Source organism: Asterias rubens, chromosome 21 (genome assembly GCF_902459465.1).
Source record: "Asterias rubens chromosome 21, eAstRub1.3, whole genome shotgun sequence".
Taxonomy (NCBI): domain Eukaryota; kingdom Metazoa; phylum Echinodermata; class Asteroidea; order Forcipulatida; family Asteriidae; genus Asterias; species Asterias rubens.
The window spans coordinates 2244113-2521095 of NC_047082.1; the positions used below are offsets into that span (position 1 = coordinate 2244113).

Consider the following 276983-nt stretch of genomic DNA (forward strand, 5'->3'; position numbering starts at 1 on the left):
TATAAATCAAGGAAGGGAACAAGAAATAATCATTTGTGTAAAAATGCAGAAATGTGTATATTGCAGATGAAATGCAAATACATATTTTGTAATAATTAATACTGATTAATGTTGTGTGTCATGGCCGAGCGGTGTACTGTAGCGCACCGAAGTTAAGCGTTGTTGTTTCTGATCCTGAAGCAGAGTGTGGGTTTGAGTCCTTGTCTTGACATCAAGAAACCTACAATTATTGCTTCGTCCTTTGGATGGGTCATAAAGATGTTGGTTCAGTGTCTTGTGTATGTACAGACACTTATTGTAAACATAACGGCCCATATGGTTGGATTGGTGCAGTTCATGCGCAGTGGCCCAATACGCTAGCTTCATTTGGAGAGAACCCTGGGTTTATTCTTGTGCGTTATTACAGCATAATTGTCTTACCTACTACTACTAACCTACTAGTTACTTCAATGACTTTTCATGAATGGTTATTTAACCTTGCTCACAATACATTGTCCATTAGCTTACTTCCCATGAACTTGGAATGTAATGTGTATTGCATGTACTATGTAGAAATGTTTTTATCCGTGGATTGAAACTTTAGGTTAGGACAATTTACATTTTCCTCCTCAGTCTTGCCTTCTCGCCCATATATATATATTTTTTAGGGCCTTTATCTCTTTTGTGTGTAATTTTATTGAACTTGTGGAGAGATATAAAATAAAAGTGAAAATAATAATAATACGTACACTGTAGTGTATAAACCTTTTGTAAAATTGAGTCTGTAAATTTCATTCTACTTTTTGTCCATACATTTTGTTGTTGTATGTTCTCCGGATGACGAACAGGTTAATTGGTTGTAGTATGGAGGTCTACCGCTATGGTTGTAGTTTAGGGGTCAAACATTTTGGCACACGCTGGGCACTGTATGTGCCTGGATAATGGCAGACAAACATGTAGTGCATTTATAATGGCCATGGACTGTGCTTGCTAATGATCAATATCCAAAAGCCCTGCTCTCCCATAGACAACCAAACCTTGCATTATTTCCATAAATAAGTACATGTAGTACACTACAGAACAGTGTAACCTTTCAGATTGCAGCCCCTGTAGTTTACGAAACCCTTTGCAGCCCATAACGGACGTCTTTTACTACATGTAAAGAGTATCGATAACTACAATGTAAAATGTACCTGGCCCTTAAAGAATCTTGCATTGCTGTGCCTACAGTCTGCAAAATGGAACTAGTGAACTACATTTTTTGAGAGTTGTTAACATACAACAACATTCATGCATAGGAGAGCTCTGCAAATGACAAAATGTTACCTACTTTGACGCAACCTAAAAGGTCATAGTAAAGGTCATATTTTGGAATGACATTTTTAAAGTATTGTTTATATTTTGCAATACTGTCTGAATAATTTCTAAACCAAAACAAAATAGTATTGCATGGAGTAAGTGTCCTAGTGACTTTCATGATTTTTAAAAACAGAAAATGAAAAAAATTTAAAGGTTGCATGAATAAAGGAAACTATGTCTTGGAAAATCTATGTTTTTGTATGATAGACTTTGTATGATATGCTCAATCTGTCTCTTGTACTAGTGCTCTCTAGCAATGACATGCGTTGATGCTCCACTAGTCTGTTAAAACAGTTGTAATCACACTGGCTGTGACCCACTCCCCCATACTTGTATAGCACACAATATGAAGTGATAGATTTTCAGAATAACAAGCTTGAGGAGAGGAGAGGAGGTTTTTACACCAAAATCATTACAAGTCTAGTCATCATCTTTGTAGTTGTCATGGCAATGTACACATGGACCCTGTATTCCAGAGAAAGGCCCCGTATAAATGTGCCCCGCTGCTGCAACTGATGAGCACTATTTGCTGTGTAGTGTGTTTGCATCGTTTTCATCTCATCACGCAAAGTGCATAATTGTTTTTCCGTTGGGCGCACTCGGTCGTGTTTGCTCAAGTCATGATGGGCGGGCGGGTGTCCATCCACCTGGTGAATCACGCACGCAAATGACTGAGTCTCACGACATGATAAAAAAATGGAGTGAGAGCCCATTGTCAATTGTTCTGTTTCTAGGCTGTTATATTTGCAGTTTATTAACTGGTGCATTTATACATTATTGAACTAAAAGGGCTTTGTCTTTTCTAGTAAAACAAACCAACTGTGTACAATCGTGTCTTGCATAATTGATAGAGGATTTAGAATGGAGAATATATAATTTTACTGTTTTTAGTGTAATTTGATATATATACAAGGTAGATGTAGAATATTAATGATCCAGCTCATGTTAATGTATCAAGACTGCAGGGCTTATAGCATCAACATGTGTACTGGACCAGAATCAAATTACTGGTATGCTATAAACAAGAAATTATTATGATTATTGGTGATATTTTAAACCCAACCTAATACAATTTTGTTTACAGAAAAACCTACGAGCACTTCATCACTCCCTTTTCACTTTTTGAATTTAATTTTGACATCATTATCAATCATAGATATGTTCCGTTAACGCGTCAAGCATGGAATTCCCTTTGCAGCCACCTCCTCCCCTTGCAAAAGACGCCAAGAATTTCATTAAATGAATCGTACCAAGGTCAGACTAGATGATGCGGTAAAGACTAATCCTTCTCAATGGTAGAATCATGGTTGTCTGTTACTGAGGGAGTCGGAGGACATAAGAATCTAATATTGTCACACCTTACACTGGGTCAAAAGGTCAGACTAGGGCCCAATTTATACAGTGCTGATAGGAACTGGACAAAATTTGTAATTACTCTAAATAATTGTTAAAAACTGTTAAAAAGCAATAAAACTTACTTAATAATAAAAGTAACAAAAGTAACGAGCAATGGAGAGCTGTTGATAGTATAAAATATTGTGAGAATATAAAGTTGCATTGACCAATTGGGTTCAAATTTTTACAGATTTGTCATTGTTTGCATGGAATGGAATACACCAAGTGAGAATACTGGACGTTGACAATAATCAAATGTGTCCTGTGCCTTTAAGCCAGAAAGGAGCTCAGCACAAAATAATAATGCTAACCAGAATTAAAAGGTTACCAACCAAAATCAATCTCACATGATATGTGGCTGGTTACCCACAGACAATTATAACAAACTATTTGTGTTGAATTGGAAAATTGAAATTGTCTTAACAATTTTTTTCTTTTTTAGAATTTTTTATTTATACCGGTAAATAGAATTTAAAAGGAAAATTTGATTTAAAAGAAAAAATATTGTCTTTGTTTGAGTTGTTTTCTCATTTTAAAATAAGTGCCTGCTAGACTTGCACAGAATCTAATATTGCTCCTCCTTGGTGCACTATATATACGTGCGGGGTCAAACACGTTCAGTTTTGTCTATTTATGGGTGCATGGCCAGGGTCCGGTTTCACAAAGCACTAAGAGTGGTCATAAAGATGACTTGTTATTATTGCCAATCATAGCGTTGCAGGCCTGTATGCTTCATCTTCGAAAAGGGCAAAGACACCAAGGGATTTTGTCCACGGTAAAGGGCACCCTATGAGGAAATTGTAAGTTTCTACTGGAGCTCTTGAAGGGCACGAAGGGGGCATAAAGGCAGTGGCCTTCGTTGCCTCCGACACACAGGTGCCACATGAAATATAGAATGGTTTATTATCCAATGATTAAAAAATAATCGCAGGAATTTGAAGTATTTGTCTCACATCCCCCTAAAATATGGTTATTGGAAATATGGTCAGTCCAACAAAATTATAACTAAATCTGCAATTACTTCGTAGTATAAAAAACTCACGGGCGATGGTAAACAACTATGAAACTAATTGGCCTTTGAAAAACCAACCTTGCTTCTTCCCAAGGTTCTAGCCAGGATGTTTTATGAGAGTGTCAAATTTGCTGGAAACTTAAAGACTTGGTGTCCAAATTGTTCACCTTGTTCAATTCATTTACATGTAATTACCAGGTAAAACAGGGTGTCTAAATTTAATACGGCCAACACCTGACAAAAAGCTCAGGCCTGTTATGATGACTATATTTTAGTATTACTGTTCTATGACTAACCTCATTGTGGTTATGTCTACAACTATGACTGTCCTAATGAGCACCAACCTCCCCCTCCCTCATTCGCCACACCCATCCTCCACAGAGTCATCATTTAGGACGGTATGCTTTGTTTTTGAAAGGGCAAGGACATCCAGGCATTTTCCGGCCTGTAAACCTTTTTTTGAAAGGGCAAGGGCACCAAGGCATTTTCTCCTTGGTAAAGGGCACCCTCTGAGAAAATGTTATGTCTTCCAGAGCATTTCAAGGGCAGCAAGGCAATGATCAGCGGGCATGGAGGCATCGCCTTCGTTGCCTCCAGTGAAGTATCAGGCCTGATCATTCTATAGTTTGACAATTTAATTTTGCCTGTCACCAAATGGTAAACACGTACCCTGGTATTGGAGAGTGATTAATGCCATGCCTGGTCCCGGAATGACAACTGAGTCTCTGGAACCATAATGCGGCTAATTGATTTACAGTCTTCCCACGTTTTTTTTCCCCCTCAGTAATTAAAATTAAAATAAGATTGCCAGCAAGTCTTCAAGTAAAGCAGTCTGCTTGCTTTGAGTTGGGACAGCATTAATTAAATGAAGGCCAGTCATGGAAATTATTAGTACACCTGTATTTCTGCTATAAAACTCATCGTTTGGTTCTCTCAAGAGTTTGACATTTTTCAGTGGTATAATTTTAAATTTGTTGTTTATAATCAAAGTTTCTTGGTTCATGCATACAACACTAATTATATACATTGCACATTGCATTGTTAATAACAGATTTGTGTGTGATAAACTGCAAAAGTTTTTTCTGTTTTAACGCAGCCAGAGCAATTGTTGTCCTCTTCCGACTACGGTACAAGTGTTTTTCTGTCTCTTTAATTATTGACAGAGTACCATGATTTTGCTGTCAGTTTCAATGGCAAGAACCACTCCATCAAGTGACTGTTTGTTTACATCCATTTAGGCAAATTACTTGTTTTCGTACAACCCTAGATCCCATGGACAACGCTTGTTAATTTTAAGGATGCTGTGTTTTGCTAATACAATTTGAGCATAAGTCCTTTTCTTTTATTCACTCCAATAACTACCAGGCAACTCTCTTTTAGGGTGCGTTCGTTTAGCTTCCCTGGGTCGACCCCGGTGTGTGGCGGTTTTTTTTCCCAGGACGAATGTGGGTATTTATCTGCACACGTTCGTCCTGGAAAAAAACAAACCACCACACACAGGGGTCGACCCAGGGAAGCTAAACGAACGCACCCATAATTGGAGAAGTAACTGTAAGCTTGCGGGTACAACCATGTGTAAAATCTTTTATTTGGGAGGAGTGTTGGCTTTTTTTCAGAGCTAGAAGTGGTAGCGACTTTGGAAAAGTATTCTTTGCTCGTATTCAGGAGTATGCAAACAAGCAGAGTATGCTGTTGGAAGATTGAGACCTGGGACCAGCTCTTTTTACAGTCAACACTCCTCTAAAATGAGATATGATTGTACCCGCACGTTTACTACATCATAACATGTAGTTAAGTTTGTTTTCACACCATGCAAAGCTTCAAACAGCACTTCCTTATTTTTTTGCTTTAATATCAGTGCCATGGACAACTGAAACCGCTGTACACGATGTGGTTGACCACTTCCTCTTCTACTGCATGTGCATGTACATCTGAACTACATGCACAATTGCAAAATAGTTAGGTGGCTATTCTACTAGTGGATAAAACCTCATGGTTTGTCACATATAGGGACGACCATTCAAAATGGTTGGTGTTCCTTAAAGACAGTGGACACTATTGGTAATTGTCAAAGACTAGTCTTCACAGTTGGTGTATCTCAACGTATGCATAAAATAACAAACCTGTGAAAATTTTAGCTCAATCGGTCATCGAAGTTGCGAGATAATAATGAAAGAAAAAAACACCCTTGTCATACGAAGTTGTGTGCTTTCAGATGCTTGATTTCGAGACCTCAAGTTTTAAATCTGAGGTCTCAAAATCAAATTCATGGAAAATTACTTTTTTCTCGAAAACTACGTTACTTCAGAGGGAGCCGTTTCTCACAACGTTTTATACTATCAACCTCTCCCCATTACTCATAATCAAGTAAGGTTTTATGATAATAATTATTTTGAGTAATTACCAATAGTGTCCACTGCCTTTAAAAAAGTGGATGGTTGGTAAAAGAAAGTAACTGAAAAGTGAGCTTTCCCGCTTTGGGAGTGAATTGATGATACCCTTTTACAAAAGGGTTTCCAATGGCCTAAAAGTTCTTCAGAAACACTTGTAAAAACACCATAAAGCTACATTGGTTTCTAATTCAGAAAGGTTATTTTCCTAAGCAGTTACAAATTAAACCTTTGACTGCCGTTTTAAAACCATTTTATTTACCTATTCCAATCTATCTAAACTGTAGGGGTGCCATTGATCATTAGTGCCAGTGTGGCAGTACCCCCCCCCCTCATATGGTGAATTGCGTAGAACTTTTTGTCTGATAGTGCCCTCTTTTGAGTCAACTTCCTCCAGCCCATGTTTATTTACCGTATGGGGGACACACACACACACCAAGGGAAATAAAATCTCATATGACACTAGGGCTATTTTTTTTCTGTGTATATTTTGAGCCGTCAACACACTTTCTGAATTTGAAAATAAAACATTTTGCTTTGTTTCACCCAAACTTTGTATCTTTCTTTTTACTATAAAGAGGGGTACAATGAACTGGCAATCATGCTTTGTTATATCCCTTTTTCATGTTTTCTGGGGTTTATATGGATTCCAGCATACCATGGTAGATTATCAGCCGTGACTTTATGGCCGAGATTCTTTGAATCACAGTGAGTGTTCACTCAAATCTTCTCACAAGACAATATCAAATCTTTGTGCTTTATTACATTATGTGGGAAGCTTGTCAAGTCAGGGTTCATTGTGGCAATAGTATTTTCAAATGAAAACGACTACTCTGGCGCAGGCCTGCAAGCTTCGATTTTGAAAGGGCAAGGGCACCGAGGCATTTTCTCCCTATGAGGAAATTGTAAATAGCTACTGGAGCATTTCAAGGGCACCAAGGCAATGACCAGAGGGCATGGAGGCAATCGTCTTGATTGCCTGTGTTAAGTATTAAGCCTGAAACTGGTTAACAAAACGTAACTTTTAAGCTGTGCTCTGTGACCCAAGTACTATCTATCTGTGTCCTGTTTGCATATAATGCCAATACAACAGGTCCAGGGCATATGGTACAGTTTGCCAATGCTGAAAACGTAAACTGTCACAGTCCATATCATTAATGGTGTTTACCAGCCCGGACCCCCATCAATTAACTTCCCATTTATTAATTAACAGAGATATTTGTTTCCTTAAAAGGTTCATTTGCTTCAAAATCAAACACATGATTTTCAGCTGTATTTATAATTTAAGTTACCTCATTTTGAATCTGGTCTAGTGATAAGAATTCTGGTCGTGGATCCAGCTAAAATCTTGAGTTACAAGCCCTGTGGATTTTTCAACCAAAATCAATCCCACTGTGAAAGGAAAACGCGGATGGCACGTAATTAAATCCATTGTTACAAAAATGAGAAAAATCTGTTTGAATACACACATGAGCCTTCCTGGATTCTAATAACCAGGGTTGTCTTTGTGCAAACAACAAAAAATATCTACACAGTATGTTTTTGCATGAATAGAGAATATTTGATTGACATTGCCTAGTAATTAAAGTCGGTGCTTGTATCCTTCACTGGACCTGATTGACGCCAGACCGAACTATTCATGTTGGTACTTAAGAGCCGTTTTATGTACATGCACTGCGTGTTTTTCTTTAGCGTCCAATTTTATCACCGCAAAATTGCTTGTCTGCTCGGACAAAAGAGAGAGGATCGTGTCCCAATGTGTTTGTTGTGTTGCTAAGCGATGGTTGTGTATCTTTATTGGCTTGTAGGATGGGCGTGCATTTATTCTTTGTGGGTTATATTTTTTTGTGGCATTGAGCCGATCAACGTATTGATGACAGCACAAAGGGTGGATCAGTTTTGTTATCGTTGCTTTTAATAACCGTATTGGTAACATGTGAAGTGCCAATTTTGCGTTTAAAGAGAAAGTATATCCTTGTTTTGACCTGAGAAAGAGGAAAATTTTCGATCACAACAATTTATTTTTGGCTGCATTTCGATTGCTGAGTCATCAAATGTACTGAGAGGGAAGTTATTCTTTAAAAGATTGGAACTTTATAATCTTTGAAAGCAGAGAGTTTTTCAGATTGAAAGAAACCAAAAGTATGATTCACACTCCAGCGCTCAGGCCTCAATTTTATTATCCTATTCTTTGGGATTACGTGGTTCATGTCAACATGACATTTGCTGGTTTACAACAGTACCTTGGGATGGGCCATTCCTTTCTAGTTCAGCCTTCATGATTGAAGATACCCGCACTGCCAGACTCACCGTAGCAAACCCGTTTTCTTTGCGATAAGTGTTTACCGGGGTCTTTAAAACATGCGATGATAGTTTTTATAACAACACACAGAACCTGTACAGCTCGGCCACAACACTACCAATTCCATTGGAAAACACACACAAGCTATTCAAGCTCTCACAACACTCCTGGACTTGTCATGTCTTGAGTTTACTGGCATGACACTAAAATCACTAGCATCGGGCTTGAGTTCAAAACCCTGCATTTGTATCTTTATCTCAGCTGAGTTTTCCTGTGATTTCCCCCCCCCCCTTAATTACTGTACTGTGTTGTGTAATTGGAAATTACATATCAACTACATGGACCTTGAGATGCACCATTAACAATGCCTATTACTCTCCTAATCAGGATGACCATTAGTGACAATGTCTTCACCCATTAGTTTTGTCATTACAGTCATCTAAGCCATAGTTTCCCATCAATGCAAAACCCCGGAGTCTTACTACACGAGGGGACCAGTAGGTGGAGTTGTAGACAATATTACGCTACAAATTCTGTTTCAGGAAAATAGGTAGGGAACCAGTCAGCAACATGTTCACATGACATGGTGTCTTAGCTGGTAACCTTTGTAGGCCTATAGCATTAGGTTGAAGGGTGGACTAAGTAAGCTCTCATATTAGCAACCAATGCTTATTGCTAAAATAATGTGTAGAATATTTCACTTCTTTTATTTTGGTCAACCTACATAGAAACAAATTTGACTTTCCATTTTCCAGAAAAGTAATTTAAATTTTCTTATTTCCTTTATCGTTAGCATCTGTACTCAACGAATGAGGATCATTACACGAAGCAATCCAATTCCAAATATGTATTGATTATTAGTCTCTGAAATGGCCTATATGTACCACCAGAGGGCCATTTCGTGATTATGCTTAATTTACAAAAATGTGCTTTGCAGAAATCAGCAAAGTACTCACTTGTACTTGCTCTGGTTGCATTCTGGCTCCCTGCTCATTATTAATAATAAATTATCATAAATACTCACCCTGCTGGGTGTTCAAGGCCCATTGAACCAAAAAACAATCGAAAGAAAACAGACACAACTAAAGTAGTCCTTGAAAAACCTGTATTATAAGATACGTTTTGAGAAATGATTTGAAATTTGTGGTACAAAGACAAGATCAAGTGGTACAGAGTTTCAGATGCATGGCACAGCTGAAGAAAAAGTGGGAAGAACATCTCTTATTTGTGTTTAAAACAAGGTAGCTCCCTCCATCACCCGCCCCGCCCCGATTCAGTCCGGACCCCCGAATCCGCTTTGGAAGCTGTGTAGACTTTAAAAAAAGATAAATTCTTTGTATGTTTCTTCATGGTACTCTATACCAGTTACACGTTTGATAATTAAAACCCAAGTACATTGGACTGCTTGATCAATAAGTGATCACCAGAAACCAATATTCGCCATGGTGATCATTTGCCATCTCTATGGTAACGGCGTACTGTGAAATCAGTGTGATCAGTGTGATCAGTGTGTCCAGACATAACACAGATGCAGTCGCCACAAACTTTGGTTTTAAAACTGTTATTCCACAATGAACATTCTTAAATCGGCTGATTTGGTACTCCATCAGTTCCTCAAGTGCTGTCAAAATCAAGCCCTTTTGAAAGAGGTCTGTCCTTATTCCTGTTATCAAACTTGATATTGTATAGCAAGGATCTCACAAAAACACTGTGAGGAGTGCAGGGGAGTTATTTGTCTGATCATTCTTGGGCCAAATTGAATAAAGGAACAGAAAATGATTTGAAATAGTTGTTTGTTTTCGTCCTAACTGGCGGTTGTCTCCATCCATTCTAATGAAATTAAAGAAAGATACAAATGAACAAAGTATGTAGATAATAGGAAATTTCCCTTGTTCCTGTATTGTCAATTTCATGTGACAGTGACTCAGATAGAGAAGTAGTTCATACCAAAATGCAGGTCAACATTGCGGTCTGAGACTGCTGTACATGACATCAGAGGAGCCAAGGGCTACGGACCTTTCACAGACCTTGCCCTCTGCAAGGATCCAATAGACCTTGCCCTCTGCAAGGATCCAATAGGCCTTGCCCTCTGCAAGGATCCAATAGACCTTGCCCTCTGCAAGGATCCAATAGACCTTTATCATCATGCTGGTGCAGCCATCTTGACAGTTTCCCATTGATATCAATGTTACCAAACCGAGTTTTGAAGAACAAAATAGTCTGGTTCCTATTTGCTAAATGATTATTAGCATTCATTATTGTTATTGGATGCGAGGATCATGACCAAGATTGAGGCAGTATAATAAAGGTCTATACAAATCTATAAGTACATTTTGAAATAACCTGCGGCACCCAGGGCAATTGCCTCTGTCCCACAGCAATTGCCTCGGTGCCCCAAGCCTTTGCTGTGGTGCCCTCTGCAAGGTTCTAATACAAACTTACATTTTCCCCATAGAAGTGCCCCCTACCAGAGGAAAATTGCTGTGCCCCTCTAGAGCAAAGTTCAAGGTCTGTTTATGTCTTATGGTACATGATACATGTTCACATGAGTAGCCAACTTCACTGCTCTGTCAACAATGTTTGACTAAGTGTAAAAGTTGGCTAACTTTGCTGATAATTCTATTGCCATCTTTTGCTTTCGGATGAAAATATATTTACTTTAGGTTCAAGGCCATTAAAAAAATGTATGCCCCTACCTCGAACAACACTACATGTCTTAAATTTCACTTATTCCTCAGAAGTGCGATACCCCTTTAAAAGTTTTAAAGGGCAGTGGTACTCCTGAGGTATGTATGTTAATCTTTGTAGAATCATTGCAGAGGGCACCACAGAAAAAGCACAGGGCACCATGGCTACTGCTGTGGGTGTCGTTGGTTATGTCGAGGCCTGCTGACATCAAGTATGCATCTGGGTTTGCCTTGTCTGTGACGTATTACAAAATTGATGTTCAGTTGACATTTCAGTGCATTTCAGTGGTTTATGTTATCAATTCTTAGAAAAAATGTCTGATTATTTACAAGCCTCGAAAAACAACAAACTCAAAGAGGTATTAAATATGTAGTCATCAGACCATGAAAGCCAGTTTTTATTTTGGTTAATAAAAAAAAAAAAAACGTTTTACCATGTTTCGCACGAGTGGCTAAATGACTAATAATGTTGAAAAGCCGACTTTAATTTATGGGAATAATTGATAAGCAGCGACAGAAATGCAATAAGCTTAGTATGGCTGACTGGGCGCAGTAATTGCAACTTTATTGGCATCCTCTTAATTGTTGCATTGTGTACATCAGATATGCCGGCCTGAGTCCACTCCCTTTGATAGAGTCCATAAGCATAAAAATCTTATTAAATTAGGTGACCTGCAAGGGTGAAATATATTAAGGGAACTGCTTGAATTGTTGAAGTAGGTTACACATTTGCGTGGCATTTTTTAGCTTGCATGGTGTCGGCATTTTGTGCAAAATATCTACAACAGAAATGTTTAGTATCTATTTCTATGGTTTTTGTTTTTAACATTGCTTTTTTGGAGATGAACTTAACTGGTCACGTCTACACAACAATCTTTTATGCCTGTCATTTCTGTATTGTCATCACCATTGCCTAGAATTGTGACTATAATATTAATGAGTTTTTTAAACAATATTTTTTCTAATGAAAGTGTCTCGAATAATTTATATGAAGCAATTTGGTTTTGTTATTGGAAACAAAATTATATGCCAATAAAGAAAATATATTGACAAATGTCAATTTAGTGACCTGTACTTTTACCTTTTTGACTAATTGCGAAGAACGTACTACATTATAAAAGAAGAATTATGTGAAAAATATTTCCCTGAAATGAAGTCTGATATCTGATATCTAAAAGAAAACCTAAAAAGACCTAAATAGCTGATTTCGGTTGTACAGCCAAAATCAAGGACAATGTGTTTACATGCTGAAAAATGTGCATGGTTTCTCACTATTTTCTGCTGACTCACACACCGAATGAAGCCAAAATTTTCACCGCATAATGTTTGCCTGAGGGGTGTCTGGGTGTCTTTTGGACACCCTGTTTTTATCTGCCATTTACATGTATTGTAAGCGAACAATTTGGACGGACCCAGTTTTTCAATTTGGACACCCTTAAAAAAATACAAAATCCTGGCTTAAACCTTGTTTCCACATTTTGTTATTGTTATTCACGTATGTGGTTCAAACAGAACATGATGCCTATGCCACTGGTTTGTCAGCACAAATCCTGTATTACCCTTTAACATAGTACAGGAGGTCCCATATTTCCTTGACGGTGGTGAACTTTCGGGTCAATGTGAGTGCCCTGTATCTAGTCATTCGTCTTGTGAGACATGTTATTAAAGGTATACCAAGCCGCCTTGGCCATGGATTCTCAGATCTTGGCACATTATTTCCTCTGAAAATTTTTACAAATTTGTTGAAGGCCTGATACTCTACAAAGGCAATGGAGGCGATTGCCCCCATGCCCCTTGGTCATTGCCCCAGTGCCATTGAAATGCTCAAGTAGTAATTTACAACAGCACTTATTTCCCCATAGTTTGTCCGTCACCAAGCAGAAAGTGCCTTGGTGCCCTTGCAATGAATGCCCCTTCAAAAGGGAAACATACAGGCCTGTCAGTATGCATGGCCAAGTGGTTTAGAGCATCGTATTCAAGTTCTGGTGGTTTAGTCATTAGGGTGTGGGTTCGAGTCCCGTTCATGATGTTTGTGTACTTGAGCAAGGCACTTTCTTAACATAATTTGTTTATCTCCGACCAGGGTTATTAATGGGCACCTGCAAGGGCAGAGGTTGATATTGTATTTGAAGTCACTGGACCAACCCTGTCCACGATGTTATATCATCTTGCCTCTTGGGGAACAATAATTTCAGAAACGACGCTGTGAAGCATCCTACAATTATCCATATAGAACTCCTATACTAAATTGTAGGAGTTTCACGGTAATATCCGTGGGGAAAAATGGGCAAAATCATGAGTTGAATCCTTCAAATATTTCTAGTTTCAAGCTAAAAATCTCTTTTTATTTGCCTTGTGAAAAAAAAAATCCCTAAACCATTAGCGAGCTTGTTGGATACACCTGGCAACATGCCAATCTTTAATTTGCCACTTTCTGATTGGCTAACTGCGCCGGCGCTGAGCTGAATTTAGTGTCTTACTGCAGCTGGGTTTTGACCTTGTGAAGTCTCGTTTTGGTTTTTTATTGTAAGGCGAGCGGCAATCATTTGAACATGGACAAAGATACATTGGCGCTAGATGTAATAATTCTACTTCATAATTTAGATGCGGGAAACTTCATCTTAAAGGCAAAGTATACCTTTGGTTTTTCGTTCAATCCGAAATCGATTATTACATGTATCCAGTAGGTTTTTGTTGTGGTTTATTAAAATTCTGTAAAATATTAAATAAAAGTCGTTAAAATGATAATCATCCCAGGTCCTAAATCCACCTATAAAACCTAACAAGCTCATAGTTTATTTAAAAGTTTGATTATTATATTGAACATGTCATTTTATTGGAGCATTTTATAATAATTAAAGAAAAAATTATTTTTTGTTTACAAAAATTGTAGTTTAATGAAATCCAATTTAAGTTTCTGTGATTAAGCAAATTGATTTTGCATGAATGCTGTGGGCGTTTTTACAAGATTATGTCACATACACTGTCTGTGGGTCGTGTGGAAATCTGAAAAGTTAGTCTATTTTATTTTCAACGAGCAGTGGTCCGTGACACTGGTAGCTTCCACACACGTCACATTTCTTTGAAACATGCATAATTTTAATTGATCTTTCCTTCAACCATGCATAACATTTTCAAGGAAAACAATAACAATATGAAAAAAAAAAATGTATCTGAAATTAGGTGTAGGTACTTCATAAGCTTGGGCGATATCGATTTATTTTATTCACGATATATCGCCGACAATATATCGCGATATTCGATATAATCGCGATTAATGAAATTTGACATCATCAGTCTTCAAACTCCCAAGTGAAAGTTGTAGAAGAGACAGTCATAGCATAGGAGAGGTGTTCCAAAGACCTATTCTTCTGGTTTGACTCCAAACCTATGGGGTGAAAGATGTCTCAGCTAGGAAATACATCGCGATATTTAATCGATAATGCGATATGTCGCAATTATCGCGATATATCGTGATATATCGATATTTCGATTAAAACCAAATCCATCCGATATCGAAATCGTTTCCAAATTAATATCGCGATATTCGATAATATCGTGATATCGCCCAAGCTTAGTACCTCAGGGAAATCTGTCCCTTGGAGATTCTGGCCCTCGTTTTGGATATTAATATGGGCTGAAGGAGGATGGTTCAAACGAGGGCGCTATCAGAAGAAGTTTGAGCACAGTTCCGTATTGACCCCTTGCACGCACGTCACACGCGGTGACTGTGCCATGGTTACTATTTTGATTGGCATTAGGTTTACGTGTAAACGCTGCGCCGCCTAAAATGCGCATCTTACTGAAAATCACACAGTGACATTGCCCACAAATATGGTGGTTCCAAGATTATTCTGACGATGACGTCAGGTGAATTGGGTCAATAGGGGGGAGGGGGGGAGTCAGAACCTCCAGCCTCACCAACATTGTTTTTCATATATATTTGTTTGCACTTATATAGTGCCATTGTAAACCTGAAAACATAAAACATTGTGAACGTCAGGCAGTTTCCTCATTGAATTGGAGTGATTTTATTACCCCCTCCCCCAATGCTGATTGTTCAACCCAAGTCATGTGATGGCCATTTTCAGACACAAGGTGGCGCTGTTTGCAACTGCCTGAAATGTAGAATGAGCCATGCTGAGTATTTATACAGTATAGTAGAATAAGTACAGATGAAGAAGAAGAAAACCCTGAAAAACCCAAACATGTTTAGAATCAAAGCAGTAACATGTTTAAAGTCAAACATTGATTTATTATAAGAATTTCCTTTTACTTTAGAAAAAAAAAAACATTTTGTTTGTACAAATTCGCTGGGGACGTCAAATTGAAGTTTCTGTGGTAAAGCGAATTAATTTTGATGCGTATTAATTATGAATGTATGTCTCAGCTAAAATACAAAAACCACTACGCATTATAAAAATGGGTTGCAAAACAAAAAGCCACAGAGTTGAATTCAAAATCTTCAATATATTGTATTGTCCCCCCCCCCCTCCATTCTAATACTGTTTTGGACTGACAGCCTTTAGCGTCAGCGAAAATGGAAAAATTAATTTTGTTATCCACGGGATATAATGACTAAGAATAAATAACCATGGGTAAACTAGAACATAGATATTTTTCTAGATTTTTGCTTCTGGTCCGTCTTGGAAATGCAATGTAGTTCTTCTTGGAAGGGCAAGGTATTTTTTTTATTTTTTTTATTTATTTGTAAATTAATTTATTTACTTTAAATCTTGTTGGTAACGTAACAAAGGGATTCTCAAAATTGACTGTCATTTGACATGTAGGCTTGAAGAAGTGGATGAAGAAATATCAGTTAAACATGTCAATGTGGGAGGCAAACCCCAGATAGGGAAAACTCATGCGAACCAAGGATTTGAACCAGGGTCCTTAGGTGAAAGGAAGATCAAGACACCACATGAAAGAAAATAGAAGTTTCTTCTGTAAATTTGAATCAGTCCTGATACTTCACAGAGGCAGTGGGGGTTGTTGCCTTTGTCGCCCCTGGATATTGCCTTGGTGCTCCTTGAATGTGCCAACATAAATTGTCTATTTGCATTTGTGCCATTGCCCTTTGAAAAACAAAAGCTTCAGGCGTGGGCACCAAGGCAGAGATCAAATCATCGTTTTGTTGACTTGTGGGTTTTTTGGGGATGAAATTGTCCTGGAGGTTTTGAGCATCACAATATTCCTTTAACTGTGTCAGATTTTTAAGAATATATCTAAGAACTATAAATAATTGGAATTTTTGAAGAGGAGGTGGCTAATAATAGCTTTACCCACCAAAATGCTGGCAGAACACCAAGCATTAGTGTTGCCATGTAGAAAGGTCTATTGTAGAAAGGGATATGTTAAGTTGAAATAGCGCCCTCTCTTGATTCTTCATTCTTCATTCTGATTAGTCCGTACAGTTGTTCTTAGCATAGAGTAAGATGTTGCTTTCTGTATGTGTAAAGATTCTGTGAAGATCTGCTCAAAGGTCGATTGTGAAAACCTTGTGCAAAATAGGTTGGGCTAAGCAAGGTTATGGAGGGGGCCAACCACCAATAACATAAATTGCATGGCACTTAGAATGGTAATCTGTTTCTGCCAAAATAAGATTTGTCTGTTTTACAATGAAAATTAATTCGTTCTTTGTTGGTGAGTCCCCTATATTCTGTCACCCCTACATGTTTGTTCTGACACCTCTACAAATTATGTTCTTAACCCCAACCCCAACCCTATTAGTAAATCACAAGGGTTATGGGAACATAGGGTTGTTGGAACATACAATGTAGGGGTGTCTGATCATAGGGGTGCAGGAACTATGGGGTTTCTAAACAAAGGGGTGTCAAAACAAAGGCGTTTCGGATTTTAGGGGTTGCGGAGTTTAGGGGCGCTAAAGCAGAGGGGATATTGTACACAGAAATATCAGATCATAGGGCTATGGGAACATAGGGTGTCTGAACATATAGGGATGTAGGAACTAGGTAGGGGTTTCCAAACATAGGGGTGTCAAAACTAAAGGGGTTTCAGATTTTATAGGGGTTTCAGATTTTAGGGGCGCGGAACATAAGGCTGTCAGAACATAAAGCAGTCGCCCTCTTAAGAATGACTGTAATAGTACAGTTGACAAACATTTAACCTTAACGTGCATGTTGGCCAAGGAAGTCATGGCCTGTGTTACCCCTGGTCTGGGCATTGGTGCCCCTTCAGAATTGTCCCATACACTTTTAACTTTTCTAATTGAAGTGCCCTTTGCAAAATGAAAAAAGCCTTGCCCTCACAAAGATGAAAAGCCAGGCCTGCACTTGTGATGACGTTGAATGGTTTAAAATGGAATTTAAACCTCTCAATTTGTAACATAGGGGAACCCAGGAATTTTCACATTTGTCAAATCTCATCTCTCTTACTTGAATTCTTAAAAGTCATTTGTGCCATCTCTTTATCATATCATGCCAGTTGCATTCCCATGACTACCTCAAGATATTTTTGTGAGAAGCTCCGAAACCTAAGACATGTGGGAGACATTTGACTCCTTGGTGTGTGATGTGACTGAAAGGAAATAAGACAACATATTTTAAGGTGTAATGAGGCTTCTGAACCTGGGGAATGTATTTTCAGGGAGATGAAGGAATGTTTACCGTGGGGTTAACTTACATATGTACAGTAGAGCTTTACTATGCTGACACTGCATAGGACAGGAAATTATTCTTAAAGGTAGGGAAGAAGAAAACAAACTTTTTTGGTAGGGCCATAAATACATGACATACTCTAAAATAAAAAGAAACAAAAATGACTTTACGACTTACTTGGTTAAAAGCACTGCAGCTGTTGATGGTTTAAAAATATTTAGAGAAGGATTCCATTCGAAGTGATATGGTTTTAATCTGAGAAAGATTCATGCATGAATCGTTTCTCAGATTTCTCAGATTTCTCAGATTTCTGTTGGCGAATGCTGGTACCCACTGTTACCTCACTAAATCTGGATAGGAAATAAAATTAGCTGTAACACTTAATTACCTGTTCATGGTAGTTGTTGTGTTGTCATTAAGCCTTCGTGAAAGACTCTGGGTCGAAAAGTCAGGCCATAACTATTTTTTTGCTTTTAAATCTGGATAGATAAGATGTTCTTGTGAAAACACTGGGAAAGTTTTTGCTGTTTTCTCAGCAGGTGGACACTGCATTCAGCTAAAACTTTTACATGTTACTTTTCTAGTGTCCTTCTTTATAGTTTTGTCTACAAATCAGCACTACATCGAACATGTTTCAAAGAACACAATTGCGATATCGATAACTTTTTGTGTAGGCCTATCTGTAACCTTTTCAAAGAAACAATTATCAAAATAACATTGTGTTATGTGCCTCTCCACCTCGTTCACCGTACTCCATATCAAGCTTGATTTCTCTAGAAAGAGGGCGGTCTCTGTGGAATAACTACTCATGCTTCAAGATATATGTATCGTTCATGAATGCAAGGTTTCGAGTTAACGACCCAGTTCTTCTTATTGCACTATTATTGACTCTAATCTCCTGACGTCAATACCACAATGATCTTCATTGCATGATTTTGGGAATCCATGTCACTGTGTGGAATGTAGTGGGCGTTTTACGCGATATAAGCTGGACATGCTTGCTATCTTTTTTACTGTAACTTGACTCTCAAAATGGTGGGTTTCGCAGACAGTAGACTGAACATCTGACGTCGCAGTTCGAGGCTCGTGAATTATGCCAGAGATCTGCTGTGAGCCAAGTCCATAATCACCTTTGACCTGACATCATTTCACATGGCCTTCATCATGGTTCTGGAGATTCACAGTTAAATCCGACATCCATGTGTATACATGAACCAATACTTGTCCTTATCTGCAAGGACAGGGGACCAGTCTAGGCAAACAGTAGCTGTGTGTGAGGGTTAAAGGTCGTGGGTTTGAATTCTAACCGAATACATTTCCCTGTGGATTTGTTTTCACAGGACTTGGGGAAAGTACAAGTATAGTGCTGCTTAACAATGTACATGTATGGTTAAAACCAAACACTTTAACGGTTTCCTTACAAACTTTTTATAGCTCCATGCTATAACCATGGAGGAAGATACAATCAAACGCTGGGCTCATCAATGTAGTTTCATGTTGAAGTGTTTTAGACTTTGTCTGATCACAAACAAACAAACAAGCAAACAAACAAACAAACAAACAAACAAACAAACAAACAAACAAACAAACAAGCAAACAAACAGTTAAAATTCAACAGGAGGATACCCATGAATAATCTGTACATGGTCCTAGTCAGATACAGTTTCAATTATCTAGTACCCAGGCTTAATGCAAGGGCTTCCCTGTGCTAGACTACAACAATAAATGACCTTGAGGAAGTAAACCCTAAGCTCCATCCCTTAAGCCATGTCTTTGTACTGGGTGACTTTTAAGGCTGTTGACATCCATTGTTTGTGCCCAAACCACGAAAGCTATCCTGAACACAAGCTTGGCTGCACATCAGTGACCCTCTGTTTATTCGTTTTTCACTGGGCAGCCCAATGCAAATGATCCATAGAGCAAACATGGTTACATGACTGTGTAGTACTATTATTGGTGCGTGCTTGTGTACTTTACGCCAACTCTGGCAGAACAGTGTTACCAGAAAGTTGAATCAAAATACAACAGTTGTTAAGGGAATTCTTTCGGCCATGTTTGGGTGCAACAGACGGTTTAATGTGCTTGAGTTTGGATTGCTACATATTGGGGGATTTACTCCTGAGTTTGTGTGAATGTATAGAACGGCAACCATCAGCTGTGTTCACTGTGTGACCATGGTGAACCCATGATGAGACTACATGACTATACCACTCTATAGCTGCTTTAGAAGGTGTATTGTGTTACAGTTGTATTCATGACAGTCTACATCATGTGGGCATGTGAGTGAGTGGTGCGCATGTATGACAAGCAATTCACCTCTAGTGACTTCTTTAATGGGTCAGAAAGCCGAACCTTTGGATCACCTGTGAGAAGCCGTGTGTTTTTAATAACACTTTGTGTAGGATAAGGACTGTGCCAGGAACATTGTGCTCAGGGTAGACAAGCCACTGCTCTCTCTCTCAAAACACACGTTGAGTCAGGGACTCCTCACTGTGGTAGGTGGGAATTGCCCACACTGTGTAAAGTACATCCTCTTGTGTCTGCCAAGGGAGAAAACGGCAGCGACTATAAAGACCACCTGCTGAGTACGTATGCAATTCTGCTTGTACCGCATTAGCATCAGCCACATCTTAAAGATCACGGTCGGCTCGCATCATCTATTTTATTATACTCCTGCCCTCACAACGACGGTGGCCTCCTCTAGTGTCGTTGCCTGCCTCAACTAGGGACCGACCTCCAGTTTCTTATAGAGCAGGAATTCTTGGTTGTCAGGGTGATGTAATATGGAATGAATTCTTGTGGAAAGAGTGGATATCAAAGCGATGAGTTTGATATCTCAATGTTGTTAAGCATCCGCAGGTAGACTTCACCTCACTGCTCAGATTTCACTCAGACGTTTTTTTTGTCCTTCTACATCTTCTCTACCTTTGTCCTTAAAGTCGTGCAGAGTGTGTATACACACTGGTTGGCAGGTATGAGCATTGCATCTCATTGGGTGGTTGTGTTGATCGTAAGGAACCCCTTCAACTTAGAATAGGCCGTCCTCTCCCCACGGGATGTTGGGCTACTACCGTCGTGTCTCGTCGAAAGCGCTGCGCTGCACCCACATCGCCTGATTCTTGGAACTTAAGTTTACTCATCTGCTCTGGTTTGTTTTCTTTTTTTACTGGAACCAGAGGAGGAAGACTTCGTAATGATGGAAGAGTATTTGTAGATTTTCCCTCGCCTTGCTTGTTTTATCTCCCGTCTGCTGATGGCAAGGTATACTCTCGACAGGAATGCTGGATGGAAAGGAAACTGTTGAGGAGCCGTATGGTAAAATAGCGACCATCGTCTACTCAGGATCTTAGTGATTTTTGTATGCAAATCGGACTTGGCTTCTTGCGTCGTCGTTAGCACGAAAACAGGATTGCTTCTTGTTGCCTTGCTTCAACAGGTTCATAGTTTCCCATGGGATGGTTTTTGATGGTATCACGAAAAAATATGAACAACGAAGAAGAGGTGAGTGAAAGTGTGAATTTCTAAAAATAATTCCCAGTTATTTTTTAAAATGTGACATCTATTTTACTTCTCAATTCAAAAAGCATCTTAAAAATCACACGTTTGTTTTACATTTTCTCCAAGGTGCTTTATCAACACTGGAAAGGCGCTTTACTAAATGCTGTAAATAATCATATTGTATAGTTGTTCCAAAAAAAGGATTTACAAAGAAATTCTTAGTACTGCCTTTATAAATTTGAAAGTAACAACGCTTTTTATAATTATAAATTTTAACACATTAAATATTGCAAACATATTACAATGAAAGAGAGCAACCAAGTGATACTGTTATGGACATCTGTTTACCCACCTTGACAAATTATAAATTTTTAGTCAACGCAACGTTAAATTTTATCTGAGATGTCAAGACCAGATTGCCTCATTTCACATACCTCCAATTTATTTAATTACAGCCACAGACAGTTTTATGAATTGAATTTCATGCCATTTTATATACATGTATTGAGTTTTGTAAAATTGCTGTGCGCACTACAGTAGTGCCGTGTTCCGTTTCAAATTTATTATCCATTTGGATATTTTTGGTGGAATTTTGAATTAGCAATGAAAACCTGGTCTAACCGCGCTATAGAAAGATCACTGTAAAGCCATTACACTGCTTAAAAAAAAAAAGCTATTACAAGCCCTGAAAATTAATCTAGTTTCGACCTCCATGATTGCATGAGCTGAGGAATTTAGCTTCATCTGCATGGAGCGTAAAAACTTGTACAATAGTTTTTTTAAAGTAGCATCAATCAATAAAATATTAACTAAGGGCAAGGCCTATTTGTAATTGGCAGTTACGGCTACTTGATCACCACGTCACGCATTGAAGCAAGTCTAGTAAGTTCCTAGCCACAGTCAGAACCAAAGCTGTAGCCATAGCCTCCAATTCAGATTCAACTTGACAAAATATTTTCACTAAGCTTTGGCGATATCACGATATTATCGAATATCGCGATACTAATTTTGAAACGATTTCGATATCGGATCGATTTGATTTTAATCGAAATATCGATATATCACGATATATCGCGATATATCGCGATATCGCGATATCGATTAAATATCGCCATATCGCTATGTATTTCCTAGCTGAGACATCTTGCACCCCATAGGTTTGGAGTAAAACCAGAAGAATAGGTCATTAGAACACTCTCTTATGCTATGACTGTCTCTTCTACAACTTTCACTGGGAGTTTGAAGACTGTTGATGTCAAATTGAATTAATCGCGATTATATCGAATATCGCGATATATTGTCAGCGATATATCATGAATAAAATAAATCGATTCGCCCAAGCTTAATTTTCACCAAACCGTGGTGTAATCTCTTCAGCTCAACTGCTTTTTTTTGTGCTTCATTACCACTGTGCAGGATCGTTAATTTAAATTGAGAAAAACGGATAAGTTTTGAATCTTAGAGCTAATTATGAAAGTTTTTATCAGGTCTAATTCTCTGGAGAAATATCTCCGATTGAGACACTGCAAGTCGAGGAAATTACATTTGAAAAAATCTCTGCAAATTGCTGTTGCTTTTTTACCGTTGCTGCAAACCAATAAATCATCGTCGAAACAGAGTTTTTTTCTTAAATTTCACCAACAAATGTGAACCTAGACTTCAGACATTCTCATCGCCAAATTTGTTGACAATACAAATCCTTTATTGAAAATCTTTTGTTTGCACAAATTACTTGGAGTAGAAGCTTGATGAGGCCCGATTGGTAACCATTTGAACAAGAAGCCACTTTGAGCGTTTTTATTCTTTAGAGAGCCGCTTTCCAATGAAGATTCATGTATTATGTTCTGCATTCAACTAAAATATATTTCAAACAAAATCTTGATTTCACTTTTCTGTGATTGATGCAGAAAAACAATTAATATATAATTTTGTTGATGTTCAACAAGTTCACTGAGACTAAAAAATAGGAAATACAAAACCAGGAAACAAGGTATTACACCTTTCAGTCGTTTTTTTCAGTCATGCTAGAAGTAATTTTCTCTTTGCCATAGCCCGGATATTGGACAGTTTTTCACATTGTTTCAAGAGGTTCATTGGAGATTGAATATGTCTTGACTTTCTTTCGACTGTATGAGCGGAAATGTTCGCCAAACCCCTTGAAAAAAAATTACAGCTAGGTCTTACCGTATCGTACCTACACTGGGAGATTACACAAATCACAGTGTTGTTCTGTGTGAAATGTTTGTAGGGTATGTTTGTGACAGTTGTGTTCAAAGAAAGGAAAGAATTTGGTTATTTTATAAAACAAACTTGAGAAACTAAGAACTATTTCTCCATAACATTTATCTTGAATTCCCTAGAACTTTTGAAAGATTGTTATGTTCTTTGTAAAAGCTTTTCAAGATGTAAATAATGAAAACGACAATGAATGTAAAAAACTTGATGCCCGAATGATATTGAGTTGGCGGTGCACGTGGCAAACAGTGTGCTCACCCTAATCTAAAAATCATCAAAGCATAACCCTGGTCCCCTGTGTACAGACATCCAGCTGGTTCTATTTCTCTTAGTGATGAGTATAATCTGGCCTCTGTTTCCTTGATTCTATTCTAAATGGCTTTAGATTATTCCATAGGATAAGACGATTTTTGTTTATTCATAAGCTAATATTGTGATAACTCATTTACTGTAGATGGGTGGGTTCAGATGGGGGTGACTTGTAGCATGCCAGGACGGCCATTTTATTCAACGTCTATTCAGCGGCCCGATTATACCTACCGGTCGGGTTGGCAGGGTTCGAAACTAGCAATCGCCCGGTTGCTAAATGCGAGTGAAAATAGCGGTAGGCGAGTCAACATTTTGGTTGACTCGCCCGGTTAAGGAAAATCCCTGGTTGCGCAGTGGTCTCTTATTTCGCCTTTCACCTCTAGGGTTCTGGTTCCCTGGAATAGTTCTCTGGGGTTTTCCTCTCACATCTAAAACTGAAACCTCCTTTCTTGTCTTCTTTCCATCGGGCTATGCTGGGACAGTGGTTAAGGTTTTTTTTGGTGTAAAATATCTCTTTTATTTGAGGCATTATTCAGCATTTACATGTTCATGTAAAGTGTATTAAATAGTTCGTCCAAATTCAGTGGACACAACTTGGGGTGTTTGATTTCAAACAATTTGAAAAACGATGGAAATTTTTAAACATTGAGTATTCTGAATTGGTTTTGATGTACACAGCTAGTTTGAACTGTGAAATGAAATAGCTATGTACATTGTACCTTCAGTCATAATTCCCATGCACATTCCAGGTCAGTGGGTGTCCGCTCAAGTGTGATAAACATTTGATTATAAAGATGATAAGAGAAGATTAAGGGACTGTCTCTCTACTGTAATACAATGAGCTTGAAATATGTGGCAGAAAAAGACACTCAACCATGGAGGTGGAAATATTTCTATACCTCCATGGTCAGACCTTGTCAATAATTATTATAGGACCATGAAGATGATGCAAGCTTATCAAATCGTGGAACTCATCTTTTCTAAAAATATACATTTTAAACGTCTTTTAAATTTTTTTTTTAAGAGCTAAGCTCAAAGCTGCTTCTGGAAGATTTCCTAAGTGGGATTTATGGTATTATTATTAATTTAATTATGATATATTTCTGGTAATTAAACCAAGGATGCCTGCCTCATAGGTGAATTTAATTATTGAGCCTGCAAGCCTGAGGAAATTTGTTATTGGTTTGGCCGGTGTTTCTGGCAGTGACCGCTGTCCGCAGGGCAAATAAATAAAACCTGACTGCTTCTGTTAAGCTATTAATGCTTGAGATATAGAATTAGCCGTTGCTTACTGCTTACCAACCAAAAGAACCTTATGGATACAGAAAATGGCAATGAAAATTTACTATTTGTTCAATTTATACCGTTCAAATGCAACAAATAGATAATGGCCTGACGTTTCAACCCTAGCAGATTCTGTCTCGAAAGCTAAATGACAACACACACATAAAAAGGTACACAGGTTTACAACAGAGCCAGCCAAATGGAAAGAGAGTGAAAGAGAGAGAGTGGGAGAAAGCTCACTGAAAAAAAGCAAGGGATGAACAATAAGTTGAACTAATTTGTTTATGTGACAACAGGCCTGTGTGCTTCGTTGTTGAAAGGGCTTGGGCTCCTAGGCATTTTCTCATCTATAAGAGACACCCTATGAGGAAATTGTTAAATTCTACTGGAGAATTTTTAGGGCACCAAGGCAATGACCAGGGGGCATGGAGGCAATCGCATTCGTAGCCTCTGTGAAGTATGTGGCCTGTGACGAGCATGTTGTGTTGTCACTAAGAGCTTGAAAAAGACACTGATGGGGGTACAAACCTGTGAGGCCATAACACTAGTCTCTGTATTTATACCAGCTTCAGTCATTTTCTTTGGCAAGCAGTTAGCAACAGTTAGTTCCCTTTTTGAGATGAACTGCGAATATATTGTATAAATAAAGGTAAAAAGGGTCCGTAATTCTCCTGAAGGATCAAAATTTTGAGTTGTGATAACGCTGGTTCTCTCTTAACCACCACAGCTCATAGGAGATGACATGGTGTATCTGCAAACCTCACCCAATTGAAGACAGAGTTCAAACAAAACTCATATCAGCACAAAATTAAAACGATTTTAGGCATAAGTAAAGTTGAACAAATGAAGGAACCCCTTTAAGATGGTTCAATTTGTGGTAATTATTTTTTAATTACTATATTCACCCGTCTTGTCTGGTTCCCATTACAAGCCAATTAATAAGGAATGATAGGGAGGCAGTCCAACTTTCAAATGCATAGAAACATTAAGTGTCTGACACTTCGCGAAAAGGAGATACACGCTTGCATCACACCCAAGGTTTGTGTCCGTTTATGAAATCAGTTTGTTCACGTTTGAGAACAGTGCGCACCGTGCATTCCAATAGTAAATTGAACCTGCATGATCAATTTTGTGCATTGCAACCCATAATTATTGTAATTAAGAAAGTAATTAAGCTCTTGCAGCTTTGAAACTTAAAGCCAGCATGAATATCGTCAAAACATGTAAACAACATGAAAACTGTAACAAAAAATTGTTGCAGAAAGTGGCAGTTTGTGGCGAAAATTCAAAGCTTCCCACTGTTTTTTTCCTAAAGGCAGTGGACACTATTGGTAATTACTCAAAATAATAATTAGCACAAAATCTTACTTGGTAACGACTAATCGGGAGATGTTGGTAGTATAAAACATTGTGAGAAATGGCTCCTTCTGAAGTGGAGTACTTTTCGAGAAAGAAGTAATTTTCCACAAATTTGATTTCGAGACCTCAGATTTAGAACTTAGGTCTCGAAATCAACCATCTAAACGTACCCAACTTCGTGTGACAAGGGTGTTTTGTTCTTTCCTTATTATCTCGCAAGTTCGATGACCGATTGAGCTCAAATTTTCACAGGTTTGTTATTTTATGCATATGTTGAGATACATAAAGTGAGAAGACTGGTCTTTGACAATTACCAATAGTGTCCACTGCCTTTAAGTGCAACTCCTAAGAGGTTCATGTGTGTTTGTAATTTATCCAAGGCCTTAATCTCTTGACTTAAAGGAAAAACTAGCCACTTTTTAAAATTGATTTTTTTTTGCCAGTCCACTTGTCAAACAGTAAATACACCCCTGTTTTCTCAGTGACAGACAGCTCAAATCCATCAAACCCACTATAGATTTTAGACACTTTTGTTTGAACAATTTACAGCTTACAGCTTGATGGAAAATATCAATGCTGTTTGCTTTAAATGGCTTTTGTACTTTGAAACACGAACATGTAATTTCACGACCTTTGAGGCATAATGAGCAAATAACATTCGTGCATTTTGTTACCAGAGTGAGTGGAAAACAACCTTGAAATATTTTAAGCGTATTTATTAGGATGTTCTCTACCTTAAGGCTTTATATTTTAAGAAATAAGTGGATTTTGTGACATGATGCTGTATCCGCAATTGTTTACATGATTCTGGATTTTGCTTTTGTAAAAAAATGAGTTAGATCCATAAGTACAATTACTAGCTTAGTCCTCAAGCTTTCACACTTGTTCACATTTTTTGTATTAAATAGTGATGGTTTGCAACATTGAACTAACCTGCTGGACTACTAACCGTCTTCAGGGAATTTTTACTGGCATTTAATGACCAGCGGACCACTTTTAAGGGAGAACTTTGTTTGGTTTTTATAACTCATTTAGCCAACAGAGCGCTGTTTAGGGCATGGAGGCTCCATGGTTGTACAACCATGATGTAACAAGTCATACCAATTACCACTGCACATTTGGACAGGCCAGGCTATGTACCCCCATACATGCTAAATGAAGATGCTAAACCTTTGTGCTTGTTGACAAGACGAGGTCCTGATGTAAGGGGGAACCTTAACTAAAACCTTACACAAGATGTGTAATGGAGTGTCCTTCTGCTTCCAAGAACCAATTGTCCCCACCTTCTATTACATTCTGTTACAATGGTCAATCAATAACTGCGATACTTGATGGATCACGTCTGCTCCTTGTGGATTTTTTTTCGTTTCTCTTTGTGATTGTTGGTGGGTTTTGAATTGTGTGACAAGAATAACGGTCTGTACCTCCATGGTCTAAGCCTAACTAAAGAAAGGACCAGATCTAAGATGCAGTTGAGATGTTTACAACAAGAAGGTTCCAGATTCTCTGCTTTGTGGTTTACACAAACTTGGTTAGGATTAGGTTCATAAAGGGTTTGAAATTGAAAAAACAAAAACAAAACAAAAACCAGCAAGGTGATGTACTTCGTAAACTTCCAAAAAAGCAAACAAACAATGGGCCAGAACCAATAGACACAACATTTGGCAGACCCTCAGATCTACTTCTCTGCCCTCCCTTTAAAAACCTGTCAAACAGGAGCAAGACATTCACTGTTGACCCCATTCTGTATATTAGCTTCAGGATGATCTGAGAAGCAAGTCTCGGATGTCTTGGCTAGATTTCTATAACACCCTCTAGTAATTCAGGGCAGCGTGCTTTGCATTCCACACAAATTATCTACAATGTAGTGATATGTGTAGACTATGCACTTTGTACGATGCCCATTTTGCTCTTGTACAACAACTACAAGTCCAAGGTGTGTCACTGCCTTGAACTTCTATGGTGAAGTACATCTCCTATATAGGGGGTTGGGGGGGGGTATAAAATATATGTCGGGAAGATTTAAGAGGTGGCGAGATGAAGATCCAGCAGCAGACAATACTGCTTACCAGATTTCTGCTCTGTGGTGAGAACCATTCATGAACCTAACACATTGCATGGTGTTTTGACCGGTAACCCTTTAACAGTAACCAAAGCTGTTTTGTGCTTACTGGTAAATAAAACCAATGATAAACACAAAGCAAAAATAATTTTGGGGACCTTTTCCAATAGGAGACTTTTGAAACGCTGGTGGCAGCAGACATGATGGTCCCTCTTTTTGTTTCTCTGAATGTGCGCGCACATGCTCAGTATTGCCTGCGCAGGTCTTAGGACAAGCTCTACTGGCGAGAACTGTGAAAAAGGAATATTTAAAAGTCTCCCATTCAGTGTGTTTTGGCCAAACTTGGGTAGGGGGCCCTACAGAATGCTCCAAAGTTTTGGGAACAACATGGTCAGAAGTCTGAATATAACAATAGCTCAGCTCTCCAATTGCAGGTCTTCCTTCATTCCTTGTGTGGGAGAAATCCACATGGGCTTGAGGGGGAAATTTGATACTTGACTGATAAACAGGTGAAATTTTGAATTAGACTGGACAACAGTAAAGGATTCAGAGCCCTGTGGTGCTATTCCAGCCAAAACATGCAAACTCGCTGCACTGCTAGTCAATTTTGTACAGTTTCTGCACGAATGCCCTGGCCGGCCTGTTGCCCATGTTGAGACATGTTTGAACCGTGCGGTCATCTTTACTTCATGTACATGTGTGGACTAAAAAGGAAAAAGTCAAAGGGGGGTTAAAAAGGCTGAGTTGAAGATGGTGTAATGAACGAACACGTACATGTACTTGTACGTGTTCGAGACGTGTACAGTATATCGAGAGAGAGAAAGAAAAAGAAAAAAGCGAAGAAACTTCAAAATATCCCTCTAGATTTGTATTTCTGGTTAAGACTTTTCTTCTCTCAATAGTTAAATGATTCCCTTTTTGCTAAATTGATGGTGAATTATTAGATGGCTTGTTTCTTTTAGTCAAGGTATTATACAGGATTGTTCAGAATAAAAAACTTCATTTTTAAGTTCATACTAGGACCTTGTTTTCTTTGAATTGTTTCCCTATGAAATATATTCATATTCGAGGAAAGTCAGCAGTTGATTTTAATTGTGCAAGGTTTTTTACTATTCTTTTTCTACAACGGATTAAGCCCAAATTTCCACACGTTTGTTATTTTATGGTTGATCAAACAAAACATGAACACTGTCTGCGACTATTTTGTCAGCTCTACCAATTCTGTACAATACCTCTGACTTTTATTGGAGACACTAAACTTTAAAAAAAAGAGTCAGCCATGTGCGAACAAGCTGCATACAAGTATACCATACACTGTGCATTGTACAACACCAGAAAGTATTTTATGTTGTTTCTGTTGTGAAATATCATCTCTCAAAACTACACCGATAATTTCTCAAAAACTACAGCATCCCAGCAAGTAATATTTTAAGGGAATCTTTCTACCATCATCATCTTGAAACTGTGTAAGTTTAATGTAAATCTGTGGACATTGTGTTTTGTGTTACATGGGGGAGCTTATCTCAAATCATATCAAGGAATAACACATGTGAATATGCAACTTGAAAAATGCAGAAACTATATATAGTCATATTCATTGTAAAGTGTATGACGTAGATGCGTATAGATTACTCAGACCCTGTGTACACTGTACCAATGAGGCATACACTGTGTCACTGTGAGTCTTATTTAACACCTAGGCCCTTGCGTTAATAAATTACTTTGGGACTTCTCACCCTCTAGCCCCAACTTCAGAAAAAGTCATCCTGTGTACATAACCAGAGTTAATGGGTATGAAATTAAGCTTCGCTAAACTGCGTTGTTCGGTCTGGTGCTCGGCCTCTCCCTGCTTGGACGCCTTAATGATCATCTCTGGTCTGCGGCAGTCAACCGGACTTCACATCTGTAGATTGTTAACACGAGGTATACCTTAAGAGAAGTGCAAGTAAAAAACTGTTAGCAGTCGAAGAAAAGGTTATATATTAGCCCTTTTAAAGAGTGCTGTCGTAAATTGTTGAGGACATTTTGAGGAGTGAGCTGGAAGGGGGGGGGGGAGGAGATATCCCGGAAGGTGAACAAAGTCATCTTTTGGAATTACACGCGCCTCCGTTGGTCTTGGCCTTGGTGCCCCTTCATATTTTTCTCATTGACTTTAAGATTTTACGATGGAAGTGCCCTTTGCAAAATGAAAAATAGTCTTGCCCTTTCAAAGTTGAAATTCCAGTCCTGGTGAGCAGGATGGAAAGGGCGGAGGGCTGGGGGCTGGTATCTCGGGAGGTGAACGGAGTCATCTGTTGGACCCCCTCCCCCTCCCACCCTCCTCAAAAAGGAAAGAAGGGTCGGTCCGAACAGAAATCTTAGCAATCATAGGATGCCGACACTTGAAGCCGATTAGGAGAATGGAATTGAGAAGGAGGGTTGTATATCCAGTGTCAGGGTTCGTGCTGTTCTCTCAGTTAAAATATTGCATTACGGGTTAATGGACCGTATAGCAGTGTAGTGGGAGGTATGTTCATGTACTGTATCCTCATGAAGCAAAAAAAAAACAAAAAAAACATGTTCAGCGTCCCGCCGCTTCTTTTTAGAGGCCTTCAGCTTTTCCCCCCTATTTTTTTAATGTAAAATAAAAGAAGAGTACATTTTACGGATCATAGACATAAAAAATAAAGTTTGAAAAATAGCCCAGCCGGTTGTCTTAAAAAATGTGTCGGGCAGCCATTTAAAAAAAAAAAGGCCCTCCTTACTTTTTACAAAAAGGCAGGACCCTTAACATGTTTTTATTTTTTTTTGGCCTAAAGACGCTGACATTTCATCATCCTGAATCTCTATCCAATCCCAAAATGTCAAGCGGTGAGCAGATATTTACTTCCCTCCTATCCGTTTAGTTTTTTAAGAATGAGTCCCTCTGTTTGCTTTGAATGTTGTGGTCTGGAGATTCCTTAGTTTAAAGGGTACGTCAGTTTTTTAGTTGTAGCCGTCCAAGAGTGATCATCATACTTAAATCGTCTTAGCGTTTTTAATTGGATTAGAGAACAGCATCGGCTTAAATAAAATCCGACTAGATGTGTGTTGTGACTGTTAAGCACATGAAGCAAGGGGATTTGTAACATAATAAAGTCTGCAACTGTACTAGAATTTATTCTGAGCTAGGAGTAGACATATCACATCAATGTCTCTAGTGAATGATACGAAGAAGGGTCAAGGCCAAACTTCATTCATACAAATCATCACATTTTTCGATTTCTATCTCCACAGTGGCAAGTCTTCTCTTTAAAGGGTATATGTAACTTTTGTAGGAAAAAAAACACAATGTCCACAGATTTACACTAAACTTACACAGTTTGAAGATAATGATAGTAGAAAGCTTCCCTGAAAATATTACGTGCTGAGGTGCTGTAGTTTTTGGGAAATGAGTATAACAATGTCATGAAAATTATTTAAGCATTTACAAACGTATTTTCATGACATTGTTTTACTCATTTCTCAAAAACTACAGCACCTCAGTAAGTAATATTCGAAGGGAAGCTTTCCACTATCATTATCTTCAAACCCTGCAAGTTTAATGTAAATCTATAGACATTTTGAAAAGGTACCCAAATCCTTTGAGACGCTGATCTGAGATTATATACAAAATATTTTAAAGGCACTGGCAGTCCTGTATGCTTCGTTTTTGAAATGTCAAGGGCACCAATGTATGTTCTCCTTGATAAAGGGCACCCTATGAGGAAAATTTCTACAGGACAATTTCGAGAGCACCAAGGCAATGACCAGGGGGCATGGAGGCAATTGCAAAGAAGTACATGTATCATGCCTGCACTGTGTTAGCATTAAAAACAAACCAGTAACAAGCAACGGAGAGCTTGTGATAGTTGTATAAAACATTGTGAGAAACGACTCCCTCTGAAGTAACATAGTTTTTTAGAAAGAGGTAACTTCTCACGAAAATATTACAATCTAAGAAGCCTTTTTTAACATCTGAAAGCACACAAGTTTATGCATTAAGGGTGTTTTTTCTTTCATTATCCTCTTGCAACTTTGATGACAAATCGAGTCCAAATTTTCACAGATGTGTATTCTATGCATGTATTTGTTGGGATACACCAAGTGAGAATACTGGTCTTATATTTGGTTTGCGTTAACACCTTGTGTGTACTTGCCAAGTAGATTTTGTTCTCTAGAGGAGTGTCTTGCTTTATGTTCTACCCGCTGAGTAGATTTTCGGAATTCAAGAAACATCTCAGTTCTGAAAAGAACGGTCCTGCTTTTTAATACTGGTCTTCGCCTTTAAATAGCCAGGTGGTCTAATGGAAGGAACGAGGCGGGAGACCTCACGTATGGTTGAACATGAGGAAATACTGCTGAGTGGTTAGGTTAGAGTTGAGATGCAGTCTCGACGATGAAAATAAGAATCTTGGATCAATTTAAGGCTTTTGGTTAATTTTTATCAAGAAAGATCAGCCAGACTGCCGCACAACAATCAATAGATCAAGCCTGTTTTGGTTTCATTCCATACTTTGGCTGCATTTGTGATGCTTTCCAAAATCGTGTGTCTATTACTGTACACTATGCTTTAAAATTCATTACATATCTTTTGCATAAATTTGCCTATCTTTAGTTGTATTATAATGTTGCAATGTGGTATATGAATTTTGATGTTTCATGTATTGGTTAATCACAGTGTGATCACACAAAACACAAACATAGTTTGCAACTATTTTGTCAGCTCTTACCAATCCTGTATTACACCTTTAACTGCATTATGGAATTTGGAACCCATAAGAAAATCTTGTCACGTTAGACGCAGTTTCTCGAATCACAAATCCGCCAGAGTTTTATTCCTCTCCAAGGATTTTAGACTTTGATTTCGGATCTTCATCTCAACATCTTAAGCCAAGTCAGGGTCACATCCAAGAAGCGTGTTTAGATTTTTCAGTGGAGCTTAATTTTTCTCAGCTGAAGCCGAGGTATTTCCACATGAGTGATGACCCACATTGTCTGCGAGATAACGCTCGCCCTTGTTTTGAAATTTCAGACATTTTTGTGCAGGCGGAAACAAACAATATTTTGGGGTGCAAAATTTCTTGATGGTATCGCAATAATATTGTTGCCTTGCCAAGGACAACTGCTGATATAAAGTGATTGTGGTTGATGAAAATTCTCTTCGCAAATCTCAAAATCAGCTCACCTGGCAAAGATAAGCACTCTTCAGACAGACAAACACAAGACACTGACGAAGAAGAAAAATAGGAATGTAAAAAAAATAGAACTACATCAATAAAGGGTAAGGATGTTTTCATTTTGTGAAGGAGCAGTTTCGCCAGAAAACTTCAGTAAATATTTTGAGACAGAGAAGCCAAGCCCACCCAAGCTAATAATGTAAAGGCCACACCCATGGGCTGATGACATTTTGTAAAATTTGACCTACATACATGGCACCATCCACTATGTCCGATCATTGTTCCCTCATAATGAAGATTTTAATTTGTTTGAATGTAGTCATACTATACAAAATGGAGTGATTATAATTATAGATTAGTCGCATACGTAGTAAAGTTCTTGTAGTTTCTTGAAGTATTAATTATAATGCATGTCTGTACTTATGAGTGAACCAAAATACCATGACATGTGAAACTACAGTTGTACAGAAAGGTACAATCATTTGAAAGCCGTCGGGGTGGTGTAGTGGACGGGTTGGCATACTTGACAGGGTTGGCGTAGTGGTACCTGTCTACTCCTTCCACCTCTGGGACCCCCGGTTCCAATCCGACCAGGGGCCCAATGTGGAATGCATTTTCAGTCCCTCTTGTTTGCGCGCGTTTTCCCTGGAATAAACCTCAGCACTCATGATCATACTTTGTTGCCGCAGTCGACTTTATAGCATTTTCAACCACCCCCCCATGATGAGATAATACTGAACATAATTCGGGAATCTGTTAACAATTTCAAGTATTACAGCCTGAGAATTTAGTTCTTGCAATGTTTCTAGCTGGTTAAGGACGAGGAAGGCATTTGATTTTGGGGCATAACTTTTACGTGGTGCACAATAATCATTTGTTGCCATGGTAACACGGGCAGAGGAAATAACACTATCCCCAAAACCTAGAACACTGTGTTAGGATAAAATTTCCCCCTCTCTGAAAGACATCTGATATTGAGGGGTCTACTAGCTACCCTCAAAGATGAACACTGTCGTCTCGGCACGTTCTAATACAAATCAGTTCCCATGGCGGCAATAGAGAAACACCCCCCCCCCCTCAAATGTTTGCCCTCAGTCAATGGGTTCATGTATTGGCTTTCCATGACTTGCTGTAGGCCCACCTCTTGTGTGTCCGTGTTGTCTTTGCATTTCTCCCCTTTTGTTATCCCACTCCGCTTGTAGGAGTTTTGGAATGTTGTGAAACCGTGGTCTTGTCCAGAGAAATGTTCACTTACTCAGTAATAACTGTGTTAGGTTGATTAAGCATGGGGTGTTGCTTGAGGAACCAATGTGGAAATGAGGATTGGACACTGGACAGATGGGTGGAGGCGAGGGAGGGATGGGGTTGGGGTGAGAAGGTGGGAGTCATGCTCCCGTTGTTAACACCTAGGCCCTTAGATCCTTTGCCTAGAGTTTGGCAAGTCTTGCTATTGTACGTTAACTTTAACCTTTTTTGTGCAATTGAAACTGTAAAATCTTGCGGCAATCTGTAACTGCTGTACAGGTGTTCAGTTTAATCAGATTACCTGCAATTGCTGCTAGTGCTAATACGTATACATCCAAGTTGCTCTAGTGATCCACACACCTATCTACAGTTGCCCTTCAATCTCTACATCTCCTCTATCTACCCCCCCCCCCCCCCGGCCATCTGCGGTAATAATCCATTCATCATAACTACCCACCTTGGAGATATGTTCCTGCTAGTATACGTACTTAATTAAGCCTTCCTTCAAATGTCCATATTTGATAGTGTCTCTGTACTCTCTCTTTTTTTTTTCCCCCCACATCTTTTTTTTTTCTCGGTCAGGTACAATACAAAGCAATTAAATCTAAATTGAATAACATTGATTACAATTTGGACAAGAGTAACTCTCAGTCACATATTGCTTCACATTAACAATGGAGCTGCCTGGACCTTATGCTGAATTTGATTAGAAAAATGTTTATCTACCTTGAGGCATGTTTGCAAAAAAAAGGACGGCAGTTAATGTTGTCACTTCAACTCGCTTTTTTTTATGGTTTTGTGATTCATTTCAAGTTGCAAATTGTAATTTTGCTGGCAATTTGTTAAGCCTGGTTCGTACTTCCTGAGAACGCGAAGCGAATTTTGACCGCTATTTATTTGATGACAAAACAAACTCTATAAGTCTGTAATAAGTTGTTGTTAGATGCCTGGTTTGGGATTTCTTACAACACAGAAAGCAAATTTATAACAATATTCATAATTAATATACTTTTTTTTATATACATGTATGCACTTGTGTTTTACTCCCTATTAACGTTTTATTGCATCGTCAATGTTCTTAGCAACAGGCGCGGTTGAAATCCACACTTCTCCTGACTTTGTGTTGTTAGTGTCTACTCCATTCCAACTGAATATTTATCGGACTACCCCATTCCAGCACTTGAAGGCATATCATTACCTCTTGTGTAATGATTTTGACACTTGTTGGTTCTTCAAGTGAGGCCTCCTCAGCGGAGCATCACCGGCGGCCATTAATTAAAAAAACGGGAGACTGAAGAAGAAAAAGAAGTGGACATAATCGAGTACCGAAGTACTGGTCGGGATGTGGGAGCCCATATCAAGTGATATTAGGAATGCGAAGATCCCCCTACATTGCGCACATTCTGACGAGGCGCATCATTCCGCGCTTCTCTCTGCGCATCACTCTGCGTCTTAGTACATTATTACACACACATTATAGATGTCTATGTGAGGCTTTTAGTGCGTTGGGCGAAGAAGAAGAAAAAAAATCCACTTCTGTATTCAGGATGCTGCTACAATTCCAGTCCGTTATTGAAGTGAGATCAGTTTCCATGGATTTGTTGCCCATAGCAACGGATTGGGCAGCTGTATTCCGGTTGTATGGAGATTAAATAGATGAGAGTCTGACTGCTTTTATATCGGAACCTTGCTGGGCATAATCTTAAGTTTATGAATTGTTTGCACTGTATACAATTGTTGGACATTTTTTGTAGGATGATGTTAACATGGGCATCGAAGGTGGTGTCATGTATTAAAATGTAAAAACAATTTCATGTGGAAAAAAACACTTTTTTATGTATCCAATGCTTTTCAGATATATTTTTGTTTACATCTGTTGAATCAATTAAATTGGGAAATAGAGCTGAGGTTCTTATGAGCTCTATACGATCTAGTGGCCCAATTGAAGCATAATTAATAATGTTGTTAAAATTCCATATTCCATATTCCAAGTTCCATATTCTGAGCTATTTTGTGAAGTTGTTTTTATTGTTGCAGATGGTGTTCATGTTTTTGTGATTGAATTAATAAACCTGTGAACATTTTTGGTTAATCTTTTGTGGGTCAGGAGAAAAGAGTGAAAAACCATGCAAAATTTTCAGCATGTAAATTTATTGTTTAAAATGTTGTTTGTAACAACCGAAATCAGCTCTTGCGAATATGACTTCATTTCTTGAGGAAATATTTCTCTTTTTTTTTTTCATGTGAACTTCATTTCAGTAAGCTTTCATACTTAAATTTAAACGGTGGTGTTTTTTTTCCTTACCAATATTGTATTATTACCTTTAAAAGAGATGAGGTAAAGAATGCTATAAATATGTAAAATCAGATCTTATTCTTCATCAACTATGTTCAACATTTCATCATAAAAATAGATCTTGTGAAATCGATTCAACCGTTTGGGGTCCCTAATGGATATCAAATATGAAGAACACACACCCAAGAGCCAGATACAGTTTTGAAAGAAAAGAGAGGAGCGCGCAGTGGCAATTTGAACAGTTGCCATTTTGGGCACGAACAATGTCGCAGACCTGGCCAACTCGGGGGGGGGGGGGGGGGGGGGCTATAGGGGAGTTTAATCGAGTGTTACTGAAAGTGTGTAACTTAATCCTGACTATTTTGCACTCTGGTTAGTGCAGATCAATGCTGTTGATTTCTTCCATGCTTCTGTCTCCAAAAAAAAAAAAAAAAAAGTTATCATGTTGCCCGGGAGAATGGTCTAGGAAGGAGGAAAGAAGAGAAGGGGGCATATAGTCGGGCGATGTATCTTATTATTTTAGTTTTTTACATATTGCCTAGAGGTTCTGCTTCCATATTAGGCGTATCATTGGAGGAATATTTCTTTAAGAAATCAATGTTTTTGATTTGACCTACATAACCTGTTGCTGGTCAATAGATGCTGCGGGGGAGATTGTCAATTTGCATGACTTGGGTTTCCAATCTTCGGTGGATGAGACTATCAAATCGTACTATAAAATTGTTTGACCCATTCCTCTACCAACCCACTCCCCCTAAAAAAAACCACACACCCCAAAAATTGTTGCCTTGACTCTTTCTTCTTACCCCTTATATTTTGGAGAACAAAAACTTAATTTCCATCTGGAAAATAAATAAGTCATAACAAAATATGTTTTTTAATTTAACCAAGTAAATGCTATGCAAACCCCATTTATTCAGGTATTTGCAGAGCTACCAACTCTCCCTGATTCTGCAGAAAAGTCCCTGAAAATAAACCAATCTTTCCATGATCTGATGAACAAAATATTTGAAAATCTCCCTGATTATGAAAACTTTTCCCCCGTTATGTTGAGTGTAATCCTAAATATCTTCCTGATTGTTGTGAATAATCTCCCTGATTGCAAGATGCAAATGTCGACAGCTCTGTATTTGTGGTATAAACATTTTTGTTATTATATGTAAAATCTGTATAGCACCCGGGGGAGGTTTCTAACTGCAGCGGATCCATGGTTCATAGTGGCTTTATCCACATTCACTGAAGAAGCCCCACTCCTGCCATCCACTTTCCAAGATTGTTTTTACTTTCTTCCAAATACAACCCTGGATACCCCAGGTAAACATTTTGTCCAAATGGGGCTCTCAAGAAACGACTTTCCAACAAAAAAAATCTTCTTTTTCTTCCCAGTCCTTTCATATTGAGTACGCATGACAAGCTCTTCCTCCCAAATCTAATTGTACATTGTGGTCTTTATAAACGTTGTCCTGTCCCTTTTTCCTGTCTTCAAGCCCCCCCCCTGCTTCACTGAAAAAGGAACAATTCATGTGTTGTTTTGTCCCATGCTTTTTCGACTCCTAGTTACTGAATACCTACATAGTCACAAAAGGAGAGTGAATGAGAATTTAACAAAATTGCCGAACGGTCTGAGTTGTAAAGCTGGACTTGATAATTTCTTTTTGCTCAACCCAGAAACCTAAATCATTACACGACAATGTTTGACCAGCCATATTGTAGTCATTTATCATTTCTACTCCATAAACAAACCATGTAGGTGGGACTTAAATTTTGAAAAACTACTCGGCGTGTAGGCTTTTTAGAAAATAAACCTTGCCTGCCTTATGTTGTTCAAAGCATAGGTTCGAATCCAGGCATAACCTTTCTATTATAGCATTTTGCTTCTTCAATCAATACACTTTGTAATAATTGATTCCAATTGCATAATTGTATCTTCTTACTAATTTCATTTGCACTTATATTGTGGGCTTTATATTTTCTATTAAATATTAAAAATAACACAGGAAATGTGCTGCAGAAAACTGCACCAAAGCAAACAAAGGGTGTTGACGCTGGCTGTCTACGTATTTGAAACAAAAATAAAATAGATATGATGTGGATTTTGATTGGAATTAATATGTTTACCTTGTTTGAGCGGGGGGGGGGGGGGGGGGTTGTGAATCGTTAACAAGAAAATGATATACACTACAAGACGAGCTGGTCTATAAGTATCTTGAGTTGTGTGTATCCACTACAAGTAGAAACTGAAGCCTTGTTTGGATTGGGGCAGTTTGAAGGCTTGGCGATGGCATCGGCGAGGTTCTGACGGCAGTCGTTTCTTCGTGGCTGAAGTCAGGGACTAGATGACCCCTAAGGAGGTCAAGACAAAAGCGCTCAAGGTAGCAGGTGGGGGAGAAAGGACTTGATGATCATAAATACCCCACCTGCGTAACGCTATGGTGCTCATGCAAATCAAATCAGTGTCATTTTACTCCGAAGCGGAGACAATTTGGAGATTGGGTCTATATTTGGAAGGAAATTTGGCATGTTGTTGTCGTCTTGGTCTAAGTTTGGATTATTTTAACAGTAGGTTATCAACTTTTTGAGGTAATTCTTTATTGTTTTTTTTTCAAAGATGAAATTCAATTTACCATGTAGTTTTCAATAAGCATGTCATCCAGCAACCACTTTTTAAAAAATCTATCAAATTACATTTTCTTAGTCATATTCTTGAAAACTTTATCTGAAAACAGCTGATTTCGGTTGTTACAACAGAATTTAAAGACAATGTTCACAAGCGGGAATGTTTTTCACTATTTTCTCTTGACTCACACAATGGATTAAGCCCTAAATGTTCACAGGTTTATTTCATGTTTGGTTGATCAAACAATCTTAACTCTGTCTAAGACTAGTTTGTCAGCTCTACCATCCTGCATCATACCTTAAGACGATCGACTCTTCCAAAGTCAATGTCAAACCATTTCCTTTAACTGTGCATAATTCATTCACAGAAACATAGTATCAAGTTGTGTATAAAGCAAAGGAGGCCCCAATTTAGTTGCCTCAGGGTTATGTGCGATTTCGTTACTAGATTTTTCTGATGGGAGTTCTTCGGACTTAGGAGATTTTGAACAGTCGAGTCTTATTTGCGGCGTTTCAAATTACAGATTATTAGAGTGCTCACAACGCACAAGTTGAGACTTGTATTCCTACCACGTTTACTCACCTAGTGCTGTACGACTTGGCATCCTGTAAGTTGGCATTCTGTAAGTGGTGTGACTACATACGGATCTATGGTGCAATATGTCTTCTGTCTTTAAATTTATTTTCATCAATTTTATCATCAAGTACATGTGTATAATTAATTTCATTTCTGTATAATCATCACATGTTTGAAAAGCTTGATAGAACAACAGTTTTGGACACAACTTATGCAGATGTTTTACCTTATCCAACAATGTTTTTGTTGACCTCTGAAAATGTCTTTGGATAAGCATGGCCTGCACATGTCATCCATACAAATAATCCCCATTCTTAAAGTCAATTCTGTGCACTTTAAAGTAGGGCTTTTGAAACTACTTTTTCAGTGTCAGCCAGTTGGACCAATTTATGCCATTGGACAATTTCGGTAAACAGTATTGTCCAAGGCCCACACTTCGTGTATCACAACTTGTATATAAAATAACAAACCTGTGAAAATTTAGGCTCAATTGGTAATCAGAGTCGGGAGAAAATAACAGGAAATTCCACCCTTGTTTCCGCACGTTTCACTGTGTCATGACATGTGTTTAAAATAAATCCGTAATTCTCGATATCGAGAATTGATATTGTTTTAATGTTTTCTCAAAAAGTAAAGCACTTCATGGAATAATATTTCAAGGGAAGTCTTTCACCATTACCTTCTGTAAACCCTGTTAGTTATTTGTAAATCTGTGGACTTTTATTTATTTTTTCTGTTCCGAAAGTGTCCAATGGCTCACAAGCTTTTTGTCTTTACACTAGTCTGCCAGCCGATGGCCTACATGTATTCACAGAGTCATATTTAAATAGGGATGATTTTCAACAATAAACTAACAGGCTTGACAAGTTAGCATCTCATTTCACTCGTCCACAAGCTATTTAACTAGTCCATATTTCATAATAAATAGGGGTGTTTTCCAATACTGAACTACTCAACCATAAAATCTTGAGAGAATTCTGTCTTGTCCTCTGGTGTTTTTAATTATCATTCGCCAGCGAATCATATCTTTTTAACAGCTTTAAAAATTGCACTTGGTAGTGATCTATGCATGATGTCACACAGTATCATCTCTACACGAAACCTCTCAGACTGAAACCAAGACATGCAAACGATACAACCCGACAAAGAAAGACAACAAAATCAGCTGAGAAATACTTCAGTATTCTTGATCCCCGCAACCCATCCCTGAAGCACTCAAAGGGAAAAAGATGAGAAAGGAAAGAAAGACACCGTGGGAGTAGTTGATATGCATCGGATTAGACGCAGGGAAATCTGAAATCCAAAACCACGGCGGAAAGCACTCCGTGGGATGGGAGAGACGGATTCTCCGTATTCCACCCGTTTTTGTTTTCCGTTGTGGTTGATTCTACCCACCCATTGATGTTTAGCATGACTAAGAGGATGATAGAAGACGTATTAAATCTACAAACCCAACAAAATCCTCTGTCAGTGTGTCTCTAAGGTGTACCTTCCCTGTGATTTCTAGAAAGGAAAATGCGACTTTTCCACTATTTCATTTCCCATTCTCGCTTTTTGGATTAAGTTATTAAATTGTATTTTAACAGAAAATGAAACCCCTAGGAATTATTCATAGAGATCGTGTTTACTCAGTTCTTGCTCTGTTGAGTTAGAAGGGAAGAAATACAGGTCTCTTGTAAACTTTGCAGAAAAAATCTTACAAAGCAAACATGTCGGTACCATTTCGCTTTTAAAGTGGTTTATTTTCGGAGTCCTGTTTCAATTTTCCCGAAATGCCAAGAAGAGAAAATTACACCGAAACGAAAGTATGAGTGTCATTCTAATATAAATGATAATGACTCATCCGAGCCTATGGATAATTACCCAACCCAGACACACAGGTATCCATGGCAGCGGGTTACCTCACATCTCTACACTCTCTCCCAAGCTGTCGTTTCTTACCGACGGACGAAACCTGTCCATTGCCTACCCGGGGACACAAAAGATGTTCTATTAAGTGCCGATGCCCTAAAAGTGTGTACAGATGTCTCCAAACCATTTGTTTTCTCCGTCCCTCTCTCTCTCCAGTTGCCCTTTCTCCACATGGTAAACCAGTCCGAAGAAATGGGTTAAAACACGTAAAGTGTTTGGACATTCTTTGTAAATCTGGAATGTCATGAGATTTAAAGTGTGCTTCAGTTCAATCAACTCTGTTGAGTTGAGGGTTGAGCCACGTACATATCCGTACATGTACCTTCTGGCGTTGGTTGTCGAACACGATACAACTCCCACTCCCTGAAGAAGCAACACAAAAGGTGGTCCGTGCATCACGTTGGCCAACTGCGAATTTAATCAATATCCATTAGTTACCTGGCACAGTCATGTGGTTTAAACGCTCTCGGCTTCTTCGCGAAAGTATAATTCAAACGTGTCATCAATAAGTTAAAGAGGGAATAGCGCTGATTGTGCAAGAGAGAAAATAATATATGTAAGTCGACATGTGCTGCAGGTTGAAACAATAATTGCCTTTGCAGTAGTAACTATTTAAAGACAATTTTTTACTGCATTTTAATAAATTTATGAAGATTTGAAAATAATATATGTAAGTCAACATGTACTGCAGGTTGAAACAATAATTGTCTTTGGTTTAAATAATAGTAACTATTTAAATAATTTTTTCCCCTGCATTTTAATAAATTTATGAAGATTTGACTTCATAATTGTGATCCTTTCAATTTTTCTGTTCTGTGGCCCACACTTTGTCTTGACTTAAAAGTATGCTCATAGTTTCCTGTTTTTCTTAGTTATAGGCAAAATTATAAAGAAAGATTATTTAAAGCCTCATGTGAACCTTTCAGCTGAGAAAACAGCAACAAAACCTGTCATGGTATTTTCACAAGAACTTCAAATCCATCCACCTTTAGCGGACAACAACCCTCAGAAAACTAAGAAATGATTCGTGCATGAATCGTTTATCAGAATAAGACGTTTTTGGGGTGAAAACAAATCCAAGCCATGTTACTTTAAAGGGGATCCTTTCTAAAAAATAATTTACGTTATCAACAGCCGTAATGCTTCTCCCTAAACATGTTTTTGCGGTCATTAATTTTTTCGGGTATATATTTTGGATCTAACTTAAGCACTAGTTGACCTTTGAGGATATATGGATAAAAAATCCCATCCTGCATCTTTTTGGGTGTAAATCTGCGTTCACACCCAGCGCAACTCTCTCTAGCCTTGAGTTGAGTCTCTGAAGTACTCGCACAGTAACCCGTCTTGAAACCTACTATAGCAGACATCTTTCAAGCTCAATGATTATGAAGTGGGCCAGGTCTCACAGGGTCCTTCTCACTCTTTTACCCACTGATGTTGACATGGCTCATTGAAAGAGATTGCTTGTCAACCTTGTCCCATGGTGATTGACCTTGTGTGTTTGTATCACCCTGGCAAGGATAGCTGCTGTAGACAGGGTACTAGACCAATTCCAAAGTGTTTTGTTTTGTAGAATGCTTTGGCGGATAGATTCATGTTTGGATTTCCTGAATTGATCATTTTCATCGAGCCGCCTAAGCAGAAAATATTTCTTAACAATTGTCTTCTGAATAGAAATGAGCAGAACACCAGTCAAAGATTGTACACATGGAATAGTAGTTTAGCTGGTAATATTATTCTGTTAGGCATAATTTTGTTGTGCTTAGCTATGTTTATGCTTAAGCAGCTTTATGACTATGGCCCTATAATTCTGTTTATGGTTGCTTGCGCAAGTGGATGTGTAATAAGATAAATACATCTACCAGTAACTGTTCTATTATCTCCAAAATGAGTGTTTATTTCAGTGTCATTTTTACAGATCATTTTGTGGTTATGTTTCTTAATAACCGCAGGAGTGATGCACACATTACCCCAATGAGAGAACAAACATCCCATGACGGACAACGACACTTTAAAAAGTCCACCTCATGCGAAGAAAAAATATCAAAACATTTTTTTAAGAGAGACCCCCTTGAGAGAAGATTTCCCATCGACGAGCCATAGCTGTCAATTTTTCAGACAAATATATCAGAGTTTTATTTTCTTAAGTTTCCTGCGTGATTTAAAGGAATAACAAACCTCTCATCACGAATGAGGATCTTTAACCTCATCCTTGTCAAAGACGTACATGTACAGCGTCCGGAGGTAGATTTTTCCTCCCTTGAGTAACAAAGCAAAGTCATCACCATCTACCCCCCCCCTCCTCTCCGTAAGGTGTCAAGATACTTATTTAAAGGCACTAGACACTAGTGGTAATTACTCAAAATGAGTCATTGAGTGTTAGCATAAAAACTTGATTGGTAACAAGCAATGGAGAGCTGTTGAGAGTAAAAAAACATTGTTTGAAACGGCTCCCTCTGAAGTAACATACTTGTAGTTTTTGAGAAAGAGTTAATTTATCACTATTCCAGCATCTGAAAGCACACGATTTGTGCGATAAGGGTGTTTTTTCTTCCATTATTCTCTCACAACTTCGATGACCAATTGAGTTCAAATTTCACAGGTTTGTTATTTTATGCATATGTTGAGATACACCAAGTGAAAAGACTGGTCTTTGACAATTACCAAAGGTGTCCAGTGCCTTTAATGTGACATCAATGTCTTCCTGTGTATAGCTTCCCTGACACTGCACCATTAGTGGTTTGGTTCTCATGTCAGTTTTAAAGTCAACACGACTTGTCAGAGTTATCTAAGTAGTTCATAATCATCAGAGAACCTCGATGACGACGTGAGGCTAGGTGCTAGCACCAACGCTTTGGAGTGGTGGACAGAGTTTAAAAGGATTCTGTTGGGGAAGTGTCCTCGGTCTCTTAAAGACAATGGATACTATTGGTAATTGTCAAAGACCAGTCTTCCCACTTGGTGTACCTCAACATATGGATAAAATAACAAACCTGTGAAAATTTTAGCTTGATTGGTCGTTGAAGTTGCGAGATAACTATGAAAGAAAAAATCACCACTGTCACACGTAGTTGTGTGCTTTCAGATGCTTGATTTCGAGACCTCAAATTCTAAACTTGAGGTCTCAAAATCAAATTCGTGGAAAATTACTTCTTTCTCGAAAACTACGTCACTTCAGAGGGAGCCATTCCTCACAATGTTTTATACCATCAACCTCTCCCCATTACTTGTAGCAAGTGAGGTTTTATGCTGATAATTATTTTGAGTAATTACCAATAGTGTCCACTGCCTTAAAGCTTGTGTGGCTTGCTCTCCACTGCTACGGCTCCACACCCCACAACCTCGCTGCGCAAATGGACGCTAAAGCTTTACACAAACGCATTACACTTGTCGCGTGAAATCCTTAAAGATATACCCAACCAATATCTGTTTCAGAACGGATTATGTCACGCTGCGTTTTGTTGAGGCAACATTCCTTGAATGATTGGAATCTCCCTCTCAATGTTTTCCTCCCTCCAGCCATGTTTGTAACGTTGTCTACTTCATTTGTCATGTGGACTTTTCTTTCTTTTGGTCAATGTTTTTGCATGATTATAAAAATAGTCTGACGTTATTTTGAAATCAATTTTAAAATTGGAAAGCTATTTTTGTTTAGACACTTGTCTTTGCTTAAAAACAAGCAACTAAACATACATTTGATGAACTTATACATTTGTCTAATAATAAATAAAGTTAAGGGCATTTATCGCAATCTGATAGTCACTATTACAAAAGGGGTTGAGCTTTGTAAGTGGAACTTAGTTTGTGAAATAGTTTTATTTGGTTAACAATTGCTTGTTTTCACTTAAAAGCAAAACTTCACTTCTTTTTTTCGTATTCAGTTCTAAATGCCCTCATGCCGAATAGACAATACGTATATTGACTTCCGATCACAACATCTCTCCGTCTTTCATCCAGACACAGATCTTGAAATGTCACCTGTGCCCAAAGGCTCTCTCACATTAAGATACTCCGCAAAGGGTGGATTCTAAAAAGCCTCAAACTCCTTAGAAATTCAGATTTGTCCGGGGCTGCTCGAAGAAAATCTATAACTCTGCTTCTTTTCCTTCAATAAAAGATACATGGCAATCAAAACAGAATGAGTGGACAGGATTCACTTGACCTGAACAGCAAAATAAATAAATAAACATTGCCTCACGAAGTTGTGAGACTCAGGAAAAAGTTAGCAGGCACTGTCTGTAACCATATGATGTAAACCTGTATTCTGTTATGCAAGATTTATTTTGATGTCGCCGAATTGTGTAGAAGTGGCCAGTGAAGTATATCTAGGCGAGCAGACTGTATTTAGTTGTTGGTTTGGTAAGGCTTGGTTTAAAGTCAGTAGATTTTACAAACTAACAACAAACATTCACTGTATTCTTTACAAAAACAATTACTAAATCTGGAAAAGCTCGCACTACATGTACATGTACTTAGTTCCAAACAGGATTTGAGGCATTTCTTTTGTATCAATGAACATACGGTATATTTGGTTTGAGGTAATACCATGTGTTTGTCTACTTGCTCGGTAGATTATGGTTTTTTTGAAGAAAACTTGACTTGCGTGCTATCACAGAGTTCCAATACATGACATTAACATAAAGGTTGTAGCCTATATTTTGGTAGAACTATTAGTTTCCAGGAAAATTTGTCATGAACTGTCTCCCATTTCGACCACCCAGATCTCAGAGCTCTCGGAAGTTGTTCCAGCTTGTAAATTTCGTCTGTCAGAATCATGTATCTAGTTCACAGTTGCTAAAACTTACCCCAGTTGTTGTTGAATTTATAAATACAAGTTTTACCATCGACTTTAACTTATATTGACCCCTGACCCGCCTGCTTCTTATTTATGCTTGGATCTGTCAAGCTACTAGTCCCAATGATCGACGACCAAATGTAAATTTACACATCTGTAAATAGTTCCAATCCAGCAAGAGCGTGTCAATAAATGGCGTTTTTTTCCCCCCCTTCATATATGAGCTCTGTAGGTTTCGGTCACCACGGAGCTGAGTTGGACGTCTGTGCTCGATGTTTGATGTTCCACATGTAATTTCTTTGCTGTTGATTGCCCTTTATTTGCCAATTGCTAGATTGTGATTTCCTCTTTTGTTCGTACAAATTGACGGTTAAAGGGAATACATTAGGTGTCCAGGCATAATGTCTACCTAGTGTAGTCTAATTTCCGATTTTGATTGCCCATGGAAAAATCAGAAAAACTGATGAAAAAGCCTGCAAAATCTGTTAAAGACCACACAATTTGTACATGTAGGTTAGCCCTTGTACTCAATCAAACTTCCATACTGTCTTTCTAAGGACCAAGCATCATGTCTGGTACATGTAGTTGAAGGTTTTGTAGCATACTCCAATCCTTCTGTCCTTAAATCTGTTGGGATCAAATCAGATGTTTTGGACACCACACAATATTCTCTTTTAGAAGATGCACAATGTGAGTTTTTAAGGATTAGATTTTTCGGCAACACTGCAAGAATCATCTCTCTTTTGTATATGTGTTTCTGAGAAAAGCAGACACTCAGCGTTTTGGACGGTACGCTCTGTTCGATGTCAGAAGTGGATTTTTATTTGATTAACGAGTTCATAATTCAATATCAAAATCTGTATGAAAAGACGCCTACTTTCTCTGTCAGGAAGCTGGTCATTGATCATCAATCTTGGTTGTGTTTTCCTGTTTTTTTTTTTCTTTCCTGTTTTTTTTTTCTTTGCTTATAAGATTTGTCTAAATCCCTTATCCGGGGCTCCCAGCTTTTCTGTTTACTTTGTAACCTTTCCAGTTTCACTCTTGCTGTCAAACCATGGGGCAATTTCATCAAAAACTGTAAGCGGGCGTTTTGTGCTTAGGAAGTGGTCGATAGCTCAGTTTCGATAGTGGGGGATACCATATCAATATATTATTAAAGCACAAAAAGGATATCTTTGCACAACATCCTTTTAATGTGACCACCTGACTTAATGACAGTATCACAGGTTGGTTGGATAATAGAGAAAGGTGGTTAGATCATGGTACATGTATGTTTACAGACCTCTTGCTCACATGTTGGTTGGATAATAGAGAAAGGTGGTTAGATCATGGTACATGTATATTTACAGACCTCTTGCTCACATGTTGGTTGGATAATAGAGAAAGGTGGTTAGATCATGGTACATGTATGTTTACAGACCTCTTGCTCACATGTTGGTTGGATAATAGAGAAAGGTGGTTAGATCATGGTACATGTATGTTTACAGACCTCTTGCTCACATGTTGGTTGGATAATAGAGAAAGGTGGTTAGATCATGGTACATGTATGTTTACAGACCTCTTGCTCATTACATCACACTTTTAAAGGCAGTGGACACTATTGGTAATTAGTCAAAATAATTTTTAGCATAAAACCTTACTTGGTAAAGAGTAATGGGGAGAGGTTTTTGGGGGAGAGGTTGAAAGTATAACAAATTGTGAGAAACGACTCCCTAAAATATTTGAATTGAATTTGAGACCTCAGCTGAGGTCTCGAATTTAAGCATTATTCTCTTGCAACTTAGATGACCAATTGGGTTCAAGGTTTGTTATATGTTGAGATACACCAAGTGGGAACACTGGTCTATGACAAATGTGTACAGTGTCTTTAAAGTACATGTAGCTCTATGAAATTGGGCTCAGGGTCTCCGTAGCCCCCCTACATAGCCCCCATATCTCAGGGTCTCCGTAGCCCCCCTACATAGCCCCCATGTCTCAGGGTCTCCGTAGCCTCCCTACATAGCCCCCATGGCCCATATGTGTCACCTCAAGCCCAATTGTTCCATATCAAGATCTCAAGATGCATTCCAACACACACACAACCCAATCCTGGTCTGCTCGAGCCTGACATGGAAACGAAGACATCACTTAGCCATCCACCCCTCCGATAATGACAAGCCATCAGTTGTTCTCCTACTACATTCCAATGAATGCTTCATCAGCAGGCAGCGGTTATAAAACAAGTATCTCAGCTTTCATTGCTCATCAGTCCCCCCCCCCCCCCTAACTGTGATTGTGGTAGTGACAGATTCATCCATGGTTGTTGTGGAGTGGTGGTAATTACAGCTATCATTTCACTCTACTCTTGTCCACATCGCTTTTGTTGATTGGAGATCACGACAGAGGAGTTTGCCTCCTTGTAGAGGGTACTTGTTTATTAATTTTTTTCCATACATGGACTGATACTTCACGGAGGCAATGAAGGCGATTGCCTCTATTCTCCTTGGTCATTGCCTTGGTGCCCTTGAAATGCTCCCGTTGCCTTGGTGCCCTTGAAATGCTCCCTTAGATATTTGCCAACCAAAGTTCCACGATACAGGTTTCATTTTCTTTTTGGCATCCTGCTAATTGTTTTTTGCTGAGCCGGAATCTTTTAAGCAATTTTTTTTTTTTTTTTACTTAAGCGGCTCTGTAAAATTAGGTCCTGCATGTTGACCAAGGCTAAAGATGGCACACAGAAATATCATCCATACTTGTTCATACACCAGTCATCGGTTGTGCACAACATGTTCATATTGTTGTAAAGAGAAATACTTCAATGATTTTGTGTTTCCCAAATGTTTCCTTCTGATTTTGCAGACAGGGTCACAGTTGACCGAGACAAGCCTAGAAACTCTGTAGGGAGAAATCACATACCCACAGACTATTATGAAAATCACGGCCACGTCTAATTTCAGTACACGCTGGAGAATACGATGCAGCGAAAATAGTTTGAACTGTGGGTTTTTTCTTATCTGCGTGTGTAAGTAGGAAAAATCCTCGGGGGGAAAATAACTCCTTGAATATTATGCGATGAGGATGATTGGAATCAGAATCTGATGGTAATCTATGAGGTTTAACAACTTATCCCAACTTGACTAGTTAGTTCATGGTTAGACTTTACTAGTGGGCAGTATCCTCTCCCCAAGGGTAGGGGAGTTATTACAAAATCTTCCGAGGGAAGATAAGATGGATACAATTTTTAAGAAACTGGATTTCCCCAAAAAATCATTGAGGAAATATTTGCGGTACTCGCTTCAAAGAAAAGGAGTGGGTGTGATTTAGTTGAAACAAGAGTCATAGGATTTGGTGGAGTCGATTTGTAGTACATGTTTAAAAACATTGCATTCAAGTCAATGTCAGACCTTACTGTCAGTATCGGCAATGTCACTTAGTATTAAGTTTCAATCTAGTAACCTGTATTATATAGTGTTACACCCATTTAAAATAGTTCTGTACCCTGGTTTAATTTTTTGTTCACAAATGAATTTTTGTAGAATACCATGTGATTTCTCAGATTTTTCATTAATTCAGGATTTTCCCCAAATCTCCTTTGAGTAATAGTATTTTCTTATAAAAAATGATCAGTCACCAATGAGAGAAAGATATACATGTAGTCTACATTGTGTCCAAATCTGTAGTTTTTGGATTTCCGGTGATGCACAGAGTCTGTAAACCTCCTGAATTTGTAACGTCTTAGAGATTTTGGCTCAAGAATACTGCAAGACATTTTCAAACAGTTGCCATAAGGGTGAAGTGGCAGTCCACATTGTGTCCAAACCTGTAGTTTTATATTTCTGGCGATGCACAGAGTCTATAAACCTCCTGAATCGTAACATCTGAGAGGTTCAGGGTCCAGACTAAGGGGGATCGGGAACCTAGCCTGCCCAAAGCCATTTTTAGGAATTTGTACAGACAGCAAAATCTCAGCCCCATAAATATGTTTGAGGGAAAGAAATTTTGTGTCAACTAATTTAAATCTTAAGTCTGAAAAATAGTAGGCAAATGATCCTTATGAAAACATCAAAGAAGACAATAAAGAAGTTGGGAGGAAAACGTGGGAGGAAAACCCAAAATGGAACCCACAAATGAGGTAAGAATATAAAAACCTAATCCACATGCAAGGCTGCGGTCCGGAAGTCCATACAAGTGGAACGCATGAAAAGAAACAACTGACAGCCATTTTTATCTTGTTTTTTTCCCCCTCCATTTTCCCCTGAAGTGTTTTACTATTTTGTTTTGAAGCACTCGAAGGCCATATTCCCCAAGGCACTATACAAATGCATTATTATGATTAGAAGACAAGTATTATTTTAAATCATTTCCAGGAAAGAAATTCACCTTGAAATTACACCTCTAAGTGTACTTACGTTTGTGGAAACGATAATTGGAAAATAATTGGAAAATTGTTCTAGTCTGAGTCTCTGATTGTACTGAGCTTTAGCTTTATCACGATCAGATAACTTTAAGTTTGTATTTATCTTGAATCTGGAGTGTACATGTACTTAAACAAAAACCTTCAAGCTTTGGCTGGCAACTTTAATAAGTCAGTGCATGTTTTTGTATCATTTAAAAATTTTGTATCCACTTCAGAAAATTAGCAAAACTTGTTGGTAAAGTTTTCTTGATTTTTATAATGAATAGAATTTAACAAAGAATAAAGAAATTGGTCCGTTTCAAATAGAAAGTTGAATGACAGTATCAGTGTTGTAATTTGTTTTTTTAAATTCTCGCCAGGAATTTAGTAAAAATTCCCTTCCCCAAATTGAAACTGAAATTCAATGCTCATTAAAAGGGGGCGTTGGAAATGGCATTTTTGTTTAAAACCCCTTGTAATCCCTGGCTACCAGGCAGTTAATAGTTGTATGGCTTCTGACTGGTACTCCTGACAAAGATGTTGACAAAATAAGGAGACCGCCAACATTGAGCTGAATAGCTCAGTCGGTAGAGCGCAGGCACGTTAATCCGAAGGTTGTTGGTTCAAATCACGCTTCAGTAAATTCGTTCAACCCTGGATCGTTTCAAAGTTACCCAGTCAGTTTCCCTTGTGGTTTCTTATTTTAGAATAAAAACTTCTTTAAAGACTTTAAGACTTCTTTAAATACAGACTCTGTGTATTGAAAAATGAGAACATCAACAAACTGAATTCGACTGTGGCAAGGATCCTATACACATATCTAACTTTCAACCTGTTTGTTTTGGCTGCAACGAACGTAGTAATATTGTTCCATTCTACACTCTTTAACAGGATCTCTCTCTAATTTGGAAGTAAAGTAAAGGGTGGGGGAGGGAGGGAAGTACATGTGTGTGAACACTCAATTCGCAGAGTAGTTGAACCCTGAGAAAGAACAACACGCCTTGTTGTTCTTAACTGGCTGTCTGGTTTTTTATTACCACTCACCTGTGTAAATGGTCCATAACTAGCTCTCCCATCAGGCAGGCAGTTTTTTTTTTTTTATGCAGTGAGCCTTTCTAGGTTGGCAACTCACACAGTTGGGGAAACCGTACCAGACGCCTCAGCAACGACTGCAAGGTTTTCTTCCTCTTCTGTCTGTCTTAAAAGCGATAATTTATACATTTTTGAAATGCATGTTGAAGTGACTATGAGTATGAGAGGAAAATGCACTGACTGATTCGCCTGGGTTTTTCTTTTTAGGAAGAGGCAAATAATTGTAAAAAATGTTTTGAAAGAGAACGGAGCCAGACTGCAGGGAAACACATCCCCTCTCTACTTCATCTATCTCATTCCCTGAAGTGTTTTCAATTCCAAGTAGGAATTGGATGGTCACGTTGTCACTTGAAATTTCAAGCAGGCCTATGGTTTGTCATGGTTTTTACTGAATTCAGAAATTTGTTCATTGATCAATTTGTGCCTTCAAGATTTCTTGAAAGATGTGAGCTGACAATCAAGGGAAGAAGGATACATCACTTACTGTGTCCAAACATCTAGTTTTAAATTCTTATTTCACAGGTTAGGAAGAAAATTAGGCGGCCAGCTTGCGTGTTCACTATGGATTCACATTGCTATGTCATTCATTTTCATACAGTAAGCATCGGAAAGGTGTTCTTATGGTTTTTAGCAGTTCTCTGAAATGGAAACTCGCGCTGAAAGCACAAAATCAGCGGACAGCTGCTCTAAGAAATTGAACTCTTGTTGTTGAGGAAATCTTTTAATGAATTCATACTAAGGACAATGGACGTTGTTTCTTTTTTTGGATAAGGCTGAGTTAAAAGGTTCACTTTATCTTAGTAAAAAATGTCAATAAATTCTTAAATTTGAAAGCAAAAAAACAAACAAACACTTTCCTGAATGTGGATGGCCTGTAGCCCACTTGAAATGTTCTCATTTTCAGTTTTAAGATTCCTGTCATGAAACACAGGAGAGGTTGTTCACTTTGCCCAACATTTTCCCCGAAGCTCCGAATGTGACAAACTGTTTTGGTCGTGACTACAGTATTACACATGCAAAGGTGGCTCAAAGAAGCTCACGTACAAGTACTTCCATCGCTCCTCCAAGATCTAGCAGTATCTTGTAGACATTCATTTATCCGGTCTCCTAAGAAATTCCAATTAAAAAAGCCACAGAGTCTCAATAATTACGTGTTAGTGTGTCGTATCTGGGTCATCTGTTACCTACGGGAAGCTACGATTAGCATTCTCAATCTTACAAGTTGGCGATCTCAAATCCTTGTTTATTAGAATTGAAGGTATCTTTGATCTTTTGTCTTGGAATGTACCATTTCAGTGTGTTTTGTGGAGCAGGTTTTGGCTAAATACTGGCTAACAATTTTTACAGTTCAGCTCGACAAAATGTTTGAAAAAAAATATATATATTAATTTGACTGTCCTCTGTTCAATGATGTAATTAAACCACTAGAAAAAGAGGTCACCAGTTAACCAAACTACATGTAAACCAAAGTATTGAAACTCAACGGGCATCACCAAACGATTGCCTTAAAAGGCTTTACAAATATTTAAAAATTACAGTATGGTAGTTTTCATAATGAAATTTTCCTTTGCGAATGATTATCTGAATATCAAATATCTACTCCTTAACACAATATACTTGTCTCCCCTCCCTGTTAGGACTCCATTAATTCAGCATTCACAGCAGTCGATATTGAAATCCTGAAATAATCTTCAAGGTGTGATCAAATTTATGCATTGCGCTGTAAGTGCTAGACCTGTCGCTGTAGCAACATGGGTTTTTTTTACACTCAGAAATAACTTTCATTGTGAATGTTGAATTGATTCAAACCCAGGTGCCGAGAGGACTGTTGGCTTGAATTTTAAATTGCATGTGAGTTGTTACCACAAAGTGTAGATTGAGTATGGACAAAATATAATCGGATGTTTGTAAGTTTTAGTGTAATTATTCAAGTGTGTCGCCTGCTTGACAACATCCTGTTGATCATTATTTAGAAAGTATGATGTCAATATTTGTGATTGGTTCTGTGTTTTATATTTTAATTTAGCTCTGTTCCACATTTATCAGTGCACTGTTTTGGTATCTTAGCATTAATACAGCCCTGATACTTCACATAGGCAAAAAAGACGATTGCCTCCATGCCCCCTGGTCATTGCCTTGGTGCCCTTGAAATGCTCAAGTAGAATTTCTTCATAGGGTGCCCTTTACCAAGGACAAAATGCCTCGGTGCCCTTGCCCTTTCAAAACTTAAACATACAGGCCTGTAAGTTTATGCTCATTCCCTCAATCAAGGGTTCTTAGTGTTGGTGTTTTTTCTGTAAAGTAAATTCCTTCCATCGCTGTCCACTTAGGAAAATCACAAATCTGTGTTTCAGTTGAAGATTGCGTGCCTTTCTTTGGCCCACCCAACCTTTGCCAAGAATTTTCAATCAAATTTACCACACGCACACACACTCCTTACAAGAAAAAAGACCGCAACCATGACATTCCATACATTACAGAAAGGACAACCATTACCATGGTAACCGGGGAGAAATCTAGAACGATTGATGCAATTACGTGAATTCTTACATTTACTGAGGCATGATGCACAGCCTTCCAATTGCTAGACTCCCCCTGCCTGATTGATGACTCGGTTCCACATGAATAAGTTTTCATCTACTTGTAAAAAGATGTTAAATGAATGTTCGTTCTGATTGTTGGATAGCCTAACTTTGAATAGCCTTTTCAAATTTGCTATTTATTACGTTGCACTTATGCCAATTCCCATCTTAAATGGTGAGTTTCCTGTGCTTTTGTAAGGACACTGTGTTTTCCCCTAGAATTAGCTCCATGTAAACAACAAGCACAACAAGCAGCTAAGACCAACAACATTTATGCTGACCAGACTACAGTTACCAGCCAAACTACCATGTCACATGTACAATCTGTGACTGGTATCCTGCTCATTAGTGCTTAGCAGAAGATCGTTAAGCAATATGTTCTGCTTTAAGCAACTCTATGAAAATGGGCACAGGATAGAGTTACTGGCCAAAATGCATCAATAGCATGTACAGTATGTGACTGTTATCCTCCTTAGTTTTGCTTAGCAGAACATTGTCAAGCATTATCTTTTGCTTAAAGCCATTGGACCCTTTCGGTACAGAAAGAAAAAAAAAAGTTCACAGATTTACAAATAATTTACGGGGTTTGCAGAAGGTAATGGTGAAAGACTTCTCTTGAAATATTAGTCCATGAAATGCTTTACTTTTTGAGAAAACGGTAAAACAATATAAATTCTCGTTAGCGAGAATTACGGATTTGTTATAAACACATGTCATGACACGGCGAAACGCGCGAAAACAGGAGTGGGTTTTCCCGTTATTTTCTCCCGACTCCGATGTCTGATTGAGCCTAAATTTCCACAGGATTGTTATTTTATATATAAGTTGTGATACATGAAGTGTGGGACTTGGACAATACTGTTTACCGAAAGGGTCCAATGGCTTTAATGAAACTGAGCCTGGTTTTATCCTAAGAGGCTGGGTGTAGACATGATTTAATGCCAGTTCTTGAGTCTTATTAGGTGTAAAGTAGGCTTGTAATCAAGCTATAAATTCAGCCTTGTGTACGATTGGAAAGTAAAATGGCTCAGCACAATTGCCAATTCCTCTCATGACCCTGCCGTTATCGCCTCCTGCATTCTTTATTGCCATTCATTGATTGTAAAACTGTAGGGAACATTGATTACAAACTCAAGGAGACTACACCGAAGTTCCGCAGTGCCCCATAGCACTGAAATCTAACTAGCTTCTGCGTTTCGTTTGTTCCCTCTCCTCGGTACCTTAGCAGGGATGTTTGAGGTTGAAGCTTGGCCAGATAGATTGAGGGCCTCTGTGTGGTTTCTAAGGTGTGACCGGAATAATTGCAGACGTTTTGGCTGGAAAAACCAGTGTATTGATTTTGTTACATGAGGACCTAGTTACTGGAGGCGGATCAAGGATGCTTTAAAAAGAGGGGTTAAGTAGAACTGAACAAGGGTAATTTAGAATTGTCATTCATTGTTGACACTCCGCCATATCAATAGCTTATGTAGGGAACATTTTGAACTTCTATCTTGTAAAGACATGAATAAACAACCAAAGAAATAAATAAATGAGATGTAGTAAGAATTGAAAGTAACAAATATAACCCTTTAAACAAAAACCAAAAATAATGTAAATTTTAAGTCTGTGTCATATTTTCTGGATGTATTTTTAATATTATTTTGTATCAGTTTTGAAAAGGCTTGCTTTAATTCTTTTTCTCAAGATTTTTCCAAACAAAGTAGCAGCCGGTGACACAAAAATAGACAAAAATATACATTGAGTGCCTCCATGGCTTCCACAAAAAATCAAGACATAATCAGGATTTCTTTATCTTGCTATTGTCTCTGTTATATCACTAATTCCAAATGAGGAAACGGGCAAACAAAGATTGAAATGAAACTGGGAAACAACACACTGGGTAAACAATTGACTCTTGAAAAAAAACCTCCATTATTGCTTATGTTTCATATAGGTTTAGGAACAAATACACTTGTGAAAGCTGTCCAATATATTGCTGTACCTTAAAACCGAGTCAGCAATTTTCAACATCAGTTTTGTTTGTATGCACTCTTTTTGATTGCCTGCTAATCAAATATGCTTAAGAACCTTTCACATCCAATCTCTTTGCTGACTGGGAAGTACTACAGAGAATATCTCGATCGGATATTTTTTGTATCGGTCCTGTTGAGTTTCTTAAGTAAAATGGTATTCTCTGGTGATATTGCAATTCTGTCTGGTCAAATTTGAACAAATTCAAAATTAAAGTAAAAGAGTTCTTTCAGGGGATGAAGTTTGTCTGTTGGAAGGCTTGGGTCTTAATGGTATTATACAGAAATAGTAGAACTGACAAAATAGTCACAGAGTGTTCATGTTTTGAGTGATCAACCAGATACTTGAAAAAACAAACCTGTGAAAATGTGAGCTTAAATTCCGATGTGTGGGTCGAGAGAAAATAGTGAAACAATGCACAATTTTCAGCATGTAAACACATTGTCCTTTGATTGTATTCACAAATACAGCAATTAACCGGGAACCAGTCTCAAGCAATGTATATCACTAGCATTTTGGCTGGTTACTCACTTCTGCTAAGTAGTAATTTCCTGTGCTTAGTCTCTTTTGTCTGTGTAGCAGCTTTAGGAAATTATCCTCTCCTGTATTTGTTATCGGTACCTTGTTGAACCATCCTCCTTTTTTAACATACTCAGATTTTCTCTCATATTTTAGTCTTAATTATGGTAAAAAGCAATGTTTTTCTCTCGTGAGCATCTGCGTTAAATTTGGTTGTAATCATCGGCCACTTATAGATTCCGTGGTCCACAGTTGAAGCTCCTCAGGCTTAATACTGTCATGAATTTGTTTTAATCATCTCGGATTCTCAGATGAGACTTTAAAGGCATGAGACGAGATCTTAAAGAGACAGTCAAGTTTTTTTTTCTCCAGACAATTACATGTGGGAAACCTGTAAAGCAACCTCTATTAAACTGTATTGGGGGTGTGAACATTAAAGAGAAGATACATGTATTCAGTGACAGGGAACACTTTCCCTTATAGCAAATTGCTACACAATATGTAATTTGCTACTCATACATATGTAAATCACAATTTGCTACTCGATGTTTTGGTATTCAGTTTGCACAAAATAAGTTCAGGCTAATTGTTTTGCTATGCAAAGTTCCTGGACGAAAACGCTCCCTGAGTGAGTTACTTTCCCAACATGTTTTTTTACATTTTTCGCTTCACCCCTTTAAAGGTATAATTCTCATCAACATGCCTTTAGGAGCGTCTTAGCGTAGCCAAGTCACACAACATTACACTAATGAGTACAGCAATGCTGAGCCAAAGTGCTTTTTAGGCATTAAAATTGAACTGGATAGCGAGTTTAATGGAAAACGTTGATCCGTCTTAACAAAGCTCTGGGGACCGATGTCATTACTGGTTACATGAACACTTCATCTTTGATGAAAATGTAAGGTCGCTGATTGTTTTCATGGATTATTTGTTAATGTTTATTTGGATACCATGTCCCCTGTGTGTTTACTGTGATTATATATGGATGTTTTGTTTCAAATAATAAACCACAAGGATATCTTGATCCCTCTGACAAAAACAAATGTAGGTTTTGGAAAGAGAACTTAAGTTACCTTAAAATGTTTTATAAATCTCTCTGAAAATTCAAAGTGAAATTTAGAAATTTGTTTTGGCTCCCAGGCATCATCAGCTTTTAAATGTGTTGTGGTGGTGTTACAGTTCATCTGTAATCTCCTTGTCATTTTCATTAATTCCCTCCACAACAAATACTCCACTGACCAGTAAACTCTAAAACTCTAACTTGGTCTGGCCGGTTCTTTCTCAATGGTCTGGGCTGGCTTACTTGTTCATTGCTTCTTCATGCATTTCAATGATTTACTGTGTGTGTTAGTTAACAATGGTGATGGACTGCTGAGTGATAGATGTGACTTAGATTAGGTTCTGGATTACGTTTATGAGGCGCGCCACATGTACATCCAAAGTAAAAAATATATGAAATTCTCTCTCAAACCTGTATGCTTCGTTTTTGAAAGGGCAAGTGCATCACGGCATTTTCTCCTTGGTAAAGGCCACCACCCTATGAGGAAATTGTAAATTTCTAATGGTGCATTTGAAGGGCACCAAGGCATTGACCAGGGGGGCACAATCGCCTCCATTGCCTCCGTGAAGTATCAGGTCTGATCTGTCCACTGTTTTCTTCCTTCATCACAACACCCCTCTCCCCAACCCACCCAAGAAAGAGGTCCTTCATTCAACCCTGATGCAACTCTTCATTACAATGCAATATTCACGCCCTTCAAAACCCACCCCTACCCCATTTGGCATTCATTTAGGCAGTAGGCAACCGGGCATCCTTGGGCGATCTTCCCTCGCCCCTCCTTCCCTTTTGATGTAACACGTACGAACATAAGTGCAAATGGAATCATTAATTGTATGGCTAATGAAGCCAGTAGCCATGCATAGTACAGGCCCAATCAACACAAGCATAACATTGATTAATCAATAAAGAGGCACTTGCTGGGCAGAATAGAAATGCTGGGTGTAAGGTAGCCGCACCACTTCAAACTGTGGCGTAGTTGAGTTCCGACTTAGGTTGTTTGAAAAATCTACTTGTATATCATTTCAAGGAAAAAGGAGATGAAACCATGAATACCAAAATAGAGATTTAAAGCTATGGATTGTCTCTGCTGCGCCTTGAACATCTTTTTAGATTGATTCGGCGCATTACAAACACCTATTATTGTTATTATTATTATTATTACTTTTTGGTATCGGAATGTTTTCTTTGAAGCTGAGACCTTATAAAGTTAGAACTATTGCAGGCTAAAAGACTTGCCCTTAAATAAAACTTGTGCTTTAGACCATAGAGCATAGCCAGTAGGGAAGGAAGGGGGTGGGGGCAAACCCCGTAGGGAAGGAAGGGGGTGGGGGCAAACCCCGCAGTTAGTTTGGTCAAGTTTTCAATCATCTGCTTCAAAACCATTGTATTCGGTGAAAACGTTTGTTTCAACAGTATGGCTTTTTACTAAGGAGGTCATATCAGTCAAAGTGTAACTTCAACTTTTAATCTTAACCTTAAAATTGGGCCAAAATTTGCTTTGCTCTCCCCCCCCCCCAATACATGCCTACTTAAGACAGTTGAAACTGCTATGCATTCAGCATGGACAATCAAAGCATTTTATTTATGCGTGCTGTCGGTCCCATCATGATGTGGTGCGTCGTGTCCTCAAAGTCTAAACATGCCGAGGTCGCTTGTAAAAATAAGGAAATCAATGATGCGGGATTAACATACAAATAAGAAAGTTCGCAGAAATGGTGATTACGTTGACTAATTGTCTACGTGCACATTCAATAGCTCCTGTAGGACTAGAGTAAGACCTTGGAAAAGTGGGAACAATAAGAAAAAAACGCTTTGGACAAACAATATGAACACTTTCACCCGCCAATCATATTATGTAAGATGGTTAACGTCACGATTCCCTCTGGATTTCACTTTGCAAATGTCATGTTTATTCACCATTGCGTTAGTGATACAACCATTGTGTGTTCGCTTCCTAGTTAAATTTATAACACGTGGAACAAAGACTGGTTGGGACAAAATAGACTGGCCCATGTATGGTGAGATTGGAACAAGAATACAGTATCACGGTTGAAGACAGGGGGCATGACTCAAGCTGATGGTATAAGTCTCAGGACGGTCAGGACTGTATGCTCGTTTTTGAAAGGGGCAATATGGCACCGAGGCAATTATTTTCGCCTTGGTAAAGGGCACCCTATGAGGAAGTGTTAATTTTTACTGGCGCATTTCAAGGGCACCAAGGCAATGACCAAAGAGGGGCATGGAGGCAATTCTTCTGTTGCCTCCGTGAGGAATCAGGCCTGAAGTCTATTGGGTGTTGGTCCCCGACAGTGCCCCGTTAACCTCACGTCAGCTGAACAAACCGTAGATCCACTTAATCGCAGCGATCTATCGCAACTACCTAATGGTGCTCAATGTATTTATGAACTTGTAGATGGTGTGAGGCAGGGCTACACCTTCAGCTCGATTTTCAGACAACCTGTAGTCTCCTCTCAAAACACTAATAGAGACGTCTCAATATACTGCCATAACTAATTTATATGAAATCCAATGTATGTTTCATACTATAAAAGCGAAGCTCCACATAAAAAAATACTGAGCGATTTGATACCTACCTAGGGGATGTGATAAAGCATTATTATATACACCATTTACATGTAAGAACCTATGTGTAGTATTATTATTAATAGATCAAATTTGTCTAAAGTTTCGCCTCTTGTTTTTTCTGATTTACAGAGGAGGGGAGGCATATCATTTGACAGGACAGACAAGGCAGCCATCTATGTTCGCATGCTAGGTAAGTTAACATTCAACTCTCTGGAATTTCGCAGAAAATGTCACTTGCACACAAGTGAGTAACCTACAATCGGGGACCTCATGTTGTTTGTACTTCAGCCCTACATGTATAGGAGTAAACTGCCAACTTACATGTACCCCTGGTGGCAGTTGATTTGGGTCAACAGCCCAAATCAGTTTTGATTCTTCCTTGATTAGTACAGATCGCTAATGTGTAGGCCTCACCTTCAAGTGGCTGTCCGTGGCCTTGTGATTAGGTAATTTTTCATTTAGGGATTTAGATATTTCTACAACATTTTTACATTTGATCCCAAAGGAGAAATTTTGGACTAGTCCAGTAAATGATTTCCCTGATAGTATAGAGAAATGCTATTCAAAATCTGTTCAGTCAACATAGTTTGCTATGCAAGAGTGTTTCCTATGAACTAACCAGCTGGACCAATTGGAGAGTTTTTTTTTAAAACTAATCCTCAGGTGTTTAAAGGCAGTGGACACTATTGGTAATTACTCAAATAAAAATTTTAGCATCAAAACTTACTTGGTAACGAGCAATGGAAAGCTGTTTGTAGTATAAAACATTGTGAGAAATGACTCCCTCTGAAGTTACCTGGTTTTTGAGAAAGAAGTAATTTTCCACGAATTTGATTTTGAGACCTCAGAATTAGATTTTGAGGTCTCACTCAGCAAGGGTGTTCCCCCCCCCTCATTATTATCTTGCAACTTCGACAACCAATTGAGTTCAAATTTTCACAGGTTTGTTATTTTATGCATGATGAGGTACACCAAGTGAGAAGACTGGTCTTTGACAATTACCGAAGGTGTCCAGGGGTGGATTTCACAAAGAGTTAGGACTAGTCTTATCTCGAGTTAGGACCAGTTACTCGTCCTAACTTAGGACTCTCCATGCAATTTGTATATCTCCTAGGACTAGTCCTAAGTTAGGACTAGTCCTAACTCTTTGTGAAATCGACCCCAGTGCCTTTAAATGGAGAACTTTACTGTTTACTTCCCTTCCTTCTTCATCTTCTTTCCTATTCTCAAACCACCCTCCCACTCCATTGCCATTTCCAGTAGACTCACCTCACCCCCCCTAACCTTTTCGTTCTCACTCTTATTGTTAACAGTCTATGTTGTAAACACCTTTCATAATACCTCCCCAACTTGTTTTTCTTTCAAGAAATTACGTGCACAATATCAGGTGACGTATCATCGTAAACGTCACACGCAGTCATGGATGACGTCGGTGTGTGCAAATTACCTGCAAATATTATCAAAACATTGTCAAAACACCCAACAAGGATTGCTTTCTTTGTTTTGTTTTTCTTCTGTTTTTTTGCATGAGTAAAGGGATCCGTCTATGATTGTTTTCACTAACGCGTTATGATAATTGTTGCCATGCATTATCATAGGCAAGTAGCCCCCATCTGTGTCTCATGTACGTAAACAAGAGTAATGGTAGTCGGGAGTCAACCTCGTAATTACGCTATAAAGAGAAATTGTTTCTGTTTTGTGGTCAAACTGCTAATCCATCAGAAACCAAAGAGTTTTGACGTTTCTCATCTTTGAATAATTGTTAATTTGGCATAATTGTGTTACAATTATCTTCCTCCAAAATTTCATCTTTTATTGTTGATGTCAGTGTAGCTGCCCCTAAATTCCTAAGTAGTCATTTTTTTGTAAAAGTTGTTGAGTAAACAAGTTTACACTGAAATGGGATTAAGTTTTTGCCTACATTGACAGAGTAACAAGTTAGTGAATGTCAAAAGTTGTACAACAATTTTGTTTTATTTGGGGGGTTTTTAGGACAGAAAGTTGAAGAAATAAAGTTGTTTATCTTGGGTTCTAGTTTCATTTGAAATACGTCCATTGATATTAAACCATACAAAGCATTGATTGTCAATCAATATCTTTTGAGCCTGTGTTTAATATCTGTCTATCGTGATGTTGTCGTTGGGAAATACCGTTTGGCGTCATCTCTCAGAATTTCTGAAACACACACCATTATCTCCTCCTCGTTTTACCCATATATGTATTTCACAAAAAAACATATATATGTATTGACTCTAGCCGTTCAAAGTTCAGAGGCATGGGATTTCTGGGTTGCACAATGAGAAAAGTCCAAGAGAGACGTTGACCCGATCTAGCGAAGATGTGAGTAACAATAGGGTGCGAAGCTCGTGTGACGTGTTTGAAGCACGTAGTCTTTAGTATGACATCAGGGCATTGGATCTAGGGTTTTTTCTTTGGGAATCTTGTGTTGTGTTGACCATCGCATCCCGATCTCAGTCGGTGGAAAGACTTCAACAGTGTCTTTTCTGGGTGGTTGTCACTGCTGACGTGGTTTTGGGGAAAGAGTGAGATTCTACTCAGATCAAAAAGGCTTCTGTTGGGTTTTACGATTTGTCAGATTGTGAGGAACGGTTGACTGTGCTACACTCACACCCTAACTAACTGTGTGTTTCAGGTCATCTATCAACACGCACCGGTTGTAATCTTTTGTTTGACAGAATTCATTCTTTCTGTGGACAATGATGTCATGCTACGTTAACAACATTGACTATCAGCTGATTGTGTTTTCTACAGTTAGTGGTTACACGAGGTGCAATATTTGTATTGAACATCCCTTTCAATAAGTCTAGCTGTTGTGCATGACGGTTGACGTTGCCAAGAGCAAGTAATACGGCATTCATGTGAGAAGTGTTATTGGATTCACCCTGACTGCCAAGCCTCAGGATTTTATTCTATACACCTCAACCCCCCTTTCCAACCTCACTAGAGATAAAAAAGCCGAACAAACAAGAAGTGCTTATTGCGTCGACAGCTCCTTGAGTACCACCAAAATCTTCTACACCATATCAAAAATGTCAGAGAGCACAGCCTACAGTGTTTATCCAGCCATCGTGGACGTCCCGTGGAAATGACAAATACCGCTGAGGTCTTAAAACAATTTCTGGTTAACGGTGGCGTCGAGCACAGAAGTCTACTTGTAGGAGGGGGCTTTGCTCTCCACGAAGCTGGGGCGACTAGGTGTCCACTAAGCCACAAGGTTTTAGTTGGGTGGGAGAGTCGGAGGAAACCTTGGGTAGTCGCTGAGGAGCAGATGCTGAGCGATTCCGCTCTGCATCTGATTTCGGAATCAGACATGAAGGTTTTAGGTAAGTGATTTCTCAAGTAGAACAAAAAAGTAATAATAATAGGTGTCAAGTTTGCATCAGGGATAAAGAAAAACCACAAAACAGCTTCGATTGCCAATAAATTATTTGTGCAACCAAAAAAAGAAACAGGCCAGGATTTGCATCTCTTAGAGGGCAAGGCCATTTTCATACTGCAACGGGAACTTTCAATGGAAAACCCGGAAGTCTATAGCAACTTTCATACTGCAACGGGAACTTTCAATGGAAAACCCGGAAGTCTATAGCAGCTTTCATACTGCAACGGGAACTTTCAATGGAAAACCCGGAAGTCTATAGCAGCTTTCATACTGCAACGGGAACTTTCAATGGAAAACCCGGAAGTCTATAGACAACTTTCATACTGCAACGGGAACTTTCAATGGAAAACCCGGAAGTCTATAGACAACTTTTGGAGGGCACCAGGGCTGAAGACCAGGGGCAACAGAGGTTGTGGCCTTCAGGTAATTTCAGGCCTAAACAAAAACATGGTGGGGACAATATCGAAACAGAATGATGCAAATCAGAACAGGTGATCCAGCTGGATCTGCTTTGCAAGATAAATGATCTACATTGAACTCTTGCACCGTTCATCGGCAAGACAAAGTTCATATCGTCATAAAAAACCAGAAACGGTAAAGCGGAATAGAAACCACATGTTTTGGCACCGGTCATATAAGCATAATTGACAATACACATTGTCCTAAACAAAGATGTAGCTAGAGAATTACAAGTTGCACTTTGGTATGAAAATTACAATCAGGTCGAATAGAATATCTTTTAGATTGCTATTTATTAAAATATTATAATTCAATATAATTATGCGTCCACTTATCGTTAATAGTGATCGTTATGAAATTTGTGGGAAATATTAGATCAGTATTAGAATGCTCCAGTGGAAATTTACAATTTCCTCATAGGGTGCCCTTTGACACAGGAAATAACTTTGGTGCCCTTGCCCTTTCAAAAACGAAGCATACATGCTGGTTAATGTACATTAAACTCTCCCCCAAAAAATCAATGATATATTGTGTGTATATCATTCATGTTTAGAGAACGTGATAAAACCATTGCATTCATTCACGATTTGTCGAACGTATTTATCTATAAGATCTTTACAACCTATTCAGAGTGGATTGTGACACTGCCCCAGAAAGGTTCGTGTTTAACACCCTGACCCTCCCCATTGTGGTTGCCCTTGGATGTGTCAGCAAATACTTATCTTTTGGGTTATTCATTTAGAAAGAAACAAATATTTATTGCGGGACGTTCTTTAAGTCAATTTTGATTTTGTTTACTCTTGGGAAGTTGAGTAGCTATGGTTTACACTTGGTATGATGCAAGAATGCGCAAAGTTTAAACTGCTGTGCTGACAGGCACAATATTAAGATAATTGCTTGTTTGCTCACTTAGGAAACTATTGGTAAATACTCAAAATAATTATTTGTATAAAAACTTACTTGGTAACAAGTAATGGAGAGCTGTTGACAGTATAACATATTGTGAGAAACAGCTCCCTCTGAAGTATTGTAGTTTTTGAGAAAGAGTTAATTTCTCACTCAAATATTAAAAGGTCTTAAGCCTTTTTAGGCATCTGAAAGCAAACAAATTTACGCAACACAGTGTTTTTTTCTCTCATTTTTATCTTTCAACTTCAATGACCAATTGAGTCAAAATTTTCAGAGATTTGTGTGTTTTGTGCGCATAATGCATAATGGGATACACCAAGTGAGAACACTGGGCCAAATTTCATAGCGCTGCTAAGCATGAAATTTCTTTCTTGATCAAAACAGGATTACCAACCAAATTTCCACTTGCTGCATATTGCTTGTTACTGGTATTCAGCTGTTGTTTGCTTATCCTGAAAATCACATGGAATTTTGGTTGGTAATCCTGTTTTAATCAAGGAAGATATTTCATGCTAAGCAAATTCTTGTGCTTAGCAGCTCTATGAAATTGGACCCTGGTCTTTGACAATTACCAAAGGTGTCCACTGCCCAGTGCCTTACAAGGTAGGGCTATTGCTCAATACTCCAAAAATCAATGACAATAACAACTTTCTTCTTGAGAAGCACTGCAGCTGTTGATAGTATCAAATATTTTGAGAAAAGATTCCCTTCAAAGTAATTTGGGTTTAGGAAAACTTCCCCCCGAAAATCATTTGATTGTGAGAAACGATTCATGCATGAATCGTGCAAGTGTATGGTGTACAGGAGGGGGGGGGGGTAAAAAAAGAAGGGAGCCTTCAATACTGGAAAGTCATACCTTGTTGAAATGACTGGAATTCGAAACATTAGTCCAAGAGACATGCGTAACATCAAATACGCAGTAGATGTTTACCCATTGATTGGAACAACATGGCTTCTCGCATTGCGCACATTCTAAGTATAAAGGCTTGAACGCACACGGAAATTGAATGATCAAAGGCCGATGACGTCGATAACATTCCGTTTGTAGAACACATGTTTGACTTTGACCGAGTAAAAAAATCCAACAGCAAGTCTTTTGTATTGTTAAATACATTTTGTTGTTTGCTGTGTCGATAATTCTTAATGTTGTATTGAGTCTAAACAAAAGATTGATTAATGTGCAGCTGCTTGGGGTGCTGTATCTGTTTGTGTTAAAGGCAGTGGACACTATTGGTAATTTCCACGAATTTGATTTCGAGACCTCAGGTTTAGAATTCGAGGTCTCGAAATCAAGCATCGGAAAGCACATAACTTCGTGACACAAGGGTTTTTTCTTCTTTCATTATTATCTCGCAAATTCGACGACCAACTGAGCTCAAATTTTCACAGGTTAGTTATTTTATGCATATGTTGAGATACACCAAGTGAGAAGACTGGTCATCGACAATTACCAATAGTGTCCACTGCCTTTAAGAGCTTCAACATTGCATATGTATGGAAATTTGCATCGGGATATAGAGTATTAATTTTGGTTTTACCCGTTAACACCGATGTGCGTTAGCACTGTATACTCCCAAGTACTTTCTCGAGCCCTGTGAAAAAAATTACAGACATGTTACTTGGCTGGCATTCGAACCCACACCTTTACAATTCTAGAGCAGTGTGTTACCAAATTAATTAAACTTTCAAGAGACAGGGAGAGCATTTTGCTGAAGACACACTTCAAAATGATTACTTCTTCTTACGTCATGGGTGCTTCTTCTTAATACCCTGTCTACATTTCTTACAATATACATTTCTGGAGAACAACATATTTTATTTGAGTTTTAGCATTATCTTCCGAAGTTTAATGTATGGAATTGTTTCCATTTTTGTGTGTGACCTGATTTGACCTCATTTCCTATCCAATATCCTGTTCAAAAATATACATTCTTAGCAAAATCATTGATGGTTTTTATGTTCCAGGTATTTTATTAGATATCTCTGTAAATATTGGCCAGCTCTTCACAACGTCCGAACACCTCATGTTTGTTTCTACAAACCCAATATTTCTAATTTTGTTTAATGGTAGATAAATCCTTTTTACTGTGTAATGTGATTTGTTTGTTTCTAAACACACTACATTTCTAGATTGGTTTTAATGGTAGATAAATCCCTTTTATTGTATTGTTCTGAAATAATTTGTTCCTGTCAGAGCGCTGTGATTTTAAGACAGCCCGCTATAATAAGTTTTATAGCCCCAAAATAATATAGTTTCATGTTGTTTCCACTCAATTCCCCCCAGGAATTTATTTCCATTTTGAAAATCAGAAGCCCGAAATGAATCGATATTTTCAAAAGCCAATGCCTGACTTGAACTCTGTCACAAAAGAAACCAATGGCTTTTGTTATCGCCCAACTATAGGTGGGAGCATGTATTGTAGTAAACAAAATTCAAAGGACCCCCCCCCCCCCCACCCAGCGTTTGTGTGGGTGGAGGCAAGGAGGAAGTTCCATGGTTTAGAATAGATACGAGTAGTCTGCGCAGGTACGATTTGGTCCAGTGGCCACAAAAATGCACCAGATTTCACTGCAAAGTGTTAATAGCAGATCGGCTGCAGTTTCCATACAATATTGAAGTGTTCCCCTCAACAGCGCTGTGGCATCGCCATACACACGCATGGTGGGAAAAAGCAATTAGTAGTACCTACCTACATATTTTTTTACTTCCTTCCTTTTTTTTTGGGGGGGGGGGGTTGAATATGATATCAAACATGCATACAGGTACGTAAAATCACTATGTGAGAGGTATCGTTTTGTTTTTATTCTCAAATATGTAATCTTCTTTGTGTTATTGTCTGTGTCAAATGCAAAATTTCAACAATGCAGTTGAATTTCTGTAGCCCCCCCCCCCCCCCCCCCCCCCCCCAAACTGCCACCAAGACCAAGTTCGGTATTGTTCCGTTCATCGGTCACTTGGGGGTCCAGTCCAATTGAATGAAGTTTAGGTCTTTTCTATTCCATTGAAAATTACTGCGCCCCCCCACGCTTTGGTTTAAGGGCTCTCGACGAATGGTGGAAAGAATCAGACGACACCTGCTATAACGGGAGTCGTTTAGTGGGCTAACAAGTCATGCTGCACTAAGCTACGGTAAGGGGGTTTATGGGGGGGGGGGGGGGGGGCTCAGTCACTTCTTATCAAAGCACCCTGCGTTCGATTGTTGCGACACAGGGTTTAATGTGATTGGTAGAGGGTATAGCGCGGTGAAAGTGATGCTATAGTGACTAGCCGGGGTAGGATCCCATTCAACACCTTTTCAAATTTTTGAAAGGGAAAACTTGTCTTTTGATAAAGTCGTCACTGTTTGGGGGTTAGGGTTGTATTGACGTTGTGGGGTGGGCTCGTGCAGTCTACTTGTGTGTTCATGCTACAGTAGGTTCGCTGTGTGCTCCTGGTGACGAAGCGTTGTTGAAGCGTTAGCACTGAATGAATCGGGTTCCTATGAAGGGCTCGGCACATCTATGTGAAGGTGGTTGAATCAATTTGATAAGCCGCCAAGGGGCGGACCATGCACTTTAGCTGTCATGCTAGAATGGTCATCCGTGCTGCTAGTGGCGGGAAACAAACAAATAGCATGCTACTCTGCGCGCAACTGCTTACACAAGATCTATTTTGATGTCGCAATTCGGTCAGTGTGATTTTGAATTGCTTTTATCATCTCTTCTCCGCAGGTGATGTTCGTGTCAAGTCAAAGCAGCTGACATTGTATGCGGATGGTCGTCGTGGCTCCTTTCCAGATAATGATTTCAAAATAATTGATGGTAAGAGTAATTGTAAACAATTTTTTTCTTGAATGCATTAGTTGAGTTTATTTGCAAGATGTAGTTCTATTCTTTAATCCAGTCGGACAATCAGCTAAATAGAAAAAAAACCTTTTTTAGTCAGTCCAGCTGCTATCATCCTAGGTCCTTTTTTTCCTTCTTTTTTCTTCCCATTGGCCTGTCAGATCCTATTAAACCCACAGGCTGACAAATATAAAATACAACTGTGATGTCACAGTTTGAACGCCTTCCTTACTGAGGGTGAGAATGAGTTCGTTTTGTAGCAATCTAAGATGAACAATATCCCCCTGGTATATTTGAAGTGAAATTGATTCAAAGTTCTCAGCCAATGCAAAACATTTTAAGATGCACTTTTAATTTCCTCCCAAATTCCCACCCCCCCCCCCCCTCCCCCTAACCCTTCAAGAAGCAAAATTCTGAGAAGTAAATAATTCACCCTTAAACAGATTTGCGATCTAGTCATGCTGAAATGAGACAGGGGTGTGTCAAGGTGTTTACTAAGAACCGAGGGGGGGGGGAGAGAGAGCAGGCTGTTGATGTTGGTTGCCTGGGTGAAATGCTGGAAGAAAATCTCTAAATTTGTTGGACGGAAATACAAGCTAGTGGCAGCTGTTTTGGGGTCGCTTTTCACCTGGATTGTTTTGTAGTCCATTCAAAGATGATAGTTTGTGATTAACAGGTTCAACAAAATTCCTAGAAGTTTCTTGCTTGAGTTGACCTCATTATGTGTGGTGAGACTACCAAAGTAAAAGAGTTATAAAAAACACTATTTGATGTTGTGGGTTTGTGATCAACGAATCAGAAATAAATCCCTGTAAATGGCGGATTTCTTGCTGAAGTTGACTTAATTCATGATAGAGGGTACAAAAGTGGTTAGACTACCACTGTAAAAGAGTGACAAAAACACAACGTTCTCTGATAGGGTTGGATCAGATCATGGCAACCTGGAAACATGGAGGCTACATAGGCCATTGCCTCCGTTGCCCTGGTTTTGGCCTTGGTGCCCCTTTGAAACTTTTTCTCTATAGACTTAGAGATGTTCCATTTAGAACTGATGGTCTTGCCCTCTCTAAGATGAAATTCCAGGCCTGTCAGTGTGGAACCAAACCATTCTTCCACCTGTAGAATTCTTTCAAAACAATTGGAAGAAAATTGTGTATGAACTCAGTCGTATTTCCTCTCTCTAAAAAATCTTCAATTATTTCACTCCTTACCCACTGCTAGGAATATTTTTGACGCCTGTACTATTTGAACTGAAATGTCCTCTGTGCTCAGAAAGGTTGCGAGTTGTTTGCTCCAAGCAATGTTCCCATCTTTCCCATCAAACAATGAAGCAGTTTCAGCACAGATTGTGTGGCTATTGATATTGCAAGTCAATAAAAAAACTATCTTTGGCCAGTCCCAAGTGTGCACAACGTCAAACTGTACAACAGATTTTTGAGTATTTTTTCCTCTTCTTTGTTTTGATGGAAACAAACAAAAATCAGGTCGATGATGTCATCATGAGGTCATCAAGCATGGAAAACACAAGGGTTGTCCTGCTGTCTTCAGATTCTTATTATACTATGCGTGCATATTTATTTACTCTTGTGTACTTGAACATGTTTGTTGACCTGGTATATTGAGGACTTCTTGTTGTTTTCCCATAGTTTTGGCTCCGTTTTTAGGGATGTCTCCGTTGGTTTTGTACACAAAAACAAAACAGGGACGTCTACGCTCTTTCAAAACACCCGTATGGATCCCTATTATTTAAAGATATTGGCTTCTTTAGGTAGACACCAACTCCTACGTCAAGCTATACACATTTAGAAAGGATTCTTAAAAGCTTAACCCATATCTGCCTAAGTATGTGGCGTGTCGTGGCTGAGCGGTCTAGGTCACCGGATCCAAGCTCTGGTGTTGTCAGCAGCAGAGTGTGGGTTTGAATCCCGGCCATTACACTGGTGCCTTTGAGTAAGGCACTTTACCATAATTGCTTCCTGAGCAGGAGCTGAAAAGTATCACATAGGACTTGAAGGGAACTCTCCTGAATTTGTCCCAAACTTCAGAAGTCATTAGATTGTAACTGAACACTCCGCACGCAGTCACTGTTCACTTTCCAATTTCCCTTTTTTGGTACTCGTATGCAGGCACACAGGGACAATTTGTACCAATACGGGAGAGCCACGAAAAAGGGTGGAATCGCAACAGTTTTTTTCATTTGGCTCTCCTTACTCACTGTGTTAAAACGTAACTGACTCAGTCCGGCAGTACCTAATTCCTACTGTCAGATAGGCCTTTCTTTAAGTAACCTGGCACCAGATTTGCTAAGCATGGACAATATTGCTAGGCAGAAGCCAGTATAGAGCATGGTTGGCTTTAAATTTTTACTAACAGAGAGAGTGTTATGAGCAAAATGTTGTTCATGCATGTGGGTTCGAGGAATACAAACACAAGGTTACTTGATCTGAATCTTGTCAACGATACTTCTACTCACTCAACTGATGTTTCGTCAATTCAATGGTTAGTCACGTTGCGCTGACCGGCCATGGGTATCACAAACCTCTTTTCTTAATGATTTTCGGTGACCTGATACGTTGCAAGGATTTTTTTCTGTGACTAGATATCTTATTGTGAAGTTTGATATTAAACAACTATGTGAATTACTCTGTATTTTTTTTCTTTATCTTGTCGCAGCCATTGACATTAGCATACGGAGGACCAGTCTGAAGCACTCTAGAGAGCTGAGCGTATCCAAGGTATGCCGGCAACCAGCTACCGCCGCTAAACCACCGCATCATATACCACCCAAGTCCCCACCTCACCTGGACAGCTGGTACTGCGGACAGACAAATGTAAGTAACTCATAAACAAAACAAAGCACCCCCGAACAAAGATATTGACAAAATAGGGAGACTGCAATATACATGTAGGGCTAGATAGCTCAGTTGGTAGAGCGCCTGCATATTAATCCAGGGGTCGTTGATTCGAATCCCACTTTAGTCAATTCTTTGTTCAACCCCCAAAATAACTCACAAACAGTAAGAAATGTTGTCTAGGAAAGGCTCAGTACTACACAGAGGCCACGAAGGCCCCTGTTGCCCATGGTCTTGGCCTTGGTGCCCCTTCAAAAGTTTCCCATAGACTTCACAGTTTTTTTTTATTTTTCTTATTAAGTTTTGAAACTCAGCATGGGAGATGTGATCTCTTTTGAGTAGTGTTGGTTCTGAAAACCATCATACTGAAATGATAAGGCGGATAGCATAGTTCTTACGATGATGAAAAAAATCATTGGGGGTGGGGGGGGGGGGGTTCGGTTCTTTCAATGCCCAAATCACAATATTTGTTCAACGCATTGCTGCAGCCAGCTTCATGAATCCACTATATAGCATAGAACGGGTCCAACATTTCCTGCCGCTACTTCACTTGCACCAAGGACGTTTTCACAGTGCGGTACTCATAGCTGCGTTGCATATATCGCAACGGTCCCAAACAACCCCTCCCCCCCCCCTCACAGGGTTGTTATTGTTGCCTCCATTTTGTGTTCCCTAGAGTGCCCTTGGGGACAAGTTCTTACCAACGTGTTAGCCAGACCAAAACAAGATGTTTACAACAAAAAAAAACACTAAAAACAAACACAGCTCAAACAAAAACAGAAATCAATTTTACAGGCAGGGGGGGGGGGGGGGTGCTGTGGACCTTACAAGCCTAAGGGTATTTACAGGTGTTTTCCCCCCTGCATTTTAATGTGGCATACTAACGGGGCATTTGTGGGGGTGAGAGATAAGCCAAATACAGCTGCAGCTGTTAATTCTAAATTGCCTTGACTTGGCTGGGGGGAAACGCTTTTTTTGTTTACGAACGAAAACAATATTTTTAGCTGCAACGGTTGAGGAGTTTTTAAAAATTTCAATTTTTTAGGGAATAATCAAAATGGCCTTAAGGAAAATGTTCCTCTTTTGCTCAACGCTTCAACAGTCAGTTCTTAATATATTTTGTTGTCCACCTTGCAAAGTTTCAAATTCTACTCTGATGCAAACCTTACTAAATTGTATCTCTACAATGCAAAATATAAACTCCTACTCATGTACATGGTGTTACTGCAAACCTATTACTAGATTGTATCTCAACCATGCAAAGTTCCAATTAATCCAATGGAAATTGTTTATTTTATTTTATTGATTTAAAGAGAATAAGCATATTGGGAGCAGCTGTAAAAGCCATTGCCAAATGCCAAACTGTTTTCACTTAAAATAATATTGGTTTCTGGAGTCAGCCATGGGATCATAATCTAAAACAGCATCTCTGCGTTTCCCATATGACTGTCCTCATTAAATTTGGTATTTATAATTTGTTAATAATGATATCATAGTGCTCAAACCTGTCATTCAATAATGATGATGGCGCTCCAACGTTATTACCCCTGGTCACTGAGCCATTTATTTTGGTCCTTTTAACCATCTCAGCTACTTGGGGAGTATACAGCCTGCGCTGCCCAGTATGTAGCGCACAAAGCTAAATCAAACACAAGAACCAGATCTGCCCTCACTGGTATCCATTCCAGGCCTGTATGTTTCATGTTTGAAAGGGCAAGAGCACCAAGGCATTTTCGCCTTAGGTAAAGGGTATACCCTATGATGGAGCATTTCAAGGGCACCAAGGCAATCACTAGGGGCATTTAGGCAATCGCCTTCATTGCCTCCATGAAGTATTAGGCCTGCCATTTACCCCTGGGTGAAGAGAAGCAATTATAGTTGCGTGTCTTGCTCAAGGACACATGACCGGGATTCGAACCCACACCCTGATGACATAACCATCGTAATTGGATAATTCACTATGTTGGGCAGGATCATAGTGAAAACAAAAGCAAAAATGCCATGGGGTAAAAAAAAAAAAGTTGATAGTGCAAAATTACTCAAACAATTTCTATTTTTTTAATATTATTAATCTACTTAGTTCTTAAATGAGTTAATCCTTATTGTTTGAATTTAATGGATTCACGGAAATGCCACAGGATGCAAATTGTTTGCAGGCCAGAATTAATCCCACTAGAAACAACGTTTGCACTTGTTGTTGAGTTACTGGAGGAAATTGATTAAATCATTCAATAGGTTCGACGGAAAGAAAAAAACAGTGCGGTAGTGAAAAGCAAAAGCGCCACTGGGGTGTCAGGCTAAGCAGACCAACTTGTAAAATAAACATCTGAGTTTGAGTGTGGGATTATAAGATCAACGTGATATTATCTCAAGCCCTTAGAAGTTAAACCTCCTGCCCTTTTATCTATAACGGACCGGGGTAAAAGTCTCTGAGATAAAAGGAGGTTGGTTGACGTAGACGATGGTAGATACATGTATCTTTTTTAACCCTCACATGGGTAAGCACTGTATACTTTCTTGAGTTCTGTGAAGAAAACAAATCCATAATCTAATCACTTGGGGGAATTCGAACTCACAACCTTTGCTTCAGAAAAAACTGCATCTATTAAATTGTTGCGACATTTGCTGCTAACACAAAGGATTCAAACTGTCTAAAGATAATTTATCTTGATTACATCTTTTGGGTTTTTCTTTCCTTTCGTCTTGAGTGGAGTTAGTAAACTCTGTTTTAAAAAAAATAAAAAAGGAATCATTATCACATACACTGAGGCAAAACAAATTAAAATTTGAATGAACTTCTTATTTAATAGCCTCTGTAAACCTCCTTCATAATTGGTTTTTGTTGTTCACTTGTTTTTTTTTTTAAACAAGACACTGTAAACAACATTTTGTTGAGTTCTTGTCTTTGTTAAACACCTACGCTTGATCATTCTTTTTTCTTTGCATTTGATAAATTCAGAAGTGTCTCTTTAAATTTAAATAGCCTCCATTTAATTCACCATTGGCGTACTTGTAACTTAGTATTTGAATTATGCGCTGTTTAAATTATTGCCACTTATTCAGGCTCCTATATTTTCTAGGCCTAATATATTTTGAAAAAAATTTAAATAAAATGATGAGCATTTTGTAAGAATTGTCATGCAAGAGCATGCTTGGAACCACCTACACAAAGTGACAATTTTGCCCACGAATTGAAGTTTGTGATTAGTTTGCGCCTATATTCATAAATTTCTCGTTTTGATTTCGTCCACAGCAACTCCTGAACAGACTATCGTGTTGGGACTTCAATATCTTTCATTTAGAGCAAGTCACTGGAGGTGAGTTTTTTTTTGCAAATGCTTTTAGGCTCTTTCTGAATTTCTTGGCTCTGGCTGAAAAGTAATAATAATACTAGGTTCTGATATAGCGCTTTATCATACCCATAGGGGCTTATCTATTCTAAGCACTCAGTATTTGTTCCTGCAAGGTATGTGGAGCTATGTTTTGAAGTATAGTATGAGACCTATTCCTTTATAGCACCATGTAATGTTTACAAGGTGCCGTTGTGCAGTATTATTATTATTGGTTTAGTAAAAATAAAAATTTGCAGCGATAACCCAGTGCACTTATAAATAGAAAAGAACCCCTTATCTTTTCTATTTATAAGTGCACTGGGTTATTTTACGTGCATTACACACAAACTGTGACCTACGGCTTTACGCCCCATCCGAAGGCAAAGCAATAATGTATTATACAGGATTGGTAAGGGCTGACTTAATAATGTCTCAAACAGTGGTCATGTTTTGTGTGATCAACTGTCAACATGAAATAATAAACCTGTGAACATTTGGGCTCAATCCCTAAATGTGAGTGAGGAAAAAAACTATGCACATTTTTCAGTATGTAAACCTGTTGTAACAACCAAATTCAGCTGTTGCCTTTTTTACAAGTTTTCAAATATGATTTTCTCGAACAGGACTTCATTTCAGAGAGAAATATTTAACAGAGAAAACGATTCTTGTGTGAACTTCATCATCAAACAATAAACCAAAAGGGAGATTATTAGACAATAATGTTTTCATCCTGACCAATCCTGTAAAACACTAATATTAAAACTGCAAAACTTGTTCGGTAAGAGCGCCCTCTTTTGATGCGTAGTCTCACTTTATGTCCTTGGGGAAAATTGAAACCAAAAGTACTCGGAACAGAGACTATATCGTCATCCTTATCTGATGATCGCGACAAGATGTTGTAAGATGCCTCCGTTCAGTCTGAGTCTCGTTTCATGACTCCAAGGCAAAAGGACTTTTTAGATAACTTGCAGTTTATGAATGAAGGTGGAAAAAGCGCGATGCCGTTCGGTTTACACAGTGGCTCTAAAACCCCATTTATCTTCCTCCCATCGTGCGACGAGATCTTTTCTGACAACGACCCGTAAAAGCCTCCGGAAACCCCGTCGTGAGTTATGGAATTTTAAACACTGATCGCCAAATGTGTCGTCAAAATATCGGCACTGATGACTTGATTTGCTTTCCTCTGACAGCATTTTCACGGAAACTGTTGGCTTCTTAGATGAATAATTACCCTCATGATTTTGTCAGTTTACTCAGGAGTATAAAAGGTTTTAAAATGACCCATTTTTCTTTATCGCGAAGCATAAGAGCTTAAAGAGTTACTTGATGGATATTTTTTTCAGAAGGAACTTTCAACAAAGGTATAAAAATCAATAGAAGTACGGCCCACTGGTTGAGTGCTAAAAGCTGAAGAGTTTTAAATAGTCATAAGGGTGTGGGTTCCAGTCCCAGTCGTGACACTTGACCAAGACACTTACACTCTAATTGTTCTCTTCACCAAGAAGTAAATGGGTACCAGTGAGAGCAGAGATGGTTCGTATTATTGTTTTAGCTGGGTGTGCTACTTGACAGTATAGGCTGTAACTGCACAGGGAGCTGAGAATAAGGAATAAAATCAAATAATAGCCTAGTGAGTGGGGTTAAGATGTTCATGTGCCATGAGCATCTAAACAGATAGCAGTGCTATGCAAATGGCCATTATTATAAAAGGTCATAGATCTTAGGTCATGTGTCATAGGTCATAGATTGGTTTTGTCAACTTAATGCTGGTTTATAGGTAACATTATCAAGAAAGATACTATAAAAGTCACATATTATGATAGTGTCAGCTGAATACAGTTTGTACTTGTTGAGAAACAGTATTTTCAGTCAAAACCATTTATGCTTAGCGAGGTGACAGCTCTTACCAATCGAATCTAGCATACATGGACGCTGAATAAAATAGTACCAAAAATTGCATGCTTTATGGCATAGGCCTTGTAATGGTTTGAATAATGCATGCTGTATGACCTACAACCCTCCAATCAAAGACAAGGATTCTACTCAAGTTTAATTTGATATAAAACTTACTCAATAAAAGCAAAGGAAAACCTTCATTAAGATTCACTCATTATGATAAAAAACATGGATTGTTACTTAGCAAGAATCAACTGTACTTTGAAACTTTGCAACTAACTATCTTTGCCTTCCCACTAATTGTCAAAAGCAGTGAACTAAGACGTCATGATTGACCACTTTAATCAATTGACCATCATCTTATCCTTATAAATAAGAAACCTAAAACCATAACTCTGTAATCAAGTTTAAAAATATCTCCGACCTCCAACCTCAAATCAGACAATAGTTTGAATTAATTTAGTGTTCCTCATTGTGTAGTTCATACAAGACGTATCAAAGAACGTCCTTCCCGAAGTCGAGTCAGAAATTTAATTTGTAAACTATTTCTGAGAATATGGGCAGTGTGCAATTTAATTTGACAACTGTGTTAAATTAGATTGAACCAATTCTGGCAATTTAACAAAAAAAGGGTTAATTCGGCCGTTGAATGTAAAACCGAAAGGTTTAAACATATTCTCTGCCTCTTTCTATACGCACGTACATCCATAGATAGTGGGTTGCCGTGGTTACAGTCTATTTAGGAGATAAGGGCCATAGTACTGTTGATACTGTTGTTCATTTGTGTATGAATTCGTTGAAGTTGGTTGTTCACATAATTTTGTAAAAGTTTTGTTTTCTTATTTTATTTGAGAACAGTATTTTCTGAGACTTGTTGATGTATTTATAATTTATCCAGTAATAGTTGTACTGGTACTAGTTAACCATGTGAACACTGAACTTTTACTGTTTTCCCACCTCTTATTTTATTTTATGCTATTTTTGAACCAATTTGAGTTTGAACAACAACAACAAATTTCTAGAGCGGGACATGAACCAAAGACCTCCAGATTAAGTCAGTGTATCCAGCCCTATGCTGGCAGTCTCCCTTTAGTCAGTGGTGCGGAATATGATATATTTTATTTTGCAAACTTGAGATTGACTCTCATGCCGGGGTTTTCACCTTTATCATGGTGCGGCCATCTTGCTTTTCTTCTATTCAAAAGATAGTACCCAAATAGAGGCTGGAAAGTAAAAACAGTCTGGTCCCTTTCATCATATAAGGGAGTAGAACTGTCATTGTCACTGTTGTATGCAGGGTACCAGACACAGATGATCACACCACTGTGTTATAATGTTGATATTGCGTTGTGTCTGCTCACAGCAGGTGCAGCACAGCTATGTGAATACCCCCCCGGGGGATGTCGTCTCAGCCCTACACAAACATAAAACAATTTTTTTCTAAAAAGAAATACAAAAGAGAAAGATGTTGAATCACGAGACACTGTTTATAATTGCGACTACAAAAGGCTTTACCAATCCGAGCTCCAGGGGACTAACTCTCAACTAAAAAAAAATTGCCACGTTCAGTTGACTTGTCAGGTCGGATTTGGTCGGCTCGCAAATTCAACAACTCTGTCTTTTAATTTCCCTCCGATTAGCAAGTCAAAGCCATCCAAGCAGAACAGCTGACGACACAAGGCCCTGGCCGTTATATTAACTCACTGCGACAGGTGAGAAAACGGTGCAGCACCGGGACAGACAGTTAGTGCAGAGCATCCCGAACAGGGCCCAGAGGATCTAGCTAGACCTGGGAATAATCAATTCCACAAACATGCAGGAGGCATTTGCGCATTTTCAATTTTCTATGCTCCCGTTCAGTTTACTGATGACAGTAATTTGTAATTGTTTGAGCACAGTTGGTCTGTTTCCAAGACGTCGCCTGTTCCCTCCCGCCTTATGCGAGACGCCTTGTGATTCTGTTAGTTTAATTTGACGGAGCGTGGGCAGTGACAGCGGACCGAGGTGGAATTTGTGCCAGTTTTTAAAGTACAACCGAGCGTCGTCGACAGGCTTGATTCACTCCGCTTTATTGATTACAGGCGGTCTGATTTGATGAATTTTCAAATCTTCACATCAGCGGAAGTACTTTATGTCTTGTGACTTTCAAAACAAGTTACGTATCAATTTAACTCGATCAAAGTGTTGTGACAAGGCTATGTTTGGAGATGGCCAGGCCATCTTGTTTTGGATCCAGTACAGTGTTGTCAAACTGAGAATCGTAGCAGAAATAGACTCGCCGTGTTTGGTATTTTTAGAATTGTTTACTAAAATACTTCTGCAGATAGAAACTTTTCTCTGGAGGATTGTTACTGGTTTACTTGATACACTTACTGATTGGAACAATTGTCTTCAATGATTATCAATTGTATAAAATTATAGTTGAGACCCTCTTGGATGTGCTAAGAACTATTTTATTGTTGCTTGTTTATTGTAAAGCTGTAGGTCCAGTGTCTTGTGCAATTAATGTAACAGAACCTGCACTTATTGTAAAGAGAAGGGGGGTTACTATGGTGTTTCTGGCATGGTTGGCTGATGATTGCACTGCAGCACCTTGTAAAGAATTTTAAAGACCCTTTACAATAACAAACATAGCTCTGCCTAACCTGCACAAAAAATAACGAGCGACCAAGGAAGCCCTTCGGGCATGATGTAGTCCTTCTATATAGTTGTATTACCTTTATTTAAACTGCGTGTATTCTTCCCAGTATCTGCACTATATGTGACCCAACAAATTGATGAAATAACAAACCTGTGAAAGTTTAAGCTCAATCGATCATCAAAGTCATGAGAAAACAGTGAAAACCCCAAATTATTTCACTCATTTTCTAAAAACTAAAGGATTTTGGGGCAAAACTGTTTCAATGAAGGTTTCCCACCATGGCCATCTTTTTATTATTTAAGTATGTCCAAATCATTCATATTTTCAATCTTACAAATGTTAAACACACCCTTTAATGGAGGCCTTAAACGGGTCCAGAAATAATCAGAGTAAAATAATCGGAAGAAATCGTCAGCAAATCTTTTATGAGGAGAAGTCATGGAGTCATCTTGGCTGCTTCTTAGACTCTCCATCCTTTAGAATCAAGTATTGATGAAGATGCGGTATTAGGTCAAGTGGCTAAGCGTTTTCTCAGATGAGATAACGTCCCAATCCTCCCAAACAGGCACTCCTTATAATTAATTTCATTTCATATGAAAAAAATTTGTAAAACTGTTGCATATTTATGGTTAGAATCTAGCGAAAGAGTAACAAGGAATTGTGGCATTATGGTATTAATTATGATCACGGCCCACTCTCATAGTGCTGCTTAAGCACAGAAATAAGCTAATCACAACAAAATTATACTTACCAGGGTAAGGTTACCAGCCAAAATAGCATGTCATATGTACCATTTTTGACTGGTATCCTGTTTATTTCTGCTAAGCAAGAATCAGGAATTTGTTAAGCAAATTGTCTACTTGAGCAGCTTTATGAAATTTGGCCCTTGTTTGAGCCAGACTCAAGTTGCTAAGAATATAAAAAAAATAGCCTAAAGTGCTGAAAAGAACTTTCAGAAGAGGTAATCTGTTTTGTAATTTGGACATTATATTTTGGCAATATTTTAAAGTGAAAGTCTTCATAAAATGTTTTTGTTTTTGTTTTGTTGTTTTCTCACAGGTCATTCTATGAGGCATGTGGGCATGCAGCTGTTTCACAAATATGGTCTGATTAGTCACTTTAACTTGGACCCGACAAATCTCTACAAATGTTTTGGTAAGTCCGGGAGTACCTACAAATCACCGTTCAAATATTTTGGGAGCTGTGGGCAGACTATGCAAGCAAACGAAGATTCCGAATCTTGTTTTGGTGATTATGGGGTACTGCGTCTTATACGCAGAAAAATACAGTACTGAATACACACTGAGAATTACAGGACTTTTTCTTTAAGAGGACACAGGGGCAATTGGCCCTGTCCTCTTGGCTCCATGCCCTTCTTTCGGGGCAAATGCCTTGGTGCCCTGTTAAAGGTATTTACAAATTCCCTCATAGAGCACACTCTGCAGGCCTTGAACTTAAAGGGGCACAGCAATTTTCTCTAGGAAGGGCAACTTCTATAAGGAAAAAAGTAATTTTGTATTTGAAATTTGCAAAGGGCACCACAGCAAAAGCACAGGGCACCATGGCAATTGGTGTGGGTGCCTTGGGTTATTTTGAGGCCTGCTTGTGCATGTTTAGGAAGTTTAATTCTATAACGATCAATCCTGGAAATTGATTTTATTTTGTATTTGTTTGTACAGTTGCCATAGAAACAGGTTACCATAAAGGGAATCCTTACCACAATGCATTACATGCTGCAGATGTCACTCAGGCTATGTACTGCTACCTTCAAGAGAATAAGGTATGTTTCCATCAAATAATTCACAAGAGGGGATCAGCAGCAACTTTCATTTTATCGAGTAAACGATCAAATACTTAATACTCTGCACATTACTCCCGTGTACAGATCACTCCTGGGTTTGTTCTTGTTAGAGATTTCATATTCACTACCTTATGGAGATGCAAGAAGAAGAAAAAAAGAGAAAAAAAGGGTCTCAATAGGGGATTTCTAAAGACTGGGGTGCTCCACGGGGAAGTTTTGGTACACAGTCCGTGGAAGATTGTTAACTTCAGAGATGAAGGAAAAAACAGAAGCTGGAGCATATATAGTCACTTTGTAAAGAGTTTTTTTTTGCAGCTAGGCCATATCCCAACAATTCTTTCGGTGGTCCAATCCCCCAAAACAGTTTTCCTTTAGACGGAGATCTAGAATGGAAAGCAATAAAAGAAATTTTTAATGCATTTTTTTAATATCCACTTGTTGTTTATTCCCATGACAGCTTCGAGAGGTTCTCACCCCAATGGAGGTTATGTCGGCCATATTGGCCTCTGCGACCCATGACCTTGATCACCCAGGGGTCAACCAGGTTTTCCTCATAGCTACAAGTAACCACTTAGCAGAGTTATACAGGGTGAGTTGGCATGAGCGGGCCTTCAAAAGCAGCTCCCAAAGTTTAAGGCCAGTATACTGTCGTCCATGCACATCAGGACACACGATGTGAATCCACCGGGCCAACCCAAATTGGTGGGGACAACAGAAAGCATGTTGAGAGTTAACTATAAAGAAATATTAATTTCGGTTTTTACCCATACACCGATGTGTGTTTGCACTGTATACTCATCACTTTCCCGAGTACTGAGTATACAGTGCTAACACACATCGGTGTAGGGGTAAAAACCAAAGTTAATATTCTTTATCCCCGATGCAAATTTAACATCTATTATATAAATAAATAGTCAACTGGCGGGTACTATCATGTAATAAATCATTTTTGTGGGAGCCTGTTTTTTCTTGACGTTTATAAAGCATGTTATGCACCAAATGTTTCTGCACTCACCTTGGGATTTGAGGCTTGTTGACGAATTCAAACCACATTTCGCTTAGCAGGATATGACAGATGGGTAACTCGTTGCAATCTTCTTCTATCCACCTACTAGATTTCTCAAGGTAAAGATGAGAACATCTCTTGGGGTTTGGAAGGTTTTGAGGCTGGGAATTTATGAAGTAATTTTCACAATTTACCACTGATTAAAATGGTACCCTAAAGCTCTAAGTAACTTATAAGCAGAGGTCAGAAGTGGATTTTTTTTTGCAAAAGTACACTTTTAGCAAATGTTGTAAACGCCTTAAACAAGAGCTGCTTGAGAACATAATTTATATAACAAATTTTCTGCTGGCCATTTGCGACTGCTATTGACACATCGGTTCAAGCCGCTTGTGGCTGCTATCGTCTTAAGCAGCTTTATAAAAAGTTGTAATGATTCATCTGATATTTCTGTTGTAGAATTCATCAGTGCTTGAAAACCACCATTGGCGTGCTGCAATATCTGTGCTCAGAGAATCCAAACTCTTTGACCACCTCGGAAAACAAACATGGTAAGCATGTAACTCCCTTCTCTAGTTGAACATGAAAGCCCTACCACACTTCACCTTTAAGCAACATAATCTCACTTTTACCATTACTATCTTTCATGGAAGTCAAAGATAAAAATGTTACCGATAGTTGCTGATAAACCTCATATCTTACCTTGAATTGAACCAACATCCAAAAGGAATTTGTTGTTCATACACATGTTTTGACACATATAAGTCAAATTGCATCCGCTGTCCTCACTTCCCTTTAGCTCCTTCATTGTTTAGGTTTTTTGTCCTCCTTCTTTTAAATCCTGGTCTGTGTCAAAGTATTGCTCCTCAGAAACCAATTTAAATGATAAATTGACAGTTCTGCAGGGCAAAGAAAGGTGATAAATATTACATGAGGTAACAAAACGGAGAGAGGGGAAAGTACAGTGGAAGGTCAAAAGCGGAGGTGGAATAGTTCACTCCTAGCAGAACATCCTCCAAAAGAAAGATTTTGGCAGCGATTTTATTTATCATAGTTTGATTTCTATCGTTGTAACGATAGTGTTTTTTCACACGCGTTGATTGATTGACATGTATGGAAAGATATTAAGCGGTTTGATGTTACATGAAGATAGGATTTGGGGGGAAACTTGAGTGGTGGTTTTTTTTCTTTTGTTGGTAGAGAAATAATATTCAGTATTTGTTGTTAAGGGAAGTTGTGGGATAGGTAGTTATTCTACAATTAATTAAACAGCCAAATTCCATTAACTTTATAAGCGTTGGTTGTTGTTGCTTTTTCTTATCGTTCTTTTTCTTTATTGTTATAATTATTATTATTATTTGATTCTTTTTGGAGGGGGTGGGGTGTTCCCACATTTAACCTTTTAACTTTTTGTAGTATTATTTGTTATTTTGGGTTGAACAAAACAAAAAAACGGGGTTTGAACCAACAACCTTCACATGCTGAAGCTCTGTCACTGGGGCTAAATAGCTCTTTGCTGGCAGTCTTCCTATTTTGACAATATCTTTGTTAATAACTTGGTATATCATTTATGACTGATACAATCACCTCTTGCTATAAACCAAGATCTCTGGACAGGTCAACTGAACTCTTGATAACCGAAACGTTATTGTTAGAGGACAGCAAAAGAAAGAAACAAAAAGCAGAAATGAGACTCCGGACTTCAGAATGTACACTTTAGCAGCTTTCTTAGCTTTCTTATATTTCAAAGTTTCAACAGTATACTATAACATTTCCTATCTCGGCTTCTTTTTACACTTTCTTCGCATTTTATGGCAAAAAGCTAATCTCTGTAGGCCCCTACTTACTTTTCTCAAAATGTCATTTTTTCGAGTTGGACTGTTTTCTCATGGAAGGGCCGAACAGAATACCAGGACTAATAATAATAGTAATAATAATAATGGCACCCAAGGTGCACAATGCGCACAAGAAAAAAACTAGAAACAGTAATTAGCGAAATAGTGATGGAAAGCTTTATTCCGAAGTTGCATTTAGTTATTTTATCTTTATTTGTTTTGTTTTTTAACTAGGGACTTAATTGTGCAACAGATCAGCTCCCTCATTCTGGCCACGGACATTGCCAGACAACAGGAGTTTCTGCAGAAACTAAAGGTAGGATAATCATTCTCTTTTCTTTACAAAATCAAAATATTTTCCAAAATTGTCAACATTTTTAAGGTATCAGCGACAATGAATATTATTTTTGGTTTTGCCCAAGCACCGATTAGTGTAATGAACTGTATACTCAGTACTTACACACATACGTAATGGTGAGCCATTAATAAAGGGACACGTTGCCTTGGATCGGTCAAGTTGGTCTATAAAAAGCGTTTGTAACCATTTGTTATAAAATGCATATGGTAAGGAAGATGTTTTAAAAGTAGAATACAATGATCCACACAAACTTGCCCAGATATTGTGTGGTTTTCCTTTTATTTTGCGAACTAAAACGGTCGGCTATTTATGGGAGTCAAAAATTTGACTCCCGTAAATGGCCCTCAATGTTAGTTGACGAGTTTAAAGGAAAACCGTACAATTTCAAGGCATGTTTGTGTGGATCACTGTATTCTACTTTTACAACATCTTTCCACCCATATGCATTTATAACAAATGGTTACAAATTCTTTTCAAAGACCAACTTGACCGATCCAAGGCAACGTGTTTCTTTAATCTCACTCACTGTAAAACACTGTTTATATAAGGTAACGAACCTCACTGTTTTGTTGATATTTCTAGAATCATCTCAATGCAAAGGACTTTGACATGAATGACGCATCGCACAAGAATTTTCTCCTTCAAGTAAGTACGGTTGTGGTTTCCCATGCCTCAAAAATCACACTCTTCCTGCCAAAATGCAACAAAATGTCGAAACTCATCAAATTGATGTGAAACTTTTTTTATTTTTTATATTGTAGATTGCGCTGAAATGTGCTGACATCTGTAATCCATGTAGACAATGGGAGATCAGCAGACGATGGAGTGAGATGGTGACGGAGGAATTCTTCAACCAGGGTAAAAACTCAACCCCCCCCCCCATATTCTTTAGACTGAATAAAACTAATTTCACTCCCTTCGTAAAACTGACTTAATTAATTTCAAAAGATTGATGTCCCATTCAACACGCTAAGCATGTTAATTTGAACCAGCAAAATTAAAGTTAATTGAACACTTGAAAACCTAGAGGAAGTATTTGGGCAGTTGAAACATTTGCTCCAAAAGCTTTATATGTTTTGACTGTTAAGATAATTGTTTTGCTTTCTCGCTGTAGGTGATCGAGAGCGTGGACTGCAGCTACCTCTGACTCAAAACTGTGATCGATTCAAGAACAAGATCCAGCAAATCCAATCAGGTAAACCTAACGAGCATGAGCAAAAGAGACTTCCATCCAAGCCAGTGTTTTTCCTTCACACTGGTCAGATTGGAGTTCAAAGACCTGGGCCCAATTTCATGGCTCTGTTTACTGTAAGCACAGAATCGGCGCTTACGGAAGCAGGGAATGCTGTGCTTATGGCAATCGTATTTCACGGGTTAGCGGCGAATTTTGGCTTCTGGGCGTGCCTATTTCAAGTTACTGGGCATTCTACGCTTACTAGGCTAGCGCAGAAATTTGGCGCTTGCACGTAAGCGAGGAATTCGGCGGTAAGCAGAGTCATGACATTGGGCCCTGTAGAACCAGTGCAAGTGGCATGTTGTGGTCGAGTGGATAAGAGCACTGGACTTTAGCTCTGGTGGTTCTGATTAGCAGAGTGTGGGTTCTAGTCACTTGTGTCTTTGAGCAAGACACTTGACCATGATTAAGTCCTTTGGATGGCCTGTAAAGCCGTTGGTCTCGTGTGTTGTGTAGCGCACGTAAACAAAAACCAGTGCACTATCAAAAAGAGAAGGGGTTCGCCCTAATATTCCTGGTTAGATGGGCTGCATATTGTGGCACAGCACCTTGTAAACCATTTCATGGTCGTATGTAAAAGGAGTAGGTCTCATACTTCAAATGAAGCCCCACAGCACCTTGCAGCAGAAATACTGAATGTTGAAGTATTCACTGAGTATTGAGCATCACTGAGTGACGGATATGTTCGCTATATTAGAAACCACTAATATTGTTATTTTTAATATTAATTGAACTGTTCTAATATTAATTTCTTGTAGGGTTTATGACGTTCGTTGTGGAGCCACTCTTCGCAGAATGGTGTCGCTTCATGCCGACACGCCTCTCCGCCGAAATGTTGTGCAATGTGAGCAAGAACAAGGCATTGTGGGAAGCCTTCAGCGAGCAGGAGAAAGCGGCAGAAAACGACCGGAAACTGACCAATCAGGTGGTTGGTATCAAAATCAGGAAAGTGGACGAGCAACCGGGCGAGAGTGCAACGGAAACGCTCCCAGCCGAAGTGGAAAAGAACACTCAGTTGAACAATAACAACAACGCCACCACAACTAAATCCGCAACGGTTTTAACAAGTTTACCAGATGGCGTGAAGAAAGACTCCAGTTTATCTAGTGCAATGGAAATCTGTACAAGAACTGAAAGCGCGCTGCGACCGCCAGCGATAAAAAACACTCAGGGAAGAGCTGATGAGATCTCAGCGAGTATAACACCGGTTCCTAATAGCTTAAAGAATGTCATCGTCAGTGGTGTGGGTACCAAGGAACAATTGGAGGTTCGTTCTAGGCGTGGGTTATCCTCATCCATGCAGAGGAGGCAGAGACCATTCTCTGTCGGACATCTTGAGGAAGTTACGTTGTCGAGAGACGGTAAACATGAACTTGGTACTCAGGCTAGAATGCACAGTAATCCTTCTTCTCCAGTGATTCCAAGAACTCAGTCAATAAGGCAGTTTAACTTGAGGCTTCATCGAACACCTGAGTCATCCCCAAGGAAACCAGCCAATTTTGAAGATCCGTGGTTAGTGCGGAAAACCGACCCCCATAGAACTAGTCCAGCCCCATCGCACACAAACCCCCGCCAAGAAATCCAAGTGTCTGAGTTGAGTGCAATGTCTATGGAGTTGGGTGCTCAAAGGACTCAACCATTAAGCCCAGATAGGGGTGTAGCAAGGACGTTTACCAAGGATCGATCTAACCCAAAGGGTTTAGAACTCACCACAGGGATTAATAACAACCTGAATGTTTGCATCCAACCGGGGTCGCCTAGGTTAGATGGGGTGGCCATGAGGGGCCATGTACTTCATTCAGTACCTTCTCCCACACCGGGAAGTCGTGCCCACAGTCGTCTGTCCACAACAGCTACGGGATCCAAATACAGTCATTCCTCACAGCAGCTGCGATCCGCACATGATCATGTCTCGTTTTCGGCGGATCGATCGCACGGAGTGAGCCCTCGTGTGTCAAGGCGAGAGGAGATGCTACAAGTTGAGACTGGGAGGGGGCAGGTAGGGGGAAGAAGTTTGGCCGAGATGGGATCACCATGGATACGAAAAAGAATGGAAGAGAGAGATCAGAGGAGGCAAATGAGCAAGAGTTCGAGTAAGTAGGTAATAATTTATAACAACAGTAATTTGCACTTCTGCACAAGAAAGTAAATAGAGAAGACAGAATTCAATCTTTTAGTTGTTACACTATATCTTTTTACAACTCACTTTCATTGTTCTTTTGCAGAAGTAGTTTCAAATACTTGTTTTTCAACTTCTGTTGTGGATTTCAAATCGAAAGCGTAATATATCTATCATTTAAAACAACACTGGGTGATATTGAATGATCAGACAGTAGGAGGGTTGACTGTGTTCTGTGTAGATGCATTCACCATTTTATGATACTGCAGACTGGCATAATTAACTCTGTCATTTCAAAACCACAATGGGTGATATTGAATGGTCAGACAGTAGGAGGGTTGACTGTGGTCTGTGTAGATGCATTCACCATGCATTCACCATATTGTAGACTGTCATAGTTTAATGTAAAACTCACTGGATGATATTGAATTTTAGAAAGTAGGAGCATTTTAATACATGGTTTTCTCCACCTTCTGAAACTTCATAACTTTTTTTTTTCTTTCCACAGGCATCCCACCAAGTAGTCTTTCACCACGTACCACACCCCGATCGTTCACCCAGGCCAGCGCTAACTGGTACTCGGTACCACCGGCGCTCGGCCCCGTCATACAGGACTTTGCATCGTCGCAGTTGGCCTCCATAGCACAGCACAAGAAGCAGTCAAAAGAGATCCAAGCCAAGGCAACCACTGTGCAGCCTACAAGCAAGACGAGGGACACTTTTTGATGTGATGGGTGACTTCTGACGCTCCTATAAGAACGAGAACGAGGCTTGTATCAAAAAGGTCAGGTACCTGTGGTATGGAAGCCAAACATAGTAACTTTTAATATCAGGTCTTCTGGATACTAGACAGTCCTGGTACCAGAGAAAAGAAAGATGCTTGAAGGGGAAACATATAAAGAGGGAAAGAAATAGCTGCTTTTTCTCAATCGAAAGCTATTGAGATGGTTCAAGTTTTATAAAACAGTTGGGTGCCTGTGATATCTTTAGGATACTTTCTGCACCTTGCTTGTTTGGTACGAGTTCGGTACCCATACTTGGATAAGACAGGCTTGGATGGATGGTTAAAATGGCTGCTTGTCATGTGTGGTGACTAGGTGAGATCTAGAATGAGGCTTGAGTCGGCTTAGTCTTGTGCTTGTGCTGTGTTTACTACATTATCTGTAACTTACTTCAGAACACTTGACTTGATTACGGAATGATGCCTCAGAGAGATGTAATGACATCTTTCTACACACAATTAATTTTGAACCAGATCGAGGCTCATGCCTACTTTAGTCAGATGCCTGTGGTATGGAGACCTTCTCCCTGTTTCTTATCCTATTCGTACTCTTGGGGACTAGTCCAAAATGTCACAGATCAAAAAATGGACTCATGGTTGGAGAGGTCTTCACACAGATTTTCTCATTTTCATAGAAGCAATTTTCATAGTGCCAAAGAATGTTAGCTCAGAAGTTTCTAGGAGGTGTCTAAATTTAGTAAGCAATGTTGCTTCCGTTGTTTTTGGCGTATCCTGTTGGTTTGGGTGACATTGGTTCCACCTTTCACCACACCAACTGGCACCACCCTTTACCTGGGCCCCACTCCATAAAGCCTGTAAGCACAAAACGTGCTAAGCACAGAAAAGGGTTTCCAGCCAAAATTACATTAAGTTTACATTGTGCCCGGTGCCCCACTCAATTTTTGCTTAGCAAAGAAATTATTAAGCAAAGAAATTGTGCCCTGAACCTCAGATTACATTGATTGGAGTTTTTGTAGAGGATTTTCACAAAGAAAAACAGAGCTCAGGAATTTTACATGTTTTAATTGCAAAAACTCAAGATCTGAAAATGTTCTGCTGTGGAACAAAGGAACTTTATCAACACACAAAATAATGTATTTTGGACTCCGAAGAGGCCATTCGCCTAAGCATGTTGAAGTGAACCAACTGAATAGGATCTGTTCAAAGGCTTTTAAGTTTTGTCCACCATTTTGAATTTATATGTGTGGGAAATCACATTGCAGATAGCCATAGCCAAGAACGGAGTGGAATCCATTTAAAAGCCCATAGGTACATAGTGCATTCTGATCTAGTCAAAGCTGTTGTTGTGGATACTTACTAAACATACAGTGATTTGTCACATGTAGGTGTCTCCCACAGAAAGTGGGAGAAATTCATTCTATTGAAGTGCTGCATAGTTTTATGCTGTTTTACTAGTAAAAAAAATTCTTTTAGGATTTGAAACTGATAGTTTCTTAGGGCGATAATTATTTTTGTCAGACACTAGCCGAAACGAGGGGGAAGTTTTGTGGTTTTATATTGGCGGGTGTTTATGGTCGTAGACCCAATGGGAGACTTTCAGGACTGGTAGAGGGCAGCAGACTTGCCTGACTTGTTGAAAAATATGCGCTACAATCTTTAAGTATGTTACTACGGAAAGTTAAGCCAGTACAAGAGAGCTTCCACTTTGCTTCGTTAAGACTTCACCAAAAACAGCTTAATTTGGCCCAAAATATACCAAAGACTTTTGGTGTTGTCAGTTTGTTCTATTTATGGTTTGGGATAAAAGCTGGCAAGTTGGCGGTAACCTGTCATTCAAAGGTCAATCAAAAGTGACAACTAGTGCCATTATTGTTTAACAGGGTCACTGCCTCTTCTTCATTTTCTTCAAATTTGTTAAAACTTCAGAAGACCAAAATTATTTATTGCCCCCCCCTTTTGTATCACCCCCTTTTGGTGCTGGTTCAACAATCAAAATTGTACATAAATCATTTGAGCATGGTTATAAATTATTCAAGAGAAATAAAAAAGTGGCCAGTGGCCAAAAGATCTCCTTCCAAAGGGAGTTGGGAGATGGAATTTCATTTTCCAATTTTGTCCATGATTAAATATTTTATTTTTTGGATGCATCTCTGTGAGGGAGCTGGAGGTTGGTTATAATTTGCCCTCATTTGGAAAAGTCGAAAGTTACGAACGAACAAACAAACAAGTTCAAACTATAAAATTTGTTTCTCCCCTTCGTGGTGGAAGCAGCTTTCTTTATTATTTAAATTCAGAATTGCCAGAATATATTCAAAATGAAAAGGGGACAAGGAATGTCACATCAGGTAAATTAAGTTGTTTCCCGAAATAAGCAAACAAAAGCAGCTTAGCACAACAAAATTTATGCTTACCAAAACATGGTAACCAGCCAAAATGCCATGTCACATGTACAATTTGTGACTTGTCCCCTGCCTATTTTTGATAAGCAGGAAATCATTAAGCAATATTTTCAGCTTAAGCAGCTCTATAAAAATTAGTCACTGATTTAAATCTCACGGTCCCCCATTGTAAATTAAGAACACCCCCCCTCCCTAAATTTGTCTTGAATGTACATTTGAAATAAAACCACTGACTTGTCTTGCATTTGTTTCATAAGAGTCTAGTTGGTCTAAGTTTGTAATTGTACTGTTTTTATACAAATACGAAAGAAAAGAAAAACTGGTGTTGCATTGTGGCAGCATGATCAAATACATTCCAAGATTTTTTGACAGAAGTAAAAATGTTTAGTGTTTTCTATGATGATTGTAAATAGTATTAAAAAAAAAAGAGTTTTTAATATTTAGTGGAGTCAGAAGCGTTGTACCTAGTAGTATTACGATATACAACTTTGACTGTGGTTTACCTAAGTGGTTGTGTTGTCTATGCGCAGGTTGTCCAAATGCAACGGTCAAAGGTCAAAATGCTATTCTTTAATACTACAGCATTGTGATTATTGGCAGCGCTTTTTATATGTTATTTGTCAGGGTGCTTGAAAAACATCAATCTGCCCAAATTATTTTTCAAGAGTCTTGTCACGTGGTGCAACTTTTGCAGGCTTTTGAGGCAACCAACCGCAATGCATGCTGTAGGACCACTTTGGTAGTACATGAGAAACTTTTTAACATTTTCTTTACGAATGACTGTGCAGTAGAAACTTTTGGGGTAGAGTATTAAGTTAGCCATAGTTCGTAAGCCAAAGCTGCACTTCAGACTGCCAAGAGACTGTTCATATGTATTGAGTGGCATTGGCTTCGGCTGTGGCTACTGGCTGTTACTGTGTTGGGATGTTGAAGTGTTAGTTAGATGCGCTCATCTGGCCTAGGCCAATGTTGTAGTTTCACACACGGCCCAAATTGCCATTTGGAGACTGTTGATAGGGGGCAGCAGACAATAAAATCAACTGTGCGCACACTCGGGCCAAATTTCATAAAGCTGTTTGGCAGAAAATACCGTTTAGCAAATTTCTTGGCTGAGCACAAGTTGAGTGGGGCACCAGTGGCAACAGTGTAAACATTACAGAATATTGGCTGGTAACCTGTTTCTGTTAAGCAAGAGATTGTTATGCTTTTGGGCCCTGAACTTTATAACCTTTGAGAAACCTATCACGCCTGTTGCCACCTATCATCACCCAATTGGAGTATGTAGCTTGTGCACACAGTGCTCTTTAAAGGCAGTGGACACTATTGGTAATTACTCAAAATAATTGTTAGCATAAAAACTTAATTGGTAAAGAGTAAAAGAGAGCTGTTGATAGTATAATAAAACATTGTGTGAAATGGCTCCATCTGAAGTAAGTAACGCAGTTTTCGAGAAAGAAGTAATTTTCCACGAATTTGATTTCGAGACCTCAGGTCAGAAATTTTATTTTGAGACCTCAGGTCAGAATTACATTTTGAAGTCTCGAAATCAAGCGTCTAAAAGTACACAACTTCGTGTGACAAGGGTGTTTTTGCTTTCATTATTATCTCGCAACTTCGACGACCAATTGAGCTCAAATGTTCACAGGTTTGTTATTTTATGCATATGTTGATATACACCAAGTGAGAAGACTGGATCTTTGACAATTACCAATAGTGTCCAGTGTCTTTAACCATGTTTTCTAACATACTGTCATTAATGTCCCCAGTGGGGATACAAAAGTATCACTCGGTCCTGGTAGTATGATTGGAAGTGCACATTAAGGTAGTTAGTTTGGCAGATGGTTTTGTTTTCACCTAGAGTTTTCCTAATTGGGTACCTTTCACCTAGGGGTCGCCTAATTGGGTATAATGAATAACCTCACTGGAGAATTTAACATGCCCTAGTTCACTCAAGAGGTTTCCCAATTTGGAACTAACGTATTGAGGTATCGCTGTTATTGGATAAACTAATTGTCTTAAACAAGTTAGGGCTTGAAATTAACCACCAGACTGTTGGCCCGGGTCCAATCAATTTATCACCACGGCACTCTGACTGCTCAACAAGTCGAGGGGTGCATTTTTCTCTGGCAAACATTTGCACAGCTGGAAAAGTGTGCCATGCTGACAATTCAGATACTATATTTCAGAAGCTGTTCACATGTTCACTTCGATTTGTCAGACCATGTTCAGACCAATCACTTTATCCTTAATGATTATTCCTGGTGTTGGTAAAAGATTTTGTCGTCGGCTCTCAAACTATTTTGATGACATAGTACGATCAACACATTGTGAAAAGGCACAAGCTATCAAAATGAATACTTTACTGGGAAAAATCTCGCTAGAAATGTTTGTGTTTGAGGAAGGTTTTGGTCAGACCATTATCTTGTACTTGATTCTGCTGTTGTCCATTTTGTTTTGCAAATGAACCATTTGCCAAACATAATACCTTTTGTGCCGAGCACATTCCAGTTTGAAAATGCCTTGCCTCTTGAAAAGTCAGCAAGTGTAGTTCGCCAGGGTTGAACACTGCACCCCATGGGTAAAGTACACGTTTTCAGATTGAATTGGTCAGGATTGTACATCCAAACCTCGTTTCGATACCTCAGCAAATGACAAAGATTGAACAGGAAAATTTTTATGGTCTTGTAAAAGTTTACTTCGGATCTATTTAAGCCCAGTTCATACTTCCTGCGAATGCGAATGCGATACGAATGTTGACGTCACAATTTCACTAGGAATAATTGGCATTTGTGCTGAACTCTCTTGCAGATATCGCATCGAAAATAGAAATGTCAAATTCACACCGCATTCACAGGAAGTATGAACCAGGTTTAAGTCTTTTGGTCTAGGGGATTTGTTTTTCTAGCCCTTCGACGCCCGTCTCACATTTTCCTCAACACAAAAGCAATATGTGCAGAGCTAGATTAAAAAAAAAAAACATGGCTGTCTTTGCGGTTTTGTATCTGCGAAACCTTGGCACTCGAATCGTTAACATAGACACACATAAGAAGAAATGTTTTTGTAATAATGTATATTGTTATGATGTTATCATGAGTTTTTGATACTTGTACTCTATGGTCAGTATTCTTTTAGAAACAGAGGTTTTTCTTTTCAGATTTGTGAGTCAAATGAAGTTTCTGCCTGAAATGTATCATACAAAGTTTGTTATGAATTAAAACAGCAGCAAAGTTGCTCCCATCTGTAAACAGTCGTTTTTTGCTATTGTTTTGAAAACGTACAAATCATTAAGACTGAAAAGGTCTTTGTGACAAGTTCTGCAGGTTTTACAAATAGCTGGTCATTTATTGACTAGAGCACTATACTTGATATGTTTTGAAGTTGGATGGTGCATTCATCTTATGTACAAACCTATGTAAAGTGCTGCAAAGTTTGTAAGGCTGAAGATAGACGCCATCTTTATGGGCAACTTGGGTTTTAGTTTTGAGCTGCGTCCAGCGTTCTAACTTCTTAAGGCAGCCAAGTGATTCGTTGACCAGTCATGGAATTGGGTAAAACTCAAGCACGCCACACGCAGTTTAACGCATAATGCTTTGTGGTGCGTTCAAAATAATAATTATTTGATTTGCGTGACGTCAAGTGGGAACTAGTTGCACGTCTGTGCTTGGTCCTTATTATGCATTGTAGAAAGTTGTGCATCCACTGTAGAATGTTCTGCAAATACATTGGTACGTTTAGAATGATTGGTCCATGCTCCAGTTAATATAGGAATCTCTAACTGCAGGGCAGTTTTAAACTAAACAGCTTTGTTTTTACTTCTCGATGTTACTATTGCAATAATAGACCATGTTCAAAAAAGGTATTTTCTGTTATTTTGTCATGGTGTTGTGTACAAAAAGCAAACCCTTGTTTTGTGATGATATTTTGCAATAAGTTGCTTCTATCGGCCCTTATTGTAGAAGACCAAGGCCTCTCTCGTAGCAGTATTGATGCAGATTTTAAACGTGTTAATATTATTTTGCCATTCTACCTTAATATAAATATTACTTTTTTCTCGGTTTTAATTCTATGACGTCTACCGTATATTATGTAAAAGAACAAACTGCTTATGTTGTTCTGGTGTTGTTGTGGTTTTTTTTTTTTCCCCCTCCTTGTTCGGAAATTCGCTGGCGTATTTAGATGTCCGATTCAAATTTTATCATGTTTATTTATGAGTGTTAGTGTTATACATTTGTAAAATAAAATATTAATAATAATAATAATGAAAATATTAATAGAGCTTTTTGACAATTCACTTCATTAGGCCAGCCAAAGTCTTTTGTATATTGGATTATTTCTTTTATTAATGTTATAAATGTCTCAATATTCTATAAAAAATCAAATTTAAAAAGTTACACTGAAGGAATAAAGTATTTAAATCTACCAAAAGTTAATGCTGTTCTTCTTTTAATTTTGTGCACTAAATTTTAAAGGTTGGTATACTTTTAAAGGGCCTTGTCACACAAGGCAATTTACAGGCAACCAGCTCCAGGCAATCTCCAAGAAGAAAAGACATTGACATTTCTTTGGAAATCGTAAGACATTGTGTAAAGAATCACTCATGTGCTTCCTAAGTGGTCCAGCGTCCACTGCAGTTGGTTGCCTCCAAGTTGCCTATAAAAGTTGCCTCGTGTTACGAGGCCCTAATGCAATGGATCAATGGTTGACAACCAATGTTGATCTGAAGAAAATGATATAATATCCATTACTTGAACTTGTACTCCCCAAATGGTCACAAAACACCCATCCTGCTTGAGCTTATTATCAACTTTGATATGGTCGACTCATTTATGGGCGCGTTCGTTTAGCTTCCCTGGGTCTATCCCGTGGTGCTCACTCGGGTGAGCCCCTGACAAGAGCTAAACGAACGACCTCTCACCGCTCTCGTAGTGACGTCGTTTTTTTGTGGCCAGCCCCCCAAGTGACCCACTCCACAAGCAGGCATGGGGGCTGACCTGGGTGAGCCCCTGGCATGACGTCAAAAGCTATTGGAACGCACCGGGGATGACCCATGGAAGCTAAACGAACGCACACATTGTCACCTCTTGGTTTGGGTGAATCTGTCTGTAATACACCAAAACCAAATACATGTACAGTAGTTCATTCCTTAAGTGTCCACCATACCTCAAAAAGGACAATGTAGTGCTCGTTGCTGCTTATCAACAAACATTCTACATGATGGTAGAATCCTACAATGGGTGCGTTTGTTTAGCTTCCCTGGGTCTACCCCGCAGTGCTCACCCAGGTGAGCCCCTGACAAGAGCTAATCGAACGATCACACTCGCCCTCTCATGGCGACAGCATGCACCTCAGGTCACCCCCAAGTGACCCACTCCACAATCAGGGCACTGGGGGCTGACCCAGGTGAGCCCTGTCAAAGCTATTCGAACGTACCGGGGCAGACCGGGGTCGACCCAGGGAAGCTAAACGGACGCACCCAAAGCATGGTCCCTCATTACCTGACAAATTTACACCCAAAATAATTACAACTGTATTTACACATGTATATAATGTACAGTTTCTTAGTGATCGTAATTTCACATAACATGGTGAGTATCAATGAGCTTTACACAGTTAAAATTACAATCAAAAGATAATATTTGTGCGCACTTCTGGAACCTCAGCCTAACCAACACAAAATCAGACACAAATATCAGAACACTCAATGTTTCATTACCCAATATTATTTAACAATGAACCTTGTGACTCGGGGCTCAACCGGGCCCAATTTCATGGCTGTGCTTATTGTAAGCAAAAGATCTGCGATTACAAAAGCAGGGAATTCCAAGCGTACTTCACAGGTTAGCAGGGAGTTTTCACTTGTATTCCACAGTACTAGGCATTCTTTGCTTACATAGCTAGCTCAGAAATTCTCCGCGGTTACTCAGTAAGCAGAGAATGGTGATGGTAAGCACATAATTCGGTGGTAAGAAGAGCCATGAAATTGGGTCCAGCTTATTTAGTCTGGCTATTCTTTAGAAGAACACTTTAAAAGTTTTATTTGGTTGTGGTCCTCAAAATATTTTCCAAAAGTATGCAAATGACATCGTTTCAGAAATACAACCAATTTTATTTTCAGGAAAAATCCCACAAAAATACTGAAACACTTCTCAGACTGGTTCACACTAGACTTCAAGCACACGTTTGCTTTTACCAAACATTTTATATTCCAGTCATTCGTGTCATTACTCCTTGGTGTAGAGGGCCTCCGGCATCAGCACACATACTCACAATGTTAAACATTCAGCTCAACAAGGGGACGACCAGGTCTTGTTACTTGGGTCTTGTTAGACGACTTGAGTAGGTACTGTCCGAACTGTTAACAAGGAGAGAAACAGGTTGAAATGCCTCATTCAAAATCCCAGGAAGTAGCTAACTTTGGACCCAATTTCATAGAGCTGCTTAAAGCATAAAAAGTAGCTCAGCACAACCAAATTATGCTTAAGAAGCAACTATAAACACTAATTACGAAACTTGCGGGTACAACCATGTATAACCTCTCTTTTGAGGGAGTATTGGCTCTGAAAAGAGCCGGTGTGGTCTCAACGTTTCAAAAAGGTTACACTGCTCATCTTCAGGATACCAGCATCAGTTTACAAGCCAAATTAACATCTCATCTACACCATCTTTGACTGGTATCCTGCTATTTTGTTTGCTTAGCAGACGAGAAATTGATAAGCAAAATTGGCTGCATAAATAACTCTCAATTTGGCACTGATCTGGAGTTGGGTTAATCAAGTCTGCACTCTCACTGGGAATGGAGCTTGTGTGAAAGGTACACAAGGTAGCAGTGGATCAATTCAATTTCCTGGTTTATTATCTAACAAGTTTCAAAAAGAAGAAGAAGAAAAACAAGAACAAGAAAACATTTTGGTCTTTACCTTTGGGCTGTCTTTCCTAGGGCTGTTTTTCTTGGGTGATGGGCTCACATTCCAAGCCTTGTTCTCCTTGTCTGGACTATCGTCAACTCGCTGTCTTGCAAACTTTCTCTTAAGAGCTTGGGCAATCAGGGCGGCTGGATCGTTTGCCATTGAGGGGCGGGGCTTCTGACGGATTGGTGTACCACCCGGTGACCTACAAGTACGGTAATTGGAATTACAGATAGAGTGAAATATTGCACAATAATATCAGAGTATCACAAAATAATTTGACAATTTGGAAAAATTCACTGAGGCCTCAAAACTACCCATGGCATCCGCAGCAATTGCTGTGGTGCAATCTACAAATTTCAATACTCATTTATACTCATAGAAGTGCCTCTTGCCATAGGACAATTGCTGTGCCCCTTCATGAACGAAATTCAAGGTATGCACTGTAAATAATATCACATACATGTACCTAATTACACTTGTAAAACTTGAACTTTACTTTAGATTTGGGGGAAAATAAGTTTGGCGCATTCAAGCCATGATTTGAGACTTACCTTGCCACAGTACGTAGCTTGACTGAACCTAGACCTTTCAGTACGTCGGCCATGTCAGGTTGGCTCTTACTTTTATCTGATTGGCTGGTTGTGTCGAGCCCCTTCTTTGCACGATTCTGATTGGTGGAACAAACAGAGTCAACTTTCAATTCAAATACCATTGATTACTCACTACTTTCCTTCTATTTTTACATCTTTTTCAAGAGATTGTGAATTGTATTTAAACACCAGTACACTAGTGGCAAACATAAGTTTAAACCAATGGACTAAAATATCTCCATTTCGTAACACATTTTTAAAGAAAATAATCACTTTGTAGAAAATTGAGGACAGAATTCACTCTGAATCCTCATCAAATGCCTGTGTCATGTCACGGGTAGTTTTTCCATTCCCAATTCAGATCAAGAAATGGTATTGAGGCTGGATGGAAAACAGTTTGGCCCCTTATGCAATTGGTCAGTCATTCAACTAGTTATGAACATAGGAAACAACAACAAAGTCAAAACAAAGTCAAAACAAAGTCAAAGTAGAGGTATATGCATTACAAAACTCATTTTCCCCTTAAAAACTGTCAGCTGAAATTTCTTTTAAACAAATGTTTCAAAAACAAGTTTAACAAAAACACAGGACAGGAATTTTGCATTCAGCATCAATGTTGTTCCTTGCCTTTAAGCATTTCCAACTTACCCGTCTAATTTGTTCTTTCACACTGATGGCCTGAGTTGGGGTTGACATGGACGGTGGGGGAGGGGGTGGTGGGGGTGGGGGTGGAGGAGCCCCACAGGGTGGTGGGGGCGGAGGTGCCCCACAGGGCTGGGGTACAGGAGCTGGCAGGGAGGGTACAGCACCTGCATAACAATTATTGTAAACAAATATTTTATTATTATTATTTTTAATTAAAAAAACAAAATTATGGCTGTTTATTTCTTCACTATTTTTCTGAAACATATTTTTGATTCAGTTTAATTATAAAACAGACAATCCACAGCAAAATAATATTTTATTGTTATGGCACTGATATGCAAATATCCAATGGATCCAATTAGAGAAAGGGAAGTCACACCCGAGTGAACAAATGTTTAGAATCTGAAGTGCTATAGGTCATTCACTGACCAGCCATCAATGGACAACATGTGTGTGTGTGTGTGTGCTAGACAGTGGACAAGCACATGGTCTATGCACAACTTTTATGACCAAAGGCACTCTGCAAACTGTAAGTTCTTATTCTATTTTCATAACAAACTAAAATAATGTCTTTGTATTTAACAAGAAATGTTGCTTTTGTGGATTAGAAAAGCTTTTTAAGGCCAATTTGTAGCTACAGTAATTGCAAGTGGCTTGGGAGAGATTTCCGTATCCTGCCACCACTTTTTCACTCATTTTTACTCAAACTAAAGGAATATCTCATTTGTTGAGAACATTAGATGGAGCCTAGTTACTAATTTCTTTCATACATAAAAGAACATCACAAATGAACTGACAAATGGTGGCAGGATATATGGAAACTTGTGGTTCGGACCATAGTAGCAGAAAATGCCCACATGTAATGCCCAATTCCTCTTCTCTCTTCGGAAGCCCTCTTTTTTGTTTTCAGCCTGTCATGTTTTTTTTTTTTTTTTTTTTTTCAGGAACATGATTGACTGCAAAATTCTTATAATTTGTACCATACATAGACTTGTTTTGTTTACAAGCAAGCAGTGACCACCATTTGGCATGGGAGGCTCTGCACAGGAGGTTTGTTCTGGCTCTGCAAGCCAACTGCAAATAATTCCCCCTTTTTTTAACGTAAAGAAACCTGTCCTTTTCAGCCAACCAATTGTTGGCAAAACTTGCAACTGCGACGTCGCAAAAAGAAAGTTTTTTTCCACTTTATTTTGGAAATAATCATCAACATTTATGAACTTGACAAAATGAAACACTCGTAGTGAAAGACTTTCAACATGTTCAATTCAATCTTGGCTAACAGCAAATACAGGTCAAGTAACGTGACACACATGTCCTAAAATGTAGGTGACTGTACAAATGTATGTTTACAGAGCATTTTTGATGACTAACTCACCTAAACAAGGGCACAGCAAAGTAATTTGTACCTTTATAAAAGCCACTTTCTCTCAAATCAGAGTACGGCGACAGCAAAAAATAATGTTACACAAAATTTAACAATTAGCCACATGACCAGCAAAGTATCTTGCCTGCCAGAAAGGCACTGGAATGTTTTAAGGTCCCCCTTTTTGACAACCAAGGTTTCATAATCCTAACACTCAAAACTTGCGTAGCGAATAATTACCTGCCGTTGGTTGACTCTGAAGAGTCACAATCATTGCAATCTGAGCTCGTAGTTTCCCAAGCTCATCCTCCAACTGGCCGATCTTCTGCAGAGCTGTAGGGTCGCTAACAGGGGTCGATGCATCCAAGATCGACAGAGACGCTGAGAAGGACTCCTTGCCGGGTGTTACTAGCTCTGATAGCTCGGAGATATCCGGCTCCCGGGGGCGATGGATGAAGCATGTCCTCCTGCGAGGCGTTCTTAAGATTTTTCTACGGCTTGTGAAGGGTCTGTACTCGGACCTAACGAGATGACAAACAGTTCAACAACGCTTATCAGTTGTGTGGCGTTTTGTATCATTTGACAACACTTTGAGAGGTGTTGAAAAGAATGTTTAAAATTAATGTTCTGAGTGGGATTTACCGGTAAGAGTTATCAGTTAAATTTTTTTTCACTTAGTGCTGGGACACTTCTAAAATTTTAAAATCTTTGAATCTATGAAAACACTTTGATGGGGCACATAGGCCAAGACAAGGGGAATCAGAGCTCCTTCGGTAATTCCAGGGCTGATTCTCGTATGACCAGTACGTGCCTGCTAGAAACATCCAGAAATATTTAATGTCAACTGCTTTTGTAAAGAAATTGACATTGTCCCAGTTTACATCTAGGGTGCACAGTATAGTGTCCAAAAGACACCCAGATAGTCCCCTCAGCATCAAGAAAACCAAATTTGGGGGGGGGGGGGGGGGGGGTAGTGAAAAAAAGGCCTGTCCTGGCCACCATACCTTCCCCTGATATTCTTCTCTGGGCTACAGTTCTCAATCCATGGTACATCTGACAGGCTAGCGATGAATACAGGCTCACAATCATCATCAATGAACTGTGAGTGGGACCTTCTTCCTTGTCTTGCAGAGTAGTACTGGCTATTTACAATCTATAGGATACAAACAAAAACCAAACAACCTTCCTTCTCAAAGCTATTCACAATTATTTTGTGTCTACACATACTTAAAAATCAGCTTTTGAAAATGTTTGTATACTTCTGGTAATAAGACCTTGGGGCTTAGTGAACTTGTAGCTTGCAAAGCAGAGGAAACCTGAAAACAAAGGTGCTTGCTAGGTGTTAACCCCTAGCTCTACCATGATAAGTGTTCTGGGTTCTTTGTCATTCTTCCAATCCTAGTATATGAAGGACAGAGAAAAATGGTAGTATCTTGCACAAGGATATAAGTGTCAAAGAGTCACGACGGAACTCGAACCCACACTCTACTGATAAGAAACACAGCTTGAGTACAGTGCTCTCTTGGCCACGACGCAGGTCACTTCTGCTGCTTGATGGCTTTACTCATTAGCGGAAAGGGGACTTTGTTTACATCTTGAGGTAGCTAGGTTGTGGTATGCCATAGCCCAGTCCCAAGGATTATTGCTTGCCTCTTCAAGAGATGCTCTATGCATGGGGGGATGTTGATAAGAATTACCTGGAAATGAGCTCTCTTGACTGGTTTAAGAGGCAGCCGGGTACCGATCTGTCTCACTAGACTCCGATGTCTTCCTTTCTTGCCATTAGAGTTGATTCTCTCCTGTGGAATGAATGACAAGTCAGTTGTGTCTTAATCTTCAGTCTTAATTGGAACATGCTTAAATGTCTCAGCAGAGAGTTAAATTGATGAAGAATTTTTGGGGAAAGTCTGGGATGGATTGGATTCAAGGGTTTTCAAATTTGGGGTAGATGCTGTTTAGAATCTTGAGTAAAACACTTTTTATTGAGAATTTGAAAAAGGCGAGTTTTGAAGATTCAAATTTTTGACATTTGTGAATGCTGCGGCAGGATATTCGACTTTGCTATTTGATGGAGTTGATATTCTTGTTGAAAATACAGTAGTGATAATTTGTTTTCTGTTTTCTCAGCAAGTGGACACTGTATTCAGCTGTAACTTTCACAAGTGACTTTTATTATCTTTTTCGATAATTTTGCCTATGAACCAGCATTACGACAAAAAAACAATCTATGACCCTACCTTTGGGAGTCTTTTTATTGCTGATTTGAGGTCAGGCTTAATAATCTTCTTGCAGTTTATTACCACCACATTTTATTACTCACCATGAATTCGTTGTCAACTCCCAGGTAATTTAATACCATCTTGATGTATTGTATCAAGACCAGGGGGACTGGGGTTGACATTGGTCTCCACAGCTTCCTTTTAATGTTTTGTTTTCTTGCTGTCTCTGATAAGATGCAATATAAAATCTGCTGAATTAAAAAGAATTGGGATGGTAAAGAAGGAATTGAGAATGAAAATAAGTAGGCCTTAGTCTTAATAATTTTACATAATTTGACAATAGTGCTAAATAGCAACAAACCAGTAACTAAAATTGCTTCAAACTAAATAAATTATTGTTTTATTTAATTTATAGCCTAGCTAGGGCCTATCTATATATATACAGAAAATTTTAATATTAATCTAAAACTGAGTGAGTACCTTGTTCTTCTTCACAGTAAAAATATAATTGTTTCAATATAAAATAATTAAAGTTAAGGAAAGACACAAAATCAACATCGCTTGTTTTTATATATTGACTTCAAATTGCCCGCTGCCAAAATATAGGAAATAGGATTCGAACTACAGACCGACAAGGCAATCTCGTTGGTCCAGTTGGCATGCTAGATGATTGAAAAAGGTTGTGGGTTCGAATCCCGCCTGTGATTTTGTTTCACAGAAGTATTTAAACTATTTAGGCCTATTTGATGCAATCCCTTTTGAATTAACTAGACTTTAAACATTATTAAATTTGAACACAATCTGTTTGTGTTGACATGATTATGATTACAATTTATTATTAATATTATTGGGGGGAAAAGGCAGATTTTTAAATGGATAAAGTATATAAATAAACATATATCCTTTCCATGATTGTGAACTTATTTATTATTTAAAATATTACACAATTTCTACACCACCCCCTTTTTATTTCTACTCCGCCCCATCACAACTTTCGGCTTTCTAACGCCGAGTATTGCACTACAAACAATGGAGAAAATTCGTTGAGTATTCTTCCAAATTTAAAGATATAGAAGCAAAGACATGGCGTAAACTTACTTTATATCAATGAAAATTAATAACATGAATGCTCCTACTGAATAAAATACTGCTTTTCCTACCTTCAAACTGCTGTTTCTATGAGGTTTTTCTCGATCAATCGCCGAATAAAACTTCTCCCGTTTGCATGATGTGTATGTAAATGAGGCGACTCTAAAAGCCAGCCAGCCAATCAAAAATAAGCAAGGTGGACGTAGACCAATCAGCGCGTGAGCTTTGTTGAGGTCGCCATTTTTAAAACCCATTTGTGCACAGTGTGTATTGTGTATGTGATTCGTGTATTTCGAGCAGACCGGAGTTTTTGCTGCAAGAAAGTTCCCTAAATTGGTAAGTTTTCTATTTTTTTTGTTTTACATAATTATTCTTAATGTATCTTGAAGATGTATTGTGTAGTTTCACTGATTAAAAAAATATATCGTCTGTGTGTGCTGCTGTAAAACTAAAAAAGTAAAAACTTGTTTATCGTTTTGGTTTTGTTTGGTCGGATTTGTTGCTGTTGGGAAGGTCGAGTTGACTTATTAGTTATGAAAATGTACTTACTGACGATGGCCATACTAGACGGTGTGTTAAAATCTTCAAATATGAGACTTAGGGCGAGGCTGGCCCTGCGTAATTAATTCGGGTTTAATGGCAGTGCATATTTTAATCATGACAACGAGTTAGGCTAAATTAAAATTGTCCGAAATGATATCTCACTTCCAGATTCTGAGAGTGAGCTCGAGATTGTATAGCGCCCTCGTTGACACAATTTTGAAATTTGTTGTTATGAATGGCAATAAGTTTGTATTTTATTTGTGGTTGTAACGAAAGGATTGTTTTTTCCAGAAACATTGCTTTAGTCCCTTTACGGCAAAAAAAGCATATAAAAATTCCGTTGATTTTTCAAAACGAATTGCTTTTTTTCCACAACTTTTTTATCCTTTAAAATAATAATAATATAAAAACAACTTCAATAGGCCAAAAATAAAAACATGAAACAACTAAGTCATGAATCTGTATTTTATTTGGGGGCCTAATCCAAGAAGAGAATTCAACTTTTCAGAATAATATGCAAAATTATAAATCGGACCTTGAAGTGGAACTGATGCCACCAACTTATAAATTGAATTGTGCAGCAACTTTATACACTGTATTTATTTGGATCTTTTTCAGGTTTCTTTCATCTTCATGTATTTCAGCTCAAGTTGTGAGACTACATCTTTAGAAGCAGAGGACAGTTCACCAGAGGGACAAATAATCAACTGCTGATATTTGTATCATTGTAAAGAATTGAAATAAAAAATGGATGTTTGTGCCGTTGTAAAGCAACTCAGAGAACTGGCGTCGGATCCCAAGAACAGAGAAGCCATTGTCAAGGTAAAACAAATTTCATTAAATACTTGCAAGGCAGTATTGACCCAATTCACCTGACGTCATCATCAGAATAATCTTAGCTGCGCCGTACTGGTGGGCAATGTCACTGTGCGTTATTCAGTGAAGTGTGCATTTTAGGGGATGTGGCGTTTACACGTAAACCTATTGCACACCAAAATAGTGAGCATGGCACAGTCGCCGCGTGTGACATGCATGCAAGGGGTCAATTGGAAGTGGTGAATGGACTAGAAGGAATGAAACCTATAAATGAACAGTTAGACACTGATTGTTTATTTAAACAAGCTGCATGCGGTAGGGCCTACATCAACTTCCAATAGGCCTCCTAGACCTGGAGTTACACAAAGGCCTTACTTGAAATCTTTGGTACAAATACAAACTGAGAACAGAACTAAGCACCCATGGTGGATTGAAATTAGTCGTTTGCATCCATGCAACTAGCAACAAAAGACTACTGGAAACATTTCAAATGGCCTCTTTGTGATTCGTTTTAATTTTTATTTTTTTACAGGATCAGGGATGTCTACCAGGCCTAGTACTCTTCTTGGATAATGAGGACTCTAATGTTGTCACCACAGCACTAGAGGTTGGTTGGAATTCAACTTATTAACAATTTTTAACCAACATTCCTAATGTTGCTATTGGCACTTCATTTTCAGCAGGATGTATAAGAACGGTCCGTAGATGGACATGTCTAACATGAGAACATGTCTAACGTCACCAATTACAGGTTTAAGCATGATACAAAAGTAAAGTTCTTCTAGATAATTAAGAAATGATTGATGCAATGATTGATTTCAGACGCTGCAATTTCTAGCCGAGTGTCCAAGCAACCGACCTGTCATGAAGAAGGAACTGGGCATGCTCATCAGTCTTCAAGATATTTTAGACAAGTATGAATGAACATTTTAAGTCTATCAATACCAACTGAAGCCTTTGCTTGATTCTGTTGGACCCCATGCAATGCAACTTCTTATTAAAAATATCAATGATATGCACATGGCCAGTTTACCACATTATCAGCATTATATAATCATCCCATAACCTGAACTGTACTGTTAAAGCCATTGGACCCTTTCGGTACAGAAAAAAAAGTTCACAGATTTACAAATAACTTGCAGGGTTTACATAAGGTAGTGATGAAAGACTTCTCTTGAAATATTATTTCATGAAATGCTTTACTTTTTGAGAAAACAGTAAAACAATATCAATTCTCGATAGCGAGAATTACGGATTTATTTTAAACACATGTCATGACACGGCGAAACGCACGGATACAAGGGTGGGTTTTCCGGCTATTTTCTCCCGACTCCGATGACCGATTGAGCCTAAATTTTCACAGGTTTGTTATTTTATATAGAAGTTGTGATACACGAAGTGTGGGCCTTGGACAATATTGTTTACCGAAAGGGTCCAATGGCTTTAATGGACATTCCTTCATGCCCATTTTTTTCTGTATTTTAATATATTATCTTGTGCAGGTCCAAATACAGCATCAGAGCCCAGAACCTAGCTAAGGATATTCATAGTAGATTGACGGCACCACCGAGCCCAAGCCCCCTGAAGCAAACCCAGAACACAACCCAGCATAAACCCCACGGCAAAGTCAAGGGTAACAAGTTCTTTCTGGGCTCAAACAACAAGAGAGGAAAAGTGGTCACGCTACAACTCAGTGGGCTAAATGATCAGGTTGGTTAAATTACTTTGTCTTGAAAGTCAAGACTTGTGTCATGGCCGAGTGGTTTAGAGCAAGTCTTAGTGGATGAGTCTTTCAGGATGTGGGTACCAGTGAGGGCAGAGATGGTTCTTGTGATTTATTTAGCTTGGTGCGCTACATATTTGGCAGCCTGGCTAATGCTCCAAAGGGAGCTGAGATGGTTTAGGGAATGGAACAAAGATGGCCCAGTGACCAGGGGTAATAATGTTGAAGCACCATGAGCGTCACTGAGTGAAGGACCTGAGCGCTATATAAGAAGCCACTATTATTATCCCTTTTCGGTTCCGTATGTTTCCCTGTTGTTAAATTGCTAGAATTGAACACTTTCCCTTGGATAAATGTCTCTAATCATGTTAGAAGGTAGCTTTTGACAGTGTCATCTTTACCTGTTTTACTTTACAGACCCACAGAGATGCATGTGAAGAAGAACTACTAAAGGTCAAGGGTGTGGTCAGTTTCACCTTTGACCTTTTTCATAAGAGATGCATCTTGAGAACGAAGGCAGACTTGAAGCCAGAGGTGAGGTGTTTTCCCATAGATCATGTATGAGCTCCATACATCAAAGATTCGGTTGTCACTTTTAACTCCATTAAAGGCAGTGGACACTATTGGGTATTACTCAAAATAATTGTTAGCATAAAACCTTACTTGGTAACGAGTAATGGGGAGGGGTTGATGGTATAAAACATTGTGAGAAACTGCTCACTCTGAAGTAATGTAGTATTCAAGAAAAAAGTAATTTTCCACAAACTTGATTTCAAGACCTCACATTTAGAAAATGAGGTCTCGAAATCAAGCAACAGAAAGCACACAACTTCGTGTGGAAAGGGTGTTTTTTCTTTCATTATTATCTCGTAACTTCCATGACCGATTGAGCTAAAATATTCACAGGTTTGTTATTTCATACATATGTTGAGATACAGCAAGTGAGAAGACTGGTCTTTGACAATTACCAATAGTGTCCACTGTCTTTAAAGGGGCTGAGTCTTCATGATCAAGCAGACCTCTGACTGTATATTATAGTATTATACACTCTCACCTAGTTACAGCAAGCTTGCATGCTCTCCAAAGATATGATATGGAGGGAGGACGTGCAGCAACTTGTGAGAGTTCATTTAGTTTCTCAGTCTGTTCTGTGTTTAGGATTGTATCTTCTCATTCATGTTTTAATTCCTGTAAGTGTAATAAAATAAATAAAATAAGGTCTGCTTTGATCATGACCACCACACAGCGTTTGAAAACATTTAGATTTAATGATTAATGAGCAGATAAAGAAAGTATAGTTGCCCAGGTTTGGGGTTGTTATTTACCCCACTGACTCTTACTCCCATGAATGCTAGTTGTGTTCAACATTTGAATACTTTATTTTCCTAGATCCTGGTAGCTGCTGTTGCAAACACACAGACAGTTTCTGCAGAGCAGGTGATTAGAAATGAATATGGAGAAGAGGTAAGTCAAAGTTTTGTCGCTCTCATCATTGTTTGAAATATCATTGAGTTTGAACAGTTTCATCATAGTGTAATTTGATTCATACCTCACAGTCTTTGGGATATCATAATGTACATACAAATTTGAACTTGTTTAATTTATTTATGAACAACTATAATTACAAGGTGGTCATAGATTCTGCTCTGCCTAAGTGTTTCAAACTCGTTAATGTTACTTTTTGATTGATTTATTATTTTTGTTGCCTTGTTTTTCATACTGTACCTCAAGTTGTCTTTGCTTTGGACTGTATTTTGTTGTGTATAATTATATTTCTGCCTGGTCACATCAGGTGGCAGTAGATATACCAGGTAAATTGTCAATTGTTTTGGTAGTTCACTTGCACTTCTGGAAATGATAGACTCACCTGGTAAGTCTACTGCCACCTAGTGTCCTTGAATGTCGCCCATTCATTGAAGTTAAATGTTGTAACAAAACTATTGTCTTGCAGGTGTTTCTGTCCTTTGGGGCTAACCCTGCCACGGCCAACAAGGAGAACAACTCCCTACCTGACTACCTGCCAGAGGACGATAGCCCAATAAAGGGTCTAGACAAAGCATTATCCCGCAAGGGACAGGGTGATCAGCAGCAGACAAGCTGGCTCAGTACGGCTGCATCATTCATATCTACAAGCTTCTACTGGTGAGGTGTCTTAGGAACCTCAATGTGTAAATAATTCAAAACTCTTAAAAAGCCTTTGCTTGTCGAGTGACCGAGAGTTGTGTATAGACTTGTGAGTTATCTCGTTCATTTCATGACATTTCCTGGCAGGCAAGTTATATTACGATGGCCTCTGTGTCACAAAAAGCTGCCTAGGATTGCGTCAAGCATTTTCCAAGGGTGAGCAAGGAATTTTTGCTTACACAGTGCTTGCCCAGTAAGCAAAGATCGCAAGGGCAAAAAAAGCCATGAAATTTGGTCAAGGGAAATATACATGTACGTACATCCTTAAATTTCACCAAAGAGTCAGCAAAAATTCAATCATATACAACTAACTACATTTATTAATTTCATCAGTTGAGAAATCAAAATTATTGTAAATACTTATGTTAATGTGTCTTTTTGTTATCTAGGGAAGGGCAAGCAATCTCTTCACCAATTTTTTTCTCGTTGAGTTTATCAAAAGTAACATGTGCTGATTTTCCCAGTTGTGTTTAAAAGTAAGGGGACAAATGACATGCAATTACAGGTGATAATTTTTAAGCATCACAGAATTGTGACCATTTCCAAACTTGAGATTTGTTGTAAATTTTAGGCCATCTCTTGATTCTGTAATTAATATACATAATGTGTAACGTTTTTGTAAAATGTAAATAAAAGGTAGATGAAGACAATTTCAACTTGTTCATGTCTATTTCATTGCTAGTCAATGTACATGCCCAATCTAAGCATGATCTAGTGTTTGTAACATGGGATTTGAGGCATTGCATGGTGAGGTATCAATATATATATGGTTTGCGGTAACACCATGTGTGTATCTACTTGCCAGGTAGAATTAAGAACTCACTCTTTGGTAGTGCAGTTAATAATGATCCTATGGCAAAGTAGTAGTCCTGGCCGATTTTCTACTTTTTGCCCAAGCAGGACGGTTCTTTTTAGAACTGAGAAGTCTCCCCCCCAAAAAAAATCTACTCCGCAGTAGTAGAGTTTATAGCAAGACATTCTCTAGTGTTGATTTTAATCAACTTTACAAAATCATGACGCAACAAAATAATGTACAAGTTCTCAATAACTTTATTTCCGTTGATGCATGTAACACCTTGTCCATGAACATCACCTTCTAAATAATTCTTTGTTTACTTTAAAAGAAAAGTCTACATGAGTACCAGTTAATAGATTAAATCCCCCTTTCTCTTAAAAGTTTTGATGACAAAAATTATTCGCAACAGGTCTAAAAATGTCATCCAACCAAAATAATGCTTTTGAACAATTCGTACAATAAATAAGTTTGTAAGAATTTCATTTTTGTTAGTAATATTCTGTTGCTGTTTTTCTTTTGTTGCAAATACATGTACTGTAGTTATCCATAAACATAGCATAGGTTACACAACTTGAAAACATGACTCAAGACACTAGTATATTGTTAACAGTTTCTCTAACAGAATAAGAATAAATGCTTATCGAATTAAACTGCTACAAAACAAATAATGGGAACCACTCAGAAAGGGGATACCCAATGCACTGAATTTTGGCTGGTAACCTGTTTCCACCAAGAGGTAAACTCCTAGTTGATGCATGGTTTACAAAGAAAATATGTCACACTTTGAAATAGAATAAGGAATGATAATACATGTCCTAGACTTATATATGTATGACGTCAACATTCTTACTCAAAATGAGGCTATAGGCGCACGTCCGCCACCACTTGCAGTGGCTGGTTTTGGGTTAGAATTGCGACGTAACTCGTGCATAAATTCTAAGACAGGTGTATAGATACATTGTGTTTAAATAAATGAAGTTAAAGAAACTGCCTGCATCTCCTACCTACAGCTTTGTTCTGTGACTTCAAATATTTGCAAAAATGAAATAAACGAAGGTGACTTCTTCCATGAGAACTTGTGGATTCATTTTTCACAACCTTGACTAATATTTTAATACTCAAACTCAAAATCGTTGAACTGTGGATCGAAGGTGTGTATTCTGACATAGCCATCCTCACCACCACTGCTGTATCTGTTGGAAAGAAAATAACAAATTGTGGTTAAAGAAACATTTAAAAAAATAATAACTTGTTGTTTTGTAGCACATTTCACAATAACTGTCTCAAGGCGCTTAACATTAGTGTCATTGGGCCGAAAAAATTCCTTTAATCTTTCTTAGCTCCCTGGGAGTATACCATCTGGGCAACCATATAGCGCTCCAAAGGCTTTTTCAAACTCAAATGAACTGCAGTAAATTTAGTTTCAAAATTTGAACTTTGAAGTCCATCTCTGCCATTTTCATTTACCCTGATCCATCCGGGTTGTATGCAACACTGTTGATTGGACCAAAGTGACCTTTGACCCGGCCAAATTCCTCTTCGAAGATGAGGTGGAAGAATCTAGCGTCGAATTTGCCGATTCTAGAAGAGGTGGTTGTAACGTCCATGGCTTCTTGCCCTCCACCCAACACCACCTACCAAAAGTATATCAGACACAAAATATTGTTAAATCTAAATAATAATAATAACTTTTTCATTTATAGCGCATTACAATAACCGAATCAATGCGCTTAACATAAGTGCCCTGTTCATTGGCCAAACAATTCTCCTTAAATCTTGTTCAGCTCCCTGAAGAGTATACAGCCCCGGGCTGCCATGGCACTCCAAAGGCTTTTTCAAACACAATATCAAACCTCCTCCCTCGCAGGTACCCATTTATACGTGGGTGAAGAGAAGCAATTGTAAGTATCTTGCTCAAGGACACAAGTGTCATGACTGGGATTAGAACCAACACCCCTTTGACTTAAACACTAAAACTTGAATTAGTTGCTCTAAACCAGCCATGACACCCTACTACCAGCACTTTCCACTTAAAAGTTTAGATGCCGTTATAACCATTTATGATAAACTTTTAATAATTTCTTACAACATATGTACTAGAGAACTTACATGATCTTTGTTGGGTGAAATGGCTGCAGAATTGACCGGCCTTTCTGTCTTGTACACTTTCATGTAGTCTAACGACTCTGCATCAAACAGCTAAAGAAAAAGACGGGGGAAGTTGGGTTTTTTAAGAAATACATTTAAAGAATGTTTTTGTTCTATTACACACTCTTACTCTATCTATATAATAATTTGGGGGGGCTAATCGTCCTTACTCGCAGCTAAGAGCTGAATTGTGAAGGACGCGGCTACGTGTTCGAGAAGCAGGCATGCAAGGGCGCATTCAGCTGCCAGCCACATCAACCCATTATGACCACGGAGCACAGCCAAGATCGAAAGTGTTTTATTTTTTCCTGAGGGAGGAAAACCGGATAGTCTGGAAAACCCTCGTAGCACAGCAGAGAACCAACGCACAACTCAACTCACATATTGCCCCAACCGGGAATCGAACCGGGGTCACCTTGGTGAGAGGCGAGCGCTTCACGCACAAGCCAATCGTGCCTATGGCAGGTTTTTTTAAGACAGTGAACTACCCAACTATACAGACATGGCTTGCATGCAGCCACCAAAACCAAGCAAAAGACAACAGATTTGAGAGTCTCTTTGGAAGGCATCCTACAAACGTCAGTCAATTGTTCTTTAAAATTAAATGCACGCATGCCAGTACTGGGCCCAATTTCAGGGCTCTGCTGACCACTGAATTCTGCTCTTATCATCACCATTCTCTGCTTACTTTGCAAGCTCTAAATTTCCCTTTAACAACATTTATTTTGTAGATTGAACGCCTCTTCTGGGAGTACACATGAGCCCAATTTCATGGAGCTGCTTAGCACATAAATTTGCTTAGCATGAAATTTCTTCCTCGATAAAAAAAGGTTTACCAACCAAATTTCCATTTGTTGCATGTTGCTTGTTATAGGTACTCAGCTGTTGTTTGCTTATCCTGAAAATCACGCAAACATTTGGTTGGTAATCCTGTTTTTATCAAGGCAAACGATTTCATGCTAAGCAAATTTGTGTGCTTAGCAGCTCTATGAAATTGGACCATGGTCACACATGGTCTAGGCAGAAAGTTTCTGTTTCATTTTAGAGAGCACCCACAACTTGTAAATGTTATACGCAACCTGAAGTAAACAACAACAAGAAACTCCCTTTTTGTTACCTTTGCTGTGTTGTCTTTAGAAGCAGTGATAAGAGTCATCCCATTTTTGGATGTCTGAACGTCGTTGATGGGTCGACTGTGCTCATGAACGGAATGAATCTTTTCCCCGGTCTGGTAGGTAAACAGAAACATAAACATTTCAACTATTGGAAAACAAATCCATTAACGATGTATTGTGATAAGACGATGAAGTGGTTTTAGTAAAAATTTAAAACTTTGCATGGTGGAGATACAATCTAGTAAGGTTTGGGGTATCACCATGTACATGAGTAGGATTATTAACTTTGCATGGTAGAGATACAATCTAGTAAGGTTTGCCGTAACACAATGTACACAAGTAGGATTTGAAACTTTGCAGGATGGAGATACAAGCTAATAAGGTTTGCCATAACACAATGTACATGAGTGGGATTTTAAACTTTGCATGGTACAGATACAATCTAGTAAGGTTTGTGGTAAGACTATTGTGTATCACTCATTTTTCGATCACTATGCTTTAATGATCTTCAGGAGTAAGTCATCAGGTTTCAACACTAAACCCACATGGTATGTTTACCAACATCTATCTCTAACTAATTAACCTATTGCTTACCTGCATGTCCCATTGTGCCAGCTGCCCATCATCGTGACCTGTGATGAGGTATTTATCTAATCCGTTGGCTATGGCGCTAGTTACTTTAGGCATTGTGATCGGGATTGTCAAGTAAGCGTCATTGTCTTCTGTTAACCAGGGAAAAAAGGGGGAAAATTTGTTGTAGGCATTGAAATTGACAAACTTTGAAAGTCAAAATAACTGTCCTTAGTTCAAACTTTAAAGTTATGTTTGGCAAAAAGTTGTGCGATGTCTAAAAACTAATGAATATTTTATTTTTATTGCCATTCCACTTACTCATTTGCTGGTGATCCCGTACGTCAAAAAGAAAGATCTGACATTGTTGTCCCATAGCTTTGTCTGTTGAGAAGAAGAGTGTGTTTCCGCTGTATGTGAAACCACACGTCCTGACTGCTGATGGTGTGTCGAAGGAATTGATGCATTTACCTGAAAATGAAACATGAAGATAACAAATGAAATGCAGAATCGACAATCCATTTAGACCTTCCCACCAGGGCTCAAGTTCATCAACATGTTATGCAGAAATTACTGCTTTTTTGTTGACAAGTTTCTTTGCTAAGCAAAAATTGAGTGGAGCACCAGCCAATGCAATGCAAACTTAACAAAATATTGGCTGGTAACCTGCTTATGCTAAGCAATACTATTCTGTGCGTAGCAAGTTTTCATGCTTACAAGCTTTACAAAGTTTTGCCCAAATTTTGGGTCCTGACAAAATGTTCGTCAATGGCGAACATGGGTTAGTTGGTAACTTTGCTCTATAAAGATTAGGATTATTACAGCAAGCTTGTCGAAACATTTTGACAAAACTTCTCTCACTCAGGGCCAGTGTAGTTAACTACAACAAATCCCTGACAAAATGCTTATACTTGAGCTTGTCAAACTTGTGTAATTGTTCTTACCCGTTTCTAAATCCCACAGCTTGCAGGTGTTGTCACCAGCTCCAGTAAGCACCTTAGTGTGATTCCCTGAGGTTTGAGGAGTCAAGGTACGTAACAGAAGATCACAACATTAAAGTCGACTTTCAATGCTTTCTTAATGGCAGGCCTGGTATTACCTGTAGGCTATGGTTGCCCCTGCTCTTGGCCTTGGTACCATAGCCAGAGGGGTGTCTGGGCGTCTTTGGGACAGTACCCTATCATACGCTGCTCCAAATCTGTGGACCAATCTCCCACCTTGCATTAGACAGTCTTCTTCACTTAATTTATTTAAATCTAAGTTAAAAACCCATTTGTTTACTTCACCCATTTAATTCATTCTTGCACTGTTTGTGTATTTGTTTTTTCCATTTTTTCTCTGCTTTTTTTGTATACCTTGTAATGCGCAGTAGAGTATATTTATATAGGTAACTGCACAATATTAATGTCCGTTTTATTATTAATATAAAGTTGGACACCTTGTTTTATCTGCAACTTACATGTAGATGTATTGCAAGTAAACAATTTGGATACCCAGATTTAAATTTACAGCAAGTCAGTGTTAACACCCTTTTACCAAATCCTGGCCAAAAGCTTGATTGACGCCCCTTCTAAAGTTTCCCATAGACATAGATTTGCCCATTGAAGTGCCCCTTGCAAAATGAAAGAGCCCTTGCCCTTCCAAAGATGAAACCCAAGGTTTGCAAAGGGAACTTTTTCTAGAATCTTTTTTTTATCACTTTGTCAACCCCCAAATCCCTTAACCTGTGAAACTGACAGAAGCACAAAATAGGATTATGTGCACAGTGCAATTGTAAAAAGACAACTTAAGTGTCTATATTACATTATCAGTTGTCGCTATTTAATAATAATAATAAACTTGATATGAAAGGATACAGTTGACATCTATACACCAGACAGCTCCACCATGTCCCTCATACGTGCCGAGTCGTTCTCCATTCAGCGCAAACCATACTGTTGGATGCGTATCTTTAGCGCATGAGAAGAGAAGATCACCCTCAGGGCTGTAACGGATCTGCGTGATGGCCCTCTCGTGGCCATTTAATGCAATGGGTTTCTAACATGGGAAACAATCGAACAATTAATATCATTCATTTTGAACTTTTGACTCGTTACCTGTTAATTCTTACTGACTTTCTTAAATGCTATGACGTGATGATCTGTCATCTTAGAACTATTTTAGAGTTGGAATGGAAATCATGAATTTGTTGCTGACGTTTATGATTATGATTTAGTTACCCAATCATCGATCATACATAAATTGTTGTTTATATTTTGAATGGTGCTCTTTAAGTCTGAATCCTGAATTCAGTACATTAAGACATACATGCCTGGCAGTACAATAAATAATTTCTAAGTTCTAACATTCTAAGTTTAAAAACACATGCACCCTTTTTAATCAAAATAAACCAGTCAAACTTATTATTTTTTTTACAGCAGGAATTCTACAAACAACAAATAATAAAACCAAATGAATTATACTAGTGATTTTCTTGACTTGTTAGTTTTTTCTTCATTTGTTAATGTTGCATTAAATTAAGAAAGGAACAAATTTCTTTTACAATTTTATCTTTTTCAATTGCATTTTGTACTTTAATTAGGCCCCCTCATTTGGTAGCCGTCCGAATTATTATATAAAATTGATATAATTTGTATACTATTTTAAATACTTTAAAGGACTTCCGGCATATCTGCTGGGCACATGTTGGGTGACAAAAATGCACCGAACTGCCACCCTGTCAACGCATGCATTTACCCGCGATTTATTGTGAGCACACCACCCCATCCCAACACAACACAATTCCAGTGCATTTTGGGGCGCAGTTATTTCTTATCATATATTACTAATTCCACCCCATAACAAGATAAACAACTTTCCACTATCAATATATGATATGAATATTATAAAAACCTCGTAAAAGTTCACGATTTGTCTGTAAAATCAGTCAAAATCAAGAACTAAAACTTACCATATTGAAGCCTACTGATTGTGCAAAAAGAAATTGTAAGAAAATCTTCGCCCCGCAGAATGGCTGCACGGTGTTTATGACGCCCCTGTGAAGATTACTAAATGCGGGGGCGAACTGGTAAACCAGCAAGACAGAAATGGGGCGAAATGGTTGAATGAAATATTCAGCGTGTGAATATTTCGCAACGATGAAGTGCAGAAACCAGACTAGTTAATTGTTGATGGCCGCACGGTGGCGCACTTCTGCTTTGTTGACAAAAACAAAAATTCAGACAAAACATTTGAACAGAGATTGAAGTGCATCTCATCTGTTTGTTTCCTTTCCATCCTAAACAACAACAATTGTTTTTGTAGTCAATATTTAATGATTTTAGTTTTTACTTTGTATAAATTGGAATAAACTTATGAGCACAGAACTAATGAATCTTTAGCAGTAATAGTACCACTTTAGCAAGGTACCACTTGAAAAAAATATACAAAATAGTATTTTTTGTACGATGTTTTGACAGAAAACTAAAAGATTTTTTCAATTCAATTTCGATCTATTTATTTGTGTATCCGTATTTATATCTATTTACTAGTTAGACCTAAACTGTCCTACATCCCTAAAAAGATATACAACCTAATACAATAAGCAGCCAAAAGCGGTGCGGGAGAACTATGAAAAATGAACTCGCAATGACAAAATAATGTGTATATCGCGGTGTACGTGTATGCGTCGCGCCAGTTGTTGGCGACGGTGCGACGACCGGGGGCGACTACTCGACGCGAGGGCGCGACACATACACTCCTCTGACGCCATAAAGGAACCAAGTATTCAATTAAATTTTTTGTCAGACTCTCACGGAAAGAAATTGACTATGATTTCATTTTTTGTAATGTGTTGTTGAGCCATATTATAAACAAAAGTGGTGAGAAAGTCCTACCTGGTGGGGGAGGGGGGGGGGGCTTATTTATTGTACATGTGTATCAGTCTTCGAACGCATTGATAACGAAATAATTCGACAAGGAGGGGGCCGGTGTCAGATGCAAATGTGTCCGCCATGCAATACTGTCCGCTCTACTGTCCGCTCCGGACACTTTTGCATATGCAATCGTGTCCGGGGCTATGCAAAAACCGTCCGGCGCACATACACGTACATGACTGTACATGTACATGTACATGTGCGCGCGTAAGCGTGCATGCACTGCATGAACCTAATAATGCAGCATGAATATTCACGTATATTTTTATGATTGAAGCTAATACCCAACGGCCGAACATTTCCCATGTCATTTATGACATATGCACTTAGCTTGTAAAAAAAATGGCGATCGTGTTCCGTCGACCAAGGGCGTTTAATTTACTGCAAGGACGGTTTTGCACAGGGGCGGACACAACTGCATATGCAAATGTGTCCGGGAGGACACAATTGCATTATGCAGCAGCGTTCGGGCGGACACGATTGCATATGCAAAACCGTCCGGCGGACATTATTGCATATGCAATAATGTCTTCCGGATATAATTGCACGCAACACCGGGCCTAGAGCCTACTATTTTTATACTCGTTTTCAACAAAGTTTCGGTTTAATCATAGAGTTAACATTATATTTTCTTTCAAATTTACATAACTTTCTTTACGGTCATTCGAATTCCCAAAGTATTCCACACAGGATTTCAGTTCAATCGACAGAAAGAATAATCTTCTAGAACCCCCCCCCCCCCCCCCCCCCCCCCATCTTATCGAGCGCCAACTTGGCGCGCCCTGCAATTAGCTATCTGATTGCCGTCCCTCCGATAGTAACCTTGTCCCCCGCGGATTAATGCGTTGCCCCTCTTTCGGTCTTGGACGTTCCTGACGTCACGGGTCCAGTCTAGACCAGACAGACGGCCGGCCTCTAGTAATAAAATAATAGCAAGGAAAGCAGCTAGCAGCCACTAACCGCAAGTGTACACACACATGTGCCCGCTGTCGTTTGAGTTGCCATTACGATGACTTTCTGCAGACGGTAAATTCTCCACAGAACTCTGTAAGTTTTCCTTTTCCCTTCACCCTTTTCCCAGTTAATTTTCTGTAAAAGGACTATGCATTGATATTGTGTAGAACAAGCTGGACCATTCTGTGTGTTCTGCGTGGTGTCAAATAGGTGAATTTGTGTTATTTTTCGGTGAACTTGGAAGGTGAAATTGTATAACTTGGATTTGTAGAGAGCTAGCTCTGTGGGTCGGTGGACCGGGGATTGCGCTGTTTGCACGCCGAGCGAGATAAGTACCTAGCTACACGGACACAGAGACATGCTGTATTCGACCTTGAAATATCAGCATAATTAAAGTTACCAGTGTGTACGCCCAGCATAATGGCCATTTAAGATGTTAACTATGGATGCAATTTCTATGTAATGATTTGCTGCCATTGTTATTTTAAAGGGATAACTTTCCGTATGGCGCCACCACTTTTTCACTCATATTTACAGAAAGGGATATCTCATTGAGGTAAATTAAATACTATATTATTTCATATCGAATGAAAAAGTGGTGGCGCCATACGGAAACTTTTCCTTTCAGGATAACTTTCCGTATGGCGCCACCACTTTTTCACCCCTTTTTACAAAAAGGGATATCTCATTGAGGTAATTAGATACTATATTATTTCATATCAAATGAAAAAGTGGTGGCGCCATACGGAAACTTTTCCATATTTAATTATAACAGATTAAATAGCATAGCCCATAAAAAAAATTCATTATGCAAATGCCCGAAAAATGTTTACTTCAGTACTAAAAATTAATTGCACCTATAAAAAAAGTATAATCAGTGTGTTTCATGGGTGTTTTACTTCTTTTTTATTTTAGTGTGCCTGTGGTTGTTTTGGTCTGTGTAAGCAATTTGCAGCTGCTGATTTTCGTTAATTTAAATCATAATGACATGATTTGAAAGTGACAGGAAAACAAAATATAATCATAATCAAATCAAATCAAATTAATCAACATTTATTTCCATACAAACACAATATACAAATTTATACAAAGAATAGGATATTACAAGACTGAAAGCTGTTTGGAGGCATGGCCCATTAAAGCAAAACCGTCCGGCGGACATTATTGCGGAAAGTAATATCAAGATCATGAAATTTCAAGATAATAAAAAAAAATTCACAATTAAAGAACAAAATTAACTAGACTGGTACATATAATCATCTAGTACAAATCAACTCCAATTCCACACAGTATGTGAGCTGTCAAATTTTGCTCAGCATAAAAACTCATGCTGAGCATAAAACATGTTTATAGCCTGCCAAAATACTGCATTACATTATTGTTTCTGCAGGTATGCAAAGCTATTTATGGAGTTATATGACCCATTTTGCGTAAGGCATGTACATGAATGTTGTAATGTTGCTGGTATGCTGTAATACAATACATGTATAAGTAGCACCTTAAATTTTTGAGTTACAATTTAATGTTTTTGTAGCACAAACTGAATGCAGCTTACTTGGTCAGAAACACATAATTTTTGAGCCCAATGAATCAACATGTGGTTTCCATGAAAGCTTGTTATCTGTTATAGGCAGAGACACACAGTACATTCAACTTGGTTCAGGCCTTGAGTTTCACGGAGGACATGGTCTCTGTTGCCCAGGTCTTGGCCTTAGCGCTCCTTCAAAAGTTTCCCATGGACTTTAAGATTTTCTAATGAAAGTGCTCTTTGCAAAATGAAAACGGCCTTGCCCTCTCAAAGATGAAATTACAGGCCTGCTATTTAATCTTAATGACATCAATAAATATACCCCTTGATGTTCAGGGACAGTTTGTTTGATTTAATCTGATCGATAATAATGGCAAGTTTGGAGATCTGTGTTCAAAATAGAGTGTCAAAGACAGAATGACCGTAAAATAATATGTTGCTTTCTAGAATTCTGAATTACTTCCATTGCAAAACAAAATCTTTGTGATAAAAACTTATGATTTTCAAAGAGTTTTAATAGGTTTTATGAACTCGGGTCCGGAACACAAATAGAACTTTTTTTTTTCCCTTATCTTTACAATAATGTTGCAAAATGCATTCATCGATTGAGTTCTGGGTTCAGCTTGAATTGGATGGAATTCAATGTTCCAAAAACGGGCAGGTTTGCTCAACCAAAAAGGGAGTGGCATTAGCGAGATGGGTGCAGTGTAATGTAGTTCACAGCCAAAGTTTCAAGCATTGTTAAGAAACAGAGCATGTTGCCTTAAAATCTCCCAGATTAGTTCACAATGTGTTAATTTATTTGAATAAAATTAACTTACTTTACACCCAGATCAATGCATACAAAATAACTGTAAATAACTGTTTTTTGTTACCCCTTTCATTATTCATAGTAGACATAATCCCCTGATATGGGAGCCAAACAGTTATTCCCAGCGCCAACAGGTTTAGGTACCACTGGGCCACTCTTAATCTCTTGGCTATTCAACAACCTTTATCCAGGCACACAAAGTCCCCCCTTTGAGTTGATTCTACTTTCCAGCCATCTATTGAGCTTTGGCCTTGGAAGAAACAAGGGTACTGGCACACTGATAAACTTGTTTACCAAGCTTCTGTGGTCCCAGGTATTGTTCATATTTTGTCATTGCCTGCTAAACCATATCCTTAGCATAGAAAACAGCTCTGGCTGGCAGACTCGCCACAATAGGGGCAGCTTGTGTTGATAAAGAGCCAGCCCCTCATTTCACTGACCACTTGGTCTCTGTAAGCCGGGAACAAATAAAAGGAGCTGTGGCCTTGTTCAACAAAAACACTTTCTGAAGTTGGCTCGTTTTCAATGGACTAGTTTCGGGACTGAAAAGGGGGGGGCTTTGCTGATTACATAAGGAGTAGTAATATTATTCAGGGATGGGCGGAGTTAAGGGGGAAGCGTATGATGATGATGTGGACGGCTTTTTAGAAGTCCTTGAAAGTTAAGCAAAGGATGCTTGAATTATAATCACATAGGATGTTACTGTGACTGAAATCACCGCCTTCTTTGTTTCGCTTCTGAGAGAGATGTTTGTTTTGCTTGTCTCATTTTAATAATAATAATAATAATAAAAAGACTTGTAATGCGCACGTATCCACCCTGCTGGGTGTTCAATTCGAAATAAAAACCAAAAACCAAAAACAAAGAAAAACGGACACAACAAAATTAGTCCTTGAAAAGCTGTGACATAGTTTGAGAGGAGTTTTGAGAAGAGATTTGAATGTTGTAGTACAAAGACAAGATCTAAGATTAAATGGCAGAGAGTGGCAGAAATGTTTTCAAGATAATCGCATATAGGCCTATATGATTTTGATAACACAAGAAACCATTAATCATAGCTACTTAAAACTTCAATACAAACCCCTTCATTTAAAAAATAAATCATCAAATTAAGTTGGAACAAGTTTTCAAGAATTTCAAAATAACCGGACTATGCTTTGTGCCGTATGTCCAAATTTATTGAATTTCAGTTCTTGGAGTCTGATATCTGATTTGTTACCCTAAAATAGCCTGAAAAGTGTATTTTTAAACCCTACACTATTTGAACAAATAGGCTAAACATAATGCGTGAAATTGCTTGATATCAGATCTGAAAAACTGTGACAAAGTAGCTCGACAGGTGTATTATTAAACCCTAGACACTATTTGAACAAGTAGGCTAAATATGATGCTTGAATTTGCTTGATATCTGAAAACCTGTGATAAAAGTAGCCGACCTGAAAGGTACATATTAACCCTACACTATTTGAACAAGTAGGCCAGCCCATGCAAGGTCTTTGCTCTAGACTATGGTCGGCCTTTGATCTCAGTAATGATTTTCTTACTTTTTGCTAAAGACTAAACATCATCCCTGAATTTGCTTGAAACATTTCTCAAGTGTGAAGGCAGCATCCTTTCAGTTTCCTATAGACGATGTGACCTCTGACGTCACTCGAAAACCAATATATGATTCACGTGCATACCACCGGGCAAAACCTTTGTGTTTTGGCAGCCAGCTAGAAAGCACACACAATCTTACCATTACTACGCGTCCTTTTGCCTGGCAGAGGGCGGTTTGAATGTAAACATAGGTCACATCGTCTATAACTGAACTTGTTTTATTTGATTTGTTTTTCAGACCATGGGGAACACGCAGGGCCTGCTAAAGAACTCTAAGTTCGAGACTGCTCTGCACATGTCCATCGAGCAGTCACTGCGATCCAACACAGCCACCCCGCAACCGCTCTTCTCGCAACTTTACTTGGACAAAGGTAAACCCAGATAAACATACCTCACAGTAGTATGTATCTAGAGTTGAAGTTTCATGAAACTTTCCACTATACCACAAGTTTTGTGGTTTTCTGTTACTGGACCAGAAATATTTGTAGTTACCATCCTTTTTTAACATTGCTGAATTTCAAGTGCAAGGTTTGGAATCGAAAAAGCTTAAGTGTATGTTTGAAGAAAAACTAGATTGTGGGTTGTGTTTGATTTGACTTTGCGTTTATCTGCCCAATGCTAAAATAATTGGACTCTGGCAAACTGCACCTCAAAACAAGTCATTCAGTTAATAAGCAATTTTTCTTTTAAATCTTGCAATTAAAAAAGATGACCATTCAACTTAACTCCCAACTCAATCAGTAGTCATGTTCGCATCAGCTTTTTGCAGAAAAAAATTAAATAAAGAAAAGAAAATCTATTTCAAATATTATGTAAAGGACATGATATTGTTCTCTTTTTTTACAGATGTCAAACCAAATGTTAAAGATCTGGATTCACAGCCTTCTGGAGATAATCCAAGGAGGGAATCCATTTCTACCTCATCTTCAACGACTCCTCTCACCAGCCCCCCAGCCACCCAATCTCGCCCCCAGGACTCCATGATGAGCAAACCCCTCCCATCGCCCCGGTTTGCCCCACCCCCCATCGTCAGCCACATGCCGCCTTCCATTCCATCACCAGGGTCAATGCCAGTCATACTGACCTCACCCAGGCTCCCCAACCAACCATTGACACCGCACCACCTTGCCCAACAGCGTTACGTTCTCCCCTCTCATGTTCCATTCGCGACACAGCCACCTCCTCTACAACAGATTCAGCACCCGCGCTCACAAGAGGGCGCCGTGATGTCTCATAGTCAGACGTCGTCGGCAACAACGTCTAGACAAGGCTCTCCACGCTTGTCAAGTGAGGAGGCTCAACCCATGTACAGGAGAGAGTACCTTGATAACGTAGGGATGCTGTATAATACGCTAACGGGAGGATGTCAGGAAGTAGGTAAGTGAAGAGCCAGGCAGTCTCGGGCTGTCTTCTTGCAAAGCCATGTTGCCGAGCCAGTCGGTCCTAGACTTCAAAATTAAATTTCCCTTCTGTCCAGGTTGCGAGTGGATTTTGCTAATTGATTTAAAAAACTGCCGTCGAAGAATTGGCGGTCGGTTTTAAAAATGCATTATTGCTGATAACTTGTTGTTGATCAAACCCTTACACTAAACCCTACAACAGCTCACCAATGTGACTGCAGAGTGTTGTATAGCCACATGCTAGTTAACATAACCAAGAAATCTACCCCGCGGTAGTAGAATATCTACAATGATCTTGCAAGTCCAGTTCTCAAAAGAACATTTAGCAAGGAGAGATACACAAGGTGTTCCTGCAAACCAAATATACATAACTTTTCAAAAAGATGTTTGTGGGTTGAAGATTAACCTCCTCCTCCCTCTCCCAGAAGACAGAGACAGACAAGATTTCTAAATGACAAAGAATTTGTATTTAATCTGCCGTCTCAGAGCTCAAAGAAAATAACCTCAAGGGTGAATATTCCAACTGAGTATGAATGTAAAGCTGGCAAGGTTATCTTTTGTCGCTTCTGCAGGAAGTATGACTCAAGGTGTTAGTAACATTCAAAGATCATTATTTAAGTCAGTGAGTTTTACGCTGTCTGATAGGGGAGGACGTAACCTTGAATCATATCATGGCGACGAATTGTTCGTCGAACATCAATCAAACTGTGTCCTTCCAAAAAACTTTCAATAAAACAAACTAACCAATGAAAATGCTAAAATTCGTGCTCATACAATGTTTTTAGTCGTGATTTGGTGAAAGACTGTCCAAATTTGCTGGAAATTAAAAAAAATGTTTCACTGAAAACTGTCAACCACAGTCACCGATAAAAATTCCTCGCAGCTCTGGAAAAAGTTGTATTACAGCTGCAGCAGGCCTGGAATAGTCCTTTATCATGCTGCCTCCATCTTGGTCATGTTCCTCGTATCGGATAACACTAATGAATGCTAATAATCGTTTTACAAATATGAACCAGACTACTTTGTTCTTCCAGCCTCGGTTTGGTAACATTGACATCAATGGGAGAAATTCAAGAAGGCTGCACTATGATAAAGGTCTATTACATGGATGCCATGGTCTTACACTGTTGTATCTCCCACAGACTTACATATTTTCCAATGGAGGTTCTCTTTGCAAAATGGAAATTCAACAATGGAATTCCAGGCCTGTTGCAGTTTGCAGGGGCATTTTAATAAGGAACTTTCTACTAGAACATTTCAAGGGGCACCAAGGCAATGACCAGGGAGAGGGAGCATGTTGTCTTTATTGCCTCTAGGATATATCATGCTTGATAACCATAGAAGTGTTCTTGCCACAGGCATAGCGAAACAAATTGAGATCATGGCTGTCCTTGAGTTGTCCTCTGAAGTAAGAATGACTGGCCACAGTCCCTGCAGTTGAAATGTTTAAACACTCTCAAAATTAACATAATTTGTTACACAATATAATGACATGCACTGCCAATTGAGACAGTCTTATTTACTTATTCACTTAGTACATTTGACATTGTTATTTACTTATTCACTCAGTGCAATTGACATTTTTGCATTTTGAAAAGTGAATCTGAATAGCAAAATCAGTTAAATGTTTGTGAACAAAAAAATGTAAATTTAAAAAAATGCGATTTGATTCTGTCGAGCACTCAATGTAAATGTATGTTCAGTGTGTAGTTTGCAAATATTAAAAATGTTTGTAAAAGTCAGCAACTTCAGCCGTTTTTAAAATTTTATTTGTAGTGTAAAGTTAATTTTGTTGCAGAGGATGACTAATGCAAAACGGACAGGTCTGTAATATGCGTTGTTTATGGCCTTGAAATGAAGTCTCGTGTCTAGTTTATTAGGACGTCTGGCTCCATGGTTTTCTGCATCCAAATCGTTTCCTGTTTTCAAACTGTATTTAATTTGTCCCGGAATCCTTGTTCACGATCTGTCTTAATGAAGAACCCCTCGTCGTACATGTATCATCATTTAGTACATGGATCCTCAAGACTGGCAACTTTTTTCAACTTGGTCTAATCTATAATGATCTAAGAAGATGTTTAAAGGCAAAGTATACATTTTGTTTTTGGAACTGTTCGATTGTTTTCATCCTATGTAATAATATCATAATAATATCAAAGTCTTATATAGTGCACGTATCTAACAAACAAGGTACTCAATGCACTGAGTATATACAAACTTTCAGAAAGATAGGTTATTGCAGTGATGAATTCTGAGACCTAATTATTTAGCACCTTCTGGGCGAACCATTTTTCGATAAGTGCTCTGGGTTCTTTTACATGCGTTACACAACACATGGGACCAACGGCTTTACGACCCATCCGAAGGTTGATACAATAAAACTAACCTAGTGGAAATTTCATATCAAAAGATGGTCACATTTTTGAGATATCACCGGAAAATCGGTGAGTGGTTATATTCACGCAGGAAGAATAACCCACAATTGAAGTACACAATCTTAAAAATGTATCTGACGGACGTTTCTCAAATGCAAATTTTTGAGATCTAACAACATCTTTTTCCCGCGGTCATGTCCAGGCAGGAAGAATAATCTATCTTTGGGAAACATAATCTGAAAATCGTTACTGATAGATAGAGATCAATCCTGTTTATTGTTTTTAAAACCAATTTTTGCCGAGCCCGAAATAAATTCAGTGATCCTGCTCATATTCCCCAATTCTGGCCGATGCATCGGTGAACATGTACGCGCATGATTCACATAAATACAGTATTACAGCTGTCCTGAACTATTTATGAATAGGCAATATTACTCCCTGCGGACGGATCCTGTGATATTTCCCTGTCATACCGCGAAGCAAACATTTAATTTCAAATGAATTGGGTTGGCAGCAGAGTGGAAAATTGCCGGATAATATGCAATGACCCATTGGTCTGAGGTTATGTTAATAATAGTGATATCTTCATCTGGCAGCATATGTGTGCTTTAGTCAGTCCAGCCATCTGCATACCACTATGTAATTTCTTTCTTGAATTGGCACAGCAGTTTTCCCTCATTTCACTTCACTTCAATGAGGAAAATTGAAATTTGTATTGGAACTTTGCAAAGCGGTACCACAGCAAAAGCACAGGGCACCACGACAATTGCTATGGGTGCAGTGGGTTATTATTTTGAGGCCTGCGTAGATAATAATATCCACAGGTTGTCATTGGACAGAGGTTTTCTTTTTAAATATTTGACCCTTTCCAGGGTCCAGGGCCAATTTTCATTGAGCTGCTATAAGCAGAAAACATTGCTTAACAATTTTATGCTTGGCAGAAATGAGCAGGATACCAGTCACAGATTGTACATGTGACATTGTACTTTGGCTGGTAACCCAATTCAGGTAAGCATAATGTTGTTGTGCTTAGCTATTTTTTTTGTGTGCTGAGGCGGCTCTCTGAAATTGGGCCTATCTAGTTGTCACTACACAACCTAATAGTTATGCGAGCAGAATTTGGGCAAAATAGGCTAAAAAGTCATTCCAGGAAATGCTGGAAAACCTGTGTCTGGTCATAACTAGAAATTCACATAATTTAAAAGAAGAAAAAATGGAATAAAATCAGCAATTTCTGCGAATCTCATTAACCCCAATGAAACCCAAAACCAATATATAGAAGCATCTGTGCACCGGATTTGTTTGGTTTTGGGTAGTCTACATGTCTGCTTTGTGATGAGTCCAGACTCAGCGACTCCGCTAGAGACCATTGATTGATTGTAACTGTAATTATTAGAAGTTTACGGACTTGGACAGGATCAACGGTTATGTCCAGCTAAGCAAAAAGACTGTTACGCAAAATAAAAAACTTTAAAGACATATTCACCCCCCCCAAAACAAAAAAGTAATAATAATAAAAATTAAAAAAAGATAATAAACATATACATAAATATAAACAAATATAAAAGAATGAATGATAATATATAAAAAAAAATATAAAAATATAAAAATAATATTATAAATAAATAACAAATCAATATACAAATGAAATAATAATAAAAGAAATTTGTAAAGCGCCTAATGAAAAAGCTTCTAAGCGCATAAAGAGAACAATGAAATACATACAATGAGTGGAAGATAGATTACAAGTAAGCAGGTTAAAATAAGCAGCTTAAAATAAATAATTAAAAGAAATATTACAAAAATAAAGAATTGTAAAATAAACATTAAAAAAGCTACATCCTTTGTTCAAAAACAAAAAAGTAATGTTATTACACAATGTGTTCCTATCAATTTGATAAAGAATTAGTTTTGAATCCCCAACTGAGGTGCAACGTAATGGATTATTTTACCACAGGAATCATTTTATAATAATATAATAATATTTGTTTATTCGGGCAATCACATTTACAAGCACATGTACACACATTAAAAATATTTAAGAAAACAAAGTAAAACAACAGTGGGGTGCCAGAAGGCGTATGTCTCCTAAATTCCAAAAATACATTAAGGCAAGAAAGGGCATATACAAAATCATAGAAGATAATAAAAATCACTGAACAACTATAAAGGCAAACAAGCAGAGATATACACAAAAATACACACAATCCATAAAGGATATTCATTAAAAAGCAGGACAATACATCAAAATGGTTTTAGAGCAATACATAAAAACTCCGGCTAGGGGACACAAATGAAATGACATTGTTTACAGGTCTGTTGGCAAGTTACTCCAGCTATGAGTAAAACGGCAGGGGATGGAAAATTAAAACAATTATCAAAAAATATTAAAAAGGACAGAACATGATACAAACATATGTACAAATACGGGTATATTCTCCTGCCAAACTGGCTCTTGCCACAAGATTCCACAAGAGACTGTAGAGACTACAAGTTAACAATGCACAGACCACTGGAATTTCTACACGATATCAGCTGTACAAACAAACTAAGCTACCCAGGCACCAAACGCTAGCCTTAAAAGGTTTTTCTCAGAAGTCTGTGGTTCTAATAAGCCTTTTTGAGATATGGCGGACACAATGCTACAACACTGTAAAGTTGTGGTAAATTTGTGCATATTGACCATAGAAATAGAACGTATAATATTCAGTGAAGTGCGCATTTTAGGCCACTCGGCATTTACACGTAAACCTAATGACCACAAACATGGTGAGCGTGGCATCAGTCGCGGCGTGTGACGCGTGCGTATCACATCCACCATACCTCAAAAAGGCTTATGGAGAGGAGGGCTTGCCTTTCTTCACTTGGCCTGTCAGTGCCACATTACCCTGAACTTCACTCTTGGTAGGGCACAGCAATTTCCTTCTGCTAAGGGGCACTTCTATGAGAAATTTAATATGACCCTTGCAAAAGCACAGTGGTCGTTTTCACAAAGAGTTAGGACTCATCTTATCTCGAGTTAGGACGAGTTACTCGTCTTAAGGTCCGCATGCTACAGTGCAGGCTTGGGACTCGACCTAAGTCCTAAGATTAGTCTTAAGTTAGGAAGAGTTTTGTGAAATCGACGGCAGGGCACAAAGGCAATTTCTGTAGGTTAATTTGAGGCCTGCATGCATGATAGTTGTGAGTATGGTCATCTATCAAACGTGTGCCCAGTATATGACATCATCCTGGTCGTAATATTTGCTGTGTACACAAATGTACGCATTCCTAATGATATTCGTTCTTTGTTTTAAAACTAGGTTTTTGCCAGGCTGGAGCCGACATTCGCTTGACAGAGCTGAGTGAGAAGCAGTTTGATGTACCAAAAGGGTTCATCCTAGTCGGAACCAAGTCTCCTTATCTTCCAGAGAACATCTTGGTGGCTGCCGTTGATGCACGCTTTCTGCCAGATCCCAATACATCACTCGCACTACTTGGTAAGAAGTTGTTACTTTTGGCCAAAAACACAATCAAATAAAATCACAACATTATTTCAATCTACAACTGTAAGTAAAAAATGTGATCTTCTTGTACACCCTCACAGGATTCAGCGGGAATTGCGTCGGCTGCGGAGAGAAGGGCTTTCGTTATTTTACAGAATTCTCCCATCATATCAATCTGAAGCTGACCACCCAGGCCAAGAAGCAGAAACACTTGAAGTATTACCTCGTTAGGAACAAACAGGGGCAGCTGGTCCGAGGACCTAACATACCCTGGAAGGGTAAGTCCAGTAAACTCTATGCTAACTATCTCCTGAAGACGATCAGGGTCCAATTTCATAAAGCCTGTAAGCACAAAAACTTGTTAAGCACAAAAACAATTGCTGGGTTACCAGCCTGAAAACCATCCAGCTATCAATGCTGCGACTAGTACCTCGGTCATTTCTTGCTAGCTAAGAAATTTGTGAAGCAGAATTTTCTGCTTAACAGCTTTATGAAATTGGGCCCTGAGGATTTTGATTGAAATGTTGAGTTGTAAACCACCGGTTCTTTTCAGACCAACACTACTCAAACGAGATAAACACATGGTGCTTCCACAATCCTCACTAATTCTTCAGTAATTTCTAAGGAAACTACATCACAAGCCTTTTTCTTGGAACAGCATATATACAAAATAAATCGAAGAAATGATACATGTACCATAATCAAACATGCGGTATAAATTCTAGTGAACTATGCATTCAAGAACTTGAACAGATTTGCACATGTACCAAACACTTTTTGATGAACACAATTTTCAATCTTTTCCTTTAACTTACCAAACAAATCTATTTTCACAACGGTTTTTTCCATCCCATAATTTTTGTTTGGTTTCCCTTACACAGATGTGTGATAAACACAGTATACTTAACATGCTGTGCCGAATCATGTGGCAATGAAACACAGGCATACTACTTGGGTGGGATTCGACCCCATAACCCCTGTATTCTAGTAGTTTCAGATGCATTAACCACTAGACCACACAGGGCGATAAGAGACCAGTTATTGTGATATATTGTTGCCTAAGAGACAATTCATAATTGAATGAGTAGCATTATTTTTTCAAGTTAAAATCGAAATCAAATTCATTCATCTACTTTGTTTAAGAATCCCACCAAAAAGATATACTGTCTTAAAAGTTCTACCTTAAACTGTATTGTCCTTGTTCTTTAAGAATGTCGGAAGACCAGCTTTCCGGGGTCACAAGGGGTGTACATGGGAACACCGCCCCCGAACGTGAACATGTCACAAACATCAGGCAAGTTGGTTTCAATCGGGCTCATCCATATTCATCTTTGCTTCACAAGTCTGTCATAAATGTGCATTATTTTGTTATCAAATCGGTTCAAATTGAAAGAATCAACAACCAGAAAGAAAGTTTTTGGTACATGTGCATGTCTTGTTGTAACATTTCCAACACAGCTTTTCTTGACTCACTTTAACAACTTTTATGTGTGGATAATTTCAGAGACAAGTTAATTCTCCTCTCCAACTCGATTAGCTAGGGTATTAACATTACCTCTTTAGTTGCACTCTGACTTCACCCTTTAAAAATCTAGCATTTATTGCATTGGTACATTTAAAACCCAACCAGTGTTTTATATTCATTTTTGGTTTTTACCAATATACACCGATGTGTGTGAGCACTGTATACGCAGTACTTACCCGAGTTCTGTGAAAAAAAAATCACAAGCATAATTACTCGGGTGGAATATGTACCCACAACCTTTTCAATTATAGAGCAGTGTCATACCAACTAGACCACCGAGACTGACCAGTGGCTTGAGGCGGTTCGAATCCTATGTTTTAGCATGGGTACTGCAAGCCATTTAATAGATGTTAAATTGGCATCGGGGATAAAGAATATGAGTGTTTTTATAGTGCTGCTAACTCTCCCTGATTCGACAGGAACTCCCTGATTCTGAAAACATTTCCTATGTTGAAACCAATTCTAAGTATCTCTGGTTTTACATGTAGCCTTTTTTCCATTTAATGTATGATTCAACCTGGTCCTGGTTTTTAAGAAAATGAAAAACCTTTTTAAAGATGAATATTATCTGAACTGATGCAATAGAATTAATACAGGATGTATAGAAACATGCTTTTCGAAACATGATATGATTGTCAATTTAAATTTTCATATAATTTCCATTTTCTCTCTCACAGTAATTGTTCCCCGTCAGATAATGAGCCCCACTGCTAATATCAGTTACCATGGCAACCAGACATCGTCCACATTCCAGCCCAGGAGTTCTCCCTCGGCGACCATTAACCATTACGGGACGGCCCCTCCGCACGACACGACCGCTCCTACCCACAGCGCCAGTAAAGCGACCCATCACTATTCAACCGGGACGCCACCATTGATGAAGATAGGGGAGTCCGGATCCTCCAGTTCTCACCAGCAGCCCCTCAAGAAACGACACAGGTTTCATAGCATGGATGAAGAGAGACTCAGAGGAGGTCAGTGATTGGACGGAGGGAATTTTATTTTCCATCCCTTTCCATCTTCCCAACCCAACCCAAATAAAGATCTAGAGCAAATAAAAGTTTCATCTGAAAAAATGCTTCATTCCTTAAATTCCTTTAACAGTTCAATTCAATATAAAATCGAGAAAAACTACAAACAATATGCTGCAATGAAGTTGTTGGGTTTGAGCAATGGCTTTGTCATAGCAGTTTTAAAAAATGATGGGATTTGAGGCATTGCATGGTGAGGTACCAATGTATATTTGGTTTTGCGGTAACAACCTGTGTATATCTACTTGCTTGGTAGTTTATGTTCTTTTGAGAACTTGTTTTGCTTTACATTCTATTATCGCGGAGTAGATTTATTTTGGAATTCGGGAGACAGTTTTTATTTCTTTTACTTATTAGTACACTCAATATACAAACTACCATTTTGCCAAGAGCAGTGATGGAGGTCTCGACCAAGGGCTCGGTTTCGTTCTTGGTCTTGAACTTTGAGGTCTTGACTCCAATAGCAGCCAAGAAGCACAATCTAAACCCAATCCACAAACCTGGCTCCTTTCTTCACTTATACTTATTTAAAATTTATGTGTGTGTTAAAATCTTACAGACAGCTCACCAACCCTCCCACCCAAGAGACCAACCATCGCTCCGCCACCCCTGCACCCGCCCAACTTCATCCCTCCACCCCTCTCCAGCGGGCTTCAAGACACCTCCTTTGTACCCCCTGGCCTGGCTGATGTCTGCCGCACCAAGGTGGTAATCCTAGACTGCAGTGGTAGCGTCCCTGTCTTTCATGGTAGCATCGGTGACATTGTTGTGAGTACGTTGTTCCGCGATAGCTTAAAGCCTTCTCAGCCCATCATGGCACACGCTGCAGAGAGTCTTGGGTTACTCGGGATGCAGGGGATTAACTTTGAGACCATGGCCCTCGTCATGATACAGTATTTCGTCCAACTCGGTAAGTGTCTTCAAAAAGTATGACTTCTTGCTTCATGAACTGGTGAACGTTTATTTAGTGACAAATATCTTCAAAATTTTGGTAGGGTTAACCTGTTATGCTTGTGATCATTACTACTTGTTGCATATGTACTACAGACCTGGAATTTTATCTTTGTGAGGGCAAGGCCATTTTCAGTGGCCTGGATTTACACGAAAGACAAGAAGGATATGCCTCTGTTGCCCTGGTTTTTGCCTTCGTGCCCTTTAAAACAATTCTGATAGATGATTTTCCATTGGAAGTACCCTTTGCGAAATGAAAATGGCCTTGCCCTTTTAAAAACGTAATACTAATCCTGCAATATTCATCCTCTCTTAACGTACCCATTTATTTCCTTTCCCAGGGGATAGATTACCCAATAAGGAGGAGCTAGACTCCGCCCTTCTCAAAGCCCGGCAAGACACCATTATCAAGGATCAAGGGGGTCAACACAACATACCACAATTCACCACGGTGGCTCCTGCTCAACTCCCAATGCTCGCTAAACTAGCTGTAGCAACTTCAGAAGGAAGAGTTAAAATCATCATAGCACAGGTCAGTGTTTACTTTTCAATACGATTAACCCTTCTACTGTTTGACCATTCAATATCATCCATGTAATTCCAGCCTGCAATAGTGTTTTATGTAGTGAATGCATCTATAACATGTACACAGTCCACAGTCAACCCTCCTACTGTTTTACCATCCAATATCATACACATAATTTGGATTGATGGGTGTACTATGCCAGCCTGCAATAGTGTGTTATGTAGTGAATGCATCTCTAACATGTACACAGTCCACAGTCAACCCTCCTACTGTTTTACCATCCAATATCATACACATAGTTTGGATTGATGGTCAACTATGTCAGCCTGCAATGTATATATAATGGATAAGGTGGCAAGTTCAGATCTCTGGTTGAACTTTGCTTCTTTAATCTTTTTGAATCTTCTTGTATTCAGGGCTCCATTGCTGAAGGCGTTTCAGAGACTCTGAAGTTGCTTGTGACGATGGGACCGAACGAACAGCGTCCTCTATACTATGTTATCGTTCATGTGTCGAGGCAGAGGGGCACAGAATTCTGTATTGTCGTCAGTGGTAAGTGGTTGTGTGAGATTCTCTTTGTTTGAGGAGTTCAAATGAATAATGGGGGTGGGGTGGGGGAGGGGGGTTGGGGGTCGGAGGAGATTCCCTCGAAGAATGAATGCTGAAGACTGTTCTAGGTGAGACTGTTGACATGAAATGATTTGTGGTATTTATAAAGTCACTCTATTGTGTCAAGGTTTAACCGAACCTTAAAGGCGTTTTAAAAAGTACTTGTGGTAAACTGTTGAAAAACTTTGTTGGGATTTGCAGGGTGTCGTCAGGCAAGGGCGCTATTAGAAGCTAGGTTATCCGTCCCCGAGACCTTCAAGGAGATCAGCTATGAGATCATTACGGGAAAGATACAGCTGTTGACCAATCACTTTAGTAAGAATAGCCCTGGTGAGTATTGCAAATTTGTTTGCATCAGACGACAGCGTCTGGGCCCAATTTCATAGAGCTGCTTTAAAGCACAAAAAGTAGCTAAGCACACCAAAATAATGCTTAGCAGAACAAGGTTACCAGCTAAGATACCACTTTAAGTGTGCAAAATGTAACTGGTGTGCTGCTTAGTTGTGCTTAGCAGAAAACTGTTTAGTAATATTCTCTGCGATAGCAGCTCTATGAAATTGGGCCCTGGGCAATTGCCTTCATTGAAATGCTAGTAGGCAGCAAAATAAAGTGTTTATAGTAAGGACAAGGATCATTCTATTATCAGGTTGGATTTGTCATGAAAAATTTCAAAATACATCACATAAACTATAAACCAATAATTAACTTCTTCTTCTTGTTTCTTCCCGTTGTTACAGCTGGCCATGACATTGATGCTTTGCTAGAGTCTTTCTCAGGGAGTCTTGAAGGAGAAGTCTTTGTTCCATTCAACGGGGAGCTCCTTCAGAGGACGGAGGAAACAGTAGCAGCTGAGATGGAGATGAGCACAACGAAAGGTCAGACAAATCTTTCCTGTTTAAAGGGTTTTGATACCTGTAGAAGATCAAGTTTTTGGCCACGACATGAATCCCTACTCCCAGGGAATGAAGATGTATGTACTATAACTTACATGTACCTGTAGAAGTTTCAGCCTCATTAGTCGTCACAGTTCTTTGAGAAAAAAAGGTGAAAATCACAGAGCAATGTCTTCTGGAGAGTCGCGTTAATCCGTTACAAGCTAAAATAATTTTCAGCCCACTGAGATGAACAAATTTTTGTGTGTGAAATTGTTTTATAGATTTCTTAAAAACTAAAAACCTAAATAAAAAATACCACATTTGATATATCCTATTCTTGTCGCCATCTACTTTCAGTTCAAATATTCTCTCTAATAATTTCACTGAGTCGCCACTCATTGTTCACATTCATAAGTGCCCTATAAACCTGCTAACAGACTAACTATACATTGATTCACCACACGTATGTTTAAGTACTCACCATGTTTTTATTGCAGGCTTAAACATGGCCACATGATCTCCTCATGACCAATCAGATAGACTGTCGTGGGTATTTATGAATTTCAAATAAATCTTTTGTATTTTGTATTTTTATTTAGAGTATACTCCGGAGCCATTCAAACTGCACCCTCTGCAAATCTCTACAGCAATGAAGATTCTTTCCCAGGTGTGTGCTATAGCGGACTCGGACCAGATGGCTCTAGACCTCGGCCGCTTCATCAAAGTAGATTTACTGTTCATCGTTCCACCGTCCAGCATGTTGTTTCAACAGACGGTCACAAGACTTATAGAATCTAGTGAGTACACACATAATGTCAACTATCTTTGAAATTTATATTTTGTGTGTACATAACTTGTAATTAAACATTTTCTGCTTAGCAAATATAAGCTGGATACCAGTCACAGATTGTACATGTGACATGGTATTTTGGCTGGTAACCTTCTGCTGCTAAGCATAATTTTCATTGTTCTACCCTTGTTCCAGACCTCCTTGTTGATCTCGGTCTGACGACCACCAACACCCAGAAGACAGCTGAGCAATACATCATGCAGTGCAGTACCTCCAGTGAAAACCAAGCCAAATTTGATAATTTCGTCAGTAAAGTCAAGATTATGCCACATACGCTGTTTGTGCTGGTGCAGGACCAAGCTCATTTGGACATCTATAGGTATGATCCGAATTCCTTGACTTTAGTAGCCAATTCTTGGATTCAAGAAATCAGAATATTATAATGGCAAAAAATCACATCAAAAATGTCATTCATTGTTTGAAATTTATTGAGAATTTACATCTGACATCTATAGGTATGATTTGAATTCCTTGACTTTAGTAGCCAATACTTGGATTCAGGAAATCATAATATTATAATTAGGGCCACTGATTTTCCGTTTCAGAAAAGTGCAAATTCCGTTTGGCAAAAACATGAATTCCGTTTCAGGCACAAAAAATTCCGTTTCATGTTTTTTTAATTAGATAAAAGGTTGTTTAATACCCAGGGACACACTTATAAAAATCAATTTGAGATAAGTTGCACTGTTGACTTCGTAAAATGTTCATTTGAACTGACAAATTTCAAAAAAATACTTTTTTTTTTAATTGTGGATTATTTTGTATACTGCTGTTCTAAAAAGGTTGCACTGTGACTGCAGTATCAATGCACATGATGTGATAGACTTGATTCCAAGTCTAAAACTGCAGTTGATTCTCTGCATCAGCCACATTGTAGGCTAATGACAGGAGTGTATCCACAAGAGGGTGCTGTTTCAGCATGATCAGAGGCTTGGGAACAAGTCTATGGACGTGACCATTCTCCATCCACAAACAAAATGTCAGCCATTTTGTTTTCGCTTTGGCGACAGAATGTTGACAGTTTACGGTTTTATTTTAAACCTTTCCGAGATGAAAAAACATTGTATGTGTTCTTATAGATCATAGGTAAGCTAGTTTGTGTATTATTGTTGGTAAAAGAAAGGGAGAAAATGCAATTTGGGTGAACAAAAAATGTTTAAAACATGCCGCGAATAATGCCCTTCGCTTAACCATGTTAACAACGTGTGTACATCATGTGTGTAAACATTGAGGATGGTGTGAAGTAGAACAGAATGATCCACGGTTACGATCTCGTACTTTTTAATGGTCTGATTTCTGATGCCTTTTTAGTTTAACAAAAAGAATCTTAATAAAAAAAGCAAATTTCAATAGTTTTGGCGTCAAGAAAAAAAAAAAAATAAATAAATAATCAAATTTTCTGAAATCCCGTTTTCCGTTTCGAAGGGCGGATTCCGCGAATTCCGTCCGTTTTCCGCGATCGCGGAAAATCAGTGGCCCTATATAATGGCAAATAATCACATCAAAAATGTAACATACAATGTCTTGCTGCTCAAAGGCTAGTTTTATTATGAGTTGATTTTCTTGACAGGTATTCTGTGAGCCAACAGCAGCATGGTGGTATTGTCCACCGCTATACCAACTGCCTGGATATTCTAGATGCACCCAATGTATTAACGCTACAAGTATCTGGGCTTCCTTATAATCTTCAGACTAAGAAGTCACGTATTCCTCCTCAGAATGAGATCTACATGCCAACAATGATGAAACAGGTATGATATAATTCCCGCGTCTCAGAGCACTTCCAACATTGGGTGCGTTCGATTAGCTTCCCTATGTCGAACCCGCAGTGCTCACTCGGGTGAGCCCCTGACAAGAGCTAATCGACTGATCACTCACCCTCTCATGGTGATGTCCCAAAGTGACCCATTTCACAAGCAGGGCACTTAGGGCTGACCGGGATGAGCCCCTGGAATGATGTCAAAGCTATTGGAACGTACATGGGGCAGACTGGGGTCGACCCAGGGAAGCTAATCGAACGCACCCAATATTAGCCCTGGTCACTGGGCCATTTAATTCATTCCCTAAACCATCTCAGCTCCCGTTGGAGCATACAGCCTGTGCAACGAATATGTGCTTCTTAAATCAATCACAAGAACCATCTCTCTGCCCTCACAGAAACCCATTTACCTCCTGGTTTGAGAGAAGCAATTACAGTTAAAGTATCTTGCTCCGGGACTCGAACTCCCAATGTGCTAAACAGAAACACCAGAGCTTGAGTTTGGTGCTCTTATCCTCTCTGCCTTTCTCCCCTAACGTCCATGTTGTTTTACCGTCTCCCCACCCAGTCCCCCAGCAGCCAATCTGATGTAGACACCTGTTACTTTGGCATTGAGGAATATTGCAGCACACTCAAATGGAGCAATGAAGCCCCACTCTTACAGTTTGACAATGTCTACGAAACAATCGTCGAATCGTTGCTAAAAAGGTAGGAATTTCATTATATCTCTCTCAAAGTGTCTCAATTGACTGTAGATCTATGCCTCTTTTATTTTCTGTTTGTTCTCGCCAGGCATGATTTTTCATTTTATTTTTTTAAAGTTAGAACAAAGAAAAATTGGCTAGACTAGATTTGAGCTTGCAACCTAGTTTAAGGGAGATAAGACGCAATTTCTGAGGTAGACATTATGTGGAGAAGTTGTTTTCTAGAAATTCAAACTTTGGTTTTCTTTTTAACAGGTATCCCAAGCTACACAGTATGGTGGTATGTACGTACCTCCTGATTCGTCAATACTCAGCCGCTCTGATGGCTCTAGCTGGCATCCCAGAAATACGAGAAGACACAACCAGCTCAACGTTTAAAATCATACAGGTGCGTACTGAAGAATTATAATCCCCCTAGTTTAGTCTGATTTCCGATTCTGTTGTCTTTGGAAAATTATAGTTGTTATACAGGCATGCTATTCTCCCTCATTTAGTCTTATTTCTGATTATGTTGGCTTTGGAAAAATGTAATTATTGTAGTTCAAGACAGTGGACACTATTGGTAATTACTCAAAATAATTGTCGTCATAACACCTTTCTTTATTACGAGTAATGGGGAGAGGTTGATTGTATAAAACATTGTGAGAAACAGCTCCCTCCGAAGTGACGTAGTTTTCGAGAAAGAAGTAATTTTCCATGAGTTTGATTTCGAGACCTCAAGTTCGAAATCAAGCATCAGAAGGCACACAACTTCGTGTGACAAGGGTGATTTTTTCTTTCATTATTATCTCGCAACTGCTTCGACCAATTGAGCTCAAATTTTCACAGGTTTGTTACTTTATGCATATGTTGAGATACACCAAGTGAGAAGACTGGTCTTTGACAATTACCAATAGTGTCCACTGTCTTAAAAGCTTTCATGTGCATATAGAGAGGACAGCTCCTGACTTGATGAATTGTTCCTACTTTTTCCCAAATATAATGTTGGTACTTATATGATCTTGACTATATTTTGCCACTGCACCCTACCTGGGTTTTCTGCCGACATCTAAGCGAACATTTCTTCATCATCTTTCTCTACATGGGTACTAGGGACTTTTCGTTTTCAACGACGGATGGTTCTGCGACGGTAAAGATGACATTTGGCGAAAGACTCTGCAGGGGTCAAAACTTCAGGCCACTGCACATAATAAACTTGTTTTGTCAACTCACTTAGAAATGCTTCATGAGTGTTTCAAGCATTCCTATATTTTTGTTTATCAGGATCTGGTCACAGCTCCCCTGGAGAGTGACAGCGGACAGGGTCAAATGAATCTACTACGTATCCCATGCCCACAGCTAGCTATTCTAGCCCACGATAAGCTACGTACTGTGCGTGATAAGATAGGGTTCCAGTACAGGCTGGATATCTTATTGTGCAGTAGCGAACAGGAGATCACCGTAGATGAGTACTTCTTGAAGAGATTGCAGGTAGGTTGAGAAAGAGAGAGAGAGAGAGTTGGAAATAAAAAAAATCTACGAAACTGAAATGTCTTGATTGCAAAAAACGAAAGCCCCCCACCCAAAAAAAAAAATAAAAATAAATGAAACAAAAATTCCCACTACAATTTTTTTTTTTATTAACACAGAAAAAATCAATAGCACATTGTTTCTGAATACTTGTGAAAATGAATTTATTGTATTTTTTTTCAAGACCTGGCGAGGCAAAGACAAGTCGTGGAAACCTGAGACGTATGAGGATCTTGATGGCTTACCTTGTATCCTTATCTTAACCAATAAGACTGTGACAGGAGAGACCTTGCCCAGGTAAGTAGCTTGAATCTGTTTTTCTATTAGACAAAGAAAGCAATTTTGAGCTATTCCTCGTTCTGGGACTTTGCGTAAGATTCTGATTGCATTAATTGAGTATGATCAATCAAGTTTACTTTGACCTATCCAAAGGTCGCTGAGGGCTGTTGACCTCCGCCTTGTCAACCACAACGTCTTCGACCTATCCAGTCTGGAGCAGGAACTTGGTCTCGCCTGTCGTTACATTGCCTCCGATGCCATCGATCCTGTCGTCACGGTAACGGAGGACAGTGACAATGAGGATGAGGAGGATGGTGAGAGTGAGAGCGGGATGGAGTACGAGCTGAGTGGTACGCCTGGGCTTCATATTGATCTCAACTCACAGGCTGATAATATGTCAACTAAATCAGGTTGGTGTGTTCTGTATTCTTTATCCTTCTCGTTGACTTTGCTCTTCTGTATTTACGCTCCATGTTCCTCGAACTCGACTGGTCAGTTATGGGGACAGGGCTTACTCCAACATAGCACCAAGACTCTGGAACTCACTTCCGGATTACCTCAGACAAATACACAACATCACTCTCTTCCAGCAGAAACTCAAAACACACTTATTCTTGCTTGCTTTCCAACATCTTGACAAAACTTGACCGACGCCTTTGAATGATTCTCCTTTTCAGTAAAGTGCGCCTTATAAATGCTGTAGTTTATTTTATTAGTTTATTATTTGTACTGCAGGTATATCTCCCTTTTTTCAGATCAAGTTCCTAAAAACATAAAAATAAAAATGCCCATGGCCCAATTTCATAGAGTTGCTTAAAAACAAAAAGTAGCTAAGCACAAAAGAATTATGTTTAGCAGAATCACGTTACAGACCAAAATACCACCTCACATACTATCTGCGGCTGGTATCCTTCATAATTTGTTTTAGCAGAAATTGTTCAAGCAGTATTTTCTGCTTCAGCAGCTATGAAATTGGGCCCACGGCCATGTAGACCGTGGCTTACTCAGCCTCCATGAGTTTTTCTAGCCTGTGATTTTTCAACTATATTTGTTTGTATTGCAGATGCAGTCAGCAGTGCCCGCTCTACGCCCAAACTGAGTGTAGCAGCGGACACCACAGCACGTCTTTCTACCTCCTCCCATGGGAGTGATAAAGACCCATCCTCCCAGCCCACTCCACATTCCAGTAACGTCGGGTCCCCACCATCCATGAAACCCCAACTCCCCATCAAACAATCCCCTCGGTCCACCACACCCTCCCGGAGCTTAGAATCCATCGGCATGGTGACGAGCTCCGTACCCACGGTGACCTATCCACCAAGTCTCCAGCCGGAGTCGGACATTGAGGGCGGTAGTAGCGCGGTCAAAGAGGAGCGAGAAGTGGACGGGATTGCGCGGTGTGATAGGGTGGCTGAAGAGAGGGTCGAGAGGCCACCATTGGTCATTGTGTCCCGGTCAGTGTATGGGATCCTAGGTAACAAACACAGCAAGGTTGGTACACTTCTTAAACTTCACATTCCTAAATACCCTAGACAGTTTCACTATTCCTATTGGTGGAGAGCGCGTCTTGTGGGGGTGTTTAAACGGTTGGAGCTGTTTATAACCGGTTCTTTTCGGACACGTTTAGATGCATACTAAGCGCACGAATGCATATCCGAAAACTGTCTCAGTCATAAAAATGCAACACACAGACATCTGTTTACAATTTATTTCAAATGGTTGAATGCATACATAATATGTTCATTATTTGCTTTTACATTTATTGATGAGATTGTGTGACTTTCAATGACTATTTTTACTTGTTTTTATTGTGCACTTTGCTTTGTGGTACTGCTTTATTGATATGATGACATTTGTGTTTATGCATTCAATTGTCAATGTATTGTATTTTCTGATATTATTGCTCAAATTAATTTCCAGAGTTGTGTATATACTCTCATTTGTTATTATATAATTAAAACAATTCCCTAAATAGGGCTGTACTGTGTATTTTGTTGTGAACTGAGGAAATGACTGCATTATTGTTCAATGATGGTAACAGTAATATTAATAAACCATTTTTGTTACCTATCAAATATCTAAAATATTGCTCATGTTTTAACTAATCCAAGTCTGTTTTCAACATTGTCCCTTGAATTATACTTCAAGTGTTTTGTCTTGCATAATTATGTACGTTTTGTTATGAGCACTATTTATTATAATGTTTGCATTTTGTTTGATTTTTCTCGCGTTTAGGGTCACAGCTGGTCTGTTTGTACAATCTCTTTGCAGTTTTAAATTGTGCATATACTCCTATTGTATATTGTTAATTTCTTTAATTGCTTGTCATTGTTCGCTTGATTTTAAACTTATTTTTATATCTTGTTGTTTTTGCTGATTATCTATATTTTAAATGTTTCTCGGTACTAGCGCCATGGAGCATTGTTTTCGATGGATATGGCGCTGTATAAATTTTTACTATTATTATTATTATTCAATCATTTTATTGCATACATTTGCCAAAGTCCAATAAATGCATGTTTTTAATAATACAATAATTGCAATGCATTCCACAGAGCATTCTATCCACCTTGTCACTGCCACCCAGTGCAGACACCATGTGGGCGACTACATTGCGCCCAGTACCTAGTAAGGATCCTGAGGTATTGAGTGCCTACTATCGGCAATGGTCTGAGCCTAAAACCCATCACTACGATTATGAGAGGAAGGGGGAGGGTAACATCACGTACCACCCACGAAGGCTTCTGCTGTATGGACCACCTAAGGTAAATAAACACTTGTAGACCCCTTGCACTAATGAAACACTAGGCTTCAGGCCTGGGCCCAATTTCATAGAGCTGCTTAAGCAAAAAATTGTGCTTAAGCAAAACAATCCTTGCTTATTAAAATCAGATTACCGGACAAGACTCTACTCAATTATTATTCTAAGAAAACAACAGCTAAATACCAGTAACATGTGTAAAACAAGCGAGCTATTTTCATGCTTAAGCACATTATTTGCTTAAGCAGCTCTATGAAATTGGCCCCTGAAGTCTTATCATTTGAGTGAGAAATTACCTATTTCTCACAAACTGTTACTTCAGAGGAAGCTGTTTCTTATAATGTTGGATACTATCAACAGCTTTCCATTGCTCGTTACCATTAAGTAAGTTTTTATGCTAATAATTGTTTTGAGTAATTACCAATGGACCCTTGCCATGAAATATGCTAATTACATTCACGCATGCGTACAGACCCTGTTGGTTGGCAATCGCCGTAGAGATGTTCCCTCAATTTGCCAACCAAAACGTTAGTGCACACGCGCTATGTGCAATTTACATATTTCATGGAAAGGGTCTATTGTGTCCAGTGCCTTTAAGATGTTTATTTTTACTGTACTCATGAACAATTCTGAATTCTACAGGTCGGCAAGACGGGTACATTCATCCACTTCCTACGTGTCCTCTCCCGCATGCTGATCAGACTCCAAGAAGTGGAGGTGATCGACGAGGAAGACCTGGATGTTGAACCGCCCCCTAGTGACTGGAGTGTGCCAGACGTGACGGCGGTCAAGTGGCCGGATTACGAAGCCATGGTCAAGATGCCGTTTGATCACACCTTGAGGCATGGTAGATCCAAGAACCACAGTCCAGTATGGACACAGAAAGTTAAGCTGGGTAAGGACATTTACTTAACCCCCCTCCTACACTTTTCCAGTGATAACATTTTTTATTCTTGATAAAACATACTCCTGTTGATCTCTTCGATCTTCTATTACTTGCTTGTTTGATGTTACTAAGAGCCGAAAATCATGGGGTGATAGGTTATTCTGCATGCTGGACCCCTTTTCTGGAATGACTTACTAAGGGTGAAAAGAAATAAGAGTAATGCTCTTTAAAGGCAGTGGACAGTATTGGTAATTGTCCTTCACAGTTGTTGCATCTCATCATATGCATAAAATAACAAACCTGTAAGAATTTGAGCTCAATCGGTCGTCGAAGTTGCGAGATAATAATGAAAGAAAAAAACACCCTTGTCACACAGAGTTGTGTGCTTTCAGATGTTTGATTTCGAGACCTCAAATTCTAAATGTGAGGTCTCGAAATCTAATTCGTGGAAAATTACTTCTTTCTCGAAAAAAATACTCCACTTCAGAGGGAGCCGTTTCTCACAATGTTTTATACTACCAACCTCTCTTTATTACTCGATACCCAGTAAGGTTTTATGCTAGTAATTATTTTTAGTAATTACCAATAGTGTCCACTGCCTTTAACCGATAGATTTATAATATCCATTTATGATTTGATCAAATTGTCTGAGACTTTTCAAGGTATAAAACAATGTATGTTAGAAAGTGTCTAAATTGCTGGCTACAGCTACGGTTATGGCTGGTTTGCTGCGTCATCATACGTTAGAGAATAGCAACACCCTTAGCAAGAGTTGTATCCATAGCTGTACCAACCAATTAGGGTCTGGCCTTAGTCTTGTGTCAAGCTGTGCTCTCACAAATTACTTAACAACCTTTGTCTTGTACCTAACCTCATCATAGGTAAAGCCTGTACAAGTGCCAGCGAGTCTGATGTACAGCGGAAGCCCTCCACAGTGTCTGTCAGGCTGACCAAGTATAGCGCTCATAATGCATTCCATCACTGTGACCAGTGTCTTAATTATAAAGATATCTCAGCTGTAGAGGTAAGTCGATCCTTCATTCTTATTTAGAGGTGATAGTTAGGTCATATCAGTTGTCATCTATGAGAGACTTTTGGACGGTCCTGAGCACGTGCGCACTTGCTCAGAGCTGCAAAAAAAAGGATCATTATGTCTGCTGCCACCAGAGGAACTCTCCCGTTAAGTGTCGCACTAACCGTTACAAAACCAGCTCAATTCCATCCCTGGTTAATCTTATCAACAATCAATAGCTTGTATTTTTGCTGTCCTTGTTTTTATACTTTTATCGATGTGCAATGTTTTTACAGATGTGCAAACGTCCAATGTTCTGTCGTTGTGGAATGTTTTTGAATTGTTCTTGCTGTATTTTATTTGAATAAATTCAATCAATCAATCAATCAATCAATCAGTCAATTAATCAATCAATCAATCAATCAATCAATCAATCAACCAATCAATCAATCAATCAATCAATCAATCAACCAATCAATGTTTTCCTGATCTGTTTAGGGACAGTATTGGGATAAGTTTGTATGTTTGTGTTATTCTGGGTTGTTTGCTCCTTTTATCTTGGGGGCTTTGTACGTCATCATTCAGTATTGTTACTGCAAGTGTCTTGCTAAATCGGTATTGATGAAATAAATAAACCAGAATTGTTGTGATTTGTTCACATTTCCAGGCGAGGGAGACCAAAGCGTACAGTATCCGTCTCTCCTCCGCGCTATTCGGTAAAGATCTTGAGCTTCAATTCATCATACCCCCACAGCAGGAGAAACATTTTGTCTTCAACCAACGCACTGGCCAGATGATGAGTATGGTTCTGCCTACTATGGGAGAACAGGTGTGTGTATCGGTAAATCACCCCCATTGTCATCGTTGGTAGTAGATTAAAGATATACCTTTGGTTTTTAGGACTATTTGATTGTTTTAATCCAATATAAATCTAGATAGACACAACAAAACTAACATCTGAAACTTGCATAACCATATTACCTCGAAGTGAAATGTTTCTCAAAATGCTTTATACTATCAAACACTGCTGTAGACTTCTATCAGAATATTTTTATTGCCATTACTTTTAAGATTTCCAAACGTACTTTCCCTTTAACCCTTCTATGTCCCTTTCAGGGCAAAACAGCGAAATTTAACCGCAGGACATTCCTGGGGATTTCACAAGGACTCATCATGGATTCTTCATGTTCATTTTCACAGGGTCCTAATGCAGTCAAAACGCCCATCTTCATGTGGACGTTCGGTCGTCATGAACATGGTTTAATCAACCTATACCATTCCATGGAGGGCAGCAAACACGTCCACGTCTTGGTGTGTAAGCAGAAAGATGCACTGGCCTATGAGAAGCAATGGCCGAATCATATCATATTGGTCCTGCCTGATGTAGTCAACGAAGCTGGCCCTGGTAAGTACACAATACATGCCCAGGCCCTTTTCGAAACCAGGGCCAACTTTTATAGCGCTGCTTAACAGTAAGCAAATTTGCGTGCTTACTGTAGCAGAAAAATTTGCTTAAGCCTTAGCGTATTTCACAGGTTAGCAGAAGATTTGGGCGGCCATATTGCGTGTTTACCGTGGATTTGCATTGTGACGTCGTTTATTTTCGAGCGGTAAGCACCGGAAGGTTAGCATGCCTTTTCGTGTGCTTAGGGTTAGCAGCGCTATGAAATGGAAATTTCACAGTAAGCACAAAATCGGCCGCTAGGCAGCGCTATGAAATTTGGCCCAGGGCTTCGGCTCCATATTCAACTCGGGTTAGCTTGGCCCTGCAGATGTTTTGAAAATTGCGCGTGCTTTGCGTGCGCGCTCGTTCCTTGATTTTGTGTAGGTATACCAAGCATTAGTTGCATCGTTGATTGTACTTGGACTCATCAAGCCTCCAGAAACCGCCGGATCTTCCTAATTTCAATAATAATCAATTTAAAATGAGCTATCAGCCGATACATGATGTCATGTACAGCTTACCCTAGTGTCTAGATTGTCATCACAACTGCACGGAGTTAATTGTCTAATACAACATCTTCAAACTTCTCATTCAACATCTTACAGGTGCGGCCAAGTATTTCATCAAGGAGTTAGCCTACAATAATCTGCAGCTTGAGCGCAGCAGGCAGGAGGAGCTTGGTGTCGTACGGCATGATGTCTGGCCGTTTGTCATCATCATGGACGACTCCTGCTTTGCATGGCATGAGTGTGTGCAAGGAAAGAATGATGCAAGGTCAGAGGTCATTCTATTTCTGATAATAATAATATTAATAATAATACTAGGTTCTTATATATCGTTTTATCACACCCCCAGTGGCGTATCAATGCGCTCAGTATTATAGACTCCCTAGTCTCCTGGAAATGTTCAATTCTTATGTACAACCTCTGACCTTCCAGGAATAGACTCCCTAGTGTCTCATAAATTTGTACTGTTTTCTTATGTACAACATTTGCCCTTCCAGGATAGACTCCCTAGTCTCTAATGTTTAATCCTTCTTATGTATAACCTTTGACCTTCCAGGATAGACTCCCTAGTGTCTCATAAATTTGTACTGTTTTCTTATGTACAACATTTGCCCTTCCAGGATAGACTCCCTAGTCTCTAATGTTTAATCCTTCTTATGTATAACCTTTGACCTTCCAGGATAGACTCCCTAGTGTCTCATAAATTTGTACTGTTTTCTTATGTACAACATTTGCCCTTCCAGGATAGACTCCCTAGTCTCTAATGCTTAATCCTTCCTTTGACCTTCCAGGATAGACTCCCTAGTCTCCTTGAAGGGTTTGATTAGGGAAGTGGAGGCCATCCCTAAGCTATTCAGCTTCGCTATGATAGGATTCCAGCAGTGGTCAGGCAGGTTAAAGGTCATGACCGAGGGTCAACCGTTCTCGCAATGCCATCTGTACAACATGGTGTTTGTGAATCTAGAAGAGACACAGAACGTGCAGTATGATCATCATAGGTTGGTACCCATTGCTGTCATACTAGTTAATCGAGATATACTGAGTAGCCAGTATAGTGGGGCATCCATGTTGCTACTCATTTGAATGTATAACCTTTGGTTTTTATTGCTGATTGTCTTTTAAACGACTGGACACTATTGGTAATTGTCAAAGACCAATCTTCTCACTTGGCGTGTCTCAACATAAACATAAAATAACAAATCTGTAAAAATTTGAGCTCATTGGTCGTCGAAGTTGCAAGATAATAATGAAAGAAAAACGCCCTTGTCACACAAAGTTGTGTGCTTTCAGATGCTTGATTTCAAGACCTCAAATTCTAAATCTGAGGTCTCAAAATCAAATTTGTGGAAAATTACTTCTTTCTCGAAAACTATGTTACTTCAGAGGGAGCCGTTTCTCACAATGTTTTATACTATCAACAGCTCTCCATTACTCGTTCCCAAGTAAGGTTTTATGCTAATAACTATTTTGAGTAATTACCAATAGTGTCCACTGCCTTTAAAAGACAGTAGAGGGAGACAGATTTACTGTTGATTATTACTGAACTCTTTTAGTTTTGCAATTGTTGTCACCTCATTGTCTTCCGTTTTCCTTTGTTGCTATTTCAGGTTTTTCAGTGAGGATATTGATTTCAACCTGAGAGCTCATACTAGCTCTCTCGTTCTATGCCAGCTCAATCGTTTCTCTGTCATGAAGAAGTTCATATCCATTGGCGGAGAGACGGTCAATGTAACACCATGCAGCAAGGTACCAGACTATTGCCATGTTTACACTGTAGAAATAATAATACTACATGTAGCTTCTCACACCCTAAGGAGGGCGTATCAAAGCATTCAGTCTTTTGTCCTGCAAGGTATGTGGAGCTATTCCTTTATAGCATCATGTAATGGTTTACAAGGTGATGTGGCGCAATATGCTGCCAATCAAACCAGAAACACTGGGGCGAACCCCTTCTCTTTACGACAATTGCACTGGGTTCTTTTACATGAATTACACAAAACTCTGGGACCTAGGGCTTTATGTTCCACCCGAAGGATGCAGCAATAATGGGTGCGTTCGATTAGCTTCCCTGGGTCTACCCAGCGGTGCTCACTCGGGTGAGCCCCTGACAAGAGCTAACCAAACGATCACTCACCGCTCTCAAAGTGAAGTCACGGGGGCTGACCCGGGTGAACCCCTGGAATGACGTCAAAGCTATTCGAACGCACCTGGGGCAGACCGGGTCGACCCAGGGAAGCTAAACGAACGCACCCATTGTTAAGTGTCTTGCTTTTAAAGGAATTAAGTGTCACGACTAAGAAGTAGTTTTTATTATTATTATTACTATTATTTTGACTTTGATCTGCAGTTGCCTTCTTCCGGTGCAAGCGGACACAGCAAGGATAAGATCCTGTTCCGTAACTACGTCTCCACCCCAGACAGTGAGGAGCTAGTGCCCCTTATAGCACCACCCCAGTACCTCCTTGAATGTTTCTTGGAGAGTAAGAGTGGAGAGAGGCTCTTCCCTCTGGCTGTTGCTTATCCCGAGAGCCCTGTCCTTCTGGTCGACTGCTACCTCAACTTAGGATCACAGATTGCCGGTAAGATTTCAATGTTACAAAATTAGATTATTGTGTTCTCGATTCTGAAACTTCTCTGTCCGAAAAAGTGGGTTTTTCAATACTTTTTGAAAAAGCTGAAAAGAGACTTTGAGCCCCTCTTTAAATAAGATTGTATAGCAGAATGCCGGAGGGTTATGTATAGACCAATCCGACGCGCATCGGGCGCACAAGAGTGTTGAGCATCGGGCCCGCAAGTGTTGAGCACCGCGCGCCATTTGCTGTAGTGTCTTCAACGCCTAGATTGTGCACAAAAATACACCGCAGTTGGTCATTTTCAATAGAGGGCGCTACCAATTTTGTTTCGTCGGTCTATATGAATGTGCTACATGTTTGATTGTGATATCTGAAATTTTTATATTGTATTTTCTTCGTCCAGAATTTGTGTCTCCTTCCATATTTTCCTGTGCTTTGTATTGTTTAACAATATCACAATGTTTGTTTATGCTGGAACTTTTTCTTATGAGACTCAGACCATACCATCTGCAGCTTTTTCATTTTTGGGAACAGCTGATTTAAAGTTGTTATGAATGTGCCATTATGTTTGATTTGTTTGCATACATTTTGATATTTTAGATTTTGATATCACATTTTGTGTGTTTCCATTATTTGCTGTGTTCTGTATAGATTTGTATATTTGCTTAGAAATTGTTTCATATGATATTGTGATTATGCTTGTCCTGTGTCCTCTTTTGGGGGGGAAACTTGATTTCAAATTTGTTGTACATTTTACACTGCTATCAAAGCCATTGTTGTGGCTTTATTTATTTGTTTTGTTTGTATGACCAAAGACATAACATTCGTCTTTAGACGAGTTGTCGATATTACCATTGTGATTTGTATTGTAACATTTCCTTTTGTTTAGAAGTTAAGATTGAAACAGAGTTATGATCAATCTTAGCTCTTTGTGAAATCGATCCCAGTTCATTTATGTCCCCTCTGTTTACTTGGCCCCCATTCATCGGGTGACATTCATGACAACCCACTTTCCCTTTGGATCTTTGTTCTTGTTGCTTTTTAATACATAAAACGTATATGTGTCACTATTCATAAATGTATTTTAAAACCTTGTTTATATTACATACTTATGCATATTCTGTGCTTTCATTTTTTATCTGATCATGATTTTAATGTTTTTGTTAATATAGTACATATAGGCTAGAAAACTTGCTTACAATTTGTCTAAGTAAGAAGAAAAGCTAATCAAATCCTTCATGTAGGCCTATACTAGGCTTAATTTTAGTCTGGTATTCTGTTTCCACTCAGTAAAATGTATCCATGCTAAGCATGACATCAAGCACTTAACGCATAGAGCCTCTAGGATTAATATATTTTACTATAAAGAAACTTCTCCCTATACATATCATAGTCTATTAGACCTAATTAGCTGAGATGTTTTGCCAACTTCACATCATGATTTTTAATTCACTATGATACTTTCCCCCCCCCTCCTTATTTGCAGTACATTTTGTGAGTTCCAGACCACATTCCATCAACACAACGACAGACAGCTTGATGTTCAGTGGCCTTCTACTCTACATGTGCGATGCATTTGTAGAGAGTAATTTCCTGAAACAGTTCAAGTTTGTAACAGGTCAGATATTTTTAAATTCATTTATTTGCTGGGTTTTTTTTTTTGTGTCCCTAGATTTTTCCCCCTCCATTTTTAAGATTGTATGTATTTTTTGTAAAGATTAAATTTTAATGAGTCGTTGACTATTAAGATGGTGACAAAGAAATCATGAATAATGATTAAATAAATGTTTCCTTCCTCGTATGAAAAAAAGTGCCAGTCACAGTATTGTTAACCAGAATTTGTTCTGTTTCTTTGTAAACTGTTTTGCAGGGGCCAGACTTTGTCTGATAAGTCCAGACAGAAGCACCCTGCGTCGTCAAGTCGTCCGACTAGACCTGGAGGACCGTTGGCGATTCAGGCTCCGAGATGAATTCCAAACGGCAAACAGAACGGAAGATCGTCCACTCTTTCTCCTTACAGGAACATACGGTGACTAATATGCAGCTCTGGGCCCAGTTTCATCACTCAGCTTACCGCAGAATTCTGCGCTTACGATCTCTGCTTACTGTGCAAGCGCAGAATTTCTGCACTAGCTGTGTAAACGAAGAATGCTAGTAATGTGGAGTATTCTGCACGCAAGCAAAAATTCCCTGCTTACTCGTTAAATATGCTTGATGTAAGCCTGGAATTCCCTGCTCCCGTAGGCGTAGACTGGGCCCCTGTCTTTATCTGCAAGGATAAAGACAGGTACCTGCTACTCAGAACCAGTGATTCCTGTTGAATCACGCTTAGAGATATTGAGACTTATCACAAACCCAAACCTATATCAATCGTACACCATACCAGAACTGCCAGCTCTTCCTGGTTCTTCAGAAAGTTCCCTGAAAATAAACCAATCTTTCCATGTTCTGATGAACGGATTTTACGATCTCCTTTATTATGGAAAATCTCCCTGATTATTTGACAAAAACTTCCCGATTGCAAGATGCAAATGTTTGGCAGTCTGCCATGCAAGCCCCAGTTCTTTCATTGTGCTAACAAAATCGACCCCTAAATGAGGTCAGATGAAAACAAATTGTATGTTGTGATTTCCTGTTTTATGTTGAAGAACAAGTTTAAAACTGTGTGTGCGTTTTGTAAATAAAACAATTGGTTGTCAAAACTACCAAACTAAATTTGATATAATGGGACTTTATTATTTTTATGCCTTGAACTGTATGGCCTTAAGTCACACACATATTTAACTTTTTTCAATCCACTGTAACTAATATTACTATTTTTTAATGAAGTTATTGTTCAATATATCGACCGCCCCCTCCCCCATTGACGAATGATACCTCTTATTTTTAATTTAGCATATCATATCTTAACTGTATTTTTGGACATGATAACAAATGTGAATATATAAAAAGTGAAATGTATTTCTTGTCAGGTATAACAGAGAGGTTTAGGTACGTGTATTTTAAAGTGCAAGACATATTGATATGTCGCTCACATTCACATTGGTGTAACTGGACACTTCAGAAATGAAAAAAGAAAACATATCACTGTTCACCGTGTAACAGGCATGCAACTTTTCAGCTGATCAGCTAATTTCCTCTTTTTCTTTCAAAACAGTGCCATAGAAAACTCAAAAACACTGTACAAAAGTTACGTGTGAAAGGTCATTTCCTCTCTTTTTTTTTTGCAATTAGAAAGTTGCATGTCTGATGTTAATATAGTGTCTTGGTATTAGTAAAATGTTAGTTAATTAAAATGTTTGTAACCAGACTGGGCACAAATGTTTTCGATTGTACAACAAGGCATACCTGTGTAGAAGGACATAGGAGGCAATGAACCATGTTGCCCTGGGTTGGCCATTGTGCAGCTTTAAAAGTTTCCTATAGACTTTAAGATTTTTCAATGGAAGTTCTCCTTGCATAAATAAAGTGGCCTTGCCCTTTTTAAGATGGAATTCCAGGCCTGATACCTAAAACCTCAAGCTATAACTACTTTGGTATTTCTATACCTCATCTATACCAAGTCTATCCATAGCATTGCTTTATACAAAACCCTTGGGTTGTAGCTTAGTTAGGTTGCATTTTTGTACTCATATGTACCCAGTCTACCATGAGCACTGCCTACCTGAATGTCTAGTTATACCCGATTGGGTAACTCTATACCCAGTCTACACATAGCATTGTATACTTGACACTCTTGTTATACCTACTTGATTGTACCTGTACCCAGTTTATACCTAGTATATCCTGAGTATACCTGAATGTCTAGTTACACCTACTTAGGTAGATCTATCTGTACCCAGTCAACCCATTGGTAGCCCAGGATATCCCAGAACACCTTGATAAGTAAATTACAAAATATAGCATTTTATAACTTTGGCAGGGAAAAATATAGTTTATACATGCATACCTAATTGAAGTATTAGAAATCAAAGAAAATGTGAACATTTAAAAATATAATCTTTCATTTTGATTAACCCTCTGTTGTTTCGAGAGAGGAAATGCAAAGCTTTTTGGGTTTCTTAAGAAAAATCACTTTTTTTTTTCTAATGAGCTTTATTGCCAGTAACAGAACAAATGTTTTACATTTGTTTACACTAAAAATTATCACCAAAGCAACTGATTATAATTTTTAATATCCGATCAGAAGAGAACAATTTGTTAAAAATGTAGGTAAAATAACTTTGTTATGATATCTGATGTTCATAGTTTAGAACAAAAATATCAAAAAACAATCCATATTTGTTTTTCAAACTATTGAGTGAGTATTTATTTTTTTTTAAGTGAAAAAGTGCAAAAATAATGACCCAAATATTATGCTTTCAAAAAACTTTTCACTTTGTTCTGTGGGGTTTCCATATGACTTGGGAAGCTCCTGAGTTTACAGTGCTTATCGCGCAAGTTTGTTCTTTGCAGTGCAAAGTGGTCTTAGACACGTTGAACATAGCAAGTAGCCCTAGTTTATTCAAACTTGCATATTTATCTAAATTATTCTCATATCAAAATATAGAAATGCAAACGGGAGTACGGTTCATTGATGCTTAAGTCTTAAAGAACAATTTACTGATCCTGAACAAAATATCACACAGTTAAACAATTAAATTATTGTTTATTGTTTCACGTAGTATTTATCTAGTATTTATTGGAGTCACTCTGCATGCTAGAAAAAGCTTTCATATTTTAGAAAATCAAAGATAAATTTAATCTAAAAAAAAACCCCAAATAATAATAATGTGCATTAGTTTCATGTGAAGAAAGATTGTATTGTAAACTTGGGTGTGATCTCTGGCTATACGGCAGTTACAGGTTGAATGGCTTCTGACTGGCATTCTTGGATATTGACCGAATGAGGAGATCGCAAACATTAGGGCTGGATAGCACAGTTGGTAGAGTGCTTGCACGTTAATCCAGAGTTTGCATGTTCAAATCCCGCTCTTGTCAATTTGTCCTTGCTCAACCCATTTAATGAAGAGGGGGAAAGTAACAAAGCTGTAACAATTTATTGTCTGTTTTTTTTAACCCTGAGAAACTTAAAATTTAAATAGAACAGAAAAGCCAAGTTAAGAGGCGAGAATCCTCTTTTTTTTTGTAAGCAAAACAAAGATGTAACTGTCCCCAAGAGTTGTAAAACTTGACAATGAGTAGTAGGATATGTAAGACGTTTTAACCGGTATCTTTATGTAAATAAAATCTACCTTGTACACATTGCCAGGTATACAACCTGTCGGTAAAAACATTTTGTTTGATCTTAGTTTTGTGGTATTTAGTTATCAAATACTCCAATAGACCGTATTGAATATGACGTCACCGTTCAAATATCTGCGAGCGTGTGCGTGTGTGTGTGCGTGCTTGTGCCATAGAAATCAAACCGGGAACATTGGAGTTTCAGCTTTGAGGGGCAAGGCCATTTCCATTTCAAAGGACACTTCCATTGGAAAGTCTTTGAGCCTATATGGGAAACTTTTGAAGGGCAAGACCAGGGCAACAGAGGCGTGGCCTCCCGGCAGCCATGATTCCAGGCTGGCAAATCCCTTCCCTAAGCGCCAAGTATAATATAGCTGGGCTCTTAATGTACATGTCACAACTCATGGGACCTATGGCTTAACGTCCCATTCTTAGGACGAAGCAATAATGGTGAAGTGTATGCTTTGGGACACAAATGTCAAGACGACCGGGACTCGAACCCACACTCTACTGATCAGAAACACCAGAGCTTAAGTAAGGTGTGTTTGACCATACATCCATGCCACAACCGACATTTTTCAACGTTTTTTGTATGGTGTGTTTTATTGAAATCTTGGGGATGAGAATGAAGGAAACGATAAGACATCATCAACTTTATGACCCCCCCCCCCACCCCTCTAGAGCACCGCCTACTTTAGGTAACCATTTTGAGCAAGGCATTTTCAACCTCGTTCACCTAAACGAAGCGCACGTACGCACCATACGGTACTGCTTTTAGCACAATTGTTTCGTTCGCCCCCGCTGTTATTTCGATCGTGTTTGCTGCGTCGAGCTATCGAGTGACCTGTGAAAAAAGGTTGTGCCACTGAAGGTAGCCATCTTTAAATAAAAAAGTTGTGAGGACCATTTACACGGTAAGAATACCATATTTAACTGTTTGTTTAAACTACTTTACATTATGTTTTATCTACATTAAAAATAAATACTACAGAGATTATAATACATTTCTTTATAGCAGATAAACAATGAATTATGAAAGCAATACAGTTGTTGTAAATGTCATGTTTTTGTGTGAACTAAATTTGCCGGCGTTTCTCTGTTGCGTTCGATCGAATCATGGAGGGTCAATTACCTCGGGTAGAACCCATGATCGAATGAATCGAGTCCAAGTTTCTCTGGGAACTTAAAGTAAAAAATCAACATTACATTTACAATACAATACTCAACAAAACCTTGTTTTTGTTGTTTTTACATTTGGCTACTATCAAGAGTCAAGTCAAGTTTAATAATAATAGACATGAATGAAGAAAGAAGAGGGAGTAGGCCGAATTGGTTCTGTGAAGTCTAAAGAAAAAGACATGAAGAAAGACCTCTCTGTAATCATGGAGCTAGTGTGTAAAAACTAAATTATTGTTAATTGGTGAGTTAAGTAGTTAAATAAGCATGATTAGTGTTATTGTTTGTTTTATTTTAGTCTACTTATTAGTATTAAACATGATAGAATAACCATAAATTAAGTCTACACTTTACTTGGTCCTTGGATTTTTGGAAGAAGAATAGATTGAAAAATTGAATGATAGCGATAGATATTCCTAGCCCTTCTTAAACTAAAAAGTTTTTTTAAGGACCTTTTGTAGATCAAGCTTTTGGCCATGCCATGAATCCATACTCACTTTGTGAATGAAGATGTTTTTTCTAATATAATTTACCTAAGTTTACAAGTTTCAGATTTATTAGTCTCAAGTAGGGTCGCGTATTAAAATCCGTTGAACGTGCTAAAATAATATTCGTCTCATCTGCATGCACTGAGAGTAGAGACAAAACTTTCTCTGGTGAAATTGTTTTACTTGTTTCTCAAAACTGCAACACCTCCGCAAGTAATATTTACCTCAGCAAGTATTTTACTGCTGGCTTTAAAGTTTATAAACTGAAGAATTGGTGGGCAGTTTAAATTAAAATACTTTGCGGCCACCTTTGAAAGAAATAAAAAATAAAAAGGCCCTCATCCTCCTCTTTTTGGAAAAACACGAACGATCAACTGGTGTTTTTTTATTACTTGGCCCTACTCCTAGAACTCTTGAGGTTCGATCCGCCATCCTAATCATTAATATTATTTGATCTTGTAGTATCATCATGGCAGCACTACCAAGACCTCAGATGAGAGGCTTACTAAACTCCCATCTTAAGAAACATTTCGTCATTGGAGCAGCCCTATCAGTCGTTGGTGCTGCAATGGTCAAATACTTTGGTAAGAAAACTCTTCATAGAGACTCGGGGGGATTTAACTTATGAAGCTGTTTAGCAGAAAGTACTGCTTAGCAAATTTATTTGTTAAGCAAAAAACCAGTGGGGTACCAGATGCAATAATGTTAACTTTAGGGAGTTTTAGCTGGGAACCTGTTTCTGCTAAGCAAGATTTTTCTACGCTTAATAATATTCGTGCTCACATGCTTAATAAGGTCCTGGCTAGCCAAGGTTGTATTGCACACCTCCAACATATACAACATGATGGAGTCCAGGGTATGAAGGTCCCATATCTTTGTGAACAAATTAATACAAGACTTTTTTTCTGGATTCCATACACAATACTAAGAACATTAAGGCAATTTGCATTTTGTTTATTTGACTGACCGGTATTCATTTGTCATTGTTTCAGTGTATGACTGGAGGAAGAACAAATACGCCGAGTTCTACAAGACGTTCGACGTGCAGAAGGATTTTGAGAGAATGAGAGAGCTAGGAGTGTTCCACTCTGTCCGTCCACTCAGCGAGGCAGCCGATGAATAGACTTCTCTAGAAATTAATAGGTTCGTTCTCTAGGGCAAAGTAAGCACTGATAAAACTCCCAAAAGGACTCACTGATTATAAATTTTATAATTTTCAAAAGATTGAAATATTGTTTAAATATTACTGAACAACTTCATAACAAATACTACCAGGCATGATACTTCACGGAGGCATCGAAGGTGATTGCCTCCCTGCCCCTTGGTCATTGCCTTGGTGCCCTTAAAATGCTCCAGGAGAAATTTACCTCATAGGGTGCCCTTTACCAAGGAGAAAATGCCTTGGTGCCCTTGCCCTTTCAAAACAGAGTACACAAGCATGCACTACCCTGCCTGAACTTGCTCATCCTTCGCCCTCAGCTGGCGCAGATATTAGGCGCTTGCCCTGAAAGCGTATAATGGTGACTGTAAGCGCTGAATGCGGCAGTAAGCAGAGCCATGAAATTGGGCCCTTATGGACAGACAATACCCACAAGTAACGGCAATATTTCTTTCTCTCTTTCTTTGCAGGTTTTCTTCATTTATGTTTGGTTTGGTTTTGAAAGAAGAGAAGCAGGCATTGTGATAGTTTACAAGGACCGAGAGCGTTGGCCGTGTTTATATCGAGTCTCCACCAGGGATGGATTGATTTGAAACATAATTGAAAACAGCAACGACGTCATAAACATGTTTAAAGGGTTCTATGCAATGTTGATAAATAAGTAACATTCGGGGGATTGGCATGGCGAAATGCAATTCCAGGTTAACCCATGCCCAGCTATCGGATTGACCATGTCACATGGTAGAAATGACAGTATTCCAAGAAAGTACAACTTGTCAGTCAGAAATTAAAGAAATTTATTCATTTATTTCAAAGCTTCACAAATCAATTATACAAAACAAAATTAACAAACCAATGTGTTACAAATCTATTAAGGGTTGACGTATTAAACAACAAAACACTTGATTAAATCAGGGTTGAAATCCAACAAAACATTGAATGCTTACATTACATGTATTTTGAACATCTGACTTTTTGATTCAGGTTCATTATTGTGAAAGTATTTAAGCTAAGGCAAAATCTGTTTGAAGCCCTGAAAATTTGCTGTGTTTGGACCATAAATTCATTTTCAAGTTTATTGACGTCATCAAATCTTGTAATGACCATTATAATACATATGGTTTTCAGTTGCATGTTACATAATTTATGTTTGAAAAAGAATGTTTGAATAAATTAGATTTTAAAAACAGAAACTGACTTATCTGCAGGTGTTATTTCATTTATAAACATTTAATTGAAAATTCCATGTAATGATAAACCTTGTTTTACAGGAACATGTATTACAGTTTACTATGATAAACCATGCTACAAACTAAACGTCACATTTGCCATGGTCTAACTCTATGGAATGCGCTTGCAATCATCAATCTCTGCTTTCAGGGTTAGCAACAATGTTAAGTCAATTGAAGAGAACATCAGCCTGTACCAGCACTTGTTTATTTCATGGCGATGGAATTCTGTGTTTAATTTTGTAAGCTATTAGTAAGAATTTCACAGTAAGCAACACTATCAGACTTGGATGTAAACAACAGTGTTGATTTTTTTTTAAACAATCTAACCAATCATGGAAGGAATTCTGTTTAATTGAAAGTTTGCAGAAAATCTATTATCACGATCGTTAGCACGATTGAATGTTTTACCAACATTCGGCCGTCCCTGCAAACCAGCGCAGTTTATCAACAACAGAAAGGTCTATTGGTCTTATCAGAAATTGTTTCTAATTGTAGACAATGACTTTATCCATGTACAAGTTCCCCGTAGTATGCGGTAACCGTCTTGATTTTCTTGTTTAAGAAGTTCTGTTCCACCTCCATTCGTCCCCCTGGACCAGCAAAAGAAGCTAACTGCAGAGGCAGAGAGAAAGAAACAAGATGGAACTTATAGTATTAAGTTTTATAATCAATATCACCATAAATCTCAAGATTTTGACTTTGTGTTGCCCCATTAATTTCATCTCTGTTTCCCTTGGTTGTAATGGAACTTCTCTCAAACAAGACTTGACTATACAGCAAACTTTCACCCTAAAACCCCAAGAGTTTAAATGTAGAAGGACAATAACTAATCTTACCTGATCTATGTCAGCGTTTCTTGGGACAAAGAACGCGATATTCTCTGTAATCTGTTTTGTCTTCTCAAACAAAAGGAACGTGTTTTACAAGTTAAGGAAAGGTATTCCAGAGTTTTCAATGACACGGCTGTACACAGGCCTTCCTGCAATCTAGTATACTGAAGTTTAAAACTAAGAGTGGATTTGTGGCAAGTGCAGGACTCGAACCTGAAGAGGGCCATACAAAAACAAACAACTTTTTGTTATGTTATATTCCTGCTAATGAAACCAATGTCTCATAAGTGAAATTGATCACATAAGTGAACCAGAAACACTGGTTAGCCCTACTCTTCCACAATAAGTGTGCTGGGTTCTTTCAAGTGCACTACCAATGGGAGACTTTCTGGGACGATAGAAGGCAGCAGACTTACCGGGTAAATCCATTGTTCTCAGAATTATGCGCATGTTCAGAACTACGTAAACAATGGAAATTTACCCAGTATGTCTGCTGCCACCTAGTGTTGGAAAGTCTCCTATTCTAGTACACATAGCGTAGGGCTTTATGTCCCATCGAAAGGACAAAGCAATTATCGTAACCTATCCAATGACACATGTGTCAACACCTGGGCTCGAAACCCCAATCTGTTGATCAGAAACACCAGAGCTTGAGTCCGATACTCGGCCACGACACGCATAAAAATAAGAACTATTTTAAAGGATATGCATCAATGTCCATTTTGGTCACATCATACACCTCTGCCTGCAAATAGTCCGGTCCACCCCAGGGAGGGCTCAAGAATACCACATCAGCCTTCAAGCGATCAGCCAACAGAAAGTAGTCCCCCTGAATGAACTCGATGCGGTCTGCGACGCCGTAGATGCGAGCGTTATGGCGCGCACACTCTATCTTGGCTGGGTCGATGTCAATTCCTATCACTGTCAATGGAAAAAGTCAAAAACAAAGTAACAGTAGAAAACACAGTTAGCCTGGCTATGAATGTGCACAACATCGCTCACTGAAAATTATTTTTCATTGTCACAACAAAAACTGACCAAGTGCCAAGGTCAGACATATACAATTTTTTTTATGTCTTCTGAAAGCGCCTATATCGTAAATGTACTATCTTTTTTTGTACTAAAAAATTAAATCAATCGTACATGTACAACCCATAATGAACATGTCATCACAAGAGGGCAGTATCACTCAAGAATTCTTATTGACTTTGTGGTTTGAACCAAGGCAACACAAATCAGCAATATTGGTTAGAAAGGCTCATTTGTTTAGTTGTAAAATACAGAACTTCAAAACGCAAACAAAAAGCGGGCACTGAACGAGTTGAGTTTAATAATAAAAACAAAAATATTTTCTCGAAATATTGTGTACCTCTCTCGCATGTGAAGGCCAATTGTATTGTGTTCCCTCCGACACCACAGAATGCATCAATAACTAGATCAGAGCGACATCGCTTAGCCTGGTGCCTGGCAATCTTCTCTGGGGTCACTGAGTACCAACCCTCTGTAATTGGGAATCAAATGACAATTGGGTAGAACATTTCAATTGGATAGAACAGAGTACCAAAACTTCAATTGGGTAGAACATTTCAATTGGATAGAACAGAGTACCAAAACTTCAATTGGGTAGAACATTTCAATTGGATAGAACAGAGTACCAAAACTTCAATTGGGTAGAACATTTCAATTGGGTAGGACACAGTACCAACACTTCAATTGGGTAGAACATTTCAATTGGATAGAACAGAGTACCAAAACTTCAATTGGGTAGAACATTTCAATTGGATAGAACAGAGTACCAACACTTCAATTGGGTAGAACATTTCAATTGGATAGAACAGAGTACCAAAACTTCAATTGGGTAGAACATTTCAATTGGGTAGAACCTACCGCCATTTCTACCTCCACGGTAGAACAGAGTATCAACCCTCTGTAATTGGGTAGAAACTTTCAATTGGGTAGACAATTTCAATTGGGTAAACAGACAATTTCAAACAGTCGCTGCAAAAAAATGGTTAATGGAGTCTTCTCAAAAGGCGAAAAAAGGAAATTTTAGAAAAACACAAAAGTTAATTAACATTTGAACTTCTTTGCATTGTGTTTGAAAGAAAAAAGGATTCTACATCTGATAATAATGTGCACTGTATAGGACTGCTACATGAGATAGTATTTCAACAGGCCTTGCTCTTAAGCTTTTTGAAAAGTAGCCCACTAGTAAACTACATAACCTACCCGTGGAAGTTTTAGTAGCCCCCTTGTTAAGCATGTCATGTCGACATAAATGTATCGTTCTGATTTATGGTTTTCTAAAATTGTTATCCACATCTGAAAATGAAGAAACATGCATTCTAAACGAGAGATTGCAGTGTTCAGTAGCCCACAGGGCAAGTTAAAAAGCGGCATTTACTAGCCTACAGCAGTTTTTACTAGACAAAGTACGCAAGGCTTGTGTTAAGATTTAGCCTTGACTAATACTTTCATTTATTATTTGTAACATTGAATGGTAACGCTAGACTACCTTGATCCATCTTGATCCCATGGTCAAATCTCGAGAAGAGTCGATACCGTTGCACCCAGTACTTCATCATCTCAGGATTATTGCTAATCTCAGGATACTCCTTCAATCTTGCATCTTTAGACCCCTTCGCTGACTTCTTACCCCCACGTTGACAATCTTGTACAATCTTCTTGGTGAGCTTCTCGTCTTTGATTTCCGTTTTAGAATGCTGTTTCTCATCAGACATTCTGTTCTCAGGAATTTCAATCTGTGGTGGAAATGATGACGCATCGCTTTCCAGTTCAAGACACTCTGGTTGCTGTGGCAACACACTGCTAACCTGACCACATCCAGTGGCTGGTAGCGACGTGTTATCCGATTCTCTTTCACAACTGTCTTGTTTCTGTGGTGACACACACTCAGAATTCTTTTCCAGCTCCTCTATCGGACAAGAAGACCCTTCTGCCGCCTCTCCCAAAGATTCCTCAGCATCCGAACCTTCATCTTTCATCGTTGATTTTGATTCTGAACATCGCTGAGCATCAGAATTTGAATCCGTCTCTTGTAACGCCGTCTCCTTAACATCGTTTGCATTTTCCTCTTCCGCATCACAATTCTCATCCTCATCTTTGTTAATCAAACTAAGAAAGTCCTTCACCCTGCCCAGCTTCTTGCTCTCCGAGACTTTTGGGACCTTCAATGACCTCCCTGTAACCTTTGACCTCTGAACATCCGGGTCATCATTACTGACCTCCTCCTCATTATCATCATCATCAAACCAGACATGCATTGCTCTTTTCCTCATGTTGAGTGACTTAGACTTCCTCTGGGCATCCTTGCGGAGGTAGCAGATTTTGACCGAAGAAAAGTCTAGCAGATCCTGTGGTCTTGTGTAAAGAGAAAAAAACACTTTTCTTCAAAAAATTCAAAACATCTCGATTGAAAAATGTTGTTTAATTCAGGCCTGCCTGTTCAGCCTGTTTTATTCTAAATTACATTTCAATGAATCAAATTAAAATAAGTTTGATTTTCTTTTTCCATGTGCTCGATAAACAAAGATTATTTACCATCACTAAAAAAAAACCTAAATAATATTCATGATCTCGACAGCTCGATGAAAATATTACATGAATTAAATTTTTGATGGGTAGCACCCGCTGCCAAATACAGGATTCAAACTGGCTTATCGCTATGGAGCATGTTTAGTGGTCAAGTGCCTGCTCTAAACTGCAAGTTCGAATCTGAGTAGCCTGTGTTTTTTTCCCAGAACCCCAAAACACAGTGCTAAGCACACTTCAGAGATGGGCTAAAACCAAAATAATATGCAAAACTTTTGTTAAAATCAGCAGAAACCTTCTTACTTGCTAGATGAGGGATTTGAACTCAGTCCAAGCTGTGCTAAGATTTCTCTCTCACCGTCTTCCTCTGCGTCTAACTCGTGGCTATCGAACGAAAAAATTGAAACACAGTTTTAATAAATTCTCACGATTATATTAAAGGCAAAGTATACCTTTGGTTTTTTCAACCGTTCACTTGTTTTACCCCATGTGTTTCATGGAGCTTCGAGGAACAGTTTTATCAGTGCTAATTTCTTGATATCTGAAGAAAATAAGACCAATGTTTAATTTACCCTCGTTTAATTTTTGTAGGTCGCTCATCTGGTGGGTCTTCATCATCCCCTGCTTGCCTGTTGCCATCACCCCGACCACCAACTGGCAATCCACTGCTGGATGACCCTACACAATAAATATTTCATGATGTATAAATTTATCTATAGTTGATTTTTCTATCAGCAGTTAAAAAGCTAACAATTTTTTTCTTATTGAAAAGTACCACAAATTATTGGTCATAAAAACTTAATCTTACTTTGTAACTCTCCTACTGTGTGTCTGACCAATCAATATCATCCAAGAATGATAGATAAACTACATTAATGATTATGTTGCCTGCAATCACAATACTATGTGGTGAAAGCATCAACACGATAAAAAGTCAACCCTCCTACTGTCTGACCATTCAATATCACCTACAGTGGTTTTGAATGATAGACAAACTATGCCAGCCTACAATATACTGTCACATGGTGAATGCAACAACACAGTAAACAGTCAACCCTCCTACTGTTTGACTATTCAATATCATATCCATTGTGGTTTTAGAGTGCAAGATAAACAATGCCAGCCTGCAATATGATATCATGGGATAAATGCCTCCACAGGATATACAGTCATGCTACAATGCAAATGAATGATACCCAAATGGCTTATCAACCTGCTGAAAAATTGCACCAAAAGTGCATACCTGCAGTTTGTGAGACACTATCTCCACTTCCGTTGCCACTCTGTTGTTGTTTCTTTTGATCTGGACTCCCATTTGAAGGTTCGTCTCCAGAGTCAACCTCACCATGGTCTTCTTCACCACTTTTATCACCACCTACCCACCTTGAAGATGTTGTATCACCCACCACATCGCCATCACCATCCCCAAACTCACCACTGTGAACTTCTGCAGAGATTGTCAGGCGATCGAGGGACTTTCCAACAGAGTGACACATATGCTTGCCTTCGGAATCTATTTCAACAAGTCCTTGATCACTACATTCGGCATCTCTCTGAGGCTGGTCAAAGTTATCACATGGTAGTTTGTCCAATTTTGATTGGCCAATAGATTCGTCCAATGAATAACCTACTCCGAGAGTATTCTCGTCTGAATTTGATTGGCTGTTACTTTCTGCACATGAACCATCACTTTGTAGCGACTGTTGTGATTGGTCGGCTATTTCGGATGAGCTCTTTTCTGATTGGTTCAATTCTTTGTCTAGTACCCCAGCTCCATCACACTCATAATGTTCATTACCTAAGACAGTAGAATGGTAATACTGGTGATAGTACCAGTATACCTCTGCACAGTGTTCATCCCACAATCGGCTCCAGTCTGCACCCCACTCTCTGGGTGTACTGTCTACCACACCAATCTCATCCAAAGCAGATGCCCTCTCCACCCCTACCTCTGTCCCCTCTAGAAAGTTTTCAGTTACTGGAGATGTTTTCATTGTACCTTCATCTCCTACAGTTGGTTTTGCAAGAGGTGAGCAAATACATTTGCCCATTGCCAAACTGTCAGCAGTATCTTGAGAGTGTAGGTCAGGTTGCAAGACAAGTTCTGCTGAAACTGTTTCCGGAAGTGAACCTTGTTCTACTCCACTAGCTAACTTACTTGCCTCACTGGGTTGACCTAAAATGTCTTCACTGTGAGGTGCTAATACAGAATCTGTCTTCATGTTTGCTTCTGGTCTTGGCAGTGCATCAACTACATGAGGAATATCTTGTGTACAAGAAATACATAGCTTAGGAATATCACTCCTATCATCTGTGCAGTTGGTTTTTCCATCGTGTACTTGATGACGGTCCAGTGGAGTTCCAGATTCAGCTTGGTCTGGATATTTCTGCAGCCAGTTTTCCCACAGAAGATTTTCTCCATACATCTTCCAATACTCCTCCCAACCATTGTCATGGTTACCATTGCCATGGCAACACTGTTCATCCACTGATGTCACAGCTGCCCAGTTGCTAGGCAACGGTGCTTCTTGGCTATGCTGATTGACGTCAGCCACTTCGGATCCGCCCTTGTGGTGCAGTGCATCTTGGGATACGCGCTTCTTTGATGCATGCTGGGAAAGGATGATGTCTTCAGCCCAAACTTGTTGCTTCTTCTTTTTCTTATTCTTGTTCCGTTGTTTATTGCGGTGCTTGGCTCTAGGCACAAAGTCCTCATCCTGTGAAGGGAATAAGTAAAGGTCTATTAGAATCCCTCGTCCAGCCACCTTGCTTGGAGTCTTTCTGAATCTATCAAAATCCAACAGTATGTGGTGACTTCAAAATTACCCCCGTGGACTCCAATTGGACTATTGTAGGGTGTCATGGCAGTTCTGGTGGTTAAGTCATCACAGTGTGGGTTCGAATCCCGGTCATGGCACTTGTGTTCTTGAGCAAGATGCTTCACACTATAATTGCTTCTCTTCACCCAGGGACATAAATGGGTACCTGTGAGGGCAGAGGTTGTCTTGATGTGTATGAAAAGTCTTTTGAGCCCTATGGCAGCTCAGGGCTGTATACTCCCCAGGGAGCTGAGAAAGATTAAAGGAATGTTATCGCCCAAAGACAATGGGGGAGGGGGGGGGCACAAGAGAACAGGAGGACTTACCTCATCCAGGTCTCGAGGTGATCTTACAAAGCTGAGAGGGAGCCCCATTCCTTGCATCAACGTCTCCTCTGATTCAAACTCGCCCTGGAATGGCAAGCTCGGCTTAGCGTAAGGGTTCTTGACTATTCTGCCAACTTTTATCTGGACGTCACTTCCATGCTGACTTGACAAGCTGTTTTGTTTTACATCTATGGTAGTCTCATTAGTGATGTCATTTTCATCATCTAATGAATATGCATGATCTTTACACGGCCTTGGAATCTCATTGGGTACTGGATGGTTGACATCATCAAATGTTGACTCTGATTGGTTGAAACTACGGCTGGGATCCAACGCTGCATCTGATTGGTTGGTTTGGAGAGTGGCAGGTGGATTGGCTGATCCTGATTGGCTTGAATCTAAACTTAAAGCAGATTCTTTGATGTTTTCCGGCTTACCATAGAGACCCCATTCATACAGCTTAGAATCACTGTCAAGAAAAAATAGCATTCAAATGGTTGTCGTTATAATCGTAATATTTTCATTTGTAGTGTAGTGGTAAAACAGAGTAGTTGGAGACTGAATTACGGTAAGAATTTATAATTTGTAACAATTTTTGAGATTGCGGAGTAGATTTTCTGTCGCCCCCAGGGCTAATGAGAGTTTAAAGGACACATAGAGCCCAATTTTGGCGAGGAAAGAAAGAAAGAAAAAAAGAGATTTGCGTTGCCAAAATTAAAACTTTATAGAAAAACCAGAAAAAAGCACACTTGTTATTGTCGTGAGAGATGTCAACCTATGAGGTTACGGGAGACGATAGCGGAACGAAACCGCATAGTTCTAGGAGTAGGGTCATCTATGCCTTAAATGTTGCCTGTGGTCGTTTATTGTGGTTATATGAGCAAGAAGTCATAGCTACCTGCAGAATGCCCTTGTGCACCTGACAGACACTTGAGGGCGCTGTTCATTTGCAGTTGGTGGCATGTTGAATCGAAGTTCTGCAATGCACTGAATGTGATGATCGGCCATCTGAAACAATCCTATAAAAAGTTGAACAAAATGAGAAAGCATTGGAGTATCAAGATGTATCCAATAAGTTGATAGAAATCACACACTCTCTCAATAACTCGATTTGCCAATATCTTTCCAAAATATTCGTTTTATGACTCGACGGAGTAGCAAATCAGAGAAAGTATTTGATTCGCTTCTATTTCTATTCTAAATTTAATTATTTATTTTAAATTCAACATGTTCAACTTCAATTATCACATTCACAATTCGCTAAGTTTTGGTTCTTACTTTGGGTGGTTTTGTTTAAGCATGTTTAAGATAAGGTTATCCTATAGCTATAGTATATTAAGTACTGACAATGATAATGATAAACGTATGAGAAACGTACAAACACAACGTACAAATACAATGCATGTTCAATTTGTAAACATGGAAATGTCAACAAAGTCACGGTATTATTGACTGCAAAATCATCCAAGATCACCTTACAAAATACGATCTTTGGTACCAACGTAATCCATGTACTTTAAACTACATATAAAGCAACTCCGATCTCAACGTTAAAGCTTAAAAAACCCTCAAATTGTTAAAAAAAGTTCCGTACTTACTTCGTCCGATTACTCTAACTTGCAGACACACACGTGTTGTTTACGTTACCGGTAATCTTAAATAGCGCCCTCTGTTGACCACAAACTGCTTGCATTTTCCGAGTAATTATTGCAGTGTTGCGAATCGTGCAACCGCACTTCTCGCTTGGTCCATGCTCAAGCAATATTATTATAGATCTCAATAAAATCACTGTTTAATCAAACTATTCATCTGTAATTACGATTAAGCCATCTGTAATAACGAGAAAGTAATCCATGCTTTTGTAAAACGTACCTTCATAATAAAGGAATTAGTCAGTAATTACAATTAATAATCCTCAATAATAGGAACGAGTAATCGGAAAATTAATTTGAAATAATTTAATGGATTTGTAGAAGTCAGATGATATTACCATCGAATTATGAATGAACCTTTTGTGACCCACATATCATTTGTTTACAATAGCTGATCAAGCTGTTCAATTTTATGCTGATTTTATTGTAAAGTAAAACATGATCAATGTTTGTCCCGTCAGGACCTCTGCCTGGTCGGTTTGAATAAATTCAAGAACAAGATAACAAGTAAAATGTTTCAACTAGACTTGGTTCAAGACGCTCCTGTTGTTTATTATCAAGACAGATGTTGCCTACTCCTGTCATGGAAGTAGCATGCATGCGGGTTCTACCTCCATGCTCCTGCTACGGGTTTTGAACCAAGACTATGTTTCAACCAGCGTCTACCTTCAAACTCAAAGTGGAATTATTCATGACCGTGTAGTGACATTGAAACCCAATCTCTTATTGCACAAAGCAAATGATTGTAAAATAAGAACTTATCCAAATACCTCGAGGGATTAATAAGTTACTCCAAATGGAAGGGGGAGGTAGACCAGACCACACACTAAGTTCACGTGTCATTGCCACCCACATTGAATTATAGGGAAGAAATCTTGTCATATTTACCAAGACAAGATTCGAGATTAGACCGTGGCCACAGGAGTATGTAGTACTGATCCAGGACAGCGATAGACGGCGGTTGATATAATGGATAGCCACGGTCTGACCACAGCGAAATCGATCTAGCAGCATGTACCAAAGGAAGGAGAATTTAACACAATAAATTAGTGCATTCAGAATTCAGTGAATATTTTTTTGTAAACTAATAGATTTTAACAGGAATAAGTTATATTATTTGAGGAACCTCTGTTCCCTAGCCGACGCATTCCTTAAAGGCAGTGGACACTATTGGTAATTACTCAACATAATTATTAGCATAAAACCTCACTTGGTAACAAGTAATGGGGAGCTGTTGATAGTATAAGAAACGGTTCCCTCTGAAGTGACGTAGTTTTTTAGAAAGAAGCAATTTTCCACGAATTCGATTTCGAGACCTCAGATTTAGAATTGAGGTCTCGAAATCAAGCATCTGAAAGCACACAACTTCGTGTGACAAGGGTGTTTTTTCTTTCATAGTTATCTCGCAACTTCGACGACCAATCGAGCTCAAATTTTCACAGGTTTGCAATTTTATGCATATTATGTTTAGATACACCAAGTTGGAAGACTGGTCTGTCTTTGACATCTTACCAATAGTGTCCAGAGTCTTGAAGTCCTCCCTACCTCCATGTCAGAAAATACCACCGTTTTAGAGAAAGAGGCAGTTTTCACCCAATGTGAATCTTAGAGCAAACAGATCTTTGCAACAAGTGTCTGTCACATGTTCTGGATCATAATTTCTAATGGTTGGATTCACCAATTAGTGATGGTTGTGGTCTTTGACAATAATTATTACCATGTAGCGTGAGCAATTCTAAATGTTGATAGCGTAGGGCGTTTCTCGTTCGTCCTCCGTGGTTTCTCCACTCCCAGAGCAGCACCCCTCGTCCATGTTCACCTCTACATCAGGCACACCGGTGTCAACCCTCCCACGAAATCTTTTCGCTCCTAGATTGTACACAATTCATGTGGACAGAATGTGTGAACGATCTGCAAATAAACGCCAATATTTCACAAAGTGACTACACCGTCAATAAATCTCCAAACGCCCCAATGTGGAGTCAAACCTGACGACATGATGTAAACAAACCAAAGACCAATAATGCAGGAACAACAAATAAACAACTTCCAACCTTCATCATAAGGAACGGAAGTTAGTCGTAAATCTGTCAAATTCAACCGGCAGGACCAGAGTTTCTCCTCTCAGTAAACCATAAATAAGTTCAGCCCAATAGACCGATGAATTGAGTTTAGAGGGATAATAAATAACACGGCAATGATTTTCAAAACAGAGATAAACACATCAATCAATAAACACACCTGATAATAAACCGTTTGTTTAACCAGATGTGTTTATTTTGATGATCAGAAAGTTTGACCGTGAAAGTTTCCCAGTGAAGAAAGTTTTACAGAGAAAGATTCCAGTGAAAGACTCACAGTGAAAATTTCACTGTGACAGAAGTTTCACAGTGAATCTTTCACTGTGAAACTTTCACCGTGAAACTTTCACTGTGAAACTTTCACTGTGAAACGTTCTGGTCATCAAAACAAAGACATCTAATTGAACAAACGGTTTACAGTGAAAGTTTCAAAGTGAAGGAAGAAAGTTTCACAGTGAAGAAAGTTTCAAAGTGAAAGATTTGCAGTGGAAGATTCACAGTGAATGGAAGTTCACGGTGAGAGTTTTTATATTGCGTGAATTTTCAAATTCGGAGCAACTTATGTTTTGAAAGGAATTTTATTTCAAATCATATAACGCACTAGAGACATTACCCGAGATAGTCTTTTTTAGTTAGAAAGGATCTTTAAAAGGATTTGGAATTTAATTGTACTTTTAATTTGTAATTCAACTTTTAGATCGAAAGTCCGTCAAACTGTTTGAACCTTGACCATTCACAGAGTCATAGTGCACGTTTTTATCAAGGACATTTTTTGAAATCAAATTCTGATCCCGGTGATTATTTGTGTTTCATTCCAGTAAGTACCGAAGTATTAAAGTTCAAGGCCGTTTCAGTTTCACTATTAGTTATTGATCTGCAATATTAGTGTGTCTGGTAATGGTTTACACCTTAATCAAGGTATAGGCCCTTATACTGTTCCTTAACAATCTGAACAATCTGTCCTTCTGCCGCCCCCCCCCCCACCCCACCCCTATGAGATCATGGAGCTACGACACTGATTGAAAATAGTTGAAAAAACCGTTTACCAACCCAAAGGACCTACGGTACAAACGCTAGAATAGTTTGTATTATAGTAATAACGGACGAGTCGACCCTTGGCACAGTCTAACTATAATGTGCATCGTTACCTGTTTTTGAGCCTCAGTTTCGTTATACCTGTTTTTGAATGGAATCACATAAAAATGGCAGTTACAATAATGATGTTGTGTATGGGCCTATACGGATGCCACAGTACTGCGTTATTTATAATTGCCCGAGTGAGGGCGGGCTTCGTTCTCACCGTTATTCCACTTTTTGGAAGGCACTAAAAACTAACCTCTACAGCGGTTCGGAACTTTTCGTGTGCTCTCGGAACATTCCGGCACGGTTCGCGACGATCCCCCACGCAGCAGGTTTGGGGAGTTATTACATAAGAGTGGACTAACCACTAGGACCTGGGCCCAATTTCATGGCTCTGCTTACCGCCGAATTCTGCGCTTACGATCGCGATTCCCCGCTTAGATGCAAGCGCCGAATTTCTGCGCTAGCCTTGTAAGCGTAGAATGCCTAGTAACGTGAAGTACGCATGCGCAGAAGCCCAAATTCGCCGCTAACCCGTGAAATACGCTTGCCGTAAGCACAAAATTCCCTGCTACCGTAAGCGCCGATTCTGTGCTTACAGTAAGCAGAGCCATGAAATTGGGCCCTGGTTGTTAATGATTTCATGTCTAAAAGATGCAAGTACTGCTTCAGACCTCTTTATTCAAGTACATTTGTAGCAGCAGGTTTGGGGAGTTGTTACATAAGAGTGGACTAACCACTGGGACCGGGTTGTTTATATTTTCATGTTTAAAAGATGCAAGCACTGCTTCAGACCTCTTTATTCAAGTACATTTGTAGCAGCAGGTTTGGGGAGTTGTTACATAAGAGTGGACTAACCACTAGGACCTGGTTGCTAATATTTTCATGTCTAAAAGATGCAAGCATATGCAAAATGACGTCATTTGGTCATTCTCGCTCGAGTATTCTCCGATGGGCCGAACCGCTGTGGAGTTTAGTATTTAGTGCCTTCCTTATTTTTTGCTGTAACCCCCATCACACTGGATGTTTTTTATTTTTCTATGGGAGGTTATCTTTGCTGATACCATTACTGTGTGAAACAGCTGTAGCAACAATCGTTTCAAAAACGGTATCTGTAATGGCAACACAAAAAGTGACATTTTAAACGTGAGCATAGGCTCTGATTTGCTTGAATAAAAACAAAGACGGGTAAATGTTTACCCGGAAGTTTTTTTTAGAGTAAACACAATGATAGCTTTAGGAACAGCAATTGACTTATTTTATGAATGACACCCTCTACCTAATGATAAAGGAATATCTGTTGTGTTGATGGTGACGCATAGGCCTACTTGCCCCCACCCTCCCCAAAACAAACAACTCCTTGCAATTATCAACCCTGATCATAGCTCACAGATAAACCAATGTGGCTTCCAATCTGCATCTTCAACTAACCGTAGAAAAAAAAGACCGAGAGACAGCCCTAACCAACGCACGTGTTGTCGCCCCGTATCTTGCGGTTTTTCCAGGGGCGTGATGCAGCGAGAGGATGGCGTCATCCGTACATTATTCACCTATGAGTAATGGCTATGGGTTCTTAGGATTGAAAACACTTCCATCATTAATATGGAATCTACAAACACTGAGTCATCTCTAATACATTGATGACAAAAAATATGCTAGAATTGATATCTGTAGAGAATTAAGGTCATGCTGTGTTTAGTTTGTGCACCAGAAATAAATAGCAGAGTTTTTCGAAGGCTAAAATGACAAATTGATGTACAAATAGACTGTACAGAAACAGTGTTGAAACTTGGGAGTGTATAATGTCAACTTTGAGCCACTGTTGCTATGACAAAAATTAACACAACAGAAGCAGAGTTGAAGTTGTGTTAAACGCAAGTTGGGAGTGTACAATATTAACCACATAATTTCATCGCAAAGTTGGAAAGTAAGGTTGTTTTTTGCGACTGTTTCTTTAACCAATAAACTTAAAACGGCGATTCATCATGGGCTCACAATCCATATCAATACCATTGCAACAACGCCCTATACAATATTGTTCGATTGCTAATCTTTTGTAACATTTGTGACCAACAAAGGGACTGCACATGGTCTGTTTTCCAAGGGGCGGCTTAAAACCGCTCATGGCAACGCTGTAAACATTGAAAGCCGTCAGTGTCAAAAACAGAATTGACGTCATGTTCTAAGAATAGAAATGACTTCATCGAAATGACGTAGGAGCTCATTGGGCAAGTGATGACATCATTCACTCGAAAATGCACCAAGGTGCACAATGGAGAGTGGAGACCCATCTGCACTCAAAATGTTAAAATTTCTTCTAATTAAATTCAAGAGACTTGAGCATAGAGTCAATTACTTGTGTTGAACCATTCTTCTACAAGTGACGTCACAAGCCCTTAAATTAAGAGGCTCTTGATGAAAGAAAGGCATAATAAAATTGCTCTATCTTAGTATTGCTCTTTGGAAAAACACGCATCGTACGAAGTGAAAATATAGGATGTGGATTGAGACACACCCATTATTTGTCCTTGGAAAGGCGATGAACCATTTTTGGTTTCAAGTTTGATTTCCATGGCTCCTTTCTCACAAACTTAACGAGTCTTAATTAAAAATAATTTAAAAGGTATTTCTGTTTGTCTGACTAGACAGACAAGATCACAACTTATTGATTTGTGCAATTTTTGATATTGGCTCTTAGAGTGTTTATATTTCCTTGTGGGATTTTGCCAAGTTTCATAAAGGAAGTCCACATAAACCAACCAAAAAAACAAATAAAACGAGTTTTTTTGTCAACATTCAAAGCATGCAGCAGATCGTGGGAAGGGTGGGGGGGGGGGGCTGCACCAGTAGATCTAAAAAATTAAGAGATTACATTAGTTACATACAAAATTTGAAAGTTAATTAATTTTTGTTTTACGGCAAGGAGCGATGTTTGTATCAAATTGTGTAAGAGTAATGTCTGAACTTTCAATACTTCAGGATAACTATAGGCACACATGTACCAACACAACATTTCCCCAGTCAGCAAAATTATCATTTATAGCTTTAAAAAAAAGGGATACAGCTCGTTTTTATGATAACTTTACAACTGTCAAAATGTTATTAATTGCTCAGGAAATTGTTGATAGACCAAGAGAATGAATTGTGCGGTTTGAAGAGAGTGGCTTTGCAAGCGGATACTTCGGTGCGTCAAAACAAGAGCGGTACATTAAACGGACCGGGATTTGAGAGACAAGGTGCGCCGGGCGGGCGGTTCGTCGACCAGGCGGCCTGGCCAGTCAGAGCGGCGAGCCTTTCATGGTGTTCTCGGTGTCGAGAGGTTGTTTGTACAAGTGGTGCGGAGGGCACATGGAACTTGGCCTTTTTGCCGCTAGAGTAGACTGGGATGCGGAACACGTGCACGGGGTGCTTTGCTAATAAGTGGCTATTTGAATGGTGATGAAAAATCATATCAAGATGCCGGAACAAAATGTGTTAAAGGGACGCTACTCTTACAGTCCAATTTGTTTTAAAGGGAATTGCACCTTATTGCCTGTGCTTACACTTCCAGATGCAACTGACAATACTGTGTTAGGTTAATGAATCTTGATTGTTTGTGTTTCTTTAAGTTTAATTATGACTTTTTGGCCTAAAATGTCAAAGTTGCCAACTTGCTTTAGGAGAGGGTGATTTAAAAAATCCTTTTGTAAAATAGAACTAGCTGTTGCAAACTGGCCACCAACCAACGACCTACTGTCTAATGTAAAATAGAGTGAAAAAACACTCTTTGAAGAGCCATATGACGAGGGACAACTCGAAAAGTAAAGAATGGTGTTTTTCACTCTTTTACATTTAGAGAGTACATGTGTATGCAAACAATAGTTATTATCTTCCAGTATAGCCTGACGTTTCGACCCTAGCAGAGTCTTTCTCGAAGGCTAAATAAAAGACATTCACAAATGTATCTAGAATTTGACACTTATTTCATTCTTTCCTTTGTCCCTGTACGTGAGATCCTCCCATAAACTTTGTAAAAATTCCTTGTGTGACATCCCTATGTTAAAAATTTCCCTGTAGATGGTTATTGTTCAGTCTTGTTACCTCCGGTCTCCATGTCAAGACGTGTACACGCCATAAAGTAGTTTACACTCGCTCCTAAACATCACAGATCGTTTCACTTAAAAGGCAGTGGACACTATTGGTAATTACTCAAAATAATTATTAGCATAAAACCTTACTTGGTAATGAGTAATGGGGAGAGGTTGGTAGTATAAAACATTGTGAGCAACGGCTCCCTCTGAAGTGGAGTAGTTTTCGAGAAAGAAGTAATTTTCCACGAATTTGATTTCGAGACCTCAAGTTTAGAATTTGAGGTCCCGAAATCAAGCATCTGAAAGCACACAACTTCGTGTGACAAGGGTGTTTTTTTCTTTCATAGTTATCTCGCAACTCCGACGACCAATCGAGCTCAAATTTTCACAGGTTGGTTATTTTATGGATATGTTGAGAGACAGCAAGTGAGAAGACTGGTCTTTGACAATTACCAATAGTGTCCACCGGCTTTAGCAATGGGTAGTAAAACAGCAATTATCCCAAACCACTGAATTGTTTTTCAGTATCAAGTTCACTGAATGTACTCCTCTTCTAAAAGGACAGTCAACTGAGTGCACTTTTCCAGGCACTTCTCCGAGGAAGGAACTGGTTGGCGAGTGCGTCATGGGATGTTACCCGGTCAATCTCTGTTTCACTTCGGCCGAACCAGACGGCAGGGGTCCCGGTGGTTTCCCGCAAAAGTACAAACTGATCAGATTCAAAATACAAATTGGTGTTATTAATAGGACACTCACTTTTCGTCTTAAAGGCAGTGGACACTATTGGTAATTACTCAAAATAATTATCATCATAAAACCTTTCTTGATTACGAGTAATGGGGAGAGGTTGATAGTATAAAACATTGTGAGAAACAGCTCCCTCTGAAGTGACGTAGTTTTCGAGAAAGAAGTAATTTTCCACGAATTTGATTTCGAGACCTCAAGTTTAGAACTTAAGTTTAGAACTTGAGGTCTCCAAATCAACCATCTAAACGCACACAACTTCGTGTGACAAGGGTGTTTTTTCTTTCATTATTTCGCAACTTCTACGACCGATTGAGCTCAAATTTCCACAGCTTTGTTATTTCATGCATATGTTGAGATACACCAAGTGAGAAGACTGGTGCATGACATTTACCAATAGTGTCCGCTGTCTTAAAAAACGCTTAAAAAGTATTTTTAAATCAATTATTAACAAACGGATTGAAATGTATTGCATAGAACGTTATCGGATTTGTCCGAGCATCTATACTGCATCTGGGATGGATTTCACAAAGAGTTAGGACTAGTCTTATCTCGAGTAAGGACCAATTACTCGTCCTAACTTAGGACTATCCATGCAATTTGTATATCTCCTAGGACTAGTCCTAAGTTAAGACTGGTCCTAACTCTTTGTGAAACGACCCCTGTTATACTGTTTACTGAACTTTTGAGGTTTTCTCTCTGCACACTAACAGAATTCGAACCGGGCGCCCCATGTCGACCAGGGCAAGCTTGCAAGGCTTTGGTTACAACATCTGCTCTAGAACGCGGAGATCAGGGTTCAAATCTCACCCCAACCCGAAGAACTTGACATTGTCAAGTCAAGTCAAGTCACAAGTCATTTTTGTCCAAGTCAAGTCAAGTCGCAAGTCAACAAAATTGGTGACTCGAGTCTGACTCGAGTCCAAGTCACCGACTCGAGTCAACAAGAGTGCTTGACAAGTGTTGCTACAGTTTCTCACACGACGGGTTAAAGGGATTGTTATAAGAACCGATGCTTGTTTCAATCCTATAATTTATAGTGACAAATTCATTTCAAAAGTATACTTCAAAGTGAAATGTTTCTAAAAAATACTCTGTGACAACCCAAAGCCGCTTTACTTTAATACATCAAGTATGGTTTTATAGCCAATACATTTTCAGAGTCATACGAGTTCGATAATGTTAAAATAATTGAAATCAGACCCTGCATCTTGAATCGTAACAACTTATCAATTATAAATCAAAGTATTTGATAACTGATTATTTAGTATTTCCAGTGAATTCTAAACAACAAACAATTATTGCTGAACTCGGAGTTTGCTCAGCCCGGAATACCAAAACCACAGTTAACAGGGGGTATGTTTTTAATTGACAACACGTCGGCGAATCTTATGATCTCTCACACGATCAGAGAAGCCGACAAAACAACCCCCCCCCCCCCAACCAAACTCAAGGACTTTTTGACCTCTTCAATTGGACAATGAGCGGCGAAAGCTTTGTGATCTTTATCAGCCACAGCTCCAAATCCAAAACAACACTAACTTGTTTTTTTTCTTTCTGTCACACCCCATAGACATAAAGGAACGCCGCCTTTAGAGGAAGTTTGCAGATGAAATTTGATCCGAAAATGTAGTTGGGTAGAAGTTTGTTTTTCGTCCATTCATAAAAAAAATTGCACTGCATTTTACATGTTGGTGGTGTTCAGATTACTGTATTATGTTACACAAATGAATGAGCACTCCTCTACCCCTGGGTATGTCTCAATCTTTCGTCGTGTACCTTGGCGTCGCTTGAAAGCTTACCGATTCGAACAATGAATCACGGAGTCAGACTATTTTTTCTCTCTTTCAACCTCGTTCTTGCTTCACAGGTTCGAGTACGAGAACAATGACTGCTTCATACAAAGGTTAACTCGTACTCAAACAACCAACTCATGCTCATTTTTAAGAATTGTATACTCATTCCAGCTTCATGTTCCATGCCAACCCATACTCCGATCAACTCGCACCCAAACCAGCTCGTCCTCTGACCAACTCGCACCCAAACCAACTCGTCCTCCGACCAACCCGCACCCAAACCAGCTTGTCCTCCGACCAACTCGTGCTTGAACATTTTGCACGATAGTCGGACTTTCCATTGATATTAATCGAGCTGGTTGGACGGCCGAATGTTAATTACACACTAAATCGTGTTTTGGCGGAATGATGTTGGCAAAAACTCAGGCTTTGACGTTGCAAAAGTTAAGAAGGTCTATAAGTTTGAAGATTTGGTCGAGACGAGTTGACTGGAGTAAACGAGTTGACTAATTTGTTTTAAACCCGCCTTAAAAAAGTGTTACACATTTAATATTGTTTTCGGTCGTTGACAGTTTTGTTTAGTTTCGTTAACGGCGATGTCAAACCATGGTCAAACGAATGATTCAGAACGTTTAATATAAATGAAATGAAAGAACCTCATTATTGTCAAATCATTTGATAATAAGTCTATATTACTTTGACAATTGTTTACTTTTCGAGAGACCGGCAAAAGTGTAAAAATAAAACCATATCGAATTTCCAGCCAAAAAACACACCCCGGCATTGTTCAAGGTCCCAGCTGTCTGGGTCTGAATCGGGCCCGGGGCTCCCGACGCTCTGCTCGGCACTGTTTGCTCGCGAACTCTCGCTCCAAAAAAATGACCCTATTTCCGCTGCAGACGACCTTTTTACCGGCGTTGCTATTAGTAGTAGCTCGTAAATAACGCACCCCTGGACAATGCACCGCCGGTCGGGTGTTCAATCAAGGGCTTGATGTCCCTCATGAACACTTGCGAAGCCAGTGATTAAGTGTTATCAAGAATAATTTTAACATGATTTAAAACATTTTTCGGTCCGTTGGGAAGTCATGCGGACGTCCCCAATCAACACCGGTGGATTTTTTTTTAAATTGCCGTATTACTTATTATAAGCCAAAACTTAATCCCAATGTTTTCAGGCCAACAACATGACAACACAACACAAAATGCATCCATATTTTTCACACGTACACGCCACCAAACCGAGGCAGGGAGTAAAATGTCTGGATTGCGGCTATGTATTTACTTGTCCCGTTATAGGCCTGTTGAGCGAGTCTGCAACCACACAGAAGAATAGTCCAGTCGCTTTTGAACACTAGGAACATGATCCTTAGTTTTCGTAATTATTCCAGAAAAGTTACGTGAAACTAAAGATTAAAATCAGAACTTGTATCTTATATTAAAAAATAATTACTATTTTAGTACATTATTGCTTTATTGTCCCGGTGCCTGGAAGGCCAAGACGTGGTCACTTCAAGGCTCGTTTTGGTAATTAGTTTGGGCACCATTAATTGTAAAGGGCGCCCTCACGTGTCCATTCACAAGTGAGTGAGATAAGTTTGGCATATCTAGAACATACTAAAGCCCGGTATGAGTTAAAAACCTTTCTTCTGTGTGCTCTAGAAAATAATATGCCCCCCCCCCATGCTCACCTAGCCATTCCCACACCAACAACGACACAGACAAATCCTACATGCGAGCTACGTGTTCCAAACACTAAGGTTTCGGGGAGACTAGACCCACACATTCCGAAAGAAAGAAACAAACAACTTGAGTTTTTAGTGTTGATCCGTTGGTCTGCCTTTAATTGAGTTAAAAATAACCGATTCCAAAGTCCAGGGCCATAATCTCTATACCACTGCAGAGTTCCAGGAAGACACAAACAAGACTCGAATCGGACACAATAACACAAGTCAGCATGCATAATGAAATCTTTTGGCGCTATAAGTTGGGGGATGTGTCATACATAAACAATTGTGAGAGAAGGGGAGTGGGAGGATTCTGAGCGTCCCCCACCCTCCACTGTCCGTTTGATCACGACAAACTGTACTGCAACATTTTTATTTCCAGTCCCGCTTAAAAATAAATCTGGTAAGCCCCTACGTTTTAATGGAGAAATGTTATACGCGTTGATTGTTTTTGTTTGTCCCGAACCCCAACCAGAACGAGCAGTTAGCGGAAGGCCCTTATTGATGTACGGATGTTGGAATTGCTCCAAATATCCCAAATACTGTAGGAAATAAATACGGTTATTAAAACATTGATAAAATGCAATTTTGGTCTTTGGAGGATCGTCCAGCTTCATTTCCCCGTAAAATACTCAATGGTCGGTCGCTCTGTACTTTTGTGGGCGGAAACCCTCCCTACGTTTCCTGTAGTAGGAAATGTTGGTCACGCAATCTACCAATCTCCAATCATACACTCAAACATCACAGCTCAATAAGATATAATCGCTGGAAAATTCCCTAATTATTACTTTATCATACCATCATACCAGTACTTATCAGCCCCGAACAAAAATCGTATATCCCGCGCCCCCTCTCTCAGAATGCCTTAACGCGCTATGCCTACAGAGGGCGCACTTCAACGCGTCCACTAATTTTCAACGACGGGACGGACGACCGCCTGCTCACATTTTGACAGAATTTCTGCTGCAACGAGAGCGTAAAACTTCTTGTTTGTCATTTCCAAATGCACAAAGGAATGCAAGGACCATGCACAGGTTAGCTTTTGTTGTTTTAACCATTAATAAATCCATATGGTGCTTTTTTATACCTGAAATAAAATTTACCACTTTTGCAAGTTTTGGCAGGTTGTCGTCTGCGCACTGGTACTGCATGTTTGCATGCTATGCAGAGTGTTTACTTCCGCCCACATGGTGACGTCACAAAGTTCAAGCCACCAACCTTTTCCAAACCAATTTTTGCATATTTGTTAATACAGCCAACATTTCCTCTTTTTGAATGAAAAAAATGAAAACATTTACGGCAAAATAATTTCGAAGTACAGCAGTGTATGTACTTCGTATATATTCTGAACTTGTCACTTCTGATATCATGTAGCACTGGTGGTTCAGTGGTAGAATTCTCGCCTGCCACGCGGGAGGCCCGGGTTCGATTCCCGGCCAGTGCACCAATATTTTTTCCCCTTTTTACAACATTAGAAACTTGTTGTTGACCTCCAAAAATATAATATAAGCTTAGTTTCTGAATCAATTTTTTTATTTTTTCCTTATTTTTCATATATAAATATTTTAATACCCTTTGGAAGCAGTTTGTGTGGGTTTTGACCATGAGCTGACACTGCTGAGTGGGTATAGTGTGATGGTGCGAGTGGCCCATACTGTTTTGTATTGATTTGTACTTATTTGCATTATGTCAGGGGTGTGATTAGGGCGGTTCCTGGTTACTCTATGGTGATACAAGCATACCCTCTCTCCACCCTTGGTGTACCCCTTGATTGGTTTCTGCTACAATGTCAATATCACGCACCTGACTACTGTAATTTGAGATTCTTGACTCCAGTCCAGGCCCCAGGTAGATTTACCTGGGTTCATGTCAACTTAGGATGTGTCTTCAAATAAATCACCCCAGGTAAATACTGAGTCATCATAAACTTCACAGTACAGTCTTTGTATTTGGTAACCTGTCATGGTTATGTCCATAAATTAAAGGTTTAAATACTCATTGTTTTATTGGAAGAGAAGAATATGACAACTCATACTTCAAAACATGTCTTACACAATAGAATAATATGTCACATTTGACAAGACTTGTTTACTAAAGAGCCGCATGCACGATTTTGTACACTGCTCAATGCAAGCAAACATCTGATAATTTATAGATAACATCTTATAATTTATCAGTTGCACTTCCTGTATTTTATAAATTTTGTTATTATAAAGGAGCACATCTCAAAACTTGTTCAGCTGTTATTGGTATTATAATTCTTTGAACTTGGAAATTCTGACGCAAAACGTACAATTTTCCATATGGTCAGTACTGTATCTTGCCTGCCTGGAAAAGCCCTTGAATGTACAAATGTACTGTTTTTGTAAAACTTGCATGTTCTGTGTACAGACACCATTCAACTCCGACTTTGTAATATTTCATCCAATCTGTGGCTCAATTTAGTGCAAGTAATGTCGAGTCAGGGTCTGAGACCTTAGTCAGGTGGAGGTCAAGTGTGACTCAAGTTGAATCTGAGAAAGACTTTAATAGGCATGAAGCCTTTCTCAGTCGGGCATCTGAAAGCAAAATACTGAAAGAAAAAACACCCTTGTTGTATAGATACAACAAGGGTGTTTTTTCTTTCAGTATTTTCGTTCAACCTCGATGACCAACTGAACCAAAATTTTCAAAGTTTTTTAATTTTATGCACATTTTGGGATACACCAAGTGAAGATACAAGTCTTTGAGAACCACCAAAAGTAAACCCTGCCTTTGAATAATGTTTACATGGAGTTTCTGCAAACTTGTTCCACATCTTGGAGACTTCCTCCCTGCATGATGTTATGAAACAAAAGGGATGACTACCATTAATAGAACTATTAAACTGGTACTCAGGTGTCATTAAAGACCAGGGTTTCTTATCGCCAAACCACTGCAGGGGATCACAGGTTGCCCTGGGCTGGCCCTGATTCAACCCCCTGGAGCCCTATTAAAATGAAACAAGAGATTGCAAAGATTCATTCTATATTTACAAATGGCGGGAAAGGAGAAAGCAAAAAGGGAAGCAAAGTCTGATTTATTGAAATTATGGTTGACTGAACTTTGAGTCTAAATACTTATGCTACCTGGCAGGGTCGGCTTGCTTGGCTTGCATATTAATTAGTATTTTCTTTTCATTTCTGTCTGTAAGGGTGCCCTGTTTTTAGGACAGCCAGGTTTTGAGCTGGCAGCTGGGGGTGGGGGTAGGGATAGGGCAAATTTATAAAACTATTTTCCCTTCCCTATTCACAATCACATGCTTAATGCAAAGTGGGGCTTAGTGTAAAAGTGTGCAATATATCTTGGACCTTTTCATTGTTGGACTGCCTATGCTTGTTCCCTAGGAATTCAGCAATCTAATAGATTCAGCCTACTAATGGGAGATTACAATGGGGTAAGCATATATGATATATAACTAAGCTTAGCAGAATAAAGTTGACAGCCAAACTACCAAGTCCTATGTCAGGCTCATTCCTGCTTAGCAGAACAATTTTAAACAATATTTTCTGCTTATATTCATAAAGCTTGTTCAGGTGTTATTTGTTATCATTCTTGATATTGTAACTATGATACCATGGAACCTCCATGATGATCAATGTAATATTTCTCCAGTGACCAGGGCAGTATCTTGCCTGCCAGGATATACCATGGAATGTCCAAGGCCACTCTCTTTTGTAAACAAGACCACTTGGCCAATGGTGGAGTATAATGCGAATAAAGTGCTTTTCTAATAATCCCTTATAAATGAATCAGGATTCAGGAGGGACTACTGCAAAGTGTGTACATTTTTTCCATCTCCAGGGAAACGGTCAGGGACACCCCTGAAGGGGAAAAAAGTGAATCTGAATAAAATAAATAGATCAACATTTGGCATTGTGGAGATCCTTGGTGAGTTGGGAAAAGCTGTGGAATTGGACTTCTTCCAACTGGGTCAAAATGAAATCACCGAGTGTTTCCTGTTTTACTTTAAAATACTGGCTGTGTAGGTAGGGGACCTTGGTGGTAATGTGGATCATATTAATATGCAGGTGGTGTTGATGATTAAAAGGTGTGATTTATGTAGCGTTCCTTGTATGACATAACAGCGATGACTATAGGTTATACAATGGCACCAGACTATTTTTTCCCAAGCCTCGGTTTGAACCATGTACAATTAATTATAAAAATATGAATCCACACTCAAAGATTAAATTAAGATCCCATTGAGTTGCTACCTGAATCCATATTTTCTTCCCTCTTAATGACACTGCCTTGTTCTGTGTATTATATAGGCATAGAGCAAGCATGAGCAAGGAACCTTGCCTTATGGTATGAGCTAAGCAAGATTTTACTTAATTTGATTAAACTTGTTGCCCTTTTGTTGTAAGCGTTAATCAGGAGCGGAGTACCAGTCACAATCCATTACACGCTTTCATTTCAACTGGCAACCCTTTTCATTCAAGCAAAACTCCTATTCATGCTTAGCCTACTGTATAAAAAATGGCCCTAGGGTAATATCAGTGATCATAACCAGCTAAGCAACTCTCTGCTTGAAACACTTTCCCCTGCTGTGAGAGTGGCCCGTCCATGTGCGCACCTTACGTTTCCCCCCATGAATGACATGATCCTATGATTGGTTTTGACAGGGTGAATGACAGCCATGTTTTTGACGTTATGACTGTAGCATATTCCTGGGAGGTCACGAGGTCACGGGGTTAGTGAGAGCATGAGCTGAAGAGGCTTAAAGGGGAAGGAGCTTTGGGAAGTTTCAACGATGAATGCTGCTCGGATTTTGGAGACATCATTAAAGGGGTGCTTACAGCACACTGTGGTAAGTAGACGAACATCTTCCATATTCAATTTCACTGTTATTGTTAGTTCACAACTTTTGACAAAATGTACTTAAAGGGAACACAACAGTAACTTAGTAAACCCATTGAGGACTAGTTCCTTCATCCACGGTAAACCCAAAAGCAAGAGCTAAAATCAATGAAACTTATTAATATTTGAAGAGAGCATAAAGGGTCAAAGGTCAGCATGCATAAAGTTTACGCAACCTGTTAAATTTTAACACAATATCTTGAACATTTGGTTCATTTATAGTGAAAATACAATTATGTCAACACTATGTGTGAAGTCCATGATAACCTAAACAGAAATTTGCCTGCCCTGAAATGCTCTTTGTACAGTGAACTATTTTTAAAATCCATAGCAATGTGTCCGTACAATAATCATAGCTTGATAAAAAATAAAACCGACTTTGCCGACCCCTCTCTTCCGTCTTTCCACTCATCACCTTCATCCTCCTTCTCAAGGGGGAACTCTTACTCATATCGTTAGTGTATTCGGGCAGGGGGACGTTTGATTATCTAAAAGTTCACTTGCCGGCCAAATCAAACATCCCGAGGAATGTGAATAAACATACAACCCAGTCACCATAGACCCCTTTCACACGATAGCAATGTAACAAGGGTCCCTTGCCAAATTGAAAGGTTGTACATTTTTACAAAGCTTCCACCATGCCGTTTTAGCAACAAACAGCCGAGGATTTTTGCAAAGCCTGGCAACCCTTAGTGCAAAACAATTAAGTAACCCTGTCCATTAACTTGACAACGACACTACAAAAATATTGAAGTTTGCATTTGTTTGACCTATGACCTTACGTAAAGATATCGTTAGGTGAGAAGTTTGCAGGAATAGTGTGCTCAGGAAGTAAAACACTTGATGCACTTCATAATATTGTTTTTCAATAAAATCTTGGAGGAAAAATATCTACCAGATAACAATTTGTTCAAAGTCTAAAATCAGGAAGGATGAACTGACAACTTTCTTACTCTACACTGGTAAATTAACATATCTTAAAATTAACACACACACTGTACCAAAATGTGAGCAAAACTCATTAATAACTATAGCATAAACTCGTTCAAAATAAATGCCGTGGATGAAACAGCTTGCTCCAGCTTTCTTTGAAAAACATCAACCTAAGTATTTATTAATTCTTGCGTCAGCTGGCATAAACAATATTTACGATATTTCTGAAATTCGACACCTGCATCTAACAGTGCTGCTTTAAACATGTTTATTGGACATGGGCTGTAACTTGACATTTTTATCAGAGTTTATTTTTGCTGCTATAAATTATCGAAGATCTGAATGAAATGTTTTTCGATCATGTTGGAAACCCGCCCCCTTTAAAGGCACTGGACACTATTGGCATTTACCCAAAATAATTGTAAGCCTTACTTGGTAACGAGCAATGGAGAGCTGTTGATAGTATACAACATTATGAGAAACGGCTCCATCTGAAGTAATATAGTTTTTGATAAAGAGGTTATTTCTCACTCACATAATAAAACACTTCAACTGAAGCCTTTTATTATGCATCTGAAAGCACACAAAGTGTGCAACAAGGGTGTTTTTTCTTTAATTATTCTCTTGAGCCCAAATTGTTACTGATTTATTATTGTATGCATGTTGGGATACACCATAGAGCAAGGACCATGTATACACCAAGTGAGAATACTGATCTTTGACAATATTGCCAAACGTGTCCAGTGCCTTTAAGAAGTTGTAAACATGTCCAGGTAATAATTGGGGTTGTTAAAGGCTCATAGTGCCCCGCTGGGCGAGCTGACAGCTTTCCTTCTCCGTGTTTACCTGTTTGGAGTCAATGTCAGTGACGGTATGATGGGGCATGACAAGCAGGGGTAGAGGGGCCTCATACTGAGGGGCTGGAGCTACCTGCTGCCTGGGCTCATCGTGTTAGAGGGAGTTAAAGCTAACATGACGTTTGATTGACTGCTACCAAGCTTGGCCCTTCCTTCGAAAAACTTCAAAAACTCGAACAATTACATTTTGCAGAAAGCAAGTACAGATATAAGCTGTTAAAAAAAAAAAAAAAAAAAAAATGTAACACCGATACTTCATGAAAATTTCCGAACAGTGCATAGCCAAAACCTTAATTTTGAAGAAAACAAGAAGAAAAGCTCTGTTCAGTTTGTGTCTGCCAAGTGTGTTCTCTTGACTTGCAATGTAGAATAATGATAGATCCTATAGATTCTCCTCTCGTTTCAAAGCTTTCAGTATTAAGTATTTTGATGGTACCAGCTCCAATTCTACCACGAGTTAAAATCACAACTCGTTTTACACGATGTCTTATAAAAAAGGCAATCCTAGAGGATCGTGTTCCCGCCTCACACCAACAAGTGTATTACCATTAATCAAACTGAGGTTTGGAGACATAATAGTCTGGTGCATACAGTATCAAAAATTGTGTAATGCAGAAAAGCCCTTTTCACACGAGAGCATTTTAAGCAAGTGTCACTTGCTAAATTATAGCAAGTAACACTTTAACAAAATGTGCCTCGTGTGAATAGACAACAAAAGCGACAATCGGATAAATCGCCACCTCTATAGTCGGCACGTATTCCCTAACACGTCCATCTCGAGAGTTCCCTCTCTCTACCCCCGAACCCGGGAAGAAAACGTCCCTCCAAGAAAAAACAAAACCTATTGATCAAACAACATTGATCGCTGGGAACGTAACTCATTTCCTAACCATCACAAACTGTGACTGTGATTCACCGAGTGTGATATATAACTCTGGCAGTTCCATAAACATTCAAACTGCACGTGGGGTTCTTGTGGCTGTATGAACTTGATGTGATCCTCCAGCAGCCCTGGGATGGGTGGGGGAGGATTAAGTGATCAGCTGATCCGGGTTCAAATATAGGGATGAGTGGAACGAACTTTAAAGAGAGTCTGCATGCTCGATTGTGAAATCTTATGGGCCAAATTTCTTTTAGAGCTATTAATCTCTTGCAACTTCGATGATCATTGAGTCGAAATTTTAACAGATTTGTAATTTGATGCATTTGGATACATCAATAGGAATACCTAGTTAAATACTCATCAAGGTACAGCCACCGTGAATTTCTCCAAGGAAAAGGAAGGAAAATAGTCGGGTTTCCTTTTTGTGTACAACATTTATATTAACATCTGATCCTGTTAATTTGATACAGGGAACATGACCAAAATGGTGGCATGGTGATAAGCTAGCATGACGGGGCTACAGTATTGATTCAATCCCTTTTGATATCTCAGTTTTCACAGTGATTTGAAAAGCATCAAATGTCGTGTTCCCTGAGTTCTTACGAGGTTGTACACAACTATATATCAGCAATGATCGTATTTCAATTACAAACATGTTGTGTGTGTTAAAACAATCACCAGACTAATTTATATCTATACATAGGATTGGAAGTCATTGATAGGATACAGTTCTGAGAAAATGTTCATTATTGCGAGGTAATTTCTGATCAGAAAAACCCACAGGTTGTAATGTTATACCGGTCGTTGGCGAACTACAATTTTGTCTGATTTTTATTTGGACGGCAGAAAATAGAAACTGCTGTCAGGAAGAGTACAACCACATATTATTATGTCACAGGCTTCTGTCAGGCTTTCGTTTGTAATTAGGCTGTTAGGATATAACATTGCGATTTTGGCGCCCATGTTTGAGAGAAACAAATATTCTTCTGTAAATGTCTCGACTTGAAAAGCAATTTATAAGACTTTGCAATCAATCTTTTTTTTGTGTAGAGGACAACACATTCGGAAAACCGAAAACAAAACAGCAGTGTAAACAAACTAAACCTTGAATTTCACCCCAGCATGAACTCACTGTATATAAAGTGCTAGTGAACTGCACTTTTATTCAACTTGAATTATTATAATTTTTCCCTGTGAATTTAACGAGTGTTTTGAGGCCTGGAGTCAATCGAGCGAAAAACCACACGTTACCAAAAACAACACGTGGAAAACAGTTTACATTATATTTTTGGCTGATTTTTTATATTTTATATCAATCACGTATTTAGATTAATGGGGTTTCATTTTCATATCATTAGCCTTAAATTAACTTGTTTAGCCGGTGTTGCGTAGGACTGGATGGGTATTATGTGAAGTTTCAAGGATCTGTGTAGGCCTGGCTTGAAGGCTTATAGGCCTGTGTCATATGCCATCATGAGGTAAATTGCACAATAGAAAACGCGAGGCTGTACGCCCTTATGAGAAAATACTCTCGATTGTACGCCCCATATACCCGCTTTAGACTGTGCAAGTTGGGACCTCTGATGGGGGTCATTTCACAAACAGTAAGATTAATCTTAACTCTGTAGCAATCTTAACTGACTAGTAAAGTCTGATGACACAATACAAATCAAAATGTTGATATTGACAATTCAGGCTCAAGAGGAAGCTTTGTGAAATCGAGCCCAGCTTGACCCATAGAGCTGCTTAATCACAAGCAAAGCACAACAACATTATGCTTACCAGATTATGGTTTCAATACACTGTAAAACTCTGACTGGTCCTGGAAATGTTTGCTATAAAGCTGAATTGTTAAGCAATATATCGAGCTTTGCAGAACGAACAGATTCCCAGCATCTAAACCTGTATGTATAAATTTGCTTAGCTGACCGTTCTCCAGTAAGTCACAACCGCTGAGCAGATTTCGTATAAATTTCTTTCCCTGCTAAATATACACATCGGTACCATATGGCAATGCCAGAAACAATTAGCTAGGGTCGTTGGACGCTAAGCAAAGTTTGATTATTTTTACACCACAAAGAGAACAGAAAAAATATTGAACTTGATTATGATTATTGTAATTTCGGTCAAAGTCATGCAACCCAACCTTCGTTGCAAAATAATTTGTAATATTTCGAGTTTTTCTTCCTTGACACTTGGATTACTTATAGTAGGTCAAACAAAATAACTACCGGTAACATTTTCAAAACAAAATGCATGATTAAGCAAACTACAGCTGGTGGGTTATTATGTGCATATAAAACCAGGGAAATAGTTGTGTTTGTTTTGTCTGTCAATAGAGTGAGGGCAACCCGTTCAAGCTTGAAGTGTTCACCTTCAGATAATACCCTCTTCAACTTTTTACCCCAAGTTAATAAAATGCAGTATTTTAATTTAAAAAAGCAACACACCTGATTAGTAGTGCACAAAGAAACATATGGTAAAGAGTCCGGAAGTAATTTAATGAAACATTTATTCGATCGATTGAATATTTGGAGAGGCAACTTTAGAATGCATTTATTCACCGGTATATTTTATGATAAGTTGTTTACCTAGGTGGTGTGGTTTGTTTACTGTATGTTTGCCCTTGACCTTGGCTTAATTTCATAAAGCCTGTAAGCACAAACACCTGCTAAGCACATGGATATCTTGCTTAGCAAAAACAGGTTACCAGCAAACATTCTTTAAAGTTTACACTGCTGCGACTGGTGCCCCACTCACATGTGCTTAGCAGATCAATTTGTCTAGCCATTTTCTGCTAACTTTATGAAATTGGGCCCTGATCACTCATACTCTGTGAGTGCGTTCGTTTAGCTGCCCTGTGTCTACCCCGGTGTGTGACGGGTTTTTTTCCAGGACGAACGTGTGCAGATAATTACCCACGTTCGTCCTGGAAAGAAAACACCGCCACACACCGGGGTAGACCCAGGGCAGCTAAACGAACACACCCTGTATGTGCGCGTTATCGGCGTGGAATGATGCATGCTGGTCTAGCTAACTTGATCGTTAGCTAGACCAGCATGCACCTAATTCAACGGTTAGCGCTTGCGCAGTGGGTATTTGCAATAGGGCAACCTTTGACCTATGCCAATCGCCCTTGAGGAATGTGTGTGTAATTTTCCAGATAATGTAAAATACATAATACGGTGAAGTGGTTGCTCTGCCCTTTGAATGAGAAACCGTTTTATTTTTTAAGTTATACTCTTGTAAGGATTGTTACGTTGTGTTTATTCCTCCATGGTTGTGCTGACATCCATACCGAGGCTGGCAGGGTAAATAGTCTGGTACCTTTTTGAATAATAGTGGTAATCGAATACAGGGATTGTGGTAAACATGACCCCTGCTTATTTATTTTTAATACACTAATTCCTTTTCCATAATACAACCATTTTACCGCAAGATCCTCTGATAGCACGCAACATCACTCCACGCCTCAGTATCCCCTTTATTCATCAACCCCCACTGGTATTAATATAAAAAATATAACCTTCACTATCAGACCTTCTTGGAACTCCCAGGTACCTCTTATTTTGACTTTGCCAAGGGGCCTGGAGTGTGACACCTGTCAAATGCATGGTGATTGGTCCATGGTGCAAGATTATTTCATCATGGCGTGTGTGTGTGTGGGGATACTTAGACTTCATTCAAGTCTGTTTCTCGTACGAGGTCCCTAACACATGTACCGCGCCAGTACTACAGTACACAGACACTTTAATCAATACAAGTGCGCCCTCACCGTCAAAATAAAGCTACTGCAGTAGCGATGGGTAAACAATAGTTTTCTGACGATGGCATAGTATTGGGACTTGAGTCAAGACTAGAGGACGTAGCCCGTAACGCCGCAGCGCTTTTATGACCTGTGGTTTGGCAGACTGTCAAAATGTCATGTAAGGATCCTCTGTTGATACTGAACAAAACATCTCTAGAAACTACAATAATATTCCAACAGATCCTGGTTTAGAGATAACAATTTGTTGACAAGGAAGTTGAATCCACGACTGGAGGCGAACATGATCCCCATCACTAAAACCAGAGAACGCAACAAACAAAACCAAAAATGTTTTTGCAAAGATTCTGTTCGGATGCCCAGAACGGATTTCCAGGTTTGTCGAAACTGAATATAGCCATGGAAGTATAATTATAACTGGATACCTATGCCTACAAATTCAGGTACCAATCTATCACAAGCTAATTAAATACTATACATGTATGGAAAATTGCATGCGAGTTTTCGAATCGACTAATAGTGTACCCCAAATAAGTTTTCTTGAAAGTTGCCGGTATAGAAAAGTATATATTTTTTTATGAGGCCTGCCTTCATTCTAACAAAATAGATCGACATCACGAGAGTTATTCCTGACGGAGCAAATAACTATGTCACATATTTATAATAGTTGTGACTTTAAAGCCATTGGACCCTTTCGGTACAGAACAAAAAAAAAGTTCACAGATTTACAAATAACTTACAGGGTTTACAGAAGGTAGTGGTGAAATACTTCTTTTGAAATAATATTCCATGAAATGCTTTACTTTTGGAGAAAACAGTAAAACAGTATCAATTCTCGTTAACGAGAATTACGGATTTATTTTAAACACATGTCATGACACGGCGAAACGCGCGGATACAACAAGGGTGGGTTTTCCCGTTATTTTCTCCTGACTCCGACGACCGATTAAGCCCAAATTTTCACAGGTTTGTTATTTGATATAGAAGTTGTGACACACGAAGTGTGGGCCTTGGACAATACTGTTTACCGAAAGGGTCCAATGGCTTTTTAAGCACTCAATGACATATTGCCTGTTTACAAAAGAGGCCAGCAGAGGCAGGCATGATAAAGTGTACAATATTCCTACGCAGGAGGAGCTTGCCTAAAGATTACGTCCTTGTAACATTGATGAACTGATAAATAACTGCATCAAGAAATATCTTATAGTTCTATATTGTTGACTATCTCAGGTTCTATATGCCAAGATCTATCTTTCTCTGGTACTATCTTAAAGTTTTGTTCCAATAACTATCTTGCTCATAAGTTAAACGTCAGTGACTACATTCCTAAGTTCTATATCAGGAACTTAAGTTCGGAACCTAATAATCGACATTCATAAGTTTTGCCCCAATAACTATCTTAAGTTCTCTCTCAAGAACTATCTTAAGTTCCTAAGTTATGAGGCCTTTAGGTAATTGTGTGTTGATACAAATGGAACTATCGATGATTGAACTTAGTCTCCGGGATTAATGTCGCCTGTATTGTTAAGTTAAACTGCATGTCCTGACCTCCACATCAACCTCTCAGCGTAAGATGTTATGACACTTAATTGTTTTCATTATCAAGTACACCCGCTTTAAGCAAAGTGAAGTTCGTTGCTCCTATGATCCATGACAGCCTTAGCTGATTTATTGAAGGGGGCCCTTCATCAGTCCCCGAAGGCATTAAGGAAGTTTCAGCTTGTATTGAAACCATATATCGTCCGGTTGAGTATTTGAGATGCCATTGGGGTGGGGGGGGGGGGTGAGCACTGAGCAATATAAAGGGGCTATAATCGTCGGTGATGGCGCACCAGAGGGATCCGTGATTCCCAACACTGTTTTGATTGTACTAAAGAGAAATTATACTGACTATAGTTGGCCACTTGAGTGCAGTTGAGGGGAAAATGGAAGAGGTTATACACACACTTTATTGCTTGATTCGATTTCAACAATGGAAAGAAGCACAATATGAACATGAACGTACACGAAACTCCCTGAAAACATAAACAAGTAGGCATGGCATACTTATTGTTTTCACAAAAATACAGTCGTCACATTTTGATGACGATTTTGGATGAGGATGTATCTTCTCATCACAAAACTCCAGAGGACCTTTTACCCTTTAAATATCAAATTGGCTGAAGTACAAAGCCCTTGTCATACCACAGCAACTTAACAAGGATACCATGTTTATATCTGACCACACAAGGACTGCCAATTTGAGAAAGATTTCACTATAGGGACTATAGGGTGCGTTCGTTTAGCTTACCTGATGGGTCGAACCCGGTGTGTGACGGTTTTTTTTTCCACGACGAACGTGGGTAATTATCTGCACACGTTCGTCCTGGGAAAAAAACCCGTCACACACCGGGGTCGACCCAGGGAAGCTAAACGAACGCACCCAAAAGAACAGTCCAAACATTGCTCTTTCACACGAAGTGCGATTTTAAATTTTCATAGCCGTGCTCAAATTAAGCAAGGGACCCTTGCTAAAATGCTGTCGTGTGAAAGGGCTAGTTCTCCTAGGTTGTGTTTAATCCAGTATTGCTAGTGTATAGTCACGTTCCCATTCGGTCTGTTAATGACGTTTTAATGCCATCAAAGTGATTGATAAACGCCCAGGGCGATGGGAGGGTAGTGTTTTAAAACTCGGTCGGTTCAATTACCCGCTTAAAGGGAAGGTATACCTTTGGTAATTACTCCAAAAATTAACGACTCTACAAATTTACATTTGTATTAAGCACTGCAGCTGTTGATATACATATCATCTTGAGAAACGATTCCCTTCGATGAATGCGGTTTTAGAGAGTGGGATTCAAAACCATTATTATTTGAGTCAATCTGAGAAACATTTCTGCATGAAACGTTTCTCAGATTGTGTCTCGCCACCACCTTTTGAAATTGTGAAATTTCCACAGGTATAAGTTGTATTGTATTATTATGCATCCATATAGGATGAAAAACAATCGAACGCTTCCAAAAACCAAGGTTTAATTTGCTTATTCTTTTCATTCCAACTTGATGGGTAGCTTAATGTTACCCTTGTTACTTAAAGGCAGTGGACACTATTGGTAATTGTCAAAGACCAGTCTTCTCACTTGGTGTATCTCAACATATGCATAAAATAACAAACCTGTGAACATTTGAGCTCGATTGGTCGTCGGAGTTGCGAGATAACTATGAAAGAAAAAACACCCTTGTCACACGAAGTTGTGTGCTTTCAGATGCTTGATTTCGAGACCTCAAATTCTAAACTTGAGGTCTCGAAATCAAATTCGTGGAAAATTACTTCTTTCTCTAAAAGTACTCCACTTCAGAGGGAGATGTTTCTCACAATGTTTTATACTATCAACCTCTCCCCATTAATCGTTACCAAGTAAGGTTTTATGCTAATAAATATTTTGATTAATTACCAATAGTGTACACTGCCTTTAACACGCAATTAAAAATGTCCTCGATGTGTACGTGCTTCTTGTTGCTGTGGAGATTGTTTACATTTATGATTTTATTGAATACCCAAATATAGCTTGATGTATAATGTCACCCTCCTCGCTAATGAAAATTGACAGACTCTCAGTCTCAGCAAAGGAAAAAATACACGTTTTATCTCTGCTGCTCTTTAGCTTTTTGTTCTAAAGTGAATCTAAATTAATAACAATTTTTTTTAATTTTTTTTTCCAGGAGTAGGATCTTTAAGTATGTTTAACGCGGGCTCCCCCATCACGCCGGAGAAACGTGTTCAAAGTGAAAGGTAAGTGCCAATAAATAACAAGAGCTTATGTACTCGCAAATAAACACCGAAGGTTGTGTCAATAAATACCCTTCCTTGACAGAAAAAAAAGAGATCTGGGGTGCTTTTTTAATGTCTGTTAATCTTCGATTTTTGATAACTGGAGTGTCACTGATCCGAGTTCAGTATGTTTTGTTCAGTATATTTGCTCAATGAATGTTATATTTAATGTTAGTATGATAGAAATGTTAACATAAGATTTTGTTTGACAAATAATCCCATAATTCATTTCGAAAGTAACGTCATACCCCCCCCCCCCCCCCCGGAAGCAGTTTCGTTTCACCTCAGCAGTCAGCACATATGCCTACTACAATCCGGAACTGTAAAACTGTAGAAAAGCTGATGGAGCAATTAATGTGGTTTCATTGTCGTTGTTGTGTTTTGTGTTTTCAAATCCTGGGCAAAATCCTGGTTTACGAAACCCCTTAAACCAGAGATATTTTGTTAAAACAATAGGCTATTTAAGAATATGGCTAAGGTGTAAAGGGCTTGTTGCTGCTGCGAACATGGTCTTATTCTTAGTGTTCAGTAAGCGTACAGTTTATACATCCTAATGGTGCACATGAGGGGACTGACTATCTTGCCCCTGCCTCCCTTGGTTAACGCTCGATAAACCAGCATAGGTTTGTAAGCCACCGTTGTGGTATTGGTCGGTGCAAGTCTCGTGATTACAGTATTAGAACAATAGGAGTGCGATATTCAAGCATGTATAGGCTAAAATGTTAAACATAGTTTGGAGAATTTTATTTTAAGTGTTAAATTATTATTAGTCTCTCTTCAAGATGTTGTTTCAAACTTAGTGCAGGTCACCAAAGCCTAGACGTGCATTGGTCGTTTTTAATTGTTGCCCTTGGGTTGGTAGTATTGTAAGTGTTTCTGATACTTCTAGGCATAAGTGACAGGATGCACCCGCCTTGAGCCGGAGGCTACGTCTTTATTGACAGAGCAACGACCTGACGAACACACAGCCAATATCAACGAGATAATTAGCCCTCGGCAACTTCACGTTTTCTCATATTTAGACTTGAACTGTTTCACCTTGGTATAATTTCAAATTTCATATTCCATTTTTTAAAATCACTTGTTTGTGGAGGTCTTGATACTTTACGTGTATGTTAAAACCACTTATACTGTACGTGATGTTAAAACCACTGGTTTTAACATACACGTACAGTATCAAGATCTCCACAAACAAGTGATTTTAAGGCCGATTTATAGTCGGTCGCGCGATGGTCGCGCGATGGATGGAAATCTTGCGCGCGATCCTAAGACTGAGGCCTAAAAACTGTGTCTTTTTATGATCGCGCGTCAAGATTTCCATCGCGCGATGTTGGTTAGCTCTGGCACTATTTGTTTTATCATTATCAATATTTATCGAGGTATATAGCCTATGTGACATTGATACTCCACTTGCACCGTGTGGCCAGGGGGACTCCTTGCCCCCTCCTGATCCCCCGGTGCCTGACACTTGTAAGAAGCTCGCTTGCCCCTCCCCTATCTGAGTCTATGGTCTGATCCTTGCTCTACAGTCTGATCCACCTCGCCCCTCCCTTGTAGAAAGTTGGCTTGCCCCTCCCTTACCTGACTTGTCTAATCCAACTTGACCCTCCCCTATCTGACTCTGGTCTGACCCACCTTGCCCCTCCCAGGTAGTAACCTGATAGGTCCCCCTTCCCCCATCTGCTGAGTATTGGTCTGATCCTTGCTCTATAGTCTGAACCAGCTTGATCCGTAAAATGCGGCTAGACAAACACAATTCGGGGTCAAAATGAGAGCCTTATTCCCCTCCTTACCCCGCAATGTCTGCTCAGACTGCCCCCTGTGTGTCACTCGTGTACCGTGATGACTCTGTGTTCACTCAGGGTAGGGGGACACCGATCTCTCTCATCATGGTGAAGTTATTCATCACGTCAGGATTAATCTCCGGTTCTGCTTTTCAAGTTGACTAAGTGGCCTTGCTCCGGGGAGGCAAACCCCCTTGGAGATCTCCGCTGCTCCTGCCCCCCTTGCTTCGTGTTGACCTAAAATCAACCCTCGAGAGAAACTTTAATCTGGAGGAGAGAGTTTCATAGTTTTCTGACTCGAGCTTCGTCAATCGTTAACACCCTTGGCTGGTAAGAGTTCTCGGTTGGTAACACTAGGCTGGTAACAGTTCTCTGCTTGTAACAGCTCTCCTGGTAATATTTCTGGCTGGTATAGTTCTCAGTTGGTAACAGTTCTCAGTTGGTAACAGTTCTCGGTTGGTAACAGTTCTCGGTTGGTAACAGTTCTCGGTTGGTAATAGTTCTCGGTTGGTAATAGTTCTCGGTTGGTAACAGTTCTCGGTTGGTAACAGTTCCCGGCTTGTAACAGTTGGTAACAGTTTTCGGCTGGTAACAGTTCTCTGCTTGTAACAGCTCTCCTGGTAATATTTCTGGCTGGTTCTCAGTTGGTAACAGTTCTCGGTTGGTAACAGTTCTCGGTTGGTAACAGTTCTCGGTTGGTAACAGTTCTCGGTTGGTAGCAGTTGGTAACAGTTTTCGGCTGGTAACAGTTCTCTGCTTGTAACAGCTCTCCTGGTAACATTTCTGGCTGGTAACAGTTCTCGGTTGGTAATAGTTCCCGGCTTGTAACAGTTGGTAACAGTTTTCGGCTGGTAACAGTTCTCGGCTTGTAGCAGGTTCTCGGCTGATAACAGTTGGTAACAGTTTTCGGCTGGTAACAGTTCTCATTTGGTATAAACAGTTCTCGGCTGGTAACAGTTCTTGGCTAGTAACAGTTCTTGGCTGGATGAAATTGTCCTGTCATATAAAGCAAGATGCCTATAACCAAATTCGACCTGACCTCGACTCTGACCTCGACTTAGTGATGGCGTTGACCTCCGAGGTCAGAAGACGAATTAAATATCGGAATTCACCACCAGTCAACCGTAGCAGTTGAACTTCCCCTTTCATTTTGATGAAAACAAACTGAGCTTTAGAACACGCTCCATTAAGTTGTAAGAGTCCTGTGATCGCGTGCTGTGACAGGATACCACAACATTAATTTGTTTTCTTGATTGTTATGTCGTCTTTCAAAATGACCAAATCGCTTCACCTCTAATTGATTTATGTTTTATGGTTTAAGTTGAACCGGTGATAACAACCAATGGATTTTTATCATCGAGTGATGCTATAAGAATTTATAACACCCTTATTACAAATATTCTGCCTTTTCATTGGTTAAGAGCGCGTCACACAATATGTCTTAGTTTTACTAGAACCGGCGGCCGTGTGATAGTGCATCGTTTGCCGTGTGCAGTACCCAGACGTCTTTTTTTACCCACCTCGAACCCAATCAGTTGCACATCTGTGTATTTGAAACGCGCGTACGAACGTTACGTGTACGGGGATGATAAATAGTCTGTTGGGATGTTATAAACCAACTATTGACTGCTTTTACTCGTGCTATGGTTAAAACTCCGACTCCCTCGGTGATCCCTGGACCGTTCCATTTCCCTCGACTGCGCCTCTGGAAAACAGAACGCTCCGGGGATCACCTCGGTAGTCGTATTTTTAACCATCTCGAAGCAGTCAATATTTGTATAATATCGTTTTTGGTAATAATTACTTATTCACATTTCTAGCGCATGTAATTTTGAACCAATAACACCTACATGAGACAATCAACCTTTCCTGCTGCAACCGCTACTCTGAGTACGAGGTAGCAAAGAGGATCGTACCCACGGCTCTTATTGTATGTCCATTGACGTTGGCATTACTCTGGCAGCCATTGAGCTCAGACGAACCATTGAGGAAGAAATAGGAACCGAGGCCAGATGCAAGGTTGCCATGAGAATTTTATTCAAAGATGTGATGTCTTTGCCAAATTACACGATGAATATAAAACATTTATTACGGGGGACACAATTAGGTTGCCGCTAAGTTGGGTTGCTGAACTTGTGTGCACCGAATCCCAGAGTATCGGAACGAAATCCGGCTGTTATTTTGAAATCCTAGTCTCGGATCCACAACATACAATAAGTAGGATTTTGAAACTTTGCATGGTGGGAATACGATATGGACAAGTTTGCGGTAACACCATGTGAGTTCAATGAGTTAAGGGGTGGTTCTGAAAAGGGCCGTTGGTTTCAACCCACAGTATTAACAGGAAGCCAAAAACAGAATGGCTGTACCTGGTATTTGTTCACAGTCATAACTTGGGAAAGTCACACATTACCAACAAAACTAGGTCTATTTTATGGGCCATTTATTTTAAGGAGCTAACGGGGATGTCCTGGTACTTGAAGTTACGGGTACCTGGTTGAAAAGTAAATGGGACTAGAGTGACCAGGGGACCAGGGGACCAGTATACCTTTATCCCCGCCTCCAAATGGTTCGTATGAGCATAGAAAAGGGTCCTTTTCTAAGGTATGAGAAACGATTATGGTTCCGTTTCATCATCAGCATCGTCATCATGGCTGAGTTGTAAACAGACCTGTGTTTCTCCTCACTCAGTGTTCTACTATGATTGGAAATACGCCCTATGATATGACTGTAATTCAAGGTATCCGGGCCCCGGTCATCCAGCGCCTGCTGCCCGGGTCTTCAGCAGGTATCAACTCCGGTCGCTTCGCCAGGGCACGCTCGGTCATTGACACGCGAGTCATCTGATTCAGATTGAGTACCTGCAGAAAGGAATGTAGTGTTTAGTCTTCAGGAGTTACACTGTTTTCTGGAATTTAGTTTTGGTTTAGTGTATAGGCTTTATACAAATGGAATATTTTTGTTTTCATATACTTGTAGTTTTTTGTATCACTAAATGATCTTTGCTGCAAAATTTGGGAGTTGTCAATATTTTGTCTGACCACAAGATTTAACTACGTTAACTGTCATACGAAACATCCGGACTCTGAAAAGATTCGCATTACATTCTAAGATACTCAAGGGTCAAAGTTAACCCGGATTCCGTGAACTTGTCAGGGTCAGCCTGATCCAGGGATTATTTATCGGATTCTGTGTAGGTTCTACTAATTTCTTGAACAATTTGACAAAGATGCCGGGTCACTGACCCCAAAGTGGGCCAGGCCTAACGGGACCCATAATCGGGGTCAATTCTGACCCGGGAGTGCAGGCCTGTGACCCGGGGGTGAAGGCATGGACCTATCCAATGGAAATGCAAACTTGTCGTTTTGCTCGTGAGGGTTATGTCATGTTTTCAGATTGTTTTCTGCGAATGTACTGATGGACTTCCAATATAGGCTATTGTACGTGTTACAGTGTGATAATCCTTCTGAATTGTCTTTGCTGCAGCCGGCCGGTTTGAAGTTTGACTCACGGGTTCTTAACCTAAAGGATTCTCCCGACTCCCAAGTTAATTGTCATCAACAAGTCTCCAAGGCTTTCTGTGGTCGAATGCTATGGGTTCATGCCCCTTCCGACTCATGGCTGATAATACAAATTGGTTCCGGCCGCTCAAAAATTTGTCACTGTTCGATTGAAGTCAATTAATACCTTTCTATACGGGGTTTACAGTGGCATTTACTAATCAACAGTAATAGTGAAAATTGAGCCTTTCCGTCATCAAGTGGTTCCGCGGACGGAAGGAAGACCCCCAACTCCGGCCCAGGATTTCTCTCTCTGCGCCAAGTGGTGACACTGTCAATCCGCAGCTCGCATTTCATTCATACAGGAACCTCGGAGTTTCTTGTTTTGTTGTAATATATACAATTACTGGTACTTCCATGCTGTTCGCGCCATTAGACGCCGGGGGGATTTGGGGTTCGGATCAGGACGGGCTGCCTGCCGCGCCGCGCCTCGGACGGGTTCCGCCCTAAACCCATCGCGTCGTCAACAACACTTTCACCAGAAAAACCGCATAATCTTCCTGTTTTGGCTCACAATTATTATTGCCGTTGCAAGACGATCAACTCGCCCTAGTATCCGGTAGTAACTCACTCAAGTATCAGTTTACGAGTGACGACAGTTCAGAAGAAAGTTTGCCAAATTGCATCTGACACTAGTTGATCGCTCCCGGCATCTTCGGACTCGTCACCATGCCGCGGGGCTTGGGACAGGGGAGTCATCGCTGCCAAACCCAGGCACCCTCTCTTTCTATTTTTAACCCCGGCTCTGTTTATATTGAGAACCTTGACATGATCGAAAGTGACACGGTACCAGAAACTGTTTCCCCCGATTTTGGAATTCTTTCATCTCTAAGCTTTATGTGGATCGCGGGCTTTTGGCAAGAAAACACACTGTAAAAGCATCTTGGAATTCAATTATATATAAATTTAGAGTAGGGTAGATTTATATCAGCGTGGCAGCACGCAGGGGACCTAGATGCTTAGAGTTGTTTAGAAAACACGAAGAGTTGAAAATTAGATTATGTTATGATCACTTTTACGGTCGTTGCATATTGATGTAAAAATATTGACGTACAGTTATAAAGGTAAAGGACACCTTCTGTACGAAGTTCGAGTGCAGTTCAATTTAGCACTTGTCAAAAAAACATCTGGTTTGAGTTGAAAGAGGAAGTTGAGTTAAATGGTTTTTGAAATCGTCAAACTTCCAATAAACATTGTTAAAACATCAACCACTGAAAAGCTCATCAAATTATATTTATGATAGTATTAGAGTGAAAAACAACGAGCATAGTGGCAGTCGAAGTAAACAATGAAAATTGTTGTGATCATCAAATGCTATTTTGTGATCTTCTTATGCTATTTTGTGATCATCAAGTGCAATTTTGTGATTGTTGTGGTTGAACGTGCTCAAGACCCCGACTACACAAACTGATGCCTTCTTTCTCCGAAGCAATACTATCAAACTTGATGAAGGTTTGGAAATGGTTAGTTGTTATGCAATGGTGTGTTTCTTAAAGGCAGTGGACACTATTTGTAATTACTCAAAATACTTAGCATAAAACCTTTCTTGGTGACGAGTAATGGGGGAGAGGTTGGTGGTCTAAAACATTGTGAGAAACGGCTCCCTCTGAAGTGCCATAGTTTTCGAGAAAGAAGTAATTTTCCACGAATTTGATTTCGAGACCTCAGATTTAGAACTTGAAGTCTCGAAATCAACCATCTAAACGCACACAACTTCGTGTGACAACGGTGTTTTTTCTTTAACTATTATCTCGCAAGTTCGATGACCGATTGAGCTCAAATTTTCACAGATTGTTATGTTTATGCTTATGTTGAGATACACCAACTGTGAAGGCTAGTCTTTGACAATTACCAATAGTGTCCACTGTCTTTAAAGAACACGGACGCGCTGGTATCGAGTACCTTGGTATAATGATACTGCATATAAATTAAACAATGTATTCTACAACAGGTGAGTCAGTTTTCTGTTAATGCTCAAGGAGCGGGGCAACACTGAGCAATCCCTGAAGACATGAAGTGGCACTCGCCCGTTGGTGCCACTCGCCCGTTGGTGGCGTCCATGCATGCGTCTGGTAACGCGAGCCGATGACAAAACCGATACCATGTAATAGCATCGCACTCGAGCACAGACACGCGTCTTGTTGAGTACATACAGTCAATGAAGATTATGATTAATAAAGCCTAGTGCTATTCACTTTGAGATGATACAAAATATAAAGGGGTTGTTGGTAGCACACAGGAAGCTGGGACGGTTGGAGGAGCGGGGCCTGGGAGACGAAGGGCGAGCCAGGCACGCCAGGCGGCGCGGTGAGGCGGTCAAGAGGCGGCACGGGGCCTGGCCGCGACGCGGTAGCAGCCACTTGGCGGTTCGAGATGAAACCGGAGGCTATGGTTGTTATTGGATGATGGGATGATAGGATTATTCAAGTGTGGACAGGGTGGATGAGGAGGTGGAGGGAATGAACGAGCGTTCAATGCCTGGAGATGCATTAGTATTCCCAATTAATCAAAATTATTAAATACTTGGGCAGTGTGGAACCAGCACTCATACGATTATATCGACATTACAGAATGAATGAGTAAAATAAAGCTGGTTGGATAAATAACAAGGATTTTTTTAATTTGCTCCATATTCAAAGGAACTTAAAACGATTTTGTGTGTAATTGACGAGTTGTTTGGAGAGTCCGGAATCCATTTAGAAAAAGCCTTGATTGAAAAAAATAGCAGGAGTCAAAGGGGCATTGGAAGGTCACAAGCAGTGTCAGAATCGAGTGTGCAAATCACCAGCATTTGAAGATCACAAAAATCACAAAATAGCATTTGAGATTACAATTGTAAAACAGCATTGGGAGATCAAAACGGTACCACAAAATAGCATAAAGATCACAAATTGGTAGGCCTACTGCCTTGGCCAAAGTTCGTAAAGCAAATTCCTTTGCAAGCAAGAAATAAATGGGTTACCAGTCACAGTAATGGTACATTTTTACGGAAGTTTGGCTTGTAACCTATTTGTTGTGGTTACATGCTTTATGAAATTGGGCCCTGATATGAACTTTATAATCAGTGAGTTTTGATGGAATCTTATCATGCAACCCCCCTTTTCCCAAATAATATTCACTGTCAATGAGACATTGGTCTGGTTCCTGTCTCCACTCTAGGTCTATACCACCCTCTGTGGTCTTTGCTATTGGATATCATCACCCTTAGCGCATGATATCTCCAGGATGACATCAACCATGCATGTAGGATCATAACAACTGTCAATGGTCAGGTTGGGAACAGTAAATACTCTCGCCTGTTATATACAGTCGGCTCTCGTAATATATAAAAGCACTGTTGAGAAGAGGTTTGCTTATAAAGAGTACATTCTGAAGTCCTGGATCTCATTTTGTGCTGTGTGGTTATTTGTTTTGCTGTCCTAAAAAATAATACGTTCCTGCTATATGAAGATGTTATTTAGCCCGTCACAGCATAGTGATCTTGTTATAACGAGAGTGGACTGTACGGCGAGGAGAGACTCTTTTAATGTGTCATAGTAATGTCATTTGCTCATTAGTTTTATATGAGCTGCATTGACCCAAGAATGGTCAGAAGATTGCTGTGTTATTCAGACTCTGGTAATGTTGATGATTCAGGCAGATTAATGCTGTGATCATTAGGCTGTGAGTTCCAATTCACTTTGCTGGTGATGACCCGAAGTTTCAGTGTATTTGACCCTGATCTGACATAGGCGGGTCAGACAGGTCCACATATTGAACCATTACGGCGTCCTTGGTTGAACCAGGGTTCACTTCATTCTCATTCGCCCATTCTGACATTCACCCTAAATTGAGTCGATTGACTCTGTTTGAGTCACTCTTATAATGGCGAGTCAGACAGGTCCAATTCATGAAAAAATACAGCTTCCCTTGTCAATATAGTTGAACCATGGTTGGACTAGTGGGCTCAGAACCTCGACCCTATTTGAGTCAATCTGACCCTAGGGTGTGCAACCTTATTCCCCATAGACCTTTTAGCAAATACCATTGCGCAAGCGCAGACTGTTGAATGAGGTGCATTGTGGGATAGATATGGATTTAATTTGGACACCAGCTAGACCACAATGCACCTAATTTGCGAAAAGGTTTATTCTCAGTTTGTAACAGCGGTCAGTTTTGATGTATATAGAAGTGATGAGTATACAGTGGTTAGGGTCAATTTACAGGTTGGCTCGGCCTCGGCATTACGCTGAGTCTGATTTATCTCAACGTGTATCCGGCCTGTGGTATTGACAACACTTGTCAACCTGGCTTCGACTCAACTTCAGCCTGCGGTTTGGCCGTCATAACATCACTGGTCAACTTCTGTCTGTCCCTCTGCAGCGTTCTCCCTTAACAGTGGTCCGCTGTCCCGAAACACTTGAGGACCAGTCAAATTTCTCCCAAGTGGCCCAGCTTGCTATTTCAGTCTTGAAGCACCCCTGTTCAATATGAAATATAACAGTGTTCCGATCCGCTGGACACAATGCTAGTTAAAACACCTGAAGACCAGGCAAATGTCCCCAAGTGGCCCAGCTGATTATTTCAGTCTTGAAAATCATCCCTGTTCGATATGAATTATGGACTCTATGAATAAGCTGATGACCTAGTAAAATGACAGGCTAACTGGTCACGCTGGCTTGTCACTGACAACGTTAACCCTGCTTTGTGAACAAAACTGGATGCAGCAGTCCAGCAACTCGGATCAGCCAATCGGTATATGGCAATAAAACCAAGGATCCCTCAAGTGGTCTATTATAATATTTGCACCATTGTATCTCACAAGCCTGAGAAAACCAGTACATAAGAATGCTTGTGAACCACAAACATAGCCCCTATCATCTTAAGTTAAGTGTTTTGTGTACTCGACCACTGCCTTTATTTCGCTGGAATTTGTACAAAGTGGTGTTCAATAAGTAAATGATCTGAACATGAGTTGAATCAGTCAAAACCTTTTCTGTAGTCAGTGTAGGTACAATAACTGAAGGTAGGCCATATACGCATTACGACGGATGCTGCGGCTGGCACTTGTCTTGATCCCATGTTGCTTATGAGCAAATCAACAAGGGAGTGCATATATCGCAGCACCAGACCATTAGGGCACAAGGGTTTTAACGTTGATGTATATTAAAGTTACTATTTACTCTTTTACTGTTTGTTCACAAGGCCCCAACGGGATTCAGTTGGAATACTGATAAAGCTGCAATTGTCCAAACAAACAAATCAAGCAACCAATCAATCATTCAATCAATCAATCAATTAATCAATCAATATAAATCAAATAAATGATATCCGTAAATACTAACCAAACCATTGAAAGTCGTATGTGGATAACAAATTTTGAAATTAATTTAGATGTTCTGATTTCTCTCAAGGGTGGTGATAAGATATATGCCTGGTTTGTTTTCAATAACCAGTTAAGTACTTTTCTTAGCGGCATCTCCACAATCCCTGGGCGTCAAACCAGCTGCCCGTCTGTATTGCAAGACATGCGGTCACCCGTTTCGACACAGTCAAATATTCCTGGGTTTATTTGACTGTCGTGAGCGGTCAACACGTATAGCGGTCGGTAAACCACACCATGATAGACATTGCGTGGCCAGACTAGAAGTCTGATACCCGACTCCAGATGTCGAGTTCAGAGAAACGCTGTAGGGGCCCATTCTGCAGTTTATTGGCCTGTCAAAATGTCCTGTCTGTCACTTTCTATAGAACTGGATTTCCCCCCCATCATTTCCTATTTTTTCTCTTCATTTCACCCCTTGATTTTCATCATCAGTACCATCATCCGCGGTGTTGGGAAACCGACCGAAAATTACTTATAATTGCCCCGGTCCGATGCAGCACGACGCCCCGGGTGTTAAGTGGGATTACCGGCGACTTCGCTCCCTCGCCACCCCTCGTCCCTCCTCCTTAATACCTCGTTCGAATCCCAGATATAAAACTCCTCTGGCAATTTCAATTTCCAAGAATCTCCTCTTTCTATTCATTTTTTTAATGAACAAAACTTCCCTCCTCTCCACATACCCCACATCATTAATATTATTATCCCCCATCTTCATTTTGCCTCATCGCATCTCACGCATCCGCGGAGTCGCCGAGCAAATCCGCGATTTTTCTTGGAATTCTTCTTCCCCGCTCTGCCTCCAGATGGAGCCCGTGACTCCACGGCGTCTAAAACCCTCTCCACGATCAAGGTTCTACGAATCGCTCATAATTGCATTTACGGCAGAGACTCAATGTGGACACTCGGTCAATACGGCGACGAGAGTCAGTCGAGTAGATGATGCGGTTCGTAATAAAGATGAGATGGCGAATGGAATTCGCCTCCAGCCTTTACTGTTTATGTAGTGTTCTCTATGGTGTTATACATACCAAACCAGCATGGACGCCTTTTTTTAACTGGTGACCGTTAATTTCAAACGGTGTGTCTGTACATGCTTGATTTCATCGTTAGGTTTTCATCCGATTAAAATCCTAATTAGTTTATTGGCTCTTTGGTGTATTGGTTTTTACACGTGATCCTATTTTCTTGTTTCAGCACAGTTCAAAAGTTCAATGCCCAACACTGAAGAGAAAGTAGTTATACAATGGTTGTAATGACAACACATTATGATATGCAATCTAAATGTATTAATTCCAAACAAAACTATTTACGTTATTCTTGCACCCAAATCGTTCTCAGAAATAATATTTGATTACCGTTTTGTGTATATTGTGTAGTGGAAATCTTTGTTTAAATGTGGTGGCTGACCCAGTGGATTTGTTGTTTATTTAAGTAAGAGGGAGTTTGTGTTTTGATTTATGAGTTTGACGTCATGCTTGTGTCACGGCGGAGGAGGGGGCGTGGGGTCAACTGGTGGGGTGGCGGATAATCCCGTTCAACTTTAAAGATACGCGGGATTGGTAGAGCTGACAAAGTAGTGTTCTTGTTTTGTGTGATTATGAAAAACAAACTTATTAAAATTTGTGCTCGTCATTCAGAATTTGTGTTAAAACCTTGATTAATGTTGTTTTTCTTGGTTTCGTATGATATAACAAGGTTGTCTCTTTGGTTGCTTTGACGACAAATATGTTAATTTTCATTCTGAATGACTTATGGTATTTTGAGGAAAAGTATATTCGTATAGAGTGCAGCAAGTTTCTCTCCCCTACAAAACAATGTTACCAAATTGGGAATGAATGGGCAAAAATGTAAATGTACTCAGTATATGTACTGTTGAACATGGGGAACAATACGAAATGGGGGCAGCATCAGCAGCCTTTTGCACTTTGTCGTCAATGGGGACATATAAAGAAAAAACATCTTCACTTTAACAAAGGAGCTACTGCACCTTAAACATCAATGTGTCACTGATACCTTTCTTGGAAGAAAACATCTCGCCTGCCCTAGGATCGCCACCAACAAAAATAGAGATATTTCTTTTCTTTACACCGTTTTTGCACATTGGCATCGGCACACAATGGTGCATTAGCGCCTTGGGGAAATCTTTGAAAACATCTTCCACTTTATTACTGTCAACAAAGAGGCCACTGCACCTTTAACATCAATATTTGTCACTGATGCCTTTCTTGGAAGCCATGCATCTCGACTGCCCTGGGGGATCGCCACCCAAAAAAGAAAGAAAAAAAAAGATATTTCTTTTCTTTACATCGTTTTGCACATGGGCATCAAAACAATATGGTGGCAGCATTTGTCATCAATGGGGATTTTTTTTCTAACCGTCAACAAAGAGGCCACTGCACCTTTAACATCAATGTGTCACTGATGCCTTTCTTGGAAGCCATCTCGACTGCCCTGGGATCGCCACCAAAGAAAAAATAGAGAGATTTCTTTTCTTACCATCATTGCTACAGGCAGTCCAGGTGACCAATAGTAATTCAGTATTTAGGACTTCTGAGAAAAATTGTTGGACTTTGGTTAGAAGGTGACGCGGCACACGCGCTGCGTTGAGTCCCCATGGTGGTTGTTGACTCAGTGTTTCTTTAGTTTGTAGATGGTCTATTTTTGTACAGGACGCCACGGTGGGTTCGGCCTCTGAGGGCATGAAGGTTTCTATTTTGAACTGAAATGTGTACTTTTTCAAGTTGGTCACCTTAGGAAGTTTGAAGCTGTTTGTAGCAGGTGTAAGAAGTGATCGGGGTTGAGTACGCAGGGCAGAAGGGGTTGCGCTTAAAGAGGGAAATGCGCACAATTTGTGATATACAAAATAAAAAACTCATTTAGATATTTGATTGATTTGATTTATTATACTTACATTTATTGTTTTTCTTGTTGGTGTTATTTTAACACCCTTTAAGATGCTAATTTTGATAAATGCAGTGTAACTGAAGAGCAGGGTAACTTTAAGTACATACAAAAGAGTACTGGAGTTAAGTATTCTTTCGTACTATGAAGTTAGTGACCGTAAGAGATAACTGTACATTAATATAGACCAGATTAACGGAGTGCCCACCAAGGACAAGGGAATTGTGATAGTGAACCATGATGGTGATATTAGCTGTTCACCCTTAGTAAAGAAGACAAATCATCACAAGTACAGTGACCTGTGTTCAATTTCGAGGAATCTTTAAATGTTTACTTTAAATAAAAATCCACCCCCTGGATACACGCCGCTGCTGTAAACTTATTTAATCACCCACTTCTGTTTCGGGGAAACCTCTTGTCCGAATCAGTTTAAAGTCCATCACCCTTTTTCGATCGAGTACATTGGCAGCCAACCCGAAGAAACCTCGCCCACGGATCCCAGCAGCGACAAAGGCGAGAGACCCGGTCATCGAACTGGTATTCAAGGAAAAAACCTTGAATGGCGACCGCCGTTAGCTGTCCATGGAAAACTAAGCAGCAACTTGAATTTGATTTGCAAATGAAGCGAATGTATATTCACTCATTAGTAATTAACTCGGTCTTCAACTCAAGCGTAATGGTGAATAACCTACACACGACCCCTTGATTAGTCAGGCACCCTAAAGTGTTTGCAGTGGTTGAACAGCTGGAGAGACTGGGACCCAATCTAATCAACTCCAGCGTTGCCCGGTGACGTTGAATTGCGCACGCGCAGTCTGATCCATAGGGTGACTGATCGCGGGTAAAGTTCGATATCAGAACTTCTGAAAATCCTGGAAATTTCTTCAACTTGAAGCCCTTTACGAAAACTGGAAAGCAACTAAACACTCCAGAATGATCGAGTAATGACTATTGACAATCAGTATGATTCATTGGTATGTAGTTGATGTTAACAGCAGATGAACACGTGCAAATAAAATAAACTGGATCACATCAACCGACCGTTAAAAAATCATCATTGCTTGGTCCTGGGGAAAAATGACCGGTAAATTAAGGTTAAGTGTGGTAGGTTTCGCTTTCAATTAAACTGGATGGAGTTTTGTTTTGCTTAATACAGTGCCTGCAAATATCAAAACTTCCCGGCATTAAAACAGTCCATATGTGAGGTGTTGCTTATTCGTTGTATTATGAAGGTGGGGTGACAGTTTTAAGAGGATTCTCGTAAAAGATACACGGGTTAATATATGACCCGGTTTTTAATAATATATTGTGAACAAATCATAGCCTACGTTTTGGGAAATAATATATTACTTCATCGTGGAAGTTTTTAATTGCATTACGACAACTTCAACCCAAGACATATTAACTTGATGTTGTGTAACCAAAGCCGACAGTAGTGGATTTCCATTAACGCAATGGTTTTGTCAAGTGCCATGTGAAATGTGGGGGCGAGTTGTGAATTCAATAAACTGTGAGCTCTTCTGCATATGTAGGTCATTCTTTAACCTTGCCTCGTAACATGATTCAATGAATCAACCTCCACTGAACTGGTAAATGAATTACGTGGGTTTGGGGAAGGAAGAGTGTTTTCTACATCCAGTGGTTGTTGGCTGCATATTGTAATGTTGGATTGAGAGATTTGTATAGTCGATTTCTCTATAGATTTATAGAAATGTAATTTAAAAAATCAGGTTTCGTTTTTTGAAACTGGTACAGATTATTGAGTGGGTTTGTGCAGTGCCATCTATTACTGCGTCTCACATCTGTTGGACCCCGGTACGAATCCTATCTTGAATATGGATTGAAATACTTATCTTGGCCCCGCCCACCCCGCAATGTGGCTTTGTTTGGAGCCGCCCCCTTTCATGGGTTCGCTCTCACAGTCTGTGAGGTGAACATTATTTCGCATTATTCTGTCAATGTTTCCAGGGGGTGGATTTCACAGAGATTTAGGACTAGTCCTTAGGACTAGTCCTAAGAGATATCAAAAACGTGCAGCTAGTCCTAAGTTAGGACTATAGTAACTCGTCCTAACTCGAAATAAGACTAGTCCTAACTCTTTGTGAAATCCACCCCAGAGACTTTTATGATCCCATTATTAGTTGCAGGCGTGTTGTGGCTGAGAGCTCTATTGTGCACCTGGGGGTGTCATTAGATTGTTGGTTCGAATCCTGGTCATGACGTTTTTGTCACTGCGACACTTGATTTGGTTCTCTTCAACCAGAAGTAAACTGGTATCTGTGACATCAGAGATGGTTCTTGTGGTATATTATTTAGATTGATGTGTGACTTCGGTAGCGTAGGCTGTATTTATCACTAGGTTTACTGAGGGGACAGTTTCTATTAACAGGGTAAAGTTATGAAATTTATTCTGGTATCTTATTTCTGCTTAGCAAAGTTGTATACTGTGCTTAAAACTTTTTGGTACTTAATCTGGAGGTCGATGGTTCGAATCCCACTCTAGTCAATTTCTCTTTGTTAGACCACTAATTACTTTTTGGTGCGCACGTGAAAATGGGCTCAATATAAACAAATTAATTACATTGGTTGTTTTTGCGTCATATTGTATAATCTGTTTAGGCCTACACTTTTTATACAGCGAAAGTTTTGCCTAGTCGCTGTAGACACAAAATCCAACCTGCATCCCTTTTACTTCACATATCAATTTCTCACTCCATCAGTTGCAGTGCTATCCGCTCATTACCCTCCAACAACATACATATCGATTACACTTAAACGAATACCCGTATTCGAATAGCGCGGGTTCGATGACTCCCCGTGCATTAATACTCCAAACGTTGACCCTCAGTCGACCCCATGGAAAACCGTGAACCCGGGTTTCGCTGAAATGTGACGATCCAGACGACTCACGTGCATGGTTTGAACTGAACCTCTCTGTGCTTGCTCAGAGGGGTGCCCCCAAAACACGTAAACATCTTTGTTATGAGTTCATCTTTGATGTAGCTAATTTATAACTAGCTAAGCGGTCACTGACCCTCATATATTAATAATGACATGAGTTTTTATTATTTGGTATATTGACTTCTGCAGACATATATCACATCACAATGACATTTGGAGTCAGTGGTAGTCATGTAATCACAGAGTGTCTGAAACATTTCATTATGTTTTGTTTACTCTAGATTTTCTTTTCAATTTGGAAAACATCCAGGTCCTAAGCTCGACAGGACCAGTCGTTTTCCCTCATTGCACTGTTTTGGACGAAAATATTTTATAACTAAATTGTGTGTATGTGCAGTGTGTGGTCGCAGTACGCGTGTGTACATGTACCTTCCACTTCTCGCAACTGAATAAGACAAATTCCAAATCTGCAACAGAAAATGGGAAACAGACATATCAGTGGACTACTTTAAAACTTTATTCTACCACACTCTAAATTTCTTCTCTTTTTGAAAAGTGTTGTCCTGTCATTTTGCAAGCCACTTTTGACATGTCTCTTTTGTCTGCAAATTTATTCTACTGGCTGACAGCTCCGTTTGTGGAGATTCTTACCGTATACGGCAGCTCATTGGTCCATTCCATCCTCTATTAACCAATCCCAGTTGCAACACATCATGACGTCACAATATGCAAATTAAAGTTTACGCCTATTGCGAATCATAAATAGTTGACTTTTTGACACTCTGTGGGTTTCAGTTCCTATTAATATAACCAAGAAGGTTTCACCCTTAGTGGTTTTCGCAAATTCCAACTAAATACCAACCACGTTCCGATATTTGAAGTAAAATTTTAACTTGTTTAAATTATGGCGGCACCTTTTTTTGCCGCTTCGTCAAAAGCTTTCGTATCAGCCTTAAACATTCCAATACATTTCTGTTTGTTTGTTCAGTGGTAAAGTGTGAACATGTTTCATATTTGTATTATTTTTAGCAGTGTTTTTATGAGGAATCAACTGACTTGATGGGAAACGGAATTCGAAGTTAGTTTCTGTTTTAATTTCATTAGTGATTCAGTTACACTTGGTGTTAAAGGTATTAATACAGGATCGGTAGAGCTGACAAAAAAAGTGTTCATGTTTTTTATGATCAACCATGGATCAACCATATGCATGAAAATAACAACCTGGTGACAGTTTAGGCTTCCATTGTGTGAGTCATGAGAAAATAGTGAAAAATCATGCACATTGTTCATCACATAAAACACACTCTCCATAATGTTGGTTGTTTAACTGAAATCAGGAGGTTTTTTTAATAGGTTTTCATCTAGCAGTTTTATCGAGTGAGACTTCATTCCAGAAGGAAATATCTCACAGAAAATACGGCTCTATATGAACTTAATAATCAGTTAGCTTTCAGACTAAACATTAAACAGTGATGTTTTTATCCCTACCAATCAAGTAAATATTTAAGGTATGATTGGTTCAGTCATGGAGGAATAAATTAGACTTTAATTTCAAATTTATTTCTCCATGGTTCAGTACACCGTGCATACCTACATGTACAATGTACATGCACTCGCTCGTCCTTGGACAAGATGTATTGAGAGAGCAAAATGTGACCTACTTCCCTTCCTCGTTCCCGTGGATGTTTGTTGTTCTCGACATCAAACCCTGGCTGCCAATGTCTCTGTATGATTTGCGTTTGTGACGTCACGCACAGAGTGCCTGGTGGGGAAGAAAAAGTCATGTATGACATTTTGGGATCGAGGTATCTAGGCGTCAAGCGATACTCGCAATGCTGGATGCTGTGACTGTCAAGTTAGCCTTCGACACGGTGTGACTCTTTTAAACTAGTGGATCAATTAATTGATTGGGCTTAATAACTCGCTCCGCAGTTTCCAGGAATTTTGGATTCCCGTCGAGCTGCGCTCGTATCACATCATAACTCCGGGCACGCACACTGCACTAGGCCAAGTAAAAATAAAAACATGTCCAACGTCCCCGCCCGCTTCCTTTTTAGAGGCTGCCTCTTTTTTTATTTGTTTTTATGAAAATGTTTGGGGTGTTTTTGTTTGAAAGAAAGAGGGTTTATTTACGAACAAAACCCATTATAATTGAAAAATAGACAGTGTCCTAAAATGTGTCCTTAAATTAATAAATAAAGGCCCTCCTTCCTTTTTTCAAAAAGGGAGGACGCTTAACGTATATTTTTATTTATCATTTGGCCTTATTGGATGTATAACACCCCGGCAGTTGTTCAACATTTTACAGCGGTGTTATTTTACAGAGCTCGCTCGGGCTTGACTATACTTCCCCATCACGGCCCAGGTGTGCGTCGCCTTGAGGGAAGAGGTTAAGGGCTTACCCAATGTATGACAAGCTCTTAGTACAGAATCACGATTGAGTTGAAGCTTTTAACGCGATGCAATCATTTCAGGAGTGGACTTGATTTTCAAGGGTTAGGTATAGCGGTTGTTTTGTTGACAAAAGCAGCACCGAAATCTAGTAAATTGTTTTAGTATGTCAAATACTCCGTGACCGATTTTGGGGTTGACAAAATGTTCAATGTCTTGTGTACGCTTGCTCCTAGACCCAGTATGCCTATGTGACTTCTTATTATTTTGCCTGTGTCTGGGATTTTTTTTCTTTTTCAAAGTAGTTTCTCCATTTTGTTTGGCACACAAAACTTGATAACAGAGGACGTATCAGGTTAATATCAAACCAACAGAGGCAGCCTTTCTCTCTGGTCAAACCATGTTGTTAAAGTCCTTGGTTCATGGTTGATGTGTGACCTTGCTTTCCTCCAGATATGATACTATCCCTACTTTATAGCCTTATTTCCAACATTGATTGCCAACATGATTGGTCAGCAATGGTTCTTAAAATAGTTTGCAAAGTCTTTAAACCTACACCCTAATGTGCATTTAGGCCAGCCAGTATACTCAGGCCTTGTACTACTTTATGTCTACTGTTCGGAACTTCTTCCAAGGGCCAAGTATCGTGCCTTGTGGTGTTTGACCTTTGAACCTCACACCATGCAGAACATAGGGTTGCGGGTACACAACCCAATCGCTGGTTTCCGTCTGTCTTGAAGTTGTGACCCTATACAACAAATGGTGTACAACAACAGCCGGCAAAATGACACACAAACTCGCCTCCTGAAGTGACATAAGTATTAATTGTCACTGAGGCATAGACACAGATTGACTCCCATGTAAGAAGAGGTCCTTCATGTCACTTCTACCACCGATGACGTCATTGATGACTTGGGTGTCTTAAAGAGGCTTGTTCAGGCCTACCCGATACCCCTACAGCTGCTGTCGTATGTAGTTTTTATAGCAGCCATCACAGGTGTGGGACACGATGCTCGTCGTCATTGGGGCAATGTCACACGCAATGAGTTCCAGGCAAACTCAAAGAAGAGAAACCATTCACATCTACACTGTTATTTTTTGAAAGAGTTTACCAACTTTCAACGCATACACCTTCCGCCCAAACTGGAAATGTCTTGCAACTGGAAAACGGTTAAATTATAAGCAATGCTTTTGTGGTACATTTTTCTTGTGATAAATAACAATGTTCAATGGGGGCGTTGTTCAGTGAGATCACTATATATACAGGAGCCGCAAATTGACACCATTAAGGACATTTCTATGGGATATCCTTCCTCAAAATAAAACATATCCCCCTTCGTGTAACCTTATTTTAACTAACAATCAAGACAACAATTTTTGAAGTATTTAATTAGGATTTCAATAACGATGTGTTGAGAGAATAAAGCGACAATGGTACCCGATTTCAAATATTATATCTATAATGAGTATGCAAATTACGCAGAATTCTCCCAACGTTGTCTACCATAAAGACATAAAGTAAGAGCCATATCATCACTGATGTAATACTTGAGAATACGTTTATATGCAATTTTGAATTTAAAGTGTTTGGGTTGCAAGGACCCTTTAAGTCTTGTGACAGTAGCCTCTTTAGCTGAACATGGCCTCGTTTTATCTCTTCCTCGATCCCCAGGCTAGTCTTCCACTTCTTCCACCGCATCAGTCTCCGGCTGCAATCCCAGACTACCGCGGTCACCACTCACTCGCCAGGAAGATTTCCCGGGGTTTTCTGGCCCAATATGGCGGGAAAGACCCCGTCGCCTAGCAACAGGATGGTACCTCGCTGGTTCCGGACCCCATGTGATACCGGATGGGAAGGATGAGGTAATGTCCCCACTTGATTCCAATAATAGATATTGATGGACTTATCATATTCCATTTGGTGTTGTGAGATTCCTATATATGGTGGTAACCTTCGCTTGTGTTTTAGATAACACGGGACTAGGTCAAGTGTAGACATTGGAACCTGGGCACTGTAAAGGAGGATTCTGCCCATATTTGATGTGATATGGTTTGTTTCAAAAGGCATGGCTGTCGCTCAAAACTGCTTTAATACTAATGGGATAAACCAAGAAATGCACCAATCATAATGCAACAATGCCATATTATTTGTTATGGTTTGTTTCAAAAGTGGGCAGCATGTTGCTCTGCATACCAGTCACCTGGACCACTTCGTCATCGCTTTATCTTCTGCTGAGTGGTCGCGGGTTCGAGCCCCACCAGCAGTTGCTATGTACACATTTTAATTTGGTATTTCGTGTATGCCCAACTTTATTTCCACTGTACATCCCCCGAATACAAATATTAATGTTAGTTTATTCCCACCATCCTAAACCCCACGTGTCTATCTTTTTCTTGTCATTCCTGCCATCAAAACTGCTTTGCCTTGCCGGGGGGGGGGGGGGGGGGTGTTATCACAGATCAAGTTACCCAGAACAAACATGATGCCCGAAGATCAATATTTCTGTATCCTCTTCTTTATGAACCGGCATAGCTTGTTATCCTATGGCCCCTGGATGCCAAGCGGAGTGAACTCTGAAGACAAAGTTTGTTCGGGCGCTAACATCTTGCGGGAGAACATCAGAGATAGCATGAGGAGATAACATGCAAAGTATCCGGTGTTTACAGTTAGAACATCCTTCTGTGAAAGAAAGAACAAACTCATCAACAGCAAAAATGTTGCTGACGATAATATGCAGGCATGTAATTTATCAAAAAAAGTAGGATTTGGAACTTTGCATGGCGGAAAAACGATTTGGTTTGCGGTAACAATATGTAATGATAATCTTCAATTTGGTTGGGGTGGTTCTGAAAAGAACCATATAAAGGTTTTTCTTTTTAGGATTTAGGATGTGTCATTGGTCTCTTCCTTCACCTTCAGATTTTCCTGAGGGAGGAGACCTTGCTTGCAGCTAACAATTATATGAGAAAATGGAATTAGCTGTTATCTTTGAACTGTTGAAATGGCAAGGCCACTTTCATTTTGAACATATTGAAATGGCAGGGCCATTTTTATTTTGCAAAGGGCACTTCCATTTGAAAATCTGAAAGGCAAAGCAGGGACACTTTTGAAGGGCACCGATGCCAAGACCAGGTGCAACGGGGGGCCATGGTACCCGTGGCTTGCTTGTATAATTCCAGGCCTGTGGATACAAACATTGATAATAATAGCCCGACGTTTGCGACCCTAGAATATCAACTCTTACCTCTGTGCTCTTACCTTCAGCTCCCCTGAATTTTTTCTCATCCCAAATGTTTTATCATTGTTGCCCCTATAACAAAGAATAGCTTTTAGCCTTGTTTGGGGCGACATTGCATAACAAAATATGTATATTAGAAAATCATTTCATCAGTTCGGTTTTGAAAGTGAAATCGTATTTGCACTTTTTTCCAAAAATAAACAAGGAACGGACCTCATTTTTATGTGTACGTGTAATCAATGTCAGGCCCTTTATCAATTTGTACAGTAGGAAGGACGTTGTGGCTTCACCGTATTTGGAGAAGTTTGGCCAAATTTTCATATCGAGCCATCGTCATGTGATAGTCGTGGGGTGATTGGGTTTTAAAGTCCCGAGATAAAATGAGCCCATGTTGATTAAAGACGGACACCCATTTGACTTTCAAACAAATATTATTTTAAAAGACAAAGTGTACATTGCGATGGTCAAAAATGCCGAAAAGGGACGAATGCATGATGTCATAGTGGATTGGTCCAAATAACTGAGTGACCTTATATTAGCTCAGGGTTGTGATATCCATTGAGGCTTATGCTTTATAGAAAGGATGTGTTTTAGGCCAGGGTCAAGCTTTGGGGCTAGACTTATAATGACTTTGTAAATGCACAGAAAATATTGCTTCAAATTGAGAGATGCTTTCTTAGGCCAATCAGGAAAATGCGATTTGAAAATGTGATATCCATATTGAAACTTATGCTTAGAAAGGAGGCTTGTGTTTTAGGCCTGGTTCAAGCTAGACTTGTAATAACTTTGTAAAAACACAGAAAATATTTTTATAGGTGGAGAGGTGCTTGGCCTACCAGTAAAATATGATTCAATGTGTTTTTGATTATGACTACATTTTATGCATTTTGTAGACATGAATTATCATTAATGCTAACTCGTTCCATTGTCCCATGTTCGCGTCAGGTACGAGTGTAATTTCAAGCCAATCTGAGTTTGTATTTTGGTCATAGCACTATGGTACATAAGTAGTGATTAATTTCGGAATTCTACGTAGCCCAAAACCGTCCACACACAGCAATGATAACGCATTAAGATGGATTTAGTCTCGGCATGGTTGGATTGGTAGCAATGTGTCACATATTAAGTAGAGATTTGATCATCAAACAGACCGACTGACTTGATTGCAAACAGGCCGTAAAGGTATACCACTCAGACACTCGGTATCAGGTAATACGGTTGAATTTGAAAAGTGCCGGCTCGCCACCACGTGGTTGTGGCTATAGGGTTCCGGGCAGCCATTTTTTCCCGTCTGTACATCAAAATTGCCACCGTCGTAGTGCTTCAATGGGGAAATGTTTTTTTCTTAATCGATTCAAAAAAGGGAATCCTTAAAATAAAATAAAAACATCAGGAAAACTTTTGAGGATGGCAAATCTAGTGTGCAGGAAAAAGTTGCTTCCGGGCGTGTGTGTTAACGGCCTCGTTTTGCCTGCTGTCTGCCACGCGTCCACACACGGCATTCCTACCCGATGATTCACCATTAGACTTCCCTGTCACACTTAGTCTCCCCTGTTGAAATGTTTACCACTCCGGTGCACTCCTCTTACCGTATACCGCGAAATATAAAACTACAAGTCAACTTGTAGTTTTTCACTTCTTTAGGGCTGTACATTAATTGCTGTTTTAGTAATTAAACTTGCGTATCCTTTTAGACTTGATAATGTCGTGACCCGACCCATGTGCAATAGCAATAATGCTAACTGATATTTTACCAAAAGGGATCATTGTACACCCAGCCTCGGTCTGGTTAAAATAAGTTAGAGAAGGAAAGCAATATGGCGGTTCTAATGATGTTGAGTAATGAAGGGCATTGGTTGGTGGTAATACAAGTTTTTAACGTTTTCCAATCAGAGAATTGCCTTTATAGTCTTGCTGCTGTACAGTAACCAAATTGTACTCCTGGGCGAAGGGAAGAAACTAGTGTAAAAGACTCCTGTGCATGGGAATGGATGACCTGGCGGGAGTCCGAACCCTTGTAACGAACCTCAGATAACGGTCACCGTTCGTTGGTTACCTCTGTCCGATAAAGACACGTAGGCCTAAACTTTCTAAACTTTACCGACATTTTAGTCACAGATAAAATATAGTTGAATTGAGGCTGTGTTGTTCTTTTGTCTAATTGTTTAGTTTTGTAACGTGAGGTTCTAGAACTAAATCATTATAGGAAAGGAATTATTTGTCAAATAAAGTGGTTGGAGCATAACTGTCATTCGGGAACTCTTTAATTTTGACTCACAAACAAGAAATAATGCACCCTTTTAATTACAAAATTACAGGTTTCCTTTTTTCCTCCTACGGACCAAAACACCACCCAGGCGCCCAGGTGCCCTTATGCATGGCTGCCGTTTACGTACTGAAACACCACTGAGGCGTCAAGGTGCCCTTATAGCTGCTGTTTGTCCTTGGTGTGGCCCCCGGGAAGATGAAGGGGGGGGGGGGTAGACTCTAGACTTGTGCATGTGCTGTGCCAATTAGTAATAATGTGCATCATTGGTACAAACATCAATTAGTGTTTTCTTCTGAAACAGAAGAAGTGCAGAATCTTATCGAGCTGCAACAACCTTTTGTTTCCGTTCACACAATGACAAACACAGTTCTAATTTCCATTTTACAAAATGGGACCAGACTATTTACCTCCAAGCCTCGATCTGGTTTACATTTAAATGAATGGTGGGAAACGGATAGGTGACCCTGGGAAAGGGCTTTAACACCATCACCAGATGATAACACTAATGCCTCCTGAGAAGATCTATGACCGGGGTTTGTGCGGGTTTGCTATCAGAGTTGGTGGGGATGCACTGCACTGGATCGTCGCACCAGCAACGTGGAAGTTATGACTCATTGGCTGTGCTGAGTGTTGTCGTCACACTTATCAATATTTAGACTGGTACTTTTTATCGATATTCTGGGTGAAGACACGAAGTTTGTTTAGCCGTTGAGTTGGCGCAATAGGGTGCAGTGCTGTCCAGTCCACATTTGCTCGTTGTCATTTTCATGTAATCCATACACACTACTTTGTGTGAATTACTGAATTACCACCTGCCCCAAGACTGATATTACAAGACCCACTACAAGCACCTATATGATACCCCATGGACAATTCTCACTGCTAAGGTGAGTGCATGGTGACGTCACCGTACCGTATACCTGATGTGTGTTTTGAAATGTGACGCCATCAAAAGTTTTTGGCTTTTGCCAAAAATTGCATTTGTGGCACAGTGGCATTTTGCACCATTTTAACTTGAGGTTTAGAGACTTGAAACATTTTCCCCATTTTCACAAGGACTCTTTCTGTTGGAAAATGAGTGTATCAGAAAACTAAATTTGACCTTGGAGTCTCTCTTCAAATGCATACATCAGAGGATGACGCTTCGATGACGTCAGACTGACGCGGGCTAGCCCCTTGATCATCTGCCCCAACCATGACAAATTGATGAAATATCAATAACGACCCCTCATGTGTCACTTCGCTACTCCTGAGCCATTTTCCAAAGAGCAGTAAACAACCCTTTGCGGTTTCCTGCACAGTTATCTAAACATCCTAACCAGCTGTCCATGGTATCGCAGCGACCATGGCACCACCGTCCTTTTTACATAACTATCGTGTCTCTTATTTTTTTATCTTTGCCAAATACATTCTCTGTGTGTCCTCTCCTGTGTTTATCTTCAGTCCAGAAGCCATTGAACTAGGGATGGTTCCGTTCTCGTGACGATGATCATCCTCGTTAGGAAAATACCTCGGTCTTATATTTTGTTCTTTTCGTTTTAGGCATGCCCTGGGAGTATGGTTTAAAGGCACTGGAAACGTTTCGTAATTGTCAAAGATCAGCTCACTTGGTGTGTCAATAGAGAAAGTGGTCCCTTCTCTTTGGTGTGTCCCAACATATGCATAAAATAGCAAATCTGTGAAAATGTTCACCCAATTGGTCATCGCATGCGCAGTTGCAAGAAAAGAAAAATACCTTTGTTGCACAGATTTGTGTGCATATACTTCAGGTCTGAAACCTTTTAATATTATTATTAGAGTAAGAAGAGTAAGAAATAACCTCTTTCTCAAAAAACTACGTTACAACAGAGGGAGCCATTTCTCACAACGTTTTATACTACCAACCAACAACTCTCCATTGCTCGTTACCAAGTACGTTTTCATGCTGACAATTATTTTGATTAATTACCCATAGTGTCCGTTGCCTTTAAGCCTGCCCTGGGAGTATAGATTTAGGTAACCCTGGACTGGTCGTTATCAGTATTGCATAAACTCTGGTGCTTGCTTTCAATATTAGGAAATACCATAGTCGTAAAATTATTTTCAAAAGTACATGTTCAACCACCAAGTGCTTCTTGTTTCACTTTTCCTTTACATTGTGTAATGTGTTATTTGCCGAACCTGTTTTCACTTTATAAGTGTGTTTGTTTAAGAGGTAGCTTGTCAGCTGTTTAAGGTTTCGATTCTGTATAAAATGATTTATTTTATAGTATTTTGTTTTGTACAGATAATGCAGTTGAATGACCAACAATTCTTTAAAACCAAAAAAGTTTGGTTACGAAAGTTAAATAGCCAGATACCGACACGAATATATTTGAACTTATTGTTAAAAAAAATATTCTTAATTTTTTTTAAAGCATTTTTGTGGTATGTTGTACCATAGTGGTTGTACGCTATATGAGAGCAGTCAGTTTGGGTGCATTGGCCTACATAATTGAGTATCTGTATCTAGGGTTCTAGTACCAGGTATAGGTTTTTGTATTGGCTACCGTATAGTTGTACTCGTTGAAATACTCAACTCTATGTAATTATTAGCATGTTACACCTTTACCAGTTGTACTAAAAAATCTTTTAGCCTGTTTTAGCACCTGTAATTCACACCAGGTACTATGTTTTGGGATGGTTCTTGAGTAAACAGCCTAAAGTACTCAAGGTACTTTAGGCTGTTTAGTACCTGTATTTCACACGATTTGGGGAAGATTCCCGTGCTTTGCTCGTTTTAAAATCTTAAAGTCTATAATTTATAAGTGCCTCTCTACCCCGTACCAGTCAAACCCAAGTACTTTAGCCTTTTAACCTGTAAACTCATACAATCGTGTACTGTGTATTGGGCATCGGTCTCCGTTGAACAACTTAAAGTACTAAACTCCAGGTTGCCGAGCCAATAATATCCTGGTCCAATCCATCGCAAACTACCAAATGTTTACTCATTATACACACTTTCTTAAATTGTAAGTCGTGTACAGCATGTACAGTGACAAGATCATCTTATCTTGAAACAAGAATACGATTTGAATGATAGGGGAAATGACTGTCAGTTTCCACACCATGTAGTGCGACTCACAGGGGAATCGCATGTCAATCAATCATAAACCTGTCACTGGAAATACAATCACTATTATTAGAACTATACCATGAATGTTCCCCACGATCACTCAACTAAACACATTGTTTTACATCATTTCATATTTGACAAAGAGGGTGACAACATCAGTATGATGAGTATAACAGGATATTGCTCTATCCACTATCAAAGGACGGTAATTTTGTAAACCATTTCAGTTAAACCCGTTTGAATCAGTGGTCCACACCCACCCCAGCCCACCTCTAAGGATGCATCCAAATCCCCACCAGGAACTGATATCTTGGAGCGACATGGAAGCCTCCCCAGTGCTGTCTCTGTTTTGTCTTATGTCCCATCCTCTTTCAGAAAGACGCAAGCCATTGTATATGATGTGGTCCCAAAACCTGAAATGGTTCCCTCAATCCCCCTCATCTCAATTATTCATTCAATGCGGTGTCTGACACCCCCCCCCCCACTCTGTCATCACCCACTCTAAAGTAACCTTGAGCCCACCCAGTCCCACCACATTAACAGCTCATACTTCACAAGCAATCTTTCTCATATCCATTCATCTTTTCAAAGGGTCTTGTATGTACGTTTGGTAATGACTCTGAAAATTAATGGCAATAAAAACATATTGGTAAGAAGTACAGCAGCTTTGGGTAGTAAATTGCATTTTGAGAAACTTTTCACTCAGGATTCTGGAAAAAGATGTCACTTGTTATCCCCCAAACTGAATCCCATCCGTTCATCTCTGGAGGGTATGTGTGTATACATTTGGTAATGACTCTGGAAATTAATGGCATTTAAACTTACTTGATAAGAAGCGCAGCCTGCTTTGGAAAGCACGTGCATTTTGAGAAACTTTTCACTTTGAAGTACTACGGTCGTGGACAAGGATATCACTTTTTATCCCCCAAATTGAATCTGAAAAGCGTAACCGCGGTAGTGCTTCTTAGATAGTGTGTTCCAATTCCAAATTATTCTTCCTGTGTAGACATAACCGCTCCGGTTTTAAGCAACATCTCAAAAACGCTACAACCTTTTGATATGAAATTTTCACAGGTTAGTTGTATGGTATCTACAACCATAATATGCTCATTGTTTAAAGACAGTGGACACTATTGGTAACTGTCAAAGACTAGTCTTCACAGTTGGTGTATCTCAACATATGCATACAATAACAAACCTTTGAAAATTTGAGCTCAATCGGTCGTCGAATTTGCGAGATAATAATGAAGAAAAAAAACACCCTTGTCACACGAAGTTGTGTGCTTTCTGAAGCTTGATTTCGAGACCTCAAATTCTAAACTTGAGGTCTCGAAATCAAATTCGTGGAAAATTACTTCTTTCTCGAAAACTACGTCACTACGTCGCTCATTCTCACAATGTTTTGTACCATCCATGTCTCCCCATTACTCGTAATCAAGAAAGGTTTTATGATGATAAAGATTTTGAGAAATTACCCATAGTGTCCACTGCCTTTAAAACATCCACTGTGTTCAAATTACCAAACGTATTCAATCCCTTACAAAATCCATGTACGCTGAAACCAACAAAAAATCACTTTGAAAAGTTCAGTAAAAGGTGAGGAGTGCATATACCAAAGTTATTTTTCTGTTCCATTTATTTTCTATTTTATTTATTTCCTGATGTTTTTCCCCTCAAAGGTATTTATACCGCTTGTAAACAGAGGTAGCGTGCATAGACGAGGAAGTGATTCCCCACCACAGGGTAAGTGGTTTTCGATTTCTATCTAGTCAGAGTTCACCAAGAGTACATTCAATGTATCGATAACCTTTATTAGGAACTATTATTTCGTCATTAAGAAACCTTGCCTAAGAGTTAAAGGCACTGGACACCGCAGTGGTAATTACTGAAAATAATTGTTGGCATAAAAACTTACATTGTCAGAAACGGTTCCCTAAGAAGAAACGTAGTTTTTGAGAAAGAGGTAATTTCTCACTATATAACAGACTTGTTTTTTTTAATGCGTCTGAAAGCACACAAACTAAGGCAAAAGGAGTGTTTTTCTTTCATTTTCTCTTGCAAGTTCGATAATCAATTGAGCCAAAATTTTCACAGGTTTGATATTTTATGCATATGTTGGGATACACAAGTGAGAACTGGTTTTTGACAATAACCAAAGGTGTCCAGTGCCTTTAAAATGCAAAGCGAAATTAGCGGTAAGGGCCGTTGGAAAGAGAAAACGCCACCTGATTATGTAATATGGCAGATACATTACCGTTGTGGCGGTTTCAACTTTCCGCCGTGTTCAGTTTTCCGAATGACCAAATACGGTAACATTACGTCATGCGATGCCTGCGCACAGCAAGCGAAAGTAGTCAATTTTTAGTGCCGTATTGAGTCATCCGTGTTACTCTCCGGTAGCTGTCATGGCGGCGTCCACGAGTACAACGAGCGGCGAACGCGTGGATCGTACGAGAGAATTTGGTGTGAAGACCAAGCAAATTATTCTGTATTTATACCGAACGAGCGTCAGAGAATCAGAAGAATTTGTTATTATTCTGGTTTAGTTTATTAAATTTATTTATTACCGTTTTTTTTTTTTTTTTTTTTTTTTTTTTTCACTGAACTACAGTACTTGCCAGGGTACTCGCGGCGGTATTTTTGTCTGGCTACGTCACCCGGAAAACTGAACACGCCGGAAAGTTAAAACTGTTCGAACAACGTGTTGAAATGTCCGGCTACGTCACCCGGAAAACTGAACACGGCGGAAGACTGAAACCGCCACACCGTGTTGGGTTTCACGGAAATTAATGATTGTAAAAACATTGATTGATGTCTTTGGATGAGTTTGTCATCCGAGATAAATTGTAATGTAATACAAGGCGGTACTTTTTAATGCGAAATAAATCTACCTGTGAACCACGATTACCATAAATATGAAGAGTGACCAACTTTAAAAGTCTTCCGGTGCCATACAACTTTGTGCTGACTGAGAATGAACTACTGTTATGATATAATATACCTCCATCCACCTACCAACTACCACCATGTCAACTTTGCCCCAGTCAGATCGGCAGTGTGCGGTCCAGTGACATACACGCGGCGCGCACACTTCATGCGCAAAACTCGGCTTGGGTCATTCATGTCACACGAGGTATTTTTTTACAGGCAACCAGTCCCAGGCAATCCCCATGAAATTATGGCAATCATATTTGAATGTCCACACTTTACTCTTGGGGATCGTTACACATTGTGAAAAAAATGTGTCATGTGCTACCAAAGTGGTCCTGTAGCACTGTATAGTTGCAGCTTGTAAAATTGTATAACCATGCTCAACTAAAGAAAGGGAAACCCCGCTAAATTTCTCTTGCGTGAATAGGACTTACCTGACTTACGATAACCTCTTCATGTGTATGTACGTACTTTGATGCAGACTGATGCGCATCGTCGGATGCGCATTGTCGGATGCGCATTATCGGATGCGCATTATCATATGCGCATTATCATATGCGCATTATCATATGCGCATTATCATATGCGCATTACCGTATGAGCATACGGTGGTTCTTCTATTAACACCATGTAAAAGAGGACTACATGTTCAGTCACTTGCACTTTCCGTCTACGAGTTATAAATATTTCCTCCTTTTATCCAATCTCATCTCCAATGGCCAACCACTCCTTTTGATAAAATTGTTGCCCCATATTAGTTTTTTTTTTTTATGGGAGGCAATAAAGCCCTTCGACAAACGCGCTCAGGTCAAAGTTATATTGCCTTGACCTTGACCATTCCAATATAAAACTGAACAAACTATTGACTCCGTATATTGACTCCGGGGTAATTAATCAACGAAACTGGTCCGAAATGTCTCATTAATCCTGTGAATACCAATAAACCATGTCATAAATGCTTCAAAGTAATCCTGATCATGTATTACGACCTTGATTGGTGCTTGTTGAGTACACGGCCGATTGGGCAAGAGTTCACTTCGGCAGCAGAGAGTGCCAAGTTACAGAAATGGTTAAATTATTTGATGTTTGTATGAGAGAGATTGTCAGCTTGGTGTCAGACGTAGACAGACGTATGCCCTTAATGTATGCCCTTAATTTTTCAAAGTTTGTGAACACTTTGTACGAGAGAAATGGATTGGTCAGGTATAGCCAGCGATGGTGGACAAGTTGTACCAATGTCGAGATCATGTTTGAGATTTGTAAAAACCATATCAGTAAGTTTAGATGAGTGCAAATCATAAAATGCATTTAGAGGCACTGGGAACTGTTGGAAGTTAGCAATAAACTTATGTGTATTCGAGAAATGGAGAGCTGTTAATCAAACAATTTTTTTTGAATGACTTCCCCTGCGGTAACGTAGTTTTTGAGAAAAGTTTCTCACTCCTGAAGCATTTTTCGGCATCTGAAAGCACTCAAACTTGTGAAACATTTGTGGTTTTTTTCTTCCTAAATTATTCTCTTGCAACTTCGTTGACCAATTGAGTCAAAATGTTCACAGATTTGTTTTTTATATGTTGAGATACACCATGTGAGAATAGTGGTCTTGGACAATTACCAAAGGTGTCCAGTGCCTTTAAACCGCCGGCCTTAAAATAATAATTGTACGAGACAGATCGTTAGGTTTGAGGCCAAGAGTTAATGGTCACCTGAGGGCTTTAATTGCGGGCCAGTACCGGTAGGAGACTACGGTCAAAACCATTATCAGATAAAGAAACATGTGGTATCTACAATTAGCCATTAGGCCTAAGTAAATACACAAGCCTGCACAACTGGATAGGAAATTGTATTATCAAACCATTACATTTTTGTTTTACAAGGGAATGTTTTCTTAGCGGTTGGATGATTGTTTCTAGTGTTATTTTATTTTCAGCGTTAACTTTACAAAAATACAAAACAAGGAAACACAGGATGGACACATACTGTTGGAAGGAACATAAGAAATGTCCTAACTTCTTTATTAAAAAAAACCATAGTGGGTAATCACAGTAAATAATAGTATCAACAAATTGTTGTTGTGCAGTGATGATCATCCTTCACCACCCCATATCAACACTGGGTCCTGCCAGCGGGGAACATCTTCAAGAAATGAAGACCTATAAATAGGGGGCTGGCTTTTATACCCCAGCCCCATCCCCCTACGTAGGTTGCGTGACCCACAACACGATGAACTAATTAATTCACCACAACCTTCGGTAATTAATATGGAGTGTGTATTTAAGAGTAAATTAGTTCCTGTCTTATAATGGTTTTGATACTAATGAGGTTTTTGACGTATAGAGGGGTTTAGACTTTGTGATTAGTTGTGTTTATGAAGTCATTGGAGGGGCTGGGGCTTATCTTGATAAGCTCCAAGTAGTTGGAAGGGGGAAGGAAGGAAGGAAGGAAGGAGGGAGGGAGGGGACAAAGGTAAACCTTCATTGCTGATGTTGATGTTGTTGCTAATGTTGCTGATGTTTCGGTTGTCCTGTCATTGCCTTTTTTGAAGTTGTTGTTTTGCTGCTGTTGTTTTTGGTGTTGATGTTGTTGTGGCACCAGTTGTCTGCCCCTCCCCTTCCCATCTTGAGATCGTGAGGTAACGAAGAGTCCGAGGTACCACCCAAAATCTTTGATAGAAAAAGAGTAAATTGTAATGTGTGAGTGATGACATACACTAAGCCCTATAGTACAGCAGCTGTCTTGTTGCACATCGTGACGTCACTGATTGATATTCAAGTCACGATTTGATATATGGTTTGTTCGAAACAAATATGTAAAAGCTTCATTTTGATAATTGATTCCCCAACCCGTGATCCAAATTGTATGCATGTTAATTCATCCGTTGCAGAGTGTATTTTAAAACATGGTCAAACCTGAGGCGTTTCCCAAACGTCGGCTGCGGCTCCAGTTGATATTGAAGCACCGTGCATCATGCACATTGAACCAACTGATGAAGGAGCCACCGAATCTATATCACCTGGTTTGGAAAAGGCCTTATAAAATTGTGTGAGTGTGTACATGTATATAGAGTTACTGTCGTCACCACCTGGGTCGTGTCCCTGCAACCAATTGCGATTATAAATACTAGTTTCAATACAAACAAAAGTGAACAGACGATTTTTGCCTAAAGTCTCGTTTTGGTAACGTTGATTTAAAGGAAAACACGAGATGATTGAATGAAACATGATAGCTTATGCCTTTTTATAACTATGATGTAAATATTCATAAGTGTTGAAAGATTTTGATTCGGGAAATATTTTCTCTGGTTTTTACTAAACTTGACCATAGCCTTCGAGAAATACTCTTAGTGCTAGGGTCGAAGCGTCAGGCATTTTGTTTTGCATTTAAACCATGAATAGGCCCCTTTTGGTTCCTATGAACAGTTTACATACAATATTTCCCAACCATGCCTTTTTATCAGTTCGTCTATTCGGTTTCCGATAGTAGCGAGGCTAATGCTTTCCCACAACTGATTTTGAACGTGACCTCGCCCCTGGCCAGGTCATCTGAAGGGCGGTTTGTAAAGATGAAACGGATCTCATGATTGGTCGCATAGTAGATCACAAACTTGTTCTGTTCACGCGTGCAGAGCGTGCTGCCATGATGCTTATGGGGCTGGTCGGTATGCGTTTTTCTCATCATGTAGCTCCATATAAAAGAGTGGAAAGTTTGGAATAATTTTGTTTAATGGAATTTGAGAGCGTAATTTGACGCGTTGAATAACCTCAATTGTCAACAGGGTTGTTGTTGTTGACAAGTGAAAGTAGATATGTCTGTGTTATACCAATATTATTCAATGGCAGCTTTAATGGTGTATATGTTAAAGGCACTATGGACACCTTTGGTGACACTGTCAAAGACCAGTATTCTCACTTGGTGTATATCAACATGCATAAAATGACAAGACTCAATTGGTCATCGAAGTTGCACGAGAATAATGAAAGAAAAACACACTTGTTGCACAATTATTTGTGCTTTCAGATGCCTGAATTAAAAGGCTTCAGGCTTGAAGTCTTTTTCAGATTCAAATATTTAAGTGAGAAACTACCTCTTTAGCAAAAAGTACGTTACTTCAGAGGGAGCCTTTTCGCACAATGTTGATCTACTATCAACAAATCTCCATTGCTCGTTACCAAGTAAGTTTTTATGCTAACATTTATTTTGAGTTATTACCAATAGTTTACAATGACTTTAAAGTGGTATTTGTAGGCAGTGTTTTGGGTGGGCGTTGCACGTTTGATGGTAGGGCGACCCTCGTGAATATTTAGTAGGTCAAACTTTGAGCGCAAGAGTCACATGTCTGGTTGTTCTGAGGAAGTTAACTCAGGTCAGGGTTAGTCTGGGTGTCAAGAGTTGGGATGGAGTCAAGCTTCATGGTCTTTGACATTTACCAAAGTGTCCATGGCATTTAAACCACGGAGCGCATGTAGAAAGAAACGGATCTCGCGCGGAACGAAGAGCATCAAACTCAGCCCCCAAATACTCACGCAAACCCGATAACCCACGGATGACCCCAAACAGTATGACATCTTGTCAAAACCTGACAGGCTTTATCAAAATCTAACTCTGGTTCAATAACGAATTGCATAAAATAGTGCTTTGAGTTGATAGATTGAATATGCAAATCAAAATGACACCTCTCCTTAAAACACATATGATCTGATGAATATTCAACGAGTTGACCCCTCATTCACCCCTTACAATAGTGTATAATATGAACACCCCAGTCAAAACCTAACCACAAAATCAAAATACTAAAAAAATAGAAATGATGTCATCGCTGATTGTGGTTCAGACACCTCTCCTTCACCCTGATATTATCTCGCCTATCCATCACAGCAAGCCCTTACCACTGTAACATTGAGTTTTGATTGCAAACAGCCGGAGCTAGCGATGACACAAACTTTCTGAACAAGGACTTTCACTCATCGTAAACCCCCCCCCCCACTCCTTCTCTTCGACAATTGATTCTATTGGTGTTGACAGCAGATCAAATAAAACTCGACGTGTAAGGAACACATTGGGGCGGTGTATTAAGCCGTAGTGTCAAGCGCTTGTCTTGTTTGCTGTACATCTTATTACAGACACATGAACTCATGTGTGCACTTTGGATGTGAAACTGTCAGTCAGTAACCACCCTGCCCCCCCCCCCCCCCCCCCCCAAAAAAAAAAAAAAAAATCCCTCTGCGAGGCACTGGAAACTATTGGTAAATTACTCAAAATATTTATGAGCATACAAACTTGCAAACTTACTTGGGAACGAGCAATGGAGAGCTGTTGATAGTATAAACATTGCGAGAGACGGTTCACTCTGAAGTAAGGTAGATTTCTCGCTCGATTAATGCTCAATTGATATTAAAATACATCAGGCCTGATGGGGCCCTTTTTATGAATATGAAAGCCCACAAATTTGTGCAACAAAAGTGTCTTTTCTTGAATTATTCTCTTGCAACTTCGATGACCAATATTGAGTCAAAATTATCACAGATTTTGTATTTTATGCATTATGTTGGGATACACAAAGTGAGAATACTGGTCTTTTACTACAAAACACCAACATTCGGCAGTGGATGTGGCTATAAATGTCTCTGTAGCCAACTTCGGCATTGACTTTGGCTATCTGCAGCCAACGGCAATAGCCAAGCGATCGGTCACTTACTTTTTAACGAAAGGTCTCAGGATTGAAGGGACCTTTGCCCAGAGATGATGAGATGTATACCGCCCTCCATTGACGGGGCATGATTCAAATTTGGAAAGAATACTAACATTGTCTGACACGTCCACAGCGTGCGGCATTGTTCGGAGACAATGTTTTGTTCAGAGACAATCTTAAAAGCAAACAACACCCCACCATGTTGTTTGACCTCATGGCTGACTTGTCTTAAAGTTCTCCTTTGATGAGAACTACTTCAGTCAACTGTCAATGGGCCTACGCGGTCTTAGCTATTTGTGTGACGTCATTGGTGGTGGATCTTCACCTTGACCCGTTCAAAATGTCACACTGATCGGAGATAATTGATTGGAAGACGTAATGAGAGTAGAGAGTCCTTCCAAACTTGAATGGTTCCAGATCGATTGGCTGCAGATGTGGACTCTGTGAACTTTTTAGTTTAATTGTCGTGGGACGGATGTGATCTTTGTTGTTTTAAAGTGTAATATTGATGTGGTCTGATGATCCTTTTAATCAATTAAGTTTTTTATTCAAGGCGACAAAAGAGTGTATTAATTACAGTCATTGGTTTTTATGAATTAACCGGTCAAGTGATGGCATATCAATACTTCTCTATTAAAAATCTCTTCTTTTCTCGTACGGGTAAATGATTGAGAATCATAGAGAAAGGCCCTTATGGTTGCATCAGTGTTGTTTTTTGAAGGGACGTTCACCTTTCTTCTTAGTTTTAAGAAACATAATTTTTTAGAGCTTCGTTAGTGCTGTGAAAATAATATCCCCTTTGTATAGTTCTTGAATACATTATCAGATTGACGATTACCAAACTCTGACTGGAAAATGAGTTCAAGATCAAACTGAATTTGACCTTGGTGTCCCATTTTAACAAACTAATAATTAGAAATATTTTAAAGAGGGATTACTCTGTACGTGTATGTGATTATAGGATTATGGTTCACACGAATATGTGTTCCATTAATTGAACCATGGCCTGGAATTATTCGACGACTCTTTGGTGACTTGTTTGTTAAATGCATTCATGAAAACAAACACCTTTTTAAGGAGAGCGGGGAAGTTTGGAAGAAAGACGGTTCTCTAAGAACAAACTCTACGTGGCAAGTAGATACACACATGGTATGTACCGCAAACCAAAAATATATTGATACCTCCATGCAATGCCTCAAATCTTTGATCTAATGTTACCAGTTTGAGCCAAGTCGTCATCTTCGTCATGCTCCCTGTATACACAGTGCCAATTTCTATTACGGATTCTGTACACAGACTAAAGGGCCATACTACTCTAACACAGTATCCGAATTGGCGGCTACATATACGGCTACGGCTATTGCTATGGGTGTTGCTAAGGACGTCCTATACCTCAACGCATGATGACGCGGACAACTAGCCATAGCCGTAGCTGTAGCCTATTCGGACACTAACTTTCATGCTACGCTATTTTTGAATGTCAATATCATATTCTACATTACGTCCGATTTGAGTGACCATCACATGGCCATGAAGTATAGCCCAATGCTGTTTGTTTATACAAATGGTAATCACATAGCATATTGACAAATCACTTTACACCTGACTGAATAATGACGACTGTATAATTAATTGGAGTTCGTCCTTCACCGATTGGGGTTTATGGGTATCATGTACTCTACACATTCACGTTTCTGTATTCATCTGCTGTTTTAATGTCCTTATAGTTTCGTTCTCCATATTATTATAGATCATAAAGTTTGATTCATCATAATCCACCAGATGCACGATACGATTCAGTGGTGAGGGTTGGACATGTTTCACCAGGAAATTATTTGAAATAAATTTTAAGCATCCTTCACATTAGCTTTTTAAACAGAACTAATCAGAACAGGCTGGTCTGTAATATAGCGCAGTTTTTAGTCAAGGACAAATATGGTTACGTGAAGTGTTTGTTTACTATCAGAGTGACCGTGTCCTCTCGAGTGCCTTTAAGGCAGGCAAGATGCGATACACTTGTAATTTAATACTTACTTTACATTCTGTGTCATACCACTCTCTAAATGTAATGTATTTCACTCTTTTAGAGGGGTTTCACTCCAGGACAGAGTGAAAAATCACTCAAAAAGATGAAAACTTCAATCGAAAAGAGTAGGAGACCACTCGAAAAAGAGTTGTCCTTCATATTGGCTCTTCAAATAGTGCCTTTTCACTCGTTTACATTAAGAGAGTACTTTCTTACTGAGCTGCTAAGGACAAGGTGTCCCTTGGCCTCCTTGGATAACCGTCCCCATTAAAACGTTTGTAGCTAGTTGCTCAGCCTCACGAAGTTGTATTTGTACATCTTCCTGGACTTGATAATTTCCATATATATACAAGGGTTATATAGTTACAGCTGAACAAGTTTTGAAATGTAGGCCCGCATACCCTTTCTTCATCAAACAGAGCAATATCCACAAATTACAGGGTTAGTTTATTAATATTAGCTTCCATATGGAGTTGTGCACAAATTGTGCCTGCAGGAAGTCCAGGCTCTGTTTTAATGTGATGTCACAGTTTACACTAGGTTCCGTCGAATTTGTTGTTCGGTATTCTTTGCATGCGTTTCGAGTGAACACTATGATCCATCGTTTAAAAAAATGTATGCGAATCTTTGTGACAGTTTTCACTTTCTGAGAACATTATTTGTTATGGCTGTGGCTGCTCAATATAGGCATATTCTCTAATGATGTCGCTGTAGCCATATAGCCACTGGTTCTGGCTACCTCAATAGCCAATGTACCTGCGTAAAGTCCGGCACCCTGTCTTGATTATTGATTTAGTCACGTTACCCGACCGAGGTCGAGGGGATATCCGATTGGGTCCACCTCAAACGTATGAAGAAGTAACGCGCAGGAAATCTTATCTGACATGCAAGCGCTGTTTGTTAACCCTAATCGAGATCTGCAATCTTAAGTTCGGAAAAAACAGCGAGCAAGAAAAACTTTCACAATCCAAAGCGGTTAAAACTCTGAACAGTTTTTAAGAAGTAACATGCAGTCGTGTGGGTTTGACTGTACTATGGCCCTATCACTGTGGTCGTTTTGTAAATGTTACAAAATGTGCAGCTTATGACCTTTTCGTTAGTACAGTTTGGTTAGAGTAATTACCTATTTAGGAGGGATTTACAGTGATGCGAACTCTAAATCAATCTTTTGTTTTACAGCAGACCACTCGAAACGTCAAGTATATCTCCAGTTCCTCTTAGAACCACACATCCTATTGTGTCACCGCAAACCTACATCCCATTGTTCCCTTTTCACCAAGCAAACCTTCAAATAATCTTGACCGTTTTTAGTCTTTCTTCTATCTATTATGTGTATGTACATGGAGGAAGAACATGTATTTGTCATTTCTTTAAATGGCCTCACGGTTTGACCCTTGCAGAGTCTTTCTCAGAGGCTAAAATCAAAATGCTGGTTGGACAATACTGTTTGGATTACAACACTATCTCTGACCGTTGTGTGGTCTGTTTTTATAAAAGAGACAGCTTTAAAATGATATCTGGGACTGATTATTGGGTTAACGGTCTCCTGATTCGAAATCATTGACCTGGAATAAGTGTGGGTTGAAAGCTGACCGGTATCCCTAGAGTTACGGCATGGGTGCTTCGGTCAAAGTGCGGTCAATGACCGTCACTTAAAGGCAGTGGACACTATTGGTAATTGTCAAAGACTAGCCTCCACAGTTGGTGTATCTCAACATGTGCATAAAATAACTAACCTGTGAAAATTTGAGCTCAATCGGTCATCAAAGTTGCGAGATAATAATGAAAGAAAAAACACCATTGTCTCGCAAAGTTGTGTGTGTTTAGATGGTTGATTTCGAGACCTCAAGTTCTAAATCTGAGGTCTCGAAATCAAATTTGTGGAAAATTACTTCTTTCTCGAAAACTATGGCACTTCAGAGGGAGCCGTTTCTCACATTGCTTTATACCATCAACCTCTCCCCATTACTCGTCACCAAGAAAGGTTTTATGCTAATAATTAGTTTGGGTAATTACCAATAGTGTCCACTGCCTTTAAAGGGAAAATATACCTTTGGTTTTGCGTACTGTTTGATTGTTTTATTCTTATATAAGTGTAGATGTATTTAAAACTAGCATGTGAAGTTTCATGTCGGAAGGCGGTCGTGCTTTTGAGATATCATTGTCCTTAATTTTGGTTGTGACAACCGACAATTTCTAGGTTTTCAGAAAGTTTTCTCGAACTTAAGATGGCATCATTTCAGAGGGAAGTATTTCACAGAAATAATGGTTCTATAGTAAGCCTCGATATCAGTAAACCTCGTTATCATTATTCAGACTAAAACAAAACAATAATTTATTTTAACCAATACTGTAGCCTATACCTTTAAACAGGTAAATAAATACTTGAATTCCAAACAGGGAAATAAGACTTCGTTAGAATAGTTTTACTCAATACCTGCGGGATAACTTGGACAGCTTTCTTGACTTCCTTATTATAAAGAAAACAGAAACCGCTTAAAGATGGTCCTTGGCGATAATCGAAATACTTCCTGCAAAAGCTAACATCCTGCGTGAAATTCCTCTCCTAACGTCCACAAGCAAAAGGTGAAATGATACGACCCTGACAAAAATGTCATAACCCTGATAAAAAATACTACGAGATAATGACGAAGTGTCACTCTGATGGTGCAACTTCTGACCCAAAAGGCAGGATGTCCGAAAAGGTCTGACAAGGTCTGCAGAGGGAACACAACCCCATAACTAGTGAGTTTGACAAACTAATGACCATAGCAAAGGTTGCCACAATATGATTTAATTGGCATGACCCAGTTTAAATTACTTACTCTCGGATTTATTTGATATCTAATCTGTAAATGGGGAAATACCACTAAAGGTAAAAGTCAACCCGTATTGTGTCTTAACCGTTGTGTTCGAAATGTCCTTTTTCGGTGATTTACTATAAGTATACATAGGAAAGGCTAGTATGAACATGGTCCTTTGCTCTATGGTCTGAACCTTCATTGATGGAAACTGCCTAGCAAATAACAGTTACAAACACGTAAAGGCATTTTAAATTGTTATATTGCATGCATCTATCGCAACGATGCAACACTTAAAAGTGATGAGCAAAGTTTTGTTCATAAGATCTCCGCTTTGGATCAAGATGGAACAAGATTCCATAATAAGATAGAAACATTATTTAAACTATATGTTTCTCTGCCTCCTTTAGATGAAGTTGGACTAAATCAAATTTTCTAAAATTTGAGAACTAAAACTGGTGCATCTCGCATTAGTGTGGCCGTTAGATGTGAACTCTCTTTGAACTCTGAAAATATCTCAGGAGGCATTCCACTCTGTAATCGATTGCACACTTAATACCTTCCCCAATGTCTAATTCTAGCCCGACTTTGATTTTTAATTGCGAAATAAACTCATTCCACACGCTGTGGTAGATAATTCACCGAACGGTCAGGGACGTTTGAAAATCAATGAAATAGTGGAGACAAAAAAACACACAATGGTTTTGTCGCTCATCTCCAAATAAATAGATACCTCTTTTGAGTTGAAGATCTCTTAATCCATAAATTGAGGCCAAATAAAACAAAAAAACAAAATTACTTCCTGTCTTTAATGTAGGGATACGAGTGTGGTGTTTTTGTTTACCCTATAAACCAAGGTAGGCCTACATGGTTGAAATGGCTTTTACGTTAAATGGGATTTTGCTTTTGTGTATCTTGTTGTCCCCTTTAAACCAAGATACATGGATGAAATGGTTAAATGGGATTTTGTTTGTGTACAGAATCAAGAGATTTACTATTTCTATGTCTGTATTAGTAAGATGTCCTTTTTCAATTAAAGAAATGCATTTCAATAGTACTGTTGTGGTTGTCAGTCGGGGACGCTAGTATGTAATCAATTATTTGTTCTCTGTGGCCTCAATGAGATTAAGTCCTTGATGAGGATACATCCGAGGTTTAAGAATCAATACCACTCAAAAGGAAGAAGAATAATGGGACTGTCTTTTGTGAGGACAGACGACTCGTCTTCCTATTGTCTCCAAGGTTAGCGGGACTGTCCGGTAACCCTGGCCCGGCTTAGCGGCCAATTCAACGGCGTGGCGTCTCTTGGACTCATCGCATTGCAGTGCTTCTCTCTCGGAGTAAACGCTTTTTTCAGTTTTACATATTTGTCATTGCTCGGTCGATGGGTCTGACGTGATTTGAAAGGAAGGTTATTGTTGTAATGAACTTGTTTAAAAATATAAGGTTGGATATTTTAAGATGGTCAAAAGGTTAAAACCTTTTTTTCCCCTTTTTTATTTTATTTTTTATTATTTACATTTAAGAATTTTTGTTTGAAAAACCGAATCGTTTCACTGATGTTTTTAAGAGGAAACGGGACTATGCGCGCTTTAAAAAAATTTCTATTTGCTTTCAAGACAGGATGTTTAACTGTCATTACTTTACAATTTAGAACCATCATTACTTGGTGGAACACTGCATAGCTTTTGATAGTATAAAACATTGTTAGACTAACAACCCCCGTTGAAGTAGTTTTCGAGAAAGTATTTCACAAAATAATTTGACTCAGAGAAGGCCAGGCATGATGGCTTTCTCGGGCATCTAAAAAGGTGTTTTTTTCTGTCATTGTTTTCTCGCAACTTCGAAGATCGATTGAGCCCAAATTTTCACTGGTTTGTCACTTTATGAATTGGTATACACCAAGTGAGGATAAGAAAGGATAAGATAAGAACTATATTTTATCCCATTCTGGGGAAATTAAAACTAGTCTTTATTTAGTACAGACAAAGACACTTAAAGTTTAGAACAATAAACAGACAAATTGAATGAACAGATACAATCAAAATTGATATCAAAATAATGTTTAAGGTAGGTTTAAAACGATTCAACACATTACAAGGTTAAATATTCACAAGAGTACTCAAATCATTGTAAAAACAAGTTGCAGTTGGGACAAACGAGTTGTTGTAAACATTTGTTGTAGAGTTGTGTTCTAATTCTCCGTTGCAAAAGGCGATCCCCCGACGACTTTAAAAAAAAACTTAGGTATGATGGGTCAAGACAAGATAATGGTCTTTGACACTGTGTACCTTTGCTTAATCTGTGATGGCCTTCCCGATGACAACCAAAACGTGTTTTCTGACCAGCACGTTGTATATCAATACAAATGTTGTGATGGTAAGAAATGCTGGTTGCAATTACAAAGAAGGTCAAGTGATATCAAATCCCTATCTCATGTCAGGTTCCGGGCATTTTGGATTTCGGAACCCGGAGTTGATCCGTGTTTACAGCAAGAGTACTTGAGATGTCCGTGTTTTTCCCTATAGTGCATGCAGTTTGACCTTGTTTTAAAATACACTCTTACTATTCGTGTGCGATGATACCTCTGAAGTATGTGTTGTTCGTGCACTTAGAAAGACTTGACAATCCGGATTAGTATAACATGACCCTGGACTATAAACCTCGGAGTCCGGGTCAAATATTGTTTTAGGCTCAGTAAAATTACTCATCCTGACTCAGATCCAGGTCTTTATTTCGTGGAGCTGTTAAGGGTCCTCAACGGTTCGGTAATGACTCTGAAATTAATATCAATAAAAACTTACATGTGATGATAAGAAGTACAGTAGCTTTGGACAGTTAAATGCATTTTGAGAAACATTTCACTTAAGTGGAAAAATGTATCACTTTCTACCCCATGATAACAAGAAGGCATACAGCAGCTTTTGGGTAAAAAAAATGCATTTTGAGAAACATACGATTATGGAAAAATGTATCACATCCCCAAGATAAGAAGTACAGCAGCATTTGGGTAGTTTAAAGGCAGTGGACACTATTGGTAATTACTCAAAATAAATATCAGCATAAAACCTCACTTGGTAACGAGTAATGGGGAGAGGTTGATAGTATAAAACATTGTGAGAAACGGCTCCCTCTGAAGTGACGTAGATTTCGAGAAAGAAGTAATTTTCCACGAATTTGATCACTCGAAATCAACCATCCAAACGCACACAACTTCGTGTTGCAAGGTGTTTTTCTTCTTTCCTTATTATCTCGCAACTTCGATGACCGCTTGAGCTCAAATTTTCACAGGTTTGTTATTTTATGCATAATGTTGAGATACACCAACTGTGAAGGCTAGTCTTTGACAATTACCAATAGTGTCCACTGTCTTTAAATGCATTTTGAGAAACATTTCACTTTAAAGTACTGAAGTGGAACAATGTATCACTTTCTGTCCCATGATAACAAGAAGGCATACAGCAGCTTTTGGGTAAAAAAAATGCATTTTGAGAAACATACGATTATGGAAAAATGTATCTTTTTTTATCCCCACGATAAAAGAAATCACTTTTTATCCAACAACAATTGAATATAAGAAGCGTTACTGCGGTAACGCTTTCCAGATTGTGTGTATTTCTAAAGGGATGATACTTCCTGCAGGAACATAATGTTCACTCCGGATTCTTGATGATATCTCACAAACGTGACCAAATAAAGAGAAACTTTCACAGGTTAATTTTTATTGTGTGCAACTTACCAAATTATGCCTACTAGAATAAGGTTACCAGCCAAAATACAATGTCACATGCACAATATTTGACTGGGTACCCTGCTAATTTGCTTAAAGCACAGAACTGAATGTAGAATTTTTTTATTATTTCTTCTGTTTATCATTGCATGTGTTTTAATCACGTGCAAGTACAGGAAACACTTTCCTGTTAAATGGTTTAATTATAACCAGCATTAAAGAGGGAAAAGTAATAGAGATTCGTGTCCTCAGTAACTCTCTGTTGTCTCTGACCCAAATCAAACAAACCGAAGTGGTAAGTAACCTAGTTTTGCAGTTGTTGAAACAAGGTCAACATAATAATGATGTTGTTTATTTGGTATTGGTCCATAAACTAGATTAACTGGGTATAGTATCCGCCTCTATAGAAGTGGAAATAAAGTGAGTTTATAGGAAGTAAATTGGTGATTGGGAGAGTGGTCCTCAAGTGTTACGTTTTTGTTTGTTTGGGTTTTTTCGGGGGCTGTGGCAGAGGGGTTTAGTCGACCGAAAGTCAGTTAGGTTTTGTATGGAAAATTAGGGAGTTGTAACCAGTATAAGGCCGTATCAGATTTGGCGTCTACATCTACGGCTATACGGCTGTTGCCAAGGGTGTTGCTCTGGTGTTTCTGATCAGCAGAGTGTGGGTTCGAATCCCCAGCCGTGACACTTGTGTCCTTAAGCAAGACACTTAACCATTGCTTCGTCCTTCGGATGGGACGTAAAGCCGTTGGTCCCATGTGTTGTGTAACGCATGTAAAAGAACCCAGTGCACTTTTCGAAAAGAGAAGGGGTTCGCCCGGTGTTCCTGGCTGTGGCTGCTGTATGCGCCGTAGCACCTTGTAAACCCAAAAAAGGTGCTTAATAATTGGGTCTCAACATTCATCACTGCAAATACCTATCTTTCTGAAAGTTTGTATACAGGCCTACTCAGCGCCTTGAGTACCTTGTTTGGTAGATACGTGTGTTATATAAGACTTCGATATTATTATTATTATTAAGGACGTCCTATACATCACCGCATGATGACGTGGAGATCTAGATGTGGCCGTGGCTGTAGCCGTCAATTCGGGCTGGCCTTGTGGTAAACTTGGATGACTTTTGGCCCAGTCGGTAACCACGATGCATGTTCTCATGCGATTTCACTGCTCTCGCCAAAGCAGAATAGTCTCGCTAGAGACTATTTTGCGAGAGAGCTTTGACGACTTGTACACAAGTCTAATCAACATAATTTCGTTTTTTCCCCACATGATGGATGGTTTTTATTGTGGTTTTATTTTCACAACAACTGATTGATTGTGTTAAATGTTGTATCGTAGAAACCAGCACTGATGTATACCCGAGTGATTGATTGAGATTTGTGCTCTAATGGTGAAAGTAGTGCTTTTGTTCGTCACCATTGTACTGTCATGTTGACATTTAAAACCATAGTTATTCATTGATAGCGCCATAACCCGTGTATTACAAATCTCGTACACATGTCATAAACATCAACATGTATATAATAGCATTTAGATTGTTCAAGAATCATAATATTCTAAGCTTTTACTGAGTTTGAAATGGACCGTAAAGATCATTGAGAGAAAAATAAACCGTACAGACTCGAAATGTTTGATTCATCGCCTTTTGTTGTTAAACGTCAAACAATTACAAGTTTCCAGTAATAATTTTGAGGTTTTGGCGCCAAACGTACTCAGGTCAACCAAGGGTGAAGAACACACACACACGCTTGTCTGTAATTTTCATTGGTGGATCAACATTTTGAGGAGCCAGCAATTTTTACGAGCCACGCTTGATTGTCACGCCTGGTTGAGCTGACAACGGAATGTATTATTATGATGTTATAATCCGTGAATTATTAGAGAGATAATAAAGTGTCCTTTTGACAGTGGCGCCACTGCTTAACAAATTAAATATTACAGGGTTAAACTTGTTTTGAAGAGAATTGAATAATCTGTACTTTTTTTTCTTTTTTTTTACCTGGGTGGCCCCAACAGTTTTCAGAGAATTCTTCTCATTTGGGAGCCGATGAATTATGATTAATAGTTATTGATGATTGATTAGTGAAAAAAACATATGATCAAAAACATTTGGTAAACAAAAATCAATGTTAGTCTGGAGTTTGCTTGTTCAACGTAAAACGCGAAGATGTGGCGCGGAGCACAGGATCAGCTGAGGGCGCCCTACTCACATGACGTCATGTGTACGGGGTATATTAATGAACATCAGTTGTGACAACGATGTCGTTTTATCTTGGTTGACAAAAAAGTACATCTGTAGGAAACAACAAGTTTCTTTACCGCTTTATGTCTTATCGTCATTCAAGGAAAGTCAGTTTGACCAGAAGTTTGTGGTTACAAATAACCCCAGCATGTGTACTTTATCTCAAAACCACCCTTTCTATCACATTAATTGTTACTTTTTAAAATCCTGACTGACGTGGTCAATCAATAGCGGGGCTCTCCGCGCCGGACAACGGCGGCAGTGCTTGCGCTTCCACGCTGCCGGCCAACACTTTGACCGGACTTTTGTCGTTTAATCCTCTGTCTTTATTCCATCCGCCACCTTGCAATCAACAGATTATAAAAGTTGTTTTCTGTTCGTCTATACAGCCCGTTAACTATGTACACGACAGCTCTATATATTATTCAGAGATTATTGTTGTTAAGGCCTGATGGGTCGGTTTTTTCATGTTGGAACTTGTAAAATGGGATTTAGCATCAACAAAGAACTGTCATTAAACCGTGGTTAATTAGCTCGGCGTAATGGGAAACAGTTTCGTGTCGTGACACGTTTATGCATTTAGAAAGGCATATCTTATCGATGTCCAAGGTTAACTATACTGCATTATAAGTTACGACTGATTCGAGCTTAGTGCAGGCTTGTGTTCCTCGTTTTTGAAAGGGCAAGGGCACTTATTCAATATATACTTGGGCACCCTATGTGAGGAAATTGTAAATTTCTACTGGAGCATTTCATGGAGGCAATTGCCTTTGTTGTTTTTGTCTGTCTCTGAACGGCATCATAAAAAGTAAACTCCACTATAATTCCCAAACTCATGAATGATCTACCCGCAAATGAGATTTGTCCTTGTAATGAGATTTGTCCTTGTTTCTACTACAGTAGAACCACCATGTCTGACCATGGGCTAGCCAAGATATGACCAAGACATGAACCACGCAACACATGTTTACGATTTAAGAAGAGTGTTCTTTGGAAATGATTGCATTGTTGGCGACGTGTATACAGTGTTTATTAGTCTAGGCTTTTCGCAGTATTGACATTTGATTTTCACACCGAAATCATTAAGTTTTGTAAATATTTACACTGCCCCCAGGACGAGTACAATAAGTTGTCCTTACTTTTTGTTGCGATTCGTAAAAGTGATTATGGAGTGAAAAGTTCCAATTATATTATACGCAGTAAATTATACTTAAAGGGAGGGTTGGTAATAATTACTCCAAATTAATTACGGTAAAGACTCACTTACTTGGTAAGAACATAGGGAAAGGACCTAATCTCAATGGTAATGAGTACTGCAGCTGTTAAAAATGTTTAACATTTCTGGAGAAATATATGTATTGTACTTTTAAATACATGCATAATGAACACTATTGCTGTCAAATATTATAGATACGAACAAAATCAAGATTTACAGAAAGGTTGTTAAAATAACAGTAATTTCTGCAAGAACAATTACATTGGCGATATTTTAACACCCCATTGGTTCTCTGGTCGGTGTTTATACGTGACAACACCCATGTCATAACACCCCAGTTTTTTCAGTGTATGTCGACCTGTGAAATCAACGATCACGAAGGGGCGTGGAGCATAAAATTGGGAGGACACTTGGTGGTACATATCAAAGATTATAGAGCGCCGCAAGGCGCAAGATGCGGAACTCGGGCTGAAATGTGAAATCCCACTGGACGCCATTTCGGCAAGTAACTATTTTGATACAACAGTAGATCAGTGCAGATCAGTGCAGACAATGACCATTCCTATCAATGGGAAACAAAACATTCACTTGCTGAAATGGCGCCCATGCGTATTTCACGTTCCATTAATAGATAAAGCTTCAGTTCCGCATCTTGCGCCTTGCGGCGCTCTATAATCTTTGGTACAAATACAAGAGTTTTACAAACCCCAAATCGAGAGCGCTTCGACAAGTTTTGACAGTACACTCATTTCAGCGGTTGGAATGTGTCTAAAAAAAAATCCATTGATACTGTATTCTTTTTCTGCAAGTCTTTGTTCCGGATTTAACAATATTACACTCGCCATGTCATGACACGTCAATCAAGATATTTCATTTTGGAATAAACAACTTGGTGAATTCCCGGTAGTGTCCATATTATTTATTTGTATTTGACTTTGAGCCCTGTGTAATAATAATAATAGTGTATTTACTGGGGTTCGACCTGTTATGAGTGAGCTTTACAACTGTTTACTGTGAGTCACTAAGTACACATAAATGATTCAACGATAGTGCTATCCGTGGTCCTTGCTTTATGATTGGGGTGAATATTCTGTTATTGCAATGTTAAAGTGGAGGTGGAACCTTTTTTCTTCTCCATGGTTAGAGGGTGAGATTTCTTGAAGAGTAAATTCGTTAACTTTTCAAAAACATATTCCAGCCAACCTGAGAAAATAGAGTGAACTGTTGCACACCCATTCTCAAATATGCATCCATGTGGAGACATCTTTTGTTCTTTTCCACTGCCCTGTACTTAAGATTTTTCCAATAGGCTTTGTACACAAAATTCCCTGTGGAGCACCCCGGTCTTTTGAATTCCCCTATGTAGTCATGTTTTTCCCCGTTTTTTGTTAGATGCCGAATATGGGGATATTGCTTACCAACCATAAGGACCCATCACTGCAAAATATAGGGTGTTAAAATTGACACCATAGGTGTTTACACTGGTATTTTATACCGAACAAAGAATCAAAATTAATATCATTGGGGTGTTAAAAGAACTGTTACAGAAATAAGTGTTAATTTAACACTCATGGTGTACATGTTGATTCCTTGTTGTGTATCTGTAGTGACAACACTCATGGTGTAAATTTAACACCCAGTATTTTTGCAGTGTGTGGTGTAAATGCACAATAGTAAATGTCCCTGACGTTTCGACCCTGGCAGCAGACTCTATTCTTCATTTCCCGATTGAATATTGACTGGACAAAAGACCATGTCTCACTGTCACTGAATGTTTGTACATGAATACTGATACAGTGACATGATTACAAAGCCTTATTTACTCCTTGCAAAGCATTAGTCACTCTTGATGTCGATAAACATATTTCGCAATCGCAGGTAATGTATTTAACGCAGAGGTGTAGCTATACTACAATTAATCATAAACAAGTTTTGATTGAATGGCGGTGAAATTACGATTGGCTGACGTGATGCATATTCTTTTGTGATTCAATTTGAGCAAAATATGTCCCCAAATGTTCTTATCAAAATATAACGAACAAAGATATTGACAAACTAGGGAGACCGCCAACATAGGGCTAGTAATAGCTCAGTTGGTAGAGCGCCGGTGTCGCATGCAATTATGTCCTCTATGCAATACTATCCGGAGGACATTATTGCATATGCAATAGTGTCCGCCCGGACGCTGCTGCATAATGCAATTGTGTCCGCCCGGACACATTTGCATATGCAGTTGTGTCCGCCCCCGTGCAAAACCGTCCTTGCAGTAAATTAAACGCCCATGGCCGACGGAATACGTTCGCCATTTTTTACAAGCTAAGTGCATGTCATGAATGACATGGGAAATGTTCGGCCGTTGGGTGTTCGCTGCAATCGTAAAATACGTGAATGTTCGTACTGCATAAATACACAGGTTCAGTGCATGCACGCTCGCTTACGCGCGCACGGTTTTTGCGTAGCCACGGACACGATTGCATATGCAAAAGTGTCCGGAGCGGACAGTATTGCATGGCGGACACAATTGCATCTGACACCGGCACGGTCGTTGAGTCGAGTCTCAATCTAGTCAATTTTTCTTTGTTCAATCCCAAAATCAAAATATAAAGTGATTTATTAATGTATGATTGTTCTGTGACAACACAATTTGTTCTTCGAATACTGCAAAAACGTGTCACATTTGTAATTGTATAACCCTTTCTTGAAAATAGTCTTGGGAAATTTAGTTTTCAAGTTGTGGCTATCGTAATGTAGGCCGGCCTGTGCTATAAAGATCAGAATAGTGTTGAACGGTAAATACAATTGTAAAAAACACAAAAGGTAAAAACCACAAGAAGGCAACAACAATATTTTCTAAAAATAGGGGTGCTGGTAAGAGGGTTGAATGGGGTTGGTTTCAACATTGATTGTCGTTGTTGTCAGCAGAATGCCCCTTTTTCAAAACTGAACGAAGGCGTGACGAGTTTTTCTAAAAATAAATGTTGTTGCACTCCGCCTTTAAACGTAACTTTATTGTTGTAATTTAAACATTGTATACCTTGAAATATCCACAATGAATGGTTGTCAAACAACGAACAATATTCTACTAAAAACATTGTAACCCCTTGGCTCTTCTTTTCAGTCAGTTTTATTGGACATGGATCATCAAATCCTGTGGTGCACCACATCAACCAAATCCTAATTGCTAAATATTCACAAATACTCAACCCTTGAAAACAAAAATCATATGTTTTTGTGACAACTAAACTTGGTTTTTCTTCATTTTTTAGTAGGTTAATTACTATTTCGTGTTTAAGCTATATCATTGTACAAAATTGTACAAAATTAAAACACGCTGAACAAGTAAACTTTCCAGACTGTACACTTTTCAGCAAAATATGCAAATTTTTAGTGGGCTAGTCTACTCCAAAATGCTCCAGGTTTGAAAGTCCAAAACCCCAAGGGCACAATTAATTGCACCATTTGTCAACGCTCAATAAAACCGACCATGACCTTCAAGTTGTGGTTTAACATTAACCAAAAATACATAACTCCCAATAAATGTAGGTGCACACCATAACGATGCAACAAGTTCTGTTTAAGACCATTAACTCGTAACACATCATTCATAGAGAAGTATTATTTGAAGTAACAATATGATTTTAAAACCCCATCTCTAGTCCCACACGAATAGGTTTAATAATTGGTTCGGAGTTCACACAAATGAAAAGAGGTGAAATTTGTTTGTCTAAAATTGATAATTTTAAACCACTGCAAACACTCCACCCGAAAGACCGCAATTGTTAGAATCGATTCACGGAACACAAATAGTCGTCAATGTGTGATTAGTCATCTGGGATCCCCGGAACGCAACTTTTTTCTGTACATAAAAGTATTGGCACTGTTGTTACTTTTCAATGGGAATTTTTTTTTTTTTCTAAATCGATTCAGAACACAACTTTTTCTGCACATTATATATTCCCCTGTCGTACAATGGAGATTTTTTCTTTCTCGAAATCGATTCATAAAAGGGAATCCTTTAAAACAAAATCAGTACACTTTTTGAGGGTGGCAATTATATACGACAGGGAAAAAAAAAGAAATTGTCCACGGAACGCAAATAGTCGTCAACTTGTGTGTGATTAGTCATAATTATGGGATCCCCGGCGGGACTATAGTCATCCAGGATCCCTGGACTTTGACGGAATCAGTGCCGTGCGGAGGCGATCAAGCTATACCGATGAATCGCTTCATTGATCGGGGCGGGTGCCGTGATAATGCCGCTCGGCGTAAGGATGACAAAAGAACATAGGTGTTGTTTGGCAGACCGGGTACTGACCAGCCAAGGACCGATCGATAACACAGTTGTTGACAAAATCGAAGATATCAACATTGTTGTTTTGTTCGCTGGAAAAAGAGGACACGTCATTTTTGTAAACGTGCTGCAATGGGTTATGGCAATACTCTTGAAACGGTGGGGACGAAACGAAAACGACATTTCAAAAGCATGGTGAACTTTTTTTTCACGTCATTTTTGTACACGTGCTGTAACAGGTTTTAGCAATAATATTGTAAAGATGGGGACGAAGGGTCGACGTTTCACAAGCATTGTGAACATTTCTTGTGAGAACAATTTAAAAAAAAAATCAACAGATAGATTTTCTTTTGGTTTAAGTTGTCTCATGGCCGAAAGTAGATTAAACTTTGTATGCATGACAAACTGTATACATTGAAGACAAATCAATGGCTTGACGCTAATTAATAACAATAATTATCCCATCGATACGATGTTTAATGTAAGGAGTAAAGTAAACTTTAAAAATATGTTTTGTAACACCGGAGTAAAATTATAACGCCCAGAGAACGCAAAATATTAACGGTGGTTCAAATCCAGCCAGGATATTTGTGGAGTAAAACTGGGAAAACACTGAGTATTTAAAATATAATATTATTTTTGATTTCGGTATCAGCAATTCTTTTACTTTCATTCTTTCAGTTATGATTTTATTTAAATCTTTAAAAACTCCCTTCCTGGAGAAACCGAAGCAGAAAAAAACCTTGGAATAAAAACTCCACTTTATTCCGGATGAGAACCTCAACGCAGGAAATTACTCCTGGGCGTTAACTGAAATACCACCCATCAACCTAAGCTCTTAAAGCCAGGTTGATGTAGGCCTATTTATTTGGAAACTGTGGCACCCACTTTCTGTAGGGTCTGCTAAATTAAAAGATTACACTAAAATTGTTTTGCCGTTTTTACATTCTGTGAATTTCATTGTCAAGCGGGACGTTGCATTAGGGCAAGATGGAAAGTGTGGCACTGAGGTTTCAGTGATGTTTCTATGCATCGTTGAAAGACAACTTTGTAAAAAGCTCAAATATTGTATTATAACCGCTGAAGTGTTGAGTCTTGAATTCATTCATACCCTATCTTTTCTTCCTCTGTTTCTTCTTCTTCTTCTCCTTCTTAATTCTTTTTAACATAAGTGATACTTATTTATAGGGCCTACTGCAAAAACTTGATTGTTTAGGGGGGGGGGGCCAAATATTTCTTTCGGAAAGGGCCATATCTAAAAAGGGCCATATCTATGTGTTTTTGTTATTTACCATTATTTGTTAACACTGTGTTGGTGTTGTTGCAAGAATCAATGATACACAAGAGTTGTTGCATCAGTGCGCAACCTTAACAAAATATATGCTGCTTTCTTCGTTGGAGTTTGTTTTTAGAATCTGCCTGCGAGATGGCTCTGTCAATTTGTCCTGAACATTTTGCTACTACGATGACCATGTTTATTGTGATCATTGTTCGAGAACGGCTTCTCTGGTGATGCCCGCTCTGGAAGAGAGGCACTTCAAAGGTGTCAAGATACGACAAGTTGTAACTTGTTGGTTTTCGATCCGCTTTGCTCTATTGTTGTTCCATCTATCCTCGACCCAGCAAAATCCTATAACAGACAAATCGGTAAATGCTTCATTGACTTGCTTTCAATTCAAACGGAACAATCCCAGCAATGGTGTCATCTATGTGTGTGCATAAACCATCACACAACACTATGAGTCACTATTGGAAAGACCCAAATGTTCATCTCCACAAATTGACAAAAGAAAGAAAACACACGTGAGAACCACATGCGCGCAAGTCTAATCCTTTAACAAATGTTTATAAAAAGTGAGTCTAAAAATAAATCCATATTTTTAGAATTCGCAAGATAAAGTATTCTTTGTATTTAAATGAATGCCTTTGAAAGTTTTTTTTTAAGAGGACTTGAGAATTAGAGTTGAGAACATTAGAGCAGGTCAGTGCATTTCTACTTCCATGGTCAATAAAATCGGCCTTGCTGGTCTGCTCTTTGGTCTATACTTAGTCTTGTCATTCTAAATGGCCTATAGTTTCAGGGCACTGTTCTCTGTGGAAATAATCTCTCATACGGTCAACAGAACTGACCGCTTGACCAAAGTTGTCGACGTTTCGTGCAAGATAGCTTTGGTCTTCAGGCTGGCGCATACCCTTAGCTTATTATTTATTGGACCGATCTACCTACGATAAAGTGGAGATGTGTATTTTTGAAGGACTAGTGTAGAGTTGTGGTAGCTGGACCAAAGTTGTCGACGTTTCGTGCAAGTTAGCTTTGGTCATCAGGCTGGCGCATATACCCTTAGCTTATTATTTATTGGACCGATCTACCTACGATAAAATGGAGATGTGTATTTTTGAAGGACGAGTGTCGAGTTGTGGTAGCTGGACATGGCCAATCTTCTTTCCCATTTAGTTTTTACCTTTAGGCATAGCACCGATTTGAAATGTATCTAGAGACTTACCCTGGATGCATTACAGTATGACAGAGATAACGAGATTTGCATGACACTGAACAATATTAATGGGAAGACGAGAAGAAACTGTCACCCAGTTTCGGTTCAAGCTCCTGCTCTAACATTCAATGCTTGTAAATCCCCTCCCATCCCGGGGGCAACCTCTCCAACACTGATTTATGTTGTATCGGCCAATGATTTATCTCTTGGCTTTCTCTGATTTCTGCATCATCTGCCTAGTCCCCCTCCCTATGGTGTACTGGTGTCAGAGACGAATGATAACGCCGGTGATGGATGGTGTCTTGGTGCAATTTAGACCAGCCGTACAGACGGCTCGCTGGCTGGGGTTGGTTTGGTCTGCTGACTCGCTGGGGGTCAGTCTATGGTCGTTAATAATACTTAAATCATTAACGATGACCCCAAACTCAACTACTTCGGGTCAGAAGTGATTCCTATGGGATCATCTCACCCATATTCGCACTGAAGTAAGCCAGAGCTATAACAACACTGTGACTGGCTTCTTCGCCCGCTAGGGCCCCCATTTGAAAACTCCTAAAATCAAAAACAGAGCTATCAAATAAATTTGCCTTGCTAGGTAGTGCCATTACTTGTCATTAAAACCCAACAGTGACCCCAAACTCAACAACTTATGGGTCAGGATCAGGAGTGACCCCCTTAGGGATCATCTGACCCATTCGCATCTGAAGAAGCCATATCTAAAAAGAAAAAGGGTGACTGGCTGCCTCGTTTGCTGGGGTCAATCACTTGTCAATAAAACTCCTTAAATCAAAAACAGTTACCCCAGCCATGGGGCAATAAACTAGAACTCAATACCCTCTGGGCTACAGGTGAACCCCGTCTGATCCCCTGACCCCTAATTTACATCAAGGGGCGACACGACGTAACAGTGACTGTCTGTTTCTCTCAGCTTCACCCACTTGTCTTAAAACAAAACTTACATCCATCATAAAAGCTTGACAAAACTTACCAGTCTGAATTGTCCCCTTCGGAACTTCAGATCATAGAGGTCTGACCAATATTTGGTATCGAGGTTATAGTCTGGCCCAGTGGTGATTAAATACTCGTAAATCATAAACAGTTTACCGTATCCTAAACTTGTTAGATTAGGGTGGACCCTATTCGGATCATTTGACCCATTTGAGTCAGAGGCTACTCAGATCCGATGTTACAGGTTCAACTTTCTCATATTTACAAGTCAGAAGTGAATTTTTCTGCGGGACAATAGCACTCTGTGTCATTATAGAGTGCCATTAAAATTTGTGTTCCATCCAGTAGAGGTTATTAATCATACCCAATATCACGGACTTTCCTTGGTCTAGCATTACTACAGATGGATATATGAATTATTAGTACCAGCACCAACGTTACACCAACCAGCATCGAGGTCATCATTTGATTTTGTCCGTAATAATCAGGGTGGTAATTATAGTCATTAACCTGTAATCAATTATAAACAGGCTATAGAAGTGGTCCTCTCGCCAGTGGTCTGAAATGCCAATACTGAAATGATTACGTCTCGCGCCAAGATGTCTACTTTTGATTGTTTCTGCGTGTACTTATAGAGGCTGTTAAACTGGAACAAAATCCTTGTGATTAGCTAGAAAGGTCATGTTTGGTTTATTGCTGTTGTTAAAGACTGTACATCCATGTTTAATTGTTAAGTACGTCATGGTCACTTGTAACTCATGAATGGTACCGGTAGTCAAACACTCGGTGTCAGCTTGAAGACTGACTCTATCCCACAGCTCGGTTGAGATTCGAACCCACGACCTCTTGTATTTCGTGTCAGGGTTCCTAATACAGACCACCGACCTTTCCTACAGACTTGTGTTTTTCCGGTTTTTTTTTTTTCTCAAAACCTCCTTGAGCCTTTAAATTTATTTGAAAGAAGTGAAGCATTTAACAAAGGGGGAATAGAAAACGTCTACATTGAGTCCCAATCCCGTGCCATCCCCCTGGAAACTACCGTTTTGTGATGCTCTGCATTCCCAAACCTGTTCCACATTTTGACGGCGAGCGCGCACTGTACCGGGTTGTTTCACAGTAAGCTTAGGAGCCTCTCACACGAGAATGGGACTTGAATCAAGTCTACATTGAGTCCGACCATGTAGTCTTGTATTCCTGGTAAGAAACATCTGGGAGGTTCTGGGTCTAGAATTTGGGGAGGGGGCACCAAGCCAGCTTGCAGGAATCTTTTAATTTTATAAAATCGCATCCCTGCTAATGGTAACTTTGTCATCTAAAGAAGTGCTCAAGACTTAGACACCCTTTCAATCAAAATGAAAATAAAGATTAAGCAAAATCATGTAATTATCCACTTTATGACCTTGGATATTTCCGAAAAGTCTGGCAACAATTTGAAGAAGTGCCCGGTTTCAAATTGTCCTCTACAAGGTCCCATAAATCAAAATATGAGAGGTGAACACGTGCGCTTTTTGTTGCAGCGGGATAAATCTTCTTTCTGTCTCATGTGTCTAAAGTTAGCGGTTAATGCCTACGTCATAACTATTCCGTCACCGGTTTATGTGTAACCGCTTCATCATCGTCGCCCTCATTCTCATCATCTGAGGTTGATCATTCATTCTGGTGTGGTGCCCCCTGGTTCAACCCATTCCCCTTGATATCAGGCTCAGGAGTTCGAGCTGCTCTGCAACCGCCAGGGTAGTCCTTTAAAGGGCACTATTGGTAATTACTGAAAATAATTGTTAGCATAAAAACTTACTATGTAACGAGCAATGGAGAGCTGTTGGTAAAGTATAACATATTGTGTGAACTGGCTCCCTCTGAAGTAAAGTTGTTTTTGAGGGAGGTAATTTCTCACTGAAATATTTAAAGACTTCAGTCCCGAAGCCGTTCTCATGCAGCTGAAAGCACACAAAATGTGTGCACCAATGTGTTTTTTCTTTCACTATTCTCTTGCAACTGCGATGACCAATTGAGCCCAAATTTCCACAGATTTGTTATTATATGCATATGTTGAGATACACCTAGTGATATTACTGGTATTTGACAATATAACCAATAGTGTCCAGTGCCTATAATATATCGACAGAGCCGTTATGATTCATCGCTAACCACATCGTCACTCAAATAAGTTGTGCTGACGTCATCTTTCATCCAGGCCGCATGTTGAACATTCTCGACGTATGAGGCAATGCAAAATCTCTCACGTTGTGTTCGCCATAGTGATCTCTCCTTTTGTCTTCTCCATGTTGAAAAAGGCTGTAAGTTTGAAATGAAGAAGAGCTTAGTACGAGTTATAAGAACTTAAGAAACACAATACCCATTGTGAGGAGATGAGATCACTGTAAGAGGCTTGCGGTTCAGAAACCGGTGCAATTTCCTTTCATTTGGGGGTATCATCCTCCCCCCATTACCCCATCACTCTCCGTATTACGGTTTGTGCATTGTAAGAGCTCCGTGTTAAAAATGGCCAAAGCAAAGTTACGTCTTAAAAATATGACCCAGTGTATATTTTGAGGTCTAAGGGATAAAGTTTGCGTCTTTGTCCAGCCCCTGTGTTTGTCAATCAGGTACAAGTTTGGCTAAACTTGCCTTGACGGCACTGGAAACTACTGGTAATTACTCAAAAGAATGGTTAGAATAAAAACCTACTTGGTAAAAAGGAGCAATGGAGAGCTGTTGATACTATATAAAACATTAGGAGAAACGGCTCCCTCTGAGGCATTTTTTGTGGCATCTGAAAGCTCATAAATTTGTGCAACAAGGGTGGTTGTGCTTTAATTATTCTCTGTGCAACTTCGATGACCAATTTACCAAAAATTTCACAAATTTGTTATTTGATGCATATTATGTTGGCAGGGATACATCAAGTGTGAGAATACTGGTCTTTAAACGAACACGTTGCCTTGGATCGGACGAGTTGGTATATAAAAAGCGTTTGAAAACGTTTGTTATGAAATGCATATGGTTAGAAAGATAAAAGTAGAATATAATGATCAACACAAGTATCACTCAAAATTGTACGGTTTTCCTTTTACGTCGCGAACTAACACGGTCGGCCATTTATGGGAGTCAATTGACTCCCATAAATGGCCGACCGTGTTAGTCGACGAGGTAAAAAGAAAACCACGCAATTTCGAGGCATATTTGTGTAGATCATTGTATTCTACTTTTACAACAGTTTTCTACCCATGCATTTTATAACAAACGGTTACAGAACGCTTTTTAAAGACCAACTCGACCGATCCAAGGCAACGTGTTCCTTTAACAATCACCAAAGGTGTCTATAGTGCCTTAAACGGGCTCCACCTTTTTGTGTAATCCACTTTTTTCTGGAAACACACAGAACAATCTTCTTCGCGTCTCCAGTTGTGGCCCGAAGGTCCACAACTCCCGAAGGTCCACGAGTTTTCCCTTTCCGTGCGTTTTGCATATAGTCCTTCATTTTGCTAAAAATTTAATCTAAACAAGTAGACATAACCTTTTCCTAAAACATTCGCAGGATCCTCTGTCAATTCTTCGACAGTTATTTTATGAGGAGACTCTGGCGTTATTAGTCCGAGCTTGCTGATGGTCAAATTGCCGCTAAGCTGGGACAGTCTGTCGCGACGACCCGACGACAGCAAATGTGCCTCAAGCGCTCTAACCACCAGCAACAACAAAATATATTTGTCAAACTGTAGATTGATGACCGTTGCGGTCGTCAATGAGAACATAAAATATATATCAGCGTCAAGGTGGTCTGCTTCTAGTTGCATCATTTACATTAAGTTTTAATTTTAATGGGAGGGGGTGACCGTGTTGTCATCCTGACTATACCGGTCGACGGGGTTAAGTTCTCGGGCGGTACACCGCGGTTGGAGTGTCCCCGTGGCCGCGTCATCTTTGCTAGTCGTACTGGGGACGGGTGGCCTGGGCCCTGCAGGCGAACTACCAAGTCACAAAAGATGACTCAGCTAGAGCTAGAGATTGGTGCGTCACTCAAACCCATTGGTTGGATCCAGGTTATCATTTAGGCTTATTCATGATCAGGCATGCATCATGAGTTCAGTACTTCGGATAAATTGAAAAGAAAGGTGCCATGGCTGACGTAAAGGAAACAAATTCAATTTCCCCCAAATTATGCCACAAAACCAAGCGACTTTGAAAGTGTAGTTTTGAGAACGAGGTAATTTTTCACTCAAGTTGACGCCAATGTCGACGAAACGTATTGTCTACCTCGGATTGCAATTTATTTAATAGTCAAACAAAAACAAGGCAGCAGTAACAAACTTACACCATTTTGATTAACATGTCATTCAAGCTTCAAACAATAGTTTAAACCACTCATGATTTACCGGAGAGCAATTTTCTCCTTTTCCGTTTCCAGTCTAGTGACGATGTAAGTTACCTCGGGGCCACGGCACGGATCAGCCGTACTCTCACCCTTTAAATCCACGTTAGCACTACAGATCGCGTTTTGTCTATCAGTGCTCGAGACTCCACCAAGTCTATAAGCCACTCCCCACTATATCCATAAAGATAACAACCGGTTTATTTTTCCAACCCTAAAGGCCTTCAAATTGGATCAAAAGCAATAGTAGAATTTCTTGTAATTTGACTGACTGTATTCATATTGAGATGCCATTAAACAACGCGCACGATTCCACTTGTCTTTGGCTGGGCCGCCATAGTGGAGCCTGCACAGATTGACAGATCAATGCAATTCAGAACGTATAGATAGTGTCCCCAATCCCCAGCGTTACACCCAATACGTTACTATTGATTTAAGTTTCATCACCAACTACACTGCAACTGCAAAATGAATTTCATTGATCTTGGCTCTAGTGCTTAACGCAAACTGAGAAAAAAAAGGTCTCTTCAAAATAAATCACCATGGTTACTGTGTACTTTTCCCGGACGCGAGCTCACACCCGAAAGTGTTTTCTTCAGAGTTTTTGGTGATGTTTCAAGTTGAGGGTATCTGAAATTGATATTGAATCGGGTTATTTGAAGTGTTGTTTCTTGAAGGCGAGAGTGTCTTTTAGGGGGTATGTAATGCGTCACTGAACAGCCACAGAACTGTTTGTCTTTTTTCCAAAAGTCTTCTTTTTTTCATGTGGTGTTCAAGCCCATGTTTAACTTTGGTTCCATTGCGACCTTTTACTTTAGCTATCCGCAATCGCAATAGAAATAGTCATGTTTAGTACATGTTTTGAAGAAACTTATACTAAATGTACAAAGTGCCGCAAAGTTGTGAAGCATGATTTTAATAGTTTCCCAATATAATGTTTTTCAAATGGTCAGCCATTTCTGTCTGGAAGTCCATGACCATGTTATTTCATTGGATTGAACACCATTGGTCTACATTATTCATGTGCAAACTGCATGCAATAAAAACAAGGGACGCAACATAATGTATACACCATAGAATACCACTTGGTGGTTGAGCTCTCTGTCTTACACATTGTACGTTACTAACCTTCACACATTGGCAGTTGAAAAGGATAATACATCATGTGGGTTTTGGGAAGTACATTCATTCTAACCTCAAGTATGAACTTTTCGTATCTTACGAAGATACAGTTTATGCTGTCAATTCTGAAAGTACGCCAACATGAAGAGCACGATCCTACAAAAAGTCATTTTTAATGATATAATTTGACATCTGAAGAGTACTTTTTAATATCATGGAACTTAATGATTGAAGTTAATTCCTTTTGCACCAAAGGTATTCCCTTAGCGTGCACATGCTGTGACATTGAAACGTATCAAATTACCCAATAACAAGCGACGTGTTATTTGCCTCTCGTGTAGTTTAATACTTACCCAACCATGAACTGTACACGTGCGCGATAAAGTGTTTTTCTGACAGTTGTGTTTTGACAAACAAACCCTTCCAACACTGACTTTGACCCCGTGATATGAGTGAGTGCTCTGATTGGTTGGCCTGCTCCAGCTGGTGTAGCCTAGCGACAGGGCTATATATAGCGAACTTAATGGCAGATTTGGAAAGGAGTGTGTGTGTGTTTTTTGCTCCAAGTTGAACTGTATAAAGGGATGTTAGTTTATATATACCACGGTGACCGAAATTATTGGCAGTAACTACCGCTTTCACTATGTGATGTGCATATATCATCGAGTCATTATACTCTACCAATAGGCTACAGTACATGGAAGGTGAATTATTGGTCAATGAAAGGTTTATTTAAAGGCAGTGGACACTATTGGTAATTTCTCAAAATAATTATTAGCGTAAAACCTTTCTTGGTGACGAGTGGGGAGAGGTTGATGATATAAAACATTGTGAGAAATGGGTCCCTATGAAGTGCCATGGTTTTCGAGAAAGAAGTAATTTTCCACGAATTAGATTTCGAGACCTCAAGTTTAGAACTTGAGGTCTCGAAATCAACTATCTAAATGCACACAACTTCGTGTGACAAGGGTATTTTTTCTTTCATTATTTTCTCGCAAGTTCGATGACCGATTGAGCTCAAATTTTGACAGGTTTGTTATTTTATGCTTATGTTGAGATACACCAACTGTGAAGGCTAGTCTTTGACAATTACCAATAGTGTCCACTGCCTTTAAAACCACGGCACGTAAGGCCTGCTGCTCTAGCCGTGATTGCAAGACTGTCTTGCGCAATCCGTGCACCAGAGACATGATACGCACACGCAGTACATGCACGCACATTTGTACGATCCACCGGACGCAGCTCCGTGGGTGTAGTGCGTATGCGTGTGCGTAGTCCGGACGGACTCGCGAACTAAGATACAGCATGACAATCAAGACTCCTTTGAAAATTGATATCAAGCATTATCCTCTACCAGTACCAGAGGGCCCAATTTCATATAGAGCTGCTTAAATACAGCGAAACAAAATAAAAATATTCTTTCCAGAATAAAGTTACCATCAAAAATAACATTCCACATGTACCTTTTAGTACTCGGTATCCTAAAATGTCATATCAATATTTGCTGCTTAAACTAGTTTTTTTTTTATTGGACCCAGGTGTTTTGGGGGAAGGGGAGGGGTGAACCATGGAGCAGTTTATTGCTCCATTGTGAACTGGGCATGCATTGTGTAGTGCGGTAGGGCCTTGTCACAGTGGGAAACTCTTACAGCAACTTGGGGGCAACTGGACCAATTCGGTAGCACATTAGTCATTTTCGAGCATTGTCTTGCGATCCACAATAAAAATATGTGAACATTGAATTGTGAATGTATTTTTTTTTCTTCATGTGCCTGGAACCGGTTGCCTGTAAATTACATCGTGTGACATGACCCGTACATCAACCCGGAGGGGCATGGTCGCCCTCCACCCCCCCACCCCCTTATGTGATCATATTACGGTTTACAAGAGTTCATAGCGTGGAGTTAACCGTATCGCTTGAGTTGTTGTCATTTTCGAAGAAAACAAGTGAAATGTATCCATTGATTATGAAATATTATCTGGATTCAGCTGGTGGTGCGTTACATGTATTAGAATGGGAGCACGACATAAGTAATAAGCTTGTATTCATTGGTGCAATGACACCAGGACTGCATGATGATTCCTTCATGTTAAAGTCACACGTTGCCTTGGATCGGACGAGTTGGTATATAAAAAGCGTTTCTAACGGTTTTTATAAAATGCATATGGTTGGAAAGATGTTTTAAAAGTAGAATACAACACCGGGGTCGACCCAGGGAAGCTGAACGAACGCAACCACTGTTGATACTTATTCAAAATGTTTGCAGATATTGTTTGCTTGCCGTAACTAGTTATTTATTCGTTACTTATTGTATACAACAATTTAATTATCAAACAATAACTGGCACTGTCATGACACTTAAAATGCTGTTTTCTATAATTTTCGGCCCATGTACTGTTAAGTCCTAACTGCCCCTTTTATCTTATTGGTTTATTGTGTCACTGGGTAACTGTTTCTCCATAATTTTGGACCTCTATGTGTTGATTTAACAGCCTAGTGTAGTTTCACCGCTTATAAACACGTTATTCAATCTGCCTATATATGCATAATATTACTGTACAAATTGCTGTCAATCATGAGAGAAGATTTAAAGCAACTGAAGCCTCCTCCACACCATGACCATCTGTGTAAAGTAATCCATATACTGTGTAATCAGGTTACGTTATTGATTCCAGACCAATATCTCTATAGCGTAAATAACTGCATCAAGGCTTGAAGACACTGTGTTGCTGATCAGGGACCAATTTCATAAAGTCTGTAAGCACAAACATTTGCTGAGCACATGAAAATACTACTATTTAGCAGAAACTGGTTACCAGCCCAAAAATCCACAACGTTAACATTGTTACGACTGAAGCCCCTCCTATTTTTTTGTTAGCATAAAAATTTGTTTAGCAGTATTTTCTGCCCAACAGCTTTATGAAATTGGGCACAGGCAGTCACTGTTGGGTTTGCCTAAGGCTACGAAAGCCCATGTGCGAACAACAAAGCCCAAGTGCGAACAAAGCCCAACTATTGTTCGCTATGACAGACTCACAACCTGTTGCATATTCTAAATCCGACCTATTCACAATCTGGTCAAGTCATCGAAAACTGCGAACTACCCCCCCCCCCCCCCCCTAAAGAGTAATGAACACAAATCGTTAACCTTTAGGCTATGGATGAAGGTAAAGAAAGATTCAAATTTTGAAACGTGTATTATTTGCAGTGTTTCCATATTAAAGGCAGTGGACACTATTGGTAATTACTCAAAATAATTATTGGCATAAAACCTTTCTTGGTGACGAGTAATGGGGAGAGGTTGATGGTATAAAACATTGTGAGAAACGGCTCCCTCTGAAGTGCCATAGTTTTCGAGAAAGAAGTAATTTTCCACAAATTTGATTTCGAGACCTCAAGTTTAGAACTTGAGGTCTCGAAATCAACCATCTAAATGCACACAACTTCGTGTGACATGGGTGTTTTTTCTTTCATTATTATCTCGCAACTTCGATGTCCGATTGAGTTCAAATTTTCACAGGTTTGTTATTTTATGCATATGTTGAGATACACCAACTGTGAAGGCTAGTCTTTGACAATTACCAATAGTGTCCACTGCCTTTAACTGTCAAAGTGCTATATCTTGTTTCTATTACAATAGGACCCGGACACCTGATGAAGAGCTGTTTGAAAAAGACGCAAAGAAAATGGAAAGCCAAAAACAGTTATTATTACAGCATGCCACCAAACACAGCACTGGACCAATGTACCAATGGGAAGATGGACTAAACCCACCGCAACCTCCATCCCAAACCCCGAGAGGTGAGCAGGATTTGTTCTTTCTCATGTATTCAGATTGTTTATTTTGTATCTCATTCCTCCTCTGTTTAAAGGCACCGGACGCCTTTGGTAATTGTCAAAGACTAGTATATTCTCGCTTGGTGTATCCCAACATATCAAATCTGTGAAAATTTGAACTCAATTCGTCATCGGATTTGCAAGAGAATAATGAAAGAAGAAAAAAAAACAGAGGAATCCGTTTCTCCCAATGTTTTATACTATCAACCGCTCTCCGTTGCTTGCTACCAAGTAAGATTTTATGCTAACAATTATTTTGAGTAATTACCAATAGTGTACAGTGCCTTTAATTGAAAGGGGCTTGTGAATAGTCCAGGGGTGGCATTGCACTATTTGATCACTCAAGATCCGCCTTTGCGTTTGAGGTAATTGGAGAGAAACACTTGACAATTTCACAGAGAGCTAAGATTGATCTTAAACTTTGTATCAATCTTAATTGCTAAGCAAAGTGTGATGACACAACACAACTCACTATGGTGACATATTGCAACTCATCTTAAGATGAATATAAAAGTGGTTTGTGAAATTGAGCCCAGTTGAATACTGTGTCAATTCCTTGCTGAAATGTTATAATAAATGTCTCTTTACCGGCACTATATTTTTGTTGTTAAAGGAACTTGTTGCCTTGAATCGGACGAGTTGGTCTATAAAAAGCGTTTGTAACCGTTTTTTATAAAATGCATATTTATGGTTGGAAAGATGTTTTAAAAGTAGAATACAATGATCCACACAAATTTGCCTCGAAGTCGCGTGGTTTTCCTTTTACTGGGCGAACTAACACGGTCGGCCATTTATGGGAGTCATGGCCGACCGTGTTAGTCGACGAGGTAAAAGGAAAACCGTGCAATTTCGAGGCATGTTTGTGTGGATCATTGCATTCTACTTTTACAACATTTCTACCCATGTGCATTTTATAAAAACGGTTACAAACGCTTTTCAAAGACCAACTCGACCGATCCAAGGCAACGTGTTCCTTTAAGCCGAAAAGACCTGGGAATCTTCAGTCGTAAATGCCGTGCAGCCCACTGCAACTCATTTATCAACAGCCGTTCAAATAAAAAGTCTGTGTGTTTAAACGATTGAGATCAGAGAGGCGATTTGAGGCCCTATTAAATATAACGGTCGCTAGAAACAGTATTTGAAAGCTCACTCTGTGTTGGAATAGTCATTGGGCTTAATATTTAAAACCACTGATAAAAGGTCAGCGTGGATAATTAAGCGTCTTAAGTTTTGGAGATACGGTCCAGGGACCGCGGTGTTTAAAGAGGAATTAAGTATCAATACAAATATGTACGTGATGTGTAACAAAAAGAGAGAATACGGGGATAGCTTTTACAATTTGCTTATTCAAACTGGCTTTACATTTTAACACTACAGTCTTTCTCAAAAACTAAAACTTTCAACAGTAAGAAAACTTTGTTTCATTGAAATTTAAAAACAGATATGTTTGCAGTACATGTCCAAAGTCGACTTGACTCGTACACGATCAACCCAATAAGTCCCACATTTCCCCCTAAAAAAACAACGCAACAAGTCACACAAATCAACGTAATAAGTCCCAATTTCCCCCCCCCAAAAAAAAAAAAACACTCAACGCAATAAGTCACACAAAATCAACGCAATAAGGCATACAAACACCGCAGTGAGAGAAGTAAACTAGTACTTGTAGTGCACTTATAGGCGTGTCAGCTCTATTCCCTAGTGAATCACAAAGATTAATTACCAAACACTAATTGATAATTATATAATATAGGAACGGGTATACGCAACCGTTCATTAAGCAATGTTTTCATATATTCTTAATTGAGAGTAATAGCAGATTTCCTGGCTACACGTGCCGAGCTTGAACATCAAGTGCAATTAAACTTTCCCGTCCCCACTGTTAATTACATCGCAGACACTTCGTAATTAAGGTACACGAAGATGCCCGAAGTCAACCGATCAATTACGGAACCAGCCGATGACAGATTCGGCTTAATCTGTTAGTGGGCAGTTGAAGTCAGTTACAGTGCGCTCCTATGTAGTTCAAGACTGATAAGTGGCAGACGGTGCCCCCACCCAGATGTCCCAATACCTTCACACACTCTTTGTTCAGAAGTGCCCCCCCCCCCAATCAAATCCTCTAAAGAACGAAAAGAAGACACAATAGGGGGGGGGGGGTGTACAAAATGGATATATTGAGCAATACAAAAGTCTTCATGTGGCACGGCAAAACGCACACTTCACAAACCTTACACAGAGCCTATCGGTGCAAGTTTTGTCATGAAATCTGTAGAACGTTGTACAGTTCAGCAATGCTGTAAAGTCCACTTTGGTGTTGGGCCCTCAATGGCATGCATGGTACTTTAAGACCTGATGGTGATTTTGTACTGAATTGCTAGATACCGGACACAGTGGGAATCGAACCCTCTGGCAGTATCATAGCGTTAACTTCTAGATGCTGCACTGGCCCCGGCGGGGAGTCGAACCCTCTGGTCCCTAGTGGGAGCCGTACCCTCTGGTAGCACCATCGTTAACTTCTAGATGCTGCTAAGGCCACCGTGGGAATCGAACCCTCTGCTTGTAGCATTGTTAACTGCTACATTGTGCTTGGGTCCCGGGAGTGGGAAGCGAACCCACATAGCTACATCGTTAACTTCAATTATGGTGTTGGCCCCTTGTGGGGATTGAACCCTCTGGTAGCGTCATCGTTTGATGCTGCTTAGGCCAAAGCCAAACTTGGCAGCAGAGAAAAAAAACGAGTTGCATTTCAATTAAATAAGTCAAATCTAAACATTCCAATTAAATAAGATGATTGATATTAATCTCAAACCATATCTCCCATGGGGGGAAAGATCACATGAGAACGATCTGGATCAGAACCTCGCCTCTCCCTAGGGTCCACAACACTGTACCCTTCCCTCTTCCCAAGCCAATCAGTGGTGCGAGAGAAGACGACAACTTCCCCCTGGCGTAGCCATGTTGGGGTGGGCAACATAATCACGCTAGATTTTGTTGTCAGTTTTCATCAGTAATAGATGAATCGTTTCCCGAGCAAAACAGAAACCCCCAAAATACGGCAACACCTTAGAAGAGGGGGCCTTAACCTTTAATTCGGGAGTTCCTTGGTGGGACTTTGATAAACTCGATGTTGTCTTCCTCATCTGATGTAATTAACAGCTCTCTTTCATTGATCGTCCACCCTGATAACTAACTAGAAAAGGTAAACACCCAATCCGTCTTGCCTGAGACTTTCACTCTTTAAAGATCGGGGCCCAATTTCATAGAGCTGCTTAAGCACCAAAAAGTAGTTAAGCACAGCATCATTAGCCATTTTGAGATAATGGTGGACACAATAGTGTAACACTGTACGGTTTGGGTAAATCTGTCTCACTCACACCCAAACCACACAGTGCACTCCGTGGCCACCGGATCCCAAATAGGCTAATAATGCTTACTAAAACAAGGTCATCAGCTAAGTGACTGATCCTGCTTGTTTTTTTGCTCGGCAGAATATTGTCAAGCGTCATTCCTGTCAGCAGCCTCTGTGAATTTGGGCCCGAGTAGCTAAGCACATGCAACATTATGCTTCCTACAATGAGTTCCCCAGCCACGATACCAATCACATGTACAATTTGAGTCAGGGTTCATTTCTGCTTAGCAAGCAATTATTAAGCAATTTGCTTAAGCAGCTCCATGGAATTGAGCCCAGATGTGGGATTGGTGGTACAAATTACCCTTAAGTCTCTGTACGTAGGTGTAGCTTCAGGATCGCGGTTGCGTTTTCTTTTGATCGATCGTTCACAGAGTGCTCTGACTTTGGGAATACGGACGCCTATGACATTGTCTTTTCCATCTGCAAACGCATCATCACCAAAACCAACAAGTTTAAAGTGTTAACAATAAAACGGAAATGCAAAACAGATTGCATGATTCCCACAAAATCACTCTTCACATTGTGTACCCGTGGAATACAGCCCCAGGGAGGGAGGTCCCGGGGTAACCCCATCGGTTACCCCTGCGCACTTTCACACTGTAAGTTTTTATGCTTACAATTATTTTTGAGTAATTACCAGCAGTGACCAGTGCCCTTATAACTCAAATAAGTCAAGAGGAGAACTTGTTTTGTGAGTACGTCCTCGCAAAATTAGCGGAAACTTTCTCTAAAAAGCATTAAGCACTGGGCTATGACACTTACAATCAATTGACATTTTTGTTAATATCATCCACTTTTGCACCTGTTTTTAGGTATCAGGGTATACAAAATAACAAGATTGCATCTACTTTATTTTCGCCATTAATTCCAATCACCATCAGATATATTCTAAGTGATTAGTTTCCTGTTCTCGTATATTGATCATCTGAATGTTGTTTTTTTATTTATAATTGGTATTAGTGATTTTCAATTAGTTAAATGTAATTTGAAGGAAAACATAAATTTAAAACTGACCCAAACACCTTTGAGTCTGGGGCGGTTATTAGAGCTAAGCACGCTAGTTTGCTCTCCTCCATTTTATCCAATTATGACAAATCGTCTCCTGACAAGACCTTGGCCCAAATTCATCGAGCTGCTTAAGCAGAAAATGCTGCTCAATACATTTCTGCGTAGCAACATTAAGCAGGATCACAGTCACAGATATAACATGAGAAATATTAGCTGGTATAAACCTTTCTTACTTTTCATAACTAGTTTTTATGCTTAGTGCCTCTTTAAATTGAGTGCTACGGGGAAACAACAGAAAACTAAAAAGTAACACCTCGGTTAAACATCTATAGTAGGCCTATTGTTTTAAATTTAGTGTTTTTGCCTTAGCCAGTTTTCTTTTCACATGGGCATGCATGCAGGGGCATTGTTTTCAAGTGGGAACAGGGCCTTGTTTTATATTTTTTTAGGGCAAATATCTGCAGTTTTTCGTGGGGGACTACCCCTCCCTCCTGTGGCTGCATCGCTGTATATTAGGACAAAGCAATGTCAACTCGGTGATTATGATTTGTTTCCTTCCCGTATTGCTGTCTGAGCAAACTTGCTTGACACAATTTTCTCATCTTCAATATTCCACAAAAAAAGATACTGAAAACAGAAATGTTTATCACCTCTTCTCCCGATGGGCAAGACGCGTGGTTGGGAGGTTACAGGTACTAAACAACTCGAAAACACAGTATCCCCCGTTTCAAAGATAAAGTTTCCTTCTCTTAAGATTGCCTTTAGGATCCCAGTTGTAATAAGAGTCCTGTAATTCCCTTCAACTGACATGAATTATACAGAGCAGGAAATGCGGTGGGCCCCCACCCTTTGTGCACAGGATGGTGGCCACCCAAATTTAATGCGTATGGCCCAGGGAAAGTCCCCCTCTTAAGCGTGGAGTTCCTCTTGGTTAATGAGAAGTGATTGGCTAATCTGGTGGCTGTCTTCTGCTTTTTGCTTAATTAACTAATTTGGGTGACCGCATCTTCCCATAGTTAGGTATGATTGGTACAGGACAGTGAAAGAAGATGGGCTGTATTGTGAGAAAAGGAGTTTTGGGTCGCCAGAATCGGTACATGAAAGCCATGGGCCCAATTTCATAGAGCTGCCTAAACACAAAAAGTAGCTAAGCACATCGAAATTATGCTTAGCAGAATAAGGTTACCAGCCAAAGCTACCATTTCACAATGGACAACTTGTGACTGGTCTCCTTGTTGCGCAGCAGAACAATTTGACCCTTGTGGCTGCAGGGAGGCAATGGTGACCAATTCCAACACTGCGTCAGGTGTTGATATTTTTTGCCCATGTTTGTTTGTTAGTCTGTCTGTCTGTCTTTCTGTTTGTTAGCATGGTAGTTTTAACAAGTTTTGTGTGGATTTTCCACGAAACTTTGTGTAAGATTTTATCATTGGTCAGTATTAAAGTGATATGTCGATTTGATTCCGGTGAACCTCCATATTATGTTTAGTGGATCCAAGAACAGTTTAGAGAGTTGGACTTCTTGTGAGCCCCACGTTGTGATGTGGAACATTCGTATTTTTTCAGCAGCATTCGATACCGTGGTTTAGTCCAGAGTGATTGGGCTTCGTGTGCGTGTATTTTACACGAACATCCCCAATCTTTTGATTATGTTAATGGATTTTCCTTGGCCGCTGTGTATTTCTTTTCTGAAAAATCGTGACTATAGCTTTTATTCAGAGTTGTGCCTACGTATGTATGATGGATAACACTCTTCTAGTAAGTCTTTAGTTGAGTGGTACAGCCTAGATCATGGTTACCAAGTGCTCGAACCCAGCAGCGCGGGTGGGGGGGGGGCGTGCCCCGCCATCCTCATGGATGTGTAGTGCCTGCAAAAAAAGGAAAAGAAAACAGAAGCCCCCTTAAAAAACAAACAGCACGACACGCCCCATCATTTCAGCCCCACTTAAAAGCAATGCCAATCCTCATGTACCCCCCGTGACAAAAACCTGGCTTGACGCTGCTGCATGTACCTTATCTCTGTATAGGTCAAATACATATGATATCATAGATGTGGCTGTGATTTCGCGATAACGCGATACACAAATAATATGCCCGGATAAGAGGGTACAACCCCCTACAAACCATTCCCGATTTTGGCAGAGTATGCCCCCTCCAAATGTTCCCATATTTGAACACCCACCCCCAAAGTCCTCTTAATAACATCTAAGATTCCCAAAACATAATGAAGACATATAGGCACGGGGTACACCAAAATGTATCCCCCACACTCACACATGAAGGGTTTTATGTACACACTCACATCTATAGCGTGCAGATCCTTGTCCTTCAAATAAAATGGCTTTGTCAGATTAATAATCGTTGGCTTACAGGGTGTCTATTTACCTTGTCACCCGGTAAGTCCTTCAATGTTCGATTCGGCGATACCATTACTTGGAAAACGAGTAGATAGCAGGCCCTGTAAGGATGTGGGGGGGGGGTTATCAATTAGTCTGACGTTACGTAATGTATGGATTCTATAAGTTATTATACAGCATTTTGTTGGTAGGATTTGAAACTTTGCATGGTGGAAATACGATATAGAAAGGTTTGCGGTAACAGCATGTAATGACTATCTCTAATGAGTTGGGGTGGTTCTGAAAAGAACCGTTGGTTTATTCTGTAGCATTTTACACACGAAGGACGTACTCGAAATCTGCCATCAGTTTGGTCGTTAAAGTATTGGTTAAAGTTGCCCGTTTCCGTTCTTAAGTGTCTCGAGACACTGCTCGTGAATTGCAAAGGTTGTGGATTCGAATCCCAGCAAAGTTAATATGTCTGTTATTTTCTTTTCACCGAAATCGGGAAAGTGCTGAGTATACAGTGCTTATCTTATTCAAGACAAATAGAAATTGTCAAAAGAAGGTTTTAATCCGATTTTTCAGAGAGCGAATTCTGAACCTTTGTATTGTTTTAGGCTCGTTTTATTGCAAGTTTTTTGTTGTGGTATTTTGATTCTGCTCAGTGGTTGGAACATGGTTATGTGTGGACCTCACACACTAGTGTTGTGCTGCAAACCAACCCTTCATCCTTGCCCCAACCTTGTTTGCAACACTCGTGTTTTTTGTTGTGGGTGTTTAGGGCACACTGTTGACCCAAAAATCCCCTTAATTTCACCATGTTTTCACACTTCTCATTTTCACATGTCTGGTTTCACACGCACAAAAGTGTGAAATGTTTCACTTGTAATTTGTAACGGAGTGTGTGTTTATTCATCCGAACGTGGAAATTGATCATCAACTCATGATCCATTTCGGATATGAATTGTTACCAAAACCTGGTTTCTTCGAAAAACCCAGTGTGACATTGTCAGTCAGACAGACAGACGGACGGACGTAACTCGGCAGGATGTACCCCGGGACTGGACCCGAGGCGGTGGGACACTGGGACCATGCCGCCGGTGGTACATGGTACTCCGTGTTAATATTATGACACTACAAAAACTGCAATCATTCTAAACATGATTCAAGCGCCTAGTCGGATGGGGTGGGGTGGGTGTTTTGGGAGGTCAACCTTCCTTCAGGAAAATCGATGTAAAATCTGGATCGATTTCACGTGTTAAAGGCATTGGACACTTTTGGGAACTACTCAAAATAATTAGTACCATATCAACTTAGGTAATGAGAAATGGAGAGCTGTTGATGGTATAAAACGTTGTCAGAAACGGCTCCCTCTATAAGTGACGTGTAGTTTTTGAGAAAGAGGTTATTTCTCATTCAAAGTATTAAAGGGAAGGTACACGTTTGGTAATTACTCAAAACAAATATTAACTTTAAAAATGACTTGGTAACGAGCATTGGAGAGCTGTTGATAGATTGTGGGAAACGACTCCCTCTGAAGTAACATAGATTTTTAGAAAGAGGTAACTTCTCACTAAAATAATAAAACTGTTTTATTCCTATCTGAAAGCACACTAATTCGTCCAACAAGTGTGCTTTTTCTTTCATCATTTTTCTCGCAACTAACTACGATGACCGATTGAGGCCAAATTTTCACAGGCTTGTTATTTTATGCTTATGATGGGATACACCAAGTGAGAACACTGGTCTTTGACAATTACCAAACGTGTACAGTGCCTTTGAAAGAAGCCTTTTATCGGCTGAAAGCACACAAATTTGTGCAAAAAGTGCATCTTTTTCCATTATTCTCTGGAAGCTGCAATGACCAATTGAGTTTAAATTGTCACAGATTATTTTGTTATGCATTAATATGTTGGGATACACCAAGTGAGAATACTGGTCTTTGACAGTTTTATTACCAAAGGTGTCCAGTGCCTTTAAAGAAACCATTGGACCCTCCCAACGCTCTGCACTTCATCGTCTTTCCCTTCATATCGTCTGGTGATAATCGGCAATTAAATTGACTGCTTTGAAATCGAATAATTGGTTCTGAGCACACGGATCTTTTAACACGAATTACCATGCTGAAATTTCTTTTCCATACCAAAGGGAGTTTATATTTTGTCAACTTGTATGTCAAGAGAAATATCAATAACCATGACGTGTGGAACCTAATAAACGATGTGGTTTTCCCTCTTCTCAAATAAAGCTACGTGTTTTGATGGATTCCTTTTGTGAGATATTTGTCTTAAATGTCTTGGAAGATTGAGATTAAACCCTCAACCGATACCGCAGTCTGTTTTGTAGGGTCAGTGTTAATGATGACACCGGTCATGAGACCTGTCATTCACTGTCACTTTCCCCCGTCAATTATTGCTCAAGTGCCCGTTATGTTTGCCTCATAGTGACGGGATCTTTCAGCTTCTTGTACCCCAAGGTTTGATGGTGTTTATTTGTATAAGAAGCTAGCTGTAGTGATACTGTCTTCAGTACTCTCCCTCGAGACGTGGGAGATGACAGCTTTAAATCATCACCCAAGGACCATTGGATTTGCAAAGATTGGCTTGAAAAGCTGGGGTGTTAAAATTGACACCATGGGTGTGTTGTCACATTAAGAGAGAATCAGAATTAACACTAGAGTGTGTTAAAATATACACCAAAGTAATTGTGTTGGCAGATATTATTAGTGTTGTTTTAACACCCAAATGGTGTACATTTTTATTCTTAATCAGTATCTGTATATAGGCTTGTGGCATCACCCATTGTGTTAATTAGGTTAAACATCCCAGTTTTCGAGTCTCCAAGAGTTAGAAGGATGAGGTGGGGTTGATTGGGGGGGGGGGGGGCTGTGGACCGATGACTATGAAAGCTTGTTCATCAAATAGTGGTCGGTCAAGATCCTTAACTATTTTATGAAATCTTTACTATCATAAACACACACACACTAATTTGTTATTTTCCTGATGTGCTTCGCTTTTTTCTCATGGTTTAAGTCTGTTGTACTGTGTGGACCATTTATTTTCGGTTGGTGGTTGTGAATAGCCGCGTATTGCGTGGGGGGGGGGGGGAATCTATCCCAATCTATATTAAACCAAAGAGCAGGGACCAGTAAAGCATCTGTAAAGCTGCTGTATAATTGTGTACACCCCCACACCACCTTGAATTTATTGTTTGTCATCGTGAAAATGTTAAAACCAATCATTTCATTTGATTTTATGCTCAAATTTCTGACTTCATTCAATTCATAATTCTCTGATGTTTTCAAATAAGTCGCTTGATACCGTTCAGTGTGACTTGCAAGTATTCACAATAATTCTGAGACTGCTATCTTATCACCCATGTGTAGCCAATTTCAAACTGTTGGTTGACCATGTGTCTGTACTTCAACCTCGACCTCAATCATATCACAGGACGGTAGTATTTGCCTTGCGACTCACCCATACAGTGACTCATTGTGATGACATGGCTTCGCTCGTCCCCACCCCCTTCCAAACTCCTCTGCAACCCTGATAACCCAAACGATTTACTAAAAAAATGAAAATTTGAGCTCAATTGGTCGTTAAAGTATCGAGATAATAATGAAAGAAAAAGAAAGCTACTCCACTTCAGAGGGAGCCGTTTCTCACAATGTTTTATACTACCAACCTCTCCCCATTACTCGTTAACAAGTAAGGTTTTATGCTAATAATTATTTTGAGTAATTACCAATAGTGTCCACTGCCTTTAAGTGACTAGCACGCAGAACCAGTTAGCTTGGACCATCTTGGACCACTAGTCCATAATAAAGGAACACGTTGCCTTGGATCGGTCGAGTTGGTCTTTGAAAGGCGTTTATAACCGTTTGTTATAAAATGCATATGGGTGGAAAGATGTTGTAAAAGTAGAATACCATTATCCACACAAACATATCTTGAAATTGCACGGTTTTCCTTTTACCGACTAACACGGTCGGTCATTTATGGGAGTCAAATTTTTGACTCTCATAAATGGCCGACTGTGTTAGTTCGCAAAATAAAAGGAAAACCGCGCAATTTCGGGACAAATTTGTGTGGATCATTGTATTCTACTTTTAAAACATGTTTCTAACCATATGCATTTAAAAAAAAACGGTTACAAACGCTTGTTATAGACCAACTCGTCCGATTCAAGGCAACGTGTTCCTTTAATAAGTAGAGATAGTTTTCAAAACTGAACTAGCCAGCTGGACCTCTTAGCGATGATTTTGACTTGTCCTCAGGCGGTCAGGTTGGTGTGTCTTGCCTCGCATACCACCTCGGGACCCCGGTTCGAGTGGATTGGGTTTCCAGTACCTACTTGACTGCGTGGGTTTTTCCTTAGGAATTAATTCTCTGGGTTTTATTTCCTCCCACATCTGAAACTGATTTTTGTTTCCTTCTTGTTTGGCTCTAGTAACGTTGGGAATATGTATCCGAATCATTACTTCTAGACATATAGTAACAGTGTTAGGGAAGAACGCTGCATGCATCAGGATGTCTAAATCGACTTTATAACAGACAATACCAAAAGCATAATTAAAGTAAAAATCAAACATTTGAACTCACAACATATCAGTTTGTAAAAGGTTGTTTTATTTTTACCTCAAATTCATAGAAAAATCTTGGTGTCAGAAGGATAATCAGAAAATTGAATCTTTGTTCGCTTTTTTTATCTACAGTCATCTCCTTTAAACAACGCACAGACTACAGTTAAGACGTATTATTTTAAGTGAACGATTAAATTATCTTAATGTATGCCTACTACCCTTTTTAACTTCCTTTTTTTTCTTTTACATTTTCAGCCAAAACTTCACGGCGATCCAGCGCCGACATTTTCTTACAATCGAACGTCAAATAATTGCATGGAACTTTAAAAAGAAAAACACAAAATGTCACTTGACATTAAGACCCCAAGAAATCAACCGATTGTTCTTTTCGTATCAAATAACTTAACTCATTTTTTTGGATAAGTTTCTTCACAATGTTTTTTTTCTGCCTTAACTTGTTTTCAAACTATTCATTTCTCATACAGATAGTCGGTTGTAAAGACAGAACAAAATCTCCTTTTACATTGTTACAAAGACTTTTTAACTTACACTGTTTTAAAACCATGTTAGTAACGCACACACAACCACACCAAAGTATATTATTAACATTAATACTGTATACTATAATCGGAAGACTTTTTTCGGGAAGTTACAGTGATTTCAATTTCCAATTGTGTCCCCATTTTCCCGCCCAAATTTAAACAAGCTCTGATTGAACAAGCCTCAGCACCTTTTAAAAAGTCACTCCTCTTGAGTATGCGCAATTCAACCGTGCGCATCACGAGTGGAGTGGCATCCAATAAGGACCAGCACCACGAAACTGTTCAACCAATCAGAATCTTGTATTGGGAGGGAGAGGAGTACATGAATATTCATGAGAGAAGATCTTGGCGCCAAAAAGCGTAAGTGGCATTTCCCAAAGGTGTGAATCATTGCGGGTAGTTGATGGAAAAATCTTTAAGGCACGGGTTTAGTTATAATATCAAGTGTCAGCCGTAAGGAGCCACGGTCGAAATAAAACGCCCCCTGGTCCTAGCGATATATTCAAGCTATATATCGTCTGTCATTTTGTTAGGAGAAATGAGACTTGACTATGTCTTCTGGGCTGTATAAACCGATTGCTTCCCTTTGAAGTTGTACAAGTGGCCTCCTGGGACTACTCTGAACGCTTTTTACACGGATGAGAAATCTTGGCGATGTAGGAAGATGTGGAATTTTAATCTTGACATGTCAAGACAGTGTCTCCAATACAAATGAAGTGCTCTTTACACTTATGCCGTTTTACTCGAGGCTCATACATGTGCAACTTGTATAAAAAGACGTCGCCATCTTGGTATAGTTCTCTTCGTTCTACAATGTAAAATTCATTGATATGCGTAAAAGGGCCCGACTATTTGTATTGCTAACCTCAATTTTACAACTTTGTCATATTATTCCATTCTGTACTTTGAATAAATAGATTCTTTCTCCTCCACAACAAAATATCACTCACTTTTATAAAAAGGGGCTCTTTCCTCATCCAGCCTCGCTGTCGTTACGTCACTTTTGCGTGGAATATCGAAAAACAAAATGGCCGCTAACAGTCACACATTCCAGTGACAAGATGTCCATCTACCTCACTTTTAAATAACACCATAAATGGGGTCTTTGAGACCGTTGTTAAACCGTATCAACCAATGCTAATGCCCGTTTTTGTTGTTTGATTAAAACAGTCTTGCGAAATATTTATCTCCTACACAAATGAAATAATCAGATAAAGAGTTATTTATTTAATCGTAATACTGCTGACATCTCCGTAAACAAATTTCAGAGTTTAAAGTCCGACGAGAAGCATTTAGGAACAAAAATGGCAAACCAATAATTAAATAAGCAGTGGGGCGTATTGATGTATGCATATAATGAACAAAATTGTATCAAAAATTAATGTTACGTAATCGTGAACTGGTCATTAAGAACAAAACATAATTATGTGCATAACCTGAAATTTTAAACTCATTTAAAAAAAAAAGATTATCATAATTCTTTCACAAAGTCTATGTCTACATTTTGTTGTTGCAGCATAAATCCATTGAAGTGGGCCCCGGGCAATTGCGTCCAGTTTGCTGATTTGCATAAATGGTGAAAACTGTTTCACGCATGCGCATGCTAAGATGCTTTTAAAAATGGACTGACGTCAATAGCACGTGACCCCTCCAAGATTGCACATTCTACCAAAGCACTTGCCTACAGACACAACACAGAAAATGAGAAGGGAGAAACAAAAATGTAACTTAAATTGTTTTGTATATACTCTATGGTAAACGTTTGCACCTACTGCGTTTTGCATTACTTTACAACGAGTGGAACTAAAATACACAATAATAGGCTATAACTGGAAAAATGCATGTTTATCATATTTACATCAGTCGATGTTTTGCAATTCCCACTGATGAAGCGTATACTTAAAGCTCAACAATTTCTCACTTTTGTAAACTTTTTTTCCAACCAAAACGTGAGAAACATTTTACACCCACCCATCAACTTCTTTTATTGTGAACTCTTTAAAGAGTTCACCATTTTGGATGACACGCCATCTGAGCCGAGATGTATGGGTCCATACTACATCTGTTATGCACATCTAGTACAAGAAATGAGTTGTTGTCACTCATGTACCGAGCACTCAAGTCATTGTTCCTAAGAAGTTAGTGGTTTTGAAGAACCAGCTTCTAAACCAAACCCCTTTTCAAGACTTTTCGAAAAAATGTCAGTCCTAGAGAAGGCCATCAACTGAGTTGGCTTTTTACATGAGACAGTTCGTCATGATGTCTGAGCTGTAGTTACTCGTGTCTGGTACGATGGGGGCCTCCAGGTACATGTCCATGTCATCCCTGTTGAGCTCAAAGAGTAACTCTGCATCACTGAGTTGCATCAGGCCTGTCAGGGTTGCCATGTACTCTTGGGGCAGTCCGTTTCCATTCAGGTCGTCGTTGCTGCTGGCGTACTGGGATTGGGGGAAACTGTCGGTCGTTTGGGTTCTTGTCTGGTGGTTTGAGATGGTGTTCATCTGCTGTTGCAGCTGCTCCTGCTGTTGCTGCTGCTGCAGCTGTTGCAGTTGCTGTTGCTGAGCCTGCGTCAATGCCTGTGAGATTAGCTCAGTCATTGGTGCGTTACTATTACACGTCTGTGGAGGAGCATTTACCAGGGCGCGAAGGCTGCTGAGGGTAGCACTAGCAGACATGTTCAAGTTATCCTCTCCGTGGGCAACAGGCTCGGTCTTGATTGGGCTGAAGTAACACCCCCTCTCTGGCTCTACCATGGGTGTTGGAGGACTCTGAGCACTGGAGGCATACGGCTGCAGCTGGGAGACCACTCCCGTTCTCTCAAGTCCAGGGTTGGGGAAGGTGAAGACGTTGTCCTCCATCATCTCCAAAGGGGACATTTCGGGAGTTGGAAGACCCATGGCAGCCAGGGGCTCGGAGTAGCTGGAGACGGTGTAGCTCAAGTCGATGGTGTTGATGGGATGAATTTTGAACTTGATATCGGGTCCGGCATTGACATTGTCCATGGGGGTTGGGGAAGTGCGGGGAGTGACGTCTGGGGTCTGCAGGTTGCTTGTACCCATGTGCTCTGGCGAGCTCGCTGCCATTGAGATGGGGGTAGCTGGAGCTGAGAGCGGGGAGCCTGGACTGGTGGAAGTGGGCGTGGAGCCTGCAGCGGAGACGGCGTTTCTCTTCATGGTTCTCTTTGGACCCTTGCGACGTCTGGGTCGGTACTTGTAGTCAGGATGATCGGCCATGTGCTTGACTCTCAGTCTCTCCGCTTCGTCTATGAAGGGACGCTTCTCCATCAGGGTTAGGCTGCGCCATGATTTACCTGCAGAAACGAGAAACAATGAAAGCAAATTAAGTTTAAAGTTTCTAAGTTTCTTATTTTCCTCTCTCTCTCTTTGATAGCCAGGCACCCAGACTCTGATTTACACTCTGCATGTTTGCACAACCACTACAGGTACTTGCTTGGTAACGACGTCTCAAATAAAACTTGGTATTTAATAGTCGTCAAGGGAACACCTTGCTAAAACATAACCACATAATCATGCTACAATAGTATTTGTCAAAAACCATGTCAAAAACAGATCCGGTGTAGAAAAAAGTTCTCTTCCAATACAGCGCTGCTTGGACCCAGCTATTCTGTTTATCATTAAAAGTCGGACCTTCAACTGTGTATACAAAACTTTATCACGCAAAGGGCTGGACATGGTCATCGTGTTTTTATGGAAGACGTGTGCAAGCGATTTGTTCGAGGGGCAATTAGTCAAATTTTACAACATCGTTTGGAGGCGACTTCTTTTTGTCAGGTCAACTTGTGCAAGGCCATGGTAAGATAAGATAACATGTACCACGTAGACTTCCACCAGTTACTAATGGCTAACTCGCTTAAAGCACGGGACACGTTTAGTAATTGTCAAAGACCAGTATTCTAACTTGGTTGGTGTATCTCAACATGCATAAAATAACAAACCTGTGAAAATTTGGGCTCAATTGGTCATCGAATTTGAAGGAGAATAATGGAAGAAGAAAAAACACTCTAACTGCATTCCTCTGTGTGCTTTCAGCTGCATAATACAAGGCTTCAGCTGAAGTATTTTATTATTCCTCTCTGATT

General features: G+C 39.3%; 8 protein-coding genes, 1 long non-coding RNA gene and 1 other non-coding gene across 15 annotated transcripts in view; 6 read left to right on the plus strand and 4 right to left on the minus strand.

Annotated features, from left to right (window-relative positions):
- Positions 1–60810: 60810 nt before the first annotated feature.
- LOC117304744 lies at positions 60811–93511 on the plus strand. Its single transcript, XM_033789346.1, has 15 exons — positions 60811–60843; positions 61462–61522; positions 69812–69901; positions 72599–72756; positions 76031–76094; positions 81706–81801; positions 82326–82426; positions 82905–83036; positions 83910–84001; positions 85520–85601; positions 86226–86288; positions 86405–86501; positions 86758–86838; positions 87636–88970; positions 89505–93511. Exons 1-15 carry the CDS (start codon positions 60811–60813, stop codon positions 89720–89722), a joined length of 2703 nt encoding a protein of 900 aa, XP_033645237.1. The 3' UTR covers positions 89723–93511.
- A 4038-nt stretch (positions 93512–97549) lies between these two features.
- Positions 97550–105081, minus strand: LOC117304819 (mitochondrial fission regulator 2-like). The gene is made up of 9 exons (XM_033789431.1): positions 105023–105081; positions 103964–104110; positions 103341–103442; positions 102648–102796; positions 101884–102164; positions 100284–100444; positions 99597–99712; positions 99055–99247; positions 97550–98489 (listed from the first exon to the last, which is right to left on the minus strand). Exons 2-9 carry the CDS (start codon positions 104042–104044, stop codon positions 98409–98411), a joined length of 1164 nt encoding a protein of 387 aa, XP_033645322.1. The 5' UTR covers positions 104045–104110; positions 105023–105081; the 3' UTR covers positions 97550–98408.
- Positions 100720–110854, plus strand: LOC117304820 (armadillo repeat-containing protein 1-like). Of its 2 annotated transcripts, none has more exons than XM_033789433.1 (8): positions 100720–100809; positions 106113–106316; positions 106843–106917; positions 107133–107224; positions 107813–108020; positions 108451–108567; positions 109423–109497; positions 109985–110854. In XM_033789433.1, exons 2-8 carry the CDS (start codon positions 106242–106244, stop codon positions 110177–110179), a joined length of 837 nt encoding a protein of 278 aa, XP_033645324.1. In that variant the 5' UTR covers positions 100720–100809; positions 106113–106241; the 3' UTR covers positions 110180–110854. The 2 variants fall into 2 exon arrangements, with proteins under 2 accessions (XP_033645324.1, XP_033645323.1); XM_033789432.1 differs by lacking the exon at positions 100720–100809 and adding an exon at positions 105165–105287.
- A 395-nt stretch (positions 110855–111249) lies between these two features.
- Positions 111250–117972, minus strand: LOC117304678 (eukaryotic translation initiation factor 3 subunit I-like). Its single transcript, XM_033789252.1, has 9 exons — positions 117797–117972; positions 116703–116883; positions 115791–115856; positions 115168–115317; positions 114871–114998; positions 114279–114389; positions 113123–113212; positions 112481–112647; positions 111250–112206 (listed from the first exon to the last, which is right to left on the minus strand). The coding sequence occupies exons 1-9, from the start codon at positions 117797–117799 to the stop codon at positions 112125–112127; spliced, it is 978 nt and encodes a 325-aa protein (XP_033645143.1). The 5' UTR covers positions 117800–117972; the 3' UTR covers positions 111250–112124.
- Positions 115857–152833, plus strand: LOC117304676 (GREB1-like protein). Of its 4 annotated transcripts, none has more exons than XM_033789248.1 (32): positions 115857–115876; positions 123891–124023; positions 124499–125029; positions 130730–130906; positions 131014–131190; positions 132123–132206; positions 133115–133411; positions 134028–134378; positions 134761–134951; positions 135362–135497; positions 135756–135884; positions 136292–136429; positions 137029–137226; positions 137415–137598; positions 138850–139030; positions 139607–139746; positions 139998–140130; positions 141006–141212; positions 141436–141548; positions 141684–141940; positions 142594–143021; positions 144086–144295; positions 144934–145186; positions 146059–146201; positions 146857–147030; positions 147390–147594; positions 148239–148407; positions 148931–149137; positions 149747–149885; positions 150487–150718; positions 152199–152330; positions 152583–152833. In XM_033789248.1, exons 2-32 carry the CDS (start codon positions 123894–123896, stop codon positions 152747–152749), a joined length of 6213 nt encoding a protein of 2070 aa, XP_033645139.1. In that variant the 5' UTR covers positions 115857–115876; positions 123891–123893; the 3' UTR covers positions 152750–152833. The 4 variants fall into 4 exon arrangements, with proteins under 4 accessions (XP_033645139.1, XP_033645138.1, XP_033645140.1 ...); XM_033789247.1 differs by lacking the exon at positions 115857–115876 and adding an exon at positions 119642–119807; XM_033789249.1 differs by lacking the exon at positions 115857–115876 and adding an exon at positions 119642–119807 and having other exon boundaries at positions 146857–147018.
- Positions 152834–156742: 3909 nt separating this feature from the next.
- On the plus strand, positions 156743–159951 carry LOC117304679 (cytochrome c oxidase subunit 6C-like). The gene is made up of 4 exons (XM_033789253.1): positions 156743–156849; positions 158062–158183; positions 158592–158742; positions 159229–159951. Exons 2-3 carry the CDS (start codon positions 158069–158071, stop codon positions 158720–158722), a joined length of 246 nt encoding a protein of 81 aa, XP_033645144.1. The 5' UTR covers positions 156743–156849; positions 158062–158068; the 3' UTR covers positions 158723–158742; positions 159229–159951.
- LOC117304677 (trimethylguanosine synthase-like) lies at positions 159721–169153 on the minus strand. Its single transcript, XM_033789251.1, has 11 exons — positions 169116–169153; positions 168416–168536; positions 167518–167986; positions 165616–167089; positions 164945–165050; positions 164676–164756; positions 163336–164201; positions 162190–162321; positions 161528–161741; positions 160827–160905; positions 159721–160602 (listed from the first exon to the last, which is right to left on the minus strand). Exons 2-11 carry the CDS (start codon positions 168523–168525, stop codon positions 160495–160497), a joined length of 3639 nt encoding a protein of 1212 aa, XP_033645142.1. The 5' UTR covers positions 168526–168536; positions 169116–169153; the 3' UTR covers positions 159721–160494.
- Positions 169154–181616: 12463 nt separating this feature from the next.
- Positions 181617–216485, plus strand: LOC117304323. 2 transcript variants are annotated; one of them, XR_004520589.1, is made up of 4 exons: positions 181617–181700; positions 185313–185497; positions 195689–195758; positions 216372–216485. It is a non-coding gene; the product is annotated as an uncharacterized LOC117304323 (long non-coding RNA). The 2 variants fall into 2 exon arrangements; XR_004520590.1 differs by lacking the exon at positions 181617–181700 and adding an exon at positions 183938–184081.
- Trnag-gcc lies at positions 182040–182110 on the plus strand. The gene has a single exon. It is a non-coding gene; the product is annotated as a tRNA-Gly (tRNA).
- A 55880-nt stretch (positions 216486–272365) lies between the features above and the next one.
- LOC117304479 (transcription factor SOX-7-like) overlaps positions 272366–276983 on the minus strand; it is a 12040-nt gene continuing 7422 nt past the window's right edge. Inside the window, exon 2 of the mRNA XM_033788967.1 lies at positions 272366–276194. Within this exon, the coding sequence (XP_033644858.1) occupies positions 275122–276194 (1073 nt within the window). The 3' untranslated portion in view covers positions 272366–275121. The remainder of the gene's footprint in view (positions 276195–276983) is intronic.

Bases quoted from the DNA above. Each gene is read 5' to 3' on its own strand.
- LOC117304744 (XM_033789346.1), top strand. From the start codon at position 60,811: ATGACTCAAGCTGATGGTATAAGTCTCAGGACG. The intron at 84,002-85,519 runs GTAAGCATGTAA...TTTTTTAACTAG, and splicing joins CACCTCGGAAAACAAACATG to GGACTTAATTGTGCAACAGA. The intron at 85,602-86,225 runs GTAGGATAATCA...TGATATTTCTAG, and splicing joins AGTTTCTGCAGAAACTAAAG to AATCATCTCAATGCAAAGGA.
- LOC117304819 (XM_033789431.1), bottom strand. From the start codon at position 104,044: ATGTCAACCCCAGTCCCCCTGGTCTTGATACAATACATCAAGATGGTA. The intron at 99,713-100,283 runs GTAAGTTGGAAA...TCCACCAATCAG, and splicing joins TGAAAGAACAAATTAGACGG to AATCGTGCAAAGAAGGGGCT. The intron at 99,248-99,596 runs GTAAGTCTCAAA...CCGTACTTGTAG, and splicing joins AAGCTACGTACTGTGGCAAG to GTCACCGGGTGGTACACCAA.
- LOC117304820 (XM_033789433.1), top strand. From the start codon at position 106,242: ATGGATGTTTGTGCCGTTGTAAAGCAACTCAGAGAACTGGCGTCGGAT. The intron at 107,225-107,812 runs GTATGAATGAAC...TATCTTGTGCAG, and splicing joins CTTCAAGATATTTTAGACAA to GTCCAAATACAGCATCAGAG. The intron at 108,568-109,422 runs GTGAGGTGTTTT...TTATTTTCCTAG, and splicing joins AGGCAGACTTGAAGCCAGAG to ATCCTGGTAGCTGCTGTTGC.
- LOC117304678 (XM_033789252.1), bottom strand. The intron at 115,318-115,790 runs GTAAGAACAATT...TTTCATTTTCAG, and splicing joins GCTGTGGGATTTAGAAACGG to GTAAATGCATCAATTCCTTC. The intron at 113,213-114,278 runs GTAACAAAAAGG...CTTTTTCTTTAG, and splicing joins CTAAAGACAACACAGCAAAG to CTGTTTGATGCAGAGTCGTT.
- LOC117304676 (XM_033789248.1), top strand. From the start codon at position 123,894: ATGGGGAACACGCAGGGCCTGCTAAAGAACTCTAAGTTCGAGACTGCT. The intron at 141,941-142,593 runs GTTGGTGTGTTC...TTTGTATTGCAG, and splicing joins TAATATGTCAACTAAATCAG to ATGCAGTCAGCAGTGCCCGC. The intron at 149,138-149,746 runs GTTGGTACCCAT...TTGCTATTTCAG, and splicing joins GTGCAGTATGATCATCATAG to GTTTTTCAGTGAGGATATTG.
- LOC117304679 (XM_033789253.1), top strand. From the start codon at position 158,069: ATGGCAGCACTACCAAGACCTCAGATGAGAGGCTTACTAAACTCCCAT. The intron at 158,184-158,591 runs GTAAGAAAACTC...TCATTGTTTCAG, and splicing joins TGCAATGGTCAAATACTTTG to TGTATGACTGGAGGAAGAAC.
- LOC117304677 (XM_033789251.1), bottom strand. From the start codon at position 168,525: ATGGCCGATCATCACATTCAGTGCATTGCAGAACTTCGATTCAACATG. The intron at 160,906-161,527 runs ATATCCTTTAAA...CTTGTAAAACAC, and splicing joins ACCAAAATGGACATTGATGC to GTTCCTTTTGTTTGAGAAGA. The intron at 160,603-160,826 runs GTAAGATTAGTT...CTGCCTCTGCAG, and splicing joins GAAACGCTGACATAGATCAG to TTAGCTTCTTTTGCTGGTCC.